Source organism: Monodon monoceros, unplaced genomic scaffold (genome assembly GCF_005190385.1).
Source record: "Monodon monoceros isolate NGI ecotype Baffin Bay Population unplaced genomic scaffold, NGI_Narwhal_1 Super_Scaffold_5, whole genome shotgun sequence".
Classification (NCBI taxonomy): domain Eukaryota; kingdom Metazoa; phylum Chordata; class Mammalia; order Artiodactyla; family Monodontidae; genus Monodon; species Monodon monoceros.
In genome coordinates, this window is record NW_021703782.1 from 46,851,505 (window position 1) to 47,139,862 (window position 288,358).

The 288,358-nt window shown below is 40.2% G+C and overlaps 1 protein-coding gene and 1 non-coding gene across 6 annotated transcripts; one reads left to right on the forward strand and one right to left on the reverse strand.

Annotated features, from left to right (window-relative positions):
* Positions 1 to 16,165: 16,165 nt before the first annotated feature.
* On the reverse strand, positions 16,166 to 224,275 carry SH3GL2 (SH3 domain containing GRB2 like 2, endophilin A1). 5 transcript variants are annotated; one of them, XM_029203777.1, is made up of 10 exons: positions 224,056 to 224,260; positions 86,801 to 86,869; positions 76,222 to 76,294; positions 34,065 to 34,208; positions 33,017 to 33,150; positions 30,965 to 31,123; positions 29,319 to 29,422; positions 27,353 to 27,483; positions 17,325 to 17,443; positions 16,166 to 16,209 (listed from the first exon to the last, which is right to left on the reverse strand). In XM_029203777.1, the coding sequence occupies exons 1-9, from the start codon at positions 224,098 to 224,100 to the stop codon at positions 17,340 to 17,342; spliced, it is 963 nt and encodes a 320-aa protein (XP_029059610.1). In that variant the 5' UTR covers positions 224,101 to 224,260; the 3' UTR covers positions 16,166 to 16,209; positions 17,325 to 17,339. The 5 variants fall into 5 exon arrangements, with proteins under 5 accessions (XP_029059610.1, XP_029059609.1, XP_029059611.1 ...); XM_029203776.1 differs by lacking the exons at positions 16,166 to 16,209; positions 17,325 to 17,443 and adding an exon at positions 23,659 to 25,257 and having other exon boundaries at positions 224,056 to 224,275; XM_029203778.1 differs by lacking the exons at positions 16,166 to 16,209; positions 17,325 to 17,443; positions 224,056 to 224,260 and adding exons at positions 23,659 to 25,257; positions 154,897 to 154,966.
* Positions 105,409 to 105,524, forward strand: LOC114884878. The gene has a single exon (XR_003790940.1). It is a non-coding gene; the product is annotated as a U5 spliceosomal RNA (small nuclear RNA).
* Positions 224,276 to 288,358: the final 64,083 nt, after the last annotated feature.

Consider the following 288,358-nt stretch of genomic DNA (forward strand, 5'->3'; position numbering starts at 1 on the left):
AAGTTCAAGTGTGGGGACTTCCCTGGTGGGGCACTGGTTAAGAATGTGCCCGCCAATGCAGGGGACATGGGTTCAAGCCCAGGTCTGGGAAGATCCCACATGCCATGGAGCAACTACACCTGTGAGCCACAACTACTGAAGTCCACGCACCTAGAGCTCGTGCTCCACAACAAGAGAAGCCACCACAATGAGAAGCCCATGCACCACAATGAAGACCCAATGCAGCCAAAAATAAATTTAAAAAAAATAAGAAAAAAAGTGCAAGTGTGGATGGGGAGGGAGGCAGAGATTAGGACCTTGCCTCTGAACTGCTAAGAATGGAAGAGAAGGGAGAAAAATAAAATGTTTAGAAAGTAAAATGGACAGTATTTGGTTATTTAGGGAGCTGGAAGATGAGATGAAGGGAGAAGTCAAGAGTGAATTCCAAGTAGGTAGGTCGCTCCTGGATATGCAGAATTTCAGAGAAGGAGCAGGTCACGGATGGGAGGCAAATGATGAATTCTGCTTGGGACACGCTGAGTTTCAGGAGCCAAGTGGAGCCTAGAGGGCAGTTGAATTTTATATCTGGAGCTCAGAAGATCTGGATTTAAGATAAAGGTTTTCAACATATCTATAAGTACATGGTTATTGAAGCCATGGAAGCAGATCTGGTCACTTTCCTTGGAGCATATTTAGAGTGAGGGAGACAAGAGGAGAGGGTCAGGGAAGAAACACTGTGATGGTCAACATTCAGAGACAGATAGGAATGAAAGCGCCATTGATTCTAAGAATGCCAAAGGGAGAGAGTAAAGAGAATGAAGTGTTTCCCCAAATGGCAAAGAAACAAAGGTTCCAGAAGGAAACCTCCTACTTCAGAGGAGATAAGTGACATGACACCCTTGGTGACCTTAACCCTTGGTGAGCACTGGGTAAGAAGCAAGTGTTGGTGACGTTGAAAAGATGAAACGGATATGACCCAAGTAGATGTCCTTTCAGGAAGAAGCCTGTGAAAAGGAAGAGAGAGATGGAAGGATAATTAGGGAAGGCATGGGTCCCAGAGAAGGGTATCTTTTCAAGATGTGGGAGGTTTCAATGTGCTTACATACTGAGGGGAAGGAACCAGCAGAGGAGGTGGGCAGAGGTATGAGAGAGGGGGTTGAGGTGATAATTGAAGAGGTGAGACCCTGAAGTTTCTGGAGGGCGGGGGGAGTTGGAAGTGTAAACTTTGCAAACCATTTCAGATCACAGTTCCTTCTAAAGCAAATTAACTCTTTGGTGGAAAATTCAATCCCAGTCAATAATGGGGTCCTCCTCCCTCCCAAAATCATGCAAGGTTCCTAGCATCAAAACATCTAGAAGCCATTCTGGTTGTTGACCACACTGGTTAGCACAGAGTGCAGAGATGCTCACTCTTCAAGCCTGCAGGGCCCAATCTGCTTTGAGGGAGACTGTGAGCCCATAGGCCTGGGGGTGGGCATCCTTAGATTTATCACATAGACAACCCACTATTCCCCAGGGCCCTACCACTGAGTCCCCATCATTCAGGGGAATTCTCCTCTCCTTTCTACCTTTAGGATCCTCCTGATCTGTGAGAAATCATTCTCCTCTCTTCTTGCCTTTACAGGCCAGCCCTTCTCTACCTGCCCCCTTTTCCATAAACTTGAGTATTTACAGAGAACAGGGATTCCAGCAACCTCTGTTACTCCATTTGCCACAAACCATCCCTGAGATGGGGGGTCGTGGGCCTGGGGATGGGTGAGGAACATAGGGCAAGCACAAATTAACATCACAATAAATTATTCTGTCATGGAGGTAGAATCCAAAATTCAGGTTGAAAAATGCATCAACCTTCACAAGAGAAGAAAATCTCTTTGAGGCAGGGCAGGAATTTAAGGATTTCTCCAGCTGAACAGAAAGAATATCTACAAAAAATGATAGAGATGGCATAAGAGAGGGACAGGTACCCTGAGGATTGTGGTACAAGTCCAAAACAGCTGTTGTGAGGAAGGGGAGAGGGAACAGAGAAGTACTGCTAGCAATGTTAAGTCCTTGGCTAGAGTTAGAAAACACTCACATAATGTTATGGTATGCATCTGTGTTATTTTTTCCAGTAAGCCTGGTGGCCCTAGGGCAGGGAAGAAAGCGCACAGCTGCATCATGGGATGGAATGGGATGCTGCCAGAGACATGGCAGAAAGATAAAGGGATGAAGCAGACAAGGGTACTAGCTAGAGACCAGTTACAATGGGGACCATGGAATGTAGGTCAAGAGTAGACTACTGCTGTTCAAGATCTCTGAGGCAATGCAGTTCTAGGTGGTGGTCATAGAGGGGAAGTGAAAACACCAAGCAACTAGGCTAGAAAGTTGAACTGGCTAGCGTGAAAGTAACCAGGATGATCAGGAGACAGTGGAAAGAAGTCTCTGAGCCACTTGTCAAAATCATCAGTGAAGGTGGTGGGTGGTGACTGACAGAAAGGAACGATAAAGACAGGGAGAGACAGATACATGAGCCTCTCAGCCTCTCCTTACAAGAACACAGGAGAGCTGTGGTTTGGAAGCAGCAACAGAAAACTTGGAGGACACTGACCTTACTCCTCTCAGGAAGTGGTTCTCAAAATTGCCTCTCACCCACGGAGTGTCTACAAATGATTTCAGGATCACACACCAGAGATTCTGACTGGGACTCTTGGCCTAGCCTAACACATCATTTTAGATGAGGAATCAAGATCCAGGAGGAAGGAAGCGACATGCAAGCCCTCATCATTCAGACCCCACCTGGTGGCCTTTCCATTATCCCCCCCTGATGCTCTGTTTGGGCTCTCTTGTTTTAGAGTTGCCTTAACAGGAGGAGGGGGAGGATGAGGGGAAGTAACAAGAAGAGGGGGGAAGAGGGGGAGGAGGAGGAGAAGTGGACCAACCCACTTCAGAAAGTTACTCAGTTACAAAGTGCTATTAGCAATAATAATAGCCCATAGAAAGCACTGCAGGCTTTCTGGGTGACATGGTTTTCAAAGGGCTTGTTGCATGGAAATTGTCAGTGAGGCCTGAACCCAGAGCTGGGATTCTCCATGTGGCCCTCTTGGCACCCAGAGGGTGCGCTTCCAGCCACAGTGGGGCCATGTGGACCCTACAGAGCCAGGACAGATGCCAATTCCTGCTTCTTTTGCCCTGAAACCCACCTTTGTTTTATAGGACTTTTTAAAGTTGATGTCCCCTCCTTTCAAACACAGCTGCTACAATGAGAAATAAATCCTAAGAGGCTAAAACAATCCCAAGAACAAACGGGCCCTTTAAGAGGGCTGGACTCTCTGCAGCTCAAATTCTAGCTCTGCTACTCACCCTTGTGTGATCTTAGGGAAATAATTAAATCTTTGTGCCTTGGTTTCCTCATACATAAAATGGGGATTATTAATAGTTCTACTTTATCAGGTAATTGTAAGGAATTATGTGAAATAATCCAAGTAAACTATTTAGCACAGAAGACATGGAGTTCCCATCTCCCCACAACTAGTGCACCTGCCAGACACTGGTGAGGGACCTCGACGCCCAAGGAAACAGAAGGAAGCCCCAGGATAATCGGTAGGATGTGGCTGGACTGAGGGGGGAGGAGAAGTGGAGGCTGGAGAGGATCAGCACCCCCGAGGGTTGGCTGAGAAGGGGGAGGGGTTCCCGTGCCTGGAGGGACCCTCGGGGTCTCAGATCAGGGGGGAGTATGCCCAGCATTTTCCCTGCCCGATCGGCCGGGGAAGTCTGCCCAGTTCTTGTGCCGGGTTCTATGCTCTCAGAGGGCCCCTCTGGGCCATGCTGGTCCTGGGGGCATAGGAGGGAGGCTGGGGGAGAAGAGGAAAGGCAGGCAGGAGGGGCCCCTCCGGACAGGAAGTGAGGGAGAGGAGTGAAGGACGTTTGCTCCACCCACTCGAGACTGGGAAACCTGCTGGGCTCCCAGGTGGGGTCCCCTGCCCTCTGAGACCAGAGGCAGGAGGCATGCCTGGGCCCCATCTGTTCTGTTGAGCCTAAGCCCTCCCACCCACAGCCCCCAGGGCCTTTTTCAGCCCTGTGGGTCCTAAGCATAGGCACCACCCACCACCCCAAACCCCGTCTCTGCTTAGGCCCTGCCCTCCACAGCCAAGGCCTTTTCCACCTTTTTTTTTTCTCCTCCTCCTCTTTACTATTGTGGTTCTGTTTTACCTTCTGGTTATTGTTTTATCCATATTTTTATTTTTATATTCTTTCTAACATAACTGTTAGTTTCCTAATTTTATTTTTTACTTTGCTATTGTTCTCCTTTTTTTTTCTTTTTGCCACCCCAAGTGGCTTGCAGGATTTTGGTTCACAAGATGGGGATCCAGCCGAAGCTCCTGTGGTGGGATCTCCAACTCCGAACCACTGGACTAACAGAGAACCTCAGACCCCAGGGAATATTCATCGTGTGAGGTCTCCTGGAGGTCCTCATCTCGGCACCAAGACCCAGCTCTACCTGGCAGCCTACAAACTCCAGTGTTGGAAGCCTAAGGCCAAACAACCAGTAAGAGAGGAATGCAATCCCACTCATCAAAAAAAAAAAAAAAAAAAAAAAAGAGTAAAAAATATGTCACAGATGAAGGAGCAAGGTAAAATCCTACAAGACCAAATAAATGAAGAGGAAATAGGCAATCTACCTGAAAAAGATTCAGAGTCATGACAGTAAAAATGATCCATATCTCGGAAATAGAATGTAGGCACGGATTGAGAAAATACAAGAAATGTTTAACAAAGATCTAGAAGAACTAAAGAACAAACAAACAGAGATGAACAACACAATAACTGAAATGAAAAATACACTAGAAGGAATCAATAACTGAGGGAGAAGGACAAATAAGTGAGATGGAAGACAAAATGGTGGAAATAATTGCCAAGGAGCAAAATAAAGAATGAAAAGAGTTGAACACAATCTCAGAGACCTCTGGGACAACACTAAATGCACCAACATTGTAATTATAGGGGTCCCAGAAGAAGAAGAGAAAAAGAAAGGGTCTGAGAAAATATTTGAAGAGATTACAGTGGAAAATTTCCCTAACATGGGAAAGGAAATATTCACCCAAGTCCAGGAATCACAGAGAGTCCCATACAGGATAAACGCTAGGAGAAACACACCAAGACACGTATTAATCAAACTAACAAAAATTAAATTAAAAAATATATTAAAAGCAGCAAGGGAAAAACAAAAAATAATATACAAAGGAATCCACATAAGGTTATCAGCTGATCTTTCAGCAGAAGCTCTGCAGGCCAGAAGGGAGTGGCAGGATATACTTAAAGTGATCAAAGAGTAAAACCTACAACCAAGATTACTCTACCCAGCAAGGATCTCATTCAGATTTGACAAAGAAATCAAAAGCTTTTCAGACAAGCAAAAGCTAAGAGAATTCAGCAGCACCAAACCAGCTTTACAACAAATGCTAATGAAAATTCTCCAGGTGGGAAACATGAGAGAAGAAAAATACCCACAAAAACAAACCCAAAACAATTAAGAAAATGGGAATAGGAACATGCATATCGATAATAACCTTGAATGTAAATGGACTAAATGCCCCAACCAAAAGACACAGACTGGCTGAATGGATATAAAAACAAGACCCATGTATATGCTGTCTACAAGAGACCCACTTCAGACCTAGGGACACACACAGAGTGAAAGTGAAGGGATGGAAAAAGATATTCCATGCAAATGGAAATCAAAAGAAAGCTAGAGGAGCAATACTTGTATCAGATAAAATAGACTTTAAAATAAAGACTGTTACAAGAGATAAGGAAGGACACTACATAATGATCAAGGGATCAATCCAAGAAGAAGATATAACAATTATAAATGTTTATGCACCCAACATGGGAGCACCTCAATACATAAGGCAAATGCTAACAACCATGAAAGGGGAAATCAACAGTAACACAATCATAGTAGGGGACTTTAACACCCCACTTACACCAATGGGCAGATCATCCAAACAGAAAATAAGTAAGGAAACACAAGCTTTAAATGACACAACAGACCAGATAAATTTAATTGATATTTATAGAAGAATCCACCCAAAAGTGGCAGAATACACTTTCTTCTCAAGTGCACACGGAACATTCTCCAGGATAGATCACATCTTGGGTCACAAATCAAGCCTCAGAAAACTTAAGAAAATTGAAATCATATCAAGCATCTTTTCTGACCACAATGCTATGAGACTGGAAATCAATTACGGGAAAAAAAAAACTGTAAAAAACACAAATACATGGAGCCTAAACAGTGTGCTACAAAATAACCAGGAGATCACTAAAGAAATCAAAGAAGAAATAAAAAATCAACATAGAAACAAATGACAACGAAACACGATGACCCAAAACCTATGGGAGGCAGCAAAAGCAGTTCTAAGAGGGAAGTTTATAGCAATTCAAGCTCACCTCAAGAAACAAGAAAAATCTCAAATTAACACTCTAACCCTACACCTAAAGCAACTAGAGAAAGAAGAACAAAGAAAGTAGAAGGAAAGAAAACATAAAGATCAGAGCATAAATAAATGAAATAGAAATGAAGAAAACAATAGCAAAGTTCAATAAAACTAAAAGCTGGTTCTTTGAGAAGATAAACAAAACTGATAAACCCTTTGCCAGACTCATCAAGAAAAAAAGGGAGAGGATGCAAATCAATAAAATTAGAAAGGAAAAAGGAGAGATCACAACTGACACCACAGAAATACAAAGGATTTTAAGAGACTACTACAAAGAACTATATGCCAATAAAATGGACAACCATGAAGAAATGGACAAATTCTTGGAAAGGTACAATTTTCCAAGACTGAACCAGGAAGAATTAGAAAATATAAACAGACCTATCACAAGTAATGAAATTGAAACTGCAATTAAAAATCTTCCAACAAACAAAAGTCCAGGACCAGATGGCCTCACAGGCAAATTCTATCAAACATTTAGAGAAGAGCTTACACTGATTCTTCTCAAACTCTTCCAAAAAAACTGCAGAGGGAGGAACACTCCCAAATTCATTCTACGAAGCCACCATCACCCTGATACCAAAACCAGACAAAGATATCACAAAAAAAGAAAATTACAGACCAATATCACTGATGAACATAGATGCAAAAATCCTGAACAAAATACTAGCAAACAGAATCCAACAACATATTAAAAGGATCATACACCTTGATCACGTGGGATTTATCCCAGGGATGCAAGGATTCTTCAATATACGCAAATCAATCAATGTGATACACCATATTAACAAATTAAGGAATAAAAACCATATGATCACCTCAGTAGATGCAGAAAAAGCTTTTGACAAAATTCAACACCCAATTATGATAAAAGCCCTCCAGCAAATGGGCATAGAGGGAACCTACCTCAACATAATAAAGGCCATATATGACAAACCCACAGCAAACCTCATATTCAATGGTGAAAAACTGAAAGCATTTCCACTAAGAGCAGGAACAAGACAAGGATGTCCACTCTCGCCACTCTTATTCAACATAGTTTTGGAAGTCCTAGCCATGGCAATCAGAGAAGAAAAAGGAATATAAATTGGAAAAGAAGAAGTAAAACTGCCACTGTTTGCAGATGACATGACATTATACATGGAAAATCCTAAAGATGCCACTAGAAAACTAGTAGAAGTAATCAATGAATTTGGTAAGGTTGCAGTATACAAAATTAATGCACAGAGATCTCTGGCATTCTTATACACTAACAATGAAAAATCAGAAAGAAATCAAGGAAACAATCCCATTTACCACTGTAACAAAAAGAATAAAATACCTAGGAATAAACTTACTCAAGGAGGTAAAAGACTTGTACTTAGAAAACTATAAAACACTGATGAAAGAAATCAAAGACGACATAAACATATGGAGAAATATACCCTGTTCTTGGATTGGAAGAATCAATATTGTGAAAATGACTATACTACCCAAAGCAATCTACAGATTCAATGCAATCCCTATCAAACTACCAATGGCATTCTTCACAGAATTAGAAAAAAAATTTTACAATTTGTATGGAAACCTAAAAGACCCCGAATAGCCAAAGTAATCTTGAGAAAGAAAAATGGAGCTGGAGGAATCAAGTTCCCTGACTTCAAACTATACTACAAAGCTACAGTAATCAAGAGAGTATGGTACTGGCACAAAAACAGAAATATAGATCAAGGGTAAAGGATAGAAAGCCCAGAGATAAACCCACGCACATATGGTCACCTAATTTATGACAAAGGAGGCAAAAACATACAATGGAGAAAAGACAGCCTCTTCAATAAGCAGTGCTGGAAAAACTGGACAGCTACATGTAAAAGAATGAAATTAGAACACTACCTAACACCATACACAAAAATAAACTCAAAATGGATTAAAGACCTAAATGTAAGGCCAGACACTATAAAACTCTTAGAGGAAAACATAGGAAGAACACTTTGACATAAACCACAGCAAAGTCTTTTTTGACCCACCTCCTAGAGTAATGAAAATTAAAACAAAAAGAAAAAAATGGGACCTAATAAAACTTAAAAGCTTTTGCACAGCAAAGGAAACCATAAACAAGACGAAAATACAACCCTCAGAATGGGAGAAAATATTTGCAAATGAAATAATGGACAAAGGATTAATCTCCAAAATATACAGATAGCTCATGGAGCTCAATATCAAAAAACCAAACAATCCAATTAAAAAACGGGCAGCAGACCTAAATAGACATTTCACCAAAGAAGACATACAGATGGGCAAGAGGCACATGAAAAGATGCTCAACATCACTAATTCTTAGAGAAATGCAAATCAAAACTACAATGAGGTATCATCTCACACTAGTCAGAATGGCCATTATCAAAAACTCTACAAACAATGATTGCTGGAGAGGGTGTGGTGAAAAGGGAACCCTCTTGCACTGTTGGTGGAAATGTAAAATTGATACAAAAACAGAACTATCATATGACCCAGCAATCCCACTACTGGGCATATACCTTGAGAAAACCATAATTCAAAAAGAGTCATGTACCACAATGTTCACTGCAGCACTGTTTACAATATCCAGGACTTGGAAACAACCTAAATGTCTGTCGACAGATGAATAAAGAAGATGTGGAACATATATACGATGGAATATTACTCAGCCATAAAAAGAAACAAAATTGAGTCATATGTAGTGAGGTGGATGGACCTAGAGTCTGTTATACAGAGTGAAGTAAGTCAGAAAGAGAAAAACAAATACGTATGCTAACACATATATATGGAATCTTAAAAAAAAAAAAAAAAGGTACTGATGAACCTAGTGGCAGGGCAGGAATAAAGACGTATACATAGAGAATGGGCTTGAGGACATGCCGGGGGAGAGGGGGAAGCTGGGGCAAAGTGAGAGTAGCAATGACATATATACACAACCAAATGAAAAACAGTTAGCTGGTGGGAAGCAGCCGCATAGCACAGGGAGGTCAGCTGGGTGTTTTGCAATGACCTAGGGGGGTGGGATAGGGAGGGTGGGAGGGAAGCTCAAGAGGGAGGGGATATAGGGATATATGTATGCATATAGTTGATTCACTTTGTTGTAAAACAGAACCTAACAGAGTAATGTGAAGCAATTATACTCCAATAAAGATCTATTAGAAAATATATTTAGCAGTTTCTGGCAAACAACATGCACTCAGCATAACTTAATTCCTCTGGGCCTCAGTTTCCTCAGCTGCAAGACGGGGGTTGTTATAGACTGAATGTTTGTTTCCTCCCAAAGTTCATATGTTGAAATCCTAACTTTCAGAGTGATAGCATTGGGCGGTGAGGCTTTTGGGAGGTGAGTAGGTCACGAGGGTAGAGTCTTCATAAATGGAATTAATGCCTTTATAAAGGAAATTCCAGAGAGCTTTCTTGCTCCTTCTGCCCTGTGAGGACACAGTGAGAAGATATCCATCTCTATGAACCAGGAAGCAGCCTCTTACCAGACACCTCATCTGCTGGTGCCTTGGTCCTGGACTTCCCAGACTCCAGAGCTGTGAGAAATAAATGTTTTTATTTAAGCCACCCAGTATGTGGCATTTTTGTTATAGCAGCCTGAATGGACAAAGACAAGGATCAACAACAGCTCTTACCTAACTGGGTTGTTATAAGGAAGTGTGAGAAACCATCCATGTAAAATATTAGAGCTGTTCCTGTCACATAATATGCTCTCAATCAATGTTGTTTATAATTCATTTATCTGCCCACCAGAAATTCTACTCTTACATATGCTTGTCTAACTGTGTCATTTTTTTGACCCAAATAAGCTCCCTCTCCTTCATAAATTGATGTAAGGCGAAGGTGAAAGTTCTGTGCTTACTCAGAAGTAAAAGCACTGTAGCCAACCACCTCAATAAAAATACCATAGGAATATGCTTTCTCTTCAATAAAAATACCACAGGAATATGCTTTCTCAGTATTGCACTAGCTAGGGAGGCTTTAAAACATGGCATAGGTACCACTTAAGAATTGCATTATTGGGCTTCCCTGGTGGCGCAGTGGTTAAGAATCCGCCTGCCAATGCAAGGGACACGGGTTCAAGCCCTGGTCCGGGAAGATCCTACACGCTGCAGAGCAACTAAGCCCGTGTGCCACAACTACTGAAGCCCACGTGCCTAGAGTCCATGCTCCACAACAAGAGAAGCCACCACAATGAGAAACCCGTGCACCACAACTAGAGAAAAGCCCACACACAGCAAAGAATACCCAACGCAGCCAAAAATAAAAATAAATAAATTTAAAGAAAAAAGAGTTACATTATTAATGTTAGCTGGACAATATGATGTCACACTATCTCAGGGTCTGACCATCAGTTGATTTTAGTCACTCCAAATCCTTAGTCTGACATTGGTGATAGCCCCAAACATACAACTGTAATTTGACATTCTCACCCAGAAGCCAATCAGTTCTGCGACTTAGATATGCCTTCTGAAAAGTCCACTGTCCATCTTCAGGTCCGAAGAATGAAGTGAATCATTTTTGGAAAGCAAAGTCAATGACCTCCTTCAGATGTACGGACAAGTGTCACTCAAAGTCTTCATGCACTTAACATGCTTAGTGCAAGGCCTAGAATTCCCCCAGCTAAAGATTCCAAAACTCTCTAGTTGACCTGCATCAGAAAACGCATATAAAATGCCATATTTTTAAGATAAAGGGGAGGTGGTGGTATGAACTCACTCATAAAGGGGAGTATGGCTCTTTACACAACTTGAACAGCCTCCAGCCATGTCCAGGGAAGGAACTTGACCAGTGAAAGGTACATTCCAGACCTCCTGCAGGAATGGCCGGCCAGCCCCATGGTGGAAATAATTGCAACAGGCTGTCAGAGTACGGTAGGCTGAACACTACCACCAACAGCTAGCTGAACTCAGATGAAGTACACTGAGATTAAAATTTAGCTTTCTGCACAGTTCACCCATGTAAAACAAACAGACAAACAAAAAAACATGCAGATGGACTGATATGGCCTATTCAGCCTGTGTGATAGCTTTCCCACTAGCTGGCATCCAGCATTGCTTGGGTAAATGTTTAACCATTGTTAAAGAAATCAATCCAAGCTGCCAGTCCTCCTGAGACCAATTACATAGGGCTACCCATGTGAAAAACAGCTTGCTCTTGCAAATCAATGCCTGCAATTTGAAGCATCTAGCCCAGCGACTTCAATTTTAGGCTTATACTTGAACCACAGTTTGATTTCTCTGTTCATTTAGTACATCTCACCCAGTCAGCAGTCCCAGGGGCCTCTCATCATACCTCAGCTTCAACCCTTCTGGAGGATAAGAGCCTGAATCTTTAAAAAGCCCCTGAAGACCTTCTTGAGATAATTAGGGGGCATTTCACAAAAGTCTTTAAACATACCCATATTGTCAAACATACTCTCTGTGATGTTAATTTTTTGTGTCAACTTGACTGGGCCACAGGGCCAGATGAAATATTATTTCTGGGTGTGTCTGTAAGGGTGCTTCTGGATGAGATGAGCATTTGAATGTGTGGATTCATTACAATAGCTAGCCTTCCCCAATGTGGGTGGTCATCATCTAATCCACTGAGCACCTGAATAGAACAAATAGCAGAGGAAGGAGGATTCATTTCCTTCCTGCCTATCCACTTAAACTGGACTTCAGTTTTCTCCTTCCCTTGGACTGGGATTTACACCATCAGCTTCCCTGGTTCTCAGGCCTTCAGACTGGGACTGGAATTACGTCACTGGTTTTCCTGGGTTTTTAGCTAGTGGTCTGCAGACTGTGGGACTTAGCCTCCATAATCATATGAGCCAATTCCTCATTAAAAAATCTTCTTTATATATAAGTGTAGATGGATAGATGGATGGATGGATGGATAGACAGATTATTGGTTCTATTTTCTATTTTTCTGGAGAACCCTAGTATACTTTCCAAAATTTCTGAAAATCTATAGGGCCTTTTCGTAGAACTAGTAACCTTCAGAGCCTTCATATTACTTAAGTAGATCGTAATTGAATAACTTTGTCTTCTTGTTAATTCAGAAGATAAAATAAGTCCCTAGCACTTCGGCTGTGGTCTTGAGATCTACTACTCAAAGGAACCAGGGCTCCTTGAAGAAATGGCCGATTCCAGTTTTGGGGCAAGAAACCTACCAGATGAGCCCATATATCTCATTTCACTAGAAAGCGCGGAAGTTAGCAGAGACTCCTAAGGTTGTATTAAAAGGACTCAGATGCCAACTTAAAGGGATTCACACTGGCCAAAAGAGGGGCAATCTGAGTATCAATAAGGATAACTTCAATGAACTGAAACATATTAAATATGTTTAGATCCATGAGTTCATAACGATACTTAAAAAATCTATTGGTCACTATTGGAAGTGCTAATGAATTAACTATCTTGAAAACAGGAAAACAGAAAAAGGAATCAAGAATTTATCCTGCCTTTCCTGTATACAGTGTACCACTAGGAAAAAAAAAATAGTTGATAAAAGGAAGTTTCTTTTTATAAAAGTATTCTAGAAAATAAGTGTAGAAGGAATAACAGAATTAGAATATCAGTACTTTGCAACTTCTATTAATGTATCTAAAGAATGATTTTCAATGACTGCCAAAATCACAAAAAGATATATATGATCAAAGATTAAATGCCTCCTAAAGAAAGAACACACTACCTACAAGGTAGTCTTGCTAAAAACTCAAGCTTGAATTTGATCAAGTCACTTGTCTAGATCCAAATACCAAATTACTGAGAACACTCTATAAAATGTATCATCCTGTGTCTTCAACAAATTGCAATAAAAGAAACAGAGAAGAAACCTTCAGTTTAAGTGAGTCTTAAGAGACATACCCACCCCTCCCCCCAGTAAAAGGAAGCTGTATTGATGTCCCCATGTTTCTTATCAACCCTGGAGTCAATCTGTTCCCTTTTAATCTCAAAGTTCCACAGTTTTCCCAGGACCTATAGAAATGGTCCTGAGCTACAGAAATGCTCTTACTCTGATCCACTGTTAATCCTCAGATGCGTCCTACTCCAGTGTTCCTGAGATCCCAGCCCTCAGTGGGTTATATAAACTGAAGGCTTACTACTTACTATCAGACACATGTACTCTATGATCATTTATTTATTTATGTATTTATTTATCTATTTTTGGCTGCATTGGATCTCTGTTGTTGCATGCGTGGGCTACTCATCATTGCGGTGGCTTCCCTCATTGAGGAGCATGGGCTCTAGGCACGTGGGCTTCAGTAGGTGTGGCATGCGGGCTCAGTAGTTGTGGCTCGCGGGCTCTAGAGCACAGGCTCTGTAGTTGTGGTGCACGGGCTTAGCTGCTCCACGGCATGTGGGATCGTCCTGGACCAGGGATTGAACCTGTGTCCCCTGCATTGGCAGGCGGATTCTTAACCACTGTGCCACCAGGGAAGTCCTAACGTACTCTAAACATACCCTCATGTCACACAAAATCTCTAATTCTGGGAAGCTCAACGGAATTGGGAAGATGAAACTGGTGCTAGAATCTGGGCTCCATAGGATTTGCCAAGGAAGGAAATCTTACTTAAGGTTGTTGTCTAAAGCAGAAAGAGTGGAAGAACACATCTGAGCCATAAACCTTGAGGTGCAGACAGGAGTCAGGAGTCTGGGGTTCACATGTAAACATTAAGTCTAAGGGTGAGATTATGGAAGGTAAATTAAACCAACAGCCAGAAACCAGTTTGGAAATAGACTTGAGGGGAAAGGAGAAGAAAACAGTTGAGAAAACCTGAGACTGTATACAGAGGGCAAGAAACATTGATTGATTTTTGTTTGTCTAGTATTCCCCTTTTAATTGGAGAGCTACTTCTTCTCTAGCCCAAAGCCTTGACTCTCCTACTCCATGAGGGAGGGCAACGACCAAGGCTGGGACTCTCATGGGACCCTATCCAACTAACAATAGTGACCGGACCATAGTGACTGGTCTAAGGATGGACACAGATCCAAGCAGGGCCAATTGATGTTCTTCCATGAGATTTTTCTATTTGGATATTGAAGAGAAAGTGCTCTCCTTCCTGTAAGGAGGAAGACATGGATGTGTCAGTAATCATTTTCCCCATGATGTACAAAGAGTTGTCTCTGGCAGTACAGAATGAAGCCAATAAATTATTAGGAAACAAGAAACAAGAAGAGATGAGGGGGGAAGAAAGATGGGGTAAGTTCCAATGACATTGCTCAAGTCCCTAGATCTAGTCTTGCCTGAAGTGAGTGCTATCCTTGAACTTACCAATCACATGTACCAATTCCTTCCTTTCTTTGTTTTTGTTTTGGTGCACCTTAGGTTACTGTCACTTGCAGTGAAGACTTTCACCACTACAATGTGTAGGACAAATATGGCTTGTCTGGCCTATTCAGCCTCCATTTACCTGGTCTCCCCAGTTTGCTACCTCCATTCTTTAAAGATCCATTAGCTCCAACCTTACGATCTCCTGCTCTCTCCCTGGCATGAACAATAAATGGTCTTCTAGTGAATGGATTTGAATTATTCTACACTGACTGCAGTGTCCAAATAACCAAAGACATAAATTGTCACTGTTTAATGTTGTAAATGTTTGCTGAAAAAAGGTGCATAAAGCATTTGGAAAGTATAACGCATTTTCCCATTGACTTTAGTTACCATTTCAGAGATGCTTCACAGAGGAAGACTTTGGAGCAGGAGTCAGAAGAATTGATTTTAGTCCCAGAACCTTGGTTTGGTTTTATTAAACCACGTGGCATGCCCACTCTGCGTCGTTATTTTATTTTACTTTTTAATTTGGCTGCACCATGCAGCTTGTGGGATCTTAGTTCCCCAACCAGGGATCGAACCCATGCCCTCAGCAGTGAAAGCGCAGAGTCCTAACCACTGGACCGCCAGGGAGTTCCCTGTGTCACTCTATTTTAAACACTTCTCATGTTAACTCATTTAATCCTCAACAACCTACCACAACAATGAAGTAGGTATTATTTTATCCCCATTTTATAAACAAAGAAATGAGGCACAGAGAGTTTAAGGAGTTTACCCAACGTAACAAAACTAGTAAATGGAGGGGGTCGTGTGTTTTGAATTTAGGGACTTGTGTTCCTCATCCACAAAATACAAGTTATGTGAAATGCTGTGTCCTATGGTACCAGGAGAGTATGGGCTTTGGAGTCAGAAAAACTTGAGTTAGAATTCTGAGTCTCAGTTCCTTCATATATAGAACTGGCTGACAACACCTTTCTCTTGGGTTTGTTGTGTGGATTAAATGAGATAATATGTGTCAGGAGCTATGGGAAACCCTTGGAAAAATCCCTCCTGTGAAGCAGAAGGGATTGACAGACTATTGCCTGTGGATTTTTGAACAAGATACTTGAAACATTTGAGACCTTTCTTAGGAAACAGGCCACTCATACACAGCAATGAAAGAAAAAAATGTTTAAAAGTCTCCCTTTGGTTAGAAATCATGCTTGCTTGATTTTTATGTTTCTATAAAAGCACAGGGAGATATCTGCCACAAATGAGGTAAGAGAGTTGCAATTAGACATCACCACGGGCCTATATTTTCTACCCTGAGGAAAAATAATAAAATATGTCAGAACATGTACTCCCCCCACTCCTAGGGAACACTCACCTGGTGGCTACCACGGAGGCTTGGCTGGGCGTGCAGACAAAGCCCCACCGATCATCACCAAGGGACTCACACCAGCTCTGGAGCCAGGATTGTGAAGACAATTGAAACATCTTGCCTTCAGCAGGGGCTAAAATCAACAAGGTTAGTATCTAAGTAGTGTTTGGCCCTGCATGGATGGTAACACAGGAGAGCGTGAAACTTTCTACCTTGCCTCTCACTCAGGGACCTGACATTTCCATCTCTGTGTGATTAAAAGAATCAGAGTAGGAATTCCAGTATAAACATGGCAGCACGAGACAGAAATTTCCAGTTCTCCTCCATCATGTCACACAAAACAAGATTAATGGAAACAATAGCAGTATGGATAATGACATTTTGAGCAAAATTAGGAGGGGTATATGATCCTCAGTCTCAGAAAACATCCAAGGGTCATCCAAAATAAAGAAATCGGGTGAGGAGACATTTAGGAAGAAGCTGTGCCGGGGGATATGCTTAATAAGCTGGTTCAGGGGCTCAAAAGATGCCAGCAAGAATATACTTCCTCCAGGTTAGGGGCTTATCCCAACGTGGTAGATAATCCCTTGATTATAACAAGAGCTGCAAGATCTGAGGAGAGAAGGGCAAAAATGGATTGAGTAGAAGCTGCATGAGGTGCGGGGTAGGTATGGTGTGCACTTCAAAATCCTCTTCCCCTACTTCTTACTGCAGCCAAAAAGCTGCAGCATCTACTTCCATGCAAGCTTTGACTAGCTTTGCACAGATGCAGGGAGATAGATAGAGCCTTGCTTCAGTTTAAGGCTGCTTACCTCTCACCCCTTGGGAACCCACTCTTATACTTGGCCATGAGAAACCCAAAAGTGTAGGGCACAGGGGCCAATAGATCAGTGCTTAGCCCTTTCATTCCCCAAGAGAATATTTCTCCTTGGTAGAATCCAGTGGGATCAAACACTAATTGCAAAGCAGTAAAATAGCTCAAAAATGTATCTTTGTCTTTTGTGGATTCCCCATCCTGATTTCCTGCTTCCTGGAATTACAGTTCCCTCCAAACCCACCCGCATGCAAGCCTTCGTTTCAGTCTCTGGATATTGGGGTACCAGGCTAAGAAAGTTAGTACCAGAAATGGCCTGGAAAGCAAACTCTCGGAGGAGGATTCGGCAGCCGATTGCCTACCCACTGCTCAGACGGCAAGGGCCCCATTTACGGTGGCCATTTGAGGGACAAAGCAGCACAATGAACTCTTACCTTGGGGTAATAGGATTAGGCACTGGTGGAAGGTGAAGAACACTTGAACAGCACAGTGAAATGGTAATTATGACGGCTGTGGCTATGGTGTTCGTTGGCTTTGGTAACTGTTTGAATATCTTGGGGAAAAAAAAAAAAAAGATAGCTACAGGTCAACCAGCCATAAACTGTAAAAAACAGAGGGCCTCCAGGGAGGCGCTTAGGAAACCCTTATCTCCTGCAACTGTAGGGCGGACTTCACTGGAAATCAACTCAAAATCCGCCAAGGAGGCAAAGCTACAAAGAAAACTGATTATACAGCCTTGACAGTTCCCTTCTGTCAAAGTCAGGGGAGTGGGACCCAGAGGACTAGGATGGAGCCGTCCAGGTAGACAAGGCTCAGAACCCTAAACTCCCGAGCCCTCTAAATCATCCCATCTGAGAGAGGCCCATCCGCCCTCCACTTTGTCAGAGGAGAGCAGCCTCCCCTCCTTGGAGCCCCTACAAAGACTCCACCTGCAGAGCCTGCTGCTTCTCACTGCTTCCAGGCTAATAAACAGCATCAGAGCTCAGCACACCCAGAACCCAGAAATCCAGTTCCTGGTCTGGGAGAAAGAGTCTCCACAGAGAAAGAAGAGGCGGCTGGTGTGAACTGGCAGGAACTAGGGGAAGACATGTGGCAGTGGATCTCTAGTGAGCGTGCTGAAGTGGGGATGGGTGTGCAGAATGTAAGGCTGGCAGGTGGAGCGTTTACTGGCTTGGGAGGACTCTCTTGTGACCCTGCATTCAACACCTCGAGCCATCCTAACAGGTCACTGCGACAGCTCCTACCAGCTTAGATAGGATGATAGTCCACAGTAAGTGAGGTGAGAGGCCAGAGCTGCTCTGCAGAGTGTTAAGGAAGAGGTGACAAGATTCATGGCGGTGAGCAAGTGAGACGGGATATTCTTTCAGATGGATAGCCGACTATGCCAGTACCATTTATCAATTAAATCATTATCTTTTCCACTTAACTAAGACGTGTCAATTTTTATGCCTTAAAACAACCCTACTCACAGATTAGAGGTTGCCTAGAGGCGGGGGTAGAAGCAGAATTGACTGCAAATGGGCACAATCCCTTTGGGGTGATGGAAATGTTCTAAAACCAGATTTCCATGGTGGTACACAATTCTATAAATTTACTAAAAATAATTAAACTGTATATCTCAAATAGGTAAATTTTACGGTATGCAAATTATACCTCAGTAAATCGGCTTTAAAAATTACTCCAAGTACATTGTTTAGACTTTGTAACTTTTGTTATTGTTTCTGGAGATGGCATTTCTTGACGGCTGTTGTTCAAGGTGAGATACTATGACCTACAACTTCTTTTCAGCTTAGCTTCAGAAAGCTGGGGGCAGACCACAGTTTAATTCCCATACTGCACACATGCAGTCATTGTAAATTGCTAATCACATGTGTCTTAACTGGATTATTATGCCGTACTTTGTACGACAAGAGCAGGAACTCAGGTCTCTTTCTGAACATCACACATGATTTCACTAGGTATCAGTTTGATACCCAGATATGCTAAAAATGACTAACTGATTAAAAGAGCAGTAGCTTAAGCATCACGCCCCTGGAAAGAGCCAGATCTTAAGGTTTGTTTACACACGATGATTATAAAACAATCAGGAAATTTTGTCAGCTTTTTATCCGATTAAAAAAATGTTTTTGTTTTGGCCAGCAGAGGGCAATCTAGGTCCCATGAAACCGAGGGGAAAAAAGAGAAAACAAATCCCACATGCCACGGAGCGGCTAGGCCCGTGAGCCATGGCCGCTGAGCCTGCGCGTCCGGAGCCTGTGCTCTGCAACGGGAGAGGCCACAACAGTGAGAGGCCCGCGTACCACAAAAAAAAATAAAAATAAAAAGAGAAAACAAAAAGGGGGAAAAAGAACATAAAAGACAATATATAATAATCAGATGGCATCAACATTTCGGTGATTGGGTCTGTTAAGGCAGTCAGTCTGGTTTCCTCAGACTCATGAACCACTTTCTTCCTTCCCGTTCTCCGCCCTTCTCCTCCCATCTGTATTTCCTACATAATACATTTAGATGCTTTGATGTTCCTATTGACAAAAAGAAAAATCAAGGCAAGAAAAAGGCTGTGTCACTACTCCTGTCAGGGGTTAACCTGTGCATTACGCAATACTTCTCTCTCTTTTTTATGGGAAGAACTGGCACTACATGTGAGAGGAAGCTGGTTCCTCCCTCCTTTCCCCTTCTTAGTTGCCAACCCATGTCTGTTAAGGGATCCTCTTCCACGGTACTCACAAACCTAAGGAGTCCCAAGTCTGAACCAGGGTTTCTCCATGTGGCCTGAAGACTGCCTGCGTAAGCTATGAGGTGGGACAGGATGCCTGACACACCTGCAGATACTGGGTCCCACTCTAGGAAACGGAATCAGAATCTCAGGCATCAGGACCCGGGAATCTACCTTGGCTTTTATTTAGATCAATGGGTCACACACTCCATTCCCATCAGAAGCAGGAAGAGGTGCATGCTACAAGGCAGATTCCCGTGAAAAGAGATAGTTAAAAGTACTGCAGAATGCTCAGGTTAACTCCTGACAGGAGTGGTGACACAGCTGGCTTTTCCTAAGAAGTGTACCTCATAGAGCAGTACTACTCCAAGTGTGGTCCAGGGATCAGGAAACACATCATTTTGGAATCTATTAGAAGTGCACATTCTCACCCCACCCCAGACCTACTGAATCAGTCTCTGGGGGCTGGGGCCCAAGCATCTGTTTTAACAAGCTCCAGGGGATTCTCATGCATGTTTCAGTTTTAGAAGTACTGTAGATGATTGTTTCCTAAACCTTTCTGATGGTAAATATACCTTTCCAGGCCCTTCAGTGGGCCATTCTGATTAAGAGCAGCTGGAAAGAGAACCTGGAAATTTGCGCAAGTTCCCCCACGTGACTCTTAACCGTTAGGTAAGTTTAGGAGGCTCTGTAGGTGCCTTCCTGATTTCTTCATCTTCACGAGCCCTGATGGAGGCAGATGTTTTGGTAAGAGATGCAGGTAAGAATCACTGTGGAGCTTTTTAAAATACAGATCCTCTGGCCTTTTCCCCAAATCTAGTCAATCACTGTATCTAGGATAGGTGGTAAAGCAGTAAATGGTGTATTTTGTTTTACTGGATGGAGTACGGGACTTAAATGAAGAAGGGGTAAATTTTCAGGGGTGGATGGCCCTGTGCCTAGGGATGCTGGGTGCTGATGCTCCAGCTTGGGACTTTCAGCAAAGACCCAGCACCAAGCTCAGGCAGACAGGGCTGGAGCTGTACTTTCTAGCAGACCACAAAGGCCTGGACGAGAAAACCTGGCAGCAGTAGCATCACCTACGCTGAGGACCAGAGGCCCTTCCCCACAGACAGAACCGAGAGAGCACTGCCTGCCAATTCTGGTGGGAGCGGGAAGAAAGCCATACTTAATTGGGTTTAGAAAAATAAAGAAATGTGATGTTTCTTTTACCAGTCACACACAGAAATATTTAGAGGAAGCCGAAACATTAGCAGGGAGGTAAAGTGTGAAAAATGTTTCTTTTGAAACTTCTCTCTTTACTTTCTTCATCTCCTATGTCTGACATTCTATGAAACCAGCCTTTTATAAGACCTTATAGTCTCTTTATTTCACCGTCAAGGAGCTCACCTTTTGTCTTGCTACTAAGATATTTCATAATGTTGGTAGGTTCTTTTTTCTTTTCTAAGCTCTAAATACCAGTAAGCCTGAGACTACACTGGGTAAACAATCAACCCTTTTACAAAGCTCTCTTTCTTCCAGTGTTTGACCCCAAAGAGCCAAGTGTTTAACACCTTAGTCTTCAATCAAAATCACATATATTGAGCTTAATGCAGTGCTCAATACGCGGTAATACAATTACAAGCAACGATTACAAGCATCATCTGATAAAAGCGTTGAATGTGTTTGATTCCCTGGTGTGAAAACAATGATACAGGAAATTCAAACACAGCTGTAAATGCACACCTATTTTTATTGCTTAAAGGCCCCTAAAAGCCTATAATCATGATAGACTCTGCCAGGTGAAGAAATCTACATTTTGCAAGCCTGGAATATAAAGAAAGGAAAATTCCTAATTTCGTGAATGCTACAAACATTTTTCAGATGACATCCAAAAACAGATATGAAACCCTTGTTTCTGAGACCACACTTGTCATGCAGAAAAAAAATCAAGAACCCAGATTACACGAAGGTCTCCAAACATCTTCGAATTTTCCTGATATTCAAACTTTATTCTCCACCCCTCTAACTGTGAAGCTTTGTTATTTCTTATCTGAAGGGACTTCCCAAAATCTTGGCCTTGGTACATATGGGTGAATAATCACATAAGGTAGTACAAAAAAAGTCCAGGGTTCCTTTTTGAGAAAATGGTATTGAGATGCTGCTCTCCACTCCTTTACCTCCAAAGCTGACAGCCTGCCTCACTCCTGTCAAGAATCACAGCTTCTCTGACCCAGATGGGAGGCCACCATCACTTAGACACACGAGAAGTGAGTGACATTCAACACCCTGACCTTTAAGCGGCTAGCCTTCATCGGGTCCTTTCAAAGAGTTTTGTTCTTTTCCTTGACACCTCCTAGGTCCCCAACAGCTGGGCCTAGAAATTGCTGGTGTAGCCACCTCTCCATGTAGCCCAGTGAGTCTTCACCAACCACCACACAGAGTTCCAAACGGTAGCTTCAAGATGTTGCTTTCTTTAGCATTAAGTCCTTCGTGTCACCATCACCACCCCCATGGGATGAAAGGCAGTCTGCAAAAGCAGTTGTTTTTTTTTTTTAACTTTATAACTATAAACCAACTTTTACTACTGAGGCATGTTTTTTTTAACTGAAGTATAGTTGATTTACAATGTTGTGTTAGTTTCTGGTTTACAGCAATTACTCAATTTATAATATATATATTATATATATATATATCACACCTGAATGTGTTAACATTAAAGACAACAGAAAGCTTTACTGGTTCAAATATGGTTGAATACATATATGCCTCTTTCTGGACTTGCTCTTCTGTACGGATCATCTTTTGTCCTATCACTGAATCAACATCACACTTTAATTACTATAGCTTTATGTTTTATATCTAGAGAAAGTCCTCCAACTAAGTTGTTCTTCTTTAAGAAGAAATATCCGTTTGCATTTCACATAACTTTCATAATGTGCTTGTCAATATTCAAACACACACAAATAACTTCCTGAGATTTTGGTTGAAATTGCACTAAACCTATAGGTCAATTTGGGTAGAAATGACACATTCACAATGCTGAGTTTTCCAACCCATAAATGTAAATATCTCTTCACTCATTAGGGTCTTCTTTATTTTTTCTCAAATATGTTTCATAATTTTCTATGTAGAGATCTTATATAATTCTTATTAGATTTATGTCTATAGACTTGAATTTTTGATGCCTTTGTAAATGATATACATTTTAATTACTTTTTTCTAATTGACTGTTACTGGTATATAAAAATTTTTTGGATATTGATTATATATCCAGTAATCCTATTAAATTTACTTATTGAGTCTAATAGTTTATCTGTGACTCTTCTGGATTTTCTCCATTCACAATAACGTCATTGGTAATTTCTTCTTTAAATTGGTTTGAAGAATTGATCTATAATACTCTAACTCATAGCTAGCAAAAATATTATTTTCATGTTACAGCAGTTCACATACAGTATATATGTGAACCTAATATATTTGATTAAAACAATTTGTTTTAGATTAGAACATTTGGACTATTGGCCTCGGCATGGAGGAATACAAAGGGCACCCAGTACATAAAGAACATGTTCATTTTCCCAGGAGCTCAGGAAATACATATTCTGTATGCACTGCTCCCCTCCCCCCACCTACCTACCCCTCCCCCCATATATACACCAAGAGAAAAGGCGGCCACCTTTTGGCCAGTCTGTATTTCCACGTCTATTCCTTTCTCTTTAAGCATGAAAGAAAACAAAAGACTGATTGAAATGATACATTTTATTTGCTCCTCTGAATATTACACTCTTCTGAGTATATCACCATGATGCTATCTCATTTAACTTCTAGAACTTCTTCTTCTCTCCACTTTCTTATCTTCTTTTTCAAATCTCCTCCTTCCCTGGGTTACCAGTAAGTTACCAGTGTCCACGCTAAGTCGCTTCTTGATAATGGAACTTCCCCTGCTTACAGAGAAGTAGGTCTGAGGTTGGAACCAGGTCTGCTTTGGTTGTATCAGAAGGCAATGAAGACTAGTCCACCCACTGTCGGACCCAGAGAACTGACACAAAATAAAGGACCAGAGCCTTTGGTTCTGTCTTCAGCAATATTTATTGGAAACAGCGACGCTTCCCGTGGTTAAGAGTTTATACATTAAGCAGTAAGATTTGCCTGTCGCTCCACATGATCCACTACCGCAGGTGGCACATCCAAAGCAGCACATTAAACCTCTGAAAGAATCTGTACAGCTAGATAAATAGAACTCTGGATGCCTAACAGGACTTTAATGACTGATACGAAAAAACCCGCAAGAAACAAATAAATGAAGAAAACCACTCATAAGTTTACACACAGCACTGTACACACAAAATGAAGAGGAGATAGAAGGCACAGAAATAAAAGTCATGACTGAATTGGGAAAGAGCTTTGCATATGCAGCCACACATCTTAAACTGCTAAGCACAAAAATCATCTTTATTTGGTCCTCATTGAGGGCAGAATATGCACAAATGATGTTCAAAGAACACAAGGTGAAAGTGGAGTGGGAAGATGGTTACTGTTTCTCGGTCTATGAACTAGTGGGAAAATGGTTTCTAGTGTTTTTCTTCTTGTGTCTCTATACCAAATGTATTCATGAAACATGTAATTCATAAATAAGACTGAAGTGAAGATATTTGTTCCCCTGTCCAGGTACCTTCAGAAATGCCCTGTATGTATACATGGTTTCTGTACAGCAAGAAATTTAAGCTTGGAAACCAGATCTCTTCCCATTTCCTCATAATGGAGAATCTCCTCTTCAGCTCCTCCCTCAATATGCTGACTGCTAACTGTCTTACTTAGAAATAAAATGGGAATCCCCCTCTGGCTTTAATAGCAGGGAGGGAAGAAAACCGGCTGTAACTCAGAAATAGGCATAAGCTGTGGAACAAAGGTGACTGTTCTCAGAGAAGGCTCTGAACCCACACTCAACACTTTTATATTGACAGCATCAAGGGGCTCGCTCGTTCAGACCAGAAGACAATTTGCTGGTGAGGGAGGCTTCCTTTGACAATTCTGTGACTCACGTGTTTGGGAGGGGTCAATGTGAAAACGAGAACTTTCTCCTCTATTTAAATGGAGAACCTGAGACCTCGAGATGGCCCCGGGTGGTAGATAACATCTTCGGCAGGATGGTTTATCTGTGATGTGGCTGATGGTCATATTCTAAGAAGCCACATCCTCCTGAGAACTGTGTAAACAGCAGTTCTGTGAATTCTGGCTGGTCTCAGATGGTATTTAAAAAGCACATGCCATGCCCACCAGGCTAAGAAGATACCATCCATCACCATGACTCTCGTGGGATCACACAAGTCAACGAAACGTACTCAGCGGGGCTTGATGACTTGGACCACTGCAGCCTGCGCTTGGGATGTGTTGTAAGCAGCATTACCAAAGCAGTGGTTAAACTTAACTATCTGGGTCAGGAGGAGGTGAGCCAGCCAGCATGACATCCTAATGGGGCAGAGCAACCAGAATCTCCACATAATTGATGGGGAAGAAGCCTGACTGGCCATGGAGCATCCCCTCATACCAGTTCTCATCAATCTGGTTAGTGAGTGTGATGATATCACCCTCTTTAAAACCCAACTCCCCTTCATTTTCAGGTTCAAAGTCGTACAGAGCTCGGCAGCAGGGCTGATCCATTGGGGCACCTGGGAGTAAGAGCAGGAGAGAAGAACACAGAAAGACAAGGGGAATTTAATGCACGTATCTACCTCCTGCTGCACCTGCCCAGCTTGCCGTCCCCCTTGGTTCCTCCCTCACTCCTCTTCCCGCTGAAGCTTCCTCTTGCTACTGGTCCCCAGTGTCTGCCGCACGGCACCTTGCCCTCTAGCAGTCTTCACAAGCTTTCTCATGTTTCTTGAAGTTGTTGAATTGCTGTTTCTATTTCCAGTATGAAAAATTGGCCACATCTATCCTTGTGATACGTACAACACAATTCATCAAGGTTGGCCTTGCTAACAATGCCCAGAGATGGGAGACCCAATGACTTAAGGAGTATTAACGAGATTTAGGTTCAAAATGAAGCGTGGCCAGAATTCTTTCCATGCTAGCACTTTAAGATCTCTGCACATGTGAAATAACAGAGTTTATTACGCGGACAAAACTTTACAACTTCAGAATAACAATGCAGTTCTCACTTTTTAAAAATAAAGACCCCGCCCCACCCAGCCTCTGGAAACCGCTGTAATGTAGTAAAAATAAGACAATATAAAACACTGGGTTCAAGTTCTTACTCTCTGTGACCTTGCCTAAGGCACTTTGCTCTCAGGTTCTTTGTCTAAAATTGGAACTAACAGTAGAACTTACTTTTCACAGTACTAGTCTGGCTATTAAATGAGATTATATAAAAATGATATAATTTACACCTTTGTGTTATACATTGCATATATAAACATGAGGTGTGCATCAGAGCTACGGCATAGAAAAATAATATATTCTTCCTTGAGTTAAATATTGAAGGATGGGATCATAGCTTAAAAGGGACCTATGTTACATGAGCAAATATATTAACACAGCAGGCACACACATATGTATATCGACGCAGACAAGTGCATACAGCTCCATGCCATCTAGATGGCTTTGGAGGGGAACAATGAATTTTTTTTTTTTTTTTTTTACTTAGAGAAAGCAAATTAATGAGTCTCCAAAAGAAAAGTGAAATATGGGATTGGTTTTTGAGCAGGGGGAAGCAGGTTACCTATAACTTATATGACTAGTCCTTGTAACCAGATAACTTCTAAAAACCACTGCTGTTTATCCGCACACTGAGGGCTCTGAGCAGCAGAGCTAAGCACAAGGGGCAGAGAACTCCAACTGTCGTCACACACCTCACTTTGTTCCTTCATGGTCTCCCGAGAGCATCTATGTTTCCTACTGTAGAACATCAGGCACTGGGAATGCAGGGAAAACAGGAGAAAGCTGCATATCCTTAAAATCCATATCCAGTATGAGATAGTTCCTGTTCTTCAACCAAGAAGATTACCAAGGTTGAATATATTTCAAGCACAGGTTTTTATCTGATCTGTGTGTAGGGGGTGGAGAGCGGTGGTACCACCTAAAAGAATACATTACTGGGTATACATCAACATTCCTGATGGAAAATAAGTTTTAGCTTCCATTGTATCAACCTCTTACCACAGCACGATGAACTGGCTGGAGGGTGGGGAAAGGAGGGAAGTCTAGCAGATGCTCAGACTCAGAATATATTCATCTACGAATATATTCACCCACATGCTTCTGTGACTCAAGAAATCCAACTCAGCAAGTTCCTGGAGCTGCTTGCTGTCTGTGGGTTATAAGTGAGTGTATGTGGGCACGCACTGCCCAGGAGCATGATTCCTCATGCAGGCAGGAATCACGGAAGCAGAATAACAGGAAGAAAAGATGACATCCCTACAAGTAAACTCACATATTAAGGTAATTGTAAGACCACAAGGGAGGGTCAAAATCAAATGTGTTTGTTAGAACAGTTAAGTATGTGCTGATGTTGGACAGTGAGAGAAAAAAAGGGACCTAACAAAGAAAGTTTTATAGAGGAGAGAGAGTAAAGGAGGGGAAGAGATAATCAATGAGACAAGAAGGAACTCCTTTAAGAGTTTCTACCTGACAAAACCATCCTGTAAGAAATATATTATAGTGGATTCCTTATGCACACAGATTGGACTGCTCCTAGCATCTCTGGAAGAGTGTCAGTGCAGTGTGCCCAGGCCCGGGGAATGGGTTCTGCAGGCCTCCGCTCCTTACCTGCAGGTTTGGGAGTGCTCGTGTGGGAGAGGCCCCCATTGGGCTGAGTGCTGTCCCCAGTTGTAAACTCCAGGCTCATTCGAGGTTTAGGCTGATATTCCCTTCTAGGCTGAGATGAAGCTTGTCTTATTCTGCATTAAAAAGAAAAAGGGGGGTAGAGTATGCAGCCAATTAAGAAGAAAAAGAAAAGCAATACAATCCTGAAAATGCTTAGGTCACCCACCAACCTACCATTGTGGAGTATGGGAAATCTGAAAAGGACCCTTAGTTTTCTTATCTGTGTCTGTCTCCACTTTAGTGCTGTGGTCACACCCGCTGTGGTTATACCCTCACTGTCTTCATCCTTCCTCTCACCTTCTCCCTCATTTACTCAGAGCTCACTTTGCAAGTATGCAGGGTGCTAGGTGCCAGAAACTCAAAGATGAATAAGTCACAGTTCCTACCCTCAAGCAGCTTATGGCCCGGAGGGGAGACAGAACATAAACAACCGATTACTGTCAACTGTAGTAAGTGCTGCTACGGAGATAGGACAAAATGCCACAGGAACCCAGGGGTGGAGATGGGGGTGGTGAGGAGTCTACCTGTCCATGGGGAAGTTGGAGAAGGTTTAAGGAGAAAAGGTAAAAGATAGGTAGGAGTCATTTCTAGATGGACAGCTGTTTCCAGAAGAAAGTTATTTCTTGTAGAGCTTCAGACGCTTTGGAGGGAGGAAAGGGGGAAATACTGTGTGCTCTGGGAACAGCACAGAGGAAGGGGTAGAGAATCCAAGGGAGACAGGAGAGAGGTGGAAAGGTACAGGCAGTAAATGTATTCTGCACACCCGGAAGTATTTTCCACAGCTTCAGGTGTTCACGAAGCAAAGTGAACAGCAGATTTGCAAGGGTGGGGGGAGTTTAGGGTATGGCGACTGTAGAATGACAGTGGCTTTGGACATATTTCAGAGGCAAGAAAGAAAAGTGGCCTTCGTGCTCAACAGATGTCACAAAGACATATAATATTTCTTTAGTACGTGGAAGTGCATGGTTTTAAACCATTCTAGAGGCTTCAGAGTGTTACACATAATTCCACAAGGGTGCACTGAGGAAAGATGAACGATCCAAGCACTAGTCAAGGAAGATACTGAGGAGAGGAAGAGGCTGGCCAGATGGAAACGGGTGAGGTCGTTTCCCGTAATACAGCACCGTAACTGGAGGCTGCCTTGTGCACTTACAGCCATATCATCAGCTACGAGAGTCGACTCTGGCCATGAGCTGAGAATAAAAGCTGCTGAGGCAATCCTTTGATGTACACGCATTTAGTTTAACTAAAATAACACATATGATATAGCACAGGGCTACCGTGTACAGCTGTGCAGGCTGTGTCCTGCAGCTCCAGGGAGACTCATTCATGAATTAAACCACCCAGCCTGGCTATGAGGCCCATCTGAGGAGGTGGGACAGACATAAGAAAGCAGCTCCCTCTGACGGACCTCGTCACCATTCAGAGAAATACGAGGTATGGAACGACACAGGCTTTCCAACAGGTTATGCTTAAACGTGAACCCCTGTTGCACCACTGTGTGACCCTGAGCCCCAGTCTGCTCGTCTGTTAGGTGAGGCTAACAATACTTGGTTTACAGGGCTCTTCTATGATTGATGATGATACACTTTCAGTACCCACACAGAATAGCTGCTCAGCAAATCACATCCATTACCATTAGTAGAGTCCTGGTGTCCCATCTGTGGCATCCAAAATACTCCTTAAGTATTTAGCTCTCATAAACACAAGACTAGATTCAACCGAACAAGGTAAAACAAAGCCCAAGACAATATAAAATCAAAACAAATGGTCCATAAGGTGTCTTTGTAGGATCAGCAGGAATTTTGGTGGAAGTTTTTCTTCGAATGTATTCTAATATTTCCACTTCTTTATACACCATTTCATAGCAAGAAAATGGAAATGGAAAATGCAGGGAGCTGTAAAATACCTTTCTTCCAGTCTGACTGTGACTTGCTGCAGGATCTGGACTGCCTGCTTATGGTACTCCAGCTGCGCTTGGATGAGCGCAGACAGCTGGCTCACCTGTTCGATCTGCAGATCAACAGGGGAATCACACCTTAGTTACCAGGTTACTGTCCTTAACCAGCTGCTAGTGCCCAGTCCACACGACACAGCTACCCCGGACACACGGACCAGTGCTCGGTGATGCCCATGACTGTGTGGTGAGCCAGGCTGACCGACAGATAGTTTTGCAAGTTACAAACTGATTGAGGATAAGAAAGCGTCCCTGCGTTTGGAAACTCGAGTGCTAAGAGAAGAAACTTTCGTCAGAATCCTCCTGAAGACGACCTAGCTCTCATCAAACAGTCTCAGGCTTCGCTACAGCCTTCTGATTAGGGTTCGGCTTATTTTACTGATTTCCTATAGGACAAAAGGTGCACTGACTAGAACATTCCTTGCTCTCCATAACTTCACGCCAAGTCAGTATTAGTGCTGTTAATAAAAATGTGGGTATTGATTTCTCACATGAAGCACTATGGGAGACAGCGTGGTATGATGGAAAACCTTTTGTTCTCTCTGACCCTCATCTGCAATGTAAAAGGGTTGAGTCAAGTGACATCTTGGGTTCATTCCAGCTCTAATATTCTAAGCATCTTTGGTTACTCTTCATGTTGAGTCTTGTGTTGTGATCCAGCTGAATAATGGCCTCTGAGTTAACAGAGGCAATGCTGCCCCATGGGTTTTGGGGTGGGGTAGGGTTCTGGGTGAAGGGAAGGAACACTGTGATTCGGGTCACCCTCATCCCCACGGTGTTCCTCTTCAGTAGTTAGGTGGACACGTTGTTTTACATAAACACACACTCTGACACTGTCGCTGGATAGTGTGAAAGTCTGGATATGTTCAACTTGCCTCCCCTGTCACCAGTCGGGGGTGTGATAAGTACATAAAGGCTCTGTAAATATCTTGGCAGAAGCTGGTCAGCAACTGATGGGGCCGGAGGTGGGGATGAGCAAGGACAGGAAAGCTGGTTAACAGGTTTTATGACATGAGCGGTCGGAATGGAAGTTCTAAAGCCGTGAACAGTAATTCAGCACTCTGGAAATGTGAAGGCAACTTTTAAACTATCTCATCTACGTCCCAAATGTAGTATCTATGCTACAATCGTCAATCTCAATTGAAATCATCTTTGGAAAGAAAATGTCGACTTTACTTCAAAATACAGACTATCTTAACCTATGCTGGACACTCACTTCTGAATACATTTTACTTGACTGATAATCTTATTTAATCTGAAGTCAGTCTGCCTTACATTTCACATTTCAACAGAGTATTTGCTTAAGCTACTGGACTTCTACAGATCATCAGAAACATTCTTTATCTCCCCACTATTTATAATACTTTAAGATCATTAGCAGACAAAAATCTAGTTAAATCAAACTACAGGAATATAGAAAAAGCTTCACCATTTCTCAGTCTACTTTATAATTTTAAATAATTTGAAAGAATAACCATCTACTGAAGATCCCGCCACATAGTACAGTCATTAACATTTTTAATTACATAACCCTTTAACACAGTAATCTCGTGCCTCAAAGCCAAAGCTAAATTAAAAACCACAGGAGAGTCACTCACATCCATCTCTAAGAGATTGAACATGCTTGACTCAGCAATTTCTTTAGACTCATCAAATTTCTCCAGAGCCTGACGTAGCTCTTCATCTGGAATCTTGCCTTGTCGTTTCTTTTTGTAATCAAAGTCCAGGCGTCGACCCTCCAACTTCTTTAAATGATGCTGAAAAAGTCAAGGGCGGGAATATGCTTTGAAAGGACGTACGGAAAAGGCCTATTTACAGCTCACTTCCCCATCATGCCTATTAGCTTCCAAAATAAGACAGGCTAAGTTCTAAAACATCATGTCACCAGAAAAATAAAGAAACCTGCATCACTGGGGCAAACGCTTCCAAATGCTAAAACATTTATGTTGGGAAACATCTTTAAAAATAATTAATAGCAAGAAAGAAATTGTGGGAAATACCAATACCCTTTATTTTCTACCCCTGCTGGGTCAAAGCTAAAGTGGAATATATCCCTCTCCATCCCACGACAGAAGCCAGGGATGTGTGTACACACCCTACACATTTGGAAAGCACAGGTATATGGGGCTCACAAGTCCCCATCTTCAAGGGAAGTGGTATCTCATGGGAAGGCAGAGGAAAAATGCTTTCCTTGAAATGAGTGAGATAGCATGGTATTCTTCCTTTTCATATCATAGAACATTAGGGCTGGAAAGGATTTATCTCTGAGGTAATCCAGTCTGTTAGAATCACCTAAGATGCTTATTAAAAATACGGATTCTTGATCGCCTGAATTAGAATATCCCGGGCTGAGGCCCGGGAATCTCTGTCTCAGCACTTACCCTAGTTGACTGACGTATCTTTAGGAGAACCGTGGATTAATTTAAGTCTCCCGTCTAACAGATGATAACACGTAGTCATCATCTAGACCTAACTTGGAAAGGACCTAACACCATACACTGTGCATCAATCCCTCTTTGCATCACCCCAGATGCACACGTTCCTGGTGTGTGGCTGCCTAGCCTTGTCCGACGCCTCCACTGACCAAGTAGGAAAGGAGTTTCCTTCCGAAAGCTACAAAGTATTTTTGTCCTATGAGCAGCAGTGTTTCACTACTAATGGGTGGGAGAAAATGCTAGACTTTCCTTGATCCTGGGTGTGCAAGGAGTAAAAGGGAAGGAAACGGAAACAGAGTTGGGAGTGGTAAAGAAATGAGAAGGAAGGAGGAAGGATATCCTCGACCTTCCCGCCCACCGTACACCCTGCCTCCAATCCATGCCCTGATCCAGACTAAATGTGTGTGTCTTTGGAAGGAATATTCTTTTAGAACATCTGAACTTGCAGTCAGCTGCAGGGTAGAGTCCTGGAGGCAGGGTTACATGTTAGATTTGGAGTGAGTCTGCCACATACTAACTGTGTGACCTTGAGCCGGTGGTAGGGCCGAAGGAGATTTAAGCTGGAATAAGGAGATCAGGGAGACTACACGTTATGGCGCTTCATTTTACAGTCAAGGAAATCAAATTTCAGACAAGTGCAACAAATATTTGTTAAAAGAATGAATGAGCAAACATTACACAGCTAGTTCTAGGTAAAGCCAGTTGAAGTTTATTATTTGGAATAGCTAAACTCTTCTACATGTTTTAGAAAGAGGATAGTTGGGTTCTCCCTCAATCCTAACAAACATTATGAGAATATGAAAACACATGTTTACAGAGTAATAGAATAATTATGTATTTAAGCTAACAGCTGGTACAGTTAGCATTTTAGAAGGTGAAATCGCCCCCAGAAAACCACAGAATAATAAAGAAAATTGTATATTATCAGGGAAAGGATATTACCCTCATGGAGAAAAAAGCTTGAAAAAACTTGAAAATTGAACGTGGAGAAGTCACATGTAATACTCAGGAGTGGCACAGTCATCATAATATTGGGGCTAAAAGTACTGCATTTCCGGTTTCTCTCGATTTATCGTGCTGGATTGTTTTGCAATTCACATGCTCCGTGCTGACAACATGCACGGTAAAGCTTTAAAAAATGTTTCCTAAAGGAGAAGGGCCCCTGCATCTGTACAATTCCAACTGCCCACTTCCCAAATAACTAGCCACAGATACCTGAATTTCCCTCAGATCTTTGTCATGAAGATTCTGAAGGGGGTCAATGAAGTTCTGCTTCACTTCCATGTCCAAAGAGTCCTTCACCTCCGAGAGTTCCCGCATGGCCTCCCCCACCTCACCAAGCGCTGGGCCTGCAAGGGGATAACGAAGCACTTGTACTCGTTCAAGAACAAAGGTGAAGGTGAAATGCGCTTGCAGCAACAGCACCCATCACAGACGAAAAACCTGGGATTACTGTCTGTCCTCTGAAGACAACCAAGACAACAGACAGCATATACTGCCCTCTGGAGATCAGTGTACTTTCCACCTGAGACAGTATCTGAAAGTTCACTGAGTACAATAGACTCAATGCCCCCAATGGGGGGTAGAGGGACCCCTTATTATAAAGAACATAAAATTTTGCTTTTCCTTTAAAAAGCAATTTGGAAGCCCCCTACCCTCCTTTGTAAGTGCTTGCTTTCCCTTAGAGGAGGCCTCTTTAATGCCAGCGCATTGAGCAAAAGCAAATACCAGGAACAGAGCACAGGGCTCAATCAGGAAGGACAGTCATTTGCTGCGACCTCACATTGTGGAGTGAAAACAGAAGGTGGTTACTATGGCAGCTGAGGGTCAAAGGAGGGAGGGGTGAAGGAATTCACCTGGGGCAGTCAAATGAGGTACCCTGCATAGAAGAGCAGGGAGCAAAGAGAAAGCTCATGGGGTGGGGTGCTGACTCATGCTGACTGTGACAGTTCCCTCTGTCCCAACACTCTAGTTACCGCCAGACACGTGCAATGGTAAATGTCCAGGCATCTGGATGTGTCACCCAGCTACTGTAATGATGGGATCTCATTAGGAAAAAAGAAAATACATAAAATTCCTAAGACAAATGACACCAAAAATGATGAAACGACTCTGAAAACAAATTTGGGGCCCATGTGGACAAGATCTAAAATTGAGAATCAAAATATAACATGGGTTTGGATGATTTCCTACAGAGTTTTCTTAGTGGCACTAAAATCCCATGGACGAATGAAAAATGAAAATGTGAGGAAGCATACATTACCGAAGTTGCAATCATCCCCAAGCTCTCTTCCAAACTTGAGCATGGCCTCTGCCAGCAGTGCTTCTGCCTGAGGATAGCCTGGCCCTTTCTCCTGGCCACGGATTTTTGACATGGTGTTGATCATGCTGAGTTTAGCTCTGGAAGCTGGAGACAAAGAGATAAGAGACTTTCAAAGCAGGCAACGTGATGTAGGAGGGACAGGGCTGGGTGGGGAGTCAGGCCTTCACCGGTCTCTAAACCAGCTCAGCTACCGAAAATTGCCCCTCCACCAACGTCTTCATCTGCAATATGCGCAGCTTGGTCCACAGATAAACACACACCTGCTCTTTTAATCGCTAAACTCTCCCTTTCTCTCAAAATCTCAAGAGGAATTTAATAGAAAAGGCAAAGCTCTTCCAGGTGAAGGTCCCATCTTGCCCGTCTTCCTGTGCCTTTCCTTTTTTTATTTTATTTTTTTAACATCTTTACTGGAGTATAATTGCTTTACGATGGTGTGTTAGTTTTTGTTGTATAACAAAGTGAATCAGCTATATATATACATATATCCCCATATCCCCTCCCTCTTTCGTCTCCCTCCCGCCCTCCCTATCCCACCCCTCTAGGTGGTCACAAAGCACCAAGCTGATCTCCCTGTGTTATGCAGCTGCTTCCCACTAGCTATCTATTTTACATTTGGTAGTGTATATATGTCCAGGCCACTCTCTCACTTCGTCCCAGCTTACCCTTCCCCCTCCCCGTGTCCTCAAGTCCATTCTCTACTCCTGTGCCTTTTCTGATACTCTCTTCATTGCGGTGGCCCTTCAGTCCCTCTGTGGATCTGGGTGGCCCACAGAAAGCATTTCGAAAACTACGGGATTATGTGATCTTGAAGTTTTAGGATTCTACCTTGTATTTCAATTCTAGGAAACTATGGACTGAAGTAGGAAATTAACTGATAACTCCTGCAGTGTGGGCCTTATGCCATGTTTCACTTACACCATGTATAAAATAGAGCTATTTTCAAAATCACCTCTCAACTAAGATTCTAACAGTAAACAGTCCCATGAAGAACAGAAATATTGTGTTCATTAAAAAGACTTAATTACTTTTCTCGCACATAACTGCTTCTGAAAATTAGTTTTGTGCCACAAAGACAGCATTTCAATTTCTTTTTTGCTTTTACTTTTATAAAAGAAGATGCCTAGAAGGCAAATCCAGTTTTCATGGAAGAAACAGCTTTATTACCACACTGTTAAAGACAATGATTTACTTGATGCTAGGATACTACGGCTTCTCAGGTTCATTATCAGAGTTGGGAATGTACATTAACCTAGAATTATGCCCAGGATTCCATCTGTTTAGAAACCCCTGATAGAATCACAGCTAAAGCACACACTTCCAGCATTTAGTGGCTGCCATTTCATCTTGAACATTTCTTTTGAATAGGTTTTTATTTAAACTTTGGGCTTCAAAGGTCGAATCTGCAGACAAAGAGAATTATTATGAGAGGTCACCCTCCCAAGTTTGCCCAGGGATATTATAATGAACAAGACAGCTATGGCCTCTGCCTTTATGAAGTTTATAGTGAACTGAGGGTAGCGTCTATTTTAAAAGCAATTAGAGTGAAGTGTATATACCAAGTGTCATGTGGGGAGATTACAGCAAGTCACGAAAGTATACAGCATCACCCTAATCTGTAGGAGTGGGCATCGCAAAGAAGGTTTCGGGTGAGAAAAATCTTTAAGCTTAGAATCACATAATGAGTAGCAATTAGTCATGCTAACAGATGTAAAGCCTGGTGGTACCTGGAAAAAATGTAAAATTCACATTTTCTTTACTTTGCTTCTCATAGAAAAGTGTATCATACACGTTAAATTTAAAAAAATTGAAAATGTCACATGATGACACATTTTTTGGGGGGAATGGTATAATTAGAGTATATGTTCAAAGACTTTTCTACAATAAGCCATATCTGAAATCCAGGAAAGGCATAGTCCCTGCCAAGGTGCTCACAGTAGAGTGAGGTGTCAGATACGTAAACAGTGGCAACAAATGTGATAAATGCAATAACAGCTAATACACACAAGGTACCAGGGAAACACAAAGAAGGAGTAACATTAGCACAAATAAAACAAATAAGCAGACACCAGACAATAAGAGGTACCAAATGAACAGAAGGAAAGAAGATAAATGGAGATCAAAGAAACCGAGGAATGAAAACACACACGGTGGTTAATCCCTTCAAGTCCTGTTTTTACACTCTAAAGATTTATTTCTTTCATGAATTTGGTTACTGATTTGTGCTTAGATCTTGGTTCTGCTAAGAGCTGTCTTCCGGTAAGCAATTACCTGAAATAATTGTAACAGTTTAATATACTGTGGCTGATTTTCAAATTTATCATTTTCACTGTTGTTTGATTATGTTGTTCAATTCTTCCATTAATTACTTAGGAACATCTTGAATATGTTCTACATTTTCACGAGAAGGGGGAAGAAAACCATATTCTATTAGTTTATTTCTTCAAATCATCTAAAATACTTAGTGATTCATATATTTGAAGAGACCAGCTTTTAAATTTATTCACAGATATTAACTATTTTTAAGACTCTTGGATTAGTAAAATTTATGTGTTCTTGAAAAACATAATCAGATGTCTGAATTAACCATTTTTAAGTGTTAACATAATTATTTTTAAGTGATTTTAAAAAGCAGTACTTGAAGGAACTTCCCTGGTGGTCCAGTGGTTAAGACTCCACGCTCCCAATGCAGGGGGCCTGGGTTTGATCCCTGGCCAGGGAACTAGATCCTGCGTGCATGCTGCAACTAAGAGTGAGCATGCCGTAACTAAAAGACCCCACATGCCACAACTAAGACCCGGCACAGCCAAATAAATAAATAAATAAGTTTGTTTTTTTTTTAAAGCAGTACTTGAAGAAACAGAGAGGAAGCCTGGAAAAATACAAACTTAAGACATTAGAATTCCTATAATATGATCTCGGGCTAGATAGCATCACCAAGTTAGATGTGCCCCTACGGACCCTTCTCTTCTCTTCTAAAGGGACCTAACTCCTCTCCTTCACATTATCTTTATATTTGCCATAGCTTTAGCCTTTCTTTCAAATTGTTACAATCTCTCTAAGCCGCCATCTTTACTTTCCCACCTTTGCTATTCTAGTTCAACCTGCTTCCACTGGGTTTACTGCAGAAACAGCTTCCTAATAGCAATCTCTCCCCTGGCCCATGAGAGCAGGATACTAGTATGCTGCTCTGCGTATCTCCCAGACAGGATTAGCATAAAGCTGTACACGCATTAGATATTTAACCTGGACTGCTGAAGGAAAGAATAAACGAATAAATAGACTATCTTAGAAACTAGTAGACGGTCATGGCAGTGGTTTTCATAAGCAGACTCTGTCCATATCCTATGGCTCACGTGACTGACAGCCTTTTGAATCATAACAGAGAATGGGAACTAGAAAACTTGTTTTTTTTATGAAGAATAAAAAGTGTAGCAATCTAATAGAGTTCTTTTGCAGAGAGAAGCTACCTGACCTATACTGAAAACAGGGCTTTAGGGCCAGTCCAGACTGTGAACTGTGAGACTTGCCAGCACACCTCCCCTACTGGTCCCCTAGAGCAGCGGTCCCCAACCTTTTTGGAACCAGGGACCGGTTTTGTGGAAGATAATTTTTCCACGGCTCGCCCACTGCTCACCTCCTGCTGGTTCCTAACAGGCTGAGGACCTGTACCGGTCCGTGGCCCGGGGGTTGGGGAGCCCTGCCCTAGAGAACTGGCAGTCAGGTTTGAACCCTCTGGGCAGAAGACTGGAAGATTCTTCTCTGGGGAATACAACCGACTCAAGAGAAGAGACCTACAGATATTCACAGCTGGAAGCACCCAATGCAACAACTTCAGGCTGATTACCCTAGAATGAAGCTATGATAGTAAATAAGCACCCTCCCTTGACTCAGCTTTACTGTCCTACACCTAAGAGGAAAAGGTTAGCCACTAACATCAGACTTCGAAGAAAGTTTCTAACATGAAAGAGGCAAAACAAACAAGGAAATTGTAAAAACCAAACAACTCAGGGAAAGAAAAATAACTATCGTTAACATTCTTAGGTGTCCAAGATACTTGATCAATGAAATAAAAAAGAAACAGAGAACTCTTAGAGATTAAAATATAATCTAACTTTAAATATGAATTTCAATAAAACATAAAATTTAAAAAAATCAATAGAAGCACAGATGATGAGGTTGAGGCAAATTCCCCCAAAAGTAGAACAAAAAACCAGAGATCAAAAAAATCAGAAAGAAAACATAAAATCAGGATCAGTCCAGGAGGTCTAGCAGCTGAATAACAGAAGCTCCAAAAAGAAAGAACACAGAAATAGAAGGGGAAGAAATTCTTTGTAAAAGTTCAAGAAATCTCTGAACTGACAAACGTGTTCCCAGGTTGAAAGGGTCGATCGAACGCCCAGGACAATGGATAAAAGGATCCTACCAAGGACTATTAACATGAAATTTCATAACACTGGAGACAAAAAGACAGTCCTAAAACCTTTCAGAGAGGAAAAAATAGGCTACACACACAGTATCAAGTATTAGAAGGTCACTGAACATGAGAAAACCATGAACGACATGAGAAATTTCTTCAGAAAACAATGAAGCAATGACTCCAACATTTTTGGAGGAAATAATCTATAATCCTAAATTCAAATGATCAATGAAGTGTAAAAGTAACATATGACATTTTCAAATACACAAGGAAGATTTTAATTTGTCTTCCCAAGGTCAATGGAAGAGGCATTCTACCAAAACAAAGGTGTCAGTTGAGAAAAGGGACAGGTTAAGAGATCCAGAAAAAGGGATCCAGTGTAAGAAAAGAGGTAAAAATGATGATAAAGGGAGATCCCAAGATGGTCCTTGTGCATCAGGCATTGAGCACCAACTGTAGCTGACACTATACATAACCAGGTGCATGCAGCTCAGGGAGCCATGAGCTAAAGGGAACTATAGGCTCCCCATGATCCCCACTGGAATCAGGTTATAGTCGTCCACTGCTGTACCTTGCTTTATAATGCACCCTTCATTGGCCTCCTCCCCTTTCCTAATCTCCTAACAGGATTTCCTGGAATCATCTTCTAAATCAACCACTTGTGCTTACACCCATGCACATGGTTTATTTCTGGGGGGACCCAAACTAAGACAGTAACCAATCTAGAATGCAGCATCAGATACATATCCGAAAGATGATTGACACCTGGCACGTTTCAATGTATTGACAGGAAATTCACATCTGTGGCAGAGGGTTAGGGAAAGAATCAGTGAAAGGTACACAAAAAGTTAAGAAACTGAAAATTAAAACAATTATTAACTCCAGGAAAAACAAAAAGGTTGTATAAGAAAAGAAATATAACCATATTATTCTGTATGTCTCAGATCTGTACAAGTTTGACAAGGGTGTAAAATGTAAATACTGAATATGATCCAACATAAATTATGCTATAAACATACTGGAAAAACGAGAGAGGGAAAAGATGTGTTGCTTCTGGGAAACGGAAATGGGGGAAGTAACTCCAGGAGGACTGCTGTTTTTTGTAAAAAGCTTTAAAATAGATATATATTCTTAATAATATGAGCATATATTACTTCCATTAGGAAGTACTAAATTTAACGTATTTCCCACTTCTTTTTCCATCAGTAGACCTAATTTAGTGGCTGCACTGCATAAACTACTCACCGTATCTTCACAATCTGGGCACTGCTCTAACCTCAAGGGTCTTTCCGCCAAAAAGTTCTGCTGAAAAATATGTTCAGTGGTATAAAGAGAATTGGCTAGGAAGAGAAAAGTTAATAAGAATTAACAGGTGAAATGCCATCAAGGAAAAAAACCATCAGAGGCAAGGTCTCGATGAGTCCACATCTAGGTGATTTCTGGAAGGAAATGTAGCTGGTGAACTGAAACAGCAGGAAGTAAAATCAGGATGAACAAGAAAGCTAATTTATTCCCCCAAAGGGCTTCCATTGTTTTGTCTTCTGTTAAAAAGGGGAGGGGGAGCAGTTTCTTTTTTGTCCTCAAAAATTTATACTATCTATTCAGGGAGAGAAACAGGGGCAGTCAAAACTCAATCCGTATCAGCTCTGGACTCTAAAGCATAATCTGTAATATCCCTTGAAGAGCTTTCTAATTCTGGGCACAGCCAAAGGGAAGTCAAAGCTCTGCGGAGAGTAAAACAGAAGCTCTCCTCGCACTGCCAAATGGTGTTATTTTCCTCTGACCTAAAAGTGGTGTCCCTGTGAGTCACTGCTCAGTCTCTCCTAAGCAACTAGCATGGTAACTAACTGGGAATGTTGAAAACCCAGTATTTCTGCTAAATCTTAGTGTTAAAAAATATATATATATATATTTCTTAATCCAAATGATCAAACAAGAAAACAGACCATTAGGTCTTGTCTATCATGGAAAACAGCATGGAGCATTACAATAAACATTAGCTTTGGTTCATATAAATACAGGTAAAAATCCAGGCTCCAAATCTTGCTAGCTGTGTATCCCTGAAAAGTCATTTAATTCTGAAAGTTATTATCAGGATTCAGTGATAAACAGCCAAAAGAGCAACTAGCACAGACACACACCATAGGCACAGGAGACAGGGGAAAGCACTCCTTTCTACCCTCCATGTTCTCTTTCTAGAAATGTGTGTGAAGTGTTCCACTGTCAACTTGGTTGTGCGGGAAACTACATTTCCCAGAACCCCTCCCCTGCATGTTTCCAAGCAAGAATTGGTCCAAAGTGAGGCTGTGCACATTTGGGAGGCGAAGGCGAAGCAGCAGCCATACACTCTGAAGGCTGAGGTGAACACAGGTCCCAGTTTGTCCTCGATGTCATACTCTGTGCCCAGCTCTTCTTGAATGCTGATTCTGCTGACCAAGAGCGCCCCCAGGCCCACCACAGAGCTTTTGCTGCAAACTCACAGAGGTGGTAACCTTGAAGAGACAACAGTCTTCTGCAGCCTTCCATGTCAGCTGCCCTGTGCAGTGCTGCTCCAGCAGCTGGGCCTGCCTACCTTCCAGATTCCTGTAAGTTTGTTTACCTGGGCCAGGGCTGGTCCGTGAACTTTCTCTGATCCTTAACTCTACTTTTTTGGCCTTTATTTACCCAGATCTTCCCACAACTGTACAAGCTCTAGTTCCTTTAATAAATCTCTTAGTCCATAGTATCCACCATGTCTTTGCTTCCCTTATTGAACTCTGACTGACACAGTGGCTGATGGTCCAATATCTAAACTGATAAAAATTTATGATTGGAGAGGGGGAAGATGGCAGAAGAGTAAGGCGTGGAGATCACCTTCCTCCCCACAGATACATCAGAAATACATCTACACGTGGAACAACTCCTACAGAACACCTACTGAAGTCTGGCAGAAGACCTCAGACCTCCCAAAAGGCAAGAAACTCCCCACGTACCTGGGTAGGGCAAAAGAAAAAAGAATAAACAGACAAATAATAGGGACGGGACCTGCACCAGTGGGAGGGAGCTGTGAAGGAGGAAAGGTTTCCACACACTAGGAAGCCCCTTCGCGGGCAGAGACTGCGGGCAGCGGAGTGGGGAGCTTCGAAGCCACGGAGGAGAGCGCAGCCACAGGGGTGTGGAGGGCAAAGCGGAGAGGTTCCCACACAGAGGATGGGTGCCGACCAGCACTCACCAGCCCGAGAGGCTTGTCTGCTCATCCGCCGGGGCAGGCGGGGCTGGGAGACGAGGCTCGGGCTTCGGTACGAGCGCAGGGAGAGGACTGGCAGCATGAACACAGCCTGAAGGGGTTAGTGCGCCACAGCTAGCCGGGAGGGAGTCTGGGAAAAAGTGTGGATGGGTGGGAGAGTCAAGAGACTTTTTCTTCCCTCTATGTTTCCTGGTGCGCGAGGAGAGGGGATTAAAAGCGCTGCTTAAAGGAGCTCCTCCAGAGACGGGCGTGAGCAGCGGCTAACAGCGCGGACCCCAGAGACGGACATGAGACGCTAAGGGTGCTACTGCCGCAACCAAGAAGCCTGTGTGAGAGCACAGGTCACTATCCACACCTCCCGTCCGGGAAGCTGTGCAGCCCGCCACTGCCAGGGTCCTGTGATCCAGGGACAACTTCCCCGGGAGAACGCACGGCGCGCCTCAGGCTGGTGCAATGTCTCGCAGGCCTCTGCCGCCGCAGGCCCGCCCCGCACTCCGTGCCCCTCCCTCCCCACCAGCCTGAGTGAGCCTGAGCCCCCGAATCAGCGGCTCCTTTAACCCCGTCCTGTCTGAGCGAAGAACAGACGCCCTCAGGCGACCTACATGCAGAGGCGGGGCCAAATCCAAAGCTGAGCGCCTGGGAGCTGTGAGAACAAAGAAGAGAAAGGGAAATCTCTCCCAGCAGCCTCAGAAGCAGCGGATTAAATCTCCACAATCAACTTGATATACTCTGCATCTGTGGAATACATGAATTGACAACGAATCATCCCAAATTGAGGAGGTGGACTTTGAGAGCAAGATTTATTATTTTTTCACCTTTTCCTCTTTTTGTGTGTATGTGTATGCTTCTGTGTGAGATTTTGTCTGTATAGCTTTGCTTTCACCATTTGTCCTAGGGTTCTTATCCATCCGTTTTCTTGTTTGTTTTTCTATTAAAATTTTTTTCTTAATAATAATTTTTTTATTTTAATAACTTTATTTTATTTTACCTTACTTTATTTTATTCTTTTATCTTCTTTCTTTCTTTCCTTCTTTCTTTCTTTATTTCTCTTCCGCCCTCCCTCCCTCCCTCCCTCCCTCCCTTCCTTCCTTTCTACTATTTCTCACTTTTATTCCGAGCCATGTGGCTGAAAGGCTCTTGGTGCTGCAGCCAGGTGTCAGTGCTGTGCCTCTGAGGTGGGAGAGCCATCTTCAGGACACTGGTCCACAAGAGACCTCCCAGCTCCACGGAATATCAAACAGCAAAAATCTCCCAGAGATCTCCATCTCAACACCAGCACCCAGCTTCACTCAACGACCAGCAAGCTACAGTGCTGGACACCCTATGCCAAACAATTAGCAAGACAGGAAAACAACCCCACCCATTAGGAGAGAGGCTGCCTAAAATCATAAGTCCACAGACACCCCAAAACACACCAACAGATGTGGACCTGCCCACCAGAAAGACAAGATCCAGCCTCATCCACCAGAACACAGGCACTAGTTCCCTCCACCAGGAAGCCTACACAACCCACTGAACCAACCTTAGCCACTGGGGACAGACACCAAAAACAACAGGAACTACGAACCTGCAGCCTGCAAAAAGGAGACCCCAAACACAGTAAGATAAGCAAAATGAGAAGACAGAGAAACACACAGCAGATGAAGCAGCAAGATAAAAACCCACCAGACCTAACAAATGAAGAGGAAACAGGCAGTCTACCTGAAAAAGAATTCAGAATAATGATAGTAAAGATGATCCAAAATCTTGGAAATAGAAGAGAGAAAATGCAAGAAACATTTAACGAGGACCTAGAAGAACTAAAGATGAAACAAGCAACGATGAACAACACAATAAATGAAATGAAAAATACTCTAGACGGGATCAATAGCAGAATAACTGAGGCAGAAAAACGGATAAGTGACCTGGAAGATAAAATAGTGGAAATAACTACTGCAGAGCAGAATAAAGAAAAAAGAATGAAAAGAACTGAGGACAGTCTCAGAGACCTCTGGGACAACATTAAACGCACCAACATTCGAATTATAGGGGTTCCAGAAGAAGAAGAGAAAAAGAAAGGGACTGAGAAAATATTTGAAGAGATTATAGTGGAAAACTTCCCTAATATGGGAAAGGAAATAGTTAATCAAGTCCAGGAAGCACAGAGAGTCCCATACAGGATAAATACAAGGAGAAACACGCCAAGAAACATATTAATCAAACTGTCAAAAATTAAATACAAAGAAAACATATTAAAAGCAGCAAGGGAAAAACAACAATTAACACACAAGGGAATCCCCATAAGGTTAACAGCTGATCTTTCAGCAGAAACTCTGCAAGCCAGAAGGGAGTGGCAGGACATATTTAAAGTGATGAAGGAGAAAAACCTACAACCAAGATTACTCTACCCAGTAAGGATCTCATTCAGGTTTGATGGAGAAATTAAAACCTTTACAGACAAGCAAAAGCTGAGAGAGTTCAGCACCACCAAACCAGTTTACAACAAATGCTAAAGGATCTTCTCTAGGCAAGAAACACAAGAGAAGGAAAAGACATATAATAACAAACCCAAAAAAATTAAGAATATGGAAATAGGAATATACATATTGATAATTACCTTAAATGTAAATGGATTAAATGCTCCCACCAAAAGACACAGACTGGCTGAATGGATACAAAAACAAGACCCTTATATATGCTGTCTACAAGACACCCACTTCAGACCTAGAGACACATACAGAGTGAAAGTGAGGGGATGGAAAAAGATATTCCATGAAAATGGAAACCAAAAGAAAGCTGGAGTAGCAATTCTTATATCAGACAAAATGGACTTTAAAATAAAGACTATTAGAAGAGACAAAGAAGGACACTACATAATGATCAAGGGATCGATCCAAGAAGAAGATATAACAATTGTAAATATTTATGCACCTAACATAGGAGCACCTCAATACATAAGGCAAAAACTAACAGCCATAAAAGGGGAAATTGACAGTAACACTTTCATAGTAGGGGACTTCAACACCCCACTTTCACCAATGGACAGATCATCCAAAATGAAAATAAATAAGGAAACACAAGCTTTAAATGATACATTAAACAAGATGGACTTAATTGATATTTATAGGACATTCCATCCAAAAACAACAGAATACACATTTTTCTCAAGTGCTCATGGAACATTCTCCAGGATAGATCATATCTTGGGTTACAAATCAAGCCTTGGTAAATTTAAGAAAATTGAAATTGTATCAAGTATCTTTTCCGACCACAACGCTATGAGACTAGATATCAATTACAGGAAAAGATCTGTAAAAAATACAAACACATGGAAGCTAAACAATACACTACTTAATAACGAAGTGATCACTGAAGAAACCAAAGAGGAAATCAAAAAATAACTAGAAACAAATGACAACGCAGACACGACGACCCAAAACCTATAGGATGCAGCAAAAGCAGGTCTAAGAGGGAAGTTTACAGCAATACAATCCTACCTTAAGAAACAGGAAACATCTCGAATAAACAACCTAACCTCGCACCTAAAGCAATTAGAGAAAGAAGAACAAAAAAACTCCAAAGTTAGCAGAAGGAAAGAAATCATAAAGATAAGAAATAAATGAAAAAGAAATGAAGGAAACAATAGCAAAGATCAATAAAACTAAAAGCTGGTTCTTTGAGAAGATAAACAAAATTGATAAACCATTAGCCAAATTCATCGAGAAAAAAAGGGAAAAGACTCAAATCAATAGAATTAGAAATGAAAAAGGAGAAGTAACAACTGACACTGCAGAAATACAAAAGATCATGAGATTACTACAAGCAATTCTATGCCAATAAAATGGAAAACCTGGAAGAAATGGACAAATTCTTAGAAATGCACAACCTGCCAAGACTGAATCAGGAAGAAATAGAAAATATGAACAGACCAATCACAAGCACTGAAATTGAAACTGTGATTAAAAATCTTCCAACAAACAAAAGCCCAGGACCAGATGGCTTCACAGGCGAATTCTATCAAATTTAGAGAAGAGCTAACACCTATCCTTCTCAAACTCTTCCAAAATATAGCAGAGAGAGGAACACTCCCAAACACATTCTACAAGGCCACCATCACTCTGATACCAAAACCAGACAAGGATGTCACAAAGAAAGAAAACTACAGGCCAATATCACTGATGAACATAGATGCAAAAATCCTCAACAAAATACTAGCAAACAGAATCTAACAGCACATTAAAAGGATCATACATCATGATCAAGTGGGGTTTATTCCAGGAATGCAAGGATTCTTCAATATACACAAATCAATCAATGTGATACACCATATTAACAAATTGAAGGATAAAAACCATATGGTCATCTCAACAGATGCAGAGAAAGCTTTTGACAAAATTCAACACCCATTTATGATAAAAACCCTGCAGAAAGTAGGCATAGAGGGAACTTTCCTCAACATAATAAAGGCCATATATGACAAACCCACAGCTAACATCGTCCTCAATGATGAAAAACTGAAAACATTTCCACTAAGATCAGGAACAAGACAAGGTTGTCCACTCTCACCACTCTTATTCAACACAGTTTTGGAAGTTTTAGCCACAGCAATCAGAGAAGAAAAGGAAATAAAAGGAATCCAAATCGGAAAAGAAGAAGTAAAGCTGTCACTGTTTGCAGATGACATGATAGTATACATAGAGAATCCTAAAGATGCTACCAGAAAACTACTAGAGCTAATCAATGAATTTGGTAAAGTTGCAGGATACAAAATTAATGCACAGAAATCTCTGGCATTCCTATACACTAATGATGAAAAATCTGAAAGTGAAATCAAGAAAACACTCCCATTTACCATTGCAATAAAAAGAATAAACATCTAGGAATAAACCTACCTAAGGAGACAAAAGACCTGTATGCAGAAAATTATAAGACTGATGAAAGAAATTAAATATGATACAAATAGATGGAGAGATATACCATGTTCTTGGATTGGAAGAATCAACATTGTGAAAATTACTCCACTACCCAAAGCAATCTACAGATTCAATGCAATCCCTATCAAACTACCACTGGCATTTTTCACAGAACTAGAATAAAAAATTTCACAATTTGTATGGAAACACAAAAGACCCCAAATAGCCAAAGCAACCTTGAGAACGTAAAACGGAGCTGGAGGAATCAGACTCCCTGACTTCAGACTATACTACAAAGCTACAGTAATCAAGACAGTATGGCACTGGCACAGAAACAGAAATATAGATTAATGGAACAGGATAGAAAGCCCAGAGATAAACCCACGCACATATGGTCACCTTATCTTTGATAAAGGAGGCAGGAATGTACAGTGGAGAAAGGACAGCCTCTTCAGTAAGTGGTGCTGGGAAAACTGGACAGGTACATGTAGAAGTATGAGATTAGATCAAATGAAACTTCAAAGCTTTTGCACAGCAAAGGAAACCATAAACAAGACCAAAAGACAACCCTCAGAATAGGAGAAAATATTTGCAAATGAAGTAACTGACAAAGGATTAATCTCCAAAATGTACAAGCAGCTCAATAACAAAAAAACAAACAACCCAATCCAAAAATGGGCAGAAGACCTAAATAGACATTTCTCCAAAGAAGATACACAGACTGCCAACAATTACATGAAAGAATGCTCAACATCATTAATCATTAAAGAAATGCAAATCAAAACTACAATGAGATATCATCTCACACCAGTCAGAATGGCCATCATCAAAAAATCTAGAAGCAATAAATGCTGGAGAGGGTGTGGAGAAAAGGGGACACTCTTGCACTGCTGATGGGAATGTGAATTGGTTCAGCCACTACGGAGAACAGTAAGGAGGTTCCTTAAAAAACTACAAATAGAACTACCATATGACCCAGCGATCCCACTACTGGGCATATACCCTGAGAAAACCATAATTCAAAAAGAGTCATGTACCAAAATGTTCACTGCAACTCTATTTACAATAGCCAGGAGATGGAAACAACCTAAGTGTCCATCATTGGATGAATGGGTAAAGAAGATGTGGCACATATATACAATGGAATATTACTCAGCCATAAAAGAAATGAAATTGAGCTATTTGTAATGAGGTGGATAGACCTAGAGTCTGTCATACAGAGTGAAGTATGTCAGAAAGAAAAAGACAAATATCATATACTAACACATATATATGGAATTTAAGAAAAAAAATGTCATGAAGAACCTAGGGGTAAGACAGGAATAAAGACACAGACCTACTAGAGAACGGACTTGGGGATATGGGGAGGGGGAAGGGTAAACTGTGACAAAGTGAGCGAGTGGCATGGACATATATACACTACCAAACGTAAAATAGATAGCTAGTGGGAAGCAGCCGCAGAGCACAGGGAGATCAGCTCAGTGCTTTCTGACCACCTACAGGGGTGGGATAGGGAGGGTGGGAGGGAGGGAGATGCAAGAGGGAAAAGATATGGGAACATATGTATACGTATAACTGATTCACTTTGTTATAAAGCAGAAACTAATACACCATTGTAAAGTAATTATACTCCAATACAGATGTAAAAAGAAAATTATGATTTATCCTTGATAGAGCCCTGAAAGTAAGTCAATAAAAATGATTGTAAATATTTCAATTCTGCAACTCTGTTTTCAGGATGGACATAAATTTCTGCAGCTCTGTAGGTAGGAGTTAGCTGCTAACTGTGGAAAGAAAACCAGAAAGGACAGCCAGTTTAACAAGGTGGGATTAAGACACAGACTTTGGAGTCAGACTGTCTGAGACCAAATCCTGGCTATATTTCTTGCTGGATGATTCTGGGCCTCAGTTTCCTCATTTGTAAAATGGTACCTCCCCCTCATTGTAAGGTTAGGATGATGCAAGGATTAGATGATATAATGTATGTCACAATGTTGGTACATGATAAACATTCAATAAATGTTGGCTATTTCTATGAGTATCAGACATGCCAGCAAGTTCCCTGTGTGATTTTGTATGAGTTACTGTACCTCTCTGAGTCTCAGGTTCTTCACTGATAAAAAGTTGAAAAAAAAGGAGACAGCTGGATAATTCCTAAAACTCTTCCAAGTTCCCCTACTTAAGGTGGTTCTTCTTAGATAGAAGACTTCTCCAGGAAAGCATGCCTTGGCGTTCAGCCGTAGAAAACTTCAGCAGTTTCCTGAAGTTGCTAGAACTGTCCCTCTTCTTGGAATGACCCCATTCTCTGTCTACCTGCCCAACACAACACCAGGCACATCTTTTCTACAGTTCTTCCCAATTACCCTTTACCTCTACTGCCTCCAAGTATACGTGACCCTTCCCTCATTTTATGTCTCTGCCATGCCCTGTACATACACTGATCATATCTCACATGATACTCTCTCTCTTTTCTGCATGTCTGTTCCCTGATACAAGTTAGGAAACTACATCTTACTGAATTCTAGCAAAGGGCCAAGCATACAGCAGGTGCTTACTTATTAACTGTGGGCTGAATGATTTCATTTAAAAGTTCTGGTTTTTTATACAATTTTCTGTATATATCATTTTTTCTAATCCTTAGAAAAGACTTCCCTGTTCAAAAGCACAACGATCTCTTATTGTGCTCTAAAACGGAGCAAGAGGCTGCTGATAAGATCTAATTACACACTAACTCTGCGATCTGATAGGATGATTTGGGAGAGCAGGTCATGCTGATGGCAATCTGGCTGGTGTTTCCCTTACATACACGAGATTTTAAGATTTCCGAGGATGCTGGGCCTTTTCGTTTCTCCTGACTCCACTTCTTTAAAGTGCAGAAGGGTGAGACCCCATTTTCCATTCACTCATTATTAATGCTGGCTCTTTGGAAGCACGACATCTCTCAATTATGCCATGAAAAAGTGCTTTATGGGAAAATGATAAGAAGCTGATCACAGAATCTCCTGGAATCAGCATAGAGGCTCTCATTTCTCCTAACAAAAGAGGGCTCCTATGCTAAATTATAAGCCCTAAGGGGATAAAAAAAGATCAATAAAAATCAATACATAGGTGACACTGGAAACAATTATGTATCCCCCAATACAGAAAAATTATGAATTTGCACTCCCTGAATGAAGTGGTATTTACCAAAAAATCAGCTTTCTAAAGATGTTTTTAGAAATGAATTAAATGATTAAATGAATAAGATGAATGATTAAATGATTAAATGAATAAAACATTCATTGCCTGAGGGGAACTATGCCAGAGAGACTCTGAGACAAGCAAGGCCCAGTCTCTGTCCTCAATGAGCTTACTGTCTAGTTGGAGAGTCAGAGAGCGCCTCCACTCACCGTGATCTGAGGCAGACTCGGGCCATACTGTGAATAAAGTTATAATATATTCACACCACAGAATTGAGCAATGAATTCTGCTAGGAGAGTAAGGCCAGGAAGGGTCATGAAACAGGTGACACTTGAGCTGGGTTTCTAGAAGAGTGAGCTGTAAAGGCGGAGGAGTAGGAAGGGCCATTCCAGGCATCTGGCGACTATGAGCAAAGGCACATAACAATGCCTGGTGCATTTGGAAACTTCAAAGTGTCTGTGGCTTAGGTGCAAGGCCAAACAGAACAATGTGAAGAGGCCACAGAGTTGGTACCAGGCTGTGAAGGGCCCTGAATTGCATGCTAAGGAGCTTAGAGTCTCCCATCAAAGGTTTCTGACAGAGAGTTACTTAACAACTAGACCTTCAAAAGGGCTTTAATTTAAATTATATCAGGTTTAGATTTTGGAAAAAAGATTCCTATCATCAATTTAGGGAAACTGAGAAGTGGGTCTTCCTAAAATGGGAAGCCACTGGAGACAGAGAAACCAGTTATGAAAACACTGTAATAGATGAGTCCTGAGGAAATAGGAGAAGAGAGAAATTTTAGAGTCCTGTGGTGGGTAGCATTAATCAGGTGACTGATTAAATGTGAGGAGAAAGGAGAGGGGCATCTAGGATGGTGTTAGGGCAGTGGCTGGCTGCCCATTCATCACCTGGGGAGGTTTTAAAGCTAATGATTCCTTCAAAGGTGGTACTGGGTCAACAAGATTCTAGAAGAAAAAACATCGGCGCAACTCTACCTCACACTATACCTAAAATTGATTCTAAGTGGACTGCAGATCTAACTATGGAAGGAAACACAGTACAACTTTTAAAAAATAATATCGGAGAACACACTCATGATCTGTAGAATACGCAAATATTTCTTAAAATAGGGCACACAAACACTTATTCATAAAAAAAGCATTTCTAAATGGGGCTGTGTTAAAATTAAGAACTTCTATCTTTCAAAAGAAATCATTAGAAAGAATTAAAAGGCAACCAAAAAAATGGGGCTTCCCTGGTGGCACGGTGGTTAAGAATCTGCCTGCCAATGCAGGGGACACGGGTTCGAGCCCTGGCCCGGGAGATCCCACATGCCACGGAGCAACTAAGTCTGTGCACCACAACTACTGAGCCTGCACGCTACAGCCTACAAGCCACAGCTACTGAGCCTGCGTGCCACAACTACTGAAGCCCACGCACCTAGAGGCCATGCTCTGCAACAAAAGAAACCACAACAATGAGAAGGCCATGCACCTCAGTGAAGGGTAGCCCCTGCCACAACTAGAGAAAGCCTGCACACAGCAACGAAGACCCAACACAGCCAAAAATAAAACAAACAAATGAAAAAAAAAGGCAACCAAAAAAATGTTAAGATACTCACAATACACATATCCAAAATAGGACTTGTATCCAAAATATTAAAAAGAAAAAACTCCTATAAACCATTAAGAAAAAGATGACCCAATTTTTTAAATGTGCAAGGGGCTTGAACAGACAGTTCACCAAATAAGATATTCAAATATCTAATCTGAAAGGGGCTCAATTTCATCATTTTGCCAATGCAAATGAAACCACATTGAAACATACCCACAGGAATGGTTAAAGTGGAAAAAAAAGAAAAGAAAAAAAACTCAGAAAATATCAAGTGTTCAGAGGGTGTAGAACAACCTGAACTCTCAAATTCTGCTGGTGGGGACCATCGGGGAAGATGGTGGAAGAGTAAAACGCGGAGATCACCTTCCTCCCCACAGATACACCAGAAATACATCTACACGTCCAATTCTGCTGGTGGGAGCAAGAACTGGTAGAACATTTTGGAAAACAACTTAGCAGTATCTATCTACAAAAGCTGAAAAGACTTACACCCTGTGCCCCAGCAATTCCACTTGTAGGCATATATCCATCAGAAATGTGCATAAGACTCATATACAAAAATGGGCTGTTCAAAATAGCCAGAAAATAGAAACACCCAAATGTGTATCAGTGAGAAAACAGACAAATAAATTGTGATCTATTCTCACAATGGAACACTAGACAACAATGAGAATGAAAGGACTATACCTACACACAGCAAAAGAAATATAAAGTTGAGCAAAAGGAGGCAGATCTAAAGAGTACATGCTCTATGATTTCATTTAAGCAAAGGTCTAAATTAGACAGAACTATATGGCCTTAGAAGTCAGGACAGCTTGCATCTGGAAGGGCAGCAATGGGCAGTTTCTTAAACTAGGTACCTTTACATGACAGTATCAGTTTGTAATAATTCATTGAGCGCTACATTTATGATTTGAGCACTATACTTTTTGTATATTATAGATCAATAAAAAGCTCAGGAAAAAAAAAACAAAACCTGATGCCTGTGTCCCACTTCCAGATTTCCGAGTAACCGGTCTGCCTTGTGGTCTGGCCAGCTACAGTCTTTAAAGTCCCTTAGGTGATTCTAATATACACCAAGTTTGAGAACATTGCATTCCAATCTCTAGACTGAATACCCGGGTAGGTGATGATAAAAATCTGAGATGAAGAACACAGGAGGAAGAGACTTTGGGGAGGAAATATAGAGGTGTTTCAAATTCAGCAAATACAAAGTCTAACAGAATATCCACAAGGTTGGACTAAACAAATAACTAAATATGTGGGTCTTGAGCCCAAAAGAGGGTAGATTATCTGATAACACCTAGAATCGTTTTTTTTTTCTTTCCCAGTTTTACTGAGATATAATTGGCCTATAACACTGAACAGTTTAAGGTGGACAACATAATGATTTGATATATGCATATATCATGAAATGATCACTATGGGAAGTTTAGTTAACATGCATCCTCACACAGTTACAATTTTTTTTTCTTCTGATAAGAACTTTAAAGATCTACTCTCTTACCAACTTTCAATATGGTATTGAAATATAGAAGTTAAACAATATGGTACTGTTAACTATAGTCATCAAGCTATACATTACATCCTCAGAACTTATAGCTGGAAGTTTGTACCTTTTGACCACTTTCACCCATTTCATGCACTCCTCCTACCCCCCAGCTCTGACAACCACCCATGTGAGCTCTCTTTCTATGAGTTTGTTTTTTTTACATTCCACGTAAGTGAGATCATACAATTCTTTGGTGTGCATACATACATTTATAAAATGGAATATTATTCAGCCATAATAAAGAAGGAAACACCTGGAATCTTGAAGTCTAGGCCATTAGATAAAAGGAAGAAGGGGAAGAAAATGCCCCCCAAATCAAGATAAAAAAAATTCCACAAGTTTTCTTTTTCTTCTGGCTTTATATTTGGTAGGTGGGAATTAGCTGTAATTAGTGTTACCATCAGCCAGGAGCTTTACATAAACCTGTTGTTGTTGTTTTTTTTTTTGCGGTACGCAGGCCTCTCACTGTTGTGTCCTCTCCCGTTGCAGAGCACAGGCTCCAGATGCACAGGCTCAGCGGCCATGGCTCACGGGCCCAGCCGCTCCGCGGCATGTGGGATCTTCCCAGACTGGGGCACGAACCCGTGTCCCCTGCATCGGCAGGCGGACTCTCAACCACTGCGCCACCAGGGAAGCCCATACATAAACAGTTTTTAAAAAAAATTTTATTGAAGTATAGTTGATTTACAATGTTGTACTTGTAAATTTCTGTACAGTAAAGTGATTCCATTATATATATATATATATATATTCAGCTCTCTCTCTCTATATATATTCTTTTTCATATTCTTTTCCATTATGGTTTATCACAGAATATTGAATATATCAGTAGTTCCCTGTGGTATACAGTAGGACCTTGTTGTTTATCCATTCTATATATAATAGTTTGCCTCTGTTAATCCCAAACTCCCATTCCTTCCCTCCTCCACCACTCCCTCTTGGTAACCACAGTCTATTCTGTATATCTGTGAGTCTGTTTTCATTTTGTAGATATGCTGATTTGTATCATATTTTAGATTCCACATTTAAGTGATATCATATGGTATTTGTCTTTCTCTTTCTGACTTCACTTAGTATGATAATCTCTAGGTCCATCCATGTTGCTACAAATGGCATTATTTCATTCTTTTTGATGGCTGAGTAGTATTCCACTGTATATAAACATATACCACACCTTCTTTATCCACTCATCTGTTGATGGACATTTAGGTTGTTTCCATATCTTGGCTATTGTAAATAGTGCTGTTATGAACACAGGGGGTGCATGTATCTTTTTGAATTATAGTTTCATCTGGGTATATGCCTAGGAGTGGGATTGTTGGATCATATGGCAACCCTATTTTTAGTTTTTTGAGGAACCTCCATACTGTTTGCCATAGTGGCTGCAGCAATTTACATTTCCACCAACAGTGTAAGAGGATTCCCTTTTCTCGACACCCTCTCCAGCATTTGTTATTTGTAGACTTTTTAATGATGGCCATTCTGACTGGCGTGAGGTGACACCTCACTGTCGTTTTGATTTGTATTTCTCTAATAAGTAGAGATGTTGAGCATCTTTTCATGTGATCCCTATCAAATTACCTATGACAGTTCCTATAGAACTAGAACAAATAATCTTAAAATTTATATGGAACCATAGAAGACCCAGAATTGCCAAAGGAATCCTGAGGAAAAATAACAAAGCAGTAGGCATAACCCTCCCAGACTTCAGACAATACTACAAAGCTACAGTAATCAAAATAGTGTGGTGCTGGCACAAAAACAGACATTAATGGAACAGAACAAAGGGCCCAGAAAAAAAAACACACACACCTATGATTAATTAATCTTCAACATAGGCGGCAAGAACATGAAATGGGAAAAAGTCTCTTCAGCAAGTGATGCTGGGAAAGTTGGACAGCCGCATGTAAATCAATGAAGTTAAAACACACCCTCACACCATACACAAAAATAAACTCAAAATGGTTTAAAGAATTAAACATAAAGATATGACACCATAAAACTCCTGGAAGAAATCATAGGCAAAACATTCTCTGACATAAATCATACAAATGTTTTCTTAGGTCAGTCTCCCAAGGCAATAGAAATAAAAACAAAAATAAACAAATGGGACCTAATCAAACTCACAAGCTTTTGCACAGCAAAGGAAACCCATAAACACAATGAAAAGATAACCTATGGGAGAAAATATCTGCAAACGAAGCTACTGACAAGGGCTTAATTTCCAAAATATACAAACAGTTCATACAACTCATCAACAAAAAAAACAAACAACCCAATTAGAAAATGGGCAGAAGACCTAAATAGACATTTCTCCAAAGATGACACACAGAAGGAGAGTTTTTTTTTTTTTAGGAGAGTTTATTAATGGCTTTTTAGCCACACATTTTAGTTTTCTAGAAGGGTTTGTGTGTGACAGGGCTTGTAAAAACCTTGAGGAAGATACTAGCTCAGATTTGGCATAATGAGGAATTAATTATGAGGGAAGCAGATTAGATGGGATATTCTGAGGGAAGAAGAGGCTAATCAACGTCTGGCAGATAATTATTAAGAAGTTGGAAAGCATGCGACCTAAAGATTATAAAGATTTAAAAATCTTCATGTTTTGAAACCTTATATATTTAGAAATCACTAATTTGAGTTAGAAGCTTAAAGGGATGACAGAAAATAGCAAATGTGCATTAAGTTCCTAATGTTAGCTGGAGGTAGACCCTCCAGGGAGCCCCGGACCCCTCTTCTCTTTGGGGCCTGTCATCTTCAGCCCACAGTAGTTTTGTGATTTAAACATTTAAACTTAATCTTCACCACCACCACCACCAGCCTGTGGGTCTCACTGTGTCATTCCCACTGTGGAGAGAGGGCTGCATCCACAAGGTGAAGATGCAGAGGCTCAGACAGACTGGAAAATCTGCCCAAGTTCTCAAAAGTTACTATGAGGGAAAAACTGAATTTAGACGCCCTTGAGGAGCCAGAAATAACCCCTGACTGCTGTCGAGAGAACCCCCACTGAAGAAAATGCATGACATTGCCCTGCTGGCATGTTGTGCTTCCTATCTTAATATTCTCCTAAGTGAATGCTATGTCAGGGGACGCCTTATGGAGCCGTGTGGGACAAATTGGCTGGCTGGGCCAATGAAGACTCCCTGAAAGTGAGTGTTGCAGGGACTTTGGAGCAACTTTAAATAAGTATTTTATTACTGTCTGTATTCTTTTCCTAGGGCTGCTGTAACAAAGTTATCATAAACTGGGTGACTTTCAACAATAGAAATGAATTCTCTCACATTTATGAGAGCCTCTTCCCTATACCTTGCCCTTGCCTTCCATTTGGCTGTTCCTCAGTTGCTTCCTTTATAATAAACCAGTAAACATGAAATAAGCATTTCTCTGTGTTCTGTCAGCCATTCTAGCCAATTAGCAAACCCCAGGAGGGGGTCAGAAGCAGCAGAGGCATCTGACATTGGAGCAGTCTTGTGGAACCGAGCCCTTATCTGATGCCAACTCCAAGTAGATAGTGTCAGAACTGAGTTGAATTGTATGACCCCCTGGGTAGAGTCAGAGAATTGGTTGGTGTAGGGAGAAAAACGTACTCATCTAGTGTCAGAAGTGTTCTGTGGGTAGAGTGTAGGGAAAAAACAGTAGTTTTCCTTTTACATCTCTAAAACAGGCTGGAGCACACTCGTATGAGTGGGCGCTGAGGTCCTGACAGACATCTGTAGGAAAACCCTTGAGACTGCTTTTCTAGAAAGGTTCCATGAAGTGTCAGGACAAATGGATCCCAAGCCTCTGAGGACAAGGCAAAAGTGGTGTTTTCTAAAGAGGGGTTGATCCCAAAGACAGTGATGGCAAAAGACGGAGCGCTCTTTTTCCTAAGTGGAAGAAAAAAAAAAGGAGAGACAGTTCTGATGTCATTTTATTTTATTTTTTTAGTTTCATTAACTATAATTCAAAATCAAGGTTTAGAGCAGTCTTTGCGGAACAGAAAGCTGGAGTGAAGAGGCCCAGCACAAATCTCAGCACGGGTAGGGGGGTGAAGGGGAACAGGGTGGTGAAAATGAGTGTTCACTGCAAGGAGGAAGGGATGAGTGATGAGTCTGCACCTCATCTCTCTCTTCCACGCTAAATGATCAGGACAGGAGTGTTTGGCAAAAGACCTTCTGTAAATTAAAAAAAAAGTACAACCTGCTTTAAACTGCTGTATAATGCTCTCAAGTGTAGCTTCCTTCTCTCTTCAACTGGGAAATTTCAAATAAAAAAACATAGTGACAGGGCATCTGACTGTCACAACAGGGAAGAATACAAGCCACCCCGACCCTGGCCAGTGTTGATGAAGGCAGTTGACACACTCAGGCAGAAGATGTGGCCACAGCATTCCAAGTCACATCTTCATGTTCTGACTGAGAGGGGAAACCTAATGGACTTAGCATCCATCAGGGAAGGCCAAAGACAGGGAATACATTTTTCAGAAAACTTTCACTTCTTTTAGGGACTTAATTCCTTTCTCATCTCTACCTACCTTACAGAAAACAAATCTAGCTGCCTCAAAGAGCAGAGAGCTTTAGCAGACAAATGCTTAATGATTTGTACTAGTCTTCATAAATGCTACCATCTGGTCTGAAATTTTAGAAAGAGCCCTGAAATATCTTTGAATAACTGAAGATCACGATGACATTTCATCTTATAGCTATCATCTCAGAAATATCTACTATGTGTAATTCACATACATCATCTCTTTAATCCTCCCCAAAATACGAGAGACAGCTTCAGCTTCTCCATTTTACAGATAAGGAAAATGAAGCCGAAAGAAATGATATACTTGCTCAAGGACACACAGCAACAGGAAGCTGAGCAAAAACTGAATGCTAGCTGTGTCTCAAAAACCCGATTTCCTCCCAGAATGCCACTCTGACTCTGGCTGCTTTATTACTTCTTCATTAAAACAGGTCAAAGTAAGACATGTCAGCAGCAAGATGTAGAGCTCTAGCTATACTTACACTTGTTAGGTGTCTGAAAATGCAGAGGTGAAGAAGTGTGATACATGCTGTGACTCAGGAAGCAGGATGAGTGCTACACCAGAGTCAGGAGACTGGAGGTCTCTCCATCTGCGCGACCTTGGGCGAGCCACCTAACCCTCTGCTTCCTCGCCTCAGACCTAAGAAGACCAGCTTACCTGATGTCTGTAATGCCTTTCAAATCTAACAACCTCTCATACATGCACTACAATCCACTAGGATAAGTGAACTAAGTCACCTGCAAATGAGTACATGGTATCTATCCCAGTGTACACAGAACCTTAATGTAAATTTTCAAAACCAAAGAAACTCGTCCTTTGCAAAACCCTCTTGGAGATCAAAACCAATAGGTCTTACTTTAAATCTCCAATGTAAAGATTTTACCTTTATTCTTTTTTTAATCCCTCCTTTATTCAGTTTTTTTCCTACAAGAATGAATACTACAGCCAGACTATTTCCTAGTGATCTGGTTTCTGTGTATGGGTCTTTACAAAAACAAGATTTTTTTTAAAAGATCAAATAGATATTTCAAGGAAAACAAGAAGGTAATTTACTCTCCCTTCTTGTAGAAAGTTACTAAATTTCAATAGGGAAGTTAATTACTAAATACAACAAATATTGTGAACAAGCATTGTTAAAATTGAGAGGACAAAAGTGATATTTAGATGTGAAAATATAGCCTCTTTTTGAAGATAAAAAAATTAGAACTGTGTTCTTCTGTGATGGAATCTATTATAATTCCCTACTAATTAATTCAAGGGCATGTGTTGTCAAAAGGATAGAAGGACAGGGTTCACTGTAGCTCTGCTGAGAAGAGAAGGTTTACCCCAATCTCACTGTTCCTGGTTATAAGCAAGAGATACTTATACTTAGTGACAGAATTGTTGTGATGGTGAAATGAAGTGATATATGTAATCAAAGCAGGCAGTAAATAAATGTTAGTTCTTTTCTTCCATTTCCCCCTTTTGACTGGAAAAAAAAAAAAAACTGTAGTTCATGCCCATTTCATTGAAATAGTCACCAAGAGCTAAAAATCTACTTACCTCTTTATTATCTATCAAAGCTCAATGACATCTTTAGTTGGAGCAAAAAGTTAAGTCTGAATTACATCAACTAAATTTGTAAAGTCTTTTACAGAGATTATAATTGGGATATGAATACAAATCCCCAAATCACACTAAGTTAGATTTGGGGCTTAATACTTGCAACAAAATGTATGTAATAAGTAACATTTTAGCATATATTTCACACTGGCAACCTGTGATGATTGTGTATAATGGTCTAATTTTTCCAGATGAAATCTCAGAATATTTGCAAGTCTAAAATGATCTCTCTGATGCCTTGTACTGTGAGCAACATGTTTCCTAGCCTTGCACACTAACAATTATTAAAGGGTACAAAAGATGTATATGGTAATTAGGACTTCGGTAAATAACCTCAAACCTTTGCAGTTGCTTTTGAAGTTAAATATTAGAAGGGACTGAGGAAAGGGAAGAGGAAGCGTTGCCTGCTGACTTATACAAATATGTAGTTGTAGCAGGGAATCATACTACTCTCAACCCAAATAATGCTATTTATAAAACACTTCTCTCCAAGGTAGCAAAGCTCTTGTATGCCCCTGCTGAGTGGGAAATAGTGCGGAGGTATTTTAAGACACTCAGCCGTGATACACAGTCAGCAGCCCTTAAGAACCCGTGAGATGGGACAGCAAACATCTCCCGCCTCCGCATGGGGTGTTATAAGACGCCAACACAGGTCTCACAGTATGCCCTGGGAAAGCGGGCAATTACATCACAGGAGCAGAGGATGGTTCCTGCCATTTGAAAAGTACACAATCCTCTGGGCACTAACATCATGAGCTTCTGCTTCGTCAGGTTTTTGCAGCAGACAGAACTATGATATTCTTGTGGAAGGGGTCCTACAGTGGGACTTTTCCCTGGAGGCCTTACCTGTGGAGGAATTGCTGGGTAAGCCCCTGAGATACCCTGAGGTAGGGCTGCAGACCACTGAGAAGAGGAGGTGAGTGACATTTCTCGAGCCCTTATAAAGTGCCCTGCACTGTACCAAATGCTTTTCACTGTCACACGTTTTAAAGAGATCTTCAGGCTTAGCATAGAATGGACTTGTCCTACCACTCCCTGAGCGGTTCAGGAGACTTCATCCAAAGCTGAAAAGATATGACAGGTTTTCCCCATCGACTTCCTGCTTCCATATTAAGGAGCCCAACGTGATAAGGGCAAATGACCTGTTGGCCCCCGCAGACAGTGATATGCTTGAAATAGGAGCTCTGATTGGGGAACAAACAGCCATACTGTATTAGTTTTCCATGCTGTGTAACAAAGTTCCACAAACTCAGTGGCTTCAAGCCACAGATTTATTACCCTACAGTTTCTGTAGGTTAGAAGTCCAGGCACAACTTAACTGAGTCCTCTGTTCGGGGTCTCACAAGGCTATATTCAATTCAAGGTGTCAGCCAGGCCGCCTTGTTATCAGGAAGCTTCAGTGGCAATGAATCTGCTTCCCAGCTCCCTTGGGTTACTGACAAAATTTCACTTCCCTGTGGTGGTTTTGACTGACAGCGCTGGCTTCTTACCGGTTGTTGGCTAGAGGCCATCCCCAGCTCCCTGACACTCATCCCTCTTCTAAGACAGTCACAACATGGCTGTCTGCTTCTCGTAGGCCAGCAGGAGAATCCCTCTCCCTCTAGTCTGCTAAGAAAGTTTTATATAATGTAATGTGATCATGGGAGTAACAGCCCACAATTTTGCCATGTAACGTAACCTAACCAAGGGAGTGGTGAGTGGTGATCCCATTACCTTTGCCATATTTTACTGGTTAAAAGTAAGTCACAGATCCCACCTACACTCAAAGAGAAGGGATTACAAAGGATGAGAATCATTAGGGGCCACTCGAGTGTATTCTGCAAACACACCAAGACTGAATGTGTCTTCATATTTTGTAGCATATGGCAATGAAGACAAAATGGACCAGGGAGAAAGCCATATGTGAATATGAATTCTGGTTCTTTTGTTGCAAGACTTTGGGCAAATTATTTAATCTCTCTTGAAGCTTCAGCTTTCTAATCTGAAAACAGGAACAACTATTATCTATGTAAATATGAATGTGCTGTCAATAGCTTCAACCCAATGATCTTAAACATGAGATTATGCACTTCTACACTTTTTCAAAAGCAATTGTGAAATGTATTAATTGCGCATGACACCAAGTAGGTATTATACAGAGTAACAGCTCTGATTCTGGCCTGTTCAGGTCTGCAGACAATAACTCTATCTGAAACTTTAGCAACTCCTATACATGGAGCTCAAATATGATTAACATGATTTGATTCTCTCATTCAACAAATTAAGCACCTAATAAGCACTACTGTGCTAGGTTATACACACACACACACACACACGAAAACAGACATATTCCTTGTCTTTGATGATTTTATGATACAGTGGGAGAGATAAACAGCATTCATTCAATAAATAATGAGGGCACTATTTGTACATTAGGGATAATAAACAGGACAAAGTCCTTACTCCTGTGGACATTATATTCTAGATGGGAGATGTAGATGACGGGTAGATGATTTTTTTAAAAAAATATATAAAATAGAGGACAATTTAAAATGGTGACAGGATATTAGAAGGGGATATAAGAGTGGTAGGGAGAGGTTATTTCAGAAAGAGTGGCCAGGGAAGGACTCCATGGGGAGGTGGAGTGACAAGAAAGAACAGCCATAATGGGAGCTAGGAGAAGAGTATTCCAGGCAGAGGAACTTCCTGTGCAAAGACCCTGAGGCAGAAACAAGCTGAGCATGGCTGAGGATCAGCAACAAATAAAAACACCTTATAAAAGTAAATATTGTGATAAGTACAATAAAAGGTGAGAACAGGCTCTTTGACTACAATGTACAAACAACAATCCTACACTCAGGCCACCTGCATTTTAGGGGCAGAGACAAGCCACACCTTACCAAGTAAATACAGAATAAAAGTTTAAGTAGTAACAAGTGCCACGAAGGAAAACAAAACAGGGAAATGGCTTAGAGGGTGGTGTTTTAAACAAGATGGTTAGAAAAGCCACACAAATAAGGTGACATTAGAGCAGAGACCTGAGTGAAGACCTGGGGGATACCTGGAGCCAAGTGGTTCAGGCAGACGGCCTGGCACAGTCCCAGGAATGAGGGTGCTGTGTGGGTGAGAGGAGCAATGGGAAGGCCGGGGACACTGGTACAGATGGAGGGAGATTTGTAGGATTTCAGGAAATGAAGTCAGGTCATCGGACCTTGAGCGCTTTCAGTGTTATTCTAAATGGGGAACCACTGGAGAGATTTATGGAGGGGACTCAAGTCAAGGTGTCATGAGGACAGTGGAGTGGACCTGATGAGACAGGGGGCCAGAGTATTTAAGCTGAGGTAAGAAGGATGATTAAGAAGGCAGGGGGTGACCTGCCAGGGCAGTTGGGGCACTTCAGGAAGAGGAAAGAGCCAGTGCCAAGTAATCTTCTGTAATCCGTCCTTATGCATTTTCATTATTTTTCAGTGTCAGGATTTAGAAAAGCAAAAGCCCTTGCTATTAGACGCAGTACAAATCCCTTATTCTTTAAGTAAAGGATGGATATATTCATTCGTGAACTTATTCAATAGACATATTGAGGGCAAACAATGCACCAGGCACAATGCTAAGAGCCCTGAAAGACAAGAAGATGAACACGACTCAGGTCCTGTCCTCCACGAACTACAGCAAATTCAGTGTTTTTGGAGGCAAGTATTTGAGACATGAATGCCGAACAATATATGCATTGATCTTCAGCTCTATTGCCACCAAATATCTTATTTATGCATCTTTGGAAGGGGCTGATTAAGAGGGCAGCCCATGAGAAAGAAATATAATAATTTTGATGTAATAGCTTTTCAGGGATTAATGAGATATTTTAAAATTAATAGAGCTAACTTTTATTTCTACAGGCAACATTCCACAAATGAGATTTTAAATTATTATTAAGAAGTTCTGAAGAGACATTTAATGACCCTGACTTAATGTCCCAATCTCAGGCATGTGGAGAACCTCAGACTGTGCAGGCATTCAAGGGAAAAGCATTTCTTTAGAAAACCAAACCTTGACGCACGATGTTTTTCATGTTTAAACTGCTTTTTATCTACACATCGTGGAAGTTTATATAGGATGATGACATCATGATCAGAATAACTTTTCAGTGCAAACTAAAAAGGTCTCTGTCATCACCACTCTGGTAAGGCTGGGAAGGAAACACAGCCAGCCAATCCCACCATGCCTACAGTTCTATGTCAGGGGAAGGTCTCCACTACAGTGCCATGAAACGGATTTGCAGAATGCTGAAAGAAATGGACAAAAAAACAACTTAAAGATATCCTGAACCAAAAATCAAGAGTCCATTTTTCTACTGAAAAACTCAACCATCAATATAAATAAACCAAGAAGCTAAACATCAAACACGTATCAAAATATAATACAGAGCTAGAATGGCAAACTATCTAGTCCTGTGCTGTCCATTATGGGAATCAATGGTCACATGGGGCTACTGAGCATTTGAAATGTGGCTAGTCCAAACAGATATGTACTGTATGTATAAAACGTACACCAAATTTCAAAACTTAGTATAAAAAAAATGTATAATTTATCAATGATTTTTAATATCAGTTAAAATTTTGGATATACAGGATTAAATATTATTAAAATCAATTTTACCTTTTTCTAAAATTTTTTAATTTAATTTTATTTATTTTATATACAGCAGGTTCTTATTAGTCATCAATTTTATACACATCAGTGTATACATGTCAATCCCAATCGCCCAATTCTATTGATTTGAGTCTTCTCCCTCTTTTTCTTGATGAGTCTGGCTAATGGTTTATCAATTTTGTTTATCTACCCAAAGAACCAGCTTTTAGTTTTACTGATCTTTGCTATTGTTTTCTTTGTTTCTATTTCATTTATATTTGCTCTTATCTTTATGATTTCTTTCCTTCTACTAACTTTGCGTTTTGTTTGTTCTTCTTTCTCTAGTTCCTTTAGGTGTAAGGTTAGATTGTTTATTTGAGATTTTTCTTGTTTTTTGAGGTAGGCTTGTATAGTTATAAACTTCTCTCTTAGAACTGCTTTTGCTGCATCCCATAGGTTTTGAATCGTCGTGTTTTTATTGTCATTTGTTTCTAGGTAATTTTTGATTTCCTCTTTGATTTCTTCAGTCATCTCTTGGTTATTTAGTAACGTGCTGTTTAGCCTCCATGTGTTTGTGTTTGTTACGCTTTTTTTCCTGTAATTCATTTCTAATCCCATAACGTTGTGGTCAGAAACGATGACTGATATGATTTCAATTTTCTTAAATTTACTGAGGCTTCATTTGTGACCCAAGATACGATCTATCCTGGAGAATGTTCCGTGCGCACTTGAGAAGAAAGTGTAGTCTGCTGTTTTTGGATGGAATTCCTATAAATATCAATTAAATCTATCTGGTCTATTGTGTCACTTAAAGCTTCTGTTTCCTTATTTATTTTCATTTTCAATGACTTGTCCATTGGTGCAAGTGAGGTGTTAAACTCTCCCACTATCATTTTGTTACTGTCGATTTCCTCTTTTATAGCTGTTAGCAGTTGCCTTATATATTCAGGTGCTCCTATGTTGGGTGTATATATATTTATAATTGTTATATCTTCTTCTTGGATTGATCCCTAGATCATTATGTAGTGTCCTTCCTTGTCTCTGGTAACATTCTTTATTTTAAAGTCTATTTTCTCTGATATGAGAACTGCTACTCCAGCTTTCTTTTGATTTCCATTTGCATGGAATATCTTTTTCCATCCCCTCACTTTCAGTCTGTATGCGTCCCTAGGTCTGAAGTGGGTCTCTTGTAGACAGCATATATATGGGTCTTGTTTTTCTATCCATTCAGCAAGCCTGTGTCTTTTGGTTGGAGCATTTAATCCATTCACATTTAAGGTAATTATCGATATGTATGTTCCTATGACCATTTTCTTATTTGTTTTGGGTTTGTTTTTGTAGGTCCTTTTCTTCTCTTGTGTTTCCCACTTAGAGAAGTTCCTTTAGCATTCGTTGTAGAGCTGGTTTGGTGGTGCTGAATTCTCTTAGCTTTTGCTTGTCTGTAAAGCTTTTGACTTCTCCACTGAATCTGAATGAGATCCTTGCTGGGTGGAGTAATCTTGGTTGTAGGTTCTTCCCTTTCATCACTTTAAGTATATCATGCCACTCCCTTCTGGCTTGTAAAGTTTCTGCTGAGAAATCAGCTGTTAACCTTATGGGAGTTCCCTTGTATGTTATTTGTTGTTTTCCCTTGCTGCTTTCTTCATTTTTTTTAATTTTTTAAACATCTTTATTAGAGTATAATTGCTTTACAATGGTGTGTCAGTTTCTGCTTTATAACAAAGTGAATCAGTTATACATATACATACATCCCCATATCTCTTCCCTCTTGCATCTCCCTCCCTCCCACACTCCCTATGCCACCCTCCAGGTGGTCACAAAGCACCTAGCTGATCCGCCTGCACTATGCAGCTGCTTCCCACTGGCTATCTATTTTACATTTGGTAGTGTATATATGTCCATGCCACTCTCTCACTTTGTCCCAGCTTACCCTTCCCCCTCCCCTTATCCTCAAGTACATTCTCTAGTAGGTCTGCATCTTTATTGCCATTTGCCCCTAGGTTCTTCTGGCCATTTTTTTTTTTTTAGTTTCCATATATATGTGTTAGCATACAGTATTTATTTTTCTCTTTCTGACTTACTTCACTCTGTATGACAGACTCTAGGTCCATCCACCTCACTACAAATAACTCACTTTTGTTCCTTTCTATGGCTGAGTAATATTCCATTATATATATATGTGCCACATCTTCTTTATCCATTCATCTGTTGATGGACACTTAGGTTGTTTCCATCTCCTGGCTATTGTAAATAGAGCAGCAATGAACATTTTGGTACATGACTCTTTTTGAATTATGGTTTTCTCAGGGTATATGCCCAGTAGTGGGATTGCTGGGTCGTATAGTAGTTCTATTTTAAGTTTTTTAAGGAACCTCCATACTGTTCTCCATAGTGGCTGTATCAATTTACATTCCCATCAACAGTGCAAGAGGGTCCCCTTTTCTCCACACCCTCTCCAGTATTTACTGTTTGTTGATTTTTTGATGATGGCCATTCTGACTGGTGTGAGATGATATCTCACTGTAGTTTTGATTTGCATTTCTCTAATGATTAATGATGTTGAGTGTTCTTTCATGTGTTTGTTGGCAATCTGTATATCTTCTTTGGAGAAATGTCTATTTAGGTCTTCTGCGCATTTTTGGATTGGGTTGTTTGTTTTCTTGATATTGAGCTGCATGTGTTGATTGTAAATTTTGGAGATTAATCCTTTGTCAGTTGCTTCATTTGCAAATATTTTCTCTCATTCTGAGGGTTGTCTTTTTGTCTTGTTTATGGTTTCCTTTGCTGTGCAAAAGCTTTTAAGTTTCATTAGGTCCTATTTCTTTAATTTTGTTTTTATTTCCATTTCTCTAGGAGGTGGGTCAGAAAGGATCTTGCTGTGATTTATGTCATAGAGTGTTCTGCCTGTTTTACTCTAAGAGTTTGATGGTGTCTTGCCTTGCATTTAGGTCTTTAATCCATTTTGAGTTTATTCTTGTGTATGGTGTTAGGAAATGTTCCAATTTCATTCTTTTACATGTAGCTGTCCAGTTTTCCCAGCACCACTTACTGAAGAGGCTGTCTTTTCTCCACTGTACATTCTTGCCTCCTTTATCAAAGATAAGGTGACCATATGTGTGTGGGTTTATCTCTGGGCTTTCTATCCTGTTCCATTAATCTATATTTCTGTTTTTGTGCCAGTACAATACTGTCTTGATTACTACAGCTTTGTAGTAGAGCCTGAAGTCAGGGAGCCTGATTCCTCCAGCTCCGTTTTTCTTTCTCAAGATTGCCTTGGCTATTCGGGGGTCTTTTGTGTCTCCATACAAATTGTGAAATTTTTTGCTCCAGTTCTGTGAAAAATGCCAGTGGTACTTTGATAGGGATTGCATTGAATCTGTAGATTGCTTTGGGTAGTAGAGTCATTTTCACAATGTTGATTCTTCCAATCCAAGAACATGGTATATCTCTCCATCTATTTGTATCACCTTTACTTTCTTTCATCAGTGTCTTATAGTTTTCTGTGTACAGGTCTTTTGTCTCCTTAGGTAGGTTTATTCCTAGATATTTTATTCTTTTTTTTGCAGTGGTAAATCGGAGTGTTTTCTTAACTTCACTTGCAGATTTTTCATTATTAGTGTATAGGAATGCAAGAGATTTCTGTACCTTAATTTTGTATCCTGCTACTTTACTGAATGCATTGATTAGCTCTAGTAGTTTTCTGGTAGCATCTTTAGGAATCTGTATGTATAGTATCATGTCATCTGCAAACAGTGACAGCTTTACTTCTTCTTTTCTGATTTGGATCCCTTTTATTTCTTTTTCTTCTCTGATTGCTGTGGCTAAAACTTCCAAACTATGCTGAATAACAGTGGTGATAGTGGGCAACCTTGTCTTCTTCCTGATTTTAGAGGAAATGGTTTCAGTTTTTCACCATTGAGGACTATGTTGGCTGTGGGTTTGTCATATATGGCCTTTATTATGTTGACAAAAGTTCCCTCTATGCCTACTTTCTGGAGGGTTTTTATCATAAATGGGTGTTGAATTCTGTCAAAAGCTTTCTCTGCATCTATTGAGATGATCATATGGTTTTTCCCCTTCAATTTGTTAATATGGTGTATCACGTTGATTGATCTGCATATATTGAAGAATCCTTGCAATCCTAGGATAAACTGCACTTGATCATAATATATGATCCTTTTAATGTGCTTTTGGATTCTGTGTGCTAGTATTTTGTTGAGGATTTTTGCATCTATGTTCATCAGTGATATTGGCCTGTAGTTTTCTTTCTTTGTGACATCTTTGTCTGGTTTTGGTATCAGAGTGATGGTGGCCTTGTAAAATGTGTTTGGGAGCGTTCCTCCCTCTGCTATATTTTGGAAGAGTTTGCGAAGGATAGGTGTTAGCTCTTCTCTATATGATTGATAGAATTTGCCTGTGAAGCCACCTGGTCCTGGGCTTTTGTTTGCTGGAAGATTTCTAATCACAGTTTCAATTTCACTGCTTGTGACTGGTCTGTTTGTATTTTCTATTTCCTCCTGGTTCAGTCTCGGAAGGTTGTGCTTTTCTAAGAATTTGTCCATTTTTTTGTGGGTTTCCATTTTATTGGCATATAGTTGCTTGTAGTAATCTCTCATGATCCTTTGTATTTCTGCACTGTCAGTTGTTACTTCTCCTTTTTCATTTCTAATCCTATTGATTTGACTCTTCTCCCTTTTTTTCTTGATTAGTCTGGCTAATGGTTTATCAATTTTGTTTATCTTCTCAAAGAACCAGATTTTAGTTTTATTGATCTTTGCTACTGTTTCCTTCATTTCTTTTTCATTTATTTCTCATCTGATCTTTATGATTTCTTTCCTTCTGCTATGTTTGGGGTTTTTTTTGTTCTTCTTTCTCTAATTGCTTTAGGTGTAAGGTTAGGTGGTTTGAGATGTTTCTTGTTTCTTAAGGTGGGCTTGTATAGCTATAAACTTCCCTCTTAGAACTGCTTTTGCTGCATCCCATAGGTTTTGGGTCGTTGTGTTTTCATTGTCATTTATTTCTTGGTATTTTTTGATTTCCTCTTTCATTTCTTCAGTGATCTCTTGGTTATTAAGTAGTGTGTTGTTTAGCCTCCATGTGTTTGTATTTCTTACATATGTTTTCCTGTAATTGATAGCTGGTCTCATAGCGTTGTTGTCAGAAAAGATACTTGATATGACTTCAATTTCCTTAAGTTTACCAATGCTTGATTTGTGACCCAAGATATGATCTATCCTGGAGAATGTTCCATGAGCACTTGAGAAGAAAGTGTATTCTGTTGTTTTTGGATGGAATGCCCTATATATATCAATTAAGTCCATCTTGTTTAATGTATCATTTAAAGCTTGTGTTTCCTTATTGATTTTTATTTTGGATGATCTGTCCATTGGTGAAAGTGGGGTATTAAAGTCCCCTTCTATGATTGTGTTACTGTCGATTTCCCCTTTTATGGCTGTTAGTATTTGCCTTATGTATTAAGGTGCTCCTATGTTGGGTGCATAAATATTTACAATTCTTATATCTTCTTCTTGGATTGATCCCTTGATCATTATGTAGTGTCCTTCTTTGTCTCTAGTAATAGTCTTTTTTTTAAGTCTGTTTTGTCTGATATTAGAATTGCTACTCCAGCTTTCTTTTGATTTCCATTTGCATGGAATATCTTTTTCCATCCCCTCACTTTCAGTCTGTATGTGTCCCTAGGTCTGAAGTGGGTCTCTTGTAGACAGCATTAATACGGGTCTTGTTTTTGTATCCATTCAGCCAGTCTATGTCTTTTGGTTGGAGCATTTAATCCATTAACATTTAAGGTAATTATCGATATGTATGTTCCTATTACCATTTTCTTAATTGTTTTGGGTTTATTATTGTAGGTCTTTTCCTTCTCTTGTGTTTCCTGCCTAGATAAGTTCCTTTAGCATTTGTTGTAAAGCTGGCTTGGTGGTTCTGAATTCTCCTAGCTTTTGCTTGTCTGTAAAGCTTTTAATGTCTTCGTCAAATCTGAATGAGATCCTTGCTGAGTAGAGTAATCTTGGTTGTAGGTTTTTCTCCTTCATCACTCTAAATATGTCCTGCCACTCCCTTCTGACTTGCAGAGTTTCTGCTGAAAGATCAGCTGTTAACCTTATGGGGATTTCCTTATGTGTTACTTGCTGTTTTTCCCTTGCTGCTTTTAATATTTGTTCTTTGTATTTGATTTTTGATAGTTTGATTAATATGTGTCTTGCGTGTTTGTCCTTGGATTTATCCTGTATGGGACTCTCTGTGCTTCCTGGACATAATTATCTATTTCCTTTCCCATATTAGGGAAGTTTTCAACTATAATCTCTTCAAATATTTTCTCAGTCCCTTTCTTATTCTCTTCTTCTTCTGGGACCCCTATAATTCGAATGTTGGTGTGTTTAATGTTGTCCCAGAGGTCTCTTAGGCTGTCTTCATTTCTTTTCATTCTTTTTTCGTTATTCTGTTCTGCAGCAGTGAATTCCCCCATTCTCTCTTCCAGGTCACTTATCCGTTCTTCTGCCTCAATTATTCTGCTATTGGTTCCTTCTAGTGTAGTTTTCATTACAGTTATTTTATTGTTCATCTCTGTTTGTTTTTTCTTTAATTCTTCTAGGTCTTTGTTAAAGATTTCTTGCATCTTCTTCATCTTTGCCTCCATTCTTTTTCCGAGGTTGTGGATCATCTTCACTATCATTATTCTGAATTCTCTTTCTGGAAGGTTGCCCATCTCCACTTCATTTAGTTGTTTTTCTGGGGTTTTATCTTGTTCCTTCATGTGGTACATAGCCCTCTGCCTTTTCATCTTGTCTATCTTTCTGTGAATGTGGTTTTTGTTCCACAGGCTGCAGGACTGTAGTTCTTCTTGCTTCTTCTCTACCTTTCTTTCTTACTTTCGTTAATATGGCTACTAGAAAATTCAAAATTACACATGTTCCTTGCATCTTATTTCTGTTGGACATTGCTGATTTATCTTCCCCCCACAAGCATCAGAATACTCATATAAGAAGACTGATTCGGGGTTTCCCTGGTGGCACAGTGGTTAAGAATCTGCCTGCCAATGCAGGGGACACAGGTTTGAGCCCTGGTCCGGGAAGATCCCACATGCCACAGAGCAACTAATCCCATGCACCACAACTACTGAGCCCACACCCTAGAGCCAGCAAGCCACAACTACTGAGCCCGCGTGTCACAACTACTGAGCCCATGTGCCACAACTACTGAAGCCCGTGTGCCATGAGCCCATGCTCCACAACAAGTGAAGCCACTGCAATGAGAAGCCTGCGCACCGCAACATGAAGAGTAGTCCCTGCTCGTTGCAACCAGAGAAAGCCTGCACACAGCAAGGAAGATCCAATGCAGCCAAAAACAAATAAATAAAATTTAAAAATTCATTAAAAAAAAAAGAAAACTGATTTATATCTTCTCTGATGATCTTTGCTCTTAGATACCATGAGAATAGGGGCTCACAATCAGTAGAAGTACACAGGACTTCTCATGTTCAAATTGTTTCTTATCTAAGCAGCTTGGAGATCTGTACTGGTTTATGTTGTTCCTGTCAGAATCTTTTCACAGTCCAAGCTGAAAGACTTTACAGCTCTCTGTTCTATGTCCTCGAAAGCCCTGCCTTTGCAGGCCACACCTGCAGGCCTGTGACCCCACTCACCCCTCCTCACTTCATCAGTTAGCTGGAATTTCCAGAAGGAATTAGCCATGAAGGCCTCTGTGCAGCTCTCCTTAGAGTATACATACTTTATGCTGTTAGACTGTGAGGTCCCAAGGGGCAGGGGCCCAATCTTGGTTCTGTATCTACCCCCACTATATCTAGAATTGCATAGGTCCTTGTATAAAAGTAAATGCATTTGATAAATGTTGGTTACATGGGTAGAGCTGATGGGTTAGGGGAAAGGAAGAGTTTCTCCGTCTCTCCTTTACATTATAGCAGTTTTATCACATTAGCCACTGAGTATCAACTGTGCTTCATAATCCACTTTTTCAAATATCCAAATGTCACGGGCTGCCTGGAACTGAGCTGGGGCCTGGGGCATATGGGGGGATGGTGGGGAATAAGACAGGCAGAGCCCTGTCCTTACAGGGGAGGACAAACCAAAGCACACACACCATGCAATTACAGTAAGTGTGGCATGTGCCACCAGGGAAAAGCAGCTGGGATCATGAGAGGGTAATTTTTTATTTATTTATTTTTTTGTGTGGTACGCGGGCCTCTCACTGCTGTGGCCTCTCCCGCTGCGAAGCACAGGCTCCAGGTGCGCAGGCTCAGCGGCCATGGCTCGCGGGCCCAGCCGCTCTGCGGCATGTGGGATCTTCCTGGACCGGGGCACAAACCCGTGTCCTCTGCATCGGCAGGCGGACTCTCAACCACTGCGCCACCAGGGAAGTCCATGAGAGGGTCATTGATGGTGGAACCTAATGCAGTCAGGGCTTCAGGAAGGCTTCTTTCTAAATGACCTTGATGCTGGACCTGAGGAGACTGTTTGTCTGGCAAGGTAGAGGGGAAAGGGCAGGCTGACCATGTAGGGAGGGCCCTTTGAGCCTTGTTAAAAATGGTAAAACTTAATCCTAAAAGCAGTGAAAATCCATTGAAGGGTTTTGTGCAAGATGATGACACGATCAGGTCTGCCTTTTAAAATATCACTCCGGAGGTGGGCAAGAGCAGATGGGGGTGCCTACACACAGCACAGCTACAGATTCAAGAAAAGTAATCCAACTCTCTTTGGTCATCATTTCAATAGGAATTGAGCTTCAAGACTATACAGATGTGTATGCTCCATAACCACAAGATGTGAAAGCCAGAATGCATCCTAGAGTATGAATCAAATACAAGATACTTTCAAAGTACCCTCAGAGCATTAATTTCCACAGATCCTACTGGCCTGTCCAGGTAAATTTGTTACTTTGCATAAGCCCCTATCCTGACCCTGGCCAGATCTTGCTTATTCAGGACCAGAAGCCAGTGATCCATATTGGTTGACCCAGTTTCTGGGGTCACAGAGAGGCTGAGTGGTCAAAGCATTTATCAAACAGCATGAGTTTGGGAATATTCTGCTTTTCTGTGCCCAAGGACTGGGAGCCTCTGGGTGTTGGCTAGATTCTTGTGTCCCCTTCTCAAGGGCACTTGCATTCTGAACAAGTGTACTGGATCAGCCACCTTTCAGGAGCTCTAGCCAGTGTCTGCTCTCAGGGCAAGAAATTCACGGAGGAACTAAGTCATATCTATTATAAGCCAATTAAACACAAATTATCTAAATTCTGAAGAATGAGCATATGAAATTTTGTTTTACTCTGGACCCTTGTAGATGACACTTATTTGTATAAATATGTACCCTGCCCACATATAACTGCTTTTCTGAAACCAACTTGTGATCGCCTGGTGATGGCCTTAATGGTTCTCCTTGGTGGCAGATGTTCATTCAATTTTTAAATAGCCATAAAACCAATATGTTGGTAGCTAATAAGCACATTCAAGATTCTGTTAAAAATACATCATTTCTAAAATTTCAAATCTCCCCCAATTACCTCCTCCTGTTATCTTTTTTATTAAAATAAAAATAAGTCTCAACCCCACAATTTGTTCCCTTTCTGGATTTCTGTCATATCCACTCTGAAAGTAAAGTACCCTTTGCACCTAAATGAAGAACCCATTCTTCTCAGAAGCAGGACTGCGCAATGGAAAGTTCCTGGGCTCGGGGGCATCAGACCTGGGTTCCAGTCCTGGTTTCATCCCTTCCTAGGTGTGTAACTTTGGGAAGGTTTCTTAAATTCTCTGGCCCTTGTTTTTTCCCGAGGAAAATTAGGCTAGCCTACTATATTAGTTTTCTAGGTCTGCCATAACAAATTGCCACAGATTGTGTGGCTTAGAACAACAGAAATTTACTCTCTAACAGTTCAAGACACTTGAAATCAAGGTGTCAGTACGGTTGGTTCTTTCTGAGGCTTTCTGGGAGAATCCTTCCTCACCTCTTCCAGCTCTGGTGGCTCCCGGCATTCCTTGGTTTGTGGCAGCATCACTCTAATCTTGGCCTCTGTCTTCAGGTGGCCTTCTGCCCTGTGTCTCTCTGTGTTTTCTCTTCTTCTTATAAGGACACCAGTTGTTGGATTTAGGGCCCACTCTAACTCCAGAATGAGTTCATCTCAAGATCATTAACTGATTACATCTCAAAAGATGTTATTTCCAAATAAAGTCACATTTGGAGGTTCTGGGTAGCCCTGGATTTTGAGGGACATCCTATTCAACACAGCATGCCTCCATACACCTGAATTCCATTATACTCAGGAACACAGATGGGTCCCCACCAAAGATCTGTGTTCATGGATTTTTAGTTTCTTTGCTACACTATGAATTTTTCAACTGCATTTTCTTTTTATAATCAGGGAAAAAACAGCTACTTTTAGAGAGAAGACAGTGTATATAACTAGCGACATAATGAAAATGCATTAGTGCTCAGTAAATACTATATTTTCCCTCTCCTTCCCTACATTTAATATTAGTCCTACAACATGGAAGCAATCTAAGTGTCCATCGACAGGTGGATGGATAAAAAAGATGTGGCACATATGTACAATGGAATATTAATCAGCCATAAAAAGAAAGGAAATTGAGTTATTTGTAGTGAGGTGGATGGACCTAGAGTCTTTCATACAGAGTGAAGTAAGTCAGAAAGAGAAAAATACTGCATGATAACACACATATATGGAATCTAAAAAAAAAAAAAAAAAAGTGGTTCTGATGAACCTAAGGGCAGGACAGGAATAAAGACACAGACATAGAGAATGGACTTGAAGACACAGGGAGGGGGAAGGGTAAGCTGTGACAAAGTGAGAGAGTGGTATGGACACATATACACTACCACATGTAAAACAGACAGCTAGTGGGAAGCAGCCGCATAGGCACAGGGAGTTTGTGACCGCCTAGAGGGGTGGGATAGGGACGGTGGGAGGGAGACGCAAGAGGGAAGGGATATAGGGATATATGTATTTGTATAGCTGATTCACTTTGTTTTACAGCAGAAACTAACACAACATTGTAAAGAAATTATACTCCAATAAAGATGTTAAAAAATATATATTAGCCCTACAACAGCAGGGCTAAGTAATCCTAGCACCATCCATGCGTAAATCCCAGGAAATGAGGGAGCACTTCAAGATTCTACTCAAAGACAAAGACAAAAACATCCTTCCCTGAACAATGACTTCTTACCGTGAGACTTCGGGTGAGCAGTTCTCTTTTCAAAACTGACCTATCACAGTTGTTTAAATACTTAGGAACAGGTGAAGATCTCTTAGATAAGAGATCCTTGAATCTCTGTGGAATACAGAGGTCATGAAGAAGGCTGCAAGCAAAAATTGGAAACTTCATTTTTGCTATTCGTTGCCTAATTTGCCAACAATTTGGTCTACTATCAGTTAAATGCCTGGTTCCTATGGCTTATCACTTACTTCAATATTTTCCTTCCTCACATAATCCCATCTCTGATGCAGTTTTTAAAAAAACTGAGAATGTTATTCCCCCAGTTTGGGCTGAGCGAAAAGCTGCAGCCAGCAGCAGCAGAAGGCAGTAGGGAGCTGGTCAGCACTGACTGTGCTTGTCTGCCTCCTCTTATCCCACGTATTTCCTTTTCTTATCTCTCACCCATTAACGCTCAGAATCCAAACACAGTGGGGCTGACACAGTGCCTGAACCATCTCCCCTAGGACCACCAAAGACACAGGAATCTCAACCTGAAACTCCCAAAGAAACTGGTCTCAAGATACGCAGTTTTCCCAACATTCATACGTTTTACTTAAATATATTCAACCTTGCTTCAAGTTTCTATACTCTGCAGTTAGGAACTGCTATTCAGGAAGAGTGCTGAGGAGGTCTAGAGTATCAGCTGCTTTGCTCTGTTACACCTTGTGCTCTTCGAGATCACCCCACTTCTGCCTGGTTCTCTTTTCAAGGTACAGCTCCATTATCTCTATTATAACTCCCTTCTCTTAAGAGTGTAACAGGTTAGCAAGAACAAGTGCTGATCTGTGATGTGCTTGGAGAAAAATCAGAACAAAGAACAACCCTCCAAAGACTTCAGTGATGCGTATGGACCGAAACCCTCTGTATTTCACAAAAACCGTTCAACTTCCTACTTTTTCACACCTTTGGTGAATTACGATGTTTTATCTGAAAATTCTCCCAGTTTTCCTTTCTTACAATCCCTTTCAAATGAGTGTTCAGTTCCTAACAGCTTGCAGCTACCCTGACATCATGTGCCACCCACGCTGTCCACACAGTGCTGTTTGTTAATTACACTACAGTCAGATAAAGTATCACAGAAGCCTCCAGTTACTTCAGTGTGAACCTAAAAAGTCCTCCCTTCCCGGTCGAAATGCTCCACCTGAAGCCACTGAACTTCCAGAAGGGAGGACAGAGCAAGCAGAAGCACACCAAACCTAGCCTGTCTACCAAAGAGAAACGAAAAGTTACCTGGAGGGATACCCCTGCAAGTATAAAACGAGCCCTTACCTGGATTGGGTTGAAGGTACTCAATTGTTTTAGTCATTATTTCCATCACAGCCCTGCTGGTGACATCCACTTTCTGAAATGAGAAAATAAATATTCTAAATGATGCAAATTATTAGCTTTAGAAACGTAGTTTTTGCTTGAGTATATATACAACCACTGGTGGTACAACCGAGCACGAAGTCCTGCGGTGGAAGGTGAGGGGCTCACAGAGCTGCCAGAAGTAACACTGGCTTTGCATTCAGCTGTGTTCCATCAAGACTTGGAAAGCCCATTTACCCAAAAAGGAACCTACTAATTTCCTAAAATGTGTTTCAAAATATACTTCCTTATCTCCTGGTAAAATAAGGTGGATATAGCTTCCTCTCACTGGAAGTTGCCTGATGTGGTCTCTGAGAATGGTTCACTCTTCACTTGACACAGAAAACGCCACAAAATCTTGCAAATCAAGAGGTTCAAATCTTCACGTTCACTTTAAGAACACCCATGAAGCCAGGCCATAGAGGGTATGCATATCCAAAAAGCCACCAAGTCTCTGAAACATGTCACTTTACAGAAGCAACGCATGCTATTCCATCATTACAATGTTGGAGTTGGCTGGCGTATCCATCCAGGTCAAAGAGTGGGGCTGGACAGAGGGTCCATGACCCAAAAAAGAGTGAATTTTTTGCCGCACATGCTTAAAAATGCGGGGAGTAAAGTTACACTTAAGGGTTTTGATGTAGCGTCTCTGGCATCGAGCACATCCAGGGGAACAGAATCCAAGATGGACCCTGGACTTACAGAGCTCATGGACAGGTTAACCTCTACCTGAGCCCTCTCTGCCACACTAAGATGATCCCTATTGAAAAAGAGCAAATTGTACCTAAACCTGAAGAGGAGGTTGCACAGAAGAAGATGTCCCAAAAGAAACTGAAGCAACAAAAATATACGACCCAGGAATAAATTCAGCATAAAATAAACATAAATTTTAAAAAAATGTGGAGCTATGAAACATATTTTGCCCCAGAGGCATTCACTGGATGTCTACAGAGGGCCAGGCATGGTGGCATGTTTCACTGTTCTAAAGAAAGAAACATGCCACATCGACTCTGTTTGTTCAAGTAAGAGAGGGAAAGTTTTTATTTAACTTCTGAGAACATCCCAAGTACATAAAAATCTTGAGCAAACACTTCTAATCAGTTCTTGAACTTTTGGTTAACTCTAAATTAAAATCATGGTCCTAGAGTCTATCCTTGCAAAATTCTGAATGGTCAGTATTTGCACTCAGCAGGTCACCATGTCCTCTCTCTGTTGCACCCTTTTTACCACATGAAGAGGCCGTGCAATGAGGTCCTCTCTACATTCCCCCATGAAATCCTTTTCTTATCAACATGTGTGGTCCATTCATTCACTCTGCAGGGTAAATGACTACTGAAAATTAGTGCATCCTCCTATCCAAGATATGTACATGGAATACATAAGTATGAATGAAGGGAATTAATTTTTGATGGCAGAATATCAGATCTCAATTAAGTTCAAGGAGACTTCGTTGTTTTCTTTAGAGTTCAAGGGCTCCTCCCTCAATTCCAATTTTTCTGTAACCTACTGCACCTACATACAAAATCAACCTTTTATGGATGGGGCAAGCCTCCTTCTCTTTCTTTTTTTTATTAATTTTTATTGGAATATGGTTGCTTTACAATGTTGTGTTAGCCTCCACTGCACAACAAAAGAATCAGCCATACACATATAGATAGCCTCTCCCTTTTGGACTTGCCTCCCACTTAGGTTACCACAGTGCATTAGGTAGAGTTCCCTGTGCTATTCAGTATGTGCCCATCAGTTGTCTATTTTATACATAGTATCAGTACTATATATGTGTCAATCTCAGTTCCCAATTCCTCCCACCCCACCCCTTTCCCCCTTGGTATCCATATATTTGTTTTCTACGTCTGTGTAAGCCTTCTTCTCTTTCATAATCAGAAACCAAACCATAACCAGAAGATTTTATCTTTCAGCTTTGTTTTTCAATACTTAATCAGTTCCCCTTCCATGGTAGTCAGATTACTGTGTGTGTAAGGAGCTTGCTACTACTGTGATTAATAGAGGAAACATTTTTTCTTATGAGGTCATCATGGTATAAAATTACCTTAAAAAGCATTCCTATTTATAAGAGATGCCTGCCCACATGTGAACCCTGTACCACATTCTTTTGGTTAACTTGAGTTTTTAATACATCTTAGATTTGAGTATGTGGCTAAGTTGTATTTAGTTCTGCAATAAATAGTGGTCCCCCAGAGTTTTACAGTGCAGAACTTGTGTGGCCATACACGGAGGTCCTGGAAGTATTACCAACATGCCAACCAACCACTATGCACTCAATGTAATGGAAATGAAGTCAAAGGGTGTGTGCAGAAAAAACAGGCTGAAAGTCCAGGTTCCATGTGTGATAGGACAAAAACACAGATCTTCTGCTGACTCTATGACAGGGCTTAAAGCATTCAATGTCAAATGTATACAAATGTCCTATGTGGCTATGACTGGAAGCAAAGTAGTTCCAAAGGTCAAAGTTTCTAAGGGAGAGTGCCAGAGGGACTGAATTGGCCAGTGACCACTTGGTATTCTGAACTCACCTGATGTGAGGAAGCTAACCAATTTCTAACTTTCCCCCATCTCTACCCTCAGTAATAATCCTGATCACCATCATCACAAACTGCTTTATATCTGTCAGAAATTGTTCCAAGGCCTTTAAATATCTTTACAAACGAAATCCTCAGAAGCCTTATGAAACAGATACGCAGAGGTTAAGAAACTTGCCCAATTCCGGCTCCAGCATATGTGTTGTTAACTACCACCCAATACTTCTTGAAAGCACAAAAAGGCAACAGGGACATCTCCTGACCTGAGGAGAGACACCAAGTCAGAGCTGCAAAGCTCTCTGTACCATCTCCTAGATGGAGCTGGAGACCTGGCAGAGGCCAACCACACAGGACCAGGAGGAAAGCACCTTCCAGCTCACCTTCTGGTTTTGTTTTGAAAGTCCTGAAAGTCTACAGAAACTCATTCACGAGAACTATTCTACCCTGGGCCTCTGCAAAAGGGAGGCTGTCCCAGGCTAAGTTGTTTGACCACATGCCCGCAGTTACAATGGCTTCTCTACAGAAGCTGGATGCCAGTAGTGTATATCTGGAGTGGTCCATGGGCAAGTCAGCAAGGAAAGCATGAAAAGTGGTTCTCATTTGCGAAATGAAACCCCCTTTCCCTTCTGGGCTCTGTAAATAGACCGCCCAAGTACTCAGGCTCTATAAATAGAAGCTATTAGTTTGGCAAAAGCCAGTGGTCTTGGGGGAGGCACAGAGACACTGGAGACAATATTAGAGCATTGCATTTGGTCCCCAAAGTGGGATTCAACCTTAGAAGAAGAATGAGAATAAAAACTACTCAGTGTCCCCCATGGTTTGGCCAAAGTCTCCCAGGGAAGAGCCCATACAACCCCAGATCTTGTGCCCACTGAGGCAGATTCCTTCAACACTTTCAGGTACCTGATCTAGATATCAATCTAGAGAAATTTCTAGCTAAACCCCTTTGATCAGAGCATAAAATAACCTTCACTTGCAATCCACCTCTGAAAACAACTTTATCCAATATAATAATTTGCGGAATGCATTTTCAGGACATATACCAAACAGGCAAGAGCTACTAGCAAATTCATTTACTAGGATCTTACTCCTGATTTTACACTTGACAGAGTTAATAAACATATGAGAACAAGGCCAGTAGAGCATCCAGTCCAAAGCCTTGATTTTTTAAATATGCCAGTCTGAACCTGGAGAAGGGAAATGAATTCTCTGAGGTCACACAACCCAAGCAGCTATCATGGGAAGAAATATAGTTCCAAAGGTCATGGATGAGACACGGTTTCCAAGGAAGAATGCTGGAGGAACTGGATCGCCCGATGACATCAGCCAGTAGGAGGCTGACCAACTTCCAACTTCTCTCCATCTCTGTCTTCTTTTTGTCCAGAACTCTTTTTGCTAAACGAAACTATACTGTGTCAGCCATGGACAAGGTGAGGCCATCATCCTGTGAGAACCTTAAACGCTCCTTGTCAGGCTCTTGCTAGGAACACTATTTATACACCGCAACTGTCAATGTCCAACCATATACCCTCTTATTAACAGGCCTAGTATAACTACCATGAACTAAGAAGATTTCCACTTAAATAATTTATTATAACCGGCAAGAGCTTACTCCCATTTGAGAACAGCACAGCTTAATTCTGAACTTATGACATTGTACCTAATGACTTCCTTAATGCCCAAATTTTCCTACTGCTTGAAAACAAGTTTTGATGTGTCCCAAACGGCAACTTCCATTTGTGAGCACCTGAGCCTGTTTCTTCAACTACCCTTGTCTGGACTGGGGCACGGAGTCATTAGGGAAGGCTGTTTAGAGGAGGTGAAGCTAACTATATAAGATACAGGCATGTTTGCAGGAAATAAAAACTTATCTGTATGAAATAAGTTCTGGTTTTTTTTCCTCAAAGTAAAAGCATAGGGACATATTCCTCTGGTCTTTTTACTTCAGTTTTCTCATTAGCAAGATTTTAGCAATTCTCAATACATTAGCAGGTTCTTCCTCCACTATCCAGTCTTGTAATTTACAACTATGTGTAGGGAGAGAAACAGCTCTCTCAACCCGCTTTACTCACTATAACATTTCCCTTCTTCATGCTAAGTCAAGGGTTGGCAAACCATGGCCGGTGGGCCAAATCTGGGCCACTGCCTGTTGTTAGATTTTTTCCTTTTTAAAAAAAAATATTTATTTATTTTTGGCTGCGCTGGGTCTTCGTTGCTGCGTGGGCTTTCTCTAGTTGCGGCGAGCAGGGGCTACTCTTTGTTGCAGTGGCTTCTCTTGTTGCGCAGCACGGGCTCTAGGTGCGAGTCTTCAGTAGTTGCAGCACCTGGGCTCAATAGTTGTGGCTCACAGGCTCTAGAGCACGGGCTCAGTAGTTGTGGCGCACGGGCTTAGTTGCTCCGCGGCACGTGGGATCCTCCTGGACCAGGGCTCGAACCCGTGTCCCCTGCATTGGCAGGTGGATTCTTAACCACTGTGCTATCAGGGAAGCCCCCGTTGTTAGATTTTTAAATAGTTGGAACAATTCAAAAGAAGAAGACTATTTTGTTGCACATAATAACTATACAAAATGCAAATTTCAGTGTCCTTGGGTAAATTTTATTGGAACACAGCCATGCTCCTTCATTCAAATACCACTGATGCTTGCTTTTGCTCTTCAATAGCAGAGGTGAGGAGCTGCAACACAGACCGCAGACGCCCTCTGGCCCACAAAGCCTAACATATGTACAGAAAAAGTTCGCTGCTCCCTGTGCTAACGTTCTACTTTCACAAAGGCATGCCACGCTGAATCTGCGGATGCCCATCATTTCACCAGCTGCCTCAGTCTTTAGAGACAAGATACAAGAGAACTGAAAGGCACCAGATTGACTAGAATGGGGCTATTGTTTTGAGGCATCTGAACATTACCCTTCCCCATTGGAAAAGGAGCGGACACTGTTTCCTGAACACAGGAGGCAGCACAGGTGAAAAACACAGCATTCTTTGTGGACTAACAAAAGGACTGAAAGATACGACTTCACAACATCAGACACTGCGTTACACCAGATGCTGTCCCAGGGACACAGTAGCAGAGTTTAAGAAAAATAAAATGGACATCTTAAAATGGAGCACAGTTTGTGGGTTTAGTGATCAATGCTAAATAGATGAATTAAGCACCCACTTAGATATAGGCCAACTTACAGTGGTTACGCAAAAGAGATGTTAAAATGTCATATGAAACACGAAAATCTTTCAAATTCTTAATTTTTCTGTCACTGAAATTAAGAAAATGTACCTATTAAGAATGAATGCACACCCACTTAAAGGACAGAACCTAAAGGAGAACACCTAACTAAACAAATCACAGAGACACGATGAAAACAGTATCCTGGGAAAGTCTGTCTGGCAGTGAGATACAGGCTGGTCCAATAAGGGGATGTTTTAATAGTCCCCTACTGATATGGAAGAATTAATGTACCTGTCCCCAGACTGCTCTGCTTTACAGCAGTTACCTTATGTATTTGGAAAGCCTGATTAATGAACTGCGTGTTGAAAACAAAAATAAACAACACATTAGGCTGAGACTGCCCCAATGTATTTTTTTTGTTAATCTTCTTAGGCATTTACCTTCAATGAACATTGGCTTGGAAACATGCTGCAAACACGTAACTGAGAAGAAGCTAGTCTTCACTAAATTTCAGGATAAGCAGAAAAATGTCTTTAAAGCTCATCTTGTTTGGGGCTCCCACCCATCCTACAGTTCCACATCAGCCAGTGAGTGTCTCAGTACCGTAATCCACACCTTCTCTTTTACCACCACACCCATGAAGAAGACATTCACGTATATGACCGGTGCTCACGGTGCACTCGGGGATATGTGAAACTCTGAGCATGCTGGCTGGGACTTCACTCCTTTCTCTCCCATTTGGGATAGATCACTAGAATCCAAGTGAGACTGACATTATGAAAAATGACATTAGTAACAAATTACTTGCCCCAAAACTCGAAGGAGATGACAACTATTGTGCTTCACACAGAATGTGGGAACCGTGGGTTTACCCTCTCTTTAAACGTGGGCAGTGATGGGGAATTCAGTAATCGCCAAGGCTCTTTTTTATTTAAAAAGCTCCGACAACAAAAACTTCTTTCTTATGTTGAGTCTGGATCTACCTCCCCATAGCTTCTACTCGTTGATTCTAGCCTACCACTTGGGCTTAAACAGAAGGATCTAGCTCCTCTCCATCCAATGACTAGTTAAGTATATGGAGATAATGACCATAGACATTCTCCTATAGCGCTTCCCCCACAGGCTGCTCTGCAAACAATACATTCCCTCACTCATATAAGGAATGACAATCTTTCCATTCTTTCTCAACATCTGCTTGCCTTAAAACTTGAGGCTGCCCCTTCAGAAAAATTCCATTCTCATTAAAATGGTCTACAGCCATGCTTTCAACTTGAGGACTCCTGGTTTCAACAGCAGGGATTTCCCATGACACTTTTCAGGCTCCTAAAAGAGACACTGTACCCCTTGACTTGGACTTCTTTCTACATCACTCATATACACAGAAACAAGAGAAAATTTCAGGATTTAGCTCAGGTGCCCTTTCTTCTAGGAAGCCTCCACTCGTCTACCCAACCTGAGTTAGGTCTTCCATGAAAATACTCCCCAAGGCATCAAGCACCATTGTCCCATAAGACACTAATCTATGTGTCTATTTCTTCCATCGAAACTGGAAGCTCCTGTAGGCGGGAACTGTACCTTAATCATCTTTATATTCCTGGCGCCTAGCAGGATGCCTGCCACATGGACGCATTTACAGATATTCCATGTGAATTAATGAACATGCCCACACACCACACACACACACACACACACACACACACACACAATCACTGCAGCAACTGATGTAAATTTCGAAGAAACCAGAGGTCCCTCCAATTCTAGTGCTTCCTCTTGATAAAAAAATCTGCAGCTTTTCAAAGAAAAAAAAATCTGCACAGTGTCTGTACCACGGTAAGAAATTTAGTCTGTGAGGAAGCTTGTAAGCAACAAATACCACTTAAAATGAACAAAGAAACAATTCCATGCAGGCACTTAGGAGGAGGACAGAAATGGTTACAGGCAGGGTTCCTGCAGCCACAACAGAGCCGAAGGGGTCCACGCAGTCAGCTCCGGGACGGGAAGGCTACAAGGGCTAAGAGATGCACATGGTAACTTTACTGTATCTTAGCAGGAGAGTGGATGTGGTGGCTGATTACGGAAACAACCTCTAGGAATACCCACTTCTCTCTCCCAGTAGTGCTGTGTGATGCAAACCTCTAATTTATCTCATTTTGTTGTCTCACTGCACCTCTGAAAACACAGTGAACAAAGGTCTCTCTGCTCTAAAGGAACAGGATGAACAGGAAATTGACCATGGAAAGGTGATTCTTCTGCAGGTTTGGGAACACTGAGCTAAAATGTTTTTGTGTGTAATAAACATATAAACAGAACAGATTTGGAGTCTAAATCTAAAGCATGTGCTTTCCAATTACCACAGAAACCTCTACCTTTAATGTGAATTTAACATGAGTAGAGATAAGGCAAAAGATGTGTGGGATGAAGCGGAATAAACGGAATAAACAATTTCCACACCTCACTAAAACCTAAATCTCTCAGTCTACTTAGTTATAAACCCAAATACAAAACCACAAGTGTGTTCTTCAACCAGCAAAACCTTATTATGGTAATATCTAGATTTTGAAATAAAAGCTTCAGAAACTCATTATTTTCTAGGAAACAGGAGAAATAAACCTTACCAACAGACTCAGAGGGACGTCTGTGGGTCTCTGCCTGAAGTAAAATGTTTGTAAGGTCCTCTTTTATTTCAATTACTTTGCAAGACTGGCATGGATTCAAAGGCTCAATTAGTTGTTCAGTTATAAACACTGTTCTCCAAATTTCTTATTCTTTTTAATCTCATTTAAGAAATAGAAAGTTAGTTTGTCTCAGTTTAGGCAGTCGGCTACCAAGCTTATTACCTCGTGTCCTGGCAGAGGCTGAAAGCAAGACTCAGATTCTGATTCCTTAGTCCTAAGTTCCTAAACACCTGCCTAACCTGTCATTAGTGACAGGGCACTGGCCACGTGGAATATTATACACTCCCTCCAGGGTGGGGATGGGAGGGAGACGTCAAAGGATAAGGGGGACAAAGGAAAACTGGGTGTGGACAGAGATTGGTGCAAATGAACAGACCCACAGGGCTGCTCATAAAGAGGGGAGTGGTACTATGGGGACACTACGGCGAGCAGAGGAGTCAAAGCCAAGTCATTCTGAGCAGGTGTGTCGGGTTCTGGAGACTCATTATATCTCCTATCAGTGAGGCTCCTTATTCTATTGGTGAGGTCCATCTCAAGAACTTAGCCAGAAATACCAGCTAGGTAAACACTAAACAGTCTCATTTCACAAGACTCCTGTCTCTCAGCAACTCATCTTTTATTCAAGAACTCAAATGTGTCCAGTTCTCTCTCTCTCTCTCTCTTTTTTTTTTTTTAATATTCATTTATTTATTTGGCTGCACTGGGTCTTCGTTGCAGCATGTGGGATCTTTAGTTGTAGCTTGCAGGATCTTTTAGTTGCGGCATCTGGATCTTTAGCTGCGGCACATGGGATCTAGTTCCCTGACCACGGATTGAACCTGGGCCCCCTGCATTGGAAGCACGGAGTCTTGGCCACTGGACCACCACAGAAGTCCCTGTCCGGTTGTCTCTTGCTTGCTGTTTCCTTTACTAGAAACGCACTAGGCTCTGCTAACTCTTACTCATCCTTTATATCCTCACTTAAATATCAGGAAAGTCTTCCCTGACCACCCTATGTGGGTGAGTTTCCTCTGCTCCAAGCTTCTCTAGTGCCATGGTTCGTTACCCTTGCAACACTGGTCAGTATTTGTCCAATGTCTGTCTTCCCCACTAGATTATGAATTTAATGCAGTCAGAAATCTTATCTATCCTGTTCACTACTATATCCTACATGCCTGTCTCAGAGGAGGTACAGAACAAAAATTTGTTGTATTCATCAATGAACTCTTCAGAAGAAAAACTGAAAAAGACAGGGCAGAAAGTAAAAATGTGGTTTCTGGGTATCACAGGCTTTCGCCATCCTCTCTGTTCAAGTGCAGGGTTTGTATTCCCAGATCCTTTACTCATCCACAGTTTAAAATCTAAAATAATTAATTGCACAATGCAATACCCACTCTCCATCATAAGCCTATGTATCTCTTTCTATGGACAGTCTCAAAGTGAAAGAAAAGTAAAAGAGAAAATACGGCATCTGTCACAAGAAAAATGAAAAGGCTTATTTTGTTCACCACCTCCACTCTCACTTGTTGAGAACCTGCTATCTTTTAAGGAAGAATGTTAAATGATTTATATTATTTTTAATCCTTAATAAAAGTCTCTGAAGAACGAATTTGTATTCTCCTTTTACATTTATGAAAATATAGAAGCTCAGAGCAATATGCTGACTTGTGCAACAGGCAGTAGAAGTGGAGCTCAGGCCAGGGTCAGACCGGCTCAGCACTGTGTTCACTACACATGCTGCCTCTGGCTGGCACAGTCCCCTCAGGAAAGTTCTTGAAAGCTAGAAAGTGACTCAAATTCTCCCCAAAACGTTTGGTACATCATTCCCCACCTTCTCCTCTTTTCGTCCCACCCCAGCACAATTCAAACACCAGCGCCATGTTGCCCCTATTTGGAAAAGTAATGATAAAATCCATTATGACATTTCACCTTCATGGAGGCTTTGTTCTTAGGATAGTAAAAAAAAACAAGATACTTTACATTTTCTGTTTTAAAATATACACTAAAAGGAGAGTACTTTTAAGAATAACAAAATGTATTCGCAGGTACCAGTGGAGAACGGTTTCCCCTTTCCTTTCTCTCTTCTCCACTTAGTATGCTGGGCAATTCTATGTCAAGGGAACTCTGAGTGATGAAGACTCACCCTTTCCATCTCTTTGAAGTCATCATCTAGCTTGGTTCCTTCAGCTCCTCCAACTTTCTCACTCACTTTCTGTAGAAAATAACCCAAAAAAGGAATTATAAATAAAATTTCTTTTAAACATGTGTCACAAGTTTTAAGCACTTTGACAAACATCATCTAATACAATCTCATAACTATTCTCTGATGTAGGTGGGCCGTCCCACTTTCATAGGAGACAGCTTTGGCTCAGCGGATATGAACAACTTACCAAAATCTATGCATCTGGTAGGTACTGAAGCAAGAATTCAAACTTATATCTTCTGATTTCAACCCTAGTGCTCTTTCTATTATATAAATCATCACACAACTATCAAATCACTAACGTTTTCGTTTTGAAAGTTCCTAGGGAAAACAGCATCATACAGTAATCATTTCCCTCTGATAATGGATCTAAAATGCTACCTAGGTAGAAAATTGCTACATCTTCAACCTATTCCTCAATGGGCTGTTGAACAGATAATCACAAGCATCTATCAAACTGGTATGAAAAATATCAGCCTAGCTGATCTTCAGATCTTATAAATCTCCCTGTAGCTGTCTACATCCTTATATACATACGATAAACTATGTGGAAAGATGTTGAGGGTACTTCTTTGCTACCCAATCAATTCCCATTATCATACATTTTACTTTCATCAGTTTACATATGCCAATGGTCATTTTCCACATGTAGAATTCATGTTCATTAAAAGATTATTCTATTCTGTTTTGAAATAAAGACTCAAATTAAGTCTAATAAAAATTATGAAGGGATCACAAGGAAGATACTTTAATTTCATCAAAGACAGGAAATATTAAATGCTAATGACACCAGAATTTCATTCCTCTTAAAATAACCGTAAAGGTAGTTAGATGCTTTTTACTAAGATGTCACTGTGCTACATAAAGTTATCATACACAGACAATGAAGTATAATTTTCCATTTCCTTTAATAGCCACTGTGTTGAGGGTCTTTGCAGAGGATCCCCATCGTGGCCAGACCTGCAGCAACCTCAGTAACAACTTGGGTCATCCAAGTGAGCTTGGGTTACCTCCTTCTAAAAGGGTCCTGGGATACATGGCTCCATCTTTCTGGCCGTGGAAGCTCTGATATCCCCTTATAGAGGGCTGAGGTATAGTCCTTACACGCTCTTTCTTTAACTCCTGCCTTCTGCCATCAGGAAAACCTCTAGAAGAGATAACTCTTGGGAAAACCAAGAGTCCGAATTCTATCACCACTCTGGCCCAGGTTTCACCTCAGCAGCACTAACAGGAGGAATATGCTATGATGGAAGGGCATGGAATGGACTGCCATGGTACACAGAGTTGTTATGAAAATAAATGGCATAGTAAATATAAAAACCGGTGCGTGAACCTACAAGACATGCAATATATCCTAGTTCCGTTCTCTTACCAGTAAATTGTATATCTGATTAAATACCCTGGTCTTTCCCATCAGTTTATTTAACTGTTGTTTAGTACTTTGAGAAGAATCTAGCAATTTTCATTAACATAATACAATGTTAGGCAGATAAAGGTCAATGATTAAAAATGAAATGTTAGTAAAAACAATATTCACATCTTTAATTTGTATAACTGGCACTTTCACTTGTACTTTATCATCCAGTAAGCATACCATAAGAACTATGTAGAGCAGACATTATTCCTATGTTGCAGATGAGAAAACTGAGGCTTGAGTAAATTAAACTGCCTGTCCATGGTAGGGATCTTTAGCTAGGAAGAGGTGGAACCAGGACCTGGAAGGCAATTTTCCCAAGTAAACCCTAGGTGGCTTTGCATTTGCACCACAGCACTGAAGAGCTGTCCGTGGTGCTGGCCACTTCTGCCTGAAGTTCCTTTAGATTCAAAGGGCCAGATGGCCAGAGTTAGATTCACTGCTTTAACCTTCGGTCCCTGACATCAGCACTCTCACTTAACCTGTATCCTAGGTGATGATGGCTATCAACTATTTCAACAGTCTGCACAGATCCAGGTTTTGTGTAGCATCACTATCACCAAAACTAAAAAGCCTGTATCAGCTGTGATCTGGCCCAGAAGTCAGCTTCTTTACCTACTTTCTTAAAGACGTTTACCAACGCAGAAATGGGGATGGGAAGGCCTTAGGATTCAGTTTAGAACCTCCTAGTGGAATTCCAAGTGCCAGTAACATAACCTGCATGTTGAGGTTTAAGTTATAGAAAAAGGGATAGAAGGGGACTTAAAGGTTATTAATATCGAATTTTCCCTATCACCAAACTAATTTTACTATGAGTTTTACACTGATTCCCTCCCTTTCACTTTGCTCAGTGATGGCAACTTTAGCTCATACTTAAGCCCCTCTTGTGTCTTATTCTTGAAGTATGTGGTTTTCTGTTAAATTTGGGCTGGGAAGCTCTAATCTTCGTGAACTCCTGCACAATAAAGAAATATAAGCTACACAACCCCGACTCAACTGTCTCAGTTCTACCTGTCTGTTTTCGATGTCACGGAACTCACTATATCACAAGGCCCCATTTTAGTTAAAGAGGATCATTATAGATATACCCCTCCCATGACCCGTGAATGAGATATTTAATTTTCATTTGCAAAACTGTCACAAAAACCAAGCAGCTGAGAAATGTCTCCATTTACAGTATCATTAGAGAGAATCCTGGTAACCTTGGGTTAATCACATTTTGGCCATCTCTAAGCCATAAAATATGACCTTCATCAAAAGCACAAGGGCTTACATAATACTTTCAATCCCATATTGCTCAACTGAGAGTAATTTTAATTTCCTCCCATTTTGCATCCATCAACAGGTTAGCACCACAATTGCTGGCTCTATATCAAATGGGATCACACTGGCCATTAGTAACTTAGAACTAGTCCTGGTAACTCACATGGAGGACAACTCATCAGTCCACTGGCTTTAACTATTTGGCTTAAGTACTGAGGGGGAGGCAGGGGGAGGCAGGAAGACAGAGAGGAAGGGAGAGAGAGAAAATATGAATCTTTCTATTCTCCACAAAAGCTGACATTTGAGCTGCTCTGAGAGAAACAGTTCACCAAATATACTGAATGAAGCTAACAGGTAGATACTGGTCCTGGTCTGATTATTCGGTTGATATAAATTTTCTTATCTAATTAGATTCACGGAAAAAGAAGAGTATTCAAAACGACATCCACATTGTTCTCTGGGCTATTTTTTTTCCCCAAGTCACAAAGGATCTAAACATATCAAGGCATTGAATTAAACAATGTGTTAAATAACAATCTTCTCACTCCTTAGGAGTATGCCAAACATTTTCTCCTCCTGTTCTTTAAATAACATTACTAAAACTTCTATTGCCTTTGTGTATAAGAGTCACGGTGAGGAAGACAGGCTCTCTGAGCTCATCTGGCCAACGATGAGTTTTGTTTTCCTCACCTAGCACCATTTATTTAAGAATAGTTTTGCCCTACTATTTTCCAGTGAGGTGGTTCCTAAAACCAAGATTTCATAGAATTGAATGATTTCCGATGCTGTTTAGTATACTTTAGCTAATATGCTTGCTTTTTGAGAAATTGATCCCCTATTTAAATAAATACCAGCAAAAGTTATGTGAATCAAACAAAACAGTATAAATGAGTCGATATGCCCACCTGTACTGTCTAAAACCAACTCTTCTGTTCAAAATCTTCAATCGTACCCATGTAGCACAACACTGAGAGCTTATACTCTTTTTTTTTTTTTTTTTTTTTTTGCGGTACGCCTCTCACTGTTGTGGCCTCTCCCGTTGCGGAGCACAGGCTCCGGACGCGCAGGCTCAGCGGCCATGGCTCACGGGGCCCAGCCGCTCCACGGCATGTGGGATCTCCCTGGACCGGGGCACGAACCCATGTCTCCTGCATCGGCAGGCGGACTCTCAACCACTGCGCCACCAGGGAAGGCCTGAGAGCTTATACTTTTAATCTTATTTTCTATTACACTCTCCACATATTCTGTATTCCAACCAAACCGAAAATCTCACCTTCTTCTTATTCTTCATTGTATTCCTCACAACACAGACTCAGGAAAGATTTGTGGACTGAACTACAGTGTAGTTTTGTAAATGTTAATGTTAAGATGACTGAAAGGAGGCATAAAGTAAGGCAAACAAGACGGATTACCTCACTCAGGGATAGTTTTTCTCTTCAAAAAAAGAAAATAAATAATATAATCAACTCACGTTTTAAATTAAGTCTTAATTCTGAGTCTGCAGTAGTGTTGTCTCATGCTATTTTTTTCTATATGCCAAATAAGAAAAATGTCAAGGGAACCAGCAGCAGGAGACAGCTTAAATAAATGACCACTGTTCCCAGCCCAAAGGATGCCTCCCGCTTTCCAACAATGACTCACCCTCTCTCCCACATCAACTGTCAACTCTAGGCAAAAGACACTCCATTCTCTAGTTGCAGCTCTGATTCTTCCCTGCATTGCATTTCAATCAAACACTGAAGATCCAACTACCGTATCTCCAGCTACTTTTTATAAAGGTCTCCTTGAAAATCACATCAGTGAAATTCAATAGACTTAAGACCAAATTGATTCATACGTCACTGCCTAATGTCCCTGCAAAGTTATTTACTGCCTAATGTCCCTGTTTTTCTTTAGCTTTGTCTCATCATTCATTATACAAAGCCGGGTTTCCTTAGCATCCACCAAATATGCTGCGTTAATTCCTTCTGCCTTGTACCTGGACCTATTTCTCTTTTCTTATTTTCAAATCCTATCAATTCTCTAAGTTGCTCACCCAGATTTCACCTTCTCCATCTTCATCCTGATTGCCCTAGATGGAAGTTACTAGATTTCCTGTGAACTCTTAATGAAACACATCATCTGTTGGACTCCCTGGAACTAGCTACTTGATGAGTAAAATTGCTGAGAACTTCTGCTCGTCTTATTGTAGGATGCAAAAGGTGGGAATCATGTCACATGCTTCTTTGTCTGAAAACATCTGAGACTGCAGTACCTAACACAGTGTTTGCAGAGCAGACAATTATCAGTTGAAAAAAAAATGTATCTCAATGAATTATTCTAAGACAAAAATAAATTGAAGGAGGACCCTTAACTATGAGTGAGCACTGGTTCTCAGTCTTCTTTCTGAGACTCTTACCTCCCCTGTAAAGTGTCATATCTTCTTCGCTGTCAACAGGCAAAAAAATAGAAAATTCAAAATATTGTTTTCCCAATATTTGTAGAAAGGCATCACCTACGATAATAAATAAAAGAAGCCCATACTCTGAATCTTAATGAAAGTTCTTTAATTATTATTCATTGGTTAGGTCCTAAAAATTAAATGGTAATACTTGATGACATACCCAATATTCAGAAGGAAACAGAAAAGTCAAAATTACAGCAGTATTTTCTTGGTATCTGGCTAAATACAAGTAGATCTTGTTTTTCCAGATGGTGGTATTTCCATGTATGAAAGGCAGGGTGGATAACACTTTATGGGATATAGGTTTCACACTAGTTTTTCTTAGCTGTCATTAAATTGGAATGCTTAAATGCCATGATATTTTGAAAGTGAATTTCAAAAAATATATATTTATTTTTCCCGTCAAGAAATGTTGTATTCTTTCTTAGAAAATGAGTAAAGGCATTTTCATCTATCTAAATTGAGTTAATTGAGCTAACTGTGCTATTTCTCACTATATTGAAGAAAAATAGAAAGGTTCCTAAAAATCTAAAAACTAGTGATTCCCCCCACCCCCGCCCCAAGAATTCAATAGAATGACGAATGATTTTCTTTGAATGTCTGGAGCCACAAACTTTAAAGTGAGTTTAGGTGAGCTAAGCTCTTGGCCTTTTCCCTAGCTTTCAGCCTATCTTGCTTCTTGTCAAATACTATACAGAAAATGAAGAAATTAATTTGCGTGATGTTCTCTGAGCTTCTGGTGCGGTTCACTGGAGTTAAAAGCAGTAACTTTCTAAGCCCTGTTTCCCTAAAGTGAGAACCTCCCATGGACTATGTGGCTAATTACTTACACACACCCCTCAAAGGGAGTTGGTAGGAGAGGTATCATGCAAGTTTCAGTCCCTCCCTGGAAACATAGTTTATACTATCACCTACAGTTTCATTCACAAGTGATCCTATTTCTGTCCTTCAGAAAAGAAGAAAAAAGTTTTAAGTATATAAAATGTGCAGAATAAATAACCACTTCTATATTTTTCAACTCCCCCCAAAAAATCTAGTTCCTCATCGGATAAGGGGTAATTTAGCAAGGGGGATTCACAGAGTGGGAGAGTATTTCCATAAAGTTTCCCATCCCTGGCAATAGTGAAAAAAATACACATTTTCATAGTTTACTGCAATAAGCCACCAAAATTGAACAAAACATAAAAAGACAGCGTCTGCTAAAAATAGATACTAAGACTTGGGGCTAGAATTATGTCACTGCAGTATTTTTTTTTTAATTCTATTTAAAGCTCAGTCATAAAATCCCTTGAGAAAAAAGCAGAACTCAAAAAGAGAAAAAAAAGGTACCAGTAATTCATTTGGGATTTCAGTCCTGGTTAATGAATAGCCTAGAACCTAATGCCTGATGACTCAGCTGATAAGGCAAGGGGAAGTAGTACCAGGCCTTCAATTGTTAAGAGAAACTGCTGGGAAGCCCTTTTTTGTGTGTGTGAACTGAAATCACAAACTTCCCTGGACCTCTGTTTCCTCATCCACTAAATGGGGCAGGGGTAGGGTGTGGTTAGATAACCAAGAGAGTTCTAAGATGTCTTCCAATTTAAAATTTGATGTCTATTTGTATTATGGTTAATTTGATGAGTCAATTTAGCTAGGCTATAGTACCCGGTTATTCAATCAAACACTAATCTAGCTGTTGCTATGAAGATATTCTGTAGATGTGTTAATTCCACAATCAGTTGAGTTTAACTAAATAAGATTATCCTTGAAAATGTGGGTGGGTTGCATCCAACCAACTGAAAGGCCTTAAGAACAAAAGTGAGGTTCCCTGGAGGAAGAAGAAATTCTGCCCCCATATCCTACTGTTTCTGTTTCTCTGAAGAACCCTAATTGATGCAATTTCTACCTGCTGGAGTGCTGCTTATAGTACAATCAAAGGTAGATAACAATTAGGAAAGGAAGGAGAAGAGAAAACACCATGCAAAGTGTTTGAAGAGAAAATGCTATGGAACTCTCCCCCTTCCGACCCCCAGATTCTCAGATTAGGGTTATTTTGATGCAAATCTCCTTCTAAAATTAAAAAAAAGACAATAAATCATCTTTAGGAGGAGATGCCCATAAAAAGTAGAGTAACTGACAGTTGCTGGGTCTCAGCTGCAGGGCAGGCAGCTCAGAATATGCTCCATTTCTATCACTAACGCTTGGACAGCCTTCATCCATCCATTCAAGGTAGGTACCTCACCTTTGCAGAAAGCAAACATCAAGGACAAACTGCAAGCCAATGGGTATTTGAAGACACTTGAGAGACTTCCTGCAAGTATTTCACGCATCCACACTCAGCTCTCTATATAGCATTTTACATCACCAAATGTGGCAGCCAAGCTCTATCCCGAGATAAATCCTCCTTTCTTCCTAAGCCAAAGAAAGCTAGCACCATGCTCTTAGCTGTAGTAAGTTTTACCTTAAATAACAATAAAGAGAAGATATGAAGAGACCTCAGAGATAGTCATGAAAGTGGATGGACAACCACTTGGCATTCAATAAAGAGACACCAGATCCACCATCTTATACAGAAAAATCACTGACCTGCTAATAGAGGGATTCAATTGGGAACACAGAATAACAACACAAAACTCAGAAAGATGGATCCCTGTCTGAGATATCAAGTTTGATAACTCATACCTACAGAAGTTCCATCATCTGAACCAAAAATGTTAAAAGCACCTTAGTGACAAGGCAGATACAGATACAGATTTCATTTATAATCTGGGCAGAATTTCCTGAATGCTAAGCATCTCGTCACCACCTAAGAAGACTAAGCCCTGACAGATGCACCACTCTGCTTCTACCACAAGCTTCAAGGTCTGCTGCCTGCACTGCAGCCGACTCTGCAGATTCACACCTGGTAGGCTCATGCTGAAGTTGGAGAAGGAGACGTGGAGGAAGCTCCCCTCCCCGACAATCATACAAATTCCTGGTTTGCTTTTTACCCATTATTTCTACTATTAGAACTTTGAGTGTCCTCTGCCCCTGCAGGGTATATTTCACAGGCAAGCCTGCTGCAACAGCTAGAGCATGTGTTCAGAGTAATGTCACTGCATCCCACATCATCTAAGAGTTAATTTGACCCCTTCTTTCCCAATATGCTTTTAAGGTGTGGAAAGAAACTACTCACTTCACTGTCCCATTTCCTATTGCCTCAGTCAATTCTGTACCAATAGTTATATTTCTCACACACACACAAACACTTATATAAACACAAACATATATGTGGGAAGTATTTGGCATTCCTCCAGGCTTAGAGTTGCTCGAAGTTATACATTAAATTGGGGACAGGGTCTAAATACAATTCCAGCACTCCAAACTGGCACTACTGGCTTCCTTTCCTTTCAAGTTTCTGCCCAGTGCTTTTCAACCAACCATGTGGGAGACTTGCTCTTGAATGAGTTGACTGATTGCAAAGCTCTGATAAAAATATGCCAAAAAATAAACTATGGAAAGGACACAGGAAAGGATACTGTCTTTTTAATTCTTCTCAGGCTTACTGATGTGCTAATGTCAGCTAGGGGGTGGTGGACACAGGGACCCTGAGAAGGCTGTCCTCTTATTTGTTCAATTGGGACATGAGAGAAGAGATGGAGGAATATTTGGAAGGGACTGACTTAAGAAGAGGCTGGGCATCTCTTTTCATGACAGGGAAAAGTGAAGCCAAATATGTATCAAGAAGACACTTCCTAAAGTCACTTCCCTAAAGCTCTGGGGTGTAGGGAAAAGAAAAATGAATTAAAAATTTTAACAACTTTAGTGTGATATAATTTGCATGCCACAAAATTCACTCATTTAAAATATACAATTCAATGACTGTTAGTATATTTACAGAGCTGTGTGATCATCACCATAATCTAATTTTTGAGCAGTTTCATCACACCAAAAAAGAAACCTGGTACACATTAGCAGGCAGCCTCAACTCCATTCAAGGCCCCACCCCCTGGCAGCCACTAATCTACTTTCTGTCTCTATGGAAATATCTGTTTTGGATATTTCATATAAATGGAATTATATAATTATGTGGTCTTTTGTTTCTGGCTTCTTTCAGTTAGCATCACGTTTTCAAGGTTCATCCATGTGTGGCAGGTATTAGTACCTCCTTCCTTTTATGGTTGCATATTTCATTGTATGAATATACCATATTTTCTTTGTCCATCCATAAGGTGATGGACATTTTGTGTTATTTTCTAGGTTGATAACCTTGGGCAAATCATTTTACCTCTCAAGTTTTCTGACATGTGGATAATTCAAAGCCACCTCACAGGACAGTTATGAAGATTATATAAGATGACTGAGTAGGTGCTTTGTTGACGGTAAAGCACTTCACCAATGCAAAGGATTAGTGTCGTTACTCTATAAGAACCACCACGTGACTCTGTTACCTAAAGGTAACACGGTGACATCACAGACATGGCGACTGTAAGGTTGAGACTTCTAAAATATGTCTACCCAGGACTAACTTGTGGCAGAAGGAAGACACAGACACTTCCCAAAATCCAGGCCAAATAAAGGCTTGAAGGCCATTAATACATACGGCATCGACCCAGATGAGGAACTTTAAAGAGCAAAATGGTGTTCCTGCGGGCACTCGTTACCAGTTAAAGATGAACTGGAGATTTACATTTCAGAATGCAATGCTATACTGAGAACCCATTTTTCAGAAGTGACCTCTTAAGTTTTCTTATCAAATCAACTCACGTAGCCAGAGTTCTGTGTTACATCGGTTCATGGAGTTAGCAAGTAGAGGTTAAGTAGGAGAATGTGAGAGGAAAGTGAATACATTCATGAGGGCATGCAGTATGTTTTTTTCTTTGGGGGGGTTGGGGTTTTCCTGGCAAAATAAGGGATTCCAATTCTAATTTGAGGTGACGTTGCAGGAAGGAGGGAGTCTGGTCACCCCTCAGAATAGAAGCACTGCAGGAGTAAAATTGTGTTTTTTGGGACTACATCATCCCATGGGTACCTGTGTGTGCTGGAGGGTAGGGAGAGGAGCAGGGATGGGGAGCACTGAGGACATGGGGTTGAGATAAACAGATACGTTATGGTCAGACAGCCAGGTCATACCAGAGATAGGACTGAAACCCAGGTCCCTTGATTTCCATACTCAATAAGAATCCTGTTTTCCAGGCTTCCCTGCTGGCGCAGTGGTTGAGAGTCCGCATGCCGATGCAGGGGACACGGGTTCGTGCCCCAGTCTGGGAAGATCCCACATGCCGCGGAGCGGCTGGGCCCGTGAGCCATGGCTGCTGAGCCTGCGCGTCCGGAGCCTGTGCTCCGCGACGGGAGAGGCCACAACAGTGAGAGGCCCGCGTACAGCAAAAAAAAAAAAAAAAAGAAAAAAGAAAAAATCCTGTTTTCCAGGAGAGAGTCTACTTGGGTTCGCGGTAATCAATAGACACCAATCTGCAACATCAGAAGACAGTTTAATGTACGAAAGTTCTTTAAAAAATTTAACTTGCTTTCCGTAACTGTCTATATTGCTAAAAATCATTGCTAAGCATTTTCTTGGTAACTAACAAGACTTGATTAATATCAGTTAGGTTTTACTGTCCTTCAATAATAAGTCTGTAACTCTCTTCCTGTGCCTATGTACCTACTGTGATCAAATCGTCACGAGGTCACTTGTACCTTCCCCTGTAAAGATGTCCAAATTCCCCTGTGCTCCCACAGCCCTGGTGACACTGAGCAAGACACTGTAGGGCCTTCCCAAGGACAGACTCCCCACCCCTCATATCCCCCACCTGCCTCTTGTTTGTAGAAAAGCTTTAGTCTCCTAGGCTTTCCCCGAGTTCCAAAGAACAAATTTAATCAGAAAAGTGAGAAAATGCAGAAACAAAGGAAAACAGTCAAGCAAGACAAAATAATAATAGGTTAGTCAAGAACCTTTAGTTCTTCCTCAGGGGCTACAGATAATATCCTTAGCCATGTCCTTGAATTGTTTTGCAGATACTAAAACCTCCACCAGGTGGAAGAAGCTAACTACATGATGACCATGAGCACGTAGCCCCCAGACCAGCTGGAGCCTGAGGACTGATAATGCTGATCCCTGTGACCTCACAGGATTACCTCACCACCCACCAATCAGAGAACTGTGCACGAGCTGATCAGGTGCCCCATGATCCACTCCCTCACTCTGTCTTTAAAAACCCTTCCCTAAAAGCCATTGGGGAATTCAGGTCTTTTGAGCATAAGCTGCCCAGTCTCCTTAGCTGGCCCGGCAATAAACACTGTATTTCCTTCACCACAACCTGGTGTCAGCAGCTCAGCTTTGCTGCACATCAGGCGAGTGGACCCAAGTCTGGTTCGGTAACACTGGGTCAAACTCTATTCAGCACTTGTTAGGTTGTATTTTGTACTATCATCATCTACTTGAATGCCTCTCCAACGTTTTAGAGTTCCTAGAAGGCAGTGATCTTGGTCTTGTTCATCTCTGTTTCCTAGTGCCCAGCACTGCCCTGGCACAGGGTTGGCCTGCAAGGTATGAGCAGATAAGCAGGCAGTGGATCAGTACACCAACCTATGCACTAATTTGGTCTGCTTATTTTTTTCCTATTTCAGTTCTGTTTGGTATCATTCCCCTGAACAATCATTGTACTTATCTTTTCTTCCTTCCCTCAAAATACCCCTCTACTGGTGGCAAAGTCTGACGGCAAAAAGTGGATATGGATACAGGATAATAAGCAGCAGCTCTGGACACATTCTCCAACAGTACCTTAAACAGTTTTAAAAATATTATTATTAAGATAATATGCTGGCATGACTGTTGATAAGACTACGATGAAAATAAGAAAGGAGAGTAAAAGGAAGAGTTGGCCTATTCCATACCCATTTAAAACACTGGTGATTAGACAGAAGTGGTGCCTTTTTTATATGCTTGTTGCCTACCACAACATCTCCACCACCACCACCATGTAAGATTCTGGCTACTTTCTAACCTCTATCATTCATTTGGAAAGTATTTACTGAATGTTTTTTGTTTTTTGTTTTGCGGTACACGGGCCTCTCACTGCTGCGGCCTCTCCCGTTGCGGAGCACAGGCTCCAGACGCACAGGCTCAGCAGCCATGGCTCACGGGCCCAGCCGCTCCGCGGCACATGGGATCCTCCCAGACCGGGGGCACGAACCCACGTCCCCCGCATCGGCAGGCGGACTCTCAACCACTGCGCCACCAGGGAAGCCCTGAATGCTTTTTATTTGTCAGGCAAGGAAGAGACCAGGAGGAGGATGTGCAAAGGTCCCGGGGTAAGCATGGCTCCTCCAAGAGCCCAGCATGAATGAAGATTAGAGAGGGAAGGAAAAGGCACCCAAGATGATGTTGGAGATGCTGGCAGGAGTCAGACACTGCAGGCCTTTTTGGGCCAAATGAAGGCCTTCATCCTAAGAGCAATGAGCATAAAAGGAGAGGATTTATAATTTTAAAACCTTTTGCTAGATATACTTAGCGCAAAGCAGCTCAGTCAAATGAGAGCTGGGCATCACAAAAGGATGCTGCTTTAGGAAAAGGTTTCATCCCTGCTGGGAGGGCTACACAACATTTTGCTTTCATTTGCAAGACCACAGAATCGTGATTGTCACAAACCTGGCATGCACAAGAGAACATATGGCTTCTTTCTGAAAGAAGTCTTGCCTGCATCAAGTCCCAAATATGCTAATAAAAACATCCTGCTCTCTAAGGAGGCTTAGAGAACACAATTTTGTTGTTGTTGTTGTCCTTTTGTTTTGGTTTTGTTTCCCTTTTCTATACTCTGCATGAAAACCCACAGTGGGACTTAATTTTCTGGAATCTAAAAGAAATGTTCCCAATGAGTTATTTTATAGTTTCCTGTAAACTGTGTTTCTCTGGAGTGAATTACCTTCTGCTCTTACATAATACTTCCTAACGTAGAGCATCCTCAACCTGTCACTTAGAGCTCAGGAGCATATCTTGAACACAGCAGAAGGTTTTCGATATCACTACTACTAGAGGAGAAAGTTATCCTGTGAAGTATCTTTTTAAAAAATGAAGGGGAAGTCTCTTTCAATTGAATTACTCTGGTGCATTTTCTCTACTATTTAAATATGGGTGCCTTTCTTTTATTCTCATAATGAATTACTTTCACTCAAAAAGGTATGATCAACATGTCAAGGCAGAAGCTGGATTTTAAGCACCATAAGAAACAGGTTCCCGAAGAAAAATTAAGAGGAAGACTATTTTCACATGGAAATCTGGCACAAGATTTCAAACTCTAAAATGTAAATACTCATCTGTACACAACTCAGCTTTTAAAAAGCTCACCTTCTGCCCTATTTGTTGTGGATACTTATGAATAAGTAAAATGTAAAAATATAATTAAAGCTCCTTTCATGCTCCCTGTGCCCCCCTCTGCTTCCGCCACCCCCACAGTACCACTCTCCTTCCCAACGGCAGTTTTGTTCTTTTACTGTCTATGTGTCTGTCTTAGTTTGGAGCTTCCCCAAACAGAGTCTGGGTCATGCATGAAGTGACAGCAGTTTATTTGGATGGCGGTCCCAGCAAGCAGAATGAGGGAGCAGAGAAGAGTGGGGCAGAGAAAGGCAAGGCCCAGAAAAGTGTGTTCTGGAGCTGGTTACCACACTCCAGAATTGGGTAATGTGGCTTGCTTCTGCAGTGGTCCCTGTGAGGAACCATGTGGAACACACCTCAGTACTGTTCCTTGGATGAAGCTGGGGCAGTCATCTGATTCATGTTTCCACTGGTTGAAGGTTGCCTCCAGATAGGTCAGGCAATACCCAGAAAAAGCTAAAATTCCAAGACATAGAAGAAACTCCTGGGGCAGAAAGGCTGGAGGAAGGTTGCTGGAACTATCCACCAGGCTATGCTGAGGGAATATGACTCTAGACACACAGAGCCTATGTTTACCAGGGGGTAGCAAATTTTTAGTAAAGCGGCAAGTAGAACTAGGTTAGGACTTGACGGTCAGTGCTATAGACAGTGTTTTCATCCTCCCAAAATTCATATGTTGAAATTTTAACTTCCAATGTGATAGTATTAGGAGGTGGGGCCCTTGGTAGGTGAATAGATCATAAGGGTGGAGTCCTCATGAATAAGATTAGTGCCCTTATAAAAGAGACCCCAGACAGCACCTTCTGCCATGTGGGGAAACAGTGAGAAGATGACAATCTATGAACTAGGAAGAGGATCCTCAACAGACACCAAATCTTAGACTGCCAGCCTCCAGAACTATGATAAATAAATTTCTGTTGTTTATAAATTACTCAGTCTATGGTATTTTGTTATAGCAGGCTTATAAGGCAATCAGATACATTCTATGCCTCATACTTTTTTTTTTTAAATTAAAGCACACTCTACCTTTTATACAGTAAACTTTCTTTCAGAGCTCCAAGCTTCCCTTGGAGTGTCTATCTGACCTGCTATGGAGAAAAGCCATAGCTTGCTTGCTTTTTGTTTGTTTTTACAATAATTTGAAAATATAAACATCATTCTTAGCTAGTGAGTTGTTCTAACATAGGCCATGGGTCAGATTTGGCCCACAGATCATGGTATGCTGAAACTGTGCTATAAAATCTGTAAACATCGTAAAGGTTTATTTTCTGTTTTTAGCATATATAAATGGTATCATACTGCACCCATCCTTCCATAACTTGTCACACATCAAACTTACAGATGTCGCTGTAGGTAGAGGCAGACCATTCACTTGAACTGCTGTACAGTGTTCCTCTGTAAGACTACATAAAAATTTATTTTTTTAGTGATGTATACTTGGGTCGTTTTATGCTTTTCACTATTACAAACAGTTCAGCAATAAGCATCCCTCTGTGAGTGTCTCCTGCTGCATGAGTAGGAGTTTTCTCTAGGATATGTGCCCTGAAGTGAAATTACTGTGTCATAAGGTACACATGATACATGAATCTTTAGTTTATTTCATTACTGCCACATTACTCTCCCAAGAAGTTGTACCAATTTATAGCCCCCCTTCAGTGTACCAAAATTCCCGTTTCTCCACATCTTCCTCAATATTTGGTTTTGTCAGACTTCTTAATTTTTGCAAATCTGATAGTTATGGATGTATATTACAATATTGCTTTCAATTTCCATATTCCTGATTACTAGGGAAGGTGAACATCCTTTCACACTAACTGATCTTCTGGGATACCTATTCTATGGGCTGCCTGTGCATATCATGTACCTATTTTTTTGTTGTTTTGGTTGCTACTGATGTTTGCTCTGCTATTGGGTTGTCTTTTCTTACTCACGTGCCATGTGGTAGCTCTTTATCCTCCTTTTATTTTGAAAGTTCTGGCTGGCTATGACTGGCCTAGGTCAGCAGAGTGCAGACCTACTTCCACACCCAGCAGAGCTCCCAAGTACTCAAAAGCCCCATTGTATATATCACCCACTCTGAGTAAAAATAAACACATCACTTGAAAAATATGGTATTCATCCACTCATTCTTCCAGGGACATTTACTGAGTACTTCCTATGACATTAACGGTACTAGCAACAGAGACATAAAGATATAAGAAACCACAACCTAAGAAGCACATTCAACTACAAGGGATTAATCGCCAGATGAGCTAAATATCACTTAGCCTACAGCAAAGCCTTGAAAAAAATCAGGAAAAGAGGAGGTGATGGAAGCTCTAATCTGGGTAGATTAGCCAAGAACAGACAAGACAGCCAAGAACAGGGTTCTATCTCTCCCCAGCTCCTAGTCTAGGGCTACAGTTTCATGTGAGAGAGGCAGGCTAGGCTGCCAGTGTCTCCCATTCCTCCACTCCTAACCCTCCAATGCAGAAGCACAAATCTGGGCAGGTGCTGCTGAGAGGACTACATCCTCTTCCCCCCCACTCCTTTTCTACTTGCAGGGCAGGGCTTGGCCCCAGGAGCAACAGGCTGAGAACATTAGGGCTCCAATCACCAAGTGAGCAATCCTAGCTCACTCATCAGGCAAAGATTCCACACTGAGAGAAGCAAGCTAAAAAACCATGCAGTGCCTGCTTGTAGAGAGGGGCTGTCACTCAGGGAGAAGTGGGCTACTGTTCCCGTCCAAAGATCTGATGTAATGGCACAGAGGTTCTGCCCAGGAGAAGAGGGAAGACGTAATGACAGAGAGCTCTATGATGCTGCCTGAATCAACGGGTTTTATTTGGGACATAACACTGCTCATGCCTAAGGACACTGTCAAAAACAATGGAGATTCCGGTGGCAAGCAAATAATTACATGCACCTAGTAGCTTCATGATGTAAGTATCATGATGTATCATACGTATTATAAAATGATGGACCAGCCATAAATTTAACAAAGCCTAAGAGACATCCAAGAAGAGTGCTCCTGGGATCACACTCATCCCTGAGGGTCCTAAAGAGGGAGAACATATCCTAGGCTGTACCCACTCAGAAGTAACCAGAGTGGGACTTGGGGCAGTCATGAAAACTCCCCAAGTCATACATAGATCCATCAGCAAAATGTGGAAGCCTTACTGACTTAAAAGGTTTAAGCAAAACCTTTGACCAAAACACTGGCTAAACAATAAGCCACGCTAACCTAGAAGGAAGTCAGGAAGTTGGGCTTAAAAATAAAATCATATTCATCCCTCATGGTCTGGAAGACTTTGTGCCTAGCTAGTGCTGCACCCTCCCTGGAGAGACTGGAGAGAAGACCTCTGAACCACTGGACCCTGGCTAAAAGTGGGTAGAAACTGTAAACTCCCTGAAGTGTGAAAGCAGTCTACAAACCACACACACACATCTAAGTAGCTAGGGCGGCTTAAGCACAAACTGTGATCAATAAATGGTTTATAAAGACCCACAGAAAACCCTTAAGAATTCAGGCCAAAAATAAAAACAAGAAAAAAATACCTAAGCAAGAAAGTCATAGAGGACGTAATGTGGGGAAGAACAGACTTTACAGAATTAGTCCAGCCAAGTCACTGAACAGATAAATAAATGACCTAACAACAACTTCAACAAACTTCCTTCAAAAAGGAACGGGAAAGGAGTGTCAGTATTCAGAGGTGCTACAATATTTTACCTAAAATGTGCAGTTTTCAACAAAAAAATTATGAAACACCCAAAAAACAGAAAAAACAAAACCCAGAAAAGTATGACCCATACACAGGCAAAAAAAACAGGCAATAGAAACTTACAGGTGCCCAGAAGTTAACAAGACTTGAAAGCAGCCATTTTAAGCATATTCAGAGAACAAAAGGAAGCCAAGCTTACAGAAGTGAAGGAAGGTATGATGACAATGCCTCATCAAACAGAGAATATCAACAAAATGATAGAAAATAAAACAAAGAACCACATGGAAACTCTGGAGTTAAAAAGTACAGTAACTGAAATGAAGAATTCAGTACAGTGGCTCTGCAGATTTGAACTGGAAACTTATTAACAGATGAATAGAGACTATATAATCCAAAGAAAAGAAAGAAAAAAGAAGAAAAAAAATAAAAGGAGCTTCAGAAAGGTTTGGACACCGTTAACTGTAGAACATACGTACACTGAAAGAATCAGAAGGAAAGGAGAGAGAATGGAACAGAAATATATTCAAAGAAATAATGGCTGAGAATGTTCCAAGTTTGATTTTTAAAAAACATACTAATCTATATTTCTAAGAAGCTCCATGAACTCCAAGTAGGATGAATTCATAGAGAACCACACCCAAACTCATCAAAATGTTGAAAGGCAAAGATATATTGTTGAAAGCAACCAGAGGAAAACAACTTGTTCCACTGTGGAACATAAAATTAACAGCTGACCTCTCATCAAAAACAATGGAGGCCAGAGCGCTTAAAGAAAAATCAGGAAAAGACATATAAGTTTTGACTGTGGGAGACTGTGGGAGAGAGAAAATCCCAGAACATACATTTGGAAAGGGTCTTCGTAGGTAGCAGAAATCCTCTGGCAAAGAGAGGAAGAACGCAGAATTACCTCAGGAAGGTAGTGCTGAGAGAAAATATGAAGAGAATACTGATCTCAGGTGTTAAAAGATATTACCTAAAACCTACCTTTTCATTACAGTCAATTTTTTTTAAATCTCTCATCTTTGTGATTTGAAAGTTTATGAGAAGTTAACAACTCTTTCATCTCACAGATTGTTGAGATACATTTCTCAACCAGACCTGTCATCAAGGCATTTTGTATTTAAGTTGTTGTATGAAATTCATATAGACTCATTTGTTAATATTCAGAAAGAAGTGACTAAATTATTAACTACTTATAAGCATGTACCATGTGGGTGATAATAAAGGCAAAAGTTAGGTGAGATTAATTACACCACACAATCAGAGAATTTACTCATTCATATTTTTTAATTAAAAATTTAAGAGTTCAATGTTTGTAAAAAATAAAAGTGGGCAGTCAGGAGAAACGCTAGAAGACTCCTCGAACACTGATTATTGATGCTACAAAAAAGTAGAAATATACTCTGGTTTCTCTTCAGATCATATAAATCTTTCACCTTTTACTAAAGATTTCCCTGGAGTGGAACAATTCTGAGTCTTTCCCCAATTTTTTGAGGCCTTGCTCTCGCAAGGCTTATAAGCATGTACAAAAAGCATATGATGTTTTACTTTTCAAAAATATGTCGTTGTTGGTAGTTTTCTTTATGTTAAAAAAAAGAAGTAAGAAGTATATAATGTGAGATTTTGAGGGTACATTATGAAAACTCTGGTACAGAAATAATGCAAATGAAATCCACAAAGACCATTTATTTATACCACAGCAGTAAGCTTGCTTCGTCTCTCAGAAAACGTTGCGGTGGGTTTTTTTTTTTTTTTTTTGCTGCTTTCTGTGTATTTTAAATGTGCTTTTACTGTAGAGTATTGTTTATCTTTTACAGTTGAAGCAAATTTACTAAGCAGGTACTGGTGATTTAGCTAAAGACATCTGTGAAAGAAAGGGGTATGGGGCACCATGAAGCCGAAATAATGAGCTAGCTCAAAGAACCCAGTAATTATATTTAGAGTGCCCTGGATACACCTACACCTACCACTTCCTACTGGAAGCCTAGTTGGTATAATCAGATTTGAACAGAAATTACTGACAGGAGAAAATGGCTAATTCACAAAGACAATAAGTGGTGGTGGTAGCAGCCCTAGCAGACCCTGAAGGCAAGTGGCCCAGAGAAGTCTAGATCCTGATGAGCCATTTGGTAACAGAAGGAACTTTTGTAACCCAACATTTTACAGCACACTCAAAAGACAAACAGTTAAATTACAACTATAAAACGAAACAAAACAGAAGTACTTCCAAAAGGAAATGAATGCTCAAGATGGCATGGAGAAATGTTTTCTCTTGAATAATGGATATCAGCTATACTCAATCAGTTCTTGTCCAGCTTAGGGAAGATAACAGTCTTCCTATTAACCTTTAATCAGTTTTCCTAAAAATCCTGAAGAAAAGGTAGATTGTATTATCCAGGTTATATCACTAAGCTTAAAAGTAACCCACTCCAAGTCATGTAGTTACTAAACCAGGATCTACAGACATCTTAAGGCTATACTGAAGATTCTTTGAGAATGGAACTATGTGACTCATCTTGTCGACTCCTCACGATATAAACTCCTGATAAAAAGGAGACCCTCCAAAGTTAGTGGAGGCAAGAACAAATAGAGTCAGAGGCGGGACAAGATTTACTGCCCTCATATCACAGGTGCACTCCGCCCCCAGTGTTTCTCAACGCAGCGCCCACCTGTACTAGAATTATCCAGAAACGAATTTCAAGTACACTGCAGCACCTCTCCCCCTCTCCCAACACCCACCAGATAGCTAAATCCGAGTATTTGGAGGTAGGGTCTGGGAATGGGAATCTGCATTTTTAAGTTCCCCAAGTGTAAGAAATGCTGCCATATTGTGGCAAACCCTAACCTCAGCATCGTGTCACATCGATATATAGTTCTTCCTCTTACTTACATTTATGATATGCTTGGCAAAGTAAAGAGATGCTTGAAAAATCACGATGAGAAGCTCAAACACCCTGTGAGGGAGACACAGAGTGACCTAGTGTTACAAAATGACGATATCTGAATTTTGCCACTGCTTTCTTCTGAAAGCTGTCTTCTGTTTCTCCATATGGAGAAAAGCTGAAGTATTACCATCACCATCTGGAGTTTTAAACAATAAAGCATCAGTAGAGATTTACAGTGTCCCTAGCTTATAAGATCTGAATTCACTTAAAAATTCACTGAGTACAATTGTCTTTTACAAGCCCTGAACCCAAACAACCTGCAAGAGCAGGAGGAAAGATAAACTTACTGGCATGTTTCTAGCCCCCTGTGGGCACCATCACCTATCCAAACTCATTAATTATGTGGAACTCAGAGGTTTCAAACAGAAGCTTCAAACTGAAAAGGTCAGAGGCATAACAGGCTTCAGAAAAAATAATGGGGACAGATCAGCTATTGGTACATCTCTGACTACCGCTAATAGTAATACCAAACACACTTACAGTCTTTTATAGTGTATAGACTATACTTCCAATATCTTAATTAATTTGATCTTCTCTAAAATCTTGTGAAGGGTCCAGCACACTTGGCACACTTCTATTAAGAGGGCTTTTTATCTCTCTGCTGCATCATTTGACTTCTCTTCCCTGGTGAGTTTCTGGGAGGCAGAGACAGTATATTCTCTTCTGTATCCTTAGCATCTAGCATGGTATCTCACTCACGAAGGCACTCACAGATGCAGGAATCCTTTTTGTAACTACATTCTAGAGATAAGACAATTGAGGTTCAGAGAGATCAAGATATTTATCCTGGAGATGCCCTGGGAAGAAAGCAGGCACTTGGCCCTCAAATGTAAGGGAGGTTATTGTGTGGAAAAGGGATTAAAGTAATTTCACATGACTTCACTAGACAAATCTAGATGGAAGTTAGTGGGAGAAAGATTCTAGCTCATGTAAGTTAAGAAGTTTCTAACCATGAGAAACATCTAAATAGGAAATGTGTCCTTTAAAAAGGCGAGTTGCCCAACATGCGAGAGTACAGGAGAGACTGTACAGAAAGGGTTTTATGCATCAGCTGGAGGATCAGCCACATAACCTGTAGAGTCCCATCCAACCAGGAGACTCCATGAGTCCATCCCTTGAAAAAACTTATACAGATGGTCATTGGTAGAAAGGATGAGGCTCTCGCAGCCTTATATCACTGTTCCCATTGCACCACAATGGATGCCTTTGAAAAACATTCATCTAACAGGTTCTGACAATTCAAAAAGCATCCTATCAGAAATGGGTGTTGAATTTTGTCAAAAGCTTTTTCTGCATCTACTGAGATGATCAGATAAAAACTCTCCAGAAAATGGGCACAGAGGGAACCTACCTCAACATAATAAAGGCCATATATGACAAACCCACAGCAAACATCATATTCAATGGTGAAAAAATGAAAGCATTTCCACTAAGAGCAGGAACAAGACAAGGATGTCCACTCTCGCCACTCTTATTCAACACAGTTCTGGAAGTCCTAGCCACGGAAATCAGAGAAGAAAAAGGAATAAAAGGAATCCGAATCGGAAAAGAAGAAGTAAAACTGTCACTGTTTGCAGATGACATGATACTATACATAGAGAATCCTAAAGATGCCACCAGAAAACTACTAGAACTAATCAATGAATTTGGTAAGGTTGCAGGATACCAAATTAATGCACAGAAATCTCTGGCATTCCTATACACTAACAATGAAAAATCAGAAAGAGAAATCAAGGAAATAATCCCATTTACCACTGCAACAAAAAGAATAAAATACGTAGGAATAAACCTAAAGGCAAAAGACTTGTACTGAGAAAACTATAAAACACAAGTGAAAGAAATAAAAAATGACATAAACAGATGGAGAAATATACCATGTTCTGGATTGGAAGAATCAATATTGTGAAAATGACTTTACTACCCAAAGCAATCTACAGATTCAATGCAATCCCTTTCAAACTACCACTGGCATTCTTCACAGAATTGGAAAAAAAAAATTTACTATTTGTATGGAAACACAAAAGACCCTGAATAGCCAAAGCAATCTTGAGAAAGAAAAACGGAGATGGAGGAATCAGGCTCCCTGACTTCACACTATACTACAAAGCTACAGTGATCAAGACAGTATGGTATTAACACAAAAACAGAAATATAGATCAATGGTACAGGACAGAAAGCCCAGAGGTAAACCCGCACACATATGGTCACCTAATTTATGACAAAGGAGGCAAGAACATATACAATGGAGAAGAGACAGCCTCTTCAATAAATGGTGCTAGGAAAACTGGACAGCTACATGTAAAAGAATGAAATTAGAACACTACCATTATACCATACACAAAAATAAACTCCAAATGGATTAAAGACCTAAATGTAAGACCGGACACTATAAAACTCTTAGAAGAAAACATAGGAAGAACACTCTGACATAAACCACAGTAAGGTCTTTTTTGACCCACCTCCTAGAGTAATGAAAATACAAACAAAAATAAACAATTGGGACCTAATTAAACATAAAAGCTTTTGCACAGCAAAGGAAACCATAAACAAGACGAAAACACAACCCTCAGAATAGGAGAAAATATTTGCAAATGAAACAATGGACAAAGGATTAATCTCCAAAATATACAAACAGCTCATGCAGCTCAATATCAAAAAAAAAACAATTAAAAATTTTAAAATGGGCAGAAGACCTAAATAGACATTTCACCAAAGAAGACATACAGATGGCCAAGAGGCACATGAAAGATGCTCAACATCACTAATTATTAGAGAACTGCAAGTCAAAACTACAATGAGGTATCACCTCACACCAGTCAGAATGGCCATCATCAAACAATCTACAAACAATAAATGCTGGAGAGGTTGTGAAGAAAAGGGGACACTCTTGCACCGTTGGTGGGAACGTAAATTGATACAGCCACTAAGGAGAACAGTATGGGGTTTCCTTAAAAAACTAAAAATAGAACTACCGTATGTATGATCCAGCAACCCCACTACTGGGCGTATACCCTAAGAAAACCATAATTCAAAAAGACACATGCACCCCAATGTTCACTGCAGCACTATTTACAATAGCCAGGACATGGAAACAACCTAAATGTCCAATGGTAGATGAATGGATAAAGAAGATGGGGTAGGGCTTCCCTGGTGGCGCAGTAGTTGAGAGTCCGCCTGCTGATGCAGGGGACATGGGTTCATGCCCTGGTCCGGGAGGATCCCACATGCCACGGAGCGCCTGGGCCCGTGGGCCATGGCTGCTGAGCCTGCGCGTCCGGAGCCTGTGCTCTGCAACAGGAGAGGCCACAACAGTGAGAGGCCCATGTATCATAAAAAAAAAAGAAGATGGGGTACATATATACAGTGGACTATTACTCAGCCATAAAAAGGAATGAAATTGGGTCATATGTAGAGATGTGGACGGACCTAGAGTCTGTCATACAGAGTGAAGTAATCTAGAAAAGAGAAAAACAAATATCATATATTAACATATATATGTGGAATCTAGAAAAATGGTACAGATGAACCTATTTGTAGGGCAGGAATACAGACGTAGACGTAGAGAATGGACATGTGGACATGGTGGGGTAAAGGAAGGGTGGGACAAATTGGGAGATTAGGTTTGACATAAATATACTACTATGTGTAAAACAGATAGCTAGTGAGAACCTGCTGTATAGCACAGGGAGTTCAGCTCGGTACTCTGTGATGACCTAGATGGGGGGGGGGGGGAGAGGGGGAGGGAGGTCCAAAAGGGAGGGGATATAGGCATACACATAGCTGATTCACTTCACTGTACAGCAGAAACTAATACAACATTGTACGGCAATTTTACTCCAACTAAAAAAAAAAAAGTATCCTATCAGACTTAGTTCCAGAGCAAGATGGAGTAAGAAAGACTGATTTATCCCCCCTGCCTGAAATTAACGAACAAACCATATGATATGTATGTATGCCTGTGCACATGTGTGTGCATATGTGTGTACATGTGTATAAGAAACAACAGTTTTCAAGACTGGGTATTAGGAAATGAGACACTGATCCCTGACTCGCAGGATACAAATGAGATGGGCCCTACAACTGCCCCAACTTACTGTTTTGAGAGATTTTACAGGCCACAATGCAAGGAGGAAAAACACAGGTGAAGTCTCAGAGATTAGAATCTGAGGAGAGCAAGGAGGCTAGAATTTGTAGGGCAGAGTACTGGAGTGGAGAGAGCTGCACAGTTGCACAGAGAGAGAACCATGGAGATCTGTAGAGGGTTCCCTTGACTATTCAGCAGAGAACTGAAAACACAAGCAAAACTGATCAACGCAAGCATGTAAGGAAAGTAACCAAGACTGCTGAAAGAATCATCCAAGAAGATTAAAGGGAACAGCATTCAAGACTCACATGGAGAGAGGAACAGAGTATATTCCCATCAGAAATATTGGAAAACCATAACTGACTCAGCACTGAGTAGAGAACTTAGAGAGTTCTTGCCTCAGGAGTGTGAAATAAGGTGCTGTAACACCTGCTCTGGTCCTCCCCAGCAAATCTTAAATGAAAAACTCAAAAGATGAAAACTGTTTCCAAGTCATTTAGCTGTGTCCCAGAACTCAGGTCCAGAAGTCTTACAGAATATAAAAACAACCAATAAGATAAAATTCACAACATCTCACAACCAAAAATTATCAAAAATGGAAACAAACAAAAAAATCTATAATACAAAAAAACAACTAGTTAAATCTAACTCAGAATTGACGCATGATATAATTAATTGACAAGAGCACTGAAACAATTGTAATCGTATTCCGTATGTTCAATAATAAATGTTAGCTTCATATATAGAGATATAGATATAATGCTAATCAAACTCCCAGAGATGAAATCTACAATGTCTGAAATGAAAAACATACTGGATGACATTAACAGGAAATACTGCAGGAAATTGCTGAATTTAAAATATAGCAATAGAGACTACTCAAAAATGAAACAGAGAAAAATGAATCTAAAAAAGTAAATAAATGAGCACCAATGAGCTTGGGTGACAACTTCAAGTGAGCTAATATAAGGATAACGAGTTTGTGGAGGGGAGGAGAGTGGTGGGGGGCAGAAAAAAGATTTGAAGAATGGTTGAGATTTTTCCAAACTTGAGGAAGCCACAAATCTGAGAATCTCAAAAAGCCCTAAACATAAGAAATATGAAGAAAACCACACCAAAGCAAATCACAATCAAGTTGCTCAAAACCAATGATCAAGAAAAAAATCTTGAGACTTCCCTGGTGGGGCAGTGGTTAAGAATCTGTCTGCCAATTCAGGGGACGTGGGTTCGAGCCTGATCCGGGAAGATCTCACATGCCGCGGAGCAACTAAGCCTGTGCGCCACAACTACTGAAGCTGTGTTCTAGAGCCCATAAGCCACAGCAACTGAGCCCGTGTGCCACAACTACTGAAGCCTGCGCATCTAGAGCCCGTGTTCTGCAACAAGAGAAGCCACCACAATAAGAAGCCCGTGCACCACAACGAAGAGTAGCCCCTGCTCGCCGCAACTAGAGAAAGCCCAAGCACAGCAACAAAGACCCAACACAACCAAATATAAAGAAATTTATTAAAAATAAATAAGTAAATCTGTGAGTCTGTTTCTGTTTAAAAAATGAAAGAAAGAAAAAATCTTAAGAGTGGGCCAGAGGAGAAAAGACATGCTATATACAGAGGATTAAAGGAATAAAGATTCTGGTTGACAGCATAAACAATATAAAACAAACAAACAAAAAAATGTGGAGCAACATCTTTAAAAGTACTAAAAGAAAAAAGGGTCAACCAAAAATTCTATATTCAGTGAAAACACCTTTCAAATGCAAAGGCAACATAAAGACATATTCAGAAATACAAAAACTAAAATAATCCATCACCACAAGAACCACACTAGAAGAAATGTTAAAGGAAGCTCTTCAGGGAAAAGATAAATGATACCAGATGGAAATCTAGATGTACACAAAAAATGAAGAGCACAGAAAATGCTACATGGTTAAACATATTATATATGTGTATACACACACACATATATAAATGTATGTACACATGGTTAAATAACATATTTTTATATATAAAGTTCAAAGCAATTATCAATGAAATAAAAAGCATAAAAACAATAGAGAAAAATCAATAAAACAAAAAACAGGTTCTTTGAGAAGATCAACAAAACTGATAACCCTCTAGGCAGGTTAATCAGGAAAAAAGAAAGAGAACACGAATTACCAATATTAGGAATGAGACAGGTGATATCACTACATATTCTACAAATGTTAAAGGACTAATAAGTGAAGTTTATGCCAGGAATATAGGGCTAGATTAACATTCCAAAAATCAATCAGCATATAAGAAGCTAAAAAGGGAAGATAATATAATCATCTCAATAGATACAGAAAATGCATTTGACAAAACCCAACATCTAAAAACCCTCAGCCAACTAGGAGTGGAAAGTAACGCCCTCAAATTTAAAACGTCATGTACAGGTAAGATCATACTTAATGATCAATAAAACGAAGTCATTCTTCCCATGATCAGGAACAAAGCAAGAACATTCACAAGGATGTTCATGCTTAACATTTCTATTCAACACTGTAATGAAGGTTCTAGCCACTGAGATATTTATTATTATATAATAAAACGAGAAAGAGAAAAAACAGAATTCAAATTAAGAAGGAAGAAAACAGGTAACACAATTTTCTGTGTAGAAACTGCAATGTAATCTACCAAAAAGGCTACTAGAACTAATAAGTGAGTTTAGCAAGGTTGTAGGATCTAAGGTCAACCTACAAAAATCAACTGTATTTCTATATACTAACCATGAATGAAAATACCATTTAAGATGGCATCAAAAACATAAAACATTTGGGGATGAATCTGACAAAAGAAACAATAACCTGTACAGCGGAAACTATGTCATTGCTGAGAATTTTTAAAAGACCTAAATAAATACCTTGTTCATAGGTTAGAAGACTCAATACTGTTAAGATCTCTATCAACCCAAATTGACCTATAGACTCAAGGCAATCTCAATCAAAATTCTAACTATCTTCTGTGTATGTGTAGAAATTGACAAGCAGATTCTAAAATCCAAATGGAAATATGAAGAACACAGATAGCCAAAACAACTTAGAAAAAGAAGAACAGAGTTGAAGGGCTTACACTGTCTGATTTCAAGACTTATTATAAATCTACAGTAATCAAGGCAGTATGGTACTGGCATCAAATAGACAAAGAGATTAGTGTAACAGAATAGAGAGTCCAGAAATTAATAAAGATATACAGGACAACACATTGTTTTAAACAGAGGTGGAGAGACAATTCAGTGAAGAAAGAATAGTTTTTAACCAATGGTGCTGTCACAATTGTATATCCATGCACAAAAACTTCAATCCATATCTTCCACCATATACAAAAATTAACTCGAACTGTTCAGAGATCTAACTCTAATACCTACAACAATAAAACTTCTAAAACTAAACATAAGACAAAATCTTTGTAATACTGGATTAGGTAATGATTTTTTTAGATACAATATCAAAAGCACAAATTTTAAGAGAAAAAAATGATGAATTAGATCTTCAAAATTAAAATCTGCTGCTGCTCCAAAGACAGTGCTAGGAAAATGAAAAGTCAAGCCATAGACAGAGACAAAATATTTACAAAGCATATATCTGATAAAGGACTTGTATCCATATATAAAACAGAACTGAACAAGAAAATGAACAACCCAATAAATGGACAAAAGATGTGAAAATACACATCATCAAGGAAAATACAGGAATGGCAAATAAACACATTAAAAGATACTTAGCATCATTAGTCATTAGGGAAATACAAATTAAAACCACAATTAAGGGCTTCCCTGGTGGCGCAGTGGTGGAGAGTCTGCCTGCCGATGCAGGGGACACAGGTTCGGGCCCCAGCCCAGGAGGATCCCACATGCCGCGGAGCAGCTAGGCCCGTGAGCCATGGCTGCTGAGCCTGCGCGTCCAGAGCCTGTGCTCCGCAAAGGGAGAGGCCACAACAGTGAGAGGCCCGTGTACCGCAAAAAAAAAAAAACAAAACCAAAAAAACCACAAATACCACTGTATACTGTATACCTATTAGAGTGGCTAAAATTAAAAAGCCTGCCATACCAAGTGCTGGTGAGAATGTGGAGCAACAGAAGCTCTCCTATACTGCCGCTAGGATGTAAAATGGAACAACCACTTTGTAAATTGGTTTGGGAGTTTCCTGAAAACCTAAGTATAAAACTGCTATATGATTCAGCCATTCCACTCCGTGACTTACCCAAGAGAAAAGAAAGCATATCTCTGTCCATAGAAAATCTTATAGATGAATATTCACAGAAGCTTTATTTGTAATACCCCCAAACTGGAAGCACTCCAAATATCCATCAACAGGTGTATATGTGTAAACAAACTGTGGTATATCCATACAATGGAATACTATTTGGCAGTATAAAGGAATGAACTATTCATATGTGAATATGGATGAATCCCAATAATTATGCTGATTAAAATAAGTCAGATGACAAAAGAGTACATACTGTATGACCATATTTATATAAGACTCTAGAAAATGCAAATTAATCATAGCAAGAGAAAGAACAGCAGTGGTTGCCTGGAAAGATAAAGCCAGACGTGAAAGGGAGTGATTACCAAGGGGCCTGAGAAAAATCTGAGGGGCAATAGACACTCTCACTTTCGGTATTTCATGAATGGTTTCATGGATGTATACATATGTCAAACATTTGCAAACTGTGCGCTTTAAATAGGTGCACTCATTGTATGTCAACTGTACCTCAATAAAACTGTTAAAAATAGGACATCCCATCAAAGTCAAAGAACCAAGATTAATATGCTGTATCTATCCTCTTACTGCTTCAACTAAAGTAGGAGTAGTAACAGTAGCAGCAAAAGCAGCACCAGTAGCAGCTAATATCTGAGGAGTTACCGTGTATCAGGCATCCTTTGAAGCACTTTATATGAGTTAACTCATTTATCACTCAGGACTGCCCTGTTGTTTTATGAAGCAGGTGCTATTATCACACTTCACAGATGAAGACTGGCTTATTTCACTTAGCGTTATATCTTCGGGGTTCATCCATGTTGCGGCATGTGTCAGAATGCCCTTCCTTTTTAAGGCTGAATAATATTCTGTTGTATCTATGTACCACATTTTGTTTATCTGTCCATCTTTCCATGGACCTTTGGGTTGCTTCCACCTCTTGGCTATTGTGAATTGTACTGCTGTGAATATGGGTGTACCTGACTTTCAGTTCTTTTGGGAATTTACTCAGAAGAGGACTTGCTGGATCACACGGTAATTTTATGTTTAATTTTTTGGGGAATAACCTTACCCTCTCATTCTTAAATTGTAGTTCACAGAGTGAACTTCCTAGAAGGCAGATCTGACCATGTCATTCTGAGGGATAAAATTCACTAACGGTTCCCTAACTGACTTTAGGGTGAAATTCAGATTCCTCAACACAGCGGGTCTTTCCCAGAAAATTCCATCTTACCCTGAGACCCCTACCCAAGGACTTCACTCCTTCCTCTAAGGTTCCAAAGCACCTTTTACATATAGTATCTCTATTAGCACGTCCCTCAACTCTATATTAATGGTTCTACCTCTCCCAGGAGGCTGTAAGCTACTTGACAACAAGATTCATATTTTTATTCTTTCATAGTGCTTAGAACATTAGTAGAAACTTAATACGTATATGAATGAATGCCAGTTCAGCTATCCAAAGAATAAAAATATTGCCGTTTTGTAAAGTAAGCACTGTAACAGAGGAGACAGAATATAGGTTAAACATATGTGTGCGTGTGTGTGTATAATGCACATAGGTTAGACACACACATACATATACGTGTAATGAGAAAACCTCTTTTTTTATATGTTACATGTAGTCATTCACATGTTAGTTTCCATTTTCATTCTTAAGTTCTTTATGATGCAGTCTGGGGGCCCTGCTAAGCACAGTGGGGGAAAAGAGGCCAATGATACACAGCCCCCTTGAATGACAGGCACAGTACCAGATACAGGCTAATATCTAGGGTGTCTCTCTGCTGAGGAGTAACATGCATCTGTGCATGGACTGGGCCTTTGACTTTATGAACACGCCACACAAGAAATATGTTCTTCCATGTGGGACTAGGAATCTGGGATGACTTCTTGATTAAAGGTTTAACAAGCTTCTGCTTTATACTCATACACAGAGGAAAAATGGCTTCACTGTCTAATAATAAGATATTAGAAGAGTACTTCAGCATGCAGCTAAACCTGATAAAAGATTATGGATAATGGTTTTCCTGAAGCAACAATTCAAACTAAAATAAATGACAGTTTTGAACTGTGCACACTAGACGACTGCGGGATTTTTTTTCCTTCGATTCTGTGAATCTTTCTGGTAAATAAAAAACATCAGATTTTCCAAAAAGATTCTGGCTTCCCACACTGCACTGCCACAGGAAAAATAATAGTCACAAACCACATTGCTGGGCTTTCTACCGATGAGCTGGGCCTAAAAGGGGAGTCGTGCCCTCGGCCCATGCCAGGTCACTATAAAGGAGTGACCTCTCTCACAAGATATAAGTAAACAAAACAAGCTTCTTCCAGGCCAAATGCATTCTCCGTGGACCCTAAATGAGCAAGCCCTGGGACACTTCAACCTGCACAATTAGGAACATTACAGATCAGCAGAATCTCTGGGCTTAGCACTTTACCTACATTAGAAACAAGTGTTTTGATAGGAGTAAGAGTCATGGCAGCAGGAAATAAACTGATAAACAAAAGTATATCAAGGCCACAGAATCAATTTCTGAATACAGAGAAAAATTATAGCCTGGTCAGTTAGGTCTCAGAATTAAAGAAAATATACTGGTGCCAGAAGTGGAATTCTTGCATCAAACTTAAAAAGCCTAAAATTCAGTTTTTCAATTCCAGTAAAATCTAAAAGCTATGGTAACCAAGAACCTCAAATGAACTTCGAAGTTCCTTAGACCTGAATCATGTAATCAGGTTGGATTTGCATAGCCTAATTTCTTAAGTGGGGCCATGCAGACAGCCTTGAAAGAACACTTTTAAAACCGATCTCAGAAGTGGACCTCCTTCACATAGCAAATTGGAAGCACAACAAAGGGCATTCATTATCTGAGTTACATGAGGGTACGTAAAGTGGTCTGTTTAAGCCACCAGAGAGACCTGACCACTGTGCTTGTGGTTAGGGAACATTTAATTTATGAGTGCAATGTAATACAGTCATATATATTTGCTAACTATATACATGATGAGGTTCTAAGGAATTCAAGATCTAACAGGGTCCATCCTCAAATTTTACATGTTTAAAAGCCCAAGTGAGAATATGTTCTACTCCAGGGTTCCTAAATTACTCAAGGTAGAGTTTCTCTAGAAACAAATATCTGACATGAAACAGGACCAAGAAGGGTGAAGCTCAAATAATCAAATGTATGACATACGGCAATCAATTAAGCTGAAGCAAAATTCAGCATCGCTGAATATGAAAAACAAACTGAAGTGTAAGGGAAATTGTAGGAGGAAAAAAAAAGAACAAAGGGGTAGAGGTGGTGATAAGAATGTCAAGAAGCAGGCACAGCAACTGGAAAGAGAAAAGATGACCATGAGGGGAAGAAAGAGGACAAGACAATAAGGATAGTCCAGAATCCAGGGACAGACCCTTCTTGAGCCATCTCAGAGGCCCTGAGGGCACCCCTGAATCACAGACCATTCAGAATTGAGATGCCCAGAGATAAAGTTCTGCTGAATTATCTTTGTACACTCTATTTAACACGATGGGGACAGCATGCATAAAAGCCACATGCTTCTAAGAGGACAAATGTGAAAATGTGTCTCTCCAGGTCTCACCCTGTATTTGGAATGTAAAGAGTAAATACATGTGATGGGTATGTGTGAGATCATATATGTCTATGGGGTTACTTTATCACCTGTTGTGTTGGGACAGAATTTCGATTATCAGTAGCAAGTGGAAAAGACTTATGTATAGGCTGTGCTTTATATCTTAGGGGTAAGGGTTAAGTTCTAACAGCTGTAAAGTAAATGTCTGATGCCAATGATAACTCTCACTCCCCTCTGACTGAAACGTATGTACACAGTATATTCTCCAGAAAGTGAACAATTTTCCACATCAGTAGATGACTGAAATGAAACGGTTAAATTTAATTTAAGCTTCTGTTCATAAACACACCAAGTTCACAAATGAGACTGTCTGTGTAGCATAAACTCAGTATAACGCAGTAGGATATAGGTAGATCACAGAGAATGCTCTAAGGTGCCACCAGCTTACCAATGTTTTGTGTGCATTTGTCCTTCAATTACACAGCTTTCAAATACACAAAGGACAACAAACAGCCCTAGAGAGAGGTGAGATCTGAAATTATTAAATTAAACCACAGAGGTTAGGTACTGAGATTACAAACACGTTCTGCATAGCCCCAAGAGGTACACTCAGAACCAAGAGATGAGAACAGGAAGATATCTTCAGCTCTGCTTCTGAGTACGGACTAGCTGAGAATAATAGTTATTGTGATCTCACTGAATTCTCATAACAGCCTAATGAGATTACAATAAAGAAATTGAGGATGAGAGACGGTTTTGCCCAAGGTAACAGAGCACATGTGTTGCAGTCAGGATGCAGAGACCAACCAAAAGCCAAGGTTCTTTCTGTCATTCTAGCTGTACTCACGAGTTTCTGGTCTTCAGCGTGGCTCAAACGGTTGGCTGACCACTGGTCAGCAGTTGGGGGGGCTTTATACGTCACATCGTTGTACACAGATGTTGCCTAAAAGTCCCTTGTTACCCTGACATGCTACAATTCTCTTACCAAAGCACACTGCTTGCATTTCCTTTCAACACTTACTACTTTGTTGAGGCAAAACCCTACAGCAGCTTTCTCTAGCCTTCTCTGGCTCTTAATTAAGTCTCTCCTATATAGGAAGCAGGATTCTACTTTTTATGTCATTATTCATTTTAACAGTATAAGATTAGCCTTAGACATCAGGAAGAGAGGGATAAATGAGGAAGATCCAAGTGACTTGAGCTGCCCATCTATGAGACATCTGAAGCTGGGAGTGGGAAAAAAAAAAGATGCAGATCTTCCTTCATAAATAAAACTTTCCATTCACACACACACACACACACACAAAAAAAAACTGGAATGAAGACACAAACAGTGTGGACCATATAACTGAACACAGGAAAGATTAAACTCACTGCATTCTTTCATTCTTATGACAGAGCTAAATGACCATGAAAGTTTACCAGGGTAAGAAAAGGTAAGAGGAAAATAAAGTGAGCTATGGGTTTCCTTAGGAATAGCAATTGTTCCTGCTGCATCTGGCAGCAACTTAGAGCATAGGAAAGTTCATGAAAAAGTGCTAGCATCACAGGCAATGTGGAGAAAACATTTACATTAAGACACCATAAAACTACATTCACGTCTATCATGCCCTTCTGAAAACTTCAGCGCACATTCTAAGGAAATGAAGATAACTAATTTAAAGGTGTGAAAAGAAGTATGATCCTATAGAAAGGGCACAAGCATGGGGATTGGGAGACCTGGAATCCAGGCCCTACTGAGTGGCCCAGAGTCCCTTAACTCCAAAATAAAAAGGTGTAAATTCCCAAAGAATACAATTCTAAGCTTTGTTTAAAATCTGAAATTTACAAATTGGATGAAACCAGCACATGTTATTCTAAACAGTCACACTCATTTTAAAAGTCAAATTTATCATTATGAGTATCAAGATTCAACCTTGATCAATCTCATAATTAGTTGGTCTCACAGCATCTTAAACATCTTCATGAAAAGAGGTTCACTTAGTCTAGTTGTTAAAAAAAAATGGTTTTTTTCTGAGCCCCAAAATCCTTAAAAAAATTTCCCTACGCATAGAATGTAGCTGATTTTCATTTGGCAAAGGATCAGAAATTCTGGACACACCCAGGCTACCTCCACATTTCATCTGGGTTGAGTCTTCTTTGAAGAGCTTGAGGTTCCTGCCAATGTCTCATGTATACACACCTTGAAGGATTTAGTAAAGACGGCTGGGTTGTCTTCTGTCCCAGTCCTAAGCAATTTCTGAGGGCAGGATAAAATAACTGGCTTCGTTCAGGTCAGAGCAAGAGCCAGGATTAACAAAAGGATAATCAAGTGACATAACCAGCTGACTGCAAGGCATTAACAGATTCAAGAGCATTTGGAACACTGCAAGGGGCAAGTATCTAAATTTAGTTTAATAGGATTTTCTGCAGCATATTCCCTGTCTTTCTAATTTATTTTTTTCTAATATTTTCAAAGTCACAGAACCAGTAACATACTGTTTTAAATACTAAAGATTTTTAAATGTTTTTAATATCTGTCAGGGCTAGCTACCTTATGATCCTTCTTTATATTTTTTCAAGCTATACTTGATTATTTCTCCATAAAAAAACCATGATAATTTTACAGTAGCATTTTTTACAAGTATCATGTTACATTTATAGTTTAATTCAGGTAAAACTGCTACCTTTATGATGCTGAGTCTCCTCATCTAAAAAAGAACATGGTACGCCTTTCTATTTCTTATGCCTCCTTCTAAGGAAGAATTTTACTTTATTTTTTTTAATTTAAGATAAAAAAATTTATTCCTAGCCATTTTTTTTTAATGCTACTGCAAATGAGGTCTTTTCTTCCACTCTATCTTCTAACTGGTGGTTGTTTTTATCTATGTAAGCTATTTCTGTATGTTAATATTTCTGTATGTTAAAATGAGTGTGCTGGGCTTCCCTGGTGGCGCAGTGGTTGAGTGTGCGCCTGCCGATGCAGGGGACACGGGTTCGTGCCCCGGTCCGGGAAGATCCCACATGCCGCGGAGCAGCTGGGCCCATGAGCCATGGCCGCTGAGCCTGCGCTCCACAATGGGAGAGGCCACAACAGTGAGAGGCCCGCGTACCGGGGGGGAAAAAAAAAAAGAGTGTGCTTATTGTTTGTCATGTTATTCTATTTGATCCCATAAAGCTTTCTAGGTACACAGTCATATCATCTGATAATAGCAATGATTTTACTGCCTCTTCCAGTTTCTATACTCCCACTCTGTTTTCCTTGTTGAACTGTGTTGATGACAAAGTACCTCCAGAATAAAGTTAAGCAACAGTCTTATTCCTGACTCTAATGGGAGTATTTTAAAACTTTGGCATGATGCTGGTTGGTGAGACTGAGGCAGATTAAGGAAGCATTAATCTATTCCTATAAGGAATTACTGGAATGAATACCCAATTGTATCAAATGCCTTTATCACTTCCGGAAATAATTATATACATCTCCTTGCACCTAATATGGCAAAATGTGTTAGCAGCCTCCCTCATAGAAAGCCATCATCGAGCTTGAATAAGACCAACTGGATTTCTCCCCCAACATTTTGTTATTTAAAAAACTTGAAAACAACAGTGCAAGAATAATCTATATATGTACTATCTCAATTTTTTAAATTAACAATTTTGTACATTTGTTTTTGATGTGTATATATATATTACATACAGATTTATATTTTTTGCTTAACCATGAGAAAGCAAATTCCAACTTTATGACACTTCATCCCCAAATATTTTATTAAGCAACTCCTAAGAATAAGCACATTGTCTCAAATAACCACATGCTAATACCACACTTTAAAACAATAATTTCCTAATATCCATATCTTATCCATGTGTGATTTGCTTAGATCTTCAGAATATCTTTTAAACTCACTTTTCCAGAACATCAATCATGGTTCATGAATGACATTTAGTTTTTATGTCCTTCTAGTCTTTCAGTTCTGAAATGTTTCCCCTACCCCTTCTTCTTTTTCTTCCATGACACTGGTATTTCAACAGACCAGCTCAACTGTTTTGGAGAATGTTACAAACTTCAGATTCATCCAATTGTTTTCTGATGGCGTCACTTAACTTGGTCCTCTATGTATTTTTTGAAATCTCAAAGATAGGTGCACAAGGCTTAATTAGGTTCAGGTTAATTATTTGGCTGAAGACTGCTTCCTAAGGTGAGGATATGTGCTTCAGGTTACATCACATCAGGAGGCATACATGTCAGGTTGTCCCACTATTATCAATGCTCAGTTTGACCAAGTGGTTAAAGTGGTCACCTCCAGGTTTCCCCTTGATAAAGTTAGATTTCCACCTTTTCAATTAGGAATAATTTTGTGGTGTGACAACCTAGTACCATACAAACATATTAATGACTCTAACATCATTTATCAAAATCATTTTTCAATTGGGGGTTAGAGAATTGTGATTTTCTAACTCTATCATTCCTTATACATTTACTAGGTGTCATTCTTCTGTAAAAAGCAAGCTATTTTTTGCTTCATTTAATTCTTTCCTTTCTACCCTTAATTTAATTATGTCTGATAGTAGGTTCAGACATAATCCTGCTTTTTAAAAATGTTGGTCTGCCTCTACTTGGTATACCATCACAGACGTAATCATATTAAAATGAGGTCATACTGCATTAGGGTGGACCCTTAATCCAATATGACTGATGGTCTTATAAAAAGAGAAGAAACAAGGAAACAGAAACATAGGGAAAACACCTTGTGATGACAGAGGCACAGATGGAGTGATGTGTCTACAAGACAAGGAACACCAACGATTGCCAGGAGTACCAGAAGCTAGGAGAAACATGGAACAGACTCTCCTCTAGAGCCTTCAGACAGATCATGGCCCTGCCAACACCTTGATTTTGGACTTCTAGTCTCCAGAACTGTGAGAGAAAAAATGTCTATTGTTCTAAGCCACTTAGTTTGTGGTTGTTACAGCAGCCCTGGGAGACACACTGCTTTGGTCTTAATTCTGTCATATTTTAGGTAATATTTTGTCTTTAAGCATTTACATGTTTTTCAACATTTGGATATTTTCCTTTGTATTGTTAGGACATGTATATGTGAATTTAAAAAATTATTTGAGTGTCCTGAGTTTCTGAGAGGATGACTCACTTCCAACTTCTCAAAGAGAAGATAAAACTCAAGCCCCACCCTCATTCCCCACCTCCTGTGGTCTCACCCCCCCTCACCCAGCCCCTACTCCGATTTCTCCCATGACAGATCAGGTCTTCAGTTACCTCCTCATTTTTGGTCCCTGATATTTCCTTTATTTTCTGGTTATCCCTGATATTCATTAAAACATATAATTGTTATATTTTATCCAGCATTCCTAAGTTTTGTAGCAAGACATTTTTTTTTCAAGTTTTCTGGTCTTATTCCTCTGTGCACAGATTTCTCCTGTGTACAGATTGTGTTCATTCAGACCTCAGAGGGGGTCTTCCTTGATGGATTAGACACTCCATTTTCACTGCCTCCCTCTCTGCTTCTGTGGGCCCACTTCAAGGGGAGGGATTATGAAATAGTGGAACGTTACAGCTCATTTTACCCATGAGGAACGAAGGCCCAACAGGAAAGGACTTGCCCCAAGGGCAGGCACACTGCACGTGAGCACAATGAGACACAGCTGCAAGCTTCATCCCTCTCTAAGCAAGTCTTAGAGATGAGTTCATGTGCCACTCTGCTGGATATGGTTCTAATATTAAAAGCCATTTGCCTAGCATCTTTATACCATATGTTTAAGTCCTCAGAGTTGGATTCAAAATATTGGAATAAGTGTTTTCTTTAGTCTGTGGAACATCTAGGAAACCATATGGCCTCACTGCTGACAAAATTTTAACATAGGCCTTTGTAATATTTAGGAGACCATTCAAATCAAAAGCATAGAATATAGGACATTTTCCAAAGAAGAAGGGTAAAATAAAGGGAAAAGATGAAAAATTTTTAATGGCAAGTGAATCTGGCTAAAGAACAAAAGACAGACAATAACGGGTAATCTTCAGAGAAACAACAAAGACAGACTCAGAAATGAATACTGGCTAACCTAACGTAACCTAGCCATCAGGAAACCACAGAAAAAGAGGGCTAAGGGAGAGATCTCTAACAACTTCACAGTTCTGCTGAGTTTTCAAGCTCACAGCTGGCTTTTAGGATACCACTTAAGGAAATTTTAATTGGACTTCCTGGACTTAAATTTATTCTACTGGGTAAATCATATGTATACGGAAACACATAATAAAAAAGTCATAAATGCCCAGCAGGTTGAGAGAAATCTGGCCACATCTTCATATATGATTGAAAGAATATGAGGTAAATAGCCCATCCTCTGATTCCAAATGGGTAGACACAATCAATTCAAAACAAACTAACAAAAAAAAAAAAGGAAAAAGAAAAACAATAAGTCCCTAACAGATGGATCCTGAATACACAGAGGAGCTCAAGTTCTCTAAATATAATTTTGCCCACGTGTGGGACCATATGTTCTCCTTTGGAGATTGTGGTAGCCAGAACTATTTTTTTCTTTCAGAGAGATCACCAGCAAGCGTGACAATGCAAGGCACTCTCATGCACTCTCACTGGGAGAGTAAATTGATGCATCTATCCTGGGATGCAAATTTGCAATAGGGGTAGAAATTTAACAGGTATATTTTTTGATCCATCAACATGACCCCTGGGTATTAAGTCTAAAGACACAATTGAATAGGGTTTTCACCATGACATAATTATGACAAATACTGACAACGACCTAAACATTCACCATTAGATGACTGGCTAAACAAATGATGGTACAGGTCATCAGTGAAATTCTATGTAACACGTAAAATGATGGGGCACTAAACCAGTGGAGGTGACCTTATTCGAAGAGCCACGTGGTCTTTCCTGGGAGTTCAAGCTCAGGACATAACACAGTGAAACAGGCAAGCACTGCTGGTCAGCCATGTGGGGCCAGTGTTCAGCATGGCAGGAGGGCTAAGGAGCAGGGAGAGCCGCAGGAGACAGACAAAGGCTCTTCTTGCTTGAATGCCAATCTCAGTGAATTTCCTCTTTGGACTGTGTAAACTTGGGGTGGGAGAGACAGGAGAGGACATCCCTGGAGGGTAATACTGAAACTCCTGTCAATCTGGCAAGTATATATTTCAGTGGGTTTTAACTTAGTTTGGAGAAACATAAGATGTGACCATTTATTTCCTTCACCTTGAATGATATGAAAGAGTTTATGCTGGTTGCACAGAAGTCTAATAATATCTTCACCAAATGATTGACGGTAAACCCATTAGGATTATATAGATGGAAATATTTCAGGGAATTTTGGCTTTTTTCCCACATGCTATTCTGTCATTTTATTTTTTACAGTTTGCATATACTATACCTTCAGGAAAAGAATAAAAACTGAATGAAAAAAATTGATGAAACATCTAAGTTCTCTTCAAGGTCAGAAACATCTTCCACTGTACTTGTAACCTACACAGAACAGGAGCTTAAAGTCTAATTTGGTCCAACTCCTCTACATATGCAGAAACAATGCCAGAGAGTTTGCTAAATGACCAGCATCATTTTCTCCATCTAGTTTTAACTTTTATTTCCTTTTCTTCTTTCTCAGTTATTTAATACTTCTCAACTTTGGGTGATAAAATTTTACCTCTTGATACTATGTCCTACTACCTTAGGTTATCTAAAGCCTGGGATTCAGAACCATTCCAATACAAACATATTCACACAGATGAAAAAATAAAAATAAAAACTTCCCAAGGACTTTCTGCTGGTTCTCTCCCATTCATGAAGACTTTCCAGATATCGATCTACCTCTTCTGCTCTCTGTCTCCCTCTCTCCCTCCCTCTCTCTCTCTCATACACACACACACCTGTGAGCACAAGTCTTCTCTTTCATTAATCCCCTAGAACTGTACACCATTAAGGTTCTTCAACAACCACACTGCATTCCCCACAGAGATTTCCCCACCTCTCCCCATAACTATTGTCAAATGTTCTATCTTAAGGCTCAATGACCTCAAGGCCTTTGCTTCTCTGTCCAACATAAAGGGTAAAGGAGTACACAGCACAGACATGAGGCTGCTTTTCAATCCGATTCCATTTCTATGTGGACCAAAAATAGAAGCCAGTTCAAACAAAGTTCAAAAATGCCACCAGCTATATTTTACTTTCCTGGGGCCACTGGATACTGAAAAGCTCATGTATTTGTATAGTCCAGAACTTAGAGCAGGTCTGGAAAGCTCTATCTCCAAGGCTGATATGAAGAGCAGTAATCATTGACAATATGGCTTGGATTATTTCATGAGGCAGAAGTTCAGAGTCAGAAGGCACCATGCTTTATTAGACTAGACAATGGAACCCTGGGGAGGTTAAGGTGTTGACCAAAGCCATAAGTGAATAGCTGTGTCTGGAGTTGAGTCCAGGTCTCCAAGTCTTCCTACCCAGGAGTCTATCAAAGTACATAATATTCATCCTTAAGTTTTTCTAGGGTAGTACCTGGTCAAATATATTTAAGGCTGATGATAGAATCCTACATACCAGCTACAGGACAAGATTAGGGGTGAACAGGAGTAAGTACAGAGAGACAGAAAGCAGAAAATGAATATGCTTTTCAAATTCTAACAGCCCATTTCCAGATTCTGGAGATTCAATGCCAATCTGATATTTCTTTTTCCTTTCAAGCAACATCATGATGATAGAGCAGATGAGAAAACAAGAAGAATGCAGGAGAAGCAACCCAGGCCACATAGTGAGGAGATATGGCTCACAACTCCTAGCAGTTTCTGTAACTGCAAAACTGTGGGATATTTAAACCTTCCTTGATTCACTTCAAGCTCAGCAGTCAAAAAGGCTGTTTGGGAAGCAATGATGGGGATTCCTTGATGAAGTCATTAACAGAAATTATGCACCAGGGGATTTCTAATGAAGTTGCTAATACAAGAACTGTTTATGCCAGATGACTAAAAATGTTGCTTTGAATTCCTCAGGTTATATTATGAACACAAAAGCTGGGACTGGCTACTACTCTGATTGGAGTTTATACAGGAATACATTTGAGGATGAGCCCAAGCTGAAAATGGAAAGCCAGCTATGAACATGGAAGAGAGCGGACTGTCTCTGCATCTGTTAGCAATATATCTGCCCACGCCTAAGTGTTCATCTCCCAGTTTTCACATCCCATGTGGACTCTAGTACCTGTGTGGGGTCAGTGACCCCTGAGGAGGAGCCGTCAGCCTGTGACAGCATCAAAGTTCCAACTAGACTTTTAGTCCACTCCCCAGTGGTGCGTCCGTTCTTTCCATACACACATACATACATACACACACACACACACACTTTTTTTTTAATCAACTACCGTACTGTATCTGTAAAAGACACTGAGGTTTCTATATGTTCTGTTTCTCAAAACCACCGTAAAATGAGCACAAGTCCAAGAAAGTAAAGGAATGTCAGAGGGTCACAGAGATACGCTGCAAAGATATGCATGGACGTCAATTTAAGTTTTAGTACCTACACGAAAGATGTGGGCGGTTAGAAGAACCCAAAAAAAGCAGGTGAGGAGCCACATCCCTGAGAGTCAAGTGATCGCTTTTCTGCTGTGATACATGCAAGCATTCTTCCTTTTTTCTTTTGTTTTCTTCACAATCAGTTAGCTTCAGGGCACAAGCATAAATCTGAAATCATCATTATAAAATACAAATGTAACAGCAATTTGTGGCTAAAATATCCTTCCCTGACTTCCAACACTAGCTTTCAAAGATATCCTCTTTAAAAGAAAAAAAAAAAGGTGTCTTCTTCTTTTTTTTTTTTTTGTGGTACGCGGGCCTCTCACTGTCGTGGCCTCTCCCGTTGCGGAGCATAGGTTCCGGACGCGCACGCTCAGTGGCCATGGCTCACGGGCCCAGCCGCTCCGCGGCACGTGGGATCTTCCCGGACCGGGCCACGAACCCGTGTCCCCTGCATCGGCAGGCGGACTCTCAACCACTGCGCCAATAGGGAAGCCCCCCCCCCCAAAAAAAAGGTGTCTTCTTAATGTCAATAACGTGGGCCTCCTGAGTCCTCAAGCTGCCCCTAATTAAAACACGAAGCTTCAGAACTGCGAGGACCTTGGGATTACACAGGGCCTCCATGAATCAGACTGCTAAACAAGTGAGACCACAACACAGCCTGGACTAGAACTAGTGGCCTTGTCTCCTCCTGATCTAGGGTCCCCCCACACCGGACCCCAACCCCCAGTATGTCAAGATGCCTTTTAAAAATGCAACGTCAATACAAAAAGGCCCCTATTACTTACAAAGATCAGATCTAAGAAATGACCCTGATATTCCCCACCAATTCCTTTAGATAAAATACCATCCTCAAATTTCAGAGCCATTCAGATACTTTGTTTTTCATAATGTTTCCATTAACAAAAAAAATCTGAATAGCTTTTTCTTTGCTTATTTCTGCCAAGAAGAAATCCTGTACTAGCTCTCTGAATAAAGGCCAGCCTGACTGCAAAAGGGACTGTGGTTATGTAACTGCCATCGGACCCACGACCATCACCGGGAACGTCAGGACAGAAACGGCTTTTGACAGAGAAGGTCAGAAGGCTCCAGGCGAGCACACAAGGAGTTCACATACCTCCTGGTTAGAGAAAGTTTCGATCTGCAGGAGTACATTGAGTGAAACTCAAGCAATCACATTTCTTTCACTGATGTTACGTGACACCAAAATCCTGACTGACTCCATGAAAATAATCCAATTACTCTGTATGTGTGCAAAGGAGAGGCGGTACGTAAAGTTTCTAACCACTTGGAAATAAAATCTCCGATATTTACTGACACCTCAGGCATCTCATCTGCTGTGTATCAAGCAGAAACAAGATCCTGGGGTCCTTGAATTCCTTTCCCATCATTCATCATGTGCCCGTCACCATAAGAAGGGAGAGGGATTGCATTTCATTACGAGAAAATGAAAAGATCTTGATAAAATGCTGAGCTAAGAGATATCACTGAACATTCCAGAATTTTCACCCAATGAATAAAGCCATAAAAAACAGCCAGGGGAGAGAATAAGATGATATTTCTTATGACCTGTTTTCTAATTAGTTTCTTCCTCTGTATTCCCTCTAGTAGTTTTTGCCTCTTTCCCCTGTAGCAATCTCTGGCTATTTTCTATTTTTTTCTTATTTATTTATTCTATAGCACTCTATAATTTTTATTGGATTTTCTCAAAACTCAACATCATGATTGCTGTGAAAGATATCACTGAAGCGCTTTCTCTCTTACTCCATCCCCTACCAAAAAAAAAAAAGATTAGTCCAGTCCGTAACCCCTATTTGCAAAAATTTTGGTGGGATCTATGAATATGAAGTTTGGTGTTTAACCCAATTATTTTAATACCTCAGAGCAACTCTTTAGGGAATTACTCATCCCCATTTTACTGGCACATAGAAATCTAAAAAGAATATGCTCACTTTACCTAGAGATGGATATTTTCATTTCTACCCGTCACACACTTATAATATTCACACTCTCAAATATTTGCTTTTTCCTCTCTTGGCTTCAGCTCTACTGTCTCAGCTGACAGAAAGAAAAAAAAAATGACATTTTATAAATTGAATTCTGAAGGCTAAATGATAGTCAATACTGTTAAGCTGGTAGGGACATGCCTAGCATACAGCAAATCCAGGATTATGGTATAAAAAAAGCAATAGTTCCTTTTAGAATAAAACACTTGAGAAACTCCCCTGAAAAAAAGAACTAATGTTTTCTTATTAGCATAAAAAATGGGCAGTCAACACCAGACTCTTGGTACATTCCAAGATCTGCTCTTGTCTCCAACTTCCTTACCAGGATTTTTCCTTTCTGAATAATATGAAAGTTTCCAACTAGCTAAAAGAGAGAACCATTGCCAATGAATATCTTGAGAAATAGTAGGCATGGAAGAAAGTAGTAAAATGAAAGCTAATATATACTTCATATAAATTCAGATCATTAATAATTATCCTAAATTTCCATTATACATTCAATAATAAACTCTTCTATCAACAGAAATTAAATTACCATAAATTTCCAACCAAGAAATAAGTAGTTAATATTATTCCAAATATACTGAAGTTCAGTGCCTATCCTGAGAGCCAAATGAGATCCCTCTCCCATCAATGGCTTTTCCATGCATTCGGCTCACTGCCTGCTTATTTCAACCAGTAGGGAATGAATCAAGTTCTTAGCAATTTCAACTCAATTCTTACAAAACAATATTAGAGAGAAAATTATAAATGTTCACACAGCAATTCTGCTGTCCTCTTTCATGTGTATGGAAAGGCTCTTGTACAAAACAGTAGAATAAAAAGCAAACTTTCTTTTTTTATTTCTTTAAAGAGCCTTTATACCACTTAAATTGTACCAAACAAAATAAAAACAAAAATATTACCTCTATCCCCATTTTACAAAGAAGCAATGACAACTCCTAAAAAATGAAAATTGTGTAGTTAGTTCATCTCTTTGTTTTTTTCATGCATCTAAGGCAACCATAAGAGTATCCACTAGGTTTCTTACTGCAGGGATTTCTGTTCCAGGAACCAGAGCTCAGGTGCTTGCCAAAGGACAAAAGATCACCAGCAATCAAAAATCTCAAAAGAGGACCCCAATCCAGTGTACAAACATCACTTTTTCTTTGCTCACAGAGATACCCAGCAAATTTACAAAACTCGTTATCAATAGCGGTATACATGTAAGGTCCCAAGTGGCCAAGACTTTTTTTAAAAACTTTTTAATTTTAGTGGGCAATACAGTGACATGGTTGAAAAACACCAACAATATTAAAAAGTATACAGTCCTCATGAACATCAACACAAAACTCCTCAACAGTGTATCAGCAAATTGAATCCACCAATGTATAGACTATATATATATACACCACAGCCAAGTGTGATTTATCTTAGGAATGCAAGGCTAGTTCAACACTCAAAAATCAACTAACATAATACATCACAACAATAAGCTAAAGAAAAAAATCACATGATCATACCAATAAATGCAGAAAAAGCATTTGACAAAATGCAACACCAACTGAAAACTCTTAGCAGGCTAGGAATGGAGAGGGACTACCTCAACTGGATAAAGTATATCCACAAAAATCCCTACAGCTAACATCATACTTAAGGTGAGAAACTAGAAGTGTTTCCACTAAAATTAAGTACAAAGCAAGGATGTGCCCACTCACCACTCCTTTTCAACAATGTATGGATAGTCCTAGCTAATACAGTAAGACAAAAAAAATAATAAAAAGGAAATAAAAGGTATATAGATCAGCAAGGAAAAAAATAAAACTGTCTTTGTTTTTGCAGATGACATGATTGTCTCTGCAGAAAATCGAAAAGAATCAACAAAGAAACTCCTGGAACTAATAAGCAATTATACCAAGGTTGCAGGATACAAGGTTATTAAACAAAATCAATTGCTTCCTTATTTACCAGCAATAATCAAGTGGATTTTGAAATTAAAAACACAACGTCACTTACATTAGCCCACCCAAAAAAAGAAATACTTATGTATTAATTATAACAAAATATGTAGAAGATTTTTATGAGGAAAACTGCAAAACTCTGATAAAAGAAACCAAGAAGAACTAAATAAATGAAGAGATAGTCCTAAATAATGAAGACTCAATACTGTCAAAACATCAGTTCTCCCCAACTTGATCAACAGATTCAATCCAATCAAAATCCCAGGATGTTATTTTTGTGATGTCAACAAATTGGTTCTAAAGTTTAAATAAAGAGGCAAAAGACCCAGAATAGCTAAGACAATACTGAAGGAGAAAACAAAGAGGACGGACACTACTCACTGGCAACTTACCATAAAGTTAAGTAAACAACACAGTGCAGTACTGGTAAAAGAATAAACAAGGAGATCAGAGGGCCCAGAAACACACCCACATAAATACAGTCACCTAATCTTTGACAAAGGAGCAAACACAATCAAATGGAGTAAAGACAGTTTTTTCAACAAATGGGAGGGAACAACCAGACATTCACATACAAAAAAATGAATCTAAACACAGATCTTAAACCCTTTACAAAAATCACCTCAAACGAACCACAGGTCTGAATACAAAATGCAAAAACTATACAACTCCTTGATGAAAACATAGAAATTCTAGAAAACCTTGAGTACAGCAATGACTTTTTCATATTAGTTGTTTTGAGACATCTGATCCAGGACTGTGAGTGTCTTGGTGTGATAAATTAAGAGTGTTACCTTAGATAAGGAATTTGTTTGGTAATGTCTGCAGGGAGAGTTCACCGGGACAGAAGGAGCAAACATAGAGACAAGACAGCGTGGAGTGCAACTGTTAACACCCTACTGATGGACTGCTTAAAGTGAGACAACTGGGCCAAGGGACTTGGCTCTTCGCTGGAAGACATGACTCCACCATGCTGAGAGCTCTTCCAGGGACACTGCACTAGCAGCTCGGTTGGAGCAGAAGGCAACTTCCCGCTCACACTTGTCAAGAGGCCCATTGCTGGACCAGGGGTCACTGCTCCCGCTAAGAGGCCTCCTTCCCAGACTTCTTGGAGGGGCTCGTGACCCTCTTTTCTACTTTCACTACTTGACTAACTTGTGTGGTAATGGTGTGAAATAAACCATGTGATTCTCTAACTTAATATTGGCTACCTTTCATCAATCTCCAATCCCGTGATTCTTACCCAGCCTTACTGTTGCAACAGAACCACCACCCCTCTTCCTACAGAAAGCCTGTCATGATGAGTGTTCTGCACCTTGCTTTCCTCCATATGAATACATAGCAAGCTCCCTCTGTGTTTTCAACACCCACACAGTATTCCACTACTGATGTACCATCATCATCTATACCGTTAATATACAATTACATGGTCTCTCTCCAATACTCTGCCGTTTGAAAAACGTACCTTTGCACATGTTACTTCACATATAAGTATACCTCAGAATAAATGCTCAGAAATTGATTGCATTTGTAATTTTGATAGATATTTCCTAATTGAGCCATTTCTTCTAATGACTAAAATACATACCCTCTTCAGCACACACCCTCAAAGAATATCAGGCAATTTATATGGAGTACGTAGTACTTTACAATAACTGCCAAAAGCATTTAAAATCATTCATTTTAAAGTCAAAATAAAATACTGACAAAATGACAAATGATGATCAGGAAAAAATCTAAATAATGTTCAAGAATGAAAAAAAGTCTATAATCCTTATAGTTACTAGAACAGCACATTTGTGTTTTTAATCAAATACCAACTATGTTGGTGTAAAAATCTTCTATAATTACAAATCCCATCGATTTTTTTCTGAAAACAAAAACAGAAAATTAAGAAGAAAGCAGTTCAGTTTATGTGTAGATTTAAACAAATCCAGTCATGCTTCATACGTTCAATAAACAAGGTACTTTCGCTTTTACACATAGGAATCACATGAAAACAAAGTGAAAAACAGGCTTAAGATGTAATAAACTGACGAAAACCAGTTATAGAAGGGACTCATTCGTAGATTACCCTGAAAAATCAAAGTTACTAAGAAATGCACTAAGTACTCATATTTTTCTAAGCAATGTATTATTAATCAATTGTATCTGATCTGTCCAAGAAGTAAATAAAACGTCTTTAATGTTTTTATTGATAATGATGGTAATTTTTCTGACTAACAAGGTAAAACGCTAGTGGACTTAGGGTTAGAAAGGAAGTAAAAGGGCAATTTAGGTCTCAAAAGAAAGTTTCAAAACTGGTAAAAACCTATAAAGCAACAACTAGAACAACGAATAAAGACAACTGAAGAAATACCTGGACATGATTCTACTGGCAAAGCGCTTAACAATCCACAGCTCTATTCAATGGAGTGTGTGCAGCAGAACAATTAATAGCAAGGTGCAAAACTACTGGGGAAGAAAGGGGAGCAGCATGAATCTTGGGCCACATTATTAAGAACTTTAAGGCATTCTCCTGGAACTAGCCTCTTCTCAAAATCGCCTCCTCTAGTGCTCAAGTCCCATGAAGTCTAGGGGTTTTGTTTTCTTCATGGCATATGCTCAGCATCTGGAACAGTAGCTGGCACGCAGCAGGGGCTCAAGGCATAACTGCTGAATGAATAACTGAGTCTTCTTAGACCATTCAGGCTGCCCACTACAGCACCCTCACAGATCTTTCTCCATAAGCATTATTTTACAGCCCCAAATTATACTTTTGTGTTCTCCCTCGTCAGAACTTTACCATATCAATGCCCAGTCAATGCAAACAATAGATCTGAACAATTCATGCAAAACTGCAAATGACTACCAGCAGTTTAAAGTCTTGTCCCTATATACTCAAATAAGGATATTCGTCAATCCTAGAAAATAAAATTCAAAAGCTGATAATTCAAGTACCTGGGAGCAAACTGTAGGGCCCTAGTGACAAAAAAATGCCTATTTTGACTTACCTACCCAAAGAGCCTTCAATTTTGTCTTAAAGAAGATGGACTATAAATAGATCCTTTAAGCTCTAGGTCTGTTTTGCCATAAGTTACCAGAGGAAAACAGTTTCATCATTAATTAAATGAGAATAGAAGAAATGAGAAATGTGACAAAAGGAAAAGGAGTTTTGTTTCTTTGCTAAAGATATGAGGAGAGGGGAAACTGCTTTCTTTTCAAGGTCAAATTTGCCATCTCTATACATTGTATAAAGAATTTAGTCCATGAGAAATTAAGAACTGAGACCATAAATTGGGAATAAGTACTCCAAGAAAGAAATCATCTAGAAAAGAAATTAGCTGAACAGAATCAAGGGCATTGCCACAAGCATAATTCCCTGCTTTAAAAAAAATGCAGTTATGTTCAACTGGACCAGCTTTTCACAACTGCAAAAATTATTCTGAACCAACCTTGACACCTAACAGTCATAAAAACAGTCTTAAAACACAGGCATGGCTTTAACTACAGAGACTTTCTTAGTTCCAAGGATCACTTAATAAACTGTTCTCTAAAACTCCTGGGTCCTGAGGTTATGAAAAACACAGTGCTTAAGGTTACTCAGACTCTGGAATGAGACTCCTAAAGGAAATTCTTCCCAAAGTAAAGAAGATAAATGCATAGAAACCTTAGTCATTTGGTCACTACTACTCCCTTGAAAACCTAAAAAAAAAGAAGTAGCTAATTCTTGGCAGAGTAAGGTGAAAACAGAAATATACATGTTACAAACGTAAATAGCAGAAACCTAGTGTGTTGCACCTACAAGGGACAAATCCATCACTGACTTAAGTAGTATGATAAGACTCTGATTGGCTATGAAGTACTGCAGAAGTCTCCTCTGCAAAACATGCCCTTTTCTTCATAGGATTAGCTTATTTAAAAGTATATTTGCCACTGCTTTGGGAGCAAATTTTGGGAGGCTACAACGCAGAAGTCTGTTTGCTTCTAGCTAATGCTTATGCCTACAATTCATTCATGGAAGCTGTACCAAGTGAACAGGGGACCCTGGCTTAAGCATCATGAACAAATGACCTGGCTTTCCATAGGTGTCATGATTCAACTATATGAAGACCATTTATCTGTATTATAAGTTCTTCAAAGTCTTTGTATTTTACTCATCTAGGTGTACCCAGTACTTGGCACTTTGCCTGTCATTCTTAATAAAAGTGAGGAGCTAGGAAAGGAGTGGGGAGCGAGTCAATCTCCCATTAAGCAGACTGCCTGCCTCCTGCAAGCCACAGGATACATTCACAGTGTTGACTTTCCTCCCCAGACGCCCTCACATCTGTCTTGGTCTTTAGCTGGCCACAGGAGCCAGATGCCTCACAACCACAATTATTGGGCAAGACGAGATGTCATCCTACAGGATTTCTATGTCATGGCCTTGGTAAAAAATTAAAGTGATGTCTCCAATTCTAAAGAGCACATATGATGCAGGAGAAACCAAGACCAAAGTCAAAGAGGTCAAAATCCAGGGAGCTAAAGCATGGAGAAGTTCAGAATAATAGTAGGGATGTAAGATGTAATGTCCCCAAGAAAAGCAGACGTATCTAACTTTTGATGCAGTGCCTGTGGTATCCCACTGGGCTATGCTGAGAGCAGTTATAAGACAGATGCAATGCAGACACAAATATTTATCCCATAAATAGCTTTTGAGCAGTAATGCCCTGCCAGGCAACAAGCTAGATACCATGGGGACAGGAGATAAATGAGAGATACACAACTGCTGCTGTGTAGCAATCTAGAAGGGAAACAGTGCCTCATACAAACAAAACCATAATGCACAGCAGAGCACAGCTGTTATGAGAGGCACAGGAAATATGGTGTAAGCATTAATAGAAAAGAGCAGAATTCGGGAGTTCTTTCATTCACCCGATATTTATCAATACTAGGTGCCTACCTACCATGTACCAAGGACTGGTCCAGTAGCTACAGATGCAGGAGTAAATATGACCAGCCAAGTTTCTGACCAAATGTGACCTAAGTTCCAGTGGGGTGGATAGAAAACTTTAAAAATAAATAAATTCAGGAAATACTGAGTACCATGAAGAAAAAGAACACAGGTTTTGTGGTTACAGACTCCAAGAGACACACCTTTAAGTAGGATGGTCAGTAAAGGGCTTTCGAATGATGTAATATTTGCCAAAAGACCAGAATGCAGTGAATAGTATATGTGAACAGCTGGGGGAAAACACTTCCGGTAGAGGAAATGGCCAATGAAAACCAGGAAGAACCTTGACGTGCTCAAGGAAGACCAACAAAGCCAATGAAGCTGGAGCACTGCTAAAGTGGGCAGTGCTAACACTTGGAGCTGAAAAGAGAAGGCCAGACCACGTGGGGCCTCACAGTCTGTGGTCAGGATAGTCTAAAGGAGGGTCCAGGGGCCTCCTGTTTGTCTCCTCTTATTGACACCTTACCTTAGCATGCTACGTTTGTTACAATTAATGAACCAATATTGATACATTATTATTAACCAAAGTGCATAGTTCAGATTTCCTTCCTTCTTTTAACCTAGTAACATGTTTTTCTGTTCTAGCATGCATCCAGGACACCACATAATCGCATCAGTTTTCACGTCCCCTTAGGCTCCCCTTGGCTGTGACAGTTTCTCAGACTTTTCTTTGGTTTCGATGACCTTGACAGTCATAAGGATTGCTGGTCAGGAATATGACAGAATGCCCCTCTACTAGGGTTTGTCTGATGGTTTTCTCATAATTAGACTGCATGTGTGGGTTTACCACAGAGGTAAAGTGCCATTTTCATCATAACACATCCAGGGTACATACTATCAATATGACTTGTAACTGTTAATATGAGCCTAGATCACCTGGCTCAGACAGTGTTTGTCAGGTTTCCCCACTGTAAAGTTATTCTTTTCCCCAAAACCCTTTGTCATACTGTAGCCTTTGGAAGAAAGGCTCTATGAGCAGCCCGCACTGAAGGAGTGAGGAGTTACGTGCCCCCTCCTTTAAAGCAGAGTACATAAATTATTTGCAATTCTTCTGCATGAGATATTTGTCTCTTCTCCCCCATTTATTAACTTATTCAGTTATTTACTTATATTACTATGGACTCGTGAATTAATTTGTGTTATGATCCAATCTCTGATGGATTCAAGAAAAGTTGTGACTTTTGCAGATCATCTGGCTTCTTACTGTTGTAAGCATAGGGGCAATACTCTTCCCAGCTTCCCACATCCTAGCAGTAGCTGGTTCTTGTGGGTTTTTGTCTCTGTGTTTGTTTTTATTAACATGAAAGATTCTGGTGTTTGAAATACACAAATGCACATACATCATGTCAACTTGCTAAGGAGAATTATATCACCAAGTGCTTGAGACTCAAATTAAAATGCTATCTCGTAGAACTGATCCAACCCAGACGGGTTTTTGCAAAGGACGAACATTCCATTTCCAATTTGATACCAAGTTTCCTTAATTCAAGAGTCGGGAGGCTTTCTGGTGACACAGACATGTATCACAGGAAAGCCTACAGCAGGTGTAGAAATATGCTTTCATTTTTTCAGGTAAGTCGTGAGAGGACAACACAAGGGGAGCAAAGAAAAAGAGAACAAAAGCATGAACTGATAACATTACCAGGGTGTCACTCGCTGTCCCTACAGCGCAGACTTCCAATCCTGTACTGATTATGCTAAGACATTTTTTGCCACTGCTCTCTTCCCCCTTATGTTTAAGAATAATACAGCATTCCTAAAAATGATCTGTGGTACTTTTCATCATAAGTTTCTACCTATTTTTTTTTTTTTTTTTTTTTTTTTTTTTTTTTTGCTCATTTTAATGTAGCTACTTTCAGACTCCTCAGCGCTTATAGAAGCAGAGGTGGCTAAAAGATTTGGTGTGAGTTGTGTGAAATAATAACTTGTTCATTTAACATATTATGGGAACCATTGTAGATCCCAAAATAAGAGCTTGGTGAAAGGTTAGAAACTGCTAAATGCTTCTAATTGATAATATTTCAAAGCATTCACTAGAAAAATCAATATTGAAATATCACCTGTACAATGTCAGAGCACTGCATCACGGGAAAATTATCCAATCCATGTTATATGCATAAAGGCCAGACATAAGCCGAAACCAAGGTTATTTAGTGAATGAGAACGCGTGGATAGGCAAAAAAGGAAACAATGAAGAGACTCCAGTGTTTGCACAAATGGGCACAGATGTAGATTTTCAGGAAAAGAAAAATGTTTTTGAAATCTTCACAGAGAACAAGTCAGAATATAACTGTGGGCACTTTGAAGCCAGAAGCTCATGCTCACCCCTGCAGAAATCCCTAAGTCCACAGGGATGACTGAAGGCAAATGAGGAAGGGGGAGGCCTCTCTGGATGCTTTTCCTTGGGTACTGGCCGGTGACCCCTCTGAGCAGCCCTGGTGCTGCAATGGCTTCCATCAGTCACTTCAGGAAGAAACCAAGACAGAGGAGTTAAGATATTTGGCACACAAGGTGGAAATGCCAATAAGAGAACTCAGGGCAGAAACAGGGAGGCAGAAATATGGGGGAAAAAAAAAGAAATAGAGAAAAAAGACATAAAGGAAACCAGGAACAGATGGAAAAGCAAGCTGGGGAAACACCTGTTACGTCTCAGACCTACTTAGCCACAACCCCATTGACTCAATGAAGGTGGAATCATCGTTCTCATTTTAAGAGGACAAATCTGAGTTGTGAAAACTATACTGAGACTATGTAGGAAAATGTCATTTTTAGAGACGCACAATTATTTATCAAGGAAGAAAATGTAATGAGGTCTGTGATATACTTTTCAAACTTTTGGCAAAAATAATTCTAAATACTTAATTATTTTTATAGTAAAGTTGGGGGAGGTAGAAAAAAAGGGGGAGACATCAGAGACTAAGATGAGGAATTAAGATTAACTGCAGGGATTTATGTTTTCCAGACATAACACAGGGCACAGTGAACTGAACAGTACGCACCGTCCCTGAACTAGAAAGTATTTCTCTCCCTTCTTCTAACCTGCTGCATTCTCTCACTCTCCAGCTCACTATGGTGTACACATAGCTTCCAAGCACTCTGGGAAAAGCCATCCATGAAATGAATCCAATATGCAAGTAAAAGCCTTAGGATTTTTACTGTGTTCTGCTGGTCATCTGTGAAGCAAATCCAATATGCAATTAGAGCTTTAGATTTTTAGCAGGGTATTCCTGACAACAAATAACAGTACTAGACACGGTATGTCTACACCCTTAAAGCACCTCTATCTACTCCTCAGTCTCTTGTAGCAAAGAATTTTGAAGTTCCAAGGAAAACAATTACCTCTGTACAACTTAAAGAATTCGGTAATTAGCTCATTCTTTTCAGATAGATACTGACATTATCCAAATGCTTGTAATATTCACATGCAGGGGTAGCTCCTTGGCTTTGAAAGCGGTCCCCAAATTACGACTCAACTAAATTTGCAAGGCAGAGTGCTTGAATTCATTCTCCCTTTGAAACAAGGTCATAAATGGTTGTTAAAAGCTCAAGTCAGCCAACAACAGCTTATTATAAGTCACATGTAACTGCACAGGCAATGCTATTTTAGCTATCAGTTCACAGCACTATTTCTATCTCAGGAAAGATGTTCAGAGTGTAGGTAGACAGATTATACATTATATTATTCTCTTACTTCTCTGTATACTTGAAATATTTCTTAACTGAAAAAAGTAATTCACTCCCTAAGTATTTACTGAAAGCCTGCCAAATGAAAAAATCTGGTATGCACTATGAAATCTGTTTTTATTATACTCTCCCTAAATGCAAGAAAAAGATCACTTAATTAAAGAAGGAAGTAAAACATACAAGCTGTAAAGCATGTAAGATGACTACCATGGAAGTAATACAATGTGCAAAAAGAACTCAAAAAGTAGAGAAGTCAATCCAGTATTAACAAGGAATACTGAAGGTTTAAAAAAAGTCACAAAACTCCTCCCATCCCTTTATGCACTCCTTTGCAATGTGACATGACTGCTCTTCTCCATGCCTTGAATCTGGGCCAGCCTGTTGACTTGCTCTAACCTAAAAATGTGACAGAGGTACCACCATGTGACTTCTAGACCTGCATCCTCCACCCTCACTTTGTTGTAGCCCTGAGACCACCATGTAAAGAAGCCCAGGCCAGCTCTTTTGAGGATGAGAGAGAGGCAGAGCTGAGAGCTAACACCAAACTGTCAGACATGTGAGTGAGATCATTCTAAACCATCCAGCCTCAGTTAAGCCATCAGATGAATGAAGACACCTGAGCGAGCCCAGACAAGACCAAAAGAAGAAACATCCAATCAAGCCCAGCCCAATTAGGTGTCCAAAGTTTTCTAAGAAAATCATGAATAAATAAAACGTTTGTTGTTTTAAGCACTAAAGTTTTAGAGTGTTTTGGTATGCAGCAAGAGACACCCTAAATAAATACCCCCAAAATGTCAGTACCTCAAATCGTCACTGCAAAGGCAAAAATACTCCTTGCTGCCACTATGCAGTTAATTCTGCACGTCTTCATAAGCAAATGTGTAGATCAATTTATAATGATTTCAGGAGCCTTATTAGGCAAGAGGAATACAAGGAGAAGCAAAACAGAGACCCTCCACTCAAGGAACTTAAAAATGAATTCAATAAAGTAGACAAGATTCTACCATAGAGATATGCATAGAGTACTCCATGGAGACCGCAGAGAAAAATCAACAGACAATCTGAGATGGTAGTAGGTGAGTGAGCAAGAGAAATTAAGGAAGGCATCCTAGAGCAGACAGAGCAAAGTCTTAAAAGCAAAAGAATTACAAGGGGCAGAAAGGTTAGTAAGAGAGACTAGCACAATCACAAGTGAGGATGTGTGAAACATCATGGTATTTTCAGGGAACTAAAAGCAGCTCTGAGCTGCTGCATTCTGAGGGATGTGTGGAGAGCGGCAAGACATCTAGCTGGAGAAGTAGAGTGAGATTACAGTGGGCTATAAGGAGTCTGGGCTTTATCCTGCTGGTGATCAAGCATCATCCAAGTGTTCGAAGAGGGGTACTATGGTTAGAATTATGTTTCTAAAAGATTATGGTTGCAGTAAATAAAATGTAGAAGATTGAGAGGGCCACACCCAGTGACAGGTAGAACAGTCAAGGTCAAGGTGAGAGACCATACGAGAAGAGAGCGTATACTAATTGGGGAGAACTACTGATAAAGAATTGGCAGGCCATGGCAAATGACTGGATGTAAAGGGTAATAAGGGAGAAATCAAAGAGCCCAATACCATCCCCAGGTATCATCTCCAAATAGAACAGAGCAGAGCAGGCACGGTAGTCTTCTCTGGAGAAGGTAGATTAGAGATAAATTCCTTCTCGGACCTTTTGAGTTTGACTTACAAACGGAACAGTTAAGATGCACAGCATGTACTGGAATATACAAGTCTGAATTATCAACAAAATATAGCTAGAGGTACATATGGAAGTCATCTATGTAAGTACAAGAATTAAAACCATGAGTACAGATGAAATCAACCAGGGAAAGCTTCTAGAGTGAAAAGAGAGATATCAGAGGGAGAAATAGAAGTGAAAGTTATTATAGGATTTGATGACTGTAAGGCATATTACACTTTGCATCGTTTATAGCAATAAGCACTCCTTAGGCCCTCTGTATCGAGGGAAGTGAAGGGAGAGCCCAAGGCTCTGTTGCAGCTCATTCGCCTCCTGATGGGTTATAGCTCAGGATTCCCACGTTCACAAAACCAACGATTGGAAACTAAATGCTTATTTAAGTCCATCAACTCTTCAAAATCCATGTATATGCCTTGACTCAGGTCAAGGAGTTTAGAATTCAGCCGACTATAATGGCTGTTTTCATCTCTGTTCAATGATTTACACTTCAGGAACCTTAACATTAAGCAAGTGGTACACGGATCTGATATTATGTGTTCAGTTGCTTGGAAACAAAGATTTCTCAAAGTTTCCTTCTCCACTCCCAATTTTAACTATTGCCAAACCAGAAATGTCTGTGTATCACCTTCACAACAAAATAAGAAGATTCAGGATCTGCATTTTTACATATCTTTAAATAACCGTATTTCACATGGCAGGGTAGACTCAGGGCAAAATAAAACACCAGGTTGCGGAGGTCAGTTTCCTATTAGGTGTTCTGTGACATACTAGGCTCTGAAACTACTCCGTGGGTACCTCCCAGTCAATTCTACACTGATTTAAATGGGATTAACTGGCTGGTATAGTTTCATTTGAGTCAGGGTATGGGTACAATCTTTGATGAGGTAACACAGTTGTTATGTGGCAAGATAAACACCTAAAGTCATAGTGTTTCAACCAACAGCCACATCATCTCAAGGTAATCAAGGTGTCGTTATCAGTTCTGAAGGCCATTATTAAGTTTGTGGAATTAGGCTTCAGCTTTAACTTTCAGCTCCACTGCAATAAAATCAATTATGTGCACAAAGAGGCACAGAACTGCTGAGGTTATTCAGAAGGTCCTGAGGTCAAGGGCTTCGTTTTTTTAAATGTAGGATCTTAGAAAATACATGTAACTTTCCTTAAATAAAAGCCTTCAACGTGTAAAACAGAAGCACTTGCAGTTTCTAGCAAATACAGTTCAAAGCCAATAAATGTGATTGATAAATGTATGATTCAATAAATGGATGACCTAAAGCTTGACTATTCTATCGCCTTTCAGTACTAAGATTTAAAGGTCTGTTAGACAGCTTGCCTTTTCAGCAGTACAGACATGATGACATCTGTCCTATACAATCACTCAAACACAGTATCAATCATAAGATCTAACAGCTTCCTTGAGATACTCCATAAACCATTGTATTAATATAGCCTACTGGTTATTTTTTTTTTTTTAGTTTATTTTTGGCTGCACTGGGTCTTCATTGCTGTGTGCGGACTTTCTCTAGTTGCGGCGAGCAGGGGCTACTCTTCATTGCAGTCCACGGGCTTCTCATCGCGGTGGCTTCTCTTGTTGCGGAGCACGGGCTCTAGGTGCGCGGGCTTCAGTAGTTGTGGCACACGGGCTTCAGTAGTTGTGGCTTGCGGGCTCTAGAGCGCAGGCTCAGTAGCTGTGGCGCACGGGCTTAGCTGCTCCACAGCATGTGGGATCTTCCTGGACCAGGGCTTGAACCCATGTCCCCTGCATTAGCAGGCGGATTCTTAACCACTGAGCCACCAGGGAAGTCCTAGACTTAAAGTGCAGTCCCTGGACCAGCAGCATCAGTATCACCTGAGATTATAGAAATGCAAATAATCTGGCCTCACCCCAGACCTACTGAATCAACCTCTGGGGGTGGAGCCACCACTCTGTGTTCCAGGTGATTCCGATGCCCACTCAAGTTTGAGAACCACTGAAGTATTGTACATAAAATCCTACTGCTTTGAATAGATAAAAGAGGGATAAAACCTGATTCTGCCACTTTATTTTGCAAGCTAAATTGGACCAAAAATAGCATTGAAGTTGGGAAAACAGAGGGCATCCTACTTGATGGCCCATTTAAAATTCAATAAGCAGGTTAAATTAGACAAAATCATGTCACTGACAAAAAACAACTGTTTCTCCCCATTCACGCTAGAAAATCACTGAGAAAGAAAAGTTACCAAGGGGTATTAGCCAAGACTGTGAAGAAAGGCCCTCTCATAGCTTACTGTTAGGAATGAAAACTGGTACAGCCAAGGGGAATTTGGCAATATCTAACAAAATTAACTTATGTGTTTACCTTTTGACTTAGCAGTCTCACTTCCAGGAATCTACCCTAAATATACACCTCTAACATTATGAAATTACACATACATAAAGTTATCCACTGCAGCACTGTTTCTGATTGCAAAGTACCAGAAACAACCTACATGGGAACATTTAGAAAACTGGCTAAATAAACCACGTGATATCGAGACAAAGGACACTATGCTGCTGTAAAAGAACCCAGAATATACTGTTAAGTGAAAACAGCAAAGTCCATAAACATGTACCATACATCACCTTGTGTGTATGAAAGAATGGGAAAAGAAAATATACCAACTGTATCTGCATATTTTTGCAAAAGAAATAAAAGAAAGATAAACCAGAAACTGACACTTGTAGTTACTTATAGGTACTAGGAGCTAGGATGTGAACTGGGGGGGGGGGGGGGGGCGTGGACATTTCTGGGTACAACTTGCACTTTCACTTTCTGGGTACATATTAATGTTTTACATCTTCAAATAAATAAAAACAACAAGCATGAGTAAAGGGATCCTAAAATGGAACACAACAGAAACACGGGACCCAACCGTATTTCAAATAAAGAACATAATCCCATTGAAGAAAGGAAAAAGGGAATTAGCTCAAGCAACTTTTGAATGCAGTACTTTCACTACATACCCTCAATCTAAGGACAAAAAGAACCATACATAAATATTGAACTCTAGTGATTAGGTTTCTTTTTCACAGCAGTACAGGTAAAAAAATTCTAAAAGAATTTTTAGGATTGAGCAAGTAAGTAGGTATATTGAGAACACTGCAAGTCAGGTTTTTCACAGAGGGTGAATGAGTTACAAATATGGAAAGGAACGAATGCCAGAAAGAGCTCTGTGGTACTAGACTGAAAGTGGTGGTACCAGTAAGAATTCATGGTTTTTAATGGATGGATGGATAGTTGTATACATACACATTATGTATATATGTATGTATATATGTATACACACATTATATGTAATGTGTCTGTCTATGGATCTTTTTTTTCTTTCTTTCTAGCTTGGAATTCCAAGAGGGCCTAACAGTTACGACACCCTGGTAGCAATGAACACACCTAGCACCAAGATGTAAATACCATTCTCCCCTAAAAGGAACTAGGGTTCCTTGGTGAATTGGCTGATTCCAGGACTGAAGCAGAGAAAGTATACAATACAAAATGAGCTTGGAACATCATGCTGTGCTGGAAAGTACGTAAATAACTCAAATTATGATGAGGGCATGTTCTAAAGGTTAAGGAGCCAGCTTGAAGGAGCTCCCATTGGCCGAATTTGGGAGAATTTGAGCATCAAAGTAAGTACTGGTAGTAACAGTTTATAAACCACTGACTAATAATAATCATAAAAATATAAATAAATAAGTAAAAGAAGAAATAAACAAGCAAACAAATATCTGAATACAATATGAAGAAATATCCGACAAATCTAAGTTTAGGTACATTCTAAAAAATACTCTGCCTGTACTCTTCAAAAATACGAAGGTCATGAAAGGACAAGTAAGGATAAAGAATGGTTCCAAATTAAAAGAAACTAAAGAGACATGACAATTAAATACCATCCATGCAAATGGATCCTGGACCCAGTATAAGGGGAAAATGCTAAAAAAGTCGTTATTAGGACAATAGATAAAATTTTAAAAGTATTCATTCTTATCAATGTAATAAGGTTATGTAAGAAAATGTCTTTTTCTTAGGATATATGTATTGAAATACGTAAGGGTTAGTCTACAACTAACTCAAACAGTTCAGAAAAAAACAGTATGTATGCAAGAGGGAAAGAGCTAATGAAAAAGCCAGTGAAGCACATGGTCAAACCTTGGCGAATTTGGGTAACGTTTATGTTTGGTAGTTTTTTAAGCAACTCATGGAATTCTCTGTAAATTTGACATCATTTTAAAATAAAAAGTTACTCAAAAGCCATCAGTTTCTTTAAAATATAATCAAAGCAAAGAAATAGAAACAGTTTTTTCAAGCAAAGAAAACCTTCTTAAACCTCCCTCTGTGTTTTGAATGAATCTCCCCGTGAAATGTCACTGTTCTCCAGAGAGTTGAGAGAATTCAAGGGAAAAGAAGGTCTAGGAAAGAAAGGTTATGCACGGAAGTAGTTGGAAAATATTTCTTGACTCTTTCCAAAGGTACTTTTGAATTTTCTATACAATCATAGTCAGTCACTTTCCCTGTCTTTGTCAAATAAGTTTGTTTCTCATAAATTTGACATTAATATATTTCCATTACAATGTATTTAAATGCAAAATTTTGCCTCTTTCAGAGCCTCAACTGCCTCACGATCATGTGAGTTCAAACTCATTATAATTTTCATTTTTAAAGAGCAAAATACTAAAGCAAAGACATACAGTGTTGTGCATGCATCTCAGGATCAATAATGAAAGGCAAGCCAAGAACGGAAAACTCCACAAGTCTGACCCAATTTCCACATCACAAGTGCCTTGATTTGATTTGTTTTGAAGCACACATTTCTGGATACTACATATGGTAAGAGAAATAGTAATGGGAAGCCCATTTTCTAACATATTCATGGGAATTCATTTTTGCTTAAAAGAGATGAAAAAACCAGTATCAATGTTTTAACCAGAGATTTAAGCCTAATAGCATTCCCAACAGCTGCTCCTCAGCTGCTACCAACTTCATTTAGACATAAATGAAAGCTTTTGCGTATGAATACAGGAAAGCTAAAACTAAAGACCATTTCCAAAGGACATTTTTTTTTAATGATAGCAGTATTTCTGTTTCAGAATTTTTCTCCCTTGGCATTCTTTCATTTAAAACTGCCACAGGTGGTGACTATAACAAAGATGGCTGGTAGAGCACCTCTTTCCATACCTGAAAAGAAAAGTTCATTTCACTAATGAAATGGTGAGTCTTTAATTCATGCTATTCCAATAGATATTTTTTAGTTTCATAAGAGAGGTTTATTTTTGCTTTTTAACTGTTATTTCATTTCCTAACTCAGGTTCAGCCACTGGCAGCAACTTCACTTTAATTACAGATGCATTAACAGTAAGTCTGCAGTGCTGAGGCACAGATTAAATCATCTCACAGTAGATTTACATCAGCCTTCACATCTCTATGATGGATCATTCCCCAGAATCATTAATAAGAATATAATTAACAAGTAACTACTAAATGTCAGACTGCAGTCACAGAACAACAACAAATCCATATTTCAGAACCTAGTGCTCACGTTTTTTGATACCATAATAAATTCCTACTTACTTGATTCACAACTTTGCTAAAAGCCAGATTTATCTTTTGTAAAATGAACCAGAGCATACAGGTTAAAATTTAAGCCTAACAGAAATAAAATGCATGACATTCCAAACCAGTGGAAGGGAAATCATGAAAACGTTTAATCCATATAATAAATAAGGGTAAAGCAATAAAAAAGAAAGAGCATTACAGGGACTTTCCTGGTGGTGCAGTGGTTAAGAATCTGCCTGCCAATGCAGGGGACATGGGTTTGAGCCGTGGTCTGGGAAGATCCCACGTGCCGTGAAGCAACTAAGCCCATGAGCCACAACTACTGAGCCTGTGCTCTACAGCCTGTGAGCCACAACTACTGAGCCCACATGCCACAACTACTGAAGCCTGTGCTCTATAGCCTCTGAGCCACAACTGCTGAGCCCAGGTGCCACAACTACTGAAGCCTGCGTGCCTAGAGCCTGTGCTCGGCAACAAGAGAAGCCACCGCAATGAGAAGCCTCCGCACTGCAAGGAAGAGTAGCCCCTGCTCACCGCGACTAGAGAAAGCCCGCGTGCAGCAACAAAGACCCAATGCAGCCAAAAATAAATAAATTAATTAATTAAAAAAAAAAGCAAAAGCATTAGTGCATAGTAAAAAAAAAAAGCAAAAGTAAATAGAAAATGGAGGAAAAAACTGAGGAAATAAATAAATCTCAATATAACAGCCACCACAGTTGATATATCTGTTCTACATAAAAATCACCAGCTAACAGATCAATTCTCAGTTGGACTTTTTTTTAATTCCAGCAATATGCTATTTAAGAGACCCATCTGAAATATAGTGGCACTGCTCTGCTATGGTTATTACTAAATACTCGATGCTTCAGCAGTCACATTTATGTGTCTTTTTTTGACACCGATAGATGCTGCTTTAGTTTCTCTTAATCCCAGGGGGAAAAATGCACCCAAAGAAGTGGACAGCTTTCTCCAGAAAATGAGGCACAAAGAAACAAAATGTTACTGTGATGAATGACTGCTTTGTTAAGATATAAAGCCTGTGGCTATTTTTTGTCACTTAACATGTAACTCCTTTCTTCTGCATTAGAATATGTCCTCCCCAAGAGGTTTATTAAGAAAGGATTTGGCCAAAGAACAGAAAGCATATAATTTTACATATGTTACTGTGAAATGTGAAAACACGTTAATTCTATGCGCTACATGTCAAAAGAAAGGGCCAAATATTTGAATCTGTATCTAAGAGTCATTAAAAACTAAAAGAATAACTTATCCAACTCATTTTATAGAGAGGAAATTGGAGGTTCTGGTGTTCAAGGTTGCTCAACAACCATGAAGGGTACAAAGGCAGGACAGTATTTCTATAAACCTAGAGAGCCAACAGTGACAGAATCAGATATTGAATTCATGGCAAGCCATAAGACGAGAACACTTCCCTTGTATGGTACTGAAAACTCTACGCCTGTGGATTTTTTGCATTCGTTCAGAGGGGCAGCCTCTGTTTCCCATTAAGCAGTCCTGTGAATATCTGAAGACCTAATATTATGCAGGTACTAAGTCTTCTCTTCTCTGAGGTATACCATGCTCACTACTCCGGGCATAGCGGGCAGGCACTTTACAAAAAATCATCTCACTATGAGACTACAACATCCCACTCTCAGCAATTAATACAACTATTAGATAGAAGATTAGCAGAGACAGAGAGCTGAACAACACATCAACCAATGAGATCTAACTGACATTTATAGAACACAGCACCTAACAACAGCAGAATACACATCCTTACCAAGTGCCCAAGGAATATTCACCAAGACAAATCACATCCTGGGCCATAAAACAAACCTCAACAGGTTGAAAAGAACTAAAATTATCCAGAGTATATTCTCCAACCGTAATGGTATCAAACTAGAAACCAATAGCTGAAAGATGGTAAGAAAATTATCTCATTGTAACCATCCCAACATACTTTTGAGAAAGGTACTGTAACCCACATTGTACACTTGATGAAAGAGTGAGACTCAAAGAAGCTATGCTACCTATGTAAGGTCATAAGCATTAAGTGTTAAAGCTAAAACTTTTATTCAAGAATATCTGACTCCAAAGTCTACAGTTTCCACAGTACGATGTTACCTCTCAACAAGCAGAGGTTCCAATCCAGTAATTGCCAAACTTGATCACACCCTCCCATATTATTTTTTTTGAAAGCCTGTGTTCCAAATGTTTTTATTCATGTACTACCATCCTACTACATAAGTCAACATACAAAAAGTAGATATTTTGAAAAGATGCTCGTCTAAATAAACATGAACAGAGGTCCTAATGTTTTCCATACATAACACAGTGATGGTCATGGATATCCCTCAAGGTTGAGCATTCTTTTTCACCTGCTCTTAAGATATTTTCTTCCCCATCTTTACTTATACAGTTCATTTTTCACACCCAAATTATAGCACTGCCCATTTATCCTTGCTCAATTACGGTCCACTGCTCCATTCTATCCGAGGCCTGTCATCCATCACTGAATGTCACTCCCAGCTTCACATGAGCTGCAACATTGATGGACCTGCCCTCAACAGCTTTATTCAATCAAGAACGAAAATTTCAACAGCACAGGTTTAATTCTTCAGCTTGTCAGACTGGGATTACTAACAACTTTGAACACATTTTTTCAGCCACTTTTTTTTTTTTTTTTTTTTTTTTTGCGGTACACGGGCCTCTCACTGTTGTGGCCTCTCCCGCTGCGGAGCACAGGCTTCGGACGCGCAGGCTCAGCGGCCATGGCTCACAGGCCCAGCCGCTCCGCGGGCATGTGGGATCTTCCCGGACCGGGGCACGAACCCGTGTCCCCTGCATCAGCAGGCGGACTCTCAACCACCAGGGCCACCAGAGAAGCCCTCAGCCACTTTTTAATTCACTTAATTGGTCTCACAATCCATACTTCACCATTTTCTTTTTAGGATATCATACAAGATTTCTGCAAACACCCTGTGGAAGTTTAAGTGTGGTATATACCACTTTTCAGACAAGTTCACTACTTGAAGAAGCCCTGAGAACCAACCAGTCCAAATGCTCCACTTTACCTGAAAAAAAAAACACTGCGATTCAGAGAAGTTAAGTGGTTCTCTCAGGTCACCCAGTCAACTGAGACAGAATCTAGTTCAGGGCTGAAATCATCTGGATTAAACCTGCGTTCTCACTACATCGTCAGTGGCCTAATAGAGAAAAAGGGAAACACTGACTGAGCATGGTGATGGATGCCAAGTGTCACAGCCAGGGCTGCATACTTCCTAACCAAAACCTCCATTTATTGGCAAAATAATAAATGCCTACAGGATCAGCCGGACAGCATGCGTGAATGAGCAGGCAAGGTATAGCCAGCTGGGAGCAGTGGTCCCACCCAAAGAGGACCCCACAGGCACACAGCTCAAGCAGGCAGCCAGAGACACAGGTGCGAGGCGGCCAGATCTTCTGATTTCTTCTGAGGCTTAAATGTCAGCAACGATTTCAAATTTGACACAGTCCCCATGAAAGAAACCACATCCAACTGGCAAACCACTCAATATATGCCAGGCATCTTGCATACTTTCTTTCTTTCCACAACCGGGGTTTTAATGGATGAGGCACTTGTAGCTCAGAGAGATTAAATAAGGCTGCCCACATAGTTAAGAAGCAGCAGAGTCATAATTCAAGCCTGTTTAATTAAACACCTGCACTATACTGCCTCATTTAATCCTTAGAGCCACCCTCAGAGGCAGTTACGATTATCCACGTTTACAGATTGGGGGAAGTAAGTCACAAAGATTAGTAGATTCTCCCCTGACACACCAAAAACCCAGTTTTATGTCTTCCAGTTTTAATAGGGACGAAAGACTCTCAAGCAGTGAGTCTGAAAACTAGAAGATACTTCTTGACTCGCACTTTTTATTTAGCTGGAGGTCACTGTCCAGATTCTTGTGCCTCTAAAGTAAGCCAATTTCAACTTTAATGGAACAAATAAATAACACTGACTATGAACTGTTATCTGATGAAATAATCAGTAAACCCTGAGAGTACACTCATTTCTGTGTTTTAGCACCAGTTCCTAACTTGAATTCAAGAGGACATGTAAATACAATATTCTGTGTAAATAGGATTAAGTGTTCTCTCCCTGAATCTAAATGTTGGCACCCAAAGATTAACTATTCTATTTTCTTAACCTCTACTCATTCATAAACCTCTCTCCAGCCCAGGGACATACAGAATATGTTGGTGTGAAAACATACACACACCACACTTACTTCAAGGGCTGACATTCCAGGGACAACTTCTATGTCTCTGTCCCCACACCTACCAGGCATCTCAAAAATGGATTTGCTGGCTCCTATCCTACAGCTGTATTATCTACTGCTGAGCCTGCGCATGGGGCTGAGAGTCATTCCAGGAACACACAATAGCGAACCAAAGAGAACCAAAGCATTGTCTGAGGGAGGGATCAGAGCCAAACAGAGACTCCCTTCATAACTTGGGATCCCCATGTAAGTACAGGGAGGCGCCTCACGCTCTCTCCCCTTTCCTGTTCTCCCTCCCCACTCCGTATTTCCTCCCTAGGTCCCCCGTTCTCCTGTCAGTTAATTCCCTAGGAACTACCGCTAGCAAGAAAATTTCCATCGCCGTTTCTCCATGTCCCATTAAAAGTCACTTGAGCCTTTGTTCAGCTCCATTTTTGCTCAGAGGAGGATAATTTCATGACTGATTTCCTATTTAATCAGTTACCTCTGAGGGACATTTGCATTTTAAGTGGGGGCTCCCAAAGATGGGAAGACTTAATCTAAAGGACTCATTTCTCACGGGAGATTTTCTGGTCCCTTGGTAGGGCGAGAGGTGTTGACCTCAAGGTACAGCTTGGAGGACTTCAGTCACACTCCTCCCCGCAATTTCCAACAGTTCCCCTCCCAGTAAATACACTACAGAGTTCCTGCTATGTAAATGCAGCTTCAAGCCACCTTCAAATAAACATCCAGTTTTTTTAAAAAAAATTACTGCGGGGGATATCTCCCAATGTTCTTAAATGATTTTTAAATGAGGTTATGTATTAAAATGCCTAGCACTGTGGATGGTATAGATAGTAAACATTTAATAAGCAATGTTGTTTGGTACTGTTTTTTATTAACTGTTATTATAAACCCATTTTCTTTCACACATCTAGTGAAATTCAGATGAAATAAAGCCTTTTTAGACATCCCAAGGGGAGGAGAATTAAAATATGTCTTAAGAAGAAATCAAACAAAAGGGAAGCATTATGATTTACTACTAAAAAAAGAAAAGTTATCAGAAATGGCTACTCACCTTGCTGTAGTTGTATAAACAAAATAGATCTATTATAGATTTTGTTTTTTGCTAGGAAAGAAAAAAGTATCAGGAGGAAAAAGACACCAACCACCAACACCACATAGCCCTCACAAGAAAAGGAAAAGGGTTTTTCCTTATAAGTGGCCTACTGAAGGTACAGCATCAGACACTCCAGACTGAAGTTTTCTTGTTTTGTTTTGTTTTGTTTGTGGTACGCGGGCCTCTCACTGCTATGGCCTCTCCTGCTGCGGAGCACAGGCTCCGGATGCGTAGGCTCAGCGGCCATGGCTCACGGGCCCAGCCGCTCTGCGGCACGTGGGATCTTCCCGGACCGGGGCACGAACCGGTGTCCCCTGCATCGGCAGGCGGACTCTCAACCACTGCGCCACCAGGGAAGCCCCAGGCTGAAGTTTTTAATGAACAATTTATTAAAGACTGTTAAAAAGAGCAGCATCTTATTCACTGTTCGTTAAACCAACTTTCTGCAGCCAGAGTAGAGTATATGATACGAATACCAGAAAGAAGCATTTCCGAACAATTCAGCCTCAAGAGTGATCTAATATGGAGCACCTCTGACAATCCTACCTGCAGTTAGTCAGTTAATCCAATTCTGGATGCTCAACTATAACAGCAGTCCAACAACACACAAGTTTTATTAAGCCATTAAAACTACATGGAATCTTTACGCTGAGAGCACTGTAAACTGAGCACGCTGAAAATCTTCCATCAGAATCACTGAGAGGTAGGGTCAACCTCTTCTGCCGCAATAATAATTAAAATAACCAATTTCTACTGTGTGCTAGACAGTCTTAAGGGCTTTACATATTTTAATTCATTAATCCTTACAATTAACCCTACAAAGAAACTACTATTATTCCATTTTACACCTAAGTACAAAGTATACACAGATTAAGTAATTAGATCAAGTGACAAGGTGAGTGCCGAGAATGTCAACTAATAGCATGCATATGCCGTTTCCCTGTTTACAAAGCACATTAAGGCACATTATCTCTCTGGTCCTCATAACTGCCTTGTGAGGCAGGTATTTTTACTTCTGTCCCTAATTCATAGATGAAGAAACCAACTAGAGAGGTAAGTAACTTGCCTAAAGGCACAAGTAGTTAGAGGCGATGACATCAGAAACCAAGTCAACCATAAGAGCCGACCCACGTAGGGCGTGTAAGGACCTACTGCCACAGGTCTCACCTCTACGTAGGATGACACAGGGAGACCTTGAGGACAATCTGCCCCTTAAATCTCTCTGCTTTCCTGCCCCAAATTCTCCGAGTGGTCACGTGTACATACCTTTATGACAGTGTTTACTGCAGTATATTAAAATGGCCTGTTCATGCATTTTTTTCTCCTCTTAGACAAGAAGCTCCTGGAAGGCAAGATGATGAGGTATTCATCACATAATTATTCATCACATAATATACTAATTCTTAATATAAAGTGGCTGGCAACTAGTAGGGACTAAAAAAAAGCAGAAATGAAATACTAGTTCAATGTGCTTAAGTCTATTAGATTATATTCCTCTTTGAGGTCGATGACTAAACTCTATTTCAAGACCATTCCCTAGGAACAGTCACATTTTGTTAATAATTTAAAATGTTTTTGACCGACAAAAGATTAATCTCCAAAATATACAAACAACTCATGCAGCTCTATGTCAAAAAAACAAACAACCCAATCAAAAAATGAGCAGAAAATCTAAATAGACATTTCTCCAAAGAAGACGTACAGATGGCCAAAAAGCACATGAAAAGATGCTCAACATCACTAATTATCAGAGAAATGCAAATCAAAACTACAACGAGGGGACTTCCCTGGTGGCACAGTGGTTAAGAATCCACCTGCCCATGCAGGGGACACGGGTTCGAGCCCTGGTCAGGGAAGATCCCACATGTCGCGGGGCAACTAAGCCCGTGCGCCACAACTACTGAGGCTGCACTCTAGAGCCCTCGAGCCACAACTACTGAGCCTGTGCGCCACAACTACTGAAGCCCCCGTGCCTAGAGACCGTGCTCCTCAACAAAAGAAGCCACCGCAATTAGAAGCCCACACACCGCAACGAAGAGTAGCCCTTGCTCGGCTAGAGAAAGCCTGCGCACAGCAACGAAGACCCAACGCAGCCAAAAATAAATAAATTTATATAAAAACAGAATTAGTTTCCTTTGTACTAAGCAGTCCATTTGCCCATGAAGTTAAGGCTAATGTTACCTCAAAGCCACTGCTGAAATTTAAAGTATTGCTCTGGTATTTTTACTGCTTTTGAAATTAAGCTGAGCGCATAGCTAATAGAGTATCTGCAGATACTCCAAACCAATGCAAAGTTCTATATGGTGAATACAAACACTTTTAGTTCTGGTCCGAGCATGAATATATTTTATATATGGCATCTAAACCAAAACTGTGTCGGCATATGACTCAAGAGCAGCACATGAACATGGTAGAGGAAAGAGCTTATTTATACATCTCCACAGTTCATTCCAAGTACGATTCAGGGCACTGAGACAGAACAGAACGGGTGAACCAACCTCAGATCTCATCCTAACTTAAAATGTAACACATTAGGCCTTAACAGTACTTTCCTTCAGCTTCAAGAAGCACAGGTCTCTGTGCAGAGCCACCTGGACCCCCTTCTCCCCTCTTCCTGGGACACAGCAGGTGGGGCTGACTCAGGAGGCTCTGGCTGAAGGCAAGCAGGCAGGAAGGGTATGGTGACCCTCGAGATGATCCGGTTTAGACCACATGGACTGGATCTGTTCAGTGCGCTAAAGAACATTACTGGGGCTAGAAGTCCAGAGGAGGTAGACCCAGAAGATGTGACAGCAACTAGGTCAGCTGATGTGAAAAATAAAGGAAAAGTGCTTCAGTCAGCATTTCAAAACATTTAGGTTTTAAGTGGTATGTTTAAATAAACACTATTTTGGGTTTTTTTAAGGTTTTAGGTAATCAAGGTGTAATGTAAAACAAATTTCTTTGTAAATGATTTTTGAAAATTGACTATTCAGACTCAACTTACAAGGCACATAAATCGATCCATCATACAAAACATATTGTGAAATATTAAGCCATGCTGCTATGTGCATTATTAGAATGGACTCAGTTCATGTCACCAGCTTCCCAAGCTGTATGATCAGGAAGGCAGAGCCAGAGCGTGTAGTAAAACACCCAATTTCCCTATTACAGAGTTGAACCTGGGGAGAGGGATGGAAAAGAGACTGCAGTGTGTTCCTTGTTGTCATATTCCCACAGTTACATGAAAAAGCAAGTGCTATGCGAATTCAGAAAGATGAAACAACGAAATGTCATCTAGGTACTTATTTTATAATAAATTACGGTCTTCTGACCTGCTGGATTGTGATTTTCTTTTCCCTTTACAGCTTCCCATTCATGGACCCTGGCTCAAAGCCTCTTAGGGGTCCAGAGCATTTCCAGAGAAAAAGAAAAATGCACGCTGATCCAGTTCCTCTCTTCATCACCGCCCTCTGCTGAGGGATATTTCACAGAAAGGCAAAGAACTGTTTGATGTCTGAACATCTGCAGAACACTGAACCATGGTTTCTTCCGGGACCTATTTAATCTCACTGCAGACCTCCAATCACATCCTCCCGGAGCAGCATGTCTCTGTCATTAAAAGCAACAATTTAGATGGAAAATGTCCACATGTTACCACACCCAGTTATTTTTCACTTTTTACCATTACCTCATTTTCTCTACTTATTATACTCTTAAAGTTGCAACAGAGTGTTACACTTCTGTCACAAAACAATGTGTTCTCTCATCTTTCAGCATACTATTTCTTATCCACAGTAATTACTGGTTAATACAGTCAGTGGTGATTAAATTCATTTTTACCCACAACTTCATTTTCATAAATGTTCTCTTTAAACATTTTCTTATTTTCTCTTATGAGATTCCTGGACATTCCTGGACATGGTATATATCACTTTCATCATTAAATTCCGTTGATTCTGGGCCCTAATCTACTCTTCTGGGCTAGCCTTTCAGACAGGCATACTGACTCAGAGACAGAGCTCTCCTAGAAACAAATCAAAACCCTCATTTCGTAGCAGAAAGGCAAGATTCATATCTACTGCTACATTTTCCATGACTGCTTACCCACTCATTTGTATAACAAAACTTCAGTGAACAAATACGAAAAAACACAACAGTCCCCCTTCTCTCCTGGACTGCAGTTATTCAGGGGAAACAGCACAGAAACCCATCAGAGAAATAAGTCACAATCACCAGAGAAACGAAAGATTGTGAATGATTTATGAACAAAGACACAGAGAAGGGAAGAGAAGGGGGCAGCCAGAGACATATTAACTTTTGCAGCCTGGTTTTCCTTTGACTGGGAAAAGGATTCTCATTGGACTCTTGATTTCTTGTCCTCCCACCACCTGCCAGCTCTCTCCTTGGCTTGACACCTTCTAGCAGCTCATCGCTAATTAGAGTCAAGGAAAAGTCAAAGCTTAAAATGTAGACTGAATAATGACAGAAGCCTGGCTGTGTAAATATACTGTACAACTGCGTTTGCCAGGGTTAAAAAAAAACTTTCTCGGGCTTCCCTGGTGGCGCAGTGGTTGAGAGTCTGCCTGCCGATGCAGGGGACATGGGTTCGTGCCCCGGTCTGGGAAGATCCCACATGCCGCGGAGCGGCTGAGCCTGCGCGTCCGGAGCCTGTGCTCCGCAACAGTGAGAGGCCCGCGTACCGCAAAAAAAAAAAAAAAAAAAAAAAAAACTTTCTCGTTATTTCTTTTGTTATGAACTTGATGTTTTCTACCTACTTGAAGCTAAGCTATCACGTACCCTCCATGCTGGCGTCTTATGAAGGTCTCCGTGAACATTCACTAAGGAAACATCTCTCCTCTTCTTTCGTAGGATCAGCCCAATTCAGCTGCCCACCGAATGAACTGCTTTCACCCTTCCAGCTTCCGTGAAAAAGTTAACTTCCTCTAAGCAACAAATCATTTCAACACACTGGTCTTTCCCTACCCCCTCCCACACATCATCACACAGTGAATGCATAATCTCAGGCATTATGACTTTTTCCATGCTCCTCTTTTCATGACTGTGGCTTGCCGGAGTATCTAAAGCTGGTGACTCACCTAAAGACTCTGCTCCACCTTTGCTCTTTACCTCCTTCTGTCAGTTACTCCCTCTAGGTCTGTTTGTAAAATGGGAATGGTAGCTACTTACCCCTCAGAGGACTTCTGTTGGAATTAAATGAGAATACTGCGGGACAGTGCCTGGCATAGAGGTTAATACATGAAAGAACTCAGTTATTGAGAATTCTTTTTATTCCTTTCTTTTCCTACTGGGAAAACCTAAGTCCAAACAAGTTATCCCATAAGGTCACACAACTCTTGCTTCAGAGACAGTCTTAAACTCTCACTTAGAGAAAGGTTCTTCCTCCCTTTTTTTCCTATCAAAGTTTTCTAGTCTCAGGCAGACATCATTACCAAGACAGGTGATAATTCCAGGGGAATTAAAATGAGTCCAGAGAAGATATTAAGGCAGCTGAGGAACACAAGCACTAGGAATGAAAGACAACAATCTATATCCTCTGAGGAAACCAGGTCAAGAAACTCTCCAGATGAGTCTCACGAGGATACAAAAATGTAAACGGATGGGAAAAAAACAGCTGAAAAGCTAACAGTCAAGAATTTCCAAGAACTGAGGTGGGGGGGTGGGGCTAAAACATCCAGTTGAAAGAGTTTCCAGTGGAAGGCGGGAAAGCAAGCAAGTAGGCAGGCAAAGAACAAGCATATGAAGACAAAACACAAAATAAGGTGGCATAAATAAGGCAGACAGAACAGCAATAAAGTAAATGGACGAAACTTAATACCCAAAAGACTCTCAGATTGAATTTTTTAAAAATCGTGACTCAAAGAATCAACATTAAAGGTATGGAAAACGTACGTCAGAGGAGCATAAAATGGAAGAAAGCCAATATAGCAATTTTACTATCAGATAGAATAGACTTTAAAGCCAAAACATCATCAAGGACAAAGAGAGAATCTGCCTACTAAGAAAAGGAATGAAACAGAACAAGACTACAATAATCACAGAAGTATTATGTACCTAAAAATTTGACCACAAAATATATAAGTAAACAAGTGACAGATCTACCGGGATAAATAGACAAATCAACTATTTTCATCAGTTACTTTAATATGCTCCCCATAGAAACTGACAGGATATTTAAATAAATGATTAATAATATTATATATATTACATATAATATTAAGATACTCCTCTCAGAAATGACAGAGAAAATGTAAATATACTAATTAATAGTAACACACAGAACTTTAGAAACACAGACTATGTGTTCTTCTTAAGCACTCATGGAATATTCACAGAAACTGACCACTTCATAAACGACAATGGAATCCTCAAAAAGTTACCAAAAAGTTCATCAGATTATGTTCTTACCTCAATATAATAATAGGCAGAAACAAATAATAAAAGGATAACTAGAAGATATCCTATCTGAAATATATGTAAAAGTAATAATGAAAAATAATATGTGATTTCAAGAAGAAACAGCAAGGAGAACTCACAATCCTTACGGCGTAATGACAAGGGAAGAACTCATGCCAAAATCTGTGGACTGTGCCTGAAACAGTAACAGCAGGAGACTCTGAGCCAATAAGTTAATTCATTAAGGAAGACAAAGCCAAGAGAATAAAGTCAGAAATGAGAAGGCAGCAAATAAAGATATGGGCAGAAATCAATGAACTAGAAGAAGACCAAAAAATAAAAAAAGAGAGAGATTAAGAAACAACCAAGTGGTGTTTTTTAAAGGCTAATGATTTAGAATAGCCTTAGGCAAGACTGACAAGAGAGAAGGCAAAGAAATGGCAAAGATCCCTCCCTCACACCATAAGAAAAACCAAAATCCAAGGAGTTTAAGGGCAGAATAAAGATAGAGAGGAAATAACTACTGAAATAACGAGTGAGGGAACAAAGAGAATAAGAATTTAAAACAGTTAAGTAACATCAACATTAACGATAAGAAAATCCTGGAAATATGAAAATGATATGATGAACATGTTGACAGGAAAAACCATCAACCATCCTTACCCAGCAAAACTATCATGTAAAATACATTTTAAGAAAGACAAAAGCCAAAAGAATTAATCACCCCACCCACAGACCACTAAAAAAAAACCAAAGAGGTGTATGATAAGGGAATGGAGAACTAATGGGCGAGTTTTACAAAACTGTCAAGTACAAAACCAATATACATAAAATCAATAATATTCCTCTGCACTGTAATAAGGACAACAAATAATATACAACAACAAAAGCATTATATCTAGGAATTAACCTAACAAAGGCTGCACGAGATTCTCAAGGAGAAAATGTTAAAACCTTAAAGCACATTTAAAAATCTCTGTATAGGAATAAAGACGCAGACATAGAGAATGGACTTGAGGACATGGGGAGGGGGAAGGGTAAGCTGGGACGAAGTGAGAGAGTGGCACTGACATATATACACTACCAAATGTAAAACCAGTAGCTAGTGGGAAGCAGCCGCACAGCCCGGGGAGATCAACTCAGTGCTTTGTGACCACCTAGAGGCGTGGGATAGGGACAGTGGGAGGGAGGTGCAAGAGGGAGGGGATATGGGGATACATGTATACATATAGCTGATTCACTCTGTTATACAGCAGAAACTAACACAACATTATAAAGCAATTATACTCCAATAAAGATGTCAAAAAAAAATCTGTATACATATATAGAGATGCTCATGGGCAGGATGAGTTAACATTTTTAAAGATAATCAAGTTTCTCTAAAATTAACTTATAACATCACTGCATTTCATATAAAATCCCATCAGGAATTGGAGGGAGCTTCACAAATTAATTCTAAAAACATATATGGAAGAAAAAAAGAAAAATAACAGCTAAGACATTTTTTGGAAGAAACTAAAGCAAAAGCTGAAGGGGCTTATCCTGCCAGATATTAAAATTAATCATGTAATAGTAATTGAGAATGGTAAAAACTAATGAAAAAGAATCAAGAAGCAAAGTCACGAAACAGAATATGTTTTCTTTCTTTCTATGTATCATACACGCGCACGCGCGCACACAAACACACAAATGGGGGAAAGAAGGGAATCAGAGAAAAGGTCTGGGGTCAGTGATAGGGTGTCAGATTTCAGATTTGGGGAAATTCTATGGCTCTATAATTAGGATATGAGGGTGACCAGTGAAGGGAAGGAAACCATGTATTCCACAGGATAAGAAACACACCTATGCAGTAGAGGAAAGGCTCTAGATGCTCTAAAACAAAGAATTATCATGAGCAATCTCATGTATTTATATATTCCAAATATGACAAGATTCTATAATGTACTAAGATCTGCTTTATCCTTAATATTACCATTTACAGACAGTTTTACAAAAATATGCTTCAGTTAGTTAACTGAAAACATCACGTGGATATCACCTCAAACACATTTCAACCACAGATTTCCACGGATGTGCAACCCAGAGGCAGTGGAGGGTTGACTATAAGGGACTTGAGCTTTGGTGGATTTTGGTATCCACAGGGGTCCTGGATTGTTCCCACGGACACCAAGGGATGACTGCAACATGATTGTTAAGCCTTGGGGAACACACAAACCAGAGTTCATGTTCTTTTGTGTACTTCAAATGATTACAAGAATGTCACTTATTTCTAGTTTAAGTAAAATCCTGGCAGTAACCACATCTTATTTATTTTATATCGATACACATGTGCAATATTTTATTCCATAACTGAGTTGAGAATCTGAATGAAAATTACATCATCTGAACTGTTGTTTTTAGTTAAAATTCTAATCAGAGCTCGTATGAAGTCAACTTTACTCTCTACAGGGAAGATGTTATTGTCAGTATATTAGAAATGTGTGGGACTCTAAATACAAACTGGTGAATATGAATGAAGGCTTTTCTTTTAGATTAAGTTAAACTATGAGTCATTCTACATTTTTTTCCGGGTAGAACATCTGGATTTATTAAATACCATTTTGGTACAAACCTGTCAAAACTGTTAACTGTGATTTTTCTTCCTCATTTCTCTGTTATAACAGATGTATGACACATTGGTTTGAAACATTTATCTGTTCAAAACTTAGGCATAGCAGAAAAAGCACCTACATTGCTCTAAGTAAAACAGTGTTACACATTTTTTATTCAAAATAACTAAAAACATTCATTATTTTCCTCATGGCTGAAATGATGCCTTGCATAGGTTTTTATTAAAAGAAAACTGTGCTGTCTCATTGAGCTAAGTCTAATAAAGCAAACTCACTTGTATTAATTAATAGGCACAGAGAAAACGAATTTATTTTTCATTTGAAATAGAAAAAAGTAAAGTTTTATGGCATCCCCCCTGCCCTTTTAAATATCATACCATTTGGTAACATAGATTTATCTTTGTCATACCATTATTAATTATTTTTTCATTTAAATCATACTGAAAACATAGACCTTTTGGCCAAATCAGAATGCAGTATTTGTGAGGTAAAGTGAGTTGTTAAATACCAAATATAGTTGTTTTCTGTCTTTAAAAATGTATACTGTACACCCCAATGTTCATTTCAGCACTATTTACAATAGCTGAGACATGGAAGCAACCTAAATGTCCATCGACAGATGAGTGGATAAAGAAGATGTGGTAGATATATATACAATGGAATACTACTCAGCCATAAAAAAGAATGAAATAATGCCATTTACAGCAACACAGATTGACCCAGAGATTCACATAGTAAGTGAAGTAGGTCAGACAGAGAAAGACAAATATCATACGATATCACTTATATGTGGAATCTAAAAATTATACAAAGGAACTTATTTACAAAACAGAAACAGACTCACAGATTTAGAAAACAAACTCATGATTACCAAAGGGGAAAGGTTGGGGGGGATAGATTAGGAATTTGGGAGTAACAGCTACACACTACTGTATATAAAATAGATAAACAACAAGGACCTACTGTACAGCACAGAGAACTCTACTCAGTATTTTGTAATAACCTATATGGGAAAAGAATTTGAAAAAGAATGTATGTATATATATATATATATATATATATATATATTTGCTTTGCTGTATACCTGAAACTAACACAATATTGTAAATCAACTATACTTTAATAAAAAAGTAAATGTTTTAAAAATATATACTGTAGAACCTTATAATGAATACGTGAGTTAAGAGAAAAAGGCATAAAAGCCCACACTAACAGATTTATACACACACACTCACAATGAATGTCACACAGGAAACACATTTATACTCAGAACAAAATAATATACTTGATGAAGCAGTGCTTTTTCTACCTGGATTTCATTGTAATAATTTGAAAAGAATCAATTGTTGATGTGATGAACAGCCCACAGTACTTTGCTTCCAGGTTTTCAATTGTAACCTACATTGTCAGCTTTCTCTAGGAGTTATCTTCATCATTTCAACCTGAATGAACCAAACTATCACAGAAAACTCTTTTGAATACATCAGATATAACAAAAGACAGACTTCAGACAGTATCTGGGACCTGACAACACAATAATTTAGAACCCTAAGAAGCTACTTGAAAGAAGCCAATGGTTCATTTTCTGAGCAGCTTTGATTCTATCAGGGCACCATCTCAGGACATTTTGGAAAATTAATGTATTAAATGATATGATAATAAGAAAATAATCCAAGGGAACTCTCCTCCTCAAGTGTCTAAATCATTAATTTACTAATGCTAAGGAAAAATACAGCACATTTTTGAGCAAGTTAAATCGGCATACTGGCTTTCCAAAAGAAGGATAAAGCCAAACTTGGTTGCCTGACATTCACCTATAATGATTTGGCCCCAAATTACCTTTGCTATCCAGCTTCCTACTCTTCCTAGGTACCTTAATGTAGCTAGGCTGACTACTTAACAGTCCTCAATCCCATCTCAGTGCCTTTGTACATGCATTTCCCTAATATTGGTCATGGTTTTTCCCCCAAGCACTGATCTACATATGTAAAAACCCTGTCAATTTTTAAGGTCCATTTCAAAGGATGTCTCTTCGTGCCACTGAGTACCTAGGTGTCACACTCTGCTAAGTGCTTTACATACATTTTATTTATTTTAATCTTTACAATCCCTTTCCAATGACTGCCATAATAGCTACTACCATTAAGTATACTACCAAGTGTTTTTTAGCATGACTATATTTAACCCTCAGGACAAGCTTGTTTGTTATCCCCATTCTACAGATGAGGAAGGTGAGGCTTTGGATGTTAATCACGGGAGTTAAGAACACTACCTCTGTGGTCTGAATTAGCATCCCAGTTCTAGCATTTGCATTTTACTAAAGCAGCAGTTTCCTCAAATGTGTGTGTGTGTGTGTGTGTGTGTGTGTAACTAACAAGAGCTCTTTCACAGAGCTGTTGTAGGCATTAAATGAAATCACCCACATGAAGCATTTAGTGTAGCATCTGGCACACAATGAGCTCTTGCTGAGTGTTAGCTATTATTCATTTTAGTCTTTTCCCACAATATATAGCATAGTGTTTTTATACATTGGAGAAACAAACAATATATGTGTGATTAGAGAATATTCCATCTTTTCTTAAAATGAATTTCTTTTACAAGTCAGTTTAGAGAAGCAGTTTGTGCCTTGTCAATTTCATATCCCTAGAAATCTGAGAAGAATCTGAGTTCAAAATGTTTATGGATTGATCTCATTGGTGCACCTTTGCTCTCATCTGTTACCAGAAGCAGTGCATACTCTAGGAGCAGTAGGGAGACAGCGACTGGGCCTAATTTCAGACAACTGGAAAAGCTACTTGCTTGGAAACACTACTGAGTGTCGGAGGTGAAAATATAAACTTTAACTTAAGCACAGAGTCTAGAATATTAGAAAACTGATAAAAGAGTCAGCATCTACCCACCCAAAAAGGCTCCTTTTAAAAGCTTGAAAATAATTTTTACGAAGGAACTCATCCAGGTAAAAACCAAACAAAACTTTTCAATTTCATTATAATCACAAGGATTATGTAATTCTGTATCCACATGCACTGCCAGTATTTTACTTAGAATTTATACATAAATTTAGGTAATCTCTAAAGGCAAGCTTTTCTATATTTACATTCTTCCTTGGAATTAATTTAGAAACTTGAAATCCTATGCTATTATGCTACATTAGGTAACAATGTTGAAAGAACAGAATATTCTCTTAGGCCTGAATGATATCTTAAATCTGATCGGAATATTTGTATAATACAGCCTTCATTTTAAGGACACAGGAATAGTAAGTAAATGAATAAATAAAACACAGTCACAGAAAATAAACATTTCCAGTAAACCTTTTAAAACATTCCCAGGCCTTGGTTCTGAGAAAGCTGAACCAAGTGTCATGGAAAAGCACAGGAAAGCCACTGGCCCTGCTGAGGGCCATGCCCTGGCCATATAGTACAGCCACAGCAAACAGGTGGTCTCAGTTCACCTTCACAGCAGCCCTGCAAGGGGCAGTATTCGGGCTCTTTCACAGGTAAGAAAACAGGTTGAGAGAGGCCCTTTTAAAATACAAATGTTATTGGTTTTCTTTACAAGCTGTCTAGTACAAAACAGAATATGTGTCCCATCAACCTGTCCAGTCTTTTTAATAGTAAGTGGAAAAAATGCTCTTGGGAAAATAATAAAGGGCCAGCAAATTGGATTAATATGGTTTAAAAAAACATAGAATAAGAAAGGGAAAAAGTAACCTCCTTCCAAATTCTCCACTCACATAATGACTAGTAAAAGACTAGGAGTATAAAATGCTTAGAAGAATAACTCTTTACTACCACATTTAATTAAGAAACACTGCAGAATGCTTCACTGGTAGAAGCAAGTAAGATAAACTGGCAGAAGCTATATATATTTTAAACATTTTCACTTTATGAGGTATAATTTATCATTTCACTGATTAATTATAATTAAAATAATAAATTACAATAAGAGCCACTCATTTCAATTGTACAGTGTGATAAATTTTGCAATTATACACAACCTTGTAACCTCCACTACCTCCATGCAAGTTATCACAATCCCGTCGCCCTGAAATGCTTCCTGGTGTTCCTGTGCAGTCTATATGCACAGGCAACTTCCAGCGCGGGCAATCACTGACCTGCTTTCTATCACTAGTTTCTCCAGTTATAAAATTTCATACAAATAGAATTAGATAATATTTATTCTTTTGAGTCTGACCTCTTTCACGTAGCATAATTTTTTAAGATTCATTAGAAGTCAACATGTACCTGCATGTATTAATATTTTGCTCCTTTGTGAGTAGTATTCCAGAGTACAGATATGCCACCCTTCGGTTGTGTCCAGTTTGGGACTGTTATGAATAACCCTGCTATGAACATCCACATAAAGGTCTATACGGACATATGTTTTCATTTCTCCTTGTCAAATACCAAAAAGTTGGAGTGCTGAGTTATACGGCAAATTTATGTTTAACTATATAAGATCCTGCCATACTGGTTTCTAATTTGGATCCCCACCAGCACCATATAAAGGTTCCAGTTGCTCCACATCCTAACCAACATTTGGCATTGTTAGTCTTTTAGTCATTTTTGTGGGTATGTAATAGTATCTCACGGAGGTTTTAATACGCATTTCCCTGACAACTAGTGATGGTGAGCATCCTTTCATGTGTTTATTGGTTATTTATGTACCTTTTTAATGAACTGTTTATTCACATCTTTCGCCCAAATTTTAATTGGGCTGCCTCTTTTATTATTATTATTGTGAGAGTTCTTTATATGTTCTGAACAGAAGCCCTTTACCAGATTTATGTTTTACAAATATTTTCTCCCAGTCTACGGCTTGCCTTTCTATCCCCAGGTGTTCTTTGAAAGATAGAAAAGTTTTGAATTTTGACGGAGTCCATTTTACCAGTTTTTTCTTTTGTACTTCGTGCTTTTTGTGTCCTGTTTAAGAAATCTTAGATTAGAAATCTAATCCAGTGTCACAAGAGAAAACGGCAATGGTTTCACATTAATTCGGACAATTCAGACTTCACATATTCATTCAACATACCTTTATAGAGCAACTGTGACACAAACTACACTTGGCTAGTTGCCTCTCCTGCCAAAAGTCACTTTCTGGTCAGTGTTTTAACATACCACAGGGCTTAACAGCTGGAAAATCAGACTTTATTTTTACATGTGGAATAAGAATAAGGGAAGGAGACTTTAAACACACACATGTGCCAGCCCACTGCAAAGGTTATCTCATATAATCGTCACAGAAAACCCTAGGAGGTAGATACTGTCACTACCTTTGTTTTCACCTAGTGGTTAAGAACATGGACTCTGTAGCCAGACTGCCTGTGTTCAAATACCAGCTCCAACATTTCCTGGTTAAGGGAACTTAATGCCATCCAACCTCTCTGTACCTTCATTTCCTCATGTGTAATACAGAGAAAAATAGTAACACCTACCTCAAAGGATCACTAGAGATATTAATGACATAACATGTTCAAAGCACTCAGTTAGGTGCCCAGCATGTAGTAAGCACTATGTAAGCATATGTTCTCCCACATTTGTATTTGCTTTATAGACAGATCAAAGGGATGAGACACACAAACTGACCGAGGGCTAAAAGGTATTAGCGGCTCTCAAAGTGTGAGCACTGACCTCACCTTGGAACTTGGTAAAAATGAAAATTCTCAGGCCTCCCTGAATCAGGAACTCTGGAGGTGGAGCCCAGCAATGCAGCTCTGAGAAACCCCGGTGATTCTGACGTCCATTAAAGTCTGAGAACCCGGGAATGAGAGAAGCCAGGCCCCAATGAGCTCATTGGCACTCAGTAGAGACTTAGCTTCATGTCTTGATTCTGCTACTAACTTTTGTTACCTGGGCAAATGTCTTAAATGTTTCTAGGTGTTTTTTTAAAGCTTAAAAACTAAGGTTAGGCTAGCTCTGTCATTCTCTCTTCTCCATTTTGAATTATTGTCAAAAAACTTCTTCCAAAAAGTATAAAACAAACTTTTATTTCAGGACCATGAAAGTAACATTGACCCAGAAACTCCAAATGTAAAGTCCAAATTTAATTTAAAGAAGTAATCCCCAAAAAGGAAAACACTACAAGCAAAAATACTTTTCCAACAATATTGTCTACAGTGTCAAAAAACTGGACACAATGTAATTTTTAACAATATGAGACTGATTATAGTAAATCAACTGGATAACCCATTATGTAGCTATTTCAGTAATATTTGTACAGTAAATGGAAAAACTAAAAGAGTGATCATATATAAATTGCAGATAAAAATCAAAAATACAAACTGAGGGAGGGAGACACAAGAGGGAAGAGATATGGGAACATATGTATATGTATAACTGATTCACTTTGTTATAAAGCAGAAACTAACACACCACTGTAAAGCAATTATACCCCAATAAAGATTTTTTTAAAAATATACAAACTAATTGCTCCAGATCAAATAAGTGATTTATAACTATATGGACAAAAATAAAAACAACATGCATAACTATCAATAAAAATAGTTGAGCTAGGGACAGTGAATTTTTTATTTTATTTTTCCTTGCTGTTACAGATAGTTTGTTTTTATAGTGAAAGACCTATTTGTTTGTAATATTTTTTCATTTCTGGTGCTAAGTTTTGATCAATTTTTCAAACTCTTTCTGCATGCAAAGACAATTTTAGGCCAGCTTTAGAGAAAATGACATTCACTAATTAGTGTTATGCTAACCCTTTCATTGATCCTCTTTCCCATAAATTTATAGAAAAAATAATGTTGTATGTGGTTAAGAAAGTCCTTAAGCTCTATTAAAATCTTCCCAAAAATATCCATTAAAAAGAAGATGCTCAACCCTAAAAAGAAAATGCTTTTGCCAAGAAACAATATTTTCACATGCCCAGAAAGGAATTACCATATAAATTTCAAAACTAAAGCAAAGCATTGATGTTTTAGGTCAATTTCAAAAATGTAAACAGGAACACCTAGGGAGAAGCCCTAAACCCATCAATAAGCCAACCTCTCTACTTCTCAAACTATGTCTCCTCCAGGTACATGATTGGGATATAAAAAAAGCTCATTTTCAGACAGAGTATAGAGAATTATAAAATGTTTGCAGAGGTCAGTGAAAAGTGGGATAGAATAAAGGATGTTTTAAAGCCCCACAGAACCCAAGATCTTATTACTTAGGGTGGTATTCAAAACATTTAACCCTAGTGCCTTCAAAGCACCCACTTACCAGCACTGTAACCCAGCCCACCTGATGTGAACATCCAGTATGGTGGGGCTTCATTTTCTCCAGGATATCAAATTAAGTCTTCATATTTTCCATCTAAAGGGCTTCCAGAAGTCTTGTTTGGTCAGTTTACATTACAATAAACCCAGAAAAGAGTAGCAAGAGAGATGGCAGCAGGAATAGTTAGAAGGGCCAAGGTTCACCAAATACATACCATACCCAGGTGAACATAAGAATTGAACAAGAGGGTATTAGAACACATAAGCTGTTGTTTTTATTTTAATTATATGCTATGAAGGCAAGAACTGCCTCCTTAAACCTACTCCCCTCTCAACACACCTCTTAATATTTGTAATCTAGTCCTAGTATCTTTCCTTAAAATTTTTTTTCTTCCTCCATCCTCCCTTTCCTAGATTTATTGAGAATGTATTGTAAAGCAGTAAAGGTTTGCTGAATTGGACACACTCAAACAATAATTCTTTATTATAATCTTTCCCAAGGAAAGGCAGAAGATCCTATTGCTTAACAATCAGACACTGGAATGTCCTAATGAAATACATTCTTTTGGGCAAAAGAGACCTATAATCTGTTCTCGTGGTCTTCTAACCCCAAATACAAACCCCAATCAGTAAAAATTCAGCATGCAGGGCCCTGATATTTTTATTTAGAAACAATATGCATCCTACATTAGTTCAAAATATAAAAACAACTTTTAAGTTGGAGAAAACTGTAGAAATATTAAGTTCTACTATTTTTTCCTACATCTCCACATACCATCTTACACACCCAGTGTGAAACCACCCATTCTATTCTATTCCATATTTACATGACTAATATTTGGTGAATTAGAATGTAAGTCCGTGTTACACTCAAACTATAACTAGCGTAATTTCTCTGACGACTTAATAGACACTTTGGTAATGTGAAGTATTCCGTCAGTATTAGGTCATCTACTTCAATGCCTGTCTACTATAACCCTCTCACTTTACTGCTGAGCAAAGGCAAAGACACAACCAGTGGCCTCTCCCCACCGATGTCACACAAGCCATGCACGGCACAACCAGGACTACGCTATGGCCAGGGTTCCCAGAAACCTCGTGTGCACAGACTCCTGGTTCTGTTTGCTTCTTGTCCACACAAGCAGGGCCTCTTGTCACAGTCATCATTACTGCACTGAAACCTGAGAGGGAATTTGGCCAACAGAATCCAGGGGAAGGCACAGCAGAGAAACCCACCAGCGGCAGTTTTCATGGAACTGAGGAAACTGCAGCTCATCCTTGGAATACAAACGGTTTATTTAAAATCTAAGTTCAACCTTTCTATTGCAAATTAATCAAACTATAGAATACATTCTCAATAAATCTAGGAAAGGGAGGATGGAGGAAGAAAAATAAATTTTTTAAGGAAAGATATTAGGGCTAGATTACAAATATTAAGAGATCTAAAATGTTGCAAGTAAAGTGTGATCTTAGTTAAACTTATTATCCATTTAGAAAAAAAACGTCTCTTACCCAGAATCTAACTATTAGAGCTGAAAGAGGCGTCCAAGATCATTTGTGATACAAAACTCTCATTTTAGACGTGAGAAAACTGAGACTCAGGAGACTAGGAAGAAAAATTTCATCTTAGAAGACTAGAAAAATATTTCACACCAACAGGGATTGTGTGAAGGAGGCTATTGTGAATTCTAGAGGGAATAAAGATGGATAGTATCCACCTCGCTCTCTGAAAAATGAATTACTACACTTTTGTATTTTCTAAGAACAAAATGTACTGCCAAAACAGAATTACTTAGAAGAAATGTGACAACAGTAAAGAGTCTGCTATGCTTAGATTATTAGCTATTAACTATACGTTTCACCTTTTTAGGCTGGTTTTATTAACAGAAAAGTTTCTAAGAATTAAGAAGCCTAGAGATCAGTTCAATTCTTCCTCTCAACCACCCCTCTAGAGAATCACCATCTCTATGCCGTTACTCAAACTAAAACTATCAAGCAATCGCAGTGTTCACAGGCTCTGGATACTTTTTATCTCTATCAAAGGCCACATATTAAATCAATTGCTACCTACCTTTCCTTCCCGTCATTCTGATTGCATCTATCTGCTGAATAACCGAGTTCCTCAACAATTAAAGGGTCCTAACCATCTACTGTCATTATGGGAGAAAGGGGCCATGACTGAAGAAATTACCACTGATCAAGCCTTGCCCTGACCATAAAGAGCAGGCAGAGATTGGGCCTCAGAACCAAAATCCACTTCCCAGCCCCCAGCAGCCAAATGGGCTTTGGAAGCCCCTCAGGCTACATCATCAACATAAAATGAAGTAAGGAGATAGGCCATTTCCAGATTAACTGCTAATTAGCAGTAGTTTGTTTAATCAGTGCATCTTTGGCCTTGCCTAGTCTCTAGTTTTAGGGGTGTTATGTAACAACCACAAAGCTCTAAAACAACAAGCAAAAGCAAGGAGCCAGAGCATGTTTACCCACCCTCCACATCCCGCCCTTTAGTCAGTCCACTTGATGGCCTTCCTACACTGAAACCCGGTGCCTATGTTCTCCTACAAGCTTCTCACCAAGGGAGTAGTGTGCTTCTGAACACAAGGTCAAAGACACCTGTGCACAAGCACAGCCGCCTCCAGTAACATTCAGTACACACTCAATAATATTCTAACACAGATATATTGTTTGAGGAAGACTTATGAAATGAATGTTTGAGGAAGATTTATGAAATGAAAGGTGGTAGGTTAGAAATTTATCGATGAAAATACTACTTCCATCACCTTGTTATCAGCACCATTCGTTCATTCAATAAATATCTCAGAGGCTTCAATACAAATGGGCGGGTAAAGGTATTTTATAGCTTTCCAACAAACTACTACATATTCACCCATTCATGCGCTGATTCATTTACTCAAAAAATAATCACTGAACTCCAGTTATGTTAGATTCTGAGAACATGAACAAAGGTATAGCCTCACAAAGACAGTGATTCTGAGGCCGATTTAAATTTCAGAGTCACTTGGGAAACTTGCTAAAAAAAATTAGGATTTTTATGTCTTATCCCAAGAGACTTGGCTCCAGTAAGAATGGGATGTGAACAGGGAACCACACTTTTATCAAGAACCTCCAAGTAATTCTATTGCAGGTGGCCTGGGAACTAGACTTCAATCAGTGGCCTAAGAGAGGTCAGAATATATACAGAAAGAAATATTCAAGGAATCATCTGAGAGTCCAAGTCAGTATCAATGAACAGCACTACAGGACTTCACTGAACTGAGAAACCTGATCACAGGTGTACGCAGAAGGTGGCCTTACGGTGGCCGATCACAAAACGTGAAACCTGGGTAAATGGGAAAGTAATAGGTCTAAGGCAAGCTGAACATGCTCTTCAAATACAGAACAAGAGAATCCACTTAATATGGCGAGGATGTAGTGCCAGACTGCCAAAAACCAATATCTTGGTTCTTTAAATCTCATTTTTCCCAAACTATTCTTCAGAGCCACCCAAGCTACACGGTTCTAAAGGATATAATATCACAATTTTAGGACAGAGACTTACAAACACTGTATTTCATTTCTATCATGCAGCTATAATAATAATTTATTGAAATGAAAACATGATCAGAGTTTAGAGATCATAAAATCCCCGAGATCATAAAATCCCCTTATTTAATAACTGCACAATCTGAGGGCCACAATGGCCTTGTGATCAAGCCCAGATCACACATTTCATGAAAGGCAGAACTGGGGCTACAGCCCAGGTCTCCTGGCCCCAGCTATCCCAATACCATACTATCCACATGTCCTACAAGTCAACATCCAAATTCACCTCTAAATTCTCTGCAAAGGCCATTTCCTGAACCCTGATGCAGTTTCACACAGTTTGGACAGAAGGCATCGGAGAGAAAAAAAAGGAAATTTAATTTTCTAGAAATTAATTAAAACATAGATTTTTGTGAACAGCTGGTATTCCATATCACCGTCTGCTGTGCTTGGGTGAGCATTACTTCTAAAAATATTAAAACTGCTCTGATGGAATTGGATCCAAGATCGATTCTTAGCTGGCAACCTATATGAAGCCCTGTTTCACAATGAAGATCTATAAAAGGGTAGCTGTCAGGATTTCATCCATTAATAGTTAGTGCCCGATGTGCAATTCTCCCATTAGCTAGACAAAACCTACCCAGAACTTTTTGCTGGAAATTTAAGCTATCCATTAAAAAAAAATCCTCCAAACAAGCCACTGAGTCTTCTAGCTTCAAATATATGTTGTTACTCTATCTTTCCTCACCTTAAGATCTTCAAATCAGAGTAAAAAGAACTGAAGTCACCAAGGCAAGCTTCCTCTCGTTAGGTGAGACCCTGACTTATGCATCCTTACTCACATAGATTAATACACACACCCCCCATAATAAAGTTCCCTGGCCATCTCCAGAGCTAGAGATTTTGTTTTTTTGGCTGTATTGGGTCTTCGTTGCTGCACGCGGGCTTTCTCTAGTTGCAGCACGTGGGTTTCTCATTGCAGTGGCTTCTCTTGTGGCAGAGCACGGGCCCTAGGCGCGCGGGCTTCAGTAGTTGTGGCTCACGGGCTCTAGAGCGTAGGCTCAGTAGTTGTGGCGCATGGGCTTAGTTGTTCCGTGGCATGTGTGATCTTCCCGGACCAGGGCTCGAACCCTTGTCCCCTGCATTGGCAGGCAGATTCTTAACCACTGGGCCAACAGGGAAGCCCTAGAGATGTATTTTTAAGCTTGGCACTGTGTCTGAGAAATAGATTAATGCTCCTACTCTAGGTTCTCCTTGGGTTGGGGACACACAGGGAGGTGAGGGGGCAGGGAGAAGAGTCACCTTCTCCCCCACTGCCCATGTACCAGTGACAATGCTAAGTGCTTGATCTATTTGGGCTCACTTGCACAACGATCACCCATGATTTTGAATGATGGAATCATATTCAAAAGAGGAAACTGAGGCTCAGGGGAGCTTAAGTAACTTTCCCACGGCCACAGCATCAGTCTCCGATGTGCACTGACTTCTGCTTTGTACTGCAAAACACTCCTCAGAGGGACAGCACTCCCTTGACCCAAGAGAGCTTAGGGCGCTTGTATCTCTTGTACACTTATCTTCACAATCAGCCTGTGTGATGGCTGGAAAAAAGGAAGAAATGTGAGGTATGGAGAGGTTAAATACAGCAGAGGAGAGGCTAAAAGCCAAACTTCGCAGATCACCACTGTGTGCCTGTGCCATGGTTCATGTATGAAGAGCCACATGGCCACGCTGGATGCCAGGTGTCTTTTCAGCTAAGGCCATCTGGAGCCTCTATCTCAGAAGCTTTACCTGGGTTTATCCTTTGTTTACATGGTCAGCACGACAGACCAAGGGGCATGGCAAGATAGTAAATACCTTTACCTTCTCAGAGTGCCATCAGAGCACAGCCACAGCAATTTGTTTTTTTAATTGACAATGTTCATAGCATTACACACAAATTACACTCCCAGAGTTAAAATCCCTGCGCTTCGGGTTTATACTTTTCATGCCAATGTGACTACGTTAAAAAACACCTTGTAATTATGATTACTTTAATTTTAAAAGTCAGATAACGGATGGTGTCTGCTTGCTAATGGTTCATTTGTGTTACTTGTCTTTTTTCCAGCAGAATCACTGTAGGCAAGAAGGCCACAGTTTCCGGTCTTCATTTTGAGAAGAGCCTTCATCTGGGCCAGGAATGAAGAATCCAGCCAAGTGGCTGAGGATGGAGAAGCTTCTGAGAGCTCTGCCACTGTTGCCCAAAGAGCAGGCTAGTCCTCTGCCTCTCACAGGAAGCAGGGCTGCAAGGCGGCCCCCAGGACTCCCTGCGCAGTGGGGTGCCTTGCAGCACCGCAGGATGGCTGTGAGGGAGCACGCTAGAGGGTGTCTCGTTGGTGGGTGCTCAGACGATGACAGCTGGCATTTTTGTGGAGTGTATTGGAAGAACACTGGCTTTGGAATCTGGCAAACGTGACTGGTAGTCCCAGTTCCTCTATTTAATAGCTTGAAAGTGTTATTGAATGTTTACCACCTCCCTTACAGGGGAATCTTGAGATTAAATGAGGGGAGCTGCACACAGCATGTAGTCCAGGGCCTGACACTAAGTCCAGAAGAAAGAGAGTCATCCTGGCTCAGAATGGTGCTCAAGGCACCAGGAGGAGGCAGGGGAGGGCAAGACTCGCAATGTTGTAGTAAGGAGAGACCATGTTCAAGGCCTCCTCTCCCTGGACTCTTCCACAAATTAAAGGGCTCAGGGACTTCCCTGGTGGTGCAGTGGTTAAGAATCCATCTGCCAATGCAGGGGTCACAGGTTCAAGCCCTGGTCAGGGAAGATCCCACGTGCCGCGGAGCAACTAAGCCCGTGCGCCACAACTACTGAGCCTGCGCTCTAGAGCCCACGAGCCACAGCTACTGAGCCTGCGTGCCACAACTACTGAAGCCCGTGCGCCTAGAGCCCATGCTCTGCAACAAGAGAAACCACCACAATGAGAAGCCCGCGCACCGCAACAAAGAGTAGCCCCCTCTCACCACAACTAGAGAAAGCCGACATGCAGCAACAAAGACCCAACGCAGACAAATAAATAATTAATTTAAAATTTTTTTTAAAATTGTTTTTTAAGTAAAGGGCTCAGGAACCTCTGAGGGACACAACAGGCAAAGCCAAGGGAAGGTGGGAAAGATATTGGAGGCCATGCATGGGAGAAGGGCTGTCAAATACCTGTGCAAATCTGCAGAAAAACATATTCATGCACACATGTAACATTCTGCATTTCATCTCAGGGGGTCCACAGACTCCCTAAGAACTACTAATTTGATGGCCTTCAATTTACTGGTGAAGGGTAGCTGGTGTGTGTCTTGAAGTAACTGCACTAGATCGCCATTGTTTTACTCTTTTTTAAAAAACAAGAAAAGTATCATCACTGCCACTTGAAAAAGCCAAGCTCACGAGCCTGTAACAAAACAATGAAAACACAACTGGAGCGGGAAATACGAGAGATGAGAACACAGCCTAACTACAGCCATTCTGAAGCTACGCCTCAGGCTCAGCTCCCTTGTGAAGCTTCAGCTCCGTGGAGACAGCTCAGCTCGGGAGGGACAGCTCGGTGGTTTTCTAACCTCAGGCTATCTCAAGGGCCCCTCACAACGGCCCCCCTCAGCATCACTGCTGGTGTTCCCAAACCTGGCCCCAGGCCAGAGGAAATCTGGAAATACTCATATGGGGTGAGATCTTCCTGACATACAGTACCAGGCAGAGGTCAGAACCCATCCCAGACTGCACCTGCTGAGGCATACAAATACAGGCTCCCACTGGCTCCATCTGCTGTGTGCTACGGCCAGGGAGACAAGCGGATACCTCTCCCAGCCCAGCAAGACAGCCAGCCCATCAGGTCAGACAAGGAGGATCAGGTGAGGAAGCGCAAACTAAAGCCAAGGAGAAAAGAACAGCTTTTCTGCTCTGCTTCATCAACCGCAAAGCAGTGAGGCTGCTTTATACTGTTTCCCCTAATTACCTTGGGGTAGCCCTGGGGTTTGGACATACTTCCTGGGTCTGGTTCTCCATGAGGACATAGAGTGACCTTGGCCTCTCTTTCACTTTGAAAAATTATACCCTCGATATGTGAAGTCCCATACAGGAAGCTGATTGAGAAGGATGTCATCTAACCCACGTCCTGCCCCCACCAATTTCCATGCCTAGGTCATTTCTAGAGGGCTCACTTACCTTCCTTAGTCTTCAAATCTCCAAAACCAAGGTGAAAGAGCGTGGAATGGAGAGACAGAAAAGCTGGACTGAAGTCCTGGTTCTGCCACTTACTAGCCGTTTCACCTTTGGAAAGTTCATCTCTCTCTGCCTAGCTTCCTCACCTGTAAGACAGAATTAATCTTTCCCTGATCACTACACAAGGCTACTGTCGAGAGGATCCCATGATGGGACAGGTAGGAATACGTTTTAAATAGCTCCAGTGGTCAGAAGCCGTGGGTTGTATGGGGGAAATTAGGAGGGGTAGACTATAAAAGGAACCATGTGTCCGCACAGCCCTGCAATTATGATTCTGCTCCTTCTACACAGCAGTACAAGGTGGGGCTCCCAGACAGGACCCAGGCAACAACAGACAGATGTGGGCTCAATGGCACCTGCAGACTGCTCTCGTCGAGGAGCCAGACACCCTCCCCTCCCCTCCCCTCCTCTGCCCGTCCATTCATACACAATGATCCAGTGTTAAAGGATAGTCTATAGAGCTTGGTGACAAAGGGACACCTAAAAATGCAGGTATGGGAGAGGACCAGAATACGCACGGCACGTTCATTAAAATGCAGGCCAGACCCTTTCCAAAAAGGTATGGCCAGAGGCAAAGGGATACCATCTGCCGGGCTAACTCCAGCCAAGGCTTACAAATAAATTAAATACAAGAACAATCCTCACCTCAGACGTACTCTGAATATATATTCTTTCTTTAACAACTGAAAATCAAGCTGCCCTTCCTCATTACCACAAGGTTTCTACCTGATCCAAAATTCATCAACCAAGAAATTGGCAGTTTTCCCAATCCTTATACAGCAGAGAGGATCACCGAAAACACAGACCTTCAGGTACTGTATCCTTTCTCTACTAAAAGAAACCTGGGCTCCTCAAAGAAATGGCTGGCTTCAGGGGTGGGGTGGAGTAGGGACAAGGTGATCCCAAAACATCTCTTTATGCCAGAAAGTAAGAAAAGGTCTCAAAAAAATGATGGGGAAATACCACATGGACACAAGAGCCACCTTGAAGGGGCTCCCACTGGCCAAGTCTGGGAGAATTTGAGCACCAAATAATTGAGTTCAACTGTGACTTATAAAGCACTGGAAAACAGAATTCATGAGTCTATATGCCAATAACCGATTGATTGATTGATTGATAGAGAGACAGACAGAAAGACAAGAATGAATGGCAGGCTCTTGCTTATAGTAGAATGCTGAAAGCTGATTGGTAAATATGGAAGGAGTACTGAGTTGGAATTCCATGATTTTGTACCTATCACAGGAAAGATTAGATCTAGTAAGAATCACCAATGGATGCTAAACATTACTTGGATTTTTATGAGAAGCACGATATTTTCATAATCTTAAAGTGTCTCCTCATTGATTTATTTTCCCTCTTCTGCAACTAGTAAGCAAACAGTAATCATACAGTCAAGAAACTGGACCACATCTTGGCAGAGTGATCAAAGTTATCGCCACCAATAGGCCTTATTCGCCTCCACATGTGATATCCTGAGAAGGATACAACATCACCTCTGCAATATTCCAACTGAGATTATATAACCAGAATCCATCCATGAGGAAACATCAAACAACCCCAAACTTAAGGCCATTCTATTTTTTTTTCAGAGGGGAGGGATACAGTCTTAAAAACTGTCAATGTCATAAAAGATAAAACAAGGCTATGGAAGTGTTTCAGATGAAAGAAAGCTAATGAATGAAATAAAAGTAATTACCTGAGCGTAGACTAGATCCTGTATTGGAGGGGAAAATATTTTAAAAGACATCATTGAGTTAACTGACCAAGTTAGAATATGAATGTTAGAGATGACTTTAAAAACTGTATCAATGTTCAATTTCCTGAAGTTGATAATCTGTACTGTGGTTATATGAGAGACTATCCCAATTCTTATGAAATAAATATTTAGGAATTTTGAGGTAAAAGGCCATGATGTATGTAACATATCTTCAAAATGAAAAATGTATTGTGTGGGTGTGTAGAGGTGTATAGTGGTGCATGTGTGTATACAGAAAATAAGGCAAATAGTGTTAAATTTTAATAGCAGTTGAATCTGCAGAAAGAGTAGACAGTTATTATTTGTACTTGTTTTCCTGTAAGTTGAAATTATTTCCAAGTAAAAACATAACAAGCGGGCTCCCCTGGTGGCACAGTGGTTGAGAATCTGCCTGCCAATGCAGGGGACACAGGTTTGAGCCCTGGTCTGGGAAGGTCCCACATGCCGCGGGGCAACTAGGCCCGTGAGCCACAACTACTGAGCCGGAGCGTCTGGGGCCTGTGCTCCGCAACAAGAGAGGCCGCGATAGTGAGAAGTCCGCGCATTGCGATGAAGAGTGGCCCCCGCTCGCCACAACTAGAGAAAGCCCTCGCACAGAAACAAAGACCCAACACAGTAAAAATAAATAAATTAATAAACTCCTACCCCCAACATCTTAAAAAAAATAACAAACAAACAAAAAAACCACACGTGCTCTCATCCTCTGATTATATTCTTCTTGAATCATTGTCATGTCTTAGCTTCCCTGACATTGTTCTCTTCTGGATTTCCCACTTCCTCTCTGACTTCTTATTCATAGGCAACTTTCCTTCAATTCATTCCCTAAAATTGGTAGGTCCCTAGCTCTCAGTCTACACAATGTCATATATAAACTCCCACCCAAAGTTTGAACTACACATGGACACACCACCACCTAAGTCCATATTCCCAAACACTCTACTTACTGGACCTCTCCATCTAGATTCCCACGAGCTCCGTACACGCCACTCAGCACTGACAGGGCACAGCTTCCAGATCTGGAAAACATTCAGACACAGCCTGGGGCCTGATAAAGCAACACCGCCGGACACCAGCCTCTTAGCCCTCACTCTTGATCACCACTAATGGGGCCACTCAGATGGAAGAGAACCATGCTCTATTTCACGCCTTCCAACAACAGCAAGCTAAGGAGAATGACGACCCAAAAGCTCAAGAGAAAGGAAGGAACTGAGAAAAGAGCAGGTATAATTTTACTCTGTGATATGACACCAAGTATAGTCCTCATTCTCTAAAACTACAGCACCAGTTGTCACAATTTTAAGTCTTTGTTCTCATGTCCCGAGCACATACCTTTCCAAAAGAAGAACCTGCAGGTCAGGTTCAGGATCCATTTTTCTTGACCTGCCATGGCTGCCTCTCACCTTCCTCATTTTGAACATCAGGGCATCAAGGGTACCCACTTTCTCAGAGAACAACACAGGCCCAGGACTGCACCAGAAAACCAAAGGTATTATTTAACCTGAACTAGTATTCTTTCATATTTTTTAGCTGGTATCACTGTTTTGGGGGTGGGGGTGGGGGGGGGAGGAGTCTTTGTAAAGGGATAAAAAAATTAAGTTGAGAACACCTATGATGAAACATAGGCATCCCACAGTTATAGGCTGAATCTGGAAATAGGAGATTTTTAACTCACAAGTGGCCTGGGCACTCAAATCCAAATGTCCTTATTATCAATACTATGGGAACGTTTTTAATCAAGCTACTTCCTAAGAGATCCCCGCCCTCTTAAGAAAACTACTGAAATTACTACCCAGCTTCTGACACATCTCTGACTGAGAACTGGAAGCTATCCTCCCATTTGGACATTGCAGATGGCTTATTTGCATATTATTATTCTCCCAGTTGATGACTGTTTGGGGGGATATGGGAAGAGGCAGATGGGTAGACAAACTTCTTTTTTTTAATGTGTCACTCTGACAAGTAACCAGGCTAATAAGTAATCCCTGAATAATAAACCTTCATCACAACTCATGCAAGTTCATTAAAAGGTTATAAGAAGGTCAGTTTATAAATGCAGAAAATTCTAACATGACAAATAGCCTGATTCTAGTTTTCTCAAAATTTCACTTGAGAATAATCAAAAGAAGCCAAATACCATGGTTCTGGAGGCAGGCATTAGTAACTTCAAGAAAATTACACAAAATAGGGATACTGGTGGTGGAAAAATTATAGAAATTAAAGTTTGGAGAGCAAAGTTTTTACTGAGCAAAGTGGAAAACAAAGTACAAAACTGAGGCCATTACTGGCATAATTGCAGTCAACACGTTATCTTAATTTGCCCCAGATAACCAGATAACTTATAGTAAAATTTGGTTTTGTCCTGAATTATCCATAAAATGGCTTTAATTCTCCACTTATCACATAGAGACAGGCAAACCACACACTGAAGAACAGGCATCTTTTGCTGAATTCCAGGTGTTTATGCCATCATCAGCCAGACTTTGGCAGACAATCTCAAATGACTTTAAATAGCGTGCTGGTAATACTTTAGACAGAGTTAAAGAACAATGATGATAACCTCCACATCCTTATCAGATGAGATTTGTAAACATTCTTGTGAATACGTGAATCAGGTACTGATCAAAATGAAATAAAGACAGAATACACAAGTCATCATATGACTGTGATTATAGGATATGTTATAAAAAGTAGGAAGTGAATGATGGCGTCACAAAACTCAAGACAACATTCAACCCACTGGCTGATCAAGAGGTAAGTCCTGCACATATTTGGCGGATGTAAATTAGCACAAGAAAGTAATTTTGCAATATGTACTAATATCTAGTAGCTCTCATTCTGATCGACCTCCAAAGAAATAATCCCGAATGATGGAAGTGTTTTATGAACAAAGACACTAAGTATAAAATTATATCTACAGTCTATCTAAAGAAAAAATGCCAATAACCTGTCCCTTCACAGATTGTTGGTTATAGAAATAATGGTACAACCACATTATAAAACTGTCTATAAGCATTAAAATGAGTTTTTAAAAGGGCATTAAAATGACACAATTAAATTTTTACATGTTTGATACATGAAAACCAAAGCCATCAACTGAAACTTTGTTGACATCTGTAAAAGCTGCAGAACCTTCTCATAAACCACACACTGTAAATATTTAAAGAAAATAACTTTCTGATAAATAAACTACCTGGGCATCAAACCTAACAACTCTCAAATATTTTAGAGATAATGGCCTTCCGGGCATCTCCATCTTTTAGACCCCTTCAATGTAACCAATCCAAAAACTAGTCATCTCTACCTCCCCAAAACATGCTCCTCTTCCTACCCTGGTCTTCCCCAATCCACGGATGGTACCCCCATCCAGGAAGTCTCTCAGGCCAGAAAACCTAGGCGTGGCTCTCTTCCTTCACAGCCAATCTGATGAATTTACCAAGTCTGATGAATTGTGCCTTGAAAAAACTTTCTGATCTTTCCATTTCTCTCCAACCCCACTGCTGGATCATCAGCTAAGACCGCCATTTTCTCATGCCCAGATTACTGCGCTAACACGCTTATGCCTACTCCTCAAACTCATAGAATCAGGCTTTGCCTGGGTTCAGACGTTGACTCTGCCCCTTAGCCACTGTATGTCTGTGATCATGTTACTTACCTTCCCTGTGATTCAACCTCATCAATTAACTGGAGATAATAATAGTACCTACCTCATAACGTTGCTGTGAGGGTTAAATGAGTTAATATACGTAAGCAGTCAGGACAGTGCCTGATACCTAAGAAGCACTACAAGCGTTTGCTTTTGTTATTCCTTTTTCCTCACTGCATCTCCAACACAAAGTGCAGTGTTTGGCACATAGAAAATGCTCCGTGAATATTTAGTGGAGGGTTATTTTAGTCAGGCACTGATCACATACCAATTAGATTCTGACCAAAATATTCCTTAAGGCCGGATATCCTTATTTCTGCCAACTCTGCGTAATAATTTGAAATGGAGCCTCAATTTAACTTCAGGAATCAACCTGAAAAGAAAGTGGCTATACATTTTAATTTTTTGAAATGTAAAGTTTTAAAATTCAGTTGTTCCAACTACTTGAGTGTTTTCTCTTGGGAAATTTTTATTTTTAACTCTGGTATCCTGAAAAATTAAAAAGTCATGCTAAATGTCCAGCCATCTGTCCCATCTTCTCAGAAAACACCAAGATACTATACATCCCAGAATCAGAAAAAAAAACTTGAACACTCAGTGCTGATGAGGGTGAAGTGCTCGTGGGAGTTTCCCAGCATATATGAAGCGCTTGTAAAAAGTTATGCACTCTAAGGGTTCCCTTTAAAAATATTGCCTAAAGAAATAATCAGAGATGTGAACAAACATTTAAAGACAAACATGCTCATGTCAATGTTCTATTGTGAAAAAGTGAAAACAGTCTAAATGCCCCGCAATAGAAGACTGTTTAAATAAATTACGGTTCATTCAGCTACCCTTTAACCTCTCTAGCTGTTCAGACTATGGATGATTTCCTTCTTTGTTGCTGAGTTCAAAAAGGCTCAGCTCTGCCATTTATTAGGCATGGGATCTCGGGCAAGTTACTATGCCACAGTTTCTTCACTTGTAAACATCAACAACAGAATTCTGAAGACTGAATTAGTTAATTCGTGTAAACTGAGAACAGCCCCTGACACACAGTAAGCACTGCACAGGTGGTTAATCATATTATTTCCTTTATGTACTTATCAAATTCTTTACAAGGATCCTATGTCATTTTTGAAGTAAAAAAAAAAAAAAAAATCAGTAAATATCCACTAATAATTCCTAATTTCTTAAAAGAAACCAAATTAGGCAAAAATTCAGCTCAATATATAAATCTACAATCCTTTATCAGAAACCTTTGGGGCTCGAAGTGTTTTCAAATACAGAATTTTTCATATTTTAGAAAGATGATACAGTGTGCACTGACCATTCGATATAAAACCCCAAGCCAGGTGTGGGCCAGTGCCCTACTATCAAAACACTAACTAACATTCACACAGAATCAAATAAACCAAGACAACTCAGTAGAGGTGAGATTTTACTGCTAAATAAATTATGCAGAAACTTTACATTTTCAGAGCTTTTTAAATGTAGAACTGTGGATAAAAGTCCTGAACCTGTATTATCAAATGCTAGCATCACAGCAGCAGCAACATTCCAAAAAGGCACATGGCTGATCTATGCTATTTCAGATGCTTAGAAAAAAATAAAATAAGTTTACTAAGTCCCCAACCCTGGCAGGATCCCACTAGAGCAGGCTTATCAATGGAGTGCTACTGACCTTTTGGACTGAATAATTTGTTGTTGTGGTGTTTTGTCCTGTATAATTGTAGGCTGTTTAGCAGCATCCCTGGTCACTACTAGATGGCAAAAGCACCTTTCTAGTCATGATAACCAAAAATGTCTCTAGACGTTGCCAAATGTCCCCTGGTTGCGGGGGCGTAAATCATCCCTCCTTGAGAACCAGGGCAGGACAGAAAAAAAAAAAACAAACTACCCCTTTCCTCTCCATATTCCACAACAGAAACTCCAAACTGCAACTTCTGCTGGAGTGCTGCTTATTTTCGAAAGTCTCACCACTCTCCTTCACCCCCTACAATACCCTGAATCCCAGCCAAAATGAACTCCTTGCTTTTGTCTCCAAGTAGTACATGATTTCACAACTCAAGGCTTTAGTTCACACTGGGCTCCACCCAGAATACCTGATCTGCCTGTCTTCATGCCCACCAACAGAAGATGGTCCTGACATACAGCTTTCCCAAGAAGGCATTTCTCACATTAAGCATTATGACCAGAGAGGTAAGCAAGCTACAGGTGTCAAGAAACATGACTCCAAAGGCAAGCAATTTCTCAGCTGAAAAATCTATTGTTTAGCTAGTTTTCACTATCTACGGAAGTGGGGAGGCAGGGAAGAATCACACAGGTCAACATTTCCCGAACTGGTTTTTCCCAGAAACCATCTTGACAGATGTCAATATGCATCTTGATATTTGTGATGCTCAAATAAGTTTGAAAAATTATCTTGGGCTTTTTTTTTTTTTGGTTGTTGTTAGCACCATGTGATCACTTTAAGTCTTTAATATGCTAATTTGCTTATGAAGCTCCAAGAGAAAATAGAGAACACTACATCCCCCAAGCCTATTTGGCCATTAAATACTTTCCTTATACTCCAAAAACGTCTACTTCCCTGATGAGGGTTCCAAGGAGCACCAGTCTAGGAAACAATGACAGAGACCCAACTTCCAGAGACAATCCTAAAACCATCATTCAGTTGTTGATTTCCACTTCCTTCCTCACAAACGTACCTATGTTTACAATTTCATAAATTGCAGCCTTATTCAAAAGATCAAATTGAAAACATTCGCCAAAAGCACAAAGGTTAAGTAAGTGATGGCACAGTACTAGTACAACAGAACACTACCCTGTCTAATCTTTTGTACTATACTGACTGCATTATACACTCAGAAAAAAAAAATAACTACCTAAACTAATTTTACCAGGCTCTTTCAAACAGAAATTAGAGAAGTTACTAAAACTGCAGGCTCTATTAGTAAAGAGGCAAAACAAGAAACCACCTATCATTGATATGATTCTAAAGGCTGATACCTTCTTGTTTTTAAAATAATAAAGGAGAAAATACTTTTTGATACAGCAGTAACAATATTTTATTCCCCCTCATGATTTCCTCAAGATTCATCATCTAGTTATTCACGCTGCTCTATCATTTGCAGCCTCCTCCAACTCCCAGGCCCTTCTCCCTCCCTCTTGCACACGCTTCACAAAAAGAAAAATAAAAAAACCACCACCTCCACACACAAAAAAATACAGCAGCTTCTTTTATTAGCTTAGTGCATATGGAATTCATTTTGGCAGATTTCTCCTTGTTGATTCCAATTTTTAAAAAGTATCACTACAACCAACTAACTACAGTTGAAGTTGTACCCATATATTATGTTTTCCCCGCAATGGAACAAAACGCAGCCGCTACCTTCCTGAAAAATGGATCACTGATTCACTGTATATCCTAGAAAGTCATCACACCATTAATTAGGGAGGCCTGGAGAAGGCAGAATGCCGACTGTCTCAGAACCTCCATTCCCATAAACACCTTTCTGGATCCTACCACCGAGCACAAATTTTGACTTTCTTATTCAATGGTGCAAAACTATTTTTTAAACTACTAGAGCAAATTATTAACTGATTAAAATGATTATGCTGCCATTTAACTGAGTTTTACAAGGTTAGTGTTAAAATTTTTCTATAGGAAAGAAATATAGAATTCTTTCATAAGGATTTCTTCATAAGGGGGTAGGATTTTTTAATTTAACTTTTGTTCTAAGTTTTTTACAATGAGCATGTATTAATAGAGGGAAATAAAAAATAAGGTGTTATGGGGAAATTTTGAAGATGGAAAGATTATACATTTTTCAAAAGACCAAATTTATTAATAGAAAATACAGGTGGTCAGTTACATGGCTTTATTTGAGAACTGCTGAAAGGTACCAGAAAACACTTCCTACAAAACAGACTTTGGGCAGGTCCATAGCCTCAGCCCATTAGAGGGTACTCACCAGGAGGTCAACCTTTGATTCACCAAACTGTGCAAGAAACACTCAACGATGAGTTGCTACTAGTCACTTAGCACCTGTGAGCAAGAAGCACACAGCCGAAATATCCAATATAGTTGGGAGGGGCCACAAGGAGAGAGGACCCTCAGAGGAGGGAGGATAGGGCATTCTCAGATGGAGGTAAGGGGGCGCTTACACTAATGAGGGGGTGTCACTGGCAGCTGGGCCCCTCTGTGGGTCCCTGGAGGCCAGGGAAGCTTTCCCCTGTCTTGGAAATGCAGCTTATAGTTATGTGGAAGCAGGGAAATTTGAATCTTAACCTTTCTGGGCCTCAGTTTTTCCACTTATAAAGCAACAGTGGTAACAACAACAACAGTAATACAAAAGCTCACAAGGTTGCTACAATGTTGGTCGCCAGCCCCTTTCCCCAGAGTCTGACCTACTATAAAACAATAGCTATCTTGGGCCAATTCCAAGGCTACTAAAGATCCTGACACAAATCTTTAGTGGCGCAGCCCAGCTTGCTCCCTGAAATCCAGCCAAGTCAACTTCCTTGACATAAGGGTTCAATCCAATCCTTCCTATTTCGTCCAACAGAGGACTCTGGTTAAGCCAGTCGCGTTAATTTCCAAGACAAAAAGAGGCAAGGATCTTTATCTTTTTTTCTCTTCTTGGAAACCAAGCGTTTTCAGCATTACACACACACAAATGCACATCCACACGACAGCGACTTTGCCGGGATGCTGAGGAAGAACAGAACGCTTGTGATTTGCTGAGAACGATTAGCACTGAAAAAATACTAGTTAGGTTAAAGAAAGAAACTTACTTCCCAAAGAGATCGGTTAAGAAAGCATGTCCCCAAAAGTTGAAAAGATAGATAAATGGCATTTTGCCCAGAGCCTTCTCAAACAGAGCCAAATAATTGACTCTACCCACCAAAGAAGGAGAAGGAGACAGAGTCCAAAAGAAGTACAAAACCCTTTAGAAAGTGGCCACACAAGATCTCCAGTACGGTCAGTCATTTGATTTACCAGGCAGCCAGCCAAATAAGGCGCTGGTAATTTAGTGGCATTAAGATGAGCTTAGTCAGGGAGGAGAGCCGAGGGAAAGGGAAACCTCACACTGCTAAAACCAGAGTAAGCATCTCCAAATGACTGTGTAATACCATCAGAGCAATGAAATGCTAAAATGACTTCTGTGCAGGTATAAAAATATCTTGCTACCATTCTTTTCCTTTTCATCACACATTACAATGCATTATGAAATGATCTTCAGAAAGCCCAAGGGCCGGGGCTTCCCTGGTGGCGCAGTGGTTGAGAATCCGCCTGCCAATGCTGGGGACACGGCTTCGAGCCCTGGTCCGGGAAGATCCCACATGCCACGGAGCAACACAGCCCGTGAGCCACAACTACTGAGCCTGCACTCTAGAGCCTGTGAGCCACAACTACTGAAGCCCGTGCGCCTAGAGCCCGTGCTCCACAACGAGAGACCACCGCAATGAGAAGCCTGCGCACCACAATGAAGAGTAGCCCCCCACTCGCTGCAACTAGAGAAAAGCCCGCGCGCAGCAACGAAGACCCAACACAGCCATAAATAAATAAATAAATAAATAAATAAATAAAACAAATCTATATAAAAAAAGAAAGCCCAAGGGCCAAGCAAACATCTTCCTCCATCAGTAAGGTATTCTGCATGACAGATTTCTTAAAGGTCTTTAAACATCTAGAGGAAAATTTGTCCTTTATTTGACAAATAAAAATTTCAGAGCTTAGCACAGACAGCAAAGGAAAGAATGCAGTCTTCCTTTGGGAAGCTTAAAATTACTAACATTCAGAACCACAGGGAACAGACTGCTTGGAGGAGGGACAATCGTGGTTTCTTGCCAAAAATATAGCTATTGTTGTTATTTATCTGAAAACAGTATTTTGTCATTTTGATTTTCACCAACATCAGCTGGATATTTTGTAAAGACAGGCAGAGTTTTCAGCAGAACATGGATGGCATACCACTGCTTTCACAGAAAAAGTGGATGAAAATTAAGGAATCAAAACTTCACTTGGAAAGAAAATGGAAAATAATACTTTATTCTTTTCAATTGAAAGCATGTAACAATGTTCCATTTCACTGTCACACAGCTCTCAGATCCTAGAGTTTGTGGCATTAGAAAGCAACAACTGCACTAAGAAATTAAATTACTCTTGTTGACTCCTACTGTACTGTGAAAAGACTGTCTCTACTTCATCAAGGCTAAGAAAAAAGGTAGCATCTCCTTACTCCTGTTCAAAATAACTCACGACAAGTATAATGACAGTAAAAGAAAGCAATGAAGTACTGAGACATGCTACAACATGGATGAAGCCTGAAAACACCATGCTCGGTGAGAAAATTCAGACACAAAGGACCACATGTTATATGAGTTATTTCATATATGAAATGTACAGAATAGGCAAATCCAAAAAGGCAGAAGTACATTAGTGATTGTCAGGGGCTTCTAGGAAGGCAGGTGGGCTTCGAGGGGAAATGGCCAGTGCACGTTAATGGGTACAGAGTTTCTTTTAGGGTGGTGAACAATTTTTAAATTGGTTGTGTTTATGATTGCACAAGTCTGTAGATATACTAACCACTCAATTGTATCCTTTAAATAAGCAAATTACATGGTCCATGAATTGTATCTCATTAAACTTGTTATTTTTTAAAAAGTTACATGAGATAAACACACATATGCAAAATGAAGTATCATCTCAATCACACACACTCACACTCACACTCCCCCCTCCTCACTTTATTCTCAACTGGAGGATCTCTTGTCCTCTGTATTCTAGAGCTGGTGCTTTGCAGACTTAAGGTACATGAGAATCACTGCAGACCTTGTGAAAGAGCAGATCATGATTCCTCAGGTCTGGGGTGGAGCCTGAGATTCTGCATTTCTAGCAAGCTGTCAGGTATGGCAATGTTAAGAGGGTCATGTGCTTCTCACACCACAGAGGTTGTATCACATATATGGACTCATCATACCCTAAAGCACTGAGCACTGACAAGAGTTACTGTCCCAGGGCTTCCCTGGTGGCGCAGTGGTTGAGAGTCCGCCTGCCGATGCAGGGGACACGGGTTCGTGCCCCGGTCCGGGAAGATCCCACATGCCGCGGAGTGGCTGGGCCCGTGAGCCATGGCCGCTGAGCCTGCGCGTCCAGAGCCTGTGCTCCGCAACGGGAGAGGCCACAACAGTGAGAAGCCAGCGTACTGCAAAAAAAAAAAACAAAAAGAAAAACAACAAAAAAAAGTTACTGTCCCAAGTCCGGCCACAAGCCACACCAAGGAGTATCCCAGGAACGGTGCTTCCTCCCTGACCTTCCCGGGCACAGTACTATAGTACTGTAGTACAGACAGGACGAGAGGCAACTCTACCGCTGAACCCTTGGACTTCTTTACACATAGACGGGGCATGGGCTTGCCTTCTCTGCCAGCTCTACTGCTGCAAGACCTTCCCCCAGCACCCTCACCTCCGAGACAACTTTCTCATATGTACAACTGGACCTAATACCACTAGATGAGGACTTCACAGAGCTGTTTCCAGGGTGAAATAAAAACAAATGCTTGCAAAAAGAGCCTAAAGAACCATAAAGTATCATATTATTGTATGATGGGGAAAAGTGTTCAGATAGGCAAGTTCTCATTCCAATTCCCCTGATGGACCCGAAAGACAAGAGAAGCTGGTTAGACTCGGGATGGGCAATTCCTGCTGCCCCTTCCTGGGAGCACTGCAGACAGAGGCCAAAGCACTGCCCCCTCTGATCCCTCCGAAGGGGTTTAGCGAGGGCAGCGCCGATTCCCAGAGAAGAAAGGCTTCAACGACCAAAGTGAAACAAGACATGTTCTGAGAGGCACTAAAAGCCTTAGTCCATGTCTTTGGGATCCACCAGCTTCCTATGAGAATATCAGTGTGAGATCACAAACTTAATAATGGTTACCAGTCATGGAGTCTCAGGTATAATGCCCCACACTCAATTCATGCGTCTCTCGAACATACCACTGCGGTGCCATGAAAATTCAACGTCTCTGATTTTGCTGTAGCTAGATGGAACTGAAGCCAATAAAGTTCTAAATGAGCTTTCCTTTCTATGAAATTGTTGTGCCCTGAGCGTAAGAGAAAACTTGTTTCACTGTAGAATATATTTTAGCTTTCATGATAAATTTCAACCAAAAGCAAAAATGAAAAAAAGAAACCAAAATGTACTATATGTCTATTGTGGATGCATATTTATCCCATAAAAATTAATCTTGCTTTCATAATCATGAAAATACCCAATAAATATTTATGATGTATTTCTCTAAAAACGGCTTCAAAAACAAGTTTAGAAGACTTGTAAAAAGCGAGTCATCCACTTACTTATTGCAAGACTGTCTTAAAATCAGATGGAATTACTTTACCTGTGTATTTCTTTATAGCAAAATAATTGTTAAACTTTATGAAATAAAAGACTAATAAAGCATATCTTCCTATTTGCAAGTTATATTCATATATAATGTCTACACCATAAACAACAAAAACGAAAGAAGTTATTCACATCTTTCATAAAATGAAATTTGTCATAATGATTCAGTACAGTCTTAGAGAAACGGGGGAAAACATTGTTGCCGATTCAAAACAAGATGCTTCACTGAAGAGAAATGAGTTTTATTTAACACCCTGGCATTATTAACAACTTTTCTTTATCCAGACAGTAATGTTTTAACTGTACTAACTTTAGTGTAAGGAACCTACGACCTAAAGAAAGGGATCAGTAAATATAAATTATTCATTTAAAAAAGTGTTCCTATAACATAATAAAAGGCCTCATTTTAAGGGGTCATTGCTCTATTTTTATTACAGTTCTCCAGTGAATCAGCTAACTAGCTTACAGAAGACAATCTAAGCTTTTGTGTTTTTTTTTTCCGCGGTACGCGGGCCTCTCACTGTTGTGGCCTCTCCCATTGCGGAGCACAGACTCCGGACGCGCAGGCTCAGTGGCCATGGCTCACTGGCCCAGCCGCTCTGCGGCATGTGGGATCTTCCCGGACCGGGGCACGAACCCATGTCCCCTGCATCGGCAGGCGGATCGGCAGGCGGACTCTCAACCACTGCACCACCAGGGAAGCCCCTTAAGTATATGTTTTAACAGTTGCGAGGGTCTCCCTAAATTCTCAGTTCCCACTGCAGGGTGCACTCACCCCATTAAAGTCATTGTAACCGTTCCAAAGGTATCCAAACACTGAAACCAATCCCACCATCAAACTTCCGATTTTACGTGTCTCTCACCCTAAATCAAAAACCTGAGAATAGAAACAGGCCTTTCACTCCCATCTTTGTCTCCTAATGCCCAAGCCAGCCTGTCAGCCAGAACAGACTGCAAACAGAATCAGAGCCCTCAAAAGACTGGTGGTTGCCAAGAGGGAGGGGGTGGGGGGAGGGATGGAGCCAGAGGTTGGGGTGAGCAGCTGTAAGCGTTTATATACAGAATGGATAAACAACAAGGTCCTACTGTAGAGCACAGAGAACTATATTCAATATCCTGTGATAAACCATAATGAAAACAAATATTTTTAAAATGTATATATATGTATGTATGTATAACTGAATCACTTTGCTGTACAGCAGAAATTAACACAACACTGTCAATCAACTATACTTCAATAAAAAATAAAATAAAATAATATTTAAAAACATCAGAGCCCTTGGCTCACACACAGCACTGATCAGAAAAGCTCATTTGATATCACTTCCATAAATCAAGTGATCAATGAAAAGGGTGAAAAGAAAGGAAACTACCATTTACCATATGTCAGAGCCCTATGTGTATTTTGGTATTTAATCCTTCCAGTACCCTGAGGAAGCGGAATCTTGAGAAGGCAGAACTGGTCCACGGTTGCCAAGTTCCAATAAGGTGGGGCCTCAAACCAAATCCAGGCCCAGAGAGTTAACACTGCATATCACACTGACCAAATTAGGAAAAATCGGATTGAATGGTACCAAGGGCTCCATCCTAACTTAGCAAAGAAGTACTTGAGCCGTACACTTGCATCAGAAAGTACTCTTGCTAGTGGCCTGGAGATCTCAGGGCAGCATAATGACGCTTTGAGAAGCCCAAGTGTGGTGCATCTTGTTGCGACTTCCAAGAGCCTCCCATCCACCAATGAGAGCCCAGGCCCTTCTCAGGGGCAGCCTCACAGAGCTCAGCCATAGCTCTGTAATGTGATCTGTATAAATTTCTTTTAGAGAACGAAGAGTTTTTCCCACATTCTCAAAAATTCTCCCCAACCGCCTTTCAAGTACATGTCCAGCGTTGCACACTAGAGACTCACAAACTTGTCATGGCCCACAGGTGTTTTTCAGACCTTTAACTAGCTGCCCTTCTAAAGAGCAGTCATACAGAGCTCACCTTCCCATGGCTACAGGTGCACCTCGAGGCTGCCCCATGGAGAGGCTCTCCAGCTCGCCACAGCCCCACCTGGCAGGCTTCCCTCTACCCACCGGACTCCTGCAGGCATTCGAGTTGTAACCCCCGCTACCCGTCAGAGTTTCATAGGTACCCAAAAAGTGCTCAATGGATCTGCTTGAACACAAGGTTGGGCATCTTTACTTCTTCTCTTCAGTCTCAATCCTCCTTTGCAAAATCCCAGAAAAATCTCACCTAAACTACTTATTTGGTTCTTGGGCTGTACATCCCCGACTACCTGGGTGGAAACTCTAATTCTCTCTCATATAAACTGTGATCTTGAGCCAGCTATCATCTCTCTGCATGTCACTGCCATACCTATAAAAGGGGGTGCCACTAGGCTATTTGTATTATTTTTCATTAAGGGCTAGATAATGTTGATTACTAGCACTGTCACCTGCTAGACTGAAGCCCACTGAGGGCAAGACCACGTCTTCTTCAGCTCTGCATCCCCGACGACACCAACAGTGTGATGCAGAAGCAGAAGACGCTTGCATCAGTTCGCCATTATTGATAAGGATAGTGAAAGAACAGATCACCTTCATGTGTCAGTGGGTCACCTAGATCTCCATCCACCAAAACAGAGCTAATTTACTAAAAAGTTGTTATTTTTGAAATTATTATGAATTATGGGATTGTAAGTGTCTTATATTCACTAGAAGTAAAAAGGATTGGTTAAACTGTATTTCCACATTTATGTTACTGAATTTTAACCTCAAATCCAGATGACAACTCCTGTGCTTTGAGCCTTGAGTCATTTTATTTTCTGTCTCAAAATGTCTTATGTAAGGAGAGACAGTGAAGAATCATGAAAACTTGAGCAAATCTCAAACTGCAGGAAACAATGCTTTCCTAGGGAATGTCAAAGCAGCTGAAATATCACTGTGCTTCATCCATCACCAAATTGTCATGTCACTTGATAAATGATGAGTCAAAGAAAAATAACTGTTGCTTCCAACCTGGGTGGGTGAGAACTGGGTGAGAGAGAATCTAATGTGTTTACCAACGTTTCCTTTAACAGGTTTCTCTGATAAGGGCTGATCATAAAGAAGGCTGCTTCCAAATTCAAAAAAGGTGTTATTTCTAAATATATAATTTCCTCAGTTGTTGATATACAAGTGCAACTCAGCCCCCCAAACACCAGGATTCTGTTTTAATTTCAACAGGTGAGCTGAGGGGAAAGAAAAATCCTGAATTTCTTCAGGGTAAAAAAATTTCACATCATCAATACGTCCAGCACTGAACACAGATATTTGGGACAGAAAAGTATTCAATAAATAATAAAACAAAATAAACTGTTAATAATAAAATTGTTAATAATAATAAACTCATTTAATCCATGAGTCTGAATAATCAGTTTGTGGTGGTATCATGTTTCACACAATTATTTTCATGTAATTTCAATACAGGCAATTCTGCTATGGGCTGAAACAAACAACAGACTACTCTTGGAGGCTGCTAGAAGTTTTATCCATTCAGATTTTGAAGAAGCAGGTCATATTATGCACATCCCAGAATATGATGTAAATATATACGGACTATGAATAGTAAGCCTGTAAAAAATACTTTGGAAAAGGCCTTATATGATTTATTTCACTTAATCCTTCAGCTAAACGTGTCATTGTTTCAAAGAGCCATAGTAACGTAGTCCTTTCCCTGGTACACAAACTCTCTTCCTCTATATCTATAAGAAGAGAAGGAAGAAAGGGCAACAGCTAATGAACATGCTCCTCTGAAGCTCAGCGTGCTTGTGGGGTGCTCCCATCTTTCACATGAACTCATGGGAAATCACAGCAAGGCCCCGTTTTCAACTGCTGACACTCTAATTTGCCATTTCACAACCAGAGAAGAAGCTGCCTAGACAAGAAGTGAAGCTGGTCAAAATACATCTTGGGTTCCATACTTTTACTTATCCGTTGTGGTAGCTTTCAGCATTGACAGACAGAGAACAGGGAACACTAAATTCCTTCTTTACTCACCTAAAGGAGAGAAAGTAAAACGTCAAACAGAAAATGTTAGGCAGCTCAGACTTCAGGAAAATATCAAGCTTTCCCTTCACTAGAGAGCATCAATTAAATCTGACATAAACTTCTTAAACTAATTTTAGCTTTTTGTTTCCTATATCAAACCTCTAGGATGGGACTTCCCTGGTGGTGCAGTGGTTAAGAATCTGCCTGCCAATGCAGGGGATGCGGGTTCGAGCCCTGGTCCGGGAAGATCCCACATGCCACAGAGCAACTAAGCCCGTGCGCCACAACTGCTGAGCCTGCGCTCTAGAGCCTGAGTCATAACTACTGAGTTCACGTGCCACAACTAGTGAAGCCCATGTGCCACAACTACTGAAGCCCAGGTGCCGCAACTACTGAAGCCCGCGTGCCTAGAAGCCCATGATCCGCAACAAGAGAAGCCACCACAATGAGAAGCCTGCGCACCGCAACAAAGAGTAGCCCCCGCTCGCCACAACTAGAGAAAAGCCCGTGTGCAGCAACAAAGACCCAACACAGCCAAAAATAAATAAATAAATAAATAAATTTATTAAAAGAAAAAAAAAAACCTCTAGGATGGCTAAGAAGAAAAAACCCAACTGGCATAGCCACGCCATTAAAGCAAGAAGACTAGCATGGCTCACATCAAAAGGGAAAGGAGATGCTATTCAAGTAAAGGGTAGGCTAACAGTTCTCAACTCAGGCTGCACGGTGATATCACCTGAGTTTAATTGGTCTGGGGAAGGTTGGGGTCTGAGCATTTTTTTTAAAGCTAACCCAAGTGATGCTAACCCAGCAGTGAGGGTTGAGAACCACTGGATTAGACTACTGAAAGAAAGAATAAGCCATTAGTGACAGTGATCTCGTGGACAAGTGCAGAAATTTTAGAGCAGATAAAATAATTAGTTGACTTACTGCCTGACCCTGATCTGGGTGAGTGTGCACGCACCCGGACAGGAAGCCATGTCCTCTGTCCACTCTGGCACCGGAGTTTTAAAGTCATTCAGGATTCATCCGGTTTGGAGGTCTACAATATTAGGAGATTCTTTAACTAGGAATGTCAGAGACTATGACAAATCTCACACCATGAATTTTTTGATAGGAACTTTACCATATATATTTCACCTAAACATGAATGTTTATATATACACTGAACACAAACTCACACACACACTTAAGTAATATGTGGTAAGACTGCAATGTTGGCCCCAACTCTCCCCACCGAGATGCTATCTGGGCTAAGATGAACATCTCTACCCAGTTCTTCTCAGGTCTCAGGGGTGAGGACTGTATACTGACTGTAGAGTGCTGACGCCCTCCAGGGCAAGATCATTTCATTTCTCTTTGTAGCTCCAGCCTCTTACCCCCGGCTAGGCACACAGGCGCTCCATACCTATTTGTTACATGAATTTGCCTTGAGCACAAACGACCTCCCTGGTAAGCTTAATTTTGGATGAAGTCTTCCACCATAAACTGGTGGAAGAGCTAAAAAAGAGCTGACAAGACAATGAGTCGGTAGTGAGGGGTGCTTAGCATCTGGATCAGAAACAGAAGTACTTGTGAGAAAACACTTAACACCTCTGTCCTGCCCTGAACTAAGCCAAGTCCTACCTGCAGGCCTACCTTGGGCCAACTGCTAGGGATACCCGACCCAGAGGAGTCCAGGAGCCCTCCCTCAGGAGGCCCCGGAAAACAGGCCCACGAGAACACACCTGCAGCCTCGGGCCTTGACGAGAGCCGAGCACGTCTACTCTCAGCACTGCTCTTGACGACCACGGCTGCAGGGCTGCAGAGCTGCAGCTGCGAGGCCTGCTGCCTGCGGTGACCTCTGCTTAACCGCTACAACTGACCCAGCTCATAACCATTAACCAAGCTCTGTCAGGCTCCGCACTGCTTCCTTCACAGACACACCACGACAGGCATTTCCTCTGCCCCGCTCACACACCGGTTAACAAGGACACGCTAAGCAGTTCAGCTCAGGACAGAGAACTAAGATGTAATTACCGCTGAGCCTCGATCCCAACACCTTGGTCTCCAAATTCTCCTTGCAGAAGCTATTAACAGCAACAAGACAAGAACAATAATAATAATTTTTTTTTTTGGCCGCACTGTGCGGCTTGTGGGATTGTAGTTCCCTGACCAGGGATCAAACCCGGGCCCCAGCAGTGAAAGCACCAAGTCCTAAACCATGGACCACTAGGTTTTAAACAGCTAACATTCATTTGTCACCTACTGTATGGAAAAACACTATGCTAAGTGTTAAGTGCTAATATGGATCAGCTCATAACAACCTCATGGGATACTACTATGTTTTCCACTTGATAGATTCAGAAACAGGATAGGAGAATTGAACCATCTGTGTGAATTTGAGTTAAGTAGCAGAGGCAGAGTGAAGCCCAGTACTAGGACCCCACAGCCAGCCTCTAAATATTCTCTATACTGCCTCCACAGAAAACTGGGTGAGCCGTAGCTTGGAGCACTATGCCCACCAATGAAGTGGGTGAATCTCCTCACTTGAGAGCCGGCTTTCTCACCTGCAAAATGAGTGTCGGAGCTGAGGAAGTCTAAGGTCCTTTCCAGCCGACAGTTTCCATCAACAATCATAGGATGGGGAGAGCCACACCCCACTGTGCCCCGAAGCTAAAACAAAGCAGAATGATCCACTCTGCATTTTTTAAAATTGTGATAAAATATGCATAAAATTTACCACACTAACCATTTTCAAGTGCATAGTTCAGTGGCATTAAGTATATTTACGCTGTTGTACAACCATCACCACCATCCATCCCCAGAACTTTCATCTTCGCCAACTGAAACTCTACCCACTGAACACTAACTCCCCATTCCCCCTCCCCCCAGTCCCCGGTAACCACCATTCTACTTTCTGTCTCAGTGAATCTGACTACTCTAAGTGGGATCATACGGTATTTGTCTTTTTGTGACTGGCCTATTTCACTTAGCATAATGTCCCCAAGGATCATCGTATAACATGTGACAGGAACTCCTTCCTCTTTAAGGCAGAACGATATTCCACTGTATGGATATACCACGTTTTGTGTATCCTTTCCTTTGTCAATGGACACTTGGCTGCTTCCACCTTTTGGCTCTTGTGACTCATGTTCCTATGAACATGGTTATACAGGTAACTCTGGGGTGTTAATGAACAGGATGGATTCAAATAATGTTCAGAAAAATTTTAACAAATCAGGAGATCTCTCATAAACAAATCTTCCTGAACTGAGCCAAGCTCTCAACACGGGCCCAAGTATGTGTAGCATATCTCAAGAATCAGAGTCACACACACTACTGCTCCATCACGGGGTCCAGGCCCCCATCACTAATATGGCTCTTTGCCTATAACTGAAAAATAAAACAAACACTTGCTACCCAAGGGAAATAATCTCTCAAAAAAAATACCACAATAGGAGCATCCGAATGCACTCTAAAGGGGATTTAAGGCAGAGTTTTCCTGACAGCACATCAATTTCTAGAATAACTGTAGGATTTCTTTTTATGTTGAACACCCTGCAGTTAGTTCAAACATCAAAAAAAAAAAATTCAATAATAGAAGTCCTTTGTTATTCTTACAAGAAAATTTTCCATTCTGGCACAGGTGTTTCCTATCTGTGCCCACTCCATTTTCCCAAAAAATGGATGAATAAAGAGGAAGATATCATAATCAACTGTCTTGCTACCACTGTTGGTAATCCTTCTTTCTCAAATCAGTAATATTTGTTATTTTTACACTGCTAGGTCCCTACCAGACCAGGCTACTCCTCCCTATACAAGGGGTCAAGTCTCACCTGGAGGGCGAGATCCACCCTTTTGACAGTAATCAGACCTGTCAATCTCCTGGAGGCAAGGGTGAAAGAGATAAGCAGCTGGGGGCCTCTACAGCAGAAGCCACTACAAAACACTTGGAAAGAGAGAAGCCAAAGTCGCACAAAAATGTTTTGGATGAAATGTACTGAATCAGAGATAGTTCTGTATGCTTCATCACAACCCAGCCATAAAATTAATTGACTTCAACTGTGACCTACCACAAACGACCTAAGTAAAACTAAGAGTTCAGGTGACAGCAATCAAACCGACACCACTGAGTAGGTTTTTGAGGTAAATAAGCTAAGTACAGAAATGTCCTTACATGTGACGATGCATCTTGGGGGAGACAAGTGGGCTGAGGTGCAGTCTGCCCTCCGTATCCACGGATGCAGAACCTGTGAATATGGAGAACCAACTGTACTAGGCCATTTCATATAAGGGACTTGTGCATCCATGGGTTTTGGTGTCTGGGCGGGGTCCTGGAACTAATCCCCCTGGGATACCAAGGGACTACTGCAGTGTGTAAGAAGCCAAGCCTCAGGGCAAAAGAGAGGCAGGACAGACCTGGCTTGTTAGACAATGCACTGAGAGCAAACTCAAAGGTTATTGCAAGCGTTTTTTTTTAAAAAAAAACCAGGAGCCCAGCAGCCCCACTTCAAGTCATGGTCCCATGATTTAAGATCATTTCTGTCCCTAGCTAACCTGATCCTGATAAAGGGTGCTGGGACACCAAGAGCATTCTGCCTCATGTCCAGAGGAGAATTCAAGGATATCTGATTGTCATTCTTCAGTCTTCTCCTCTTTTAAGTCTTACCACCAATAAACAGAGTTCTGCATTTTTTAGCACTTTATATGACGAATGCCAGTTTGGTTTTCAAAAGGAGGAAGAGAATCTGGGAAGAAAGGGTTAGGTTTCATCAAGTTAAGCCAGAAGGCTTTCTCAAATGCCCTTAAAATGGTGAGGTTTCAGTTTCACTTATGTCAAATGATCTGTAAAATCCCCAGCTTAAAAATACAATTCATGATTCCCAAGCTTGACCATTTCTCTTTTGTAACTACTAGAACTAGAATTACTTGTAACTATTTCACAGAATCAAACCTACTCTGGATTCCCACAATGAGACTCTCTCCTGCAATGACCACATCCAAATTCTGAGGATTCAACAGTCACCAAATAAACTCAAATGATCTAAAAAAAGTACTTCTGGCTGTACCTAAGCATTCTAGAGAACCTGAAAATTAACAGTCATTTAACCACTCACTGGGTTTCTCCGCTATACCTAATTTTTTTTTTTTTAATTTACTCACTGTCATGGTTTATTTTTATATACCACTTCACCTTTTCTGAAGCTAATGTAGGAAAAAGACTTGATTTCTATAACAACTAAAAAGGATACTTTACAAGAGATAAAAGGAAATACTATCCACATAGCCATTAGACAAAATAACCACACTCCTTTCCATGAACCTGGAGAACCAAATACACACACAGACACACACACAGACATACACACAAGCGCACACATGCAGTTAAAAATCAGCATTTCGGGGCTTCCCTGGTGGCGCAGTGGTTGGGAGTCTGCCTGCCAATGCAGGGGACACGGGTTTGTGCCCCCGGTCCGGGAGGATCCCACATGCCGCAGAGCGGCTGGGCCCGTGAGCCATGGCCACTGAGCCTGCGCGTCTGGAGCCTGTGCTCAGCAATGGGAGAGGCCACAACAGAGAGAGGCCTGCGTACCGCCAAAAAAAGAAAAAAAAAAATCAGCATTTCATCCGTTAAAGAAAAACAGCTGGCCAAAGACGGAAACATGAGCCATTAATTACACTCGACCATTTCCTGGAAAGCAGAGAGCTCTAAAAATATCCTCTGAGGGCTTCCCTGGGGGCGCAGTGGTTGAGAGTCTGCCTGCTGATGCAGGGGACACGGGTTCGTGCCCCGGTCCGGGAAGATCCCACATGCCGCGGAGCGGCTGGACCCGTGAGCCATGGCCGCTGAGCCTGCGCGTCCGGAGCCTGTGCTCCGCAACGGGAGAGGCCACAACAGTGAGAGGCCCGCGTACTGCAAAAAAAAAAAAAAAAAAATCCTCTGAATATTAAGCCCTGTGTTTATTTTTTCCACCTTTCACCCATTTTGCTATATGTCCTTTGGTAACAGACTGGTTCAGAGTAAACAGTATGATCTCACTTAAGACAACAGGAGCTTCACCAACCAAACAACAACAACAAAAACCACCAAACAGGACCTAAATGGGATGAAGATGCCAAGTGGTGTGATAAAGATGAAGATACGACAACACGCAGAAGGCATGCAAGAAAAAGAAAAGCTCGGGTGATGCATGCACACAATGGTTTAAAAGGCTGAGGAACACACTGATTAAAGGGGGAAAAAATCACAGTGTTTTATCATAGCGCTAACGAAAAAGAAAAAAATTTGTAGAGATCTGTTACCTACTGCAGCTCCATCAACTTATTACAATCTCCATATCCTAAACCCTAAACCCTAAATTCACGTGGCATTTTTCACCTATGTAGACAATTTATCCCATCCTTCCCTATGCTCTGCCTTCCAATCTTCCTCACCTAGGACAATGAGTAAAAATTATTTTAAAAATCCCCAATTTGTCCACACATTGCAGATTATCTTAAAACCATTCTTAGAAGTCCATTCCCCACAAAATCCAAAATAGTGGTACATATAGCCATTGAAGCAGATAGAGTGTTGAATATCAAATGCTGCTTGTGGTTCTAAAATAAGCCTACCCCTAGTCACTAAAGAACAGATATCTTATATTAGGATAGAAACAGTATCCTATAGATGTATCATTAGCAAAATTATGCAGCGAGATTATCCCTGTCTACAGTGTGTGTAGGGCTGCTACATAATTAATGCTTTATTAGACTGTTCTCTGAAGATCTAACTGAAAAAAGATCAGACTCTGAACGAGCTGTGCTGTTTGATATTATCTCTGAGGGAGCTGTGTGTGTGGGTGCTTTATTTGAAATTCTCCCTTCAACATTATACTCCTATCTTTGACGCTGATGCTTTTTTTCCCTTCCTTTGTGTTAGTTACTCCATCTTTTAAGGCTAAAGAACATAGTATGTTTAATTAAAAACAGAGAGTTGAAGAACAGAGAGTTGAAGAATGCTTAAAAGGCTGTTTCCATTAAACATTGATCCAGCTCATGCAGAAAGGCTTTGTGCTGTGGAATAAACTTCAGTATTCATGCAATTTTAATGAAAATGCTTCTGAACCCCATTTCCTTCCTTGGGTTTGACCTTCTGTTCAGTACCCTGAATACTTCAAACATCCCTAATACAGTGGCTAGGAAGGACAAAAGTGGGAATAGCATTTATAGGAGCCAAAAATAAGTGTCATAAAAATTTAAATACTATGGTTACCAAAGGAGAAAGGAGGGGAGGGATAAATTAGGAGTTTGGGATTAACATATACACACTACTGGATATAAATACATAACCAACAAGGACCCACTGTACAGCACAGAGAACTATACTCAATATTTTGCAATAACCTATAAGGGAAAAGAATCTGAAAAAGAATATATACATATATATGTGTATATGTATGTGTATATATATGTATATATATAAAACTGAACCACTTTGTTCTACACCTGAAACTAACACAACACTGTAAATAAACTATACTTCCATCAAAATTCTTTAAATTATAAAAATTTTAAAAGAATTTAAATATTTACAAAAGGATAAAAAAAGTCTTATTTTTTTATTTCATAAGCTGGAAAATTGTTCAGATTGGAAAAAAATACACCTTAGATATTTATTCTCATTTCCGGATAGTTTTGTTATTATTAAAAACAAAATACAAACAATGAGCATATACCTTTGAAAGAAATAACATCCAAAAAAATTTAAGAAAGAGAAAACTTTTAAAAGACATATCTAGAGATAATTATTAACATTGTGAACCTTATTCCAGACATGCACCCAGCCACATGTTCGGATACAGGCCCTGCCTACAATTTTACATATAGGTTCACACTATACACATCTTGCTAAAATCCACCCCCTGGCCCCGATGATATCAAGGAAAGGTGTTCTCGTGAATTAATCTAGATTACGTCATTTTCATTAGCCACACAGAAATCCACTGGATGACCACACCAATATTTCACTACCATTAACACAGTGATGAATTCTGAACATCTCTCTTTGACCACACCTCCTACTTTCTTATCTGTGATAAATTCTAAGAAGTGCCTTAATCAATGGGAACTTACATATCAACACATTGCCTAACTGGCTCCCAAAAAGGAGGAACCTGCAGGACATGAGAGTAACCCCTGACCCCACACACCTGCCAAAGCTGGGTTTTGTCCATTTTATTCTTCAGCTGTATGCTGCATATCTTAATCCCACTAGTCATTACAGCCATATTTAGGACGCTTTTGCTACTCAGAAGCTCTTCATTTTTATGTTGCAAAAAATCGCCCACCTTTACTGTACGGTCTCTGCACCTTATCAATCACGTTCAGAAAGTTTTTCTCCAGTTCAAGAGAACCCATATTTTCCTTTTACTACTTTATATTCTTTTACCTTTATACATTCCAACCACTTAAAATCCATTTCAGTATAAAGTGTGATAAAAGGATCCAGTTTTCCAAATGGACAGATAACTATCCAAACATCATTTACTGAACAACTCATTCTTTTCTCTACTGATCTGAAATGCTGCCTTTATTGTATACCAAATTACCACAATACACCTGCACTACTTATCACTGGACCTTCTATTCTGCTCCACTGACTGAATAAATGAAATGCTAAGTGATTGATTTAAAGTCTACTCCAGTTTCCAAAGGATGGACTGCCAGGGTCAAATTCTGCCTCCACCATCAACAGCTGTGTTACTGTGTTTTTTGTTTGCTTTTGTTTTGTTTTGTTTTTATTTATTTTACTGAGGCATTGTTGATGTACAATATTATATAAGTTTCACGTGTACAGCCCAGTGATTCACAATTTTTTTTTTTTTTTTTTTTTTTGCCTGCATTGGGTCTTAGCTGTGGCACATGGGATCTTCCACTGTGGCACACAGGCTTTTCATTGTGGTGCGCAGGCTCCAGAGCATGGGGGTTCTGTAGTTCCGGCACTCAGGCTCTCTAGTTGTGGCATACAGGCTTAGTTGCCCTGCAGCAGGTGGGATCTTAGTTCCCCGACCAGGGATCGAATCGGCATCCCCTGCATTGCAAGACAGATTCTTAACCATGGGACCACCAAGGAAGTCCCTGATTCACAATTTTGAAAGGTTACATTTTATGTATAGTTATAAAATATTGGCTGCATTCCCTATGTTGTACTATAGATCTTTGTATCTTATTTATTTTTTTAATTTTTTTGCTAGATCTTTATTGGAGTATAATTGCTTCTTGTACAACAAAATGAATCAGCTATATGTACACATATACACACGTCTCCCTCCCACCCTCCCTATCCCACCCCTCTAGGTCGTAAAGCACCAAGCTGATCTCCCTGTGCTATGCGGCTGCTGCCCACTAGCTATCTATTTTACATTTGGTAGTGTCTATATGTCCATGCCACTCTCACTTCGCCCCAGCTTACCCTTCCCCCTCCCCATGTTCTCAAGTCCATTCTCTATGTCTATGCCTTTATTCCTGCCCTGCCACTAGGTTCATCAGTACCATTTTTTTTTTTAGATTCCATATGTATATATATATATATATATGCATTAGCATATGGTATTTGTTTTTCTCTTTCTGACTTCATTCTGTATGACAGACTCTAGGTCCATCCACTTCATTACAAATAACTCAATTTCATTTCTTTTTATGGTTGAGTAATATTCCATTGCATATATGTGCCACATCTTCTTTATGCATTCATCTGTAGATGGACTCTTAGGTTGCTTCCATGTCCTGGCTATTGTAAATAGTGTTGCAATGAACATTGTGGTACATGACTCTTTTTGCATTATGGTTTTCTCAGGGTATATGCCCAGTAGTGGGATTGCTTGGTCATATGGTAGTTCTGGTTTTAGTTTTTCAAGGAACCTCCATACTGTTCTCCATAGTGACTGTATCAATTTACATTCCCACCAACAGTGCAGGAGGGTTCCCTTTTCACCACACCCTCTCCAGCATTTATTGTTTGTAGATTTTTTGATAATGGCCATTCTGACCAGTGTGAAGTGATAACCTCACTGTAGTTTTGATTTGCATTTCTCTAATAATTAGTGATGTTGAGCATCTTTTCATGTGTCTCTTGGCCATCTGTATGTCTTCTTTGGTGAAATGTCTATTTAGGTCTTCCACTCATTTTTTAATTGGATTGTTTGTTTTTTGATGGAGCTCTTATTTATTTCATACATAGTAGTTTGTACCTGTTAATCTTCTACCCTTATCTTGCCTCTCACTCCTTCCCTCTCCCCACTGGTAACCACTAGTCTGTTCTCTATATCTGTGAGTCTGTTTCTTTTTTGTTATATTCACTAGTTTGTTTTATTTTTTAGATTCCATATATAAGTGATATTATACAGTATTTGTCTTTCTCTGTCTGACTCATTTCACTTAATAGCTGCCTTACTTTGGAAAAGACACTTAACCTCTCTGTGCCTCAGTTTCCTCATCAGTAAAATAGGTGTAATAGTACCTACCCCATAGGTTTTTTTATGGGGTTAAGCTAAATGGTAAGCACTATTTTTATGTTACTTATCCTTATCATCATCCCCAAAAGTAAGCAAAGAGAAACTTGATCCCTACCTTCAGGAATTTACAGACCAGTGAAGGAGATAAACATTTAATCAAATGGCCACAAGATTAATGCACAGTATCAAACCACAGTAAATGGATTAAAGGGGAACTTCATCTAATCTATCAGATCCAAGAAGGGGCTTCCAAGAAGTAACATTTGCATTAAGGGCTAAAGGATGAGTAGGACTGAAGTGTCCCCAGGGTGAGGGGAGGACAGGCACACACAATCCAGCCACAAAGGCCTGGCTGCAGAGCCCCACACCTGCCTGTTCTACTGGCAACTTCACAAAGGGCTGGTTTCTTCTCAGTTTAAATTCCCATCCTCAGAGAGACACTCTATGATCATTCACTCTGAAAAGCCAGAGATATGGTCTTTGATAAGAAAGCTATTGCTGTAAATCAGATCATACAATCTTACTTATTCAACAGAAACTACTCCAGCTAGAGGTGTTCCAAGATCCTAGCTTCAGTAAAATACAAGAAGTGGTATCTATCCTCAAGGCTATCCTTTCTGAATTAACATATGCAGGTATCTCTGAAACCATCGTCTGCTCTTTATGTGCAAATAATGGTCCCTTTCTCACATTTGGAATTGTCTCTGCTGGTAAGAGCTTCCCCTGCTGCCCCTGATAAGCACCCTGAACCTTCCTAGGTGTGAAGGGAGTGTGGTCTCTCTCCACAACACAACGTCAAGTATGACCTCACGTCACAGCACCCTAGCATCTCTTTGTTGCATGTGTGACAATGGCTAACCATACATTGGCAGGATGACTGGTCTATCTCCCGCACTACGCTGCCAGTTCCATGAAGGCCGGGAGCGAGCATTTTATTCACCTCCCTACACTCAGAACTTAGCACAGAACCTGGCAGGTAACCGATTTAACGCCTACTATTTGTAAGACAGATGGATGAGCAGAGCACAGTGCGAGTGGAAACCTGGCACTAAATCAGGGTGGAGAGGCAAGGGTCAGATCAGGCAGGCCCTTGCAGCTCGTGATTTAGGATTTTAGTCCGTGCAACCAGAAGCCATTGAAAGGTTTTAAGCACGTAAGTGTCAAAGATATAGTCAGCTTTGGATCCCTCTGGCTAAAATGTGACCTGACTGGAGGCAGGAGAGATGCTGGGTCACAGCATGAACCACGATGGTGGGGGGTGAGGGAGGGTGAGCAGTGGACTGAGGGACTTCCACAGCATTTCAAAATGGACATTACAGGGACTTCCCTGGCGGTCCAGTGGTTAAGACTCCACGCTTCCACTGCAGGGGGTGCAGGTTTGATCCCTGGCCAGGGAATTAAGATCCCACATGCCACAGGGCGTGGCCAGAAAAAAAAAAAAGAAAAAAACCCGACATTACAACAACTGCCAACGTTTGACGGGAGAGGTTTGGCATCAGAAAAGAAAATTCTAGGACTTCCCTGGTGGCGCAGTGGTTGGGAATGCGCCTGCCAATGCAGGGGACACGGGTTCAAGCCCTGGTCCGGGAAGATCCCACCTGCTGCGGAGCAACTAAGCCCGTGCGCCACAACTACTGAAGCCCGCGCGCCTACAGCCCATGCTCCGCAACAAAAGAAGCCACCGCAATGAGAAGCCCGCGCACTGCAACGAAGAGTAGCCCCCACTCTCAGCAACTAGAGAAAAGCCCGCAGGCAGCAACGAAGATCCAACGCAGCCGAAAATAAATAAATAAATTTATTTTTTAAAAAAGAAAATTCTACATGATAGTAACCTTGATACAAATGTGAGACTGTGCAATGTAGAAATAAGTCATTGTGATCAAGGACCTATAAAGCCAAATGGGAGTAGGAACTAGATAAAGTCTATTTCCCACAGAGGAGTCCCAGTTCTGCAATTTCACTCATCCAAAGGACATGAATTATCAACCATGAAAAGACAGCTCCCGTGTATTAAATATATTGAATATACAAACAATATCAAATCAAGATCACAAAGCTTAGAGGCTAAAGGCCTTTGTACTGCCATATTTGCAACTCAACAGCACCGTGCTTTATTACTCTTAGGAAAATAAATAAGTAAATAATACACAATGTTACCAAAAAATCTTTGAATGCTTACTCCTCAATCCTCATAACCTTCCTGAAAAACCTACGACTGCATATTTTTAAGTTCTTTCTAATGTGAGAAGGGAATGAGTTTCTGTATTTGCAAATGGCTTTTTCGGCAAGGGCAAGCCATCTACAGCCCTTGCCTCTTGCAGTCTCTTAAGAACATCACACTCCTGCGTTGCTTCTCTCCCTTCCAATCCCTCACAGCTGCCATGAACACATCAGGCAGTGCGGGCAGTGGTTTAGGTACAAACAGCCTGCTGATTGGCAAGAAGGATGCAAAACAAGTTTGGCCCAGGCTCTCATAATACCATCGCTTCTGCAGAAACTAGAGGCAAGGTACTCAGACTCCATTTTCTCATATGTTAAATGGTTAAGTATCAACATGCCTGCTCCTTAGAGAGGTGTTAGAATAGTAAACTCAGTACATACACACTACAAAATGTTAAGCTGTCACTCCACGTTCGTCAACAAAAAGGGAAAAGTTAATGTGAGTTTCCTGAGATGGATGTTAGAAAATCAAGTATCTGAGTAGTTACTGAAGAGACAAATCATGATGATCTAATTAACTGACATACTGAATAAAGAACTTTCATCTGGCAGAAGGGGTTATTCAAAAGACCCTAACATTTATTTCAAAATATAGATGATGCTTCCACTTAAAGAAACACATATCAAAACCAAACTTTAAGAACTTCTGAAGGAGAACCATTATTTTATATATGGGTAGTCTACAACAAATCTTCCTTTAAACTTTTTTTTTTTAAAAAAAGAGAAATGGGGACTTTGCTAGTGGTGCAGTGGTTAAGAATCCACCTGCCAATGCAGGGAACATGGGTTCGAGCCCTGGTCTGGGAAGATCCCACATGCCGCGGGGCAACTAAGCCCGTGCGCCACAACTACTGAGCCTGCGCTCTAGAGCCCGTGAGCCACAACTACTGAAGCCCACGCACCAAGAGCCCGTGCTCTGCAACAAGAGAAGCCACCGCAGTGAGAAGCCCTCGCACCACAACGAAGAGTAGCCCCTGCTCGCCACAAGCAGAGAGAGCCCGCGCACAGCAACGAAGACCCAACCAGCCCAAAACGAATAAATTAATTTTTTTAAAAAAGAGAAATGAATGAGGGAAAAAAGGAAAAGAAGAATAGAAGGGGAGCGGGGATGAAACAGGCAGGAGGATTAGTAAATCAACTGTACGTAGTCAAACCCTGCTTTAAGGACTCTGAACATTTTGTGATGGTTAGGCTCAGCAAAGCCCTGCAGTACAGAAACATGCTTAACCTGGTCTCCAATATTTCTCAGACTTATTTGGTCTTGGTAGGTATCTCTCCCCCTTGTTGTATTAATAGAAGAATCTTTGGACAGCAGGCCCTAAAGCTGAGGAGCTGTTTTAGGGGTTTTGAGTTTTCTAATGGCGATGTCTGTGCCCCTCCTCACATCTATTCCAGACTCCCATGCAGTAGGAACCAAGTGTGGCTGATGCACACCCAGGTTTGGGAACCACTGCATAAGTGTAAGTGGCCTTAAACTACCTGCAGAGATGGTAGGCTGGGGTGAGAATCACTACTAAATGAAGCATGAGGCAAAGGGAAAGCATCTTCAGAAGTATAACGAAAAAGTGTAGTAATTTAATGTACAGGAACAGAATTGCACACCTTTTCCCAGTCCATGGGTACTCCATAACCAAGACTTCAGGACTCCAACGGTCCATTCAGGAACAAAAAGAGACTAAAATAGTGATACAAATAAGAATCTATCTTGCATGGAGATAGTTTTTAAATCAAGATAATTCACTGAATAGCTTTTAAAGCATATTTTAATAACCTGCTCTAAAAAACTTACAAATCAAATAGACTCACACCCCACCTTCCACCAGTAATGCCCAATTATGAGAGAAATGTCCTGCAAAACTCTTCCACTCTTCAGAGAACCACCTAAGAAGGGCACAGACCAGAATGCATAGGTAACAAAGTTCTATCATGCTACATATACCTTAATTCAAAAATCATTCTTTCTCAGGGATATATTTAAACATTCAAGTCTCAAAACACTTAAGAGGACCAAAATCTGAAGTTCTGCAGCAAGTAAAAGCATCCGTTTAGTATATGCAGGATTACTATGCTGGAAAACAAATTTCTTGAGGCAGAGTCTTCAACTCCTATTTCTCAACTTACAAACAAATATTGGCTCCAGAAATTTAAAGCGATTCTGCAAAGACTGGAAAAACAAGCTTTAATCCAGAAATGACTTCACAGCCTATTCGTCTTGAGAGCTTGAAGCACTTTTTACTGAAGCCATTAAAGAGTGCCAGGCCCCAGAGAAAGCCGAACTATCCATAAAGGCACACTGGTACCCAACCCGCAGCCACCCTCAGTGCTCGGGTTGATCCCGCCAGACGTGTCCTCTTTGGGAGGAAGCTGAAGGTGGCCGGCCCATCTCATGACTGAGGCTGTGTTTCCTGGTCATGGTTCTTCCATTCTGTTCTATTTCGCTTGGGGTGCAAAGAAGGTATAATTTTTCTATTTATGCCCTAAACTCTGCATTTTCTATCCTCAATAGAAGGAAGCCCACGAGAGGCTGTTAACAGAAATCTGCATTCATGTTCAAAGGCAATCACTTGGAATGTCTCCTATCTTGTTAGAGAGTCTCCACCATGCTTCATTCTTCTTTGCTGGGATGCACTGCCTACGGGCCTTTTGCTGAGAAGCTAAGAAGATGCCCAGGAGACTCCTGGAACAGAGGCTGAAGAATGAGGCTGGACAGTATGCACCAAATGACAGAGAGCATCTTGCAGAAGCACTCTTTCATACCATACATGTCCTAGCTACCCTCTTTCCCTTTATGCAAAACAGAGTCAAAGCCATGACACTGTCTTTCCTAAGGATAAGACTAGGGATTTGGAAGAAAAAAACATCACTCAAGAGAAATGGCAGCAAAAGTCATTAGCAGCATTCTTATTCATGAGGCCTCTACAGTTCTTGAAGAAACAGGAAAAGCAGCCACGCATTCAGAAAGAACCCAAGCAGCACAATTTAATTCAGGGCTCTATGGAGGGCGAGGCAGGTGTTCTAATGCTGTTAGGCCAAACGCCTAAAGGAGCAAACCTACATTGACTGACAGTTCTAGAACTTCGCTGGAAATGGGGTTTGCTCCCAATCCCAGAGATGGCTTGCAAGATTCTTCTATTCCTTGTTTTCAATTTAACCTGAGGAAGTGGGGATGGGAATAAAAAGTGAGGATGATGGAGTGGAAAGAAAATTTAGTGATAGATAAAATTTAATTACAAAAGATGAAGAAATGCAGAAACAGACTGCTCATCCATAAGCCCAACTGACCAGGAAAAACCACTGTTTACATGTTAATTTTAAAAATGATCTTATAGCAAAGTGCCTGACATATAAATTCTCAGTGTATTTTACCTACTACTGTAGCTCTTTACCCTTTATTAGGCCTACTGCATATCTGTTTTATGACCTGTTCTTTTCACTTAGCAATCCTCGTGAATAGTTCCCTGCACTGAAAAATCCTCCCCTATGGACAAAATAGCTATAGATATTCCACGATACAGACATACCACGATTTACCTCCCTATCCCCTATCATTTGACATTTAGGTTCTTTACAACTTTTCACTACAATAACTACTAAAATGAACAACTGTGTACACAAGTTTTGCAAGCTCATACATTTATTTTCTGTAAATAGAGTCCTAAAAGCAGAGTTACAAGGAAGAAAACTGCTGACATCTACACTCCCACCATCAAACGAGAGCCCACATACTAACCTTTGCTGACTCAGAATGTTATCATGCCTTTAATCCACGCTGATGTAAATAATGAGAAATGTCATATATTGCTGTTTGATTTCCATGATTTTTATATTTGTATCCTGGCCACTTGCAGTCCTTTCCTATAACGTCAGCCCTCTGTAACCCCACATGCGGAACCTGAAGACACAGAGGGCCAACTGTACTGCACCATTTCATATAAGGGACTTGAGCAACCATGGATTCTGGTATCCGCGGAGGTCCTGGAACCAATCGCCTGTGGATAACAAGGGAAAGCTGAATTGCCTTTCCATATTCTTTTCTAATTTTTCTATTAAGACGTTCATCTTTATCTTACTGATTACTAAACCCTTTCAGATATTTCTTAGTCTGACATTTAAGGCTGGAATAGGACGCGTAGTTGAGAATTATTGGCAGCTATCACCTCTGAAACTAGCCAGTCTGGACGAAAATCCTAACTCTGCCACCAAACCTGCGTAATCTTGGGCAACTTACTTAACCACTCTGTGCTTCAGTTTCCTCATCTCTGAAATGGGGATAATAATGCCCTTATGGGGTTGGTTTGGGTAATTAATGAGTTAATAACCATGCTAGCCATTTTTATAATTAAGGAAGTTTATTTTAAATTTACAAATTTACAATTTTATAAGAGCATGTTTTAATTCAACTTCTAAATTAACTCAAAATATGTGATGTATCTTTAAGCAGAAATAAAGTAAAAAATACATACACAGGGCTTCCCTGGTGGCGCAGTGGTTGAGAGCCCGCCTGCCGATGCAGGGGCCACGGGTTCGTGCCCCGGTCCGGGAAGATCCCACATGCCACGGAGCAGCTGGGCCCGTGAGCCATGGCCGCTGAGCCTGCGCGTCCGGAGCCTGTGCTCCACAACGGGAGAGGCCACAACAGTGAGAGGCCCGCGTACCGCAAAAAATACAACAAAAAAAAATACATACACAAGATAACCCCTTTTAAACATACATAAATATGGATAAATAGAAGAGAAACAGGAAGGATGTACTCATTCAACAAATGTCTACTGAATACCCACTAAGGAACAGGCATTAGGGAAACAATGAAGAGCAAAACAGAGTCCCTTTCTTTATACCCACACTGGGGGATACCAACAGGGAAATAAACCAACAAGCAGTGCAGTGGGCCAAGCCCCAGACTTAAGAGAAGCACTATGGGCAGTTTTCATTGCACATGGAACGGCATTTAGCCCATACCAAATGAGGGAAGGGTACCTAAGAAATTATCAAGCTGAGACCTGAAAGAGAAGCAGTGATTAGTCAAGTATAAAGTGGAAGAGAGGGAAGGGGAATTTCCACAAAGAGGTCAGTATGGTGCAAAGGCCCAAAAGCAGGTAAGTGTGTGCAGTATGGGGTAAAAGATAATCTCACACTTACACAGCTGTGAGAGATGAGATTAAGTAGGTAAAAAGCATCCAACCACACTCCAAACTCTCTCATGGGACTGACGAGGGCTTCATATTGGGAGCCATAAGGACCACTGATGAGTTTTAAGCAGAGGAGCAACGTTAGATTTGCTCTTTAGAAAGATGATTATAGCCCCACTCAGATATGAATCAGAGGCGAACAAGAGCAGAAGCATGAACGTCAGAACCTACACGCACGTCCAAGTCCATCTTGCCTCGGCTGTGGAACTTAGGGACTGGGGGTTGTGGGGGTGGAGATGAAATCAAGTGACTAGTGACTTGTCCGGGGTCTCACAGGCCCTCAGAATGGGAAAACCAGGAGGATGTCAGAGGTCTCTGAGTTTCTAATCCCGGGTTCCTACTGCTCATGTTTTACACTATCCTAATGATGGACAGGCTTTTACCACATTTTACAGGATGTCAAGAGCTTCTCCTGAAGCACGCCTGGGGCACCCTTCTGAACATTAAGCACGGAACAGATGACTCCGTGCTGCTCTAAACAAATGACCTTGGCTTTTATGATACATAATCAAATTACAGCATGGGCAGAAAATTCCCTGACAGTCAGAGAAGAGCCGACCATTTACACAGTGAAACTGTGGGAGGCGGCAAGTTTTGAACAACACAGTTGGTGCAGACTTGTATCCTCAATTACACTGATTCCCTCAACGAAGATATCATTTGCTTTAGTCTTCTTACAATCGTTCTGATTTAGTGAGGGGAAAAAGGCTTCAGTGTATTGGTAGGGCATTTACTGCTTGTCTAACATTTGTTAATCTCCTGTTTGAACAAAAGCAGAATAAACTTCAAGCTCACAGATTTACTCAAGCAAGAGTATGTAGGACTTGACTCTCTTTTTTGTATGATAATTTCCTATACCTCTATTTATGATAAGTGATAGTGGTTTTTCCATTTATCAAAGGATAACGATTCCTTGTTAAGGTCAGTAAATTAAAGATGAATGCAGATGTCCAAAGGTCATGAAGATAAAGCTGAATGCCAAATATGGGAAACAGTCAAATTACTCCACCATAATCATATGTTAAGAGCCTACAGAAATCAAAAGAGCCTATAGAAATTCACTTGAATCATTCACGGCAGAAACCAGCAGACACAGTGACATAAGACAGCAATAATTTAAATGTTATAAAAGGCAAGCCAATACATATCACATGATATCAGCATAACTCATTGCCTCATAAAAGCAGAGTAACAGTAATCAAATTTAGACAAATGCATTGCTATAGAGATTTTATGATAAACTTTCTGTTTAGGACACATCCTTTCACATAAGGTGGTTTATGGTGAAAATGGATCAAAATGATTTAAGTGTGCATATCTTGAGACATAGAAAGTAGCTGAAAGAGCTTGTAAAAATGAATTAAATGCATCTTAATGATCACAAAATCCTTGCTGAACAATTTAAATTTTGTAAACAATGATAAGCTTTCCAAGCTTCTGTTGGAGCTAAGAAAAAGGAGTTTTCCATGTCTATATCAAAAAAATTTAGAAAAGAGATGGATGATGAGCATTATAAGTATCTCTTTGGAAATTCTGGATTGGGTTTAAGGTAAAGGTAATGGGCAAAAAAAGTAGAAAATCTAAAGATTCTAGATCTGTGAGCTTCAAAGGGACCAAAGTCACACAGAGAGTAGTGGATGAGATGGACAGAAAAGAGCTTAATGAAAAACAATTTTGTTAAACTTAATTAGAAAGTGGAATAGGAGACAGCACTCAAGTGAAAAGCTGAGTGTTAAGAAGCAGAATAGAATCTCTGGGTAACAAGATATTAACTTGCATGAGTAAAATCTTGGTAACAGTAATGAAGAGAACATCTCCAGAAAGCACTTCACTCAGTCAGTCTACAAACATGACGGAGGACAGCCACGGCCAAGGGTTTGGGTTTGCAGGTCCCTATTGCCCAAAAGTAGCCAGTTAAGCAGTTTAATGAATACTATAAACATGGCCAACATTCATGCAACATAAAGAAGCACTCCAGGGTCACTTCAGTGAGCAGTAAATGCAGGGAATGACAAGGGTGAAAGCTGTACTCATTCTGTAACCAATTCCTACGGGATACATCACCTTTAGGTTACTTCACTCAGAAACAGAACATTGTCTGACTAGTCTCTCCCTGGCCAAGCTGTCAAATGACACCAAGCCCGCACAGGACATCTCTGGGTGCAAGACCTCATCCTTTCCAAAAGAGGTCTGGCACTGTCCACCAGCTACACCTAGAAAACCACTCAGGGCTTTGGATCCAGGAATCATGTCAAAGAACGTGAAGCTAACACATCACTCACAAACAACACAACGTGTGCCACAGTCATCTGGAACCCTCGACAACTACTTAACGAACAACTTCAAATTACCATGTAGCTGTCTAATGTGCCCATACAAGATAAGGGCATTTCACTGTACCTGTGGTGGCATCAACCTTCCACAAGCACAGAAACAGATGTGGGATGAACAGTCAACCACTCTGCTCTCACTGGTAAAGATCCCTGATGCCTTGTTGGAAACTAACAATTCAAAAAACTGTTCAATGTTCCACATCCTCCCCATTCCAAGGTTAATGAAGCTGTCACTGCACTAGCAGCCTACCAAGCTAAGAGGATGCTCAGAAAGTAATTAACAGCTTCACTGTTTAAAACTGATCAGGGACTACAAAAAGAAACTTGTGTTTCACCAGAGAAAAATACCAAACAAACTAACCATGGGGAAAAAACTGTAAAATATAACATGTATTAGAAGAGGCGTATGTAACATTGAACCTTACGTAATAAGATTGACAGCAAATGAGACAAATTTTATGTGTGAGTGTTTACGTTGTATGTATATGTGTGTGTATACATATACACACATAAGCACCCATACAAATGAATGTGTTATAGACACAAGGCATCGCAAAGGCTTCTAGATTTTTACCAACACCCACTTCTACATTCTGGGTACACTCGACAGACCACAGTTCCCAGCCTCCTCCCTTCTTCCCTTGCATTTAGGTATTCCATGGCTTGGCCAGGTTACAAGTTCCAGCAAACTGAACCTAAACATAACTGATTGTTCCTTCTATTAGTTTTCTGTTGTCGCATTACCACAAACTTAGCAGCTTAAAACAACAGCCATTTATTTTGCTCAGACTTCTACAGGTCATAAGCCTGAGCCAGCTCACCTGGGTCTCTGCTCAGTCTCACGAGGCCACAGGGTGTCACCTAGACTGGGCTCCTATCTGCTGACTCCGGGGAAGAAATCTCTTCTATTCACATGGTTGGCAAAATCCAGTTCTTAAAAGCTGTGGCCTTAGAAGGTCCCTGTTTCCTTGCAGGTTGCCATCCAAGAGTTGCTCTCTGCTCCTAGAGGTTAAGTACACTCCTTGTCACATGGCCCCTTCATCTTTGAACAGCAACAGCATGTCCAGTCCTCTCTGACCTCCCTTTCTGCTACCAGCCAGAAAAAAATGCTCTTCTTTTAAAGGGCTCATGTGATTAGATTAAGCCCAACCGTATAATCTCCCTTTTGCCATATAAAGTAATAATCTCAGGAGAGACATCTTTTCATAGTGACAGGCTGGCCCACACTCAAAGGGGACGGGACCATACAAGAGGGAGGGTCACTGAAGGTCTTAATGTCCTGCCGACCACATTCCTCTTCCAGGCCTGGCCCGTGAAAATCTCCCATGCTTGATCCAACACACTCTTTCCCTTTGGCGATCTTGAAAACCATGTGTTAAAGATGGCGGAACCCTAGTCATCCTGGATCCCTGAAGCAAATAACAGGAAATAAGAAAGGAAAGAAGTTTGAGCAACAAAGATCCCTTAAGACCCCTTGGTTAAACCAAAGCATTAGGACTTCGTGCAAAGTTCAGGTTAACAAAACCAAATGTCCTGGTTGAAAATGAGATCTAAAAAAGGTCAAACGGATCCAGTGGGGAACAGAAAGATTCCACTGTGGTAACTGGAACGACAAGAATAAAACATATCAGAAGTCTTCTAAGTTTTTGAAGAAATGTTATTGGTCAAATCAGCCATGAGCCATGAGTAGTTAAAAGCCTGTGACTGTAAAGTGACCCCCAAATTTACATAAACAGGAAGCCACCTAAAGAAGCTCTGCAGCTCCCAGAGGCCACACTCCTTGTCACTCTCTTTAGACTTAGCCAAGTAAAAGAAAGAACAAAAGAGTTCTTTCCAGATTGCAGAAACAGGGTAAAACCAGGGAACTTCCCCTACTGTAGGGGCGGGGGACTTCACCTTACTCAGCAGATGGCATCACTGTTATGGACCATAAATGCCATGATTCCCATTCTTTCTTTTCCCAAGTGGGAGTGTTCACTGTGGATGATCTTTCCTGTACACTAAAAAGCAAAGGCAACCTATCCGGATGTGGCTAACAAGAACTGTACCTTGATATTGAGATACTGCTTAAGCTGCTCCAATTAGGATCTATTTGTAAATTCAGTTTGAATTATAAGAAAGATACTTCTGTTTCTTTCAGATATCACAAGTCAGAAGAGGCTAGAAAATAATCTGAGCAAACCTCCTAGGTGCTGAGTGGTTCTAGAGAATGACAGATAGCTTCTCCACAGTCATATACCATATATGATTTGACCCAGGGCTAGAGGAGAAAGGTGAGAGCAAAGCAAGGAGAACATCATATTCTGAATTTAGAAGTTGTACTAAATGTAAAATCTTCATAAATAGTAATTTCCCGAAGCATCAGACTCAGCTGAAGTTTCAATATCATTTGAAAATATTTCGTTGATAGTCTGCAAGAATACTTGACAGGGTCTCACAACATGACATTTTAATAGGTACAGCTATACGCAGCTCTCTTCTTAGTCTTTATTATCCATTATAGACCATATAAATCACTTAAACATTTTGGCTCCAAACTGGTTAGGGAAATAAAGAAAATCTAAAGCAAGAAAAAGAGCGCGCGAGAGAGAAAGGCTGTACTGTAAAGTTTTAAAAACTTCATATTTTGTTTCCTGCTCCCTCAACATCCCCACAGACTCAAGCTGTGAGCACCCTACCCAGATGACTAAGTGCACCCGTGTGATAAGGTAGGCCACACCACAAGGTTTGTTTTTATGCCTGCTCCTGACCGTGACCTAGTAACATTCTCCTGCACCAAGGAAATGCCCTCATCCCTTTTCTTGCGTACTCCACCCTGACCTTCCATAAAGGTGCTTGTCCACGGGGCTTCGTCCTCTCTCTTGGCTCCCCACCTGCTTGGTTGAGCCCACTTTCCTGGCCCTCCTCCCCTGTGACCTCTCTCAGTGTGCAGTGATTCTGTCTCTCTAGGACCTGTGAGTATAATAAACTTTGTTTTCCTAAACCTCTGTGTTCCCCACTTGTGGCCACACCCGACTGGTCATCACATAAAAGAACACAAAGAAGGGTACAAAGGATTAAAAGAACAGAAAGGGGGAAAAAGGAAAGCCAAGGAAATCCTTTAATTTCCTAACCCCCAGAATCTTGCCCATCCAGCCTTAACTTCTGAAGGACTGCTCATCCCTAGGAAAGCCCCACCACTTTAAACCCTGGAGCTGCTCTTCAACTCACACAATTCTCATTATTCACTTACCTGTGGCCTTACCCTTCTTGCTCACCTCCTCAAACCACCCACTGTATGGAAAGCCCAGGGCTCCTGACGCCCTTATGCAGCCAGGCTCAGCAGAGTGGAATCTGCTCTGTCAGCTTAAGCATCCCAGTGTTAAGCCCTCCTTCCACAATGACATTTCTTCCCAAAACAGTCACCATTTTCCCCAACCAAGCCTTGCCATTTTCAAGGGTATTTCCAGTTAATATGGGAGGTACTTTAAATGTTCCAAGTAGACTGGCACCAAAATTCATAAAAACTCAATTTAAAGCATTAAAGAATCCCTGTGAGAGGAGAGCCCTTGCAAAAATATAACCGTGCCCACGAAAAAAACTTCAATCAAGAAGAATCTCAGTCTCAAGGGAAATGATTCTCAGTCACCACGTTCAGTTTAAACACCCCACATGTCCATTTGCCAAGTGTATCAGGAGGTTATTATATAAATTATCACAAACATCCCATTCAATTCTGACACCTTTGGAAACTTTTTTTTTTTTTTTTTATATTTGATTGCCCCTAAAATTCATTCAGAGAAGGCTGCATTCTGAGCAGACATTGTAAAGCCCAGTAAAGAATGGAGGGAGTCGGGCTTCCCTGGTGGCGCAGTGGTTGAGAGTCCGCCTACCAATACAGGGACACAGGTTCGTGCCCCGGTCTGGGAAGATCCCACATACCGCGGAGCGGCTGGGCCTGTGAACTGTGGCCACTGAGCCTGCGCATCCAGAGCCTGTGCTCCGCAACGGGAGAGGCCACAACAGTGAGAGGCCCATGTACCGAAATAAATAAATAAATAAAAAGAATGGAGGGAGTGATCACTATTATAAGGACCACCTCATTCTCTCCTGATGACATGATCAACTTCTTATAATGTATTTTTACTTTGTTGAGAAGAGAGGCAGGGATTAGGAATTCCTTTAAAAATCTGGTGATAGGCTAAGGACACTCTCCCACAGAAAACTGCACATATAAAATGTGGCATAATTTTAGCAAATAAATAGGCCCTCTGCAGTCTATTATGGACCCCAGGCTAAGAACCTGCAGGGATAGAGGTAAGTCATACTCAAGACTGTGAAGGCAGCAGAGATTTTATTGCTTAGAGCAGGCAATTAAGGAACTGAGAACCTCATCAGAGTCATAACTAATTATATATTTAATTAAATACCTCAACCAGTTTTAAGTCTCACCGAATCAACAAATGCATAAACAGATTCATGTAACATTCTCCAGAGCAAAACATCTATATAAAACACAGCATTTTAAATGTGAGGAAAACATGAAGAAATTAGTTAAAACAGAAAAGCATAAAATACCGATGTAATTAAACGTTTCCAGTTGAAGAATCTGAGTGTGACAATAATTACATACCAGACTATATCATAATTGACACAGGCTAACCAAATATGTTTTATCCTTTAAAAAAATCAGAAGGTATAGTCTATAATAGGTATATAGCCTAACCAAACTCATTGAAAAGAAGAAAGCATTTCTCATTTTATGCAATAAAAAGTTATTATTTACAGACTGAGTTGTCCCTTTACATTGAATCGAACACAATGTTTAGAAGAACACTGTGGTGAATGCCTTTAGGAAAATAAGGATTGTTACAGGCTGATTAGCACCCCCTCCAAATTCGTATGCCAAAGTCCTATCCTCCAGTACCTCAGAATGTGACCTTATTTAGAAATGGGGTCACACAGATATAGTTACTTAAGATGAGGCCATACTCATCAAGTATGTTGGGCCCCCAATCTGCCCTTGTCCTGGTGTCCATACAAAAGGGGGAAATTTGGACATAGACAGACAGGGAAAACACCATGTGAATATGAAGGCAGATATCGGGGTGATGTGTCCACAAACCAAGAAAGGCCAAAGATTGCCAACAAAGCACGAGAAGCTACGAAAGAGGCCTGGAACAGATCCTTGCCTAGTACCTTCAGCGGAAGCATAGCCCTACCAACACCTTGTCTCCAGAAGTGTGAGACAATAAATTCATGTTGTTTAAGGCACTCAGTTTGTGATACTTTGTTGCAATTCTACCAAACTAATACAGGGACCTAACAAATTATACTCTGAAGAACCTTTCACTCTACAGCAAGGTGTGTCCATATTAAATGCTTGATAAAGTTTTTTTAAAAAGTATAGATTTTGTAAGAACAGCTTGTTAACTGGAACCGGAGAGCTATTTTTACCTAATCTGCTGCTGGTTTAAACCAACAAATGAAAAAAAATGGCATTACTCTTGCTAAAATGAAATCTCAATATACATGAAACTCACTAAAGTAGAATAATGCATGCTCATTTGCCCTATTTTATAGTTTAAAAAACTGTATCTTATTTATTCTAATTGCATGATAAATTACATCTTTATGAGCAATTAAGTAATAAATTATATTCAAGTAAAAAAGATGATCAATTTTTGCTATTTTAACATGTTCTCAAGCTTGAAGGATTTTCCCCTTTAATAAAATTTATTTGGCAAAGGCATTTTTTAACCTCCAAAGAGCAGAGATGTTGAAAATAATTGTCAGCAACAAGGCAGAAATAATCACTTCCAAACCAAGAGAACAGTGGTGACACATCTAATTGAGAGATTTCCAATCAGTGGGTAAACACTGAAAATAAACTGCTTTATTAATACAAATATCATCCCTCACAGACATAAGCAAAACACTGAATTTCACAGAGACAAGAGAAATGTTCCTGAAGCAGAGCCTTCACTTATAAACATAGTGTACCTAATCTAGCATATCCATTCTCAAAAAGGAGTAATTCTAGGTCTAAAGTTTCCTCTGTAGATAAGATCAACTTCATGGAACTGTATGGGGGAAAATGGCTTAAAAAGTAGGACATGGCTATTTCCCCTAATATCTTTGTCACATGCAAACATTAGCGCTGGCTTTACACGCCCTTGAAAATGCCCACACATGCACAGGGAGAATAACATTTGCCTTGGGCTTTCTAAGATTGTGCTACACTAAGTTATGGATAAGGGATTGCGCGTCACTTCCCCTTTAAAATGAAAGGCTTTTCAGTAAAAAAATGAAAAGGACACAGTGATTCTGCATCTGGATTCAGTGTGATAAATACTAATCTCATCTCATCACAAGCAGACCTCCTCCAAGGCTCTGAGAAGTTCTTTCATACCACAATTCAAGTTTTTATTCTGAACTTCAAAGTTGCATGTAACTTCACAATTTAGCTAAAATGGAGTGGTTTGATTAATTTTTTAAGGTAGCAAAGCTAGAAATTCCAGCTTCTATAATTTCCTCATGTCTCATTATTACTAATATAAAGGACAGTATTTTATACTAAAAAAATTATTTTTAATGTTAATACCATTTATTGAACATTTTTAAATGTGTGTTCTAAAAACTCATTTATCTTTACATCAATTTTAAGAAATGGTTATTATGCTCATTCTAGCAAGGAGAGATTCAAAAGTTAAATAACTTGCTCAAGGTCATAGACAGCAGAGATGGGTCAAGCCTTAGCCTTTCCCACTCCAAAGCCAAGGTTCCCAATTGCCTTGTAGGACACCAGGGTTTGCAAAGGAAGTCTTCAGAATCAAAGTGGAAAAAGGATGTGGTGTTAGTCAATTTGGTGCTGGGGGTGGGGTGATGCTTTATAGAAGTGACAAGTACCAGAAATAAAAAAGGTTAGTGACATCAAAGAAATCCTGCCTGACAATTTCTGGATAGCACATATGCTGCTTCTGTAAACCTGAAGGAATGTGAAGTATAAAGTTATTAGAGGCCTTCCAAATTACACCAACAATGCACTTATACTTACAAATATTTCTTCTGGCAGAGAAGTCTCAGAAAGATCCAAGGTGAAAAGCAAAAATACATTAATGGGTATTTTTACCGAAATAGTCTTAGTTTTTCTCCATTTCCCAAGTTGACAAATATAACTGATTCTATAAAGGCAGGTCTGTGGTGATAGAGATGACACGTGGGCACACGGGATGAACTTCATGCTGCATCTCTAACCCTAACTTAACCAAAATTCTGTAAAACGTAAACCTCACCTTCTCTGGAGGTGGTTTATAATAGGACTTATTGTGGTAGCCTGGGAAAAACCTCACTACCTCTGAGAAATTATGAGAAAGCTCAGCATTAATTATGGGCAAATCTATGAAAAAAATATTTAAGGCTAAATTAGGTGAAATATTTAAAGAAGTCAACAAAGTCCTTGGCTTAAGACCTCTTATTTTAAACTAGAACTGTTTCAGAAGGGTAAAAAAAAAAAAAAGGAACCATACTCATTATATAAGAAATAGGTCACATTATAAGTATTCACTTATTTTTCCCTATGTAAAATTCTTCAACCCAGCCCAGCAAGATTTAAATTATTAAAATCTGAATTAAAGAAGTTTTATTATAATCACAGCTTATTAACCCCATAAAGATGGGCACATCCAAGATGTAAAAGGTTCACTAAAAATAATACTTTGAAATACATGATGAGTCGGTAATGTTAAGGCTGCAAAACCCATGGGAAATTTTTAAAGGCATGCAGACTGCCGGTCGAGCCTTGGCCTCAAAGGAGTTTCACGACCGAGTTCTCCAAGGAAAAGTTAACGCATGAGCTTCGCAGAAGGAAGCCCCATTCTCCCATTCCTAGGGAGCCTGCGGGTGCCTTGGAAGGCGGAATTCGGAGACCACAGGGCAAGAGCGCAGACCGCGGGCATCTCCGCAGCCACCCCCAGGGCGCGCCACCTCCCCTGCCAGCACATCCCGGGACAGCCGGGCGCACCGACACCGCAAGGTCACCAGGGAAAAGGCGACTTTACATAATCTCCCACCGCGCCGCCCGGACACCTGCGCGCCGAGGCGAGGCTGCCCCGGGGCCCCCTCCCTGTCGCGCCCGCGCTGGGCGATACGGGGGCGACACTCGGAGCGACTAGGCTGGACGCCTGGGACCCGTGGATGCCCGCAGCGCCGCCCTGAGCCGGGGGTGCGGGACGCAAGGCGGGCTCCCAGCCCCGGGATGCCCGGGCCGCCGCCGCGGCGGTCTGGGCGAGCAATGCGGGGAGCGGCCGGGCCCGGCTCGCTGCTGGCCGTAATCCCCACGCTCCCTGCCCGCTGCCGGCGTCCAGCGCGCCCTCCGCTCCCGGGACCGCCCCGCGGCGCACCTGTCACGCGCCTTACCTGGGTGGCTTTGTGGAACTGCTTCTTGAGCCCGGCCACCGACATGGCGCAGGAGGACCCGCGGGACTGCTGCGGTGCGGGGAGCGGGCGGCGGCGGAGCCAGGAGGGAGGACCGAGCGGTGCGGCGCGCTGGCCGAGCCGCAGCTCCTCGTGCAGCCGCCGGGGCAGTGGGCGCGGGGGCGCGGAGAGGCGCGGAACGCGGGCTCGTGAGGAGAGACACCCTGACGTCAGGGGCGAGCGATACGCACTCTTAAAGGGGACGCGGGAAGCCCCGCCCCGGGCGCGGGGTTGGTGCGGCAGGTGCCGGGGCACGCGCTACCTGGGCACCGGCACCTGGCGCCGCCGCACCCGTGGGTCGGCTGCCTGCTTAAGAGGACCGAGGGGGTCCTCCCGCCCCGGGAGTGTCCTCCTGCCCCCGCGGACTGCGGCCCGGTGGCTGCAGGTTGACAGCCCAGGCACCGGCACGACTCAGGTGACTTGCTCGGCTTCCAGGTGGCCTCAGAGGCGCTGCCTAAGCCAGCCCGCCTGCCCTTTGAGCCTGGCCTCTTTGCAGCCTGGAAAGGAGGAGTGGCATTCTCTCTCGGGTAATGAATAAGTTATTGCTCCTTGCTCGCTTGGGCACAGAAACAGTTCTCTGTCCTGGTTTCACTATCCCTTAAGCCTACATAACGTTAGGGAAAGCCACCAATGCTGGGTTTAGGGTTTTTTTTTTTCGATGTGATACAATGTAATGACTTAAAAAGAAGATGAAAAAAAATTAAACTATAAAGCTGGTCAGGTAAATAGTTAATCCTCTGTGTACAGTTATGAAAAAGCCCAAACATGAACTTGGCATTCACTTATGACAGTGGATTTAGGATTTTCAACCTAAAATAAGCATTTTGTAATGTAAAAATGCATGACGCAAAATTGTACAAAGACTACATATGCAACGAAGTATATATGGCTGGGCTAGAGCGAAACTCCGCTGTAACTAGATGAATTGTTAATAGAGCAGCACTAGACGGCTTCTGTATTCTGGTGATTAGTCACTTCCTCTTGTCTTTCTAGGACTGAGAAGCACATAGAGGAAAACTTTTGGTCCCCACGTGGGGACCAAAAGTTATAAGAAGAAGCCAGAGTGACAGAAGCCAAGATGAGAGACATTGCCAAGAATGAGGAAGGAGACAGCATGGCAGAGTGGGAGTACTAGGAATGCCTTGCATCACCTCTACAAACCCTGCTGCCTGGGAGGAACCACAGGCCCCACTCCCACCCTGCCAGCCAGGCTGCTTGGGCACGGGGTGAACAGCGGATACAAGGGAATCCTGTCCACCCGCTGAGCTACCAATCATAGTTCTTGATAATGTGAGTTGAAACTTATAACGGCAGAATCAAACAGATAGTGGTCGATCACAGAGCAACAAGAGCACATGGACTCCTGACTGAGGCTGCAAAGGGAAGCAGACAAAAGGGTCAAATCTCCAGCGTGCTAGTTGTTACTGATGTTCAGGTACCTTCCACATACATGGTAGAGTTGCACCTGCCAAACCCCTCGTGGTTAAGTGGAGCACTGTGACAAGTTTTAACCAGTGGGTTAGGAAGCTAAGTGACTGTCACCTCTTGGCAGAGAATTTAACTGTTGGAATGAGATGCTACAAAGCCCTTTCCCCTCTCCAGCAGTATTTTAGGTCGCTGTTGTCTGTCAAACAGAATCCAGAGTGAGGATGAAGCAGGGTAAAGTCCCCAGTTAATGTTGAAAGACATTTAGCATTTGTGAGAAATAAACCTGAGTCATTTTAATTCACTGAGTCTGGGGTTGTTACTGTAGCCAAACTAGTCTCTCCTGACTAATGCACAAGAGAGAAAATGCTTTCCCATTTCTCAGAAGATGAGGGGAGATTTTCCATTTCCTGCCATGGCCCACGTGTATTTTATTTTTTGTCATTAGATGTCCATGAAGTGGCCTGTTTTTTTTCTTACAAAAGCCTCACTGAGGTTTGGGGAGGTGTGTTCTCCTTTTTGCAGCCTCACTGAAGCAGTGTGCAGACTAAGCCCCCAGGCCTGAGGGTCAGAGGGAAGGGTGGCGCCATGCAATAACCATACCCTGAACTCTTACCCTGTGTTTTCCTTACCAGCTACAGACAGTGAATAAGTAGCTCTGGGGATCCATAGGAAATTCCAAAGGAATGTCAGGGCAAGGGACAATCTGTGTTTCACAGGGACATCAGACAGGAAAAGGTGAAAGTCCTGCCGATAGATAAGTAGGGCTACTTATCCATCCGAGCCCAGGAACAAACCAGTAAAGTGAAGTTACTGAGGTCCCATGGAGTGGTTTGCCTAGGGCACATATATTCACATCTATAAGGTCCACCGTGATGATTCCCAGATTCTTGATATTAGAAAACTCTGAAGGAGTTTGGACTCACTGCAGGGATAGGTGGGGCTCTAGGCTGGAGAGATTAGATTTTGGGTTAGTGTTACAATGGCTGCTTTTGTACTCTAACAGTTTGGTAAAGCCTGCATACACACACACACACACACACACACACACACACACACACACTCACTCACTCTCTCTCTCTCTCTCTCTCTCTCTCTCTCTCTCTCATGCACTCATTAAAAGACTGCCATAAAATGCTAATAATAGTTTTGCCTGAACAGCCATTCTCAAACTTTAGTGTGCATCAGAATCCCCCGAAGGACTTGTTAAAGCACAAATTGCTGGACCACATGCCAGTTTCTGATTCACTAGGACTGGGTGGGGCCCGAGAATGTGCATTTCTAGCAAGTTCCCAGGTGATACTAATGTTCTGGTCTCGGGACCAGACTTTGAAAACCCCTGGACTGGAGTAAAGATATTAGGAATGAAGTTTTTTCTCTAGTCTCCCAATTTTTATAACGTTTTCCTATTATTCGTATAATACAAGTATTATATAGTTAATTTTTCCTACCTGGTTCCTGATCTAAGCAATGGAACATGTTCAGAGAAGGATGGGCCTTGGTTGAAGCTGCTAAGAGATAGAGCAATTAATCTACAAAGTGGAAGGGCATGGGGACGCATGAGCTCTGGCCTCTAAATGTGAATGATGTGAAAGGGGGCCCTGAAAAGTCTCCTCAGAACTTTGAATACTTAACTGAACCCTAAATGTAACAAAAACAAATCTCTCTCTTTCCCTCATTCTTCATCCACCAACTTAGAACGCTCATTCTTCAAAGGAACTAACTACCTTGGGAGAAAGGACTTTAAATCTTTTTGAAACCATGGTTAACTCTCCCAGATATCCTCTGAATTTCATGTAACCCAGTATTTCTATGGAAGCCACAATTTATACCTATAAATTAAGATGTTTTGAAAGAGATTTGTTGAGTTCCTACTAGCAGGCATCAGTAGGAGGTTTGGGGGATGCATGGTAAGGTGAAATACCAAGATGCACATAGACTAGACATTGAACCCCAAGGAGTTTCCAGTCTAACAATTCAGAAAATTCTTCTTATAGACATTTATTGTGACTTGAATATAGAGGGACAAATGCACCAGACACAAAATAATTCAAAGCCAAGTACCCTCTTTGATTGCAAAGAAGCTGTGACAGAGGTTCTATGGAGAAACACAATGCAGGAAAGGGGAATCAAAGGTCAATGAGGAGGAACTTTGTTTAATGAAAGGTTATTGTAATTCAACATGCTGCCCTCTCATCTCCTGAGATCATGTAAAATGGTAAATAAACCTAGATCTGCTCAGGAAAGTTCCAATTAAACGAAACCCCCGCACAGCCTCATCTCACTAATTGGGCAGGAAATTCATGGTCAGCAATAATTCCATCACATCATTCATGCACTATTTCTCCTTGCATTATGCCAAAGCTTCTGGCAAATACCAGACCTCTAGTTTGCACAGAGCTGGTACATCCCTAGCACCTTTCCGAGGGTACCTCATTCCAAGGAGGCAGAAGACAAGCAGCGCCTCTTATCCTTTGCCCTTCAGCCCCTGACGCCTTTCCTCTGGCCCACGCCAGGTCAAACAGCTCCCGCCTTTATGTGTGAGCTCATGAAGCACAGGAGACACAGCAAAGCAAAGGCCTTAAACTCCAGCTTCTTGTTTGACAGAAGAGAACACAGAAGTAGAAAAAGGAAGTGACTTATCATTACTTTTTCTACTTCAGCCTCTAGCCTCAATTTTGGGCAGAGACTCCAGACAGTGTTAATAAGTATAGACTGGAATGAATGAATGAATGAGTGAACTGTTTATTACTGTCACTGATGCTGTATTCTTACCACATTGGGTCTGATGTTCAACAGCCTTCACCCAATAGCCTTGTATTAAAGCATGGATTGTGCAGGACCCAGATGGTTGTTCTGGGGTAGATGGCACTTAACATAAGAATTTGTACCTGTGGATGCTGCCACTAGCATTGGACGCCCACCCAGTATCAACAGGGCTAATGAGCCCTTTCCTAGAGAGGGGAAATCAAGGAAAGACCACCTTCATTTCCTTGCTTCCAGGTTTGTCACCTACCACGCACCCTCCAACAGATACACTGAGAGAAGCACACTTTCATCCGCTGGAGGTGAAATGTGTGGGTCTTGCTCTCCCCTCCAACCTTTCCTTCTCTCCCACACAGCCCTCCTCCCTCCAAAACACAGGGGCCTCTCCCTGCAAAACCTTTCTCTTCATTTAGTAAACCCTGTAAACCCAATCACAGGAGGAGAAGGAGGGAACTTAACCAAGTATGTGATTCACATTAGGCTCTTACATCTGGGTCTGTATTTGTTACTTACATCTCAGGTTGAAATGCTCCCAACTTCCCTAGCAAAATCATGCCATCTCCAGTGCCCATCTCCAGCGTCTTTCTTTTGAAGTCTTTCCCCATCCTTCTAACCCCATATTCTTGCTTCATTTGTCAAACCACAAAGCCCTGATTTGGCACCTCTGCCATGAACTTGGTCTAATGTGTTTTACGTATTGATATGTAGTATTGGATTCTTAACTCTTTGAGTGAAGGGTCTTTACTTTTACAACTCTTAGTAGATAATACAAACACTAGATATGGTCTAATTGCAATTTTAAAAGCTTGATGAAATTTTTAAAGCTAAATCCAGCAGAGGTCCAGAAAGACAGGAACTAGCTTGCTTCTCTCCAGCTGAGCAGACAGACTGTTCAGTGGTCTTAATTGCTGCTCCCTTGCTGTATCCAAGCCTGAATCTCCAGGTTCCTGTAATTTTGAGAATCCTCAATGACCCTCCCATAAATTCCCCTTTATTCAATCAACCAATATTGCTTTCTGTTATTTGCAATCAACAAATTCCAAATGATATATCCCCTCTCCCATCCAACCCCTGCAATAATATTCTAATCTCGGTTCCTTTTCTAGTTCGGATCTAGCAACGCAAATACAGCAATTTACACAACTATGGTCCCCTGCTAAGCACTGCATTAGCTTCCTTCTCAGACAAGGGTGGACAGATGGAGTAACAAGGAATATAGCCCTTTAGCAAGTGGCAATTCTCCCTCTAAGACATTGACATTCTGATTTACAAATCAGATCCTTTGTTTATTTGATTAGTATGTGTCAGGCTGCCAGGGTCTGAATCTCTCAAGCCCCTGGGAATTGGCAGCTGAATGCTGGTAACTAAATGCTAAGCAACTGGACTCAGAGACAGCAGTGCCCACTCCTGGAATGAGAGGAACCTTAATTAAGTGTAAATTGTTAGGGCATTATTACCATTGGCTTATTTATTCTATTCCTGGATGGATATTATCATTAGAGATTCTGAAGGCATGTTGTTAACCCTGAACATAAGCTCTGCCTAGTCAGCCTGATAAAGTATGGTGTTAAAGAGGCCAAGTTCTATTGCTATTTTAGTAGTCAGTTAGCCATGCAGAGAAAAGTTATTCCTTAGTACAGTTTGCATTCCACCCTGTCATCTCAAGGCTGCATTCTCTTGATTACAGAAAAGTCCAGGTGAGAAAAAAGAGATACTTTAGTTCAGCAAAAACCTGTCCACAATACTAAGAACCCAGAGTACAACCTACCAATATTCTTTCTATCAACATCAGCTTTATATACTAAAAAAATAATATATTCTACTTTATGTTTTTATTTTTAAATTTTTAAAATAAATTCATTTATTTATTTTTGGTTGCGTTGGGTCTTCGTTGCTGCTGGTGGGCTTTCTCTAGTTGTGGCGAGCGGGGGCTACTCTGTTGGGGTACACGGGCTTCTCACTGCCGTGGCTTCTCTTGTTGCGGAGCATGGGCCTAGAGCGGGCTTCAGTAGTTGTGACACGTGGGCTCAGTAGTTGTGGCTCACGGGCTTAGTTGCTCCGCGGCATATGGGATCTTCCTGGACCAGGGCTCGAAACTGTGTCCCCTACATTGGCAGGCAGATTTTTAACCACTGCGCCACCAGGGAAGTCCCTACTTTATGTTTTTAACAGACAATTTATACATAAGTGATTTATCTTTGATTTGGGGGGACTAATTTTTTGTCCTTTAAAAAATTATTGATGATTTTATTTAATGTGCACAGCTTGTATTTTCTCTGGCCCACGCATATAAAGCTTTCTTCAGTGACAAAGAATCAAATATAAAGCAATATTTTAAAACAGCCTTTCAAACATTTAAGTTAACATGAATACATCACCCTCTCAAGAATACCAGTTTTCTCTCAAGGTCCAGTCGCAGGAAATTTGCTGAGTAGGGAGTTCCTTAGAACAAAGGTCGTGAAAAGTTTTTAGCTTCCTGTGAATAGAGTTGAATTGAATGGGGAGAACTTTCGACAGAAATTCTTAAGATGTCCTTAATTTTTTTTTTTTTTTTTTTGCGGTACGCGGGCCTCTCACTGTTTTGGCCTCTCCCGTTGTGGAGCACAGGCTCCGGACGTGCAGACTCAGGGGCCATGGCTCACGGGCCCAGCCACTCCACAGCATGTGGGGTCTTCCCGGACTGGGGCACGAACCTGTGTCCCCTGCATCGGCAGGCGGACTCTCAACCACTGCGCCACCAGGGAAGCCCCAAGATGTCCTTAATTTTGAAGGTGTAGGACGGGAGGAAGGAAAGCCCATTTCAGCCTGCAAGCATAAGACCAATGACACATATAACAGAGAGGGAAGCCTTTTTTTCCCTTACGCTGGGGTGATCTGGACCAGTTAACTAATAAAGGAAAGGAGCCAGGTTAAATGCAGATAGAGTCACAGTGGAGAAATAAAGGCTCCCTGAGCCCAGTCACTGGAGGATGCAGGAGGAAAGGGAAGAAAGGCCAAATGGAGAGGTCAGCTGGTAAAGGTCGAGGACTGCCTCTTTCCTGAGACAGAATAGTGCTGAGATGTGTGGAGGAATGAAGCCAGGAACAGTGAGGCAGGAGAGTCATCGATGGAGTCAAGGGAGATGCCAACGGCCCATACCTGCTCAGACTGTGAACACATGGCATCGGGGGCCTTACACCAACTGGGCTGTCCCCCACTTCTCCAGCTTTGGGCATCCACCATGGCTCACGTCCCTTGAGCCCTTCCTCTCCACGCTCAGAGACCAGTCCCTGTGCACTCCCTCCTCTGACCAGGCCTTTGTAGGCACTCTTCTCCCTGCCTGGAATAGTTGTTTTCCGCGTTACAACTGGCTAATTCCCAGCGTGTCCTTCAGATATCAATTCAAAGGCTTCCCTGACCTCCCCAGCAGGGCCAAATCTCACCAGTATTAGAATTAAGTACTGTTGTCCTTTGATGTACCTGGCACAGCTGTAATTTTGCATGTATTCATGTGATTTTTTTATATCTGTCTCCTCCTTTCCCCCATTATTCTACACATTTCCATAAGGAATAAAGGAGGTGCTCCATAGGGCATTTCATGAATGAATCCATGAGTGAATGGGTAGAGAAGTTTTGGGAAATTTAGTAAGACAGAAGAAATTTAAAGTGTTTCTAAGGAACAAGGATGGCCTAGTTTCCTAAGCCTAGCTAAACGTGATATGGGGCCCCACCAATGAACAAGAAGCTCACTGGGTGACCACCACATGAAAACTGATCCACTGGTGAATGTAAGATTAAGCACCTAACAGGTAATATGAAAAATGTGTCCTGAGCCCAAGGAAGGGCAGAGTCGTGGTGAAAAGGCTTCCTGGAGCAGGTGAGACATAGATCCTGAAGTTAACTTTCCATCAGATCTCAAATCTCATCGCTCAGGGAAGCTCAAGATGGAACAATAGGTACACATTCAAGCCCAAACCCAGATGTACAAGAAAAAAAAAAAAATTCCAAATTCAGAATGAAGATGGGACAAGAACCTGTAACCAATAAAATACTACAAGACTCATTTGCTACAGCATGGGGGAAGGACAGGATTGTTGAGAGCGCATTCAGGATAACATGATTTAAGGTTTATCTGCACATGATGCTAAGCCCCCACCCTTTCAGGACTCCCTCTAAGGCTGACTTTGTTACTTTTCCCCCATAAATCTTCCCCAAGCATCTAATCCCATAGCACTTGAAATGTGCTCCCCAGACCAGCAGCATTAGCATCACCTGGGACCTTGTTAGATTAACAAATTATCAAGCCCCGCTGACCTGCTGGATGAACAACTCTGGGGTGGAGCCATGCAATCTGTGATTTAACAAGCCCTCCAGGTGATTCTGATGCAAACTCAAGTTTAAGAGCTACTGGTCTCCAAACTGCATTGATAGTGCTGAGAGAAGAGGGTAGAAGTCTTAGGAAGTTGCCTAAGGCCAGAGGCTCAGGCAGCCAAACATAAAACCTTCCCCTTATAGAAGCCCATTGGGTCTTCACGATGGGCAGGTATTCTTATTTCTATTCTACAAGAAATTGATACAAACTTATTAAGCAGTTGAACTAGCAATTTGGAGCCTGTATAAGTTTGCTAGGGCTGCTGTAACAAACTACCATAAACTGGGTGACTTGAAACAACCGAAATTCATTCTCTCAGTTCTGTAAGGTAGAAATCTAAATTCAAGGTGTCACCAAGGCTGGTTCCTTCTGAGGGCTGTGGCGGAGACTCTGTTCCATGCATCTTGCCCAGCTTCTCCTAATGGCCAGGAATCTCTGGGGTTCCTTGGTTTCTAGTGGAACCTTGGTTTCTAGTGATTGGATCACTCCAATCCTCACCTCTGTCTTCCCATGGTGGTCTACAGTCTGTGTGTACCTGTGTCTCAATTTTACTCTTATAAAGACACCTGTCATATTGGACGAAGGGCCCATTCTATTCCAGTATGACCTCATCTTAATTTAGCCAATTGTATCTGCAATGAACCTATTTCTAAATAAAGTCACATTCTGAGGTACGGGGGGGTGAGGACTTCCACAGATCTTTGGGGGACACAGCTGAACCCATAACAGGGCCCCGACTCAGGACTCCTGTTGAGAACACTTCACATTCCTCAGCATTAAGTCACCTCCCTGACACCAGGAACACAGGGACATGGCAGATTTCCTTATTTAATGCCACTGGCAGAGCAAAAGTCACAGAGGGATAAATTACTCCCTTCACACAGTGTGTATCCCCCAACCAATGATGTTTAGATATGCTAACTTGGGATATCTTCTGGGACACTTCTTCTCCATTCCATATCTGCTACATTTAAACATAATAAATAGTTTCCTCATATTTCTTGGATTGATATCCAACTATTTAAAGACATAGTTTAATGAAAAGAACATAGGGTTCATCATCCATCCCACATTAGTATGTGTCTCTGGCTCTAGCCATGTAAAAAAACCAACTCTGAGTAGTAGGGGATACACATCTGGTCTCGAAAATCAGAACTTAAATTCAGAAGACTGTAAATTCAGAACTACTCTGTAGTTTTGTATAGCCCTTTGGGGCTCACAGATCTTCCTAAAGAAAAACTGGAGATGTTTGTAACCCATTTATCTTATGAGCAATTCTGACCTTTAAGCATTAAACAATCAGGGGGAGAGATGGAGCTGGTGACTCAGTATTCACCAGCTCACCCCTCACACTCTGCCTCCTGGAAAACGTGTTAGTAAGGGTGCACCTTACACTTCAGCAACTTCTGTTTAAGAATTTTTCTAGTCAAAAAATGACAGAGCACTCAGACCTCAATTTTATTATGTGATTCTTTTAAACACAAGTACACACTGAGAGATCTACACTGGAAAATATTAAAAAAAAGTTCCAACTATTTCCATGAATGCAATTAAAGTGCCTAAGAAGCTAAATGAATGGATCAACCTCCAAATAATTACCTCTTCTAACTTCCTTCATTTCACTGAATATACACTATCATCAAATTTTCAATTAGATTCAAGGAGAAGCATTGATATGTCTGTTGACCTAAAACAAATAGACTGCCAGTTATTTCTCCAGCAAAAAAAAATGGGTTTATTTGGGATCAGCAGAGAATTGCAATCTGGAGTCTGCAACCATGGTAGAGACATTCAAGTCTCCAGCGGAAATGGAGAGAACTCTTTTCTAAAGGGGAAAAGGAAGTTGGAAGGACTACAATAAACAAAGGGTCCATGGCTTTTCATTGGCTGAGTTGTCAGGAAGGAAGAAGAGCCTTCTTCCTATTGGGCTCTGCTATTGTTGCAGGGTGTGAGAGCGCCCCCTTCTGGTCTTCTGACTCTATTTAATTGAGGTTTCCATTTGGTTTTTAATGTCTCATTTAATCAAAGCATTCTCTCTCATTTAGTTTCCATTTGTCTAATTTTTGCATTATGTAAATAACCAAATATAGACTTTTTAAATTTTCTAAATCCCTTTTAAAACTTCAGAATGGTTATTCTGGTTAATTATTGCCAGGACCCTAAAATATTAATATTTCTCAAAATATTTTATATTTATAATTTACTCAAACGTTTCTTATCTAGCATAACCTATTCAAGATGAATTTTAGCGATTTTAAGAACAATTTTCAAAATAAAAACTAAGACTCTAGAGGAAAATGTACAAAGAATATGAGCTGACTGAATTTATATATATAATTATTATGTGTATGGAAAAACCCAATATCACTAGGAATAGGGTTAAAATAAATCATTCCAACCTTACTAAATTGGCAAAGATTTTAAATATAATATTTAGTTTGATGAAGATATTATGAAATAAGTGTCCTATATACTTCCAGGCAGAGTAAAATTGATACAGTTAATGAAAAGCAGTTTGGCACTACATATCAACTTAAAAATTGTACTCCAAATGCAGTAATTTTATATCAAAAAAGTACCTTAACTGAGTAGAGATTCAGGCAATTAGCCGTCAGAGAATACCTAAATGAAATAACACTTCCCTCCCAGTAGGATGGCTATAATTTTAAAAAAATAGATAATAATCAGTGTTAGTGAGGATGTGGAGAAATTGAAAGCCTCATACATTGCTGGTAGGAATATAAAATCATGCAGCCGCTTTGGAAAAGTCTGGCAGTTCCTAAAATGGTTAAACATACAGTTACCATATGACCTAGCATTCCCATTCCTATTTACATACCCAAGAGAAATGGAAACATATGCCCACACTAACTTGTACATGAATGTTCACACCAGTATTTAAAATAGCTGAAGTGACAACAATCCAAGGTGAAAACAAATGTCTACCAACTGATGAATGAATAAATAAAATGTGATATAGACAAACAGTGTAATATTATTTGGCAACAAAGATATGACGTGCTGATAGATGCCACAATATGGATAAGCCTTGAAAGTACTATGCTCAATGAAATATGCCAGTCACAAAGGACTACATATTGTATAACTCCACTTATATAAAATATCTAAAATAGGCAAATCTATAGAGACAGTAGATTAGTGGTTACCTTGGGCTGGGGAGGATAGAGGGATTGGGGCTGCTGGCTAGAAAGAGTAGGGTTTCATTTGGGGATGATGAAATTTAGTTCTAAAATGGATGGTGGTGAAAGATGCACAACTGGTTCCAAATCTTGGATTTGCCATGTGTGGTTATCTGATTACCTCTGCCACTTACAATGTTCTCTGAAATCACCATCAGTTGCTTCCCCCAAATTCCTTCCTTTCTCCAGTTCTCAACTCCAAATAAAACTTCCCTCAACACCCAGCCTGCTGTCTCCTTTCACTGTTATTTTCTGTCTGCCCCTATTCTTTTGTCTTTCCCAGAGTCCAGTTCGTGTTACTGTGCACATTGCCTGATTCTACAACACAGACATCTAGAAACTAGCTGGCACAGACAGAAGTCCTTTTAAAGAGGATGGGGGAAAAAAGCAGAAATTCCCCTCCAGCTAGCAAGGTACAGGAAGGCTATGAACATTCACGTTGCAGCTTTCAGAAGAGAGTCCCAAGGCTTATCTCATTCCCTTTGCCTCTTTCATCCCTTCCCCCTCCGGCTGCTGTCCATGGAAATCAGCCTGCATTCAGATGACACACAAATGCCTTCCCTGACCAGCTCAGGTGGGGATAAGCCCATCTTCTCTGGTCCAGTAGCACTTGGTTTGAACAACTTAACTCATTCTTGGGCTTCTTAATGTAGCCAGTGGGGATGGAGGACAAGGTCCGAGTCAAGTTCAAACCACATATTTTAAAAAGAAAGCTAGTAGAACTCTGTCAACAAAAAATACTAATAGCTACCATTTGAGCATCTTTCTGTGTGTGACGTTTTATAGACATTACCTCATTAATTCTCATTTAACTGTATGTTGTATGGATTCTTTTCCCCATTTTATGAGTGAGGATTGGCTCATGCTTACAATTTGGTAAGAGGTGGAGCAGGAATTCTAACCTAGCCCTGTGTGTCTTTAAGGACTCTTCTCCCACCAGCTCTGTTTTTCCTGCACCAGGACAATGCCTGCTTCTCCTACGTCCAGGTCATAGGCCTGACCTGGAGAGAGAAGGGCACTAAGTGCAACTTGGAAAAGGAAATTCTTTCAGGAGCTAAACTGACTGCATACGAGAATAAAGATTTCTGGTGGTCCCGCACGATGAAGACGAGAATTTGAGGTAGGTCAAATGGAGAGGATAACACGCCTTTAGGGAATTTTATTTTTATTATTTTTTAAAATTTTATTTTATTTTTGGCTGTGTTGGGTCTTCGTTGCTGTGTGCGGGCTTTCTCTAGTTGCGGTGAGCGGGGGCTACTCTTCACCGCGGTGCGTGGGCTTCTCATTGCGGTGGCTTCACTTGTTGCAGAGCACGAGCTCTAGGCACGCAGGCTTCAGTAGTTGTGACACGTGGAGTCGTTTTGACTAGCCATTATGGTAGATACGTAGTGGTATCTCATGATTTTAATTTGCATTTCCCTGATTATTACTGAAGTTGCAAGCATCTTCTCATATTTTTACTGGTCATTTGAATACTCTCTTTTGTGAAATAAATACCCATTTAAATCTATTGCCCATAATGGTTGTCTTTTTCTTATTGATTTGTAAGCAACCTCAATATATTCTACAATCAATCCCTTTATCAGCTATGTACGTCACAGGTAACGTTTCTACATTCCATTAGTTCATTTGACTGTGTTCAAGAAGGAGACTGGCCTGTAATCTTTCTTTCTCATAGTGTCCTTGTCAGGTTTGGGTATCAAGGTTACGCTGGTCTCTTAAATCATGTTGGGCGTGTTCTCTTTTGTCCTGTTCTCTAAAAGAGTGTATGTGATAGTGATAGTATTCCCTTCTTAAATGATCGGTAGAATTCACTACTAAGGTCATCAAGGCCCAAAGTTTTCCTTATGGGATGTTTTAAATAACAAATTTAACATTTTCAATATCTGCAGAACTATTCTATTTCTTATATCAAATTTATTCTCTTTTCCATGGAATTTGTAAATTTTACCTGAATTTTAAAATATATTTGCATAAAGTTGTTCATTATATTCTCATATATTTAATGTCTGGAAGTTATGATTTTAATGATGTTTCCTTTTTCACTCCTGAAATTGATTATTTTTGACGTCACTTTCTTAATCTGTGTCAGCAGGCAGTTATCAGTTGTATTAGTTTCAACAAAGAAGCAATTTTGGGCTTATTGATTTTCTGTATTTTACATTTGCTTTCTATTTCATTAATTTCTGTTCTTATTTTTATTCTTTCCTTCCTTTTACTTTAATTTGATATTCTTTTCTAGCTTCTTGAGAAGAATGGTTAGCTCATTGGTTTTCAGACATCCCCATTGCATTTAAAGCTACAAATTTCCTTTTAAGCATAATTTTAGCTGTATATCACAGATTCTAATATGTAATAGTTTAATTATTCTGTTCAAAATATTTTCTAATTTCTACTACGATTTCTTCCATGACCCATGAGTTTTTTAGAAGTATATTGATTAATTTCCAAATATATGGCAATTTTATAAAAATCTCTTTATAATTGATTTCTAACTTAATTCCATGGTAGACTTAGAAGATACGTTGCTTAATTTGAATCTTCTGAAAATTGTTGAGATTTGCTTCAGATCTCAGCATATAGTCAAATTTTGTAAATATGCTGTGCATTTTTTGAAATAATGTACATTCTGCCATTGCTGAGTACAATACACTATGTATGTCTATAGGTGGTTTGCTAATTATGTTGTTAAATCCTTTATGTCCTTCTTGATTTTTGTCTATATATTTCTCAATAACTAAAAATGTTGTGTGAAAATTTCCCACCATGAATGTGAATGTGTCTATTTCTTCTTACATTTCTGTCAAATTTTGCTTTATTTACTTTGAGACTGTATTCTTAGCTGCATACAATTTAGCTTTATTATATATTTCTGGTGAGTAAAATGCTTTATTTTATTAATCATGACCTTTATTGCAAAAGCTTTTTTAATTAAAAATATTTTATCTGACATTAATCTAGGTGAAAGATGGATATCACACCTTAGCTTTCTTTTGGTTAGTCTTTGTATTTCAACTTTTCTGCATCCTCATGATTTAGGTGTATCTTTTATGAACCTTATATAATATTTTTAATCTAGTCATATAAAATTTTATTAATTTTTAAAAATTTGATCATTTAGTCTATTTACATTTAATTTCTGATGTATTTGGTTTAAAACTCTCATCTTACACTGTGTTCTCTATTTACTGCACCTGCTTTATCTTCCTCATTCTTGATTTTCTTAACTTGTTTGGATTGACCCAGTGTATGTTATTCCATTTTTTCCTACTATTAGCCTCAAAATTATAAGCCCTTTTACTATTCTTTTTAATGGCTACCTGTGAGATTACAACATGCATTCTTGACTTATTAGAATACAATGTTTATCAGTACTCTTCCCCTTCTCTTGGACAATGCAAGGACTCTAGAATACTCTAACTCCATTTACCTGCCTCCTGACATAGGTCTATAAGACATTTTTTTATTGTTTTACACAGCCAATATTCATTCAGATTTATTCATAAACATTCCTTTCTCTTGCTCTTCCTTTCTTCCTGCTTCTCCCACCTTCCATCTGGGAACATTTTCATTCTGCCTAAACATATCCCTTGGTATTTTCTTAAGAAAAGGTATGCTGATTATGAATCCTCTAAGTTTTTGTTCATCTGAAAATGTCTTCATTTCACTTGCATTCTTTAAGGATGAAAATAGAGTTTTAGGTTGGCAGTTATTTTCTTTCAGTACTTCATGTATATTTCTCTCCATTTTCTTCGGGATCGCATTATTTCTCATACAAAGTCAGCCTACAGTCTAACTGTAATTTGAGGGTAATATGTCTTCCCTCCTCCCCGCCCCTGGCTGCTTTGAAGATTTTTCTACTTGTCATTTGTTTTCAGCGGTTTAACTGTGATGTGCATAGGTGTGGTTTTCTTTTATTCAACCTCTTGGTAGTTTGTAGGACTTCTTGATCTGTGCCTTGATGTTTTTCATCAGTGTGGTAAATTTCTTAGCCATTGTGTCTTTAATTATTGATTCTGTCACATCCCACATCCTCTCTGGGACTACAACTACTCATATCCTAGGCCTTTTCACTATATCCTCTATGTATTTTACCTTCTCCTTTGTATTTTTTGCCCTTTTATCCCTCTATGCTTCATTCTTGCTTATCTTTTGTTAGCTATATTCCTAAGTATGTTCAAATTTTCATTATTTAGTTTTTTGAGATAGTATTTAAAAATACAATTTATGTTTTGTATATTGAGCATTTATTCAACAACCTTGGTAAATTCATTTATTAATTGTAATAGTTTGTCTAAAGATTCTTTGGGATTTTTCTGTGAATGCAAACATGTGGTCTGTGAATGGTCTGTGAATTTGTTCCTCCCTTCCTAATGTTTTATTTCTTTTTTACGACTAGGACCGACTAGGAACTTAGTAACATGTTGGATAGCAGTGGTAATAGGAAGCATTATTTTTTTTCCTGATCTCAGGGGAGAGTTTTCAATATTTCCTCATTAAGTGCTACATATGCTTTTTCTTTTTTGTAGGTAGCTTTTATTCCACTTAAGAGATTCCCATCTATTACTACTTTGGAACATGGTTGAATTTCAGCAAATATTATGGCTGCATCTATTGAAATAATCAGATATTTTCCCCTTTATTCTGTACTGAATTACATTGATTTTCAAATATCTAAATAAATTTACATTCCTGGGAAATAAACAATTTGGTCATATACAAGTACAATATGCTTTTTGTGTGTTGATAGATTCAATTTGATAATATTTTACTTAGGATTTTCACATCTATGTTCATAAGAGAAGTTGGCTTATCATTTTCCTTTCTTGCATCATTCTTTTCAGGATTTTTGTTTGATTCTTTCAGACATCTGAGGGCACAAGCATTCTCAAATCACCTTAATACAATTACAGGACTAGAGATAATTCCAAATTGGCTGAAGTTCCTGAGGGCACCAGACTATTTACTCCCTGTTTGCCCTTATTCCCCTCTGAATGTCAACCCAAAACATGGATTTACCCACCACCCTTACTTTGGCAGGACTTAAGACTTCAAATTTTGTTTTCCTCAATTCTGGAAGCTTTAAAAAGTGTTCTTTAGCTCTCAGCCTTTTAGCTGTCTTTTCTAGAATTTGCAAAGCTCCCTAAGGAAAAGCAGCTCCAAAAAAATCATGTTAACGTCTCTAGATTCCCCTCTTTTCGTGGGATTATGGCCTGGTGATTTTTCATTGCCTTGAGTCTCCAATGCCTTGAAGCAGATTGATAAAAATATTTTGTTCAGCGCTCCTATTTGGCCTTAGCAAAAGGTTGACCCAATTTCTTTGCACACCATCACTGAATTCAGATGTTCCTGGCTGCTTTTAAGTAATGCAGTGTTTGCATAAAATAAGGTCTGAAATTCACGGGTAGTTACCAAAACGTTCACTTCACAAAGAAAGAGCTGCTTGTCTCCTGCATAATGCAAAGGGTAGTAGATTCAAAGCAAAGTTTGAAAAAAAATACAACGTGCCATTGATGATATGGCTGAATAAGAATTTAAGTTATCTGTTGAATGATGTTATTCAGGATGAAACAGTTCTCTTAACAGAGAAACCAGGTTCTTTATCTCTGGAGAGGAATCAGGAAGTGTGTTCATAGTGCCTAGTGACACTACTGAAAATTTTAGAATTTTTTAAAAATAGAGAAAAACATTAGATTGACGCTTATGTAGGAAAAATACAACTAAGATGGGGAACTATTGAACAATTAATTTAGTGCCGTTAAAAATATCATTAAAATAATCAACCCCTTAACTAGTTCCACAGTCATGACTCAAATGTCCGCATCGGCCTAGTGGGCACTGGCTGTCAACCCTTTATTTTGTAGAAAAAATAGTTAATGGCTCAGACTCAGAGTAGTAAGTCACATCCACCACTACACCCCCAGACAGGAAAGATTAGAAAATAAATATGACAAATGCCCATGTTCAACAACTTGCCCTTTTGTTTGTATTTAGTTTTATTTTCACATCTTCAAACAGGTGTTTCCTTTTCCTAAGATGTTATCTAAAAAGAGGAGCTAACAGTCTGTGCAAATGGGAAGTGTTAAAATAAGCTTCAGATAAATGGCTCGGGAAGACTCCCTCCTCGATGATCTATAATGCATGCCACTTCTCCTCCATTCCCACAGAGGAGCAAAGGGAGGCTAATGCTGAGTAATAAATATATTCACAGATAACATCACCAAATCCTTAACAATCTCAAGAGTGAAAAATGAGGCTTTAAAACAACATTATGAACAACACAAGAAATACTGAAGTAAAGCAAATAATATCTTGGAAGGGGGAAATGCAATGGCTGAATTCCCAATATTACAGCATGTTGTTACAATAAAAATATTTGAATTTCCATAGAGCTTAATGCTGTGGGGTGAAAGAATCTGCTCCAAGCAGTGACCAACAGAGAAAAATAATATCTTAGAAGGTAACTGGAGAACAGATGCCTTAATCTATTCTATCCATGCCTTATCATCAATGTCAGTGAATATTTAGTGAGATCCCAGAAAGCATTTAGCCATGTCTGAAAACACGTGCAGTAAAAATCAGAGAAGATGCAGTCCTTTCCCCCTAGGACATTTCATTCAAAAATATGCCTTTCTATAGGCAGATATCACTTTTATTTTTCTTTCTTCAGAACAGGGATTCTTAGCATCCACACCCCAAGTGAGGATTAAATTGATGGGATTTAAGTGTGTCTTTGCAGAAATGGAGAAGGAACCAAGCGTGATGACTATGTACAAAAATGTTCCCACTATAGGGAATTTAAGGAATCATGAACTGTAGAAGAACTAGATGCAGCCAGGGATCATGAAATCAAATGTTAGGGATGCAGGCCAGAATCACATCCATGTAAAGATAGGCTCTCTCCCTTTCTGCCTAAAGTATGAGGCCCTCTCCGTTTGTGTCTTGTTTTTATAGACCCAAGAGTTCAGAGAAATATTTCTCTACTTTAACAAAATCTACTGGCAAATCTGATGATAAATGCTAACCAATCCCTGGTAGCAGGGTAGTACACAGAACAGAACGGCAGGAGTGGATCCAAATTTAGCAAAATCTAAAACTTACACAATTGTGGTGGCCTCTTTAAGAAAAAAACACAAAACTATGAATGCAATGTTAGGTCAAGGGCCTTGGAGCAGCAGGGCCCTGACCTTGAGCTTCCTTATCTTTGCGATACATGCACCTCTTTTCTGTGTCTCAAGGGGACAGCCTTTCCTCAACCCCAGCTGACTATTATCCTTAGGAAAACTGGCCAGAGTGGTCAGATCCTCTGGTATTTTAAGAATAGCCAGAAATATGGATGTGTATGGGAAATTTCCCCCATTTGAAAATATTGACAAGAAATTCAAATAAAAAAAACCCAAAACTCTTCATAAGACTCGGCTTTTGGTCATCTCTTTGGCACATCTGGCAAGTTGAGCCAATATGCAGTCATCGAGGTCTAGAAAGGTGGTTGCCCAAATGACTCTGTGCACCTCTCAGCTGTTCGCCCGTGGTGGGCGCTGACTCAAATGCCTTGATCTTAGATGATGATTTGGGGTGAGGAGCTTGAGAAGAGGGTGCAAACATAAAGAAAATGTTGGAACATTGTGGCAGAAGGAGATGACAGCTTGAAGGTGGGAGGAGAAAGAAAAACTACTTCCAGACCTCTTTCTTTGGAAATAAATTAAATTATGGCACCTCACACAGTGATTTGATAGCTGGGGGTACATGGAAGACTTTAGGGCAGACTTTCAGAAAATGTGGTCCACAGACCACCTGATCTAGACTACCTGGTATGCTTGGAAGAAGGTAGTTACCTGAGCCCAACCCCAGAGAGTCGTGCGCAAGTCTCTGCAAGTGGGCCTCAAGAATGTTCACTTTAACCAGTACCAGGTGATTTTGGGGCAAAATGACATTTGAGAAACTGGAGAGATGCTTTTTTTTTTTAATCTAGACAACCGCTGCCTATGGCGATGGATGCATGGGAAGCTTCCAGACTTCCAGTTACCAGACTTGATACTTTTGGAAAGTATCAGTAAGTCAGTTCCCAATCTTTTATTGCCTTCTTTGTGGCCTGAATACTTCCAGTTCTGAACCTGGATAGCTCTCCAAGCTGCCAAACAGAATGAGCCACTGAAACTTTCAGAAATCCATGTAAGCTAAACAAGCCATGTCCCTGAAGATCTGGCCCTCTGACTTCCTCCCTGACATCCTTGCTGACACATCACAACCTCAGCTTCCCTGGTGGCGCAGTGGTTAAGAATCAGCCTGCCAATGCAGGGCACACGAGTTCAAGCCCTGGTCCGGGAAGTTCCCACACGCCGCGGAGCAATGAAGCCCATGTGCCACAACTACTGAGCCTGTGTTCTAGAGCCCCAAAGCCACAACTACTGAGTCCTCGTGCCCCAACTACTGAAGCCCGCGTGCCTAGAGCCCGTGCTCCGCAACAAGAGAAGTCACCGCAATGAGAAGCCCACGCACCGCTACGAAGAGTAGCCCCCGCTCACCGCAACTGGAGAAAGCACGCACGCAGCAAGGAAGACTCAACGCAGCCAAAAATAAATAAATAAAATAAAATAAATTAATTTAAAAAAACCTCAGCTGTATTGTGTTGACACTTCATCACAACCTCAGCTGTATTGTGTTGACACTTAGCAGGTGAAGTGTCCTGAACACCCAAGGTCTGCTATATATAAATTGCAAAATGCTTACCAAGACAGTGTCAATCCCAGGGCCTTCTTATTAACACATTCTTGATTAGACTAACTTTGTAAGTCTTGTGTGAAAGAAAAGTCCCCAGGTGTATCTGTGCTGCTGTAAAAGTGTGCACATCCATGTCGCAAACAAACTGAGGAAACCATCTTCTCATAATATCTCAACTGTGCTGCCGTGTGTGCCTGAACTTAGAGCACATTGGTCTGCACTTCTCTGCTTAACATGAATAGCTTGACATCATCTGTATCTATACTGGTTTTTTTTTCTCTATCATAATTTTAACTCCTTAAGAGTAGGGAACACATTTTATTTAACAAGTCAATATCAACCAATTGGGAAAAAAAGGAAGGTGTGATTAAGGTCTGTTAAGAAGGGAAGATAATGTGAGGTACTGGGGACCTGAAAGGCCAGATTACAACCTGACAAAGGCAGACACAGGGGAGGAGACTGTCTGGTTTATTAGGGCTCTTTACATAATCTGAGCCTGAGAAAAGACAGAGCCCACATACAAAGGTAATCTCCATGGCCGTCCAGTATTGGCAGACTTCAATCTTAAATTTTTTTCCTACCCTTACCATAGCTCACTGTGTTCTCCTCACCATGTGTGTTATCTTTTCTCTGGACTCATCTATTAGCCCTTTTTGGTTAATGGGTATCTCTGTTCTTAGCTTTACTTCTACACTCCTGTTTTCCACCTCCCCTGGATAATTAGGAGGAACTTGCAGGTAATACCTCCTAGCTCAACTTCCTCCCAATGGCCATCACTCCTGTACCCTGTCAAGTCATGAGCAGGGCCCAGATGGATGGGTAGGAAGTATTTAAAGGAAACTGGGAAGGGAACAGGGAGAAGAGGAGGATATATCATAGTTTAAGGTCCACCGTAACCACATTTATATCTCAGTCAAGAAATAATAAGAATACCATATTACATTTGGGTATCATTTCCCATATGGTAAAAAATGACTGGTTTTGATATCCTGTGTTTTGATTAGCATTTTGAATAAGTGATGCTCCATGGTCATAGTTTTCAAACTGGCCAAGAAGCTACTGAAATGGTGCCAGCTCTCTGGTTCTCATTACAGAAGTAAAGAAAATACACAGTCAATTCAGACTTTTTAAATAGACCATCCTTGGCTTACTATTATCTTTTCCAAAAAAATTCATTAAAAAAAAAAACCTATTGGGATTGACATCTATACACTAATATGTATAAAATAGATAACTAATAAGAACCTGCTGTATGGTACAGGAAACTCCACTTCGCTGTACAGTAGAAACTAGCACAACATTGTAAAACAACCATACCCCGCAAAAAAAACACACCCAAATATCTATTTTTACTTGCCATCTTTTCTCCAGCTCTTTGCCACTGCCTAGACTGATGTCAAGTGACTATTGTCACAGTTTCCTGACTGGTGTTCTCTGTCCAGTATAGTCTGCCTTCAATCCACCCGCCCCAGTAACACCCGAGTGAACTTCTAAAACTCTGACCTGATCAAGTTGTTATATTCCATATTTCCCCCTTGCCTAGTGGTTTGAAAAGTATTGTACTATATCTCTTAAACAAATTGATTAAAACCTTCTTTCTGAGAAAACTTTAGGTTCTTATGGCATTATTAGTGAATTAGTCCAAAGTTACATAAATTCTCCAGAAAATTCATTTAAAGGGGGGAACATTTCCCAACCAGTATTATGATGCTGGAATGACCTAGATATAGAAACCTGACAAGATCTTTTCAACAAAGGAAAATCACAGGTCCATCTTTCTCATGAACATAGATGAAAAAAATTCTTTACAAATTAGCAAACCAAATCTAGCTACAAATAAAAAGGATAATACAAGACAACTAAGTTGAGTTTACTCCAGGAATGCAAGGTTGGTTTAACACTTAAAAAAAATCAATCAATTAACCATTTTAACAGACCAAAAAAAGAAAAATCATATGATCACTTAAATAAATACAGAAAAAGTTTAACATTCCTTTATGGTAATAAATTGTTAGTAATAAGAAATTATTAGCAAACTATGAATAGGAGACAACTTTCTGATCTGATAAACTATATCTACAAATATGGAGCAAATATCATGCTTAATGGGGATATATTAAATGTGTTTTCCTAGAGATCAAGAATGAGACAATAATTTCAGCTGTCACTAACTACACTTATTCAACATTTTATTCGAGGTACTACTGGCCAGTACAAAAGACAACAATAAAAGGTAATAAAGATTGGAAAGTAAGAAATAAAATTTTATTTACATATGACATTATCATATATCTAGAAAACAAAAAAGAATTTTCAGATAAATTAACATTTATTGGAATTAGTAAGTGAATTTAGAAATATGGGTGGTGTAAAGCTAATCAACTGTAGTTTTATATGCCAGCAACAGTGAAATTCTAAAATGAAAACAGATACCATGTTCACTAATACCAAAGACCATCAAATGTATAAGAATAAATCTAATGAAAGTTGTAGACAAACCTCCAAATAAAGCTATAAACACTGTTGAGAGAAATTAAAGAAGACTTAAATAAATGGAGAGATATAACATATTTACCAAAAGAAGCCATTAAGAGAGAGAAAAGCCAAGCCAAGAAGTGGAAGAAGTTTTGAAGTTCAGATATTCAAGAAAGGACATAGTCAGAAAATGTAAAGTTATTTTGTGAATAAATACAAAAAGGTTGTGAAACACAACTTCAAAATATGAGCAAAAGACTTGAATGAACACATCACTTATGAAAATGTCCAAATGGCACATAAGCTTTTGAAAAGGTGCTCAACCTTGGTATTTGTTAAATAAATGAAAATATAATTAGATAGCACTAAAATTCACAGAATGGCAAACATTTAAGAGAGTAAAAATAAACATGTTGGTGAGATCCCATAGCAATTTGAACTCATACAGACTGCTGGTAAACTGGTACTACCACTTTTGAAAACTGGCAATCTCCATATGCATACCCTATGACCCATCAATTCTACTCCTCAGTATATAGCAGACAGAAATGCACACATATGTACATGAAAAACCTGTACAAGGATCTTCTTAGCAATATCATTTATAATACCCCAAACTGGAAAACAGCTCAATTTATCAAGAATAGCATAAATTAATAAGTTGAGATCTATTCATACCTCAATCTCAAATACCTGAATCACACAAACATAATTTTGAGACTAGGAGGCCAAACATTAAAAAAAAAAAACAAAAAACCCACACACTATATATTCTCATTTACATAAAGTTTCAGAGGCAATACTAATATGTTGATAGATCAGAACAGTGGTGACGTGGGGGAGGAGCATACAGAGGATTTTGTATTGAAAGTATTCTGTTTCTTGGCCTGAATGATGGTTAAATGGATGTGATCACTTTCACAAACTGCATCAAGCTGTATGCTTATGCTTTTTTACATGTTAATTTGTTTTAGTTTGGGCTCCATAGACTGGGTGACTTAAACAACACACATTTACTTCTCACAATTCTAGAGGCTGGGAAATCCAAGATCAAGGCTTTGGAGATTGGTGTCTGATGAGAGCTCACTTCCTAGTTCATTAAGGGCATCTTCTCACTATATCCTCACGTGGTAGAAGAATCCAGAATGCTCTCTGGGGTCTCTTTTATAAAGGCACTAATCCCATTCATGCGGGCTCCATCCTCATGACCTAATCAACTCTGAAGGCCCCCACCTCCTAACACAATCACATTGAGAATTAGGTCTCAATCAATGAATGACGGTGGGGAGAGCGGGAGGGACACAAACGTTCAATCTATAACATCATTAAACTTTATTAAAAAGAAAAATATCACTTCTTTCAAAGTGACCTCATTTGACTCCCTAGAGGTAATTGATGGCTTTAGCAAATGCAGTAGATGGAGACAAGGGGAGAGAAGCCAGACTGAAATAGGTTACAGAGTGAATGAAGAGTGCAAAACTGGAGAGAGGGTATGTAGATAACTCTCAAGAATTTTTATAATGGATGAAAATAGAAAAATAAGGCAGAAATACCAATGGTCAGGACTTTTCTGGTGGTCCAGTGGCTAAGACTCCGTGCTCCCAATGCAGGGGGCCTGGGTTCGATTTCTGATCAGGGAACTAGATCCCACACGCCGCAACTAAAAGAGCCCACATGCCGCAACTAAGATCCCGCACGCGGCAACGAAGATCCCTTTGTGCAGCAACTAAGACCCGACGCAGTCATATAAATTTTAAAAATAAATAAATATTTTTTAAAAGAAGAAATACAGGTGGTCAGGGAGAGCTTGTTGCCATGATTATTTGGTTTTGTTCTTTAAGGTGGGAGATTAAATTAGAATCTGTTTGCTGACTCTTCCAGCTGCATCACACATTCCATATTGGAGAAAGGGCAGCCTTGGGTAGCAGGGGGGCAATAGGGCAGAGGATGCAGAGGAAGCACAGAGAATTGTGGGAATGAAAGGGATGCAGAAAACAGAGGGCTGGTAGGGATGCCTTTTCAGCAGCCTCAGAGCTTTACAGGAAAGGAAAGTCTGGTTGGAACAGCTTCTTATGGGGGTTTTAGTTTCAATAACTTATTACGTTTCCTTATCTTTTATTCCACAATAGAAGTTTTGCTCCAAGGTTATTTAAAGACAAACCAAAGACAGAGCCAGAGGCCTGGGGCATAATTTTTTTTTAAATGGCATTTCCCTTGTGATTCGGAAATCACGTAAAACGTGATTGGAGCCTCTACCCACCCCCATACCTACCAAATAAATTGAATCACTCTCTAGGGGTGAGGCCTAGGTATCTGTATTTTTTTGATTCTCCAGATTATTCTAATGTTCAGCCAGGTCTGAGAAACATGGGGTTAGGGGATATATTTCATATTGTTCTTTATCTTTTGTTGAGATATCTACTCACAAGTTCTCTGACACTGAGAACCAGGGGCATTTCACTGGTTACAAAGGCCCATTTACTAGGCTATAAGGACTCCAAGAACATAACATTCTAGGCATTTTAAAATGGTAAAAGCCAAGTGTGTGTGCATATGTGTATGTGCATGCATATATTTACAATAATTATCCTGTGGTGATCTTCTCTGATTTATGAAGCACATTCATCAACAGGGTCTCACCCAGTCATCAGGGACCCTTAGTGAAGAAGTCTTATTATTGATGTCCCCATTTTACAGATGAGAACAGTGAGCCTCTCTGAGGACTAATGAGATCACCCTGCACAGTTGCGTTGGTTGGGCCCTGTACAAGTGCTCCCAGGCAAAGGCACAGTGGGGCTGAGACGGAGCCTGTGCACTGCTCTCAAGTGCCTGCACAGAGCTCTACCTGCCCGGAGCAATGTTGGGTTTTTCTAATTCACACAAAGGCATTGCCTGTGCCGGTAGCAGCCCCCGAAAGTTGAAGGACAGAACACAAGAGCCTGAAATTCTTTCCCCATCACCCTCTACTATGATGTCTGCCATCGAGCCCCACCCCTTGGATGCCTCATGGTGCTCAGCACTGAAGGACAGGAGCTTGTGTGCACCCTGGCTAGCAGGCTCTTCTTTGCCCCCCCACCCCGCCCCAGTCACAGTCAAGGTCAAGGAGCAGCCTGAGGCAGTGTGGTCCTGGTCGGGAACACTGGTCCAAGAGTCAAAGGCTCTGGGCATGCTCCCAGGGCCACCACAGACCAGGAGACTGAAAAACATGTTTAATTTCTCTGGGCTTCCATTTCCCCAGCTGCCTCACCTCTATGTCTAACAATCTGTATTTTTTAAAACTTATTATTAGCTTCCTAAAACTATGTCCATTGAATCCCAAGTCTTTACAAGAAGAAACAGTGAGAAAGTGACTGCCGGTCCTACTTTAAGGAGGCATTCAGATCTGTTAGTGAAACGCTTTGTCTCCACTTTGCTAAAGTAAGAAATTCATCTAATTTCAGTATCCCCAGAGGTGATATATATAGAATCTAAATAAAGGTTAAGCTCAAACTGACAGTGGTATCTTTTTCTTTCTTTCTTTCCATTTTTTTTTAAATTGTGGAAGCCAACCTAATTAAACACAGAGTATGGCATTTATAGTTTATGTATTCAGAGTTATGGAACCTACCCTTTAAAATCTTAAAGTCATGAAAATGGATTTTTCTTTTCCTCCTTCCTCTTTACCCACTTTGGGGTAGTGGCATGCATGTTCCCAGCATGGTTTCTCTCTCTCTCTCTCGTTCTACAGAGAGGTCACAATGTTGTCTCTGACATAATGTTCTTCCATAGTCACCCAATATTGAAAAAATCCACGAGCACAAGACTGTGCCGAGCCTTGGCCCCAGGGCTGGGATGATTCAGAAGGACTGAGGCTGGCTGTCCTCGGATCTCCTAACAGGAAGCACAAGTGTGAGCAGAGAAAGATGCTGGCTCAAGACCACATTCCAGTGAAGGTGACTTTAAAAGCAAGAATATTTAACCAGGTATCTCGCCTTTCACCGTGGGAAAACTGGATAGCACAATGCAATCCTGTTTCCTGGAAGATTTGCTGATGGTGACTTGACACAAGTTATAAATGCACAGAGGCACAGTACTCAAAAAATAAAATTGTTTCTTTTGATACGTCTAAATCTTAAGCCTCTAAGCACTCTCACTTTCAATGCCCCTCTCCATTATGATGCTAATAATGCCACCAAGTTAAAAATGACTCCAAACTGGCACATCTGCTTTGGAAAGCAGTCTGGGCGCTCATCAAAAGGTTAAACATAGAATTATCCTATGATGTGGCAATTCTACGCTTAGGTGTCTACCCAAGAGAAAGGAAAACACATGTCCACGTAAAACTTGTATACAGATGTTCCAGCAGCAGTATTATTTTGGCTACTATTATAATGGCCCAAAAATAGAAACAACCCAGACATTCATCAACTGATGACTAGGTAAATAAAATGTGGTGTGTCTATACAACGGAGTATTATTTAGCAATAAAAAGGGATGGATTACTAATACATGCTATAACATGAATGAACCTTGAAAACATTTTGCCAAGTAAAAGAAGCCCATCACAAAAGACCACATACTATATGATTCTATTTATATAAAGTGTCCAGGATAGACAAATCTATAGAAACATAAAGTAGATTAGCGGTTTCCTAGGGCTGGGGGAGGGGGATAAGGGAGAGAGAAGGGGAATGACTGCCAACGGGTAAGGGTTTTTGGGGGGCTGATTAAAATGTTCTAAAATTGATTGTGGTTGCATAGCTCTGTGAATATGCTAACAGCCACTGAATTGTACATTTTAAATGGGTGAATTGAATGGTATGGGAATTATATCTTAAGATGTTATTTGTAAAGTGACTCTACAGAAGCAAACCAATAGTGGAAGCGAGAAGGAATCTCCGATCCAACCTGAGTGCCCAATTGTTCATTTGAACAAGCACTATCATTGACTAATGCACTAGGTCTTTATAAACTTGCATGTGTGCTACCAGGAATGCAGGCAGGGGCATCTAAGATGGTATGGAATCATCTGAAAACATCCAGCCTAGTCTCTGCCTCAGCGCAAGATCCTGACTAAACCCAGGAACAGAAATAAGGCTCCCCAGCCCCATATCAATACGTTATGAAAGAAGATCAAAAATACGTTATGAAAGAAGATCAAATCTTATAGTCAGGAGCCTCTCTTTGCAAAATTGTGTGGTGGCTGAGACGTGTATTGTGCCTGAATATCACAGAGGTAGACTACAGAGAATTTTCAAATGATAGGATATTGAGAATGAGGGGAAATAAAGAGACAAATATAAATCTGGAATTGCACGCCCAGGGGCTGGAGAGGAGAGCTGCTATTAGCAGGAATACAAAGTGACCACAGCTCTGTGCAGAAGCTGAGAGCTACCATAGTGAGGGGTAAGACTGATTTTGGGGTGCTTCAGGACAGCCAGGCAGTGGCCTCTAGCAGGCAGTTAGACATGCAAGAGTGAAGGCAGAGCTAAAGGCCAGAATTCAGTTGTTGAGGATAAGCCTCCATTCACTTATTTATTTGTCCAGCCATTCACCTACTCAGTCCCTCATCGAATGAATATTTATTGAGTCCTAAGCTCAATATTGTGCTAGTTCTGGGGAGACAGAGATAAGGACAACACAGCTCTGCCCTCTGGGATCTTACAGCCTCACGGTCCAAGAGGGTCACAGCAGTCCTTGTATTTGAGGCAACAAATAAGCAAGAAAATTATCCCCATTCCTTACAAATGAAAAAATAAAGGCTTAAGGGACTTATTCCAGGTCTCTCAGTGGGTGGCAGAGCCGGACTAGAATCCAGATCTTCTGACTCTTTGTCTGATATCATTCTTTTTTATTTTTTTCAGTAAAAATGAAATTTATTTATATTTATAATCATGAGGTACCTATAATGTTGTGGTATACACTTTTAAAAAAGTTATCTTGTTATAATCACTTTTATGAAAAAAATTTAAAAGGCTATGTATAACATGTACACATATGAAAGGGTAGAGAATAAAAAAATCAGTTTTACTCTAAAATTTTTTAGCCCACTTAAAAGACATAAACACTAATCTATTTTCTTGTATATCCTTCCACATATATCCCTTACATACCTTACATATATATTCATATGCATGTATACATGTGTGTGCATGAATGCATGTATCATATTTAAGCAGTAATTTTAAATGAAAGATCATTTGTATTTTTACAAACCAATGTTTTAGAGACACATCATATATATATATGATTATAGCTAAGTACTAACAAGAGAAGAAAATTCTTACTCCGAGAAAAGGTACCTTTAAAAAAAAAACTAAATCTAACCGTATATGCCAAATACTGAATTATCCTCCCCTGAATATTCACTATCACTACTTCTATTCAACTGGAGGAACTACACAGTACAACGAGAAAAAGAATTAAAAGTACAAAGATTTGGACCCAAAGAGTAAAGCTGTCATTATTACAAGATGGCATCATTGCATACATAGAAAATCTAAAATGCTCTAGAAAAAAAGCATGAGTATTGATTAATAAGTTTAGCAAAATTCTTGGGTACAAGGTCAATGTATAAAAATGAATTGAATCCTCTATGTGGTTGGCAAACTTTCTTTAAGGACAAGACAGTAAATAACTTAAAGCCTTCATGCACAACATGGTCTGTCACAACTACTCAATTCTGCCACTGTAGCATTCCTTTGGTTCGGGCTCCACACACTGCTCCATACTGTAAGATAGTTATAAGTCTCTGCTGCCTTAAATTTGTGGTACTATTGTGGTACTGTGTTCCATTCACATGTCTCAAAAGTTTCCTGTCCCTACCTATTTTTGATATCAACCAGTTTTGTTTGTCTCACAATATAAGTCAATCTGCAATGTATTTTTAGACATCCATTAATATTTCTAGCCAATTGATAGTACCTTTACCCACTTACTGGATTTAATAATTTAGTGGGGTTTTTCCCCTTGGTTTCACATACATTTATTTCAATAGATGTCAGGGATTCTAAGCAGGTGGGATTGAACCGTCATTTTGAAACCATTAGTCTGGCCCATCAATTAATTACTCATTAAGAAAAACACTTATGTTTATTTTCAGCAAAGAGAAATATGGTACGACAGCCTTATTATCATAGGCTGAACAGCAAAGAGCAAATGCACTTGGCATCCAGCTCCTGCCCGATTTTACAAGCATATTTTGAGAAATTGATCTAATAATCCCTACAGTGAACAAGAATATCAACGCAGTTTTAAATACTAGCATCTCCTTACTCTTACCGTTGCTGAAACATTTGTAGGAAACTGAGTGTAGAAGGTACAATCAGCTAAGACTTTGTTTGCCACACTCCATGACACAGAGACACTAGCTCTTTCACATGTGTATATTTTAGTGCCACAGTCGTCTCAGAGAAGAAAGTAGGTCATACAGAGCAGGTTCTCCCTAATTTCTATCTTTATGTAGTGACTTAATAAAATAGCAGCAGAAAGTGTGCTAAGCATGCTAATAAACTCAAAGTTCCATCTTCCTTAAAAGAATGACATTGAAACAGTAACAGAAATCTGTTCTGTTAATAGGAAACATGGACAATTTGGGTTACCATTGTCTGATATCATTCTATGGCCACTTGAAAACCAACAGTCAGAAAAAGGGAAAATCCCAGTGCCCACAGCCCTGCAGCATTGCACTACAGACAGGTAACTTGTTAGGAAGCACATGAAAGGTGGCGGCAGCATTTACCAGCATGTCGTCTCTGTGACACCTGGACAAGGCTATCTTGGCAGGAGCAAGGGCAACCAGGTCACCCGGATGCACTTGACAACTCAGCTGCTCTGACCCAGTGTGTACCCCTGGAGGTGGGCTTGGAACAGCTGCTTGATATTTAAGTCCCACGACTCTACAGAGCTAGCTAGACAGGAATCTACTATCAAACAACCCAACACGATGGTATAGACACTGTTCACTGGCTTGTCTAATCTCTCACCATCCTCCTCCCTGGCCCTGTTCTGGCCAATGGGATGTAAATCGAAGTCAGCTATGGGGAATCCTAGAAAAGCTTTCGGGTTTGGGGTGCAAGTTCTGCCTACTTTCCTCTTCCCTCTTTCTCCTTTGAATCTTGCAACCATGAAGGAAAGGCCAGGACAATTACAGCACCACTGCCCGCCCTGATATCACTGAACCACTGAACCAATGCCAGCAGACAAGTGCCTCCACACTGCCTTTTATTGAGAAAATAACTCCCTGCTGTTTTAAACCACCACAGACAAATTCTATTACTGTAGAAGGCATTCTTGATTGATACAGTGTGTGATGTTTGGAAACAGACATATTCAAATCCTGACTAGTTGGAAAGTGATTAACCTGACTTCCTAAGCCTCAGTTTTCTCATCTGTGAAACGTGAAAGCTAAAGTAAGGTAATTATAAAGGTTCCTAGTATACTGCTTGACACATAGTATTAGTTCCCTTCCCTTAAGAATCCTGAATTTGTTATTTTGATAATTTCATTCAAGCAAGATAATATTGAATAATACTGAAGCAGCTAATAAGCATTTCTTGAATACTTTCTATTGGTTTAGATACCATGCTAAATATTCCAAATGCTAAAAAATAATGACAAAGATGTGATTCTTCTCTTGAGATGTTTGGCTTCTAGTAGAGGTTATAAAAGTTAAAAAAAAAAAAGATTCTGTAACTAGGGAGTGGAATTAAAACAATTTAAGGGGAAAAAAATCCCATTATAAGTTTCAAATAAGAGTTACTTATTTCACTGTAAAAAAAATAGCGTTTTTCATACCGACAAGTTATATGCATTCAAATTATTTACCTCCAAATCCAGTTACTGAAATTCAAAGTAAAGATTTCTTTCATTCACAGAAGGAAACTCCATTTATCATTTTGAGAGTATTATACCATAATGGTTAGAGTGTAGGCTCTGGTATCAGACTGCCTGGGTTGAAATCCCAGCTCTAATTCTTAGTAGATAATATGTCCTTGGCTGAGTCATTTAACCATTTCAGGACCCCAGGCTCCCCACCTGTAGAATGGGGATAATTATGCTACCTTACCCCATAGGATCATTATAAAGATTAAATGAATTTTGAATAGTGCCTGATTCCCGGTAAGCACTATATATAGTCCCATTAAATAATAGCTATATTCCAGGATAAAACTGCAGTTTATATACTTATTTCCAAACATATCTCAGATACTTGAGGGTTTCATTCTCTCCTGAACTCTATAAAAATATGGAAGTAGCTTTCCAAAGGTTTGAGGACTTGGTATTCCCCTATTTCTGGTTGAATTATTTTCCCTGCCCTAGGTCCCTAGAGTCAAAAGGGCTAATAAGCCAGGAGCTGTTGGCTGAGTGCTGACGGCTGCTGAGGCACTTGAGAAAATATGAAAAAAAACAAACAAACCCAGGACTTCCCAGTGACAGGAAAGCCAGAGGGGGGATGCCACTGTCCTGCCAGAGCCAGCTCTGCACAGGGGCTGAGGAGGACCTTGCGCCTGATCCAGGCTCCGAGGAAGGCGAGCTCTGGGCTTGGTTGGCTCTCCATCTGTTCCCAAACCACAGGTGGCTCCAGGTCTCCTCATCTCTCCTCTCCATGGTGCCTTTGTGCACCTGTCTCAAGGTGACCTCAACGTTGAAACTGTTGTCAGACAGAAGCCCCATCCCCTTGCCCCTGCTCTTCAGCCCCTCGGAAGCACTCTGCAGTCATGCCCATCACCCCTGTCAGGGGGCAGCCTGAACACATCCCTCAGACCTCTCAAGCTAGGACGGTCTGACTTAGGAAAACGGAGATAAGCAATTAAAGATAGTTTTTGGTGATTCTACCATGAAAATGAGACAAAATGGTAAAAGTCAATTTTTTAAAAAAAAGTCTGTTCTAGTGTTGAGTCTAAGAAAATAGGCAAACAATTTAATTTGCAAAGTCCCATCAATTGTCAAGATAACTGAATTAACAAACTGGATCAAATCTTCTGATTGACTTAAGGTCCAAAAGAACAACATTTTGGACCACATATCCCTGTGCAATATCTCTTGAACAACGGAAGCTATTGGGGAAATTCATTTTCGAAGTGGAGATATAGAAAACCATTGTTTGATTAATAGAAACTTGATGGGAATAAAGGTTGCATATGCTGTGTGTTACTGCCCCCCAGCGTCCATTGCCATTATTGACACGTGTCTTTTATTTGGAAAGAGCAGCTCCCTGGTGGTTCCTTCCTGACTTTTCTTTAATTTTGATGAAGATAGTTTGGTTTGTTCGATTTTCAATGAATTCTCTCTTCATGGGTTGAAAATTTAGAATTCAGAATAGACAGCCTACAAATCAAGGGAAGACAAAACAAAACAAAACAAGACTGGGAGTGACAATTGGGTGACCTAAGGGGTTGCTTTGAATATTAAGCCTCATTACAGTACTCCAAAATTAATGATATTTGAAAAAGAGGAAGTACCCGTAATTCCCAGTGGAAACTACTCGGGCAACTTTCTATAACAAATTGTCCTCCTCCCCCAGCCCCGTGGCTCTTGGCTATTTCTTTCTTTTTTTTTTTTTAATATTTAATTAATTAATTTATTTACGCTGCGCCGGGTCTTAGTTGCAGCATGCGGGATCTTTAGTTGTGGCATGCAGACTCTTAGTTGAGGCGTATGGGCTTCTTAGTTGCAGCATGTGGACTCTTAGTTGTGGCATGGAGGATCTAGCTCCCCGACCAGGGATGAACCCCAGCGCCTTGCACTGGGAGCGTGGAGTCTTACCCACTGGACCACTAGGGAAGTCCTCTCTTGGCTATTTCTTAACATTTCTTCCCTGGGAGTTGACAGAGGTAGTTAACTGCCAGCCCATCAACTGGTCACCAGTTAGCACCTCTGGTAGGTCTGTGAGTGAGGATTTCATTCACCAACAGCATCTACTTCAAATAAAAATAACAGATGGAGCTAAATGAGATCTGGTTATTTCCTTAGATTCCTATGAATCCTACGTCAACTTTTTGTCACCACTTGCATTCCTAGGGTCCAGGCTAGGTTTAGAAGTATCTCACTTTTCTGCTCATGCCCCATCAACTATGTTGAGTCACCAAATACACTGAACAAGCCAACATCATTCTTTACTCTTTGAAAGCTCACAAGGCTGTAGAAGGAATATAAAAGAAGTCTATATCTATGTGTATGTATGGATCAGTGGGAGTTTGCAATCATTAGGTGTATAAATGCTATATTTGTTCTAATTTAAATTTAATCTTTTCTGAGCCCCTATTCTGTTAGGCTGGAGGGGATTTCAATCAGGCTTATTATTGGGGTTTCCTATAACCCCACTCCCATCCTCGGCTCAGAATTTTCTGAGGTAGACTTACGCAGAACAGAACATTCGAGAAGTGCCTACTGACCTCTGATCCACATTTGCGGTCACAGATAGGCTGTGAGAATGGATAAAAAAACCGAGTCATAAAGTTATTAGAAAATTTGCTTCACATTTCACAGCAAATCAATTATTAGAGAAATGCAAATCAAAACTACAATGAGGTACTACCTCACACGGGTCAGAATGGCCATCATCAAAAAGTCTACAACTAACAAAGGCTGGAGAGGGTGTGGAGAAAAGGGAATTCTCCTACACTGTCGGTGGGAATGTAAATTGGTGCAGCCACTATGGAGAACAGTATGGAGGTTCCTTTAAAAACTAAAAACAGAGCTACCATATGATTTAGCAATCCCACTCCTGGGCATATATCCGGAAAAGATGAAAACTCTAATTAGAAAAGATACATGAAGCCCGATGTTCACAACAGCACTGTTTACAATAGCCAAGACATGGAAGTAAACTAAATGTCCTTCAACAGAGGAATGGATAAAGAAGATGTGGTATACACACACACACACACACACACACACACACACACACACACACACACACACACAATGGAATATTACTCAGCCATAAAAAAGAATGAAATAATGCCATTTGCAGCAAAATGGATGGACCTAGAGATTATTATACTAAGTGAAGTAAGTCAGAAAGAGAAAGACAAATACCATGTGATATCACTTATACACAGAATCTAAAATATGACACAAATGAACTTATTTACAAAATAGAAACAGACTCACAAACATAGAAAACAAACTTATGGTTACCAAAGGGGAAAAGGAGGTGGGGGAGAGATAAATTAGGAGTTTGGGATTAGCAGATACAAACTACTATATATAAAATAGATAAACAACAAGGTTCTACTATACAGCACAGGGATATTAATATCATGTAATAAACCATAATGGAAAAGAATATGAAAAAGAGTACGTATATATATGTATAACTTAATCACTTTGCTGTTCATCAGAAACTAACACAACATTGTAAATCAACTATACTTCAATAAAATTTTTTTTTTTTAATTCACAGCAGGGCTTCCCTGGTGGCGCAGTGGTTGAGAGTCCACCTGCCGATGCAGGGGACATGGGTTCATGCCCCGGTCCGGGAAGATCCCACATGCCGCGGAGCGGCTGGGCCCGTGAGCCATGGCCGCTGAGCCTGCACGTGTGCTCCGCAACGGGAGAGGCCACAGCAGACAGAGGCCCGTGTACCGCAAAAAAAAAAAAAAATTCACAGCAAATCTTTAGTAGAATCATTGCTAAAAGTTGGGTCTTCTGACCACTTGTGGTAGCTCACATACTTTTTAAAAAATCAGTATTTTTTTTCAACTTTTTGGAGTTGTAACTCATAATTCATAATACATTGACACTCCTCACTCACCCTCTCCTCATTCTCTCAAAATAATATAAGCTGTGTCATTTACTAAACTGTGCTTTTCATTCATGATCTGATTTGACCCTTACATCAACCCTGTGAGTGATATTATCCCCATTTTATAGGTGAAGTTCGGAGAGATTAAGTAATAGGCCCATGGTAACACAGCCAGTAAGAGGCAGAATTAGATCTGAAATTGAGTTTGTCTAGCTCTAAAACCTATTTACTTAATTAACTACAATGCTATGTTGCCTTTTCTAGTAAAATTATGAGGAGGAAGGAAATAGTACAGCTTTTTAAAGACTAAATTAAATCATAACATTGTTTCACTTCTTTGGGGTGAATTTTGGACACTATGATCCCACTGGTTGGAGCTCCTATGTTAGTCTTTACTTTTTCAAAGACAAAGTTGTACAGTGGATAAATTCATCTCCAAATTTCAAGTGTAAAATTGTAGATACATGATAGTAACTTAGAACAAATATTCTAAGGTTTATTGCAATTAAAGTATTACCAATAATAATTTAGCACTGTCATAGCACAGTGTAGGGATGCATATCCCTAATCCAATCCTACTACATTTGCCTAAATGTACCTCTTCTTCCATTTATCTTCATTTTAAGAGGTTTCCAGATTCTCACATAAAGTGTCATGGCCCTTAAAAAAACAATGAAGCAGGCTTCCCTGGTGGCACAGTGGTTGAGAGTCCGCCTGCCGATGCAGGGGACACGGGTTCGTGCCCCGGTCCGGAAGGATCCCACGTGCCGCAGAGCGGCTGGGCCCGTGAGCCATGGCCACTGAGCCTGCGCGTCCGGAACCTGTGCTCCGCAACGGGAGAGGCCACAACAGTGAGAGGCCCGCGTACCGCAAAAAAAAAAAAAGAAGAAAATTAAGATAGAAGAAACACAGGTAGAATATTGTAAAAGCCTATATGGAATGAGAAAAAAACTAAAATAAATTATATTTTTGCTTCAAAGAAAACTTTTTGTAGTAATTTTATTTTTAATTACAGAGAAGACTTTTGAGAAGCCCAGAATTTCAAAAATGGAACTTTTATTCAAGCCTGCCATCTTGAGGTCAGTTAGAGAAATACTTAGTCTTTGGGGGGAATCTATACCATATAAAGTCTATAACATTAAAAAAGAGCATAGGCATTCCCATTTGGAATGATAATATTTTAACTGCAATAATAGGTTTAAAAAAAACATGAATTACTCTCAGAAAACATGAATCCAAAGCTTGCCACTATCAACGTGTTAACAGTCATCACTGATTGAATCACGGTTTTGCCAATGCCTTCCAGGCAAAGACCAACAGAAACACACGTAGAGTTGAAAAAGCTGGGTTATTACAAGTTGCAGTGAGGTGGGGACACTCACGATGGGGTGCTCAGGGCCTCATAAAAGACTTATTATAGGATTTAAGGTTTAAGGAAGCAGGGCTTTGCCCTGGATTGGATGCTTACATTTGTATGGTGCATTTGTTAATAAACCAGTATTGATGTATTTTTATTAACTAAAGTCCATAGTTCATTCATATTTCCTTAGTGTTAACCTAATGTCCTTTTTCTGTTTCCAGGATCCCATCCAGACATCTCATTACATTTAGTTGCCATGTCTCCTGAGGTTACTCTTGGGTGTGACAATTTCTTAGACTTTCCTAGTTTTTGATGACCTTGACAGTTTTGAGGAATACTGGTCAAGCGTTTTATATGATGCCATTGGAATCTGTCTAATGCTTAACTCATGATTAGACTGGGATGATGAGTTTAGGGGAGAAAAACCACAGAGGTAAATTGCCATTTCATCACTTCATGTCAAGGGTACGTACTCTCTACGTACTGTTGAGACTTATCACTGTTCATACTGACCTTGATCCCTGAGGTGGTGTTTATCAGACTTTGCCACTGTGAAGTTACTGTTCCCCTGCACTTCCACACTGTCCTTTGGAAAGAACTCCCTATGAGCAACTCACACATAAAAAGCAGGGATTTGTGCTCCCCTCCCTGAGTGAAGGGTATCTACATAAATTATTTGGAGTTCTGCACAGCAGATTTGTCTAAATTGAATTTTTAAAAATTTGTCCATTTTTTAAAATTCAATTACGTATTTGTGCCAATATGGACTCATGGATATTTAGTTTATACTTTTGGTGATAATCCAATACTACTCTATTTATTTTGTTGATCAAATTGTTCCAGGCCTTGGGAATTCTTCCAGTTGGCTCCTGAGTCCCTCTGAAAAACCCCATCCATGTAGGCTTTTTTGTTTTGTTTTTCCTTGAGCACTTCCTTACTTTCTGGCATTAACAAGATGGACCAGGCTCATCTTGTATATTTCCTGCTCTAGTTCTAGAATCATCCATTTCTCCAAGTAGCCCAAGTTCCTTTTACTGGAAATCAAAATCCCAGTGAGAGGTGTGCTTGTTGCTACTGGGGTGTCTTCCTTCTAGCCTTTCTCAGCTTACAGAGCAAGGAAATACATATATGTATACTAACCATGCTTATACACACATTCATAAGTATTTGTATATGTAACCATCTGTATCCGTATTAAGCTAAACATGAGTTCCTATTCACGTTTCCAAATCCAATTCATGACCACATGGATCATTTTAACCTCCTCTTGCTTACCTGTAAATTCCCATTCCAACAGGAAGAAACCTGGCTCCCACCATCTTCCATCCATTTACTAAAATCTTCAGTTCCAGTGTACATGTATAGTGGTATCAGAATTGTTAACGTGTACACCCATGTGAAACAACCTTATCTGCTAGAATACAATGAGAGCTTATATTTCAAAGATAAACTTAAGCCTTGGATAGCATAGTCTGCTAAGAAATTTTTAGTTTTTCCTTAAAAATATGAACTGCTAACAAACATAATTAAGTCAAAGACTAAGAGGAGTCTCTAGAAAGTAGTGCAGGGTATAGACGGCTGGCCAACAGAGGCAAGCAACCATGGGATATTTTTCTCCTACAAGCAAGTGAAGGAGGGTGGCTGAATTTGGGGTATCACAGCAATGGACGGTGATGTATGAATGGAAAAGCAACATCATTTCATAAGAGGTTAGGTGACTAGCTGAAAAGTGGTGAGCATTTGTGTCAGTAGAATAGTATGTAAAGCATGGGAATCATTAAAGTTAGTGGAGATTATAGAAATAAATTGAGGTTTTTGCACCTTTTGCCATTACTCTTATAACTCTTAGAGAAGGTGCGTATGACTTGGCTATTGGAGCTAATGAAAGACCTTTCATTAGTTCTCTAATGATTCCCATGATTCAGTATTCCTATAGTATGTCCAAACCTTTTATGAACAAAGGGGGAAAATGCTCGTGAATCTAAAATTATGGAAAAGTCTTTTGGCACACAATTATTGTATCAGCCTTTGTGCTTAAGCACAAGTATGCTTCTTTTAACCTGAATGTATTCAATAATTGAGAGATATTTGTGTTAGCAACCAGTGTTTTGTATCGTTTAAAAATTTTGTTTAGGAACTGTTCGGATCTTCAGTGAACTTAATCATTTCTCCACGATCTTAATGTTAATGAAGGATCTGGAAATTACAATTTAACTAGTATTGTATTTTTGATTTGGAGCATTGTAAGCTTTCATGATATTAAACCTTTAAAAAAGATATTAATTATTATCATTCTGTTTAGTTAAGTATAATTATATATGTATAATTTTTCATTTTAAACAAGCCTTGGAAACTATTAGTTTATTTAACTTATAAAACCATTGTAGGAAATTTTGAATTATGTGAACTTTAACCCTGGTCTTGAACAAATCAAAATATTTTGCTAACATTATTTCTACATGATAAGCTAATTTTTAAAAACTCTGATCATGTTCCAAAATTCCTCTTTTATTTCGAAATTAAAACTTTTTTTTACTACCTCATAGCTATAAAAACAAAGGCTAATATGTAAAGATACTTTGCAGTACCCATTAAAAGAAACACAATTTAATAACTTTTTCTTTCTTTTAGAAAATATTTACTGTACTATATATCCCCACAGTGTACGAGAAATGACTTTTTTGATCAGTTCTTTGGAAAAATTTTGAAAAATAACTTTTTTGGGGATCAGCTGATCTTTAGACTTTAGAGAAAGGATAAAAGAACAAAAAGAAAGTGGCATACAGCTGTTTTTTTTCCAAAACTTGGGCCCTTGACAATATTATCAACTCACACAGTTTGAGAAAAGCCATCGGTGATTAATCCTAAAAGTACAGAAGCAAAGAAGAGGATAACTCTTAATGCCTATGTTGAATAAAATGATCTCTTTTAGATGAGCAAGGCAATTTCCTCATGAAGTCTCCTTTGTTTTTGTTTTTTTTTTCAAATAAACAATCTTGTTCATGTCAAAAGCTCCCCAAAATGACCACTGCAATTCCAGATTCTCCTTGGTGAAATGTTGCCAGTGATGAGATCAATGTACAAGATAGCATATGGTGAGGAAACATGATGAAGGAGTCAGATGTTAGCCTGGAAGAAGTGCCACTGTAGATTGAGACAGTTGCATGAGAACTGAGTGATCTGGTGTATAAGGATAATGCTATGTAACTGTGTCTCTGGAACCCAGTCAAAAGCCAAGAATCACTACTCAGGGACTGGGAAAAGCCTCCTGATAATGGGCAGATTAAACTAAACAAAGCCAAGCTCAAGAACACAAAGACCGAGGAAGAAATCCTTATAAGGTTTTGTTGTTGTTGTTGTTGTTGTTTTAAATAAATAAATTTATTAAAAGAAAAAGAAAAAAAGAAAGAAATACCCCTTAGCCCTCAGACAAGTAGTTGATCTATCTTGGAAAACTTTCAAAGATCATCTATTTTTTTTTTTTTTTCTTAACATCTTTATTGGTGACTGGAGGCAAAGTTCGTCCAAGAAACACAGGTCCTGGGAGACTTTCTGCACTCTTCAGCCCCCAGGGTTGGCTCAAACAAAGAGTCATCAGACCTAGTCTATCTTGTACTTATAAACGTTTCCTCTTGTTAGTAAACAGCACTAAAGTTGCCCAAGACAACTGGACAGGTTCTCAAGACATGCAGACAGGCCATAGGCCAGGACTCTATGTTACAATGTTACAAAGTTAGAAATAAATCGTGTCAAGAAACACTATAACTCCAATCAGACAACCACAAAAAATTCCAAGGAACTTTATTCCTAGGAAGCCCAGCACTGAAATTCTTTAATGAAATATCAGAGCTCAATTCAGTGTGAATTTCTTTCTCAGTCCAGGGCTGGCAGAAAATAGGTACAGAAGAGGGGTCTCAAATGTGCACACGATTGCTGATTTGAGTGCAAGGCAGGGAGCGCTTCAGCTGAATCTCAGCAAAGATTCATTTTTGTTAAAGTCATTCAGTCAGTGACCACTGGGAGCACATCTGTAGTTGAGTAAATTGGATTGTGACTCATCACAGCGAGGGGGAACCGTGGGGTAACTTAGTAAGAAGTGTCAGAAAGAACTTAGAGTTTAAGGGAAGTTTAAAGAATTGGGGCTTTCCTCTGGATTGAGTGCTATCAGGAAATGGGGGTAATTCTATATATAAGTATCTCAATAAGTTTTACCTAGAGAGAAGGAAGACTAGAGTGAAGCTTAGTCTATAATTGGTAAAAACAAAACAAAACAAAAAAAAGCAGCATCACTCATATTAGCCAGGATAGGAGAATATTTTGGTCCTTTATATCAGGGGTCCCCAACTTCCAGGCCATGGCTTCCCTTGCTCCCCTGCTGCTCCCCATTGCTCCCCATGGCTCGCATTACTGCCTGAACCACACACCCCCACTCCCAGCCCCCCCACCTCCATCCATGGAAAAATTGTCTTTCATGAAACAGGTCCCTGGTGCCAAAAGGTTGGGGACCACTGTTTTATATGGTTTAGACAACATTCACGTTTTTGTCTATGTTCAAGCATGATTAGAGAGTGATATTGTTTTTGTCATGATCCATGATGATTATAGAGTGGTCTCGTCTGAGTTTGATATTCTGTGAAATTATTTCCGTTTAATAGGAAAATATCAAGTCTAGGTCTTAGCAACAACAAGGCCAGCAGACAGTATCAAGCTAGTTCCTGGCTGTCAAGGGCGGCTTTTCTCTTTCTTTTAAATGTGTAGGACGCAAACCTCAAGATAACTATGCCTAAAGCTCACAGCCAAGTGTGTTTTGACAGGGCTACGGAATCATAACCCACAAAGAAAAGGTTAAATTTATAACAACTAGCTATGTTCTTAAGAGCCTTAATACAAGCTGAGAATGAAAGTTTAATCTGATTAAATGTTATCAGTAACGGAATATTGTGATGGTTAATTTGATTTGCCAACTGGACTGGGCCACAGGGTGCCCAGACATTTGCTCATACATTATTCTGGGTGTGTCTGTGAGGGTGTTTCTGGGTGAGATTAACATTTGAATCAGTAGACTGAGTAAAGCAGATTTTCCCCCTAGTATGAGTGGGCCTCATCCAATGAATGGAAGACCTGAATAGAATAAAAAGGCTGAGTGAGATGAACTCCCCCTGCCTGATTGCCTTGAGCTGGAACATCAATGTCCTGCCTTCCAATTAGGATGGAAACATCAGCCCTCCTTGGATCTCTGGGCTTTCCAGTGGCACCACACCATCAGCTCTCCCTGTTCTCAAGCTTTCAGACTTGGACTGAAACTACACCATCATGTTGCCTAAGTCTCCAGCTTGTCAACTGGAGATCGTGCAACTTCTCAGCCTCCATAGTCTTGTGAGCTAGTTATTTAAAATCAATTTCTTTATCTCTTATAATAAATCATATGACTCATTCTGTAAATGACTATATAGCAAACATACACACATATCTTATTGGTTCTGTTTCTCTGGAGAATGCTGACTAATCCAAATATCAAGCTACAATGAACTGGTATGAGTCATACACAGAAAGTCAGTTTACAAATAACCACTTCTTGAAACTTCCCAATTTTAGGAAACCTTTCACAGACTTGCTATAAGAGTAAAGGAATCTTTTCAAGAGGAAAAGCAAAGAACTTACTAGTGAAAAGTGTTCTTAATGTTCTTTGACCAAAGAAGTTTCTACAGATCCACAGGGCTCTGTGATGGAGGAATATGTTCAATTAATGAGTGCTCCTGAATACAAGCTTTAATTGATTCTCTGTCATAGGCCCAAGCTTCTTTACGGGGTCCCTCTTAAGAGATAAAAATTTAAAAAGACACCAGATATTCCAGTTCCTGAGATATAAGTGTAAAAGGTCTAGAAGTCTCAGAGATATTAAGCAAATGACAAAAAAAAAAAAAAAAGATTGTATAAGGCCAAACATTCACACAGCACACTCTACTGCTAAACAATAACAACAAAACACAAAGCAAACAATCCATAAAATTATCTTCAAATTCATTTTTCCATTGTGAAAAGTCAAGGTAGAATTATATGCAAGTTGATTTTCATTTACTAGCATTCTTTAAAGAAATACATGTGTATTTCTAGGAACAATCTTATGACTATAAAGTTATAAAGTTTTTTAGATGAAGCAATCTCTAGATATTGGAGTTTCTGGATTGGTCATAAAGGGGTGATAAAGTTGCGGCCTCCTTAAGAGCTTCTAGGCAACTGCATTCTAAAGGTTTCCAACTCACCTACACATCCAGGGGTGCATTAGTACCTTTTACTCAGTGATTTTGGAAACTGAGTCACCAAAAATGGGGCAGCCATTTAGAAGAAAGCACCTGTTGAAAAAGAGATAAGACCCTGGAAGAGGGGACCAGAATTTAAGAAGACTCGGATGAGTGAATGGACAGGAATCAAAAGGATTTTGTCAGCAGGTACCATGCTGATGAAAGGAAAATCAAAGTGGACAAGAACAAGTTGGATCTGAGTTTGTGCATCAAGTCTTAGAATAAGAGTAATTTAAAATATTTCTTTTTGTTTGTTTATTTTCATGTGTCTCATACAAAAAGCTAGATGGGCTCAAGATCCCTGTGCCTTAGAAGAAAGGCAGGCCCACTGTCAGTCACGTGCCCACAAAGGTTTCCTTTCTGAGTCAGTCTTAAGCTTTAGGGCTTGGCAGAACTGTATTGTAGTTTCAAAAACTGAATGTGGTGGAACCACAAAAATTCTTCTTCCATAGGAGTCCAACTCCCTAAGTGATTCCAAGGCTGCATTAAGTATGATGGGATTTCATATTTGGTCTGAAGAATCAAGGTCAGGATGGCATTTTTTTTTTTTTTTTTGCGGTACGCAGGCCTCTCACTGTCGTGGCCTCTCCCGTTGCGAAGCACAGGCTCCGGACGCACAGGCCCAGCGGCCATGGCTCACGGGCCTAGCTGCTCCACGCCATGTGGGATCTTCCCGGACCGGGGCACGAACCCGTATCCCCTGCATTGGCAGGCGGACTCTCAACCACTGCGCCACCAGGGAAGCCCAGGATGGCATATTGGTAAAAGGTTTGACAGTCAAGAGGTTGAATATCCAGCTTACCCACATATTAGCCGTGGGATCTTGGGCAAGTTAGTATCTGAGCCTCATTTTCCTTACAAGGCTGTTTTAGGGATGAAACCAGTTAGCACAATGCCCAGTCCATAGCTCAACAAATGGCAGCCATCCCTATTCCTGTCACCTAAACCGAACATATGGAGAGAAGTCAACTGACGTTAAAATGACATCTACTATGCGGCAGGCACTGTACTAGTCGTTTCCAGGTATGACCTCCTTTAATCCTTACAAAGTCCCCAAGAGATAGGATATTCCTCTTCTATGTCACAGGAGTCTGGAACTGAGACTGTATCACAGCAAAGTATAGTAGAAAATACACTGAGCGGGTAGGGGGCGTCTCATTGTAAACAGATGATTGCTAATGCTTCCTTCAGCTACCAGGTCCTAATTCTATGACCCAATATGATAAAGAGAATGTGGATAGAGTTATAGTCAGGTTTCTCAATATTGACAGGAATTTTAAAGGGGAAAATACAACCTTTCAAACACTATTATAATGAATCAACATTTGCAATTTTTCAGAGCAACGCTTGGAAAACAACTGTAACTATTTTTTCAGAACTTGTCTAAGCGATCCAAAATCTGAAATACAGTTTTTCCTTCAAGTAATGGCTTATAATGTCAAAGACAGTCATAATTTCAGTGCTATTTGATGCTTGAAAGGAACAGTTTCTTCCCTCACCTGCAAAGTTGTGAGTTGCCACCTGGTGATAGCAGAGTTCCATCCACGCCATCTGAGAGGAATGGGCACTCCTAAATATGAAATAAGCCACAAAAATGCCAATTGGTTTTTGCTTAAGGAGTAGGTTTCTCTAGAAAAAAATGGCTAGACACTAGGTTATTAAATTAAACAAGTATTATCCACACAGATATACTCAAGAGTGAATTAGGGGGAAAAAGGAATTATGCAATTGAGCAAGTCTCTTGCTGGTTCTCATTACTAGAACCAGCTAAATCACATTCCTCTTCTGCTCTGTTACAGAACCCGGTCACAAGGTTGTTCTGGCTTACTTACAGCTTAGATTGCTCTAGCAGCGCCTTCGCAGCCTCCTCTTCCATCACAGACCACCACAGTTCTCCCTACTATTCCTTGTGTGCCATTCCTCCCACTTTCCCTCCCTCCCTCTCTTCTCTAAGGCTTTTTCTAAACCACAAGGGACCTTTTCCTGGCTTCCAGGAAACTTCAAATCCCCAAATAACTGCAGAAGCTTTAACCAAGGCTTGCAGTCTTTCTTCTGTTAAAGCTCCATTTTGACAGTTACCTTGTGCCCTCTCTGGCTGTACTATTTGCAGATAAACAATTTGAAGGCTCATGTATTCATTTTATAAACTTGTATTACAATCCAGTTTTCAGTTCTACGTCAAATAACAGTCAATAGAATTTTTCATGCTTCTGACCTGAATTATGTTTTTTTGTTTTGTTTTGTTTTGTTTTGTTTTTTCCGGTACACGGGCCTCTCACTGTTGTGGCCTCTCCCATTGCGGAGCACAGGTTCCAGACGCGCAGGCTCAGCGGCCATGGCTCACGGGCCCAGCCGCTCCACGGCATGTGGGATCTTCCCGGACCGGGGCACGAACCCGTGTCCCCTGCATCAGCAGGCGGACCCTCAACCACTGTGCCACCAGGGAAGCCCTGAATTATGTTTTATAACCAGAAGAAGAGGGCAGCTTTAATTAATTTCTTTATTACACAACAGATCACTCAAAATATTGCCACTGTCTGGCCTCAACCTTGACCATGAAACTTAAGGCTTTCCTTTGTTGCAAGCACACATCTAAAATCTAATGGAAATATTTCAGGAAAAATTTAAAATGCATCAGCTGATATTTTGTTCTTAACAAAAGCAAAAGGTACTAAACTCAGTTCCTGATTTTATCCTACCACTAGCCTGTACTCCAATTATCAGTTAAAATAAATAAACCCTGTTTTCGATAAACAGAGTTCTCCTTGCACTGTGCCATTGACTGTGCTGGGTTCTCCGGTCATCTCAGCAGGACCACCTCTCACTTCCAAGGTTGGGTGCCATGATTCCCAGAAGGCCTTTTCTGTATGGTTCAGGGTTTGATTTTTTGCCATCAGAGGAACTTGCATGGGATCTAGAAAGTTAAACCATCCTTCTCAGGATGTCAGTGCGGCCAGGGGTGATGGCATCTTGGGCTTTTTGATAATTTCAGCTTCCTTCTCCTCTCCAGTTCTTAACGCTGACATCACTAATGGACTCTTTCTCTGATCCTCTCCCTGTAGCAGCCAGAGCCTCTCTCCATCAGCTCTCCCACATATGTGTAAGCCCAGATTCCTTTATTAAATCCCTTTCCTCCTGTAATGCTTGCAGTGACTCTGTTTTCTGGACTGAACCCATTTCCATTACTAAAAATTGTACTAATGGTTGTTATAGAAGATCAGACAAGGAAAAACTTCACAAAGTCCTACCAAAGTTTGTCCAGTGAAAGGAGGCAAACAATAGTAACTAATGGAGCAAGTGAAAAAAAAAAAAAAGTTTTCTACTTTTACAAATGGCTGAATTCACACACACAAAAATATTTGAATGCAAGTGAGGATTTTGTATTAGGCATCTTTACTGGTAAAACTTCTAGTTTTTTTAACTTGAAAACTGTTTTATACTGCTTTCTCTCCTATCTTTGAAAAGGCTGGCTGCACTTTCCAATTCCCAGGGGTAATTTAGCATATTCCCAGGCATGCCTCTTGCCTCACCCCAGTTACACTGTAGCTTTATGTCCTGTTTGTTAATATCTGAAATAGAAGCTCTACTGACACCTGATACATCCCACCAACATTGGCTAGCAGACTTCTTATAATTGTCTGACCTTCTCATCCTTACTGCATTTTAAAATTACTTAACCAATGGATGTGCTAAAAGTTTGGGCCCTGAGCTTGTTGGAGGAAAAGGTCACACAACTCCAATAAACACAGAATTTTATTTTTCACTGGTGATGGGGTTCATGATCTAGTACCATATACCTTGCAAAGAAAGTAGAGAAAAAGCATTGAGCTTTCGGAGTGCTGGCGTGGCGTGTGGTTGGGAGGGGGGGTCTCCCTTCGTCCTGCATATTTACCCACATGTCCATCTATGTTTGCATTAAATTTCTAATTTAGCATTCTAGAGGAGTGAACGGTTTTTTTATATATGCTTTAACGTTTATTATGTAGTAAGACCAGTTCTTACTTAAAAAACAAACTCAGAGGGCTTCCCTGGTGGCGCAGCGGTTGAGAGTCCGCTTGCCAATGCAGGGGACATGGGTTCGTGCCCCGGTCCAGGAAAATTCCACATGCCGCAGAGTGGCTAGGCCCGTGAGCCATGGCCGCTGAGCCTGCGTGTACGGAGCCTGTGCTCCACAACGGGAGAGGTCACAACAGTGAGAGGTCTGCGTACCGCAAAAACAAACAAACAAACAAACAAAAAACAAAAAAACAAACTCAGAAAAGTTATAATTATATTTTAAAACTTTATTAGCTTTTCCTTGTGAGGACTACATTAAATTAAAACTAAAATGAGAAGAAGAGTTAATTTCCTGCTTCTGACTTTTTCCCCATGCAAGACTGTATTTGTCAGGATGGGGTAGGTTTTTCCATAGTAACAAACAGCCCCCACACCCCAGTGGATTTCACAGCAGGTTTGTTTCTCACTCACATACACGGTACCCTATTAGCCATGAGGGAAGCCGTGCCCATCACCCTCACCCAGGCATCCTGGTTACTGGAGACTCTAGTGCACCCTGTGTTTCCAGAATCACATGAGCAGGAGGAAGAGAGGTGGAGACTCACGCACTCACTCTTTAAGCTTCTACTTGGAGGTGACACATGCCACTTGCATTCACATTCCAGCGCCTAAAGAAGTCATTTGGCTTCACTTAACTTCAGAGTGGTGGAGAATTAAAATCCTATCATAGGCCAGAAGGAGAACTGGAATATGCATGCCTGAACCATAGCTAAAGTTCTGAAACAGTCAGAAAACTGTTTCATTTATTGCCATTGTCAGCTTATATTACAGTCTAGTGAGTGCATGCATTATCAGTGGGGACAACAGTCTCCTTGGGGCATGAACACTGGTTCATTATGGGTTGGGGGGCAAAAACTTAAATATTACAATGATCTATAGCCCTCCAAAGGGCCATATTATATAAACAGGTATACTATGATATTAAAATTTCATTTCTGGGATGATTGGGGAAAAAGTATAAACAGGCTCCTTAAGGGGGTTAATAATGAAAATAAAGTTGAGAAGTACTGGTCTAGCAGAAAGTATACTGAATTCAAGAATCAGGAAGGAGGCATTCGAATTCTGGCATTGAGAGAGATCAGTTAATCGATCACTCAGTTAGCTTGAAAAGCTTAGTTCTTCTCATCCTTTGTATTAGTTTCCTAGGGCTCCTGAAACAAATGACCATAAAATGGATGATGTAAAATAATGGAAATTTATTGTCTCACAACTCTAGAGGCTAGAAGTCTAAAATATCAAGGTATCAAGGTACCAGTAGAACCTGCTCTCTCTGAAGTCCCTGAGGGAGAAACTGTCCCATGTGTCTGTCTTAGCTTCTGGGGGGAGCCAGAAATCCTTGGTGTTCCTTGGGTTGTGACAGCATAACTCTAATCTCTGCCACTGTCTTCAAATTGTCTTCTCTATATGTGTCTGCATGTCTCCAAATCTCTCTCTCCTTATAAAAACAATATTCACTGGAATTTGGTCCATCCTAATAGAGAATGATCTCATCTTAACTTGATTACATCTGCAAAAGCCCTACTTCAAAATAAGGTCATATTCACAGGTACTGGGGGTTAGGACTTCAACATATCTTTGGGGGGAAATCAGCAGAACTAGAATCTATACCCTTTGATTACATAACTATGTATGTGACATTTTTTGCAGTGCCCACTGCATTCCAGGCTCTGTGATTGAGACAGAAAGATTCCTTTACTCGGTGCATATGTATTTAGTCCCTACTATATGCCAGGCACTGTTATAGACACTAGGGTTACAGTCATAACAGTAAAACCACCAAAATTCTCAACCAATTTCTACCAATTTTCTAGGGCTTACAATCTACGGTAGAAATGGATGATAGACATATACTATAACACTAAGAAGAAAAATAAGGCAGAGTAAGACGATAGAGAGTGACAGAGTGGAGTATGTGATTGTGGGTAAGGTAGTGGGGGAAGCCTCTTTATGGAGGGGAGTTTGAGTAAAGGCTCTGAATGAAGGGAGGGAAAAATCATGTGACTACTGAGGAAAGAGAGTTCCAGACAGAGAACAGCAAGTGTAAAGGTCCTGAGCATGCAGGACCATAAAGGGCAGTGCAGCCAGCCTTCTCAGAGAAGAAACATACCATGATGTGTTTGATGACGACACTGTGGCAGAGTGGAAGGAACGGAAAATAGAGGAAGGAGATGAAGTCCGAGAGGTAATTGGGGACCAGACCACAAAGCCCTTGAAAATTGTAGGATGTACTTTGGCTGTTATTTTGAATAAGATGGAAAGCAACTGGGGGCATGTGAGCAGAGGAGTGGCATGATCTCATGTGATTTAAATAAATGCGAGGTGGCAAATATTCTGTGTTAGAGCAACAGATGAGGCAAGAAGATCGATTAAAGCTCCTGCAGCAGTTCAGGTTGATGATCTGACTAGAACGAAAATGGAGAAGTGGTGATAACTTGTTGGATTCTGGACATGTTCTGAGGTAGTCAATAAAATTTGCTGATGGATTGATGGGGTGTGAGTAAAAAGAGGAGACAAGGATGACTCCAAGATTTTTTGGCCCAAGCAAATAGAAGCTAGAGTTGCCACTCACTGAGATGGAAAAGAGGGGGAAATGCAGTGCTTGGTTTTGGACATGTGAAACTTGAGATGCCAGATAGATAACCAAGTGAGATGTTGAACAGGCAATAAAATGAGTCTATGGTTTAGGGAAGATGTCAGGGCTAGAAAATAAGTTTGGAAGTCAACAGCTTATCAATGGTATTTAAAGCCGTGGGATTCAATGAAATCAACTACAGACTGAATGTTGATAAAGAAGATTCTTAACTGTGAGTCCCCACCCCAACATTTAGAAATAAGGAAAATGAGTGTCATCTAGCAATTGAGACTGAGAAACAGCAGCCAATGAGCAAAGATAAGACTTGCAAAAGAGTAGGGCCCTAGAAACCAAGTGAAGAAAGGATTTCAATAAAAAGAGAATGACCAGCAATGCCAAATGCTGATAAGTGAAGAAAGATGAGGGCTGTAAATCGGCCATAGGATTTGCCAATGTACAGATCATTGATGTATCAGAAAGGATTAGCTTTGACTTCACGTCCTAGAGCACCCAAAATAACGATGGCTCAAACATTAAAAAAAGGTCTAGCTCAAAGAAATATTTCCACTCCCATCTTTACTGCAGCATTTTTTTTTATTTTTATTTTTTGCAGTACGCAGGCCTCTCACTGTTGCGGCCTCTCCCGTTGCAGAGCACAGGCTCCGGACGCGCAGGCTCAGTGGCCATGGCTCACGGGCCCAGCTGCTTCGCAGCATGTGGGATCTTCCCAAACTGGGGCACGAACCCGTGTCCCCTGCATCAGCCGGAGGACTCTCAACCACTGAGCCACCAGAGAAGCCCTGCAGCATTATTCACAGTAGGCAAGGTATGGAAACAACCTAAGTGTCCGTCAATCGATGAATGGATAAAGAGGATGTGGTATATACATACAATGGAATATTACTCAGCCATGAGAAAGAAGGAAGTGCTGCCATTTGCAACAACATGGATGGACCTTGAGGGCATTATGCTCAGTGAATAAGTCAAAGAAAATACTGTATGATATCACTTACATGGGGAAGCTAAAAAAACAGAACTCATAAAAACAGAGAGTAGGAGAGTGGTTACCAGAGATGGGAAAAAGGGGTTAGGTGCACACATGTTAAAAATTATGTCTTCTTGGAGAATTTACCCCTTTATCATTATGTAATGCCCCTCTTTCTACTTGTTCTTAAAGATTACGTTTAACAGTTCTTCAAACAGAAAGGAAGTGATAAAAGAAAGGAGCATGAGGAAGAAGAAACAACAGAAAGGGCAAAAATATGGGTTCACACTGCACTTTCCCTTTTCTCATGAGGTTTTTACAACATATCTGATGACTGAAACACTAGAGCAGAAATTGTAATACAGTCTGATGCTCAACACCATGATATTTAAAAATGAGGAAGGAAAAGGGACCTGGATGGATATGAGGTTTCTACACTTCAAAGTATAAGATGTTGATATAAGTATGCTGCTACAAGTCACACACACACACACACACACACACACACACAGAGTATTACTCAAAGAAACCAAGTAATAAAAATAAACTGTATAAAATAAAATAAACTGTATAAAGAGATAATTTCAAAAAGTATAAATAAACCAAGATTGGATACTAAAAAGTGTACAAGTAATTCATGGGGAGGCAACAGAAGGGAGACACAAAGGAATGAGAAACAGAGAAAACAAACAGAAAACAAAGTGTAAAATAGTCCACTTAAGCACTAACATATCAATAACTACCTTAAAAGTAAATAGTCTAAATACACTATAAAAAGACAGAGATTGGCAGAGTGAATAACACTCACATACACACACACACACACACACACACACACACACACACACACACATATCCCAACTATATGCTGATTACAAGAGACATACTTCAAAGTCAATGACATAGGTTGAAAAAGATGGAAAAATATACAACTAATGTTAATCAAAAAAGATCACAAGTAGCTACATTAACATTTGATAAAGTAGACCAGAGCAAAAAATAAAGTAACTAGAGGCAAAGAGGGATATTACATAAAGACAAAATGATCACTCCACCAGGAAGACATAATGATCCTAAATGTGTATGGAGCAAACAACAGAGCTGCAAAACACATGAAGTAAAAACTGAGAGAGCTAAAAGGAGAAATAGACAAATCTACAGTTATAATTTGGAACTTCAACACCCCCTTCTCAGCAGTCAATAGAATAACTAGAGAAAAAAATAAGCAAGGATATGAGAGTCTAAACAAGATAATCAACCCACAGGTTCTAATCGACATTTATAGAACACTCCACCAAACAATAGTACAATACACATTTTTTTCTCAAGTGCACATGGAACATTCACAAAATAGTCCATATTTTTGGCCATAAAACAAACCTTAACAAATTTAAAAGAATTGAAATCATATAGAGTATGTTCTGTTATTGTAAAGGAATTAAGCTAGCAATCAATAACAGAAAGACAACAGGAAAATCTCTAAATATGTGAAAATTATACAGTGTATTTCTAAATAATCCCTGCATCAAATAGAAAGTCTTAAAGGAAATTCAAAAGTATGTAGAACTGAATGAAAAGAAAATACAGCATATCAAAATACGTGGAGTGCAGATAAAGAAAGCAGTGCTAGGAGAAACATTTATAGCACTTAGTGTCTTCCTCAAGAAACTAGAAGGAGGAAGAGCAAAATAAATTCAAAACAAATAGAAGAAATGGAATTTTAAAAAGAGCAGAAATCAATTAAATTGAAAATAAGGAAATAATAGAAAAAAAACGGATTCTTCAAAAAATTCAGTAGAATTGATACACCTCTAGCAAGACAGGAAAAATCAAAAGACACAAATCACCAATGACAGAAATAAAGTAAAAAAAATGAAGTAGGGAATATCACCACAGTTCCTACAGCCCTTGAAAAGATAATAAAAGAATAATCCAAACAACTTTACATTCATTAATCAACAGCTTAGAAGAAATGGGTCAATTTCTTGAAAACCACAAACTCCCAAAATTCAACCAGGAGGATATAATCTGAATAGCACTCTAACCACTGAAGAAATTGAATTCATAATTTTAAAAGCTACCAGAAAATAAATCTTCAGGCCTAGGGGGTTTCACTAGAGAATGCTACCAAACATTTAAACAATTTACACCAATTTTACAAATTTTTTTCCAGAAAATAGAAGAGGAGGGAACACTTCCAAACTTGTTTTATGAAGCCAATATTACTCTGACACTAAAACCAGGCAAAGATAGAAGTATAATAAGAAAGTTACAGACCAGTATCGCTCATGAATTTAGCACAAAAATCTTCAACAAAATATTAGCAAGCCAAATCCCATAATGTATAAAAAATATTATACACCATGCCCAAGTGGGATTTATTCCAGGTATGCAAGGCTGTTTGAACATCTGAAAATTAATCAGTGTAATTTACCATATTAACAAATTAAGGAGAAAATTTACAGGATCATATCAGATGATGCCCCTTCTTCCAAAAAAGCATTTAACAAAATCCAATACTTATTCAGTATAAAAATTCTCACCAAGTAAGGACTAGAGGTGAATTAACCCTAACTTGATAAAGAATGTCTACCAAAAGACTTAACTATCATCATACTTAATGGTAAAAGACTCTCCCACTAAGATCAGGAACAAAGCAAGACTGTCCATCCGCTCTAACAACCAGTTACTCAACACAGTACTGAAAATTCTAGCTGCTGCAATAAGTCAAGAAAAGGAAATAAAGGATTAGAACGGAAGAAATAAAACTGTCTCTATTTGCCCATGACATGCTTATCTATGTAGAGAATCCAGGGAACCTACCAGAAAAAAAAATAAAATAAAACCATCCCAAACCTTCCCAGAATGAATAAGTAAATTCATCAAAGTTGCAGGACACATGACCAACATACAAAAATTGATCCTGTTCCTATATACTAGCAATGAACACATGGAAACCAAAATTTAAAATACCGTTCCATTTCAATTGCTCTGAAGAAAATGAAATACCTAGGTGTACATTTAACAAAAAATATACAGGATCTGATTATTACAAAATTCTGATAAAAGAAATCAAAGTATATCTAATTAATTGGAGAGGCATACCTTGTCATGGGCTGGAAAACTAAAAACAATAAATATATCATTTCTCCCAAAATTGATCTATAGACTTAATGTAATTCCTATGAAAATCTCATTAAGATTTTCTGTAGATATAGCAAAGTTATTCTAAAATTATATGGAAAGTCTCAGCCATAAAATAGATAAAGCAATCTTGATTAAGAAGAATAAGGTTGAATAAATCACTTTACTTGATACTGAAGCTCAATATATAACTACAGTAATCAATATGGTGTGGCATTCGCAGAGGAAAAGACAGATAGATCAATGAAACAGAACAGAGAATTCAGAAGTAGACCCACACAAATATGCTCAAGTAAATTTTGACAGAAATGCAGAAACAACCCAATAAACAATTGTGTTTTCAACAAATGGATATCCCCAGGCAAAAAAAAAAAAAAAAAAGAGCCTTGATGTAACTGTCACACCTTATGAAAGAATTAACTCAAAAAAGGCCACCAATTTAAAAAATAAAACACAAAACCATAAAAGTTTTTTTCAAATAAGAGAAAATCCTTGGGACCTAGGGCTATGCAGAGTTCTTAGAATTGCCATCAAAAGAATGATCCATAAACAAAAAAGTTTGATAGATTGGACTTTTTGAAACTTAACTTTTGCTCTGAGAAAGCCCATGTGGAGAGGATGAAAAGATAATGTACAGACTTGAAGAAAATATTTACAAACATATACCCAACAAAGGACTAGATCTATAATACATGAGGAACTCTAGCAAGCAAACAAACAAAACACCCAAACAATCCAATTAGAAAATGGGCAAAATACATGAAGAGGTATTTCACTGGAGAGAATGTGCAGATGGCAAATAAGGACATAAAAGTTGTTTCACATCATCAGTCATCAGGAAAATGCAGATTATAACCACAAGGAGATATCACTCCACACCTATCAGAATTGCTAAAATAAAATGGTAACAAAACAAAATGCTGTCAGGAATGTGGAGAAACTAGATCACGCATACATTGCTGGTGAGAATGTAAATTGGTACAGCCACTCTGGAAAATAGTTTGTCAGTTCTGAAAAAGCTAAACACCTAATTACCATACAAGCCAGCAATTGCAGTCTTAGGCGTTTATTCCGAGGAATGGAAATTTAGGTTTACACAAATATCTGTACACAAGTGTTCATAGCAGGTTTACTTGTAATACCCCAAAACTGGAATCAGCCCAGATGTCCTTCAACAGATGAATAGTTGAACAAACTGTGGTACATCCATTCCATGAAATGCCACATCAGCAATAAAATGCTTTCTATTGTATGTATTGATATATACAAATTGAATGAATTTACAGGGAATTATACTGAGTGAAAAACGTTACAAATTCCAATTCCAAAGGTTACATTTGCATGATTCCATTGATATAACACTTTTGAAATGACAACATTTTAGAAACAGAGGACAGTTAATAGCGGCCAGGGGTAAGGCATGCAGGTTGAAGGGATGTAGTATGGCTATAAAAGGGCAACATTAGGAGTTATTTTAATGATGGAACTATCCACTATCTTGAATGTGGTGGTGAGTACATAAACCTACACATGTGATAAAACTGTATAGCACTAAACACACGTAAACACACAAATGAATACAAGTAAAATTGGGGAAATCTGAGAAGATTGGTGGATTGTATCAATATCAATATATTGGTTTTGATATACATATTATACTTTTACAAATGCTGCTATTTGGGAGAAACTGTGTAAAATACACATGAGTTCTCTGTATTGTTTCTTACAATTGCATGTCAATCTACAATTATCTCAATAAACTTTTCAATTAACTTTTTATCTGGAAGAGAATGCATAATAACAGGCTTCTAAAAATACAACACACACACACAAAAGAAAACTAAAGGGGATATATCTTACTAGATATCAAGAGGTAATATAAAGCCACAATAATTAAAGAGTGCTATTAGTACAAGAAGTCAGTTGCACCTAATAGAGAATTCATAAACAGAACCACGTATATTTGAGAAATAAGTATATTATGCAGGCAATACTTCACATCACTGGGGAAAGGAAAGGCTAAGTAACAGAAAAATTTGCCATTAATTTAGAAAAATAATAGATCCCTATGTCACACTACACATAAAATAAACCCAGGATGGACTAAAATCAACACGAAAGAACAAAACTATACAACCAGTATTAGACTGAATATAGGAGGATTTTGTAAAATATATAATTTTAAGGGAGGGAAGAAGTTTCAGAGAAAGACAGAATTAACAGAAAATGGACAAACTTTTTTTTTTTTTTTTTCCGGTACGTGGGCCTCTCACTGTCATGGCCTCTCCCGTTGCAGAGCACAGGCTCTGGACGCGCAGGCTCAGTGGCCATAGCTCACGGGCCCAGCCACTCCGCGACATGTGGGATCTTCCCGGACCGGGGCTCGAACCCGTGTCCTCTGCATTGGCAGGCAGACTCTCAACCACTGCGCCACCAGGGAAGCCCGACAAACTCTTTTTAAGGAATCATTTGCATACAAATTATATATCAAACAACTGTCTTTATAAAAATAAATGTGAAAAGACCACAGTTTGTAAAAGTTCCTTGGCAGTCACTTTTTTGTGACACCTAGAAGACAATCAAATTGCCCAGGTAAACTGATGAATTTGCCTTCATAGACAGGTGACTCTATTGTAAAACAGGATTCTACCCTAACATATGACTCTGTGGGTCTGACAACACCCAGGTTGTAGTGAACAGCTCTGTTCTGGTCACATAGTCCCTTGATGTGCTATGGTCGGGCACTCAGTAGTCTGCCTGGAGCTGCTTTTTGCAGACAGTGCAGTCCTTCTCCAGAAACCTAGAGGTCTGCACTGTGTCCCACTGGGGTTTGCCAGAAAGCCCTCACGGAATTCTTGTTTACTCAGGATACCCTGTGGTATCCTGAGTAAACTGTGGGATATGCTGGGTTCAAGTGGGAGTGTTGTTTATATCATTTTGAATTTGTTGCAGAGCTCTCTCTTGTACCAGGTCTTCTGTGGCACCCAATAAATGTGTCAGAAAGTATTCTTAAGTGAAACATAGACTGTCTCCAAAGTCTGAAGCAGCCTACCTAGCGCTGTGCTCTTTGTCTCCATGGGAAGAAGTGCAAGGATTTATCTTACACATCTTTGAGGGGATGTTCTGGAAAGCTTCAAACCATTAGATTTCTAAAATTTTCACTTATGGGATAGGCCCTTGAGTCTTCGTAGGGTTGTTATCTGTTCTCTGGAGTATATGTGTCTGGTATTCAGAGTACTTGCCGCTTCCTGTTCACCTGGTCCAATTAACATGGCATTATGAATATAGTGGAACAGGTTATATTCTGCACAAGTGTGCAATCAAGATCCCTTTGGACTGCATTACGACAAATAGTGGGAGAGTTAATACAACCCTGGTGCAAAACCATGAATGTGTTTTTCTGTCTGTTCCAAGTAAATGTTCATTTGCATACTGCTTTGATCTTCTTTCCTGATGGGATTGAAAAGAATGAGTTTGCCATAACAAGAGCTGCATATCATTGGCCTGGGGCACTGCTGATCAGTCTGGTAAAGAGACCAACCCAGTACAGAAACTATAATTGGAGCTTCCTCTTAGTTGAGTTGTGCAGTCCACCATCAACAGTCATGATTTTTGCAAGGTCCAGACTGGTGAATTGAATGGAATAATGGATGACTGCCATATTGGCACCTTTAACTTTTTGATATTGGCCTAATTTCTGCCATTAGATTTAAGATGCAGCATTGTTTCTGATTTACTATCTTGGCTCAGGCAGGAGGCAGCTTCAGAGATTTCCGTTTGGCCATTCCTACAATTATGACTCTCCCAGCAGGTCAAGAAACCAATCTAATGATTCTGTCAAGCTGAAAATTACATCCATTTTGATGATGCCCTCAGTGGGACTAGGAAAATGACCACATAGTAGATGCCTGGACCTACTGAACCCACTGTGGTGCAGTCTTGGACCAGAACTCAACTTATTATCTGACCTCTGTATAATCCACTTTAATCGGGTGCCATGATAATGTTTGGGGTCCCTGGTACCAGTGTCAGTTCAGATGCTGTATCTGAAGAAAGAGTGCTGTATTCCCTTTTCCACAGTGTGAAATTACTCTGCAACTGTAGGACCCTTTGGGTGAAGAAGTGGGAAAACCACTACTGTATCTCTAAGGTGTTGCAGGGCTCTTCCTCAAGGCAATCCTCCATCAATGGACTCTAGGTCTGAAAACAGGTTCAAGCTTGGAAACAGTGTAAGGGATTATGATTCTTTTAATTGCAGCAGCTGATATCAATCTTTTCCTTATCCAACCATAACATTTTTCATTATATAGATCAAGAAATACCCTAGTTGGTTACCTATCCATCTATTTCACCCCTAGGAACACTGGCTTTGCAGTATGGCAATTATGTCCACCTTGCCTATCATTGTCTTGCATGGTGTCACTTGGCTTCTGATATTTCAGGATCCTTTCATCTTGATTGTCATTAAGGAGTCCATTTGTATAGTAGCAACCCCAGCCCATAGGAGACAGTCACCGCTGAGCTTCTTAATGCTTCTAGTGACCCTTCACTAGAATTATTATTGTTTTAGTGAAGGGAGTATCCTCTAGACCCTCTTGGGCAACATAGTCAACTGCTGAGTTCCATGGTCTTGTATAATAAATCTAGTCCAGCATGCTCACACTTTGAACCACTTGACCTCTTCCTCAGTACTTTGCTAGGGTAATTATGGCACGTGCACCTATTTTGTAATAGGCTACCATTTTCCCCCCAAGCTTCATGGAGTTATTCCAGCAACAGGTTAAGACCAATCTCAGGTGTCCTTGGCAGGATGTTAAGTTATGTGTCATAGGAGAGTGTCCCATATCAACAAACTCCATACCCAGCCCTATACTCTGTTCAGCACTGTCAAGATCCATTTCCAGGAGTGTTCTCCCAGTTCTTGCTGATACTATTTTAGCTATTCTGTAGCTCTTCTGTGAAATGCCTCTTTACTTCTGAAGGCTAGGCAGTGCTTCCATGGCTGAGCCATGTGGCAACTTGACTATAATTACTGATCTAAAAGTAGTGGTGGCTGAAGGATAAAAACTTGAGGAAGGCAAGCATCATTTTAAGAGGCATTTGTCTTAGGTAAAGTCTTTGCCTAGTCTCTAGCCAAAGGAGGGCTGCTATACTCCTGCATGAAGGAGTGGGCCTCTTTTGCCAACACAGACAGTCCTGAGGATTCTGAAGTTTCAAAATTCTCAAATATGGTCAGCATTACCCTGATACCAAAGCCAGAAAAGGACACTACAATAAAAGAAAATTACAGACCAATATCCCCGATGAATATAGATGCAAATATTTTCAACAAAATAGTAGCGAATTGAATTCAACAACACATTAAAAGGATTATACTCCATGACCAAGTGGGATGTAAGAATGGTTCAATGTACACAAATCAATAAATGTGATTAATATTAATTTTATCATTCAAAGAAAAATTATATTATCATCTCAATTTTGCAGAAAATGCATTTGACAAAACACAACATTCTTTTACGATTAAAACCCTCAACAAATTCGGTATAGAAGGAATATACCTCAGTATAATAAAGGCCATATATGACAAACCCACCTTAACATTATATTCAATGGCAAAAACTTAAAAGCTTTTCCTCTAAGATCAGGAACAAGACAAGGATGCCCACTCTCACCACTCTTATTCAACATAGTACTGGAAGTCCTAGCTAGAGCAAATAGGCAAGACAAAGAAATAAAAGGCATCCAAATCAGAAAGGAAGAAGTAAAACTGTCATTATTTTTAGTTGATGTGATCTTATATACAGAAAATTCCAAAGACTCAACTAAAAACTGTTGGAAAAATCAACAAATTCAGTAAAGTTGTAGGATATAAAATAAACATACAGCAATCAAATGTATTTCTATATACTAACAATGAAATATCTGAAAAATAAACAACCCCAGTCACAAGAGCATCAAAAACAATAAAATGCTTAGGAATAAGTTTAATATAGGAAGTGAAAGATCTGTACAATGAAAACTACTTGATGAAAAAACTGAAGAAGAAACAGACAAATGGAAAGATATCTTCTGTTCATGGATAAAAAGAATTGATATTATTAAAATGTCCACACTACCTGAAGTCAGCTATAGATTCATTGCAATCCCTATAAAAATTCCAAGGGCATTTTACACAGAAATAGAAAAAACAATTCTAAAATTTGTGTGTAACCACAAAAGACCCTGAATAGCCAAAGCAGTCCTGAGAAAGAACAAAGCCAGAGGCATCACACTTCCTGATTTCAAACTATTCTACAAAACTATAATAATTAAAACACTATGGTGCTGGCATAAAGATAGACACATAGAGCAATGGAACAGAATAGAGAGCTCAAAAATTAAACCTCCACTTATATGGTTAACTAACATTTGACATGGGAGCCAAGAACACTTAGTGGAGAAAAGATAGTCTCTTCAACAAATAGCCTTGGCAAAACTGGATAACCACATGCAGAACAATGAAATTTGATCCCTACCTTACCCCATTATCAAAAATGCACTTGAAATGGATCAAAGACTTAAACATAAGACATGATAAAATAAATCTCCTAGAAGAAGACACAGAGAATAATCTCTTTTACATTGGTCTGGGCACTAATTTTTTTGATATACGACCAAAAGCACAGGCAACAAAAGAAAAAAAATCAACAAGTGGGACTACATTAAGCTCAAAAGCTTCTGCATGGCAAAAGAAACAATCAACAAAATGAAAAGGCAACCTATAAAATATAAGAAAAATATTTGCAAACCACATACAAGATAACGGGATAGGTCCTTCACTTCCTAGTTTAAATTTACTCCTAAGTATTTTATTGTTTTTCATGCTCTTGTGACTGGAATTGTTTTCTTCATTTCTTTTTCAGATATTTTATTGTTAATGTTTAGAAATGCAACTGATTTCTGTATGTTTATTTTATACCCTACAACTTTACTGAATTTCTTTATTAGTTCCAACAATTTTTGGCTGAGTTTTTAGAATTTTCTATATATAAGATCACATCATCTGCAAATAATGACAAGTTGATACTCCAAATATCCAACATATATAAAGAACTCATACAACACAATAACAAAAAAGAACAATCTGATTAAAAAATGGACAAAGGACCTGAATAAACGTTTTTCCAAAGAAGACACAGAGATGGCCAAGAGATACATGAAAATATACTCAGCATTACTAATCACCAGGGAAATGAAAAACAAAACTACAATGAGATATCACCTCACACCTGTAAGAATGGCTATCAAGAAGACAAGAGATGCAGAGATAAGGGGAACGCTTGTACACTGTTGGTGGAAATGTAAATTGGTTCAGCCAGTATAGAAAACAGTACGGTGATTCCTCAAAAATTAAAAACAGAACTTCCAGGAAACAATTCTATTTGCCGTCACATCAAAAAGAATAAAATACCTAGGAATAAACCTACCTAAGGAGGCAACAGATCTGTACTCCAAAAACTATATCATTGATGAAAGAAACTGAAGACGACACAAACAGCTGGAAAGATATATCATGTTCTTGGATTGGAAGAATCAATATTGTTAAAATGACTATACTATCCAAGGCAATCTACAAATTCAATGCAATCCCTATCAAATTACCAATGGCATTTTCCACAGAACTACAACAAAAAACTTTTAAATTTGTATGGAAACACAAAAGATCCCAAATAGCCAAAACAATCTTAAGAAAGAAAAACTGACCTGGAGGAATCAGGCTCCCTAACTTCAGACTATAATACAAAGCTACAGTTATCAAAACAGTATGGTACTGGCACAAGAACAGACATATGGACCAATGGAACAGAACAGAAAGCACAGAAATAAACCCATGTATGTACGGTCAATTAATCTACAACAAAGGAGGCAAGAATATACAATAGAGACAAGACAGTCTCTTCAAAAAGTGGTGCTGGGAAAACTAGACAGCTACATGTAAAAGAATGAAATTAGAACATTCTCTAACACTATATACAAAAATAAACTCAAAATGGATTAAAGACCTAAATGTAAGGCCAGATACTATAAGACTCCTAGAGGAAAATGTAGCCAGAACACTCTTTGACATACATCGCAGAATTATTTTTTTGGATTTGTCTCCTAGAGTAAAGGAAATAAAAACAAAAATAAACAAATGGTATCTAATTAAACTTAAAATCTTTTGCACAGCAAAGGAAACGATAAACAAAATGAAAAGCCAACCTATGGACTGGGAGAAAATATTTGCAAAAGATGCTACCAACAAGGGATTAATTTCCAAAATATACAAACAGCTCATACAACTCAGTATCAAAAAAACAAACAACCCAAACAAAAAATGGACAGAAGACCTAAACAGACATTTCTCCAAAGAAGACATACAGATGGCCAACAGGCACATGAAAAGATGCTCAATATCACTAATTTTTAGAGAAATGCAAATCAAAACTACAATGAGATATCATCTCACACCAGTCAGAATGGACACCATCAAAAAATCTACAAACAATAAATGCTGGAGAGGGTGTGGAGAAAAGGGAACCCTCTTGCACTGTTGGTGGGAATGTAAATTGATACAGCCACTATGGAGAACAGTATGGAGGTTCCTTAAAAAACTAAAAATAGAACTACCATATGACCCAGCAATCCCACTACTGGGCATATACCCTGAGAAAACCATAATTCAAAAAGAGTCATGTACCAAAATGTTCATTGCAGCTCTATTTATAATAGCCAGGACATGGAAGCAACCTAAGTGTCCATCGACAGATGAATGGATAGAGATGATGTGGCACATATATACAATGGAATATTACTCAGCCATAAAAAAGAATGAAATAATGCCATTTGCAGCAACATGGATGGACCTAGAGATTACCTAGAGATTATCATATTAAGTGAAATAAGTCAGACAGAAAGACAAATATCCTATGATATCACTTACATGTGGAATCTAAAACAATGATACAATGAACATATTTACAAAATAGAAACAGACTCACAAGACATAGAAAACAAACTCATGGTTACCAAAGGAATAGCAAGTCGGGGGTGAGGGAGAGATAAACTACGAGTTTGGGATTAACATATACACATTCCTATATATAAAACAGATAAACAACAAGGAGCTACTGTATAGCACAGAGAACTATACTCAATATCTTGTAATAACCTATAATGGAAAAGAATCCAGAAAAGAAATATTTATATGTATAACTGAATCACTTTGCTGTACAGTTGAAACTAACAGAACATTGTAAGTTAACTATACTTCAATTTAGAAAATCCACATGATCTAGCAGTCCCATTTCTGGGTATATGTCCAAGCGAAATGAAAACAGGAACTCTAAGAGATATCTGCACTCCCATGTTTATGCCAGCATTATTCACAATAGCCAGGATATGGAAACAACCCAAATGCCCATTAAGGAATGAATAGATAAAGAATACAAACACACACACAGGAATATTATTCAGCCATGAGAAAGAAGGAAATCTTGCCATTTGTGAAAACATGGATGGGACTTGAGGACATGAAGCTAAGTGAGATAAGTCAGACAGGGAATAACAAGTACTGAATGGTATCACTCACGTGTGGAATCTAAAAGAAGTTGAACTCATAAAAACAGAGAGTAGAATGGTGGTCCCCAGCGACTGGAGGGCAGTTTTGGTGGAACTGGGGAGATGTTGTTTAAGGGTACAAACTTGGAACTAGTAGATAAATAAGTCCTGGAGATCTAATGCACACCTTAGTGATTATAGATAACAAGACTGTACTGCAAACTTCAAAGTTGCTAAGAGACCAGATCTTAATTATTCTCACACCCCTAAAAAAGGAATGATAATTATGTGATGTAATAAACGTGTTAGCTGATGCTATGTTAATAATCACACTGCAATATATAAATGTATCTAATCAACACATTGTACACTTTAAACTTACACAAAGTTATGTGTCGATTATATCTTCATAAATATAAATTTAAAATTCTTTTCAGTTGCATTTACTCTGATGTATGTCCCCAGCCTTGTTCTCAGCATCCCACTCCTTCTCTTTCAGGACCATGACCATGAGTAGAATTGCTGAAGACATCAGAGTAAACACAATTAGACTTGCTAGAGCTGTGCATTCACACAC

Coding starts and splice junctions, on each gene's coding strand:
- SH3GL2 (XM_029203776.1), bottom strand. CDS start 224,100: ATGTCGGTGGCCGGGCTCAAGAAGCAGTTCCACAAAGCCACCCAG. Junction 86,870..224,055: donor AGTTCCACAAAGCCACCCAG/GTAAGGCGCGTG, acceptor TATTTTCTACAG/AAAGTGAGTGAGAAAGTTGG. Junction 33,151..34,064: donor TGGGGATGATTGCAACTTCG/GTAATGTATGCT, acceptor ATCCCCTTGCAG/GCCCAGCGCTTGGTGAGGTG.